The sequence below is a fragment of the Carassius carassius genome, chromosome 3 (genome assembly GCF_963082965.1).
Source record: "Carassius carassius chromosome 3, fCarCar2.1, whole genome shotgun sequence".
Classification (NCBI taxonomy): Eukaryota; Metazoa; Chordata; class Actinopteri; order Cypriniformes; family Cyprinidae; genus Carassius; species Carassius carassius.
In genome coordinates this window covers 40,628,252-40,850,203 of record NC_081757.1, presented here as the reverse complement: position 1 = coordinate 40,850,203, position 221,952 = coordinate 40,628,252, and the positions used below count along the sequence as shown (strand labels likewise).

General features: G+C 37.3%; 9 protein-coding genes across 16 annotated transcripts; 5 read left to right on the top strand and 4 right to left on the bottom strand.

The window, feature by feature from the left end:
• The first annotated feature begins 3,864 nt into the window (after positions 1–3,864).
• Positions 3,865–24,259, top strand: LOC132126980 (excitatory amino acid transporter 3-like). Its single transcript, XM_059538603.1, has 12 exons — positions 3,865–4,167; positions 9,534–9,674; positions 13,427–13,519; positions 13,599–13,713; positions 14,221–14,263; positions 14,345–14,449; positions 14,528–14,712; positions 14,844–14,951; positions 15,841–15,963; positions 16,530–16,724; positions 16,826–16,960; positions 23,527–24,259. The coding sequence occupies exons 1-12, from the start codon at positions 4,068–4,070 to the stop codon at positions 23,765–23,767; spliced, it is 1,584 nt and encodes a 527-aa protein (XP_059394586.1). The 5' UTR covers positions 3,865–4,067; the 3' UTR covers positions 23,768–24,259.
• An 812-nt stretch (positions 24,260–25,071) lies between these two features.
• On the bottom strand, positions 25,072–32,249 carry spata6l (spermatogenesis associated 6-like). Of its 2 annotated transcripts, none has more exons than XM_059538582.1 (13): positions 31,988–32,249; positions 31,725–31,862; positions 31,587–31,635; positions 30,746–30,808; positions 30,529–30,653; positions 30,333–30,416; positions 30,140–30,253; positions 29,359–29,467; positions 29,176–29,207; positions 27,359–27,489; positions 27,035–27,128; positions 26,824–26,921; positions 25,072–25,600 (listed from the first exon to the last, which is right to left on the bottom strand). In XM_059538582.1, exons 1-12 carry the CDS (start codon positions 32,033–32,035, stop codon positions 26,850–26,852), a joined length of 1,059 nt encoding a protein of 352 aa, XP_059394565.1. In that variant the 5' UTR covers positions 32,036–32,249; the 3' UTR covers positions 25,072–25,600; positions 26,824–26,849. The 2 variants fall into 2 exon arrangements, with proteins under 2 accessions (XP_059394565.1, XP_059394569.1); XM_059538586.1 differs by having other exon boundaries at positions 30,746–30,787; positions 31,988–32,244.
• A 956-nt stretch (positions 32,250–33,205) lies between these two features.
• Positions 33,206–36,027, bottom strand: LOC132126970 (gamma-aminobutyric acid receptor-associated protein). Its single transcript, XM_059538596.1, has 4 exons — positions 35,834–36,027; positions 34,343–34,421; positions 34,001–34,119; positions 33,206–33,914 (listed from the first exon to the last, which is right to left on the bottom strand). Exons 1-4 carry the CDS (start codon positions 35,921–35,923, stop codon positions 33,849–33,851), a joined length of 354 nt encoding a protein of 117 aa, XP_059394579.1. The 5' UTR covers positions 35,924–36,027; the 3' UTR covers positions 33,206–33,848.
• Positions 36,028–36,946: 919 nt separating this feature from the next.
• On the bottom strand, positions 36,947–46,360 carry LOC132126936 (CTD nuclear envelope phosphatase 1A-like). Of its 4 annotated transcripts, none has more exons than XM_059538572.1 (7): positions 46,087–46,360; positions 43,238–43,304; positions 42,961–43,079; positions 39,922–40,110; positions 39,680–39,791; positions 38,886–38,970; positions 36,947–37,899 (listed from the first exon to the last, which is right to left on the bottom strand). In XM_059538572.1, the coding sequence occupies exons 1-7, from the start codon at positions 46,189–46,191 to the stop codon at positions 37,839–37,841; spliced, it is 738 nt and encodes a 245-aa protein (XP_059394555.1). In that variant the 5' UTR covers positions 46,192–46,360; the 3' UTR covers positions 36,947–37,838. The 4 variants fall into 4 exon arrangements, with proteins under 4 accessions (XP_059394555.1, XP_059394559.1, XP_059394546.1 ...); XM_059538576.1 differs by having other exon boundaries at positions 39,773–39,791; XM_059538563.1 differs by lacking the exon at positions 36,947–37,899 and adding an exon at positions 37,998–38,218 and having other exon boundaries at positions 39,773–39,791.
• A 3,845-nt stretch (positions 46,361–50,205) lies between these two features.
• On the top strand, positions 50,206–58,425 carry LOC132126928 (ataxin-1-like). The gene is made up of 3 exons (XM_059538539.1): positions 50,206–50,381; positions 53,303–54,408; positions 55,549–58,425. Exons 2-3 carry the CDS (start codon positions 53,428–53,430, stop codon positions 56,851–56,853), a joined length of 2,286 nt encoding a protein of 761 aa, XP_059394522.1. The 5' UTR covers positions 50,206–50,381; positions 53,303–53,427; the 3' UTR covers positions 56,854–58,425.
• Positions 58,426–67,932: 9,507 nt separating this feature from the next.
• LOC132127014 (zinc finger protein 821-like) lies at positions 67,933–79,825 on the bottom strand. Of its 2 annotated transcripts, none has more exons than XM_059538640.1 (6): positions 79,414–79,825; positions 73,110–73,241; positions 72,847–72,956; positions 71,526–71,624; positions 69,025–69,188; positions 67,933–68,940 (listed from the first exon to the last, which is right to left on the bottom strand). In XM_059538640.1, exons 2-6 carry the CDS (start codon positions 73,192–73,194, stop codon positions 68,163–68,165), a joined length of 1,236 nt encoding a protein of 411 aa, XP_059394623.1. In that variant the 5' UTR covers positions 73,195–73,241; positions 79,414–79,825; the 3' UTR covers positions 67,933–68,162. The 2 variants fall into 2 exon arrangements, with proteins under 2 accessions (XP_059394623.1, XP_059394619.1); XM_059538636.1 differs by having other exon boundaries at positions 79,427–79,825.
• A 2,890-nt stretch (positions 79,826–82,715) lies between these two features.
• Positions 82,716–114,317, top strand: LOC132126915 (AP-1 complex subunit gamma-1). Of its 2 annotated transcripts, none has more exons than XM_059538518.1 (23): positions 82,716–82,870; positions 89,539–89,742; positions 89,842–89,966; positions 91,769–91,910; positions 92,011–92,107; positions 94,583–94,659; positions 95,614–95,709; positions 97,688–97,768; positions 97,855–97,953; positions 98,043–98,098; positions 98,294–98,407; positions 98,498–98,638; positions 99,068–99,122; positions 99,689–99,811; positions 106,000–106,089; positions 106,172–106,296; positions 106,409–106,513; positions 106,636–106,777; positions 107,553–107,679; positions 108,582–108,683; positions 108,762–108,922; positions 110,823–110,921; positions 112,154–114,317. In XM_059538518.1, exons 2-23 carry the CDS (start codon positions 89,542–89,544, stop codon positions 112,253–112,255), a joined length of 2,460 nt encoding a protein of 819 aa, XP_059394501.1. In that variant the 5' UTR covers positions 82,716–82,870; positions 89,539–89,541; the 3' UTR covers positions 112,256–114,317. The 2 variants fall into 2 exon arrangements, with proteins under 2 accessions (XP_059394501.1, XP_059394508.1); XM_059538525.1 differs by lacking the exon at positions 82,716–82,870 and adding an exon at positions 82,889–83,261.
• Positions 114,318–116,987: 2,670 nt separating this feature from the next.
• On the top strand, positions 116,988–177,715 carry LOC132126891 (PH domain leucine-rich repeat-containing protein phosphatase 2-like). Its single transcript, XM_059538491.1, has 19 exons — positions 116,988–117,568; positions 120,996–121,273; positions 126,661–126,794; positions 145,502–145,692; positions 147,694–147,819; positions 149,224–149,378; positions 154,407–154,553; positions 156,632–156,862; positions 159,775–159,977; positions 160,054–160,114; positions 162,817–162,912; positions 166,052–166,207; positions 168,509–168,709; positions 169,035–169,197; positions 170,633–170,763; positions 170,907–171,020; positions 172,773–172,967; positions 175,048–175,279; positions 176,417–177,715. The coding sequence occupies exons 1-19, from the start codon at positions 117,404–117,406 to the stop codon at positions 177,659–177,661; spliced, it is 4,224 nt and encodes a 1,407-aa protein (XP_059394474.1). The 5' UTR covers positions 116,988–117,403; the 3' UTR covers positions 177,662–177,715.
• An 8,953-nt stretch (positions 177,716–186,668) lies between these two features.
• Positions 186,669–221,724, top strand: LOC132126905 (ubiquitin carboxyl-terminal hydrolase 10-like). Of its 2 annotated transcripts, XM_059538499.1 has the most exons (15): positions 186,669–186,928; positions 203,579–203,647; positions 204,252–204,297; positions 206,304–206,363; positions 207,122–208,339; positions 212,297–212,388; positions 212,500–212,609; positions 213,244–213,302; positions 213,382–213,485; positions 214,272–214,371; positions 214,506–214,686; positions 216,218–216,383; positions 216,758–216,902; positions 217,509–217,574; positions 219,768–221,724. In XM_059538499.1, the coding sequence occupies exons 1-15, from the start codon at positions 186,908–186,910 to the stop codon at positions 219,953–219,955; spliced, it is 2,625 nt and encodes an 874-aa protein (XP_059394482.1). In that variant the 5' UTR covers positions 186,669–186,907; the 3' UTR covers positions 219,956–221,724. The 2 variants fall into 2 exon arrangements, with proteins under 2 accessions (XP_059394482.1, XP_059394492.1); XM_059538509.1 differs by lacking the exon at positions 206,304–206,363.
• The last annotated feature ends 228 nt before the right edge of the window (positions 221,725–221,952 follow it).

Here is a 221,952-nt window from a genome sequence, read left to right as displayed (position 1 = left end):
CTCTCGGTTTGACCATTGCTCTGGGGGTGAAACCCTGAGGACAGACTTACAGTCGCTCCCAGTAGTTTACAGAATTCTCGCCAAAATTTAGACACAAATTGGGGTCCCCTGTCGGAAACCACGTCAATCGGGAGGCCATGTAAACGAAAGACGTGGTCTACGACGGTCAACGCTGTCTCCTTGGCTGAGGGTAATTTGGGCAAGGGAATAAAGTTTGCCCTTAGGCGGAGACTTACCTGACAGTAAATCTATGGCACAGTTGTAGGGACGATGCGGAGGAAGAGAAGCAGCACGAGACTTACTGAACACTTCCTTCAGATGGAGGTACTCAGCGGGCACGTTAGACAAATCCACCGCCTCCTCCTGTAACACAGACATAGACGGACAGGCAGACACTAAACAGGACTCATGACACTTTTTACACCAGAACAAAATGGAATTAGAGGACCAGTCTATTTTGGGGTTATGGAGGAGGAGCCAAGGGTGCCCGAGGACAATGGGTGCCAGGGGGGAGTCAAGGATGTGAAATAGTCTCGGAGTGATTGCCAGATGTGATGAGTGTGATGTCTTCAGTGATGTATGAGATGGTAGGGTGTTGCTGTCCATTTTTGGCGTGAACCGTGATGTGGTGCGGAAGGGGTCTGAGGGGAATGTGGAGTTTGTGTGCCAATGTGCTATCCATGAAGTTACCTTCTGCCCCAGAGTCCAGTAGTGCTTGACAGTGGTGGGTCTGTGCTGACCACCGCAGTCTTACCAGGAGGAGCGTAGATGATGATGATGATGGTGATGAGGTCTTCTCGGCGGAGATCCCACCCGATAGTAGCCTCATACGTACTACCGGGCCTGGCCTTTTACCGGACAGGTGTGGGCTTGATGTCCGGCTCCCCCGCAGTAAAGGCATAGGCCCAGGGACCTCCGGCTCTCCTTCTCCCGGGAAAGCCGAGCTCGCCCTACCTGCATGGGCTCGTGATTGTAGACGGGGCTGGCCGCGTCCCCGGCGCTGAATCGCACGTCTGCCGGTCCCCTGGATGTGGTGCTGGGATGGCTCCACCTCTCCATCCATGTCAGACGTGCGTCGACCCGTAGCCAGCTCGATCAAACCATTGAGGGATGTGGGGAGATCCAGGGCGTAGATCTCCTTCTGGACGCGGTCAGCCAGCCCATGCAGGAACATGTCCCACTGCGCCTCCTCGTTCCAATGGCACTCCACCGCCAGGGTCCGGAACTCGATAGAATAGTCTGAGACGGATCTCTCGTGCTGGCGTAACTCCGCCAGCCTCCTGGCCGCCTCCCGTCCTGCGACGGCCCGATCGAAGACCCGTCTCATCTCGGCGGAGAGCGCCTGAAACGAGGAGCAGCATGGATCCTGGTTCTCCCACACTGCCGTGCTCCCTAGTGCCGCCCTCCCCGAGAGTAGAGTCAACACGAAGGCCACCTTGGCCCTTTCGTTAGCAAAGGTTCTGGGCTGTAGGGAAAAGTGCATGTCACAGCGGGTTAGAAATGCTCTACAGAAGTTAGGCTCACCCGAGTATGTCTCCGGGATGGGGAGGCGTGGTTCTGTCGGGGAGGCGGTCACTGGTGGTATAGGGAGAACTGGCGGTGTGGGTGGCGCAGTGGGAGCTCGAAGTAGATGGACAAGTAGATGTTGGGTGAGCTCGGACACCTACGTCACCAGGGTTTGAACCGCGCAATCAGTGTCGTTAAGACTCCTCTCCTGGGAGTCCATCCTCCGAACACTGGCACTGAGAAATTCTTCCAGAACAGATAATTGAGTACTCGCTGCCTCCATGTTGGTCAGATCGTTCTGTGACGCTGGATTATGAAGGACAGGAGGCAAAAGCAAGTTAACGGAGTTTATTATAATATTTGAGATGATGGTAGGTTGGAGAATGACGCAGGAACCGCGATGGCAGCACAGACTGGTGAGTAGGTGAATTGAGTGCGCTGATGATGATGATGGCGGTGGTAAATCCAAGTGAGGTGACGATAATCCGTGAGCGAAGGTAATGATCCAACAGAAACCGAACAGGAGACAAAGCAAGGCAGGAACACACGAATCAGTCATCAGACACGGACGACCTCAAACAACGATCTGACAAACAGAAGACAAAAGACAGGGCGTTAAATAGGCAGTTGGAATGAGTAGCACCTGCCGCTGATCAGATGATCAGCGGCAACACCCACATGAAACAATCAACATGACGTAACATGAATACAGCTGGAGACGGTGCATTCACAAACCGTGACACATATATACATGCATGTGTGTGTATTTATAGACATAATAAATATACACAGTACACACACATATATTATGTAAGCAAAAACTTTTATTTTGGATGTGATTAATTGCGATTAATCATTTGGCAGCACCAATTTAAATGCATTGTTTCTTTTTAAAGGTTTTTAAATACAAAATAGTAATACTGCCCATCCCCCCGCTGAAAAAAAACAGCATATGCTGGTAAGGTATGTTTTGGTGCTGGTTTATGCTGGTCCTTTGCTGGTCATGTGCTGGTTTATGCTGGTCCTTTGCTGGTCTTGTGCTCGTTTATGCTGGTCTTTTGCTGGTTTATGCTGATCTTGTGTTCGTTTATGTTGGTCCTTTTGCTGGTCCTTGGCTGGTTTATGCAGGTCCTTTTGCTTTTCCTTTGCTGGTTTATGCTGGTCCTTTTGCTGGTTTATGCTGGTCCTTTTTCTGGTTTATGCTGGTCCTTTTAGTGGTTTATGCTGGTCCTCTTTCTGGTTTATGCTGGTCCTTTTGCTGGTTTATGCTGGTCATGTGCTGGTTTATGCGGGTTTATGCTGGTCCTTTTGCTGGTTTATGCTGGTCATGTGCTGGTTTATGCTGGTCCTTTTGCTGGTTTATGCTGGTCCTTTTAGTGGTTTATGCTGGTCCTTTTTCTGGTTTATGCTGGTCCTTTTAGTGGTTTATGCTGGTCTTTTTCTGGTTTATGCTGGTCCTTTTGCTGGTTTATGCTGGTCATGTGCTGGTTTATGCGGGTTTATGCTGGTCCTTTTGCTGGTTTATGCTGGTCATGTGCTGGTTTATGCTGGTCCTTTTGCTGGTTTATGCTGGTGCTTGCTGGTTTATGCTGGTCATGTGCTGGTTTATGCTGGCACTTGCTGGTTTATGCGGGTCCTTTTGCTGGTTTAGTCTGGTCCTTTGCCAGCACATAAAGCAGCAAGCACCAGCATGAACCAGCAATGGACCAGCAAGTGCCAGCATAAACCAGCAAGCACCAGCATAAACCAGCAATGGACCAGCATAAACCAGCAATGGACCAGCATAAACCAGCAAAGGACCAGCATCCCAGCGTCAAAACATACCTAGTCAGCATATGCTGTTTTTTTCAGCAGGTATGACAGCTTTAACAGCTGTATATAGCCTAAATTGCCTGAAAAAAAATATTACATTAAAATAGGTCTATTTTAAGTCTAATATCTTTACAGAGACATTTAGAATTCAAAGTTTGCCATAAAACAAACATAACAGCAGTTAAATAGTTGTAAGCATGAACACCATCCCCGTGATAAAAACAGACTAAAAGTCACAGAAAGACAATTATTGTCAAAAAGGTATTTGAGAAAGTAAATGTGAGAGCGTGCTTTCCTTTTAATCTGATGGTTAATTGTTAATCTGACCAAACACTTACACATAAAAAATAATAATAATGAAGCAAGATTTTTTTAATGTTTAACTACTGAGTGAAAGAATTCGATGTTTATATTGTAAGATAACAATATACCAGATTACGTTGCTTAGCAACATCAGCACACATGTCAGAGATACGTCGTGCTTTCTAAATGTTAATATTTTTATACCTCCTTTATAGTCCTATGAGACGAAATGACGGTAAATTATTTTACTAAATCAGAGGTCAAGTTGCAATATACGAGCGATCAAAGGTTATCAAGAAAGCCAAGAGCCTGTTTTACAGACAGCAGCAGCAGCAGATGACACCCCCTCCCATCAGCAGCAGCAGCTCACATCACTCTCCTGCGAGACTCAGCCACGGAAGCAGGATTCACTCACCTCCCGTGTAGCTACTGTGTGTCTGTCGGTCATGGATGCGCTGGGCAAGAAAGAGCGGAGAGAACGGGATGTGAAGGGCTTTTTGAAGAGGAACTGGATTCTCATAGCGACCGTCAGCGCGGTGATTCTGGGTAAGATGGGCCACATTTCTCCGCATCGCAGATCTCGCTTCGACGTTAATTATGTATCCAGTGCTGTGGTTTTATTTTCTCTGTCTGTGCTCGCTGTTAGATGGATGTGCATCGCCGCTGTGACATCATTCAGTGGCTGCTTTGACAATAAGGGCAATTCAAGTGTTTGTGTTTGTTGCACTTACATATCTGCAGGTGTGTTGATGGGTGAGTGTGATGAATGAAGGCATTGATTAGTGTGTCTGTGTGTGTGTGTGTGTGTGTGTGTGTAGATATTTTACTACTTGCACAGAGAAACGTGAGCAGACTTCCAGTATGACACAGTAAAATCTAAAAGCTAATTGAACGTGCCCATAGTTAAAGGTTAGAAAAAAAGACTGGACTCACTGGACATGTGTTGATCTTAATTTAAAGGAATAGTTCACATAAAAATAAGTAGTCGCTGATAATTTGCACCAAGATGAGTTAGTTTCTTCATCGGAGCTGATTTAGAGAAATTACATTACATCACTGGCTCACCAGCGGATGCTCTGCAGTGAATGGGTGCCGTCAGAATGAGAGTCCAGTCAGCTGATAAAAACATCACAGTAATCCACACCACTCCAGTCCATCAGTTAACATCTTGTGAAGTGAGAAGCTGCATGTAATTGCATTGTAATAAATCCATCATTAAGACTTTTTCAACTTTATCAACCATTGCATTGCTTGCTAAAATAGGAGTCCTCTGCCCATAATACAGCTTTCTCAATGCACTGTATTTAATCAATTTAATCTCAATCAGGAGATTTAAAACCGCACAGTTTAAAACCGTTCTAAACAAATATGTGTGTGGATTTTAATGTGTGAGGACAGCTACAATAATTCCTTTTAAAAAAGGCATCTTTTACTAAACGTTTGTGTTGAAAATGCTAGAAAACGTGCAAAGCAGCCAAAGATGATTGCTAGTCTCCCAGTTTGGCAATTTGGAAAGCATCTTGAAATAGATAAAACCAGCAAACCAGCTTGTGAAAACTTTAACTGTGATAAACAAAACAATTCAACATGCCATGAAACACAGTCAAATGTGATGCAAAATCCGTAATTAATAAATGAAGAAATGCAGAACACAAGTGAGAAGCTTCTGAGAACAAAGTTGAACCTTTCTGTTAAGATAATGTGCTCATCACATAGTTGTCTTAATTATTAATTATGTGCATTTGTTTTTTTTGTTGTTGTTATTTTGCATCTTGAGGCCTGTATTCACAGAATTTAATACTTTAATACAGTTTTGATGCGGCATTTGTGTAATTAAAATATATAGCTTTACAGTTACTGAGAATGCCAACTCTCCCCTATACATTTTTGTGCAGAAGTGTACAAAAAAGTCTGTATGACGACCACTTTATAATAACAAATGTGTACAGTTCTTGAAAATAAAAGCATGGTATAATCAATTGTAAATAATCATAAATGAGCAGTTATTTGCCTTGCCACAAACTGGCCTGTTTGTGAAGGCTTAGTCATCACAACATTAATGGTTTAATGCTTGGAGAAATGCTCAGAACTTATGGGCTGTCCAATTAAATCTCACTATTGCTCTATTAGGCATTTCTGATCTGATCGGTGAGGCAATTAAGCAGCAGTCATAGATTATACACTATATGTATTGATGAGAAACGTCTTGACTGCAGTGATGACGTACTATTTTATATCAAATGAATAACTTATGCAATACTGCTATCATAATATTTATAATAATATTATTTTGATTGCATTTTTATATATAAAAAAACAAATGGCAAAATTAGTGGTAAATGTTTTAAACTCTCAATCTTCTGGTTGTTTTATACTTAAAGTTAATCTTGCTATGTTAATTTTATTTAATTTTATGGATTTATATGGCCATGTTCGTGCACTGGTCAAAACACAGATTCACTTTTTGATGCCATTGTGCAGAAACCTACAATAAAACAAAAGGCAGGTCAAGCCAGTCACTCTTTCAGTGTTTTCATAACATCTTTTATTTACTCAGTCATAGGCTCCATAACCATTATGATGCTAAAATGTAATAAAGATATGTTACATTACAACAGAGACTAGATAATTGTCTGTGGTCACCTGGCTTTGGTTTAGCCTCGTTAAACATTCAAGACGTCTTCAGGAAGTGTACTCGAAACTGAGAATATCAGATATGGCATTGCATGTTAGATATACGAATAGTTGTGAAGCCATCCCTCATGAAAAATAATCACATTTTAGCATACTTAGTACAAAAATAATATACTTTAGAATAAAAGCATATAAGTGAACCGAATGAAATCTTTTCAGACACTTAACTGCAAGTTAATTTCAAGTTAGTTTACATTTATATTACATACAATTAGCTTAACTTTAGGGTGACACTTAAGTAGGACTTTTCATCTATAATTTCAGAATTACTACTACCCGAATTCCGGAAAAGTTGGGACGTTTTTTAAATTTGAATAAAATGAAAACTAAAAGACTTTCAAATCACATGAGCCAATATTTTATTCACAATAGAACATAGATAACATAGCAAATGTTTAAACTGAGAAAGTTTACAATTTTATGCACAAAACGAGCTCATTTCAATTTTGATTTCTGCTACAGGTCTCAAAATAGTTGGGACGGGGCATGTTTACCATGGTGTAGCATTTCCTTTTCTTTTCAAAACAGTTTGAAGACGTCTGGGCATTGAGGCTATGAGTTGCTGGAGTTTTGCTGTTGGAATTTGGTCCCATTCTTGCCTTATATAGATTTCCAGCTGCTGAAGAGTTTGTGGTCGTCTTTGACGTATTTTTCGTTTAATGATGCGCCAAATGTTCTCTATAGGTGAAAGATCTGGACTGCAGGCAGGCCAGGTTAGCACCCGGACTCTTCTACGACGAAGCCATGCTGTTGTTATAGCTGCAGTATGTGGTTTTGCATTGTCCTGCTGAAATAAACAAGGCCTTCCCTGAAATAGACGTTGTTTGGAGGGAATCATATGTTGCTCTAAAACCTTTATATACCTTTCAGCATTCACAGAGCCTTCCAAAACATGCAAGCTACCCATACCGTATGCACTTATGCACCCCCATACCATCAGAGATGCTGGATGCTTTGAACTGAACGCTGATAACATGCTGGAAGGTCTCCCTCCTCTTTAGCACGGAGGACACGGCGTCCGTGATTTCCAACAAGAATGTCAAATTTGGACTCGTCTGACCATAAAACACTATTCCACTTTGAAATAGTCCATTTTAAATGAGCCTTGGCCCACAGGACACGACGGCGCTTCTGGACCATGTTCACATATGGCTTCCTTTTTGCATGATAGAGCTTTAGTTGGCATCTGCTGATGGCACGGCGGATTGTGTTTACCGACAGTGGTTTCTGAAAGTATTCCTGGGCCCATTTAGTAATGTCATTGACACAATCATGCCGATGAGTGATGCAGTGTCGTCTGAGAGCCCGAAGACCACGGGCATCCAATAAAGGTCTCCGGCCTTGTCCCTTACGCACAGAGATTTCTCCAGTTTCTCTGAATCTTTTGATGATGTTATGCACTGTAGATGATGAGATTTGCAAAGCCTTTGCAATTTGACGTTGAGGAACATTGTTTTTAAAGTTTTCCACAATTTTTTTACGCAGTCTTTCAAAGATTGGAGAGCCTCTGCCCATCTTTACTTCTGAGAGACTCTGCTTCTCTAAGACAAAGCTTTTATAGCTAATCATGTTACAGACCTGATATCAATTAACTTAATTAATCACTAGATGTTCTCCCAGCTGAATCTTTTCAAAACTGCTTGCTTTTTTAGCCATTTGTTGCCCCCGTGCCAACTTTTTTGAGACCTGTAGCAGGCATTAAATTTTAAATGAGCTAATTAAGTGGATAAAAGTGTAAAATTTCTCAGTTTAAACATTTGCTACGTTATCTATGTTCTATTGTGAATAAAATATTGGCTCATGTGATTTGAAATTCCTTTAGTTTTCATTTTATTAAAATTTAAAAAACGTCCCAACTTTTCCGGAATTCGGGTTGTATTATTGTCTTTGAACATTTGGAATGATGTTGCAGTTTAATACATTTAAAAATAATTGCTTTAAATGTAATATTAAATAAACTGTTTTTAAATGTACTTTAGCATGTTAGTCAACAAAATAAGTGTACTTCTTTTAAGCGTTATTAAAACAATGATTTATAAAGTACTTTAAAGTAAAACTGTTAACTTCATTTTAATCATTACAAAGTTCAGTTTTTACAAAACTTTAAGTGGCCTTTTAATGCATTAATATTATACACCCACCTACCCACACACACACATATATATATATACAGTATATATATATATATATATATATATATATATATATATATATGTACACTAAAAATTCTTTTTGAGTAGGGATAAAAGAATGACAATAATGAAAACTGCATATCAGCACACATTTTATCTGCTCTTTGTTAAAAGTGTGCAGCATTTTGAAATTTATGCCTGATGTTATAGAAGGCCATTGGAAAAAGACACATAAATATATAAGTTATTTGCTGTATCTTCAGTGCAATCCACCAGATTTCATTAAGTGTGTTGGAAATCTTTTTAGTTTATTTGCTATAACTGACTATATGTGACCCTTGACCACAAAACCAGTCTTAAGTGTCAATTTAGAAATTTAGAAATTGAGATTCATACATCCTCTGAAAGCTGAATGAGCTTTCCATTGATGTATGGTTTGTTATGATCGGACAATATTTGGCTGAGATACAACTATTTGAAAATCTGGAATCTGAGGGTGCAAAAAAAAATCTAAGTACTGAGAAAATCGCCGTTGAAATTGTCCAAATGATGTTTTAATGTGTATTACTAATCAAAAATTAAGTTTTGATATATTTACGGTCGGAAATGTACAAAATGTCTTCATGGAACATGATCTTTACTTCATATCCTAATAATTTTTGGCATAAAAGAAAAATTGATAATTTTGTGATAAAAATGTATTTTTGGCTATTGCTACAAATATGCCCCAGAGACGTAAGGTTTTGTGCTTTGTTTTGTTTTGTTTTGTGTTTTGTCAAGGGTCACATATATCCAAATCCATCTTCATAAAAGAATGAAACAGAGATGATCCAAAATTCTAAATGTCAGTGAGATTGGAGATTTGGAAGATCTCTAACTCTTGCTGTAAAATCACTCTGAAAATCAGTGATGACACTTAGTTTTTTGTCTAGTAATTACAAATGAAGATGATCTTGAGATATTATGGGAATATTTTGCTCTGTACATTCAGACTGGCTTGTTTTGGGGATTGTGTAGATTAGGCACAATGAGGCACAATGAGTTTCTGCACTCAGTTTGATGTGCTTTCTGTCTTTCTGTCTGCAGGGATCGCGCTGGGAGTGCTGGTGAGGGACTACACCTCTCTGTCCCAGCTGGAGAAGCAGTACTTTGGCTTCCCAGGAGAAATCCTGATGAGGATGCTAAAGCTGGTCATCCTGCCTCTCATCGTCTCCAGCATGATAACAGGTATCGCTCCCTCTTCAGCCCAAATCACATCTCCATTTATGTCTCGCAGTGAAAATTCGAAGGTTGTAAATGTTGCCCTTATGTTACCATTGTCCAGGGCCCCCTTCAGGGACGAGGGTCCACCCATAAAAGATTAATCACAGCCCTGCCGGGGTCTTCTGCCTTTTTCAATCACATGGAATTTCAGAATCACCCACTAGCTATAATGAAAATATATATATATATATTTAATACTATTATATTTAAAAATCATTAAATGTGCAGCATTATAGTCATATTTATGACTTCCAAACATTTTTGTCAGCCAACCATGGTTATAGTTAAAACTACAGCATAAAAATAAACACTTTTAATTACTTGGAATAAAAGAAACATCAAAAAAAAAAAAAAAAAAAAACCTTGATTTCCGCTAGTTTCCGTTTTTCCCAAAAGGTGACATTTCTCGTTTAATTTGGTTTAAGTTGAGGTCCTAAAATAACTACAACTAAATAAACTAAAATAATGGTAAAAACTATAGAGCCATTAAGTATTACAAATGACAAAAATTCCATTAATAATATATATTATATTAACAACTTAACTACAATAGATACAACATTTTACTTTGTTATGCGATATGATTAATACCATATTTTCAAATACAGTTGTTTCATTATAAATATAGTGATTATCTCTAAGGGGGTGTTACGCCCCGTCTAGGGGTAAAGGACACAACATGAAAAGAGAAAGGAGGCAGGGATTCTTTTGAGGGTTTTTAATGGAACCAAACAAAAATACAACCATCAAAATTAATAGGGAATTTCCGTCAGGAGTTGACCAAGCCAAAATAAACAGAACTTCCTTAGTTTAAGACCTCTTTCCTAAACCCTAACCAAAATAAAATGAGTACAATATTTAAACTTAACTCACTAACCAAAAAAGATCAAAAAGGTTACAATAAACAAAATGGCGTCAAACTCCTTACTTTCTCCCAACCCTCTATATTTACAAAAATATACAAAAATCAGGCAAACAGAGTTAAAAGGAGAATCCAAATCCGTGTCAAACAAGCAATAGAGTCAAAATGTCAAACAGTTCCTACTTACAAAAATCGTTTCAAAATTCAACTAAGAGAGCAAACAGCCAAAACCCAACAACTCTCGCTCTGCTCTGGAGAAAGGAAGTGACATCAGGGCTTTTAAGGTGTGCCTAGTTTTGAATGCACCAATCCAGATGGGCCAGTCATTAGCCTGCAGGGGCCAATCAGCATCCTACCTGGACACAAACACTCGCAAAACAAAGACGCTTCTTTTTCTATAGTGTTATAATTTAACTGGTGCCGAATGAATTTCTTTGAGTGAAAGCATACAGGGTGGTCGATCCCATGATCATCCTCTTGTAGAAGGACAGCACCAGCACCGGTTCCCCTGGCATTCACTTCAAGTTTGTATGGTTTGGTGATATCTGGAGCAGCAAGGACAGGAGAACTACACAATGTTTTTAGTGAATCAAAAGCAATTTGACAATTAGGACTTCAAACAAAAGAAACATCTTTTCAAAGACTATCAGTGAGAGGCTTTGCTACATCTGAGAAATTTCACAGAAGTTTCTGTAATAACCGACCATGCCAAGAAAACCCCGGATTTATCTTTTAGATTTAGGAGAGGGGAAATCCATGATGGCACGAACTTTAGATTCCACTGGTCGAACCATTCCATAACCGACTTCCTTACCTAAATAGGTGACCTTGGCATGACAGAAATCACATTCTGTAAAGTTGAGGGTGAGATTAGCTTCTTGGAACCTAGAAAAGACTTCCTTTAGAGTCTTTAAGTGACTTTCCCTATGCATCAGAGTAACAAACAATCTCATCAAGGTTGACAGTTTTTAACATTAGACAGTACCTTAAATCGCTGGAAAGTGGCAGGAGCATTTTTCAGGCCGAAGGGAAGTACCTTGTATTGCAGGAAAACATCTGGAGTAGCCAAAGCGGAGATTTCTGAAGCACGATCAGTGAGTGGCACCTCCCAATGCCCTTTTAGTGAATCTAGCCTTGTCAAAACTCAATTATCTATTCTAGGAAGAGGGAACAAGTCTGATTTAGTCAACCGATTAACTTTTCGGTAATCTGTGCAGAAGCGTGACGTTCCTTCTGGTTTAGGAACTAGAAGGCATGGGGAACACCTGGGACTTGAAATTGGCACAGTCAAGCCATGCTCAATCAAGTACTGCGTTTCCTTCTGCATGATCTCACGCTTTATTGGATTAATACGATAAGCATTTTGCTTAACAGGACAGTGATCACCAACATCAATATTGTGCTCCGACACATTTGTTACAGTGGGCACATCAGAAAACAGAGAAGGATACTTTTCAATCAACTGCATTATTTCCTTTTGAGATGAACTAGATAAGTGAGAGAGTTTTGAACTGATTACCACAAGGGTTTCAGAATTTTTCAGAAAAATGTCAGACAAACAGGCACTTCCAATTCGTAGATCTACACTTGGTGAATAGTCGGAGGAGATTGCACTCACAGATACAATAATAGGAAGTTGAACTGTGCATTCAGGCTTAAGATGAGAAACATACATCAGGGCTTTAAGGTGTGCCTATTTTTGAATGCACCAATCCAGATGGGCCAGTCATTAGCCTGCAGGGGCCAATCAGCATCCTACCTGGACACAAACACTCGCAAAACAAAAGAAAGACAGAAACGAGAAAATGCTAAACAAAGGGTTGTAACAGGTGGACAACCAACTTAATATAACTGATTATTATTTACCACCTGAATCTAACCATGGCATGTCAACAACTGGAAAAGTCTGCCAGCTATTTATTATCATGGTGATTATTGTATCATTAGTCGAATCTATTGTGCTATTTACCCCAATTACCATAATTTCTAATTCTTCTGTTACTGAAGATCTGTTGCTTTACTTACCTTAAATAAAACTGAAAAACGTTAACAATCCGTTTGTCTCAAAACTTTTGCTACATAAAGCTACAACAGTTTAAAGAACATGCAATATTACATTAAATTAGTTCTGCATTGCTGTTTGCGATCAGACAAGGAGCAGCCAAATTGTTAAGTGCAAAGTCAAGGTGCTGAGGTGCATTCTGTGCCGTAGTGTTTTATAATAGTACACAGTAAAATTCAAACCCCACTGTGCTACAGTATTTTCCTATATAGATTTTAAGTTAATATTTCAATAATTGAACAAACCATTCACTTTCACAGTTCTTTGATGTTGGTCAATGGTTACATTCAGGTGGAAACTCATCATCTTTTATCTTTTTTAGTAAGTGGTTTATTTTAATTGTTTTTATTTCGAAAATTAAATTTGACATTTTGTGATTTAATTAATTAACTCTTGTTTAGGAAACACTGGCATTGTATAGCCACATGTTTTATTGCTGAAATATGTACAGTATACAGATCTGTTGTGTTTTGGACACCATCTTTATCATTTCTGGGCATAAAGGCAGTAAAATTCTTACTGTAATCATTGAAGATCAGCAATAATGATTTCATTTTGATTACATACTGTTATAATGGCAATATACACACGTCACAGTCATACGTGCAGCTTTGGCAGATCCAGTGCTTGATTACTGGATTAAAATGGCCCAGTTTGGAGAGCAACTGTAGCTACAGAGCTTTTTTGTTGCATTTAACCCATTTGCATTGGTTAACATTCTTTGTTGGCATTGTCAAGTGTGTTCTTTGGAGAATGCATGAGTAGTATTAACTCCAGGTCTTGTTTGTGAAGGAGTGGCAGCGCTGGACTCTGAGGTGTCTGGAAGGATTGGTCTTCGTGCGGTGGTTTATTACCTCTCCACTACCATCATTGCTGTCATTCTTGGTGAGTCACGTAAACATGACATCAATAAACTTTAAAGACATAAATTGTGATTGTTTAACAATGATGTTGTGCTTAAAAGGAATCGTTCTTGTGACGACGATTAAACCCGGGGTGTCTCAGAGTGCTGATAATATCGAGAGAGCAGGAAGCACTCCGAATGTGTCCACCGTTGACACCTTACTGGACCTGGTTAGGTAAAAAACACACCAATTTAAGGATGTTTTTATAGTCCAATGACCTCATACAGTATGTCAAAAGATCAAGGGTATGTTGGTTTCTAAGTTCATGACCCCTTTAAGGAATACTTAAATAACAAATTTGTGCAATGACATGACCATTTTAGGTATGGCTTATATGCACAGATAACAATATAATGTAATGTAATATAATTTATTAATTTGGTTACACTTTAGTTTGGGGAGCAGTTCTCACTATTAACTATGATTTTTGCATCAATAAAATCCCTATTAATAGTTAGTTAGGAACTTTAGGTATAGGGTAGAGTAAAGGATCTAAAATATGGTCTTGCAGACCCATAATATGTGCTTAATAAGTGCTAATAAACAGAGAGTATGCTAATAATATGCATGCTGGTGAGCAACTAGTTAATAGTTAGAATTGGTCTCGAATCTAAAATGTTACCAATAATATGATCATGAATCTCTTTAACCGAGTGGTTTGTTTATCTCATATCTTCATAGGAACATGTTTCCTGAAAATCTTGTGCAAGCCTGTTTTCAGCAGGTAAAATATACAGTTTATACAACTTGTATTAAGTCATGCAAATATACTATTTAGTTTAAATAAACATCATTTGTGTTTTAGTATAAGACGCAGCGCAAAGAGATTGAACCATCGAAAACCAACATAAGTACAAGTAACACGACTACATTTCCACCGTTCACCACCATTATTTCAACAGTTGCACAGGTGAGAGAAAAATAAAGAGCAAATAAATGGTAAAGATGGAGAATGTACATATTGATTTTTGGCTTCTTTTTGTTGTAGAATTTGACCAAAGACTACAAGATCGTAGGCTCATATTCAGATGGCATTAATGTTCTCGGTCTGATCGTATTCTGTGTGACGTTCGGTCTGGTCATCGGCAAGATGGGAGAAAGGGGCCGGATCCTGCTGGAGTTCTTCGATGCTCTCAATGAGGCCACCATGAGACTCGTTCAGATTATTATGTGGTTAGTTCTGAATGATAAATTCATTTGTCAATTCACAAAGTTCATGACAAAACATGGAAGATACATCAGCCAGTAAATAATGTGTTTCTTGGAATATATTGATTATAAATGTAATGTATTTTCTCTGGCAGTTACATGCCTGTTGGCATCTTGTTCCTGATCGCTGCCAAGATCATGGAGGTGGACGACTGGGAGATCTTCAGGAAGATGGGCCTGTACATGGTGACGGTGCTCAGCGGGTGAACACGCTTCTTTAATGCTCCCTTGTTGATTAGCAGAGGAGCAGATTTACTGTCGGCTCTGTTCACTCACAGATAAGAGCCATGGACATTTAAAACTGCTCCAGCTGCAGTTGTGCTTATTATACATTTCATAAACTCCACACTTCCACTAATCTGAGTGATAAAGGTGATGGAGCATCAGATTCTGTAGCTGCAGTTAAACAAATGCCATCTGCACTCGTGTGGAATGAACTGAACACACACTGCTGAGTCAGACAGAATACAGTGTAGCTCTTACGAATAGAGAGGATATAAATCCAAGTGTCCTTGGTAAAAATAGAGGATGCCTTTTAAAGCAGTGGTTCTCAACCCTCAGTCTCAACCCTCTCAACTTACAGTTCAAGTATGATATATTTAGTACTTTCATGGTTAATAAGTTAAATAAATTTAAATATATTTGTGACCCTGGAGCACAAAACCAGTCATAAGTAGCTGGGGTATATTTGTAGCAATAGCCAACAATACATTGTAATTTTTAAAATGAAGTTTTCTCAGCTTTTTGTTCAAAATTATACTTTTTTTATGAAACTTGCAGATTTTCGAGAGTGGATAAAAAAAGAATGCAATGAACTAGAATATTTTTTGTTTGTTTTTGGTTTAAAAGGAGAGGCTCTGTTTTTTCTTTTGATTTATTGCATGTTCAGATATTCATACGACATTCTGGAGCTGTGAGATGATCAAAAATGCTGGCAATGGCTCGCAACTTAAAAAAAATTAAATAGTGAAGAAAGAGTTTAATAACACCAAACAGCTTTTTAGGTCCACTGAAAATAAAGCAATTTTTTACAAATATAATTGTTATTCTATTCTAATGTTCATTGCTTTAAAATATGTTTTCCTTTCACAGACTAGCCATTCATTCCATCATATTCCTCCCCCTGATTTACTTCGTGTTTGTGAGGAAGAATCCGTTCACCTTCTCTCTGGGAATGGCACAGGCTTTACTAACAGCTCTCATGATTTCCTCAAGGTGAGTCGATGAATATTTTAGCACCGGTATATTGACTAAAGACTAAAAGATGTACTTAGTGAGTCGAAAAGCTTCAGCCAGTTTGCATGTAATATAAATGTAAAATCTAATACATTTACAAGTGTTTTTTTTTTAAATATGCTTAAGTGTACCTCTGATCCTTAAAATAATATTTTATATATCAAACTTTTTTTATTACAACTAAGAAAATGTGAACTTTTTTAAAAAACAATTAAAAGAGAAAATATTTCGTTTTTTGATGCAATAAATTCAGACATTTTAGATGGGACATTAGTGTGCCAATACATTCTGCACAAGCAAAAGACACATTTTCTCTTTTAAATGCTATGAATAATTCATAAAAAAAAATAATAATCTGAGAAGCAGCCTTTGGTTTTGTTTTTTGATCATTATTTTGAACTTTTTATAGCAAGGCTGCTCAGCCCTGCTCCTGAACACCTGTTATTCCAGTTTTTAATGTTTTATGTGGACAGAGACTTTTTAAAATCAGTTTAAAATGTAAAAAAATTGCTATTATGCAATAACAAGAGTCTTTAATGTATCAGCTCAGCCACTCTGCCGGTCACGTTTCGATGCGCAGAGGAAAACAACAGGATCGACAAGAGAATCACTCGCTTCGTTCTTCCAGTTGGTGCGACTATCAACATGGACGGCACTGCACTGTATGAAGCTGTTGCTTCGATATTCATAGCTCAGCTGAACAACTACGACCTGGACGCTGGCCAGATTGTTACCATTAGGTAAGTGGGATATAAGCCAATTGGTGTGATATAATAGAGTTAAGTGGCTTCATGAAGGACAAAGGCCTGAGTGATACTTTTTTTAAACGTTCATTCCACAGTATCACGGCAACAGTCGCCAGCATTGGTGCAGCAGGAGTTCCAAATGCTGGACTGGTAACCATGGTGATAGTGCTCACAGCAGTGGGCCTTCCTGCCAATGATGTGACCCTCATCATCGCTGTCGATTGGCTGCTGTAAGTATCTGGTTTCCATGACCAAAATGTCAGGTGTAATTAATGTGCCAACCCATATCAACCAGGTTCCCACTTCAAAAACCCAGTAGGATCTTTCCATTGGCTTTTGGATTGTTGCTGAAAATAAACTCCAACAAAATGAACACAATTGAATTTTTATGTTAAATACAATTGGCAGAAGTATAAAGCTAAACGAAGGCTACAGATGAACTAAACCAGTCACATGACTTCAGTGTCACCACCATTAAGTTTCTGACAATCCTTCATTTTTTTTTTGGTTTTGTTTTTTCCTAAAAGTTTAAGTTAGAATAGTTTGCACCTATTAAGTATTTTACCTGTTTATTGTGATGACGTTTAACATTGTCCCATTTAACCGTTCATTAGTAACTGCCTTTTTCAATGTTTTAAATTTTTTTTTATATATTATATTTTATTTTACTCGGGTATTACTGGTGTATTTTATGCCGTAGAATGATATGTGAAAACACACTGAGCCAGTTTTCACCATAGACCTTAATTGGAACCAGAAGTGCTAAAATGCTAAGTAGTTTCTGGGTTTTGGCTTACAAAAATACATAATTCCTGCAGCAGCCTATCGGTTCATTCAAATCATCCTGGAAAGTTTGTATTTACGATTTGAAAAGTTGTTATTACAAAATCAGATGTGTTTAAATTACTTTGGTTAGGGCAAGATGGCGAAGTACTCTTTACTACAAAAAGTTCAAGATTTTTAACTCATCATCTAGAAAAAAAAGATGAATAATGAATGCACAAAGGGAGTGTTTTTGCTTTATGTTTTTATTCAATTTATGAAGGTGCTAAAAATCGAATCGCTATATATTCTATCATTATGGTACAAAACTGTCATATTTTGTTTATGCCACTTTGCTTTTTTTTTTAGTTTAAATGGAAAAATTATTATAATTCACAGTCACTGTATACATTGTGCCATATTTTTTTACTGACATGCCCCCAACTCGCAAACTCAGGGCTGAAAGAAATGGTGCATTCAAGTCATGTCGTAAAAATTTCATTTATGTGTTTAACGCACATGAATGTCACTGCAAAATCGTAATTACAAGTGGAAAACTCTGAACTTTCATTAAAGGGTTAGTTCACAGAAAAATTAAAATTATGTCAATAATAACTCACCCTCATGTTGTTTCGAACCAGTGAGACCTCTGTTCATCTTCGGGACACAGTTTAAGATATTTTAGATTTAGTCCGAGAGCTCTGTCCCTCCATTGAAACTGTGTGTACGGTCTACTGTCCATGTCCAGAAAGGTAAGAAAAACATCATCAAAGTAGTCCATGTGACATCAGAGGGTCAGTTAGAATTTTTTGAAGCATCGAAAATACATTTTGGTCCAAAAATATCAAAAACTAATATCAAAAACTACTTTATTCAGCATTGTCTTCTCTTCCGTGTCTGTTGTGAGAGAGTTCAAAATAAAGCAGTGTGTGATATCCGGTTCGCGAACGAATCATTCGATGTAACCGGATCTTCTTGAACCAGTTCACCAAATCGAACTGAATCGTTTTAAATGGTTCTCGTCTCCAATAAGCATTAATCCACAAATGACTTAAGCTGTTAACTTTTTTAATGTGGCTGACGCTCCCTCTAAGTTCAAACAAACCAATATCCCGGAGTAATTCATTTACTCAAACAGTACACCGACTGAACTGCTGTGAAGAGAGAACTGAAGACGAACACCGAGCCGAGCCAGATAATGAATGAAAGATTGACTCTTTCACGACTCAAGAACTGGTTGTATCGGTTTTCGGATCACTAGTAGTGATTGGATGTTCGGTTCTTTTCCGCGAACCGATTCTTCCGGACAGTTCGATTCAATAAACCGGTTGAAGAAAATGGTTCACCGGTTCTTTTGTGCTTGAAGTAATGGCATCATTGGCGAAGATTGACCTTCATTTAAGCCTTCAGTTTACCCGCGCTCATAACATTAGCACAGAATCAGTTCAGAATCAATCACCAAAAGAATCAGTTCGGTTCAGACGCTCTGTGTGTTGGTCTGCTTCACGCTGAATCACACATGCGCAGTATCGGCAATATACACACTTGGCAATATATTGCCAAGGGCAATATATCAGCCAATATTAGAAAAAATTACACATATCGGTCGACCAATAATTATTTTTAACTTATACAGTCTGACGATAAGTCTTTCTATTTGGCTGATGCATTTATTTTGATGGAGCGACAGACTTTTTACTTTAATAAAAAGTTAAACATACTTTTTAACGTACTATTAAATTACTAATAAATTATGTTTAATTGATTTTTAATCCATTTTCAATTTATTTCAAATTTCTTTATCATATCTGCTTTATATTGGCCATCGGCCACCCTGCTTTACAAAATATCAGCATCGGCTGTCAAAAAAAACAATATTGGTCGACCACTAAAAAAAAATTAATTGATCTAAGCATGTAAGAAATATGATAATATTGTACAATTATGAGAGAACACATGTAGAAAAACTTACTGTTGCACATTCTTTATTCATCATTTTGTTTAGGGTTTTTATTTTTATTTATTTTTTAGTATAAAAGGTACATTTGCATCTTATGGAAGCCCATTTCTGTCATGGAATAAAAAAATAAATAAAAAAGTAAATTTTATTTTATATTTTATTTAATAATTTTGACTTTTTTCCTGCAGTTCTGAGATGTAAACTCAGAAATCTGACAAACAATGTCGGAATAGTGAAATGTAAACTGCAATTGTATAATTTGATATAAAATGAGATAGTTATAACTCACAATTGCGACATAAAATTAAAATTTTGGGAAGAAATTTAGTAATTGTGAAATAAAAATGTATGGTTGCTTTTTATTTTTATAATAATAATTCTTTATATAATTTAGTAATTAATTTTTACGGAGCCCCTCTGGTCCCACTTTGTCAAAAAAATAATTATAACTATCTTGTGGCCTCAAGATACTATCTTGTGGCCTCAATAAGTAACTTGTGGCCTCAACATAGTGAAGTGTCTGACACATGGACCCTTTGTTATTAAACTGGACCCTGTACTGTAGTGCAATGCAATACTTCACATTCTGTGCAATATTATCTGTTTTAATATTCATTGTAATATAGTTTGCTGCTGTTCTGCTTCTATTTATTTACTAGTACTGTTCATCACAATCAATTAAATTCTGTTAATACAGTAATATAAATCTGGTATGCTGCATATCCATAGTCCTTTATAATTCTTCTTAATATTTTATAGCATATGTTTCTGAGTTAAACAAAACCAAGTAATTGCAATGATACATATTACAACACTCGGTTAATCTTTGTAACGTAAATCTCCTCAGATGACATAGACGCCTAACAACTTTGTTGTTGTGATTAACGTAAACACGCAATTCATACTTTGCAGTCACGTGACTACCATGGATACCTGGCGGGCAACAAACGCAGACAAAATGCATCCAAGTGTGCATCCAATCGCACAACAACTATCTGGCATGCAGGCGACAATTGTTTACACCTCAAAACACCAACTTTTGTATATTAAAACTGGCAACGTCCTGGCAAGATCCTATTAATTCATACTTTGCATGTGATGTCACAAGTACTGGCTGGGAAATACCAGGAAATACACATAAATACATACAGCCAGACGGAGGTACCGTGACCTACAGTAAGCCTAGAATGCCCTCTGCTGACGTTTTATCGTAGGCTACACGAACATGCTTTTCCAAAATGTGAAACACTTCAATAATTAATGAACCAGTCTGCACGCTACTATAGGCTAACTTAAAATCAGAATCAGAAATACTTTATTGATCTTTATTGATATTGATAACCCGGGGGACAATTCTTGTGTCACAGTTGATGTGCACATCAAGACATTTAAAGGAATATAAATAATAATAGAAGTTGGTAAATAAACAAGTAGCCTATATACATGTAAAAAGTATAAATATATACTATAAAATATGAAGAAGAATTATAAAGGACTATGGATATGCAGCCTACAAGATTTACATTACTGTATTGAATTGATTGTGATGAACAGTACTAGTAAATAAAAAGAAGCAGAACTGCAGCAAACTATATTACTCTCAATATTAAAACAAAGAATATTGCACAGAATGTGAAGTATTACATTTCACTACAGTACAGGGTCCAGTTTAATAACAAAGGGTCCATGTGTCAGACACTTCACTATCTTGAGGCCACGAGTTACTTATCTTGAGGCCATGAGATAGTATCTTGAGGCCATGAGATAGTATCTTGAGGCAACGAGTTACTTATCTTGAGGCCACGAGTTACTTATCTTGAGGCCACGAGTTAGTATCTTGAGGCCACGAGTTAGTATCTTGAGGCCACGAGTTACTTATCTTGAGGCCACGAGTTACTTATCTTGACGCGACAAGTTACTTATCTTGAGGCCACGAGTTAGTATCTTGAGGCCACGAGTAAGTATCTTGAGGTCACGAGTTACTTATCTTGAGGCCACGAGTTACTTATCTTGAGGCCACGAGTTAGTATCTTGAGGCCACGAGTTAGTATCTTGAGGCCATGAGTTACTAATCTTGAGGCCACGAGTTAGTATCTTGAGGCCACGAGTTAGTATCTTGAGGCCATGAGTTACTAATCTTGAGGCGACAAGTTACTTATCTTGAGGCCACGAGTTAATATCTTGAGGCCACGAGTAAGTATCTTGAGGTCACGAGTTACTTATCTTGAGGCCACGAGTTACTTATCTTGAGGCCACGAGTTAGTATCTTGAGGCCACGAGTTAGTATCTTGAGGCCACGAGTTACTTATCTTGAGGCCACGAGTTACTTATCTTGAGGCGACAAGTTACTTATCTTGAGGCCACGAGTTAGTATCTTGAGGCCACGAGTTAGTATCTTGAGGTCACGAGTTACTTATCTTGAGGCCACAAGTTAGTATCTTGAGGCCACGAGTAAGTATCTTGAGGTCACGAGTTACTTATCTTGAGGCCACGAGTTAGTATCTTGAGGCCACGAGTTACTTATCTTGAGGCCACGAGTTAGTATCTTGAGGCCACGAGTTACTTATCTTGAGGCCATGAGTTAGTATCTTGAGGCCACGAGTTAGTATCTTGAGGCCACGAGTAAGTATCTTGAAGCCACAAGTAACTTATCTTGAGGCCACGAGTAAGTATCTTGAGGCCACGAGTTACTTATCTTGTGGCCACGAGTTACTTATCTTGAGGCCACGAGTTAGTATCTTGAGGCCACAAGTTAGTATCTTGAGGCCACAAGTTAGTATCTTGAGGCAACGAGTTACTATCTTGAGGCAACGAGTTAGTATCTTGAGGCCACGAGTTACTATCTTGAGGCCACGAGTAAGTATCTTGAGGTCACGAGTTACTTATCTTGAGGCCACGAGTTAGTATCTTGAGGCCACGAGTTACTTATCTTGAGGCCACGAGTTAGTATCTTGAGGCCACGAGTTACTTATCTTGAGGCCATGAGTTAGTATCTTGAGGCCACGAGTTAGTATCTTGAGGCCACGAGTAAGTATCTTGAAGCCACAAGTAACTTATCTTGAGGCCACGAGTAAGTATCTTGAGGCCACGAGTTACTTATCTTGTGGCCACGAGTTACTTATCTTGAGGCCACGAGTTAGTATCTTGAGGCCACAAGTTAGTATCTTGAGGCCACGAGTTACTATCTTGAGGCAACGAGTTAGTATCTTGAGGCCACGAGTAAGTATCTTGAAGCCACAAGTAACTTATCTTGAGGCCACGAGTAAGTATCTTGAGGCCACGAGTTACTTATCTTGTGGCCACGAGTTACTTATCTTGAGGCCACGAGTTAGTATCTTGAGGCCACAAGTTAGTATCTTGAGGCCACGAGTTACTATCTTGAGGCAACGAGTTAGTATCTTGAGGCCACGAGTTACTATCTTGAGGCCACGACTTACTATCTTGAGGCCACGACTTACTATCTTGAGGCCACGAGTTACTATCTTGAGGCAACGAGTTAGTATCTTGATGCCACGACTTAGTATCTTGAGGCCACGACTTACTATCTTGAGGCCACGAGTTACTATCTTGAGGCAACGAGCTAGTATCTTGATGCCTCGACTTAGTATCTTGAGGCCACGAGTTACTATCTTGAGGCCACAAGATAGTTATAATTTTTTTTGACAAGGTGGGACCAGAGGGGCTCCGTAAAAATTTATCACAAAGTAATCGCAAATTTTTATCTCACAATTGCTACTTTTCTTGCCAACATTTTGAATTTTTCTTGCAGTCGGGAGTTTAAAACTCACATAACATCTCACAATTCTGACATTATAGCTTGCAATTCTGACTTTATATCTGGCAATTTAAAAAATGCGAGTTCTCAGAAGTGAAAAAAAAAATCGGAATTGGCTTTTTTATTATGTGACGGAAACAAGCCTCAATCTCGCTCTGACCAAATGACTTCAACACACCTGACAAAGTAAATATGACTTCCTAACTCATAAATATAAACTTCCTAGGCTGCAGCCCTTGCAGACTGAAGTGTTGACTGCTATAGTTTAAAGTTTACATAGATTTTTCCTATTAAACCAGAGATCGTTTCCGTACCATGATCAACGTGCTGGGAGATGCCTATGGCGCTGGAATAGTCCAGAAGCTGTCAAAGCGAGAACTAGAGAGGATGGACCTGACTTCAGACGTGGACGCAGTCAACCCCTTCGCCCTGGAGACCACGATGGATGACGATGAGTGCGAGAAGAAATCTTACGTCAACGGTGGATTCACTATCGACAAAAGCGACGCTATTTCTTTCACTGAGACCTCGCAGTTCTAGAGGCGCACGGTGCTGGCTGCTGAACATGTGACGGCGTAAAAAGGAGTTCAGAGAGGTAGGAGACATTCATAAAACCAGTGCCATGATTAGGACGGAAAGTCATTAGAGAGGACATGATTGAGCGCCGACATTAGCAATACCACCTTCTTCCTTTATTTTCCCAACCATGCTCTTGAACTTACGTGTGCACTAGACTGAGAGAAAACTGTGCTTCCATAGTTCATTAACATGTTGCCATGAATTATGCAAATTGCTGTTTTCTTTTCATTAACGACGGTTGTTTCCTTTGGTTTTGTACTAACGAATAGCTTTTTAGCAGTAGCCGATTTTCGTATTTGTGTGTTTGAGAAGGAGCTCTGTGCAATATCGTGCATTGGCAGATTAGTGTAACGTATGCATGTTGCTAACTAGCCAATGTTGTTATACTCAGAAAACGCTGATTTTAAGGTTATCGAATTCCGCTTTCGAACATTTTCTCCGCAAATTATGTTCACTTTTCACATCCAGTAATGTTGCCAATCTGTATTTGCACTTGCTATCGAAAGCCAAATGTTTATGAGCTTTGCGTGTATTTCATTTCAGGTTTGTGCCAAATTGAATGTGTTGATATGAAGGGGGACATTTTTATTCAAACGTTGCATGATAAGGACTTGATATGGGGTACAGAAATGGTCTTTGGAATAAAAAAATGAGATCCTTTGTACACAATTATTTTGTCATGATACTAAAGGTGGCAAGCCTTAATAGTTTCTTCAGCAAGCCACTAATTAATTATTTTTCTTCTTTTGTTGTTGAATCAGAGCTATTCTGGAGAATATTTTGAAAAGACCATACAGATGATGTTGTCAGTGCCAAATTTCTGCCATTGAGCCAGTTTGAATTTTATTTTACAGTATTTCATTTCTTTATACTTTGGGTTACATCAGAAATGAGAGAAAATTGTCAATGTGAAGCATTAATGGTCGGCGGTTCTGAAACTGAATAAACACTGTAAAGCACACCATTGTACAACTGTAATATACAGTACAGTAGTCAAATTATTCACACTGTATGATTCAGCGAGTACTGTAAGTGTATCCACAAAATAATAAAGACAAAGATGTCAACACCTGAAAAAAATCCCTGAATTGACTTTTTTCCATTTATTTTTTAACTTAAAAAATTCTTCACTTTCACTTAGATAGACAGATAGATAGATAGACAGACAGACAGAGAGACAGATAGATAGAGAAATGTTCTTCATTTAATACTCAAGGGGAATGCCATTGAAAAAGCACATCTGCGGCTCCCTGATACAAACAGAACAAGCCTTTTGTACTTGACTATCAACTAAAGCAGGTATTTAATTTGACTTGCTAATGAACGAGCAGCATTTGCATAAAGATGCTAAAAATAAGAAGAAAGAATGTGATCAAAGCACTACTGATTTGTCACTTTTGATGATTTTATTTCTCTTTATTGGGGGTGGACTTCTGCCTTTTTTTGCTTTATATAAGAATTGCATTAGGACACAATGCAGGTTGGTCTCAAAACAAACTATGATCTATTACTGCACCACAGCTCCGACAAGGGAGCCAACCTTTTTGTTATGAGGGTTATATTAAGCACATGTACCATTTTAAGTGTCTGAAGAGTCCGTTTTGCACGCTGTCTCCACTGAAACACACATTTCAAGTGTTTCTGAATCAGGTGTGAACAGTTGGGGGGCCTCCAGAAATGGTTATAAACCACCAAGCTTCAAAAACACTTACTACACAACTACAAATAAACACACTGGTAATTGAATGGAAAAAGATGCAATGTCACAAGAAATCACACAGTCCTCTGATTCATCTGTGGATAAAAAGAAGTCGAAGTAAACAGTCTTTAAATACCTACTGAGTGTATACAACCCTTGTGCACAAAAAAGTGTGCTTTACTGTAATAAATGCAAACTAGTGCACATCAAACCTTTATATACTTTAAATATAAAAAGTATATTTAAACAACTATACTTCTAGATATTATAATATTAATGAAATAAAAGGCCACTTAAGTGTACTTAAAGGAAGGGCATTTTAACGACTATGTTTCTGAACACATTTAAGCACACTTTTAAAAGCGCTTTGTAATGTTATCAAATTACACATTTTACATGTCTTTTTAAATCATGTTTCAATAACCTTTTTTCGTGCTTTAAAGATAAACACTTATCTAAAATGTGGCAACTAACACAATAAAGCACATGTAAGATATTCAATTATAATTTTCACTTAAAGTACCATGTTTCTTAACACACTTTTAAAAAGTGCACTTTGTAGTAATGTCAAACATTTTACTTTATATTTCAAATCATTATGTTTTAATATGTTTTTCTGCTTTAAAGAAAATGTACTAAATTGCAACAAATATATTCAAATCCGAGGCATACAATTTTCAATGGAAATTACAATAAAGTATATTTTAGTTTATCATAAATGCATGTCAGAACATTCAGCAGTACTTATATCATATTTCAAAGACAATAGAAGGAATTATAAAATTATATATACAGGTCTACTTAAGTGAGTCAAAACGTTTTTGCTATTTGTGTGTAATATAAAGGTAATAGTAGTTGCGCTCACCTTTGACCTTTCAAAATCTCAGAAAGTAAATTAAACAGGGTGAAACACGTGCTGTACAGATATGGGACGTCCAGGTACGGAAGGTCAAAGGTCAAAAATGGAAACTCTAGTATGTCATGTCGAAAATGTCAAAATTGACCCCAGAGGATATGAAAGGTCATGGGTAAACATAGAAATGCCAAATAAAAGGACAAAGACCATAATAATCCCCAGAGATTATGAAAGGTCAAAGATAAGCGTGACATGGGTGGTCAAGGTCAAAGTTTACCATTAGTCAAATTGTTGGTCATTCTGTGCTCTGTATTTACTACTAACACATTCATTTAATTGCAATTAACATGCACATGTCTGAAAACATGACATTCAGTTCACAAATATATATATATATATTGAATGAATGAGAAAGCTGTTATTATATTTAAAGACTTGGCCATTAAGTGAGCACATACATACCACTTTGTTATCGCACACGCTGGTGTTTAGAACGGGCATGAGTGGGCCAAAACAGATCTACGTGTCAATACCTCGTCTATCTCCGAGTCGGTGGCACCCTGAGATCAAAACAGAGGCAGAGGAGGCTTAACGATCCTTCCCACGATGGACATGAAATTACACCGCGTTCATTAAAAACAGGAGCATGTGTGTTTGTTTGAGAGTTACTCACACAGGCTAGTCTATGAACCGCTTTGGGAGATGTTAAAAGACTCTGAACTCGTTCCTGAACTTCCTCCCACAGGCCAGGAGAACCCAAGAGAGATCTGCAGAAAACAACACATCATTTATCTCAAAAAAAGGCATCACTATTACTTTTGCTCATATAAGGTCAGTGATTTGAACATGCTCCTTGAACCAATGTATTAGGCAACTCATACTGCTTTGAACATGAATTATACTTCGGATTGCATGGCATGGTTTAGGTGTTCTACAAAAAAACATAGATCAAATCCATTCATGCAACTCTACCTGGGGAACACAGGCGCAAACATACCCATTGTGCCTCTGGCAATCCATACTAGAGTGTCTGGAAGATCCCTCATATCCCATGAGGGAATGATGACGGCCAACTTCCTCTGCGTAGTCGAGGAGATCGTCTTTGTCTGAAGAGTCTTCATCGGCCATCTGAAATAATGAAGAGCAGTGGCAGTTCATGACATGAGTAAAACAATAGAATATGCAACCAAAGTACAGGTCGAAATAAACTTGTGACAAAGAAGTGCACTTAATTGTATTGAATGTGATCTTGTAGGGTATATCTTAAAACACTGTACTTGCAGATAATAGAATGCAGTCAATATGTAAGTAATGAAGTAAATCGTCACTTAAAGGGATAGTTCAGCCTAAAATACAAATTTGATGTTTGAGATGTAGGTGACTTTGTTTCTTCAGTGGAACACAAGCCTAGATTTTTAACTCAAACTGTTGCAGTCTGTCAGTCATATAATGGAAGTGAATGGGAATCATGGCTTTGGGGGTCATTGACACTCCTAATTGAGATTGTAGATAGAGTGTCAATGGTCCAATTGAGAGATAGGTGGCAGAAATGCACTTATAAGTCTGCGATCCGCCATAAAGCAAGAAGAAGAAGAAGACGCCTCACGCACCTGCTGTTGAGAAGGCGAACAGGAAATTTTGGACATTGTGGTGAATCAGAGGTAAAAAAAACGATATAAATACTGTTCAGTTTCTTGCACAGACCAATTGTTTCGTGTCTTTACACATCAATGTATCATCACGAGCTGCAGGGTCTAATTTGGTTTTGTTTGTGTATGTTTTTTTGACTCTCAAACCTGTGATTCCTATTAACTTCCATTATATGACTGACAGACTGCAACAGTTTGAATTAAAAATCTTGGTTTGTGTTCTAATGAAGAAACAAATTTTCATTTTTGGCTGAACTATCCCTTTAAGTGAATTTAAAGAGAGGGCATTTTAATGACTATCACAGATGGAGCTCAGACTTAGCCAGGATTAGGCCACAGTTCAATTAGGACATTTAAGTGAATTTTATAAATGTGCCTTGGAGAAAACTTTATTGGTGTGCATCTTGAGACAACAAACGAACTGATGATATATTTTAAGATCAGTGAGTACAATTTTCTTTTAGTTAAAATAGCTCAGACTTACATTTTAGTGTGGGACTAGGCTTGTGAAACCGGGGGTCCGTTTCTGAACACATTTAAAATGTGCACTTTATAATGTTATCAAATTAAACGTTTTACTTTCAAGCAATTTTAAATCATGTATCAATAATCTTTCGTCATGCTTTAGAGAAGTAGACTTATTTTAATGTTGACTAACACACTTAGGCACACAAAATATTTTATTATAGTTTTATCTGTAGTCTTTTATTCAATATTTAATTTAAGGCAAATATTTTTTAAATGCATCAAATCACAACGTCATTGCAAATATGCAAATACAAATATATCTAAATACATGACAACACATTTGAACTATATTTCAAAAACAATAGATTTAAATATAAAATGTCATAATGACAAAAACACTCTGAAGACTATTTACAGCACATTTAAATTATAATCCATTTCCATTTCATTGCAACTAACATACATTTTAGTGTCTGAAAATGTTACAGTATGTTCACACTTAAGTGTATTCTTTTAAAGTCTTTTATTTCCGTAAGTACTCTTATTGAAAGTAAGCTAAAGAGTATTTCTTTTTCACAAAGGTTGTCTTGATCTGACTTATCTTTTAGTTAATCTAGACTGTAATTTACTTCCAGATCCGTATTATTTGTTTATTGGTGTATAGTATAGAGAGGGACGAATAGTATACACAACTAACCCAAGGTCTGGAATAGCTTCTTCTTTGGTCTCCTGAAGAATAAATAAATGCAGTTAATAGTATAGTCTGGTTAACCGATTAACATTATGTTGCTAAAATAAAATAACTCATGTAAATCTTATACAGATCCACAGCATGGACCAGTTTGACAAAAGTGCATGAAGAGTGTTACAGTGTTCATACTTGATTCTCCTGATGGTTTTGATTGATGTGGTGACAGACTCCATAAACTGGAGTTTCTGGCAGAGACGGGTGAATAATGGGAAGAGGACCGTCCACGTGACCTCTGAACCTACACACACACACACACACACACACAGGAACTGGAATAAAAGTGTTTAATCCTACAATAAGCTGTTGTGCCTTCTGCTAGCCATCACTAATTCATAAATAAAAAATAAAAAAACAGGAAAATATTTTTGAAATATACTACATAGCAAATGTGTAATTACATGTGTATATATATATATATATATATATATAATGCACTGTAAGTTGCTTTGGATAAAAGCGTCTGCTAAATGCATAAATTTAATTTTTAATTTAATTTAAATTTATATATATAACTTACAGGGTTGGATACAAATTGCATTGAAGTATATTGTAGTGTATTATAAATGCTTGTCAGTACATTTACACTTAAGCATATTTCAAAGACATTAGAAAAAATAATGAAAATGCATATAAATATGTACTTATTTCCCACTTAAGTGGGTCAAAAACACTCTTAAATTGCATTTGATATATATTTTAATTATACATTTTTATTTAATTTCAAATAGCATGCAATTAACTGGCTAAAAACATTGCATTTAATTCAAACTTAAGCATGTAATTTCAAAATATATTATTTACACAATTACTGCTATTTTAATAAGTGTACTTCTTTTTGACAAGGGCACATTAGCAAGTTTTTACTCCTGTTCTGTCTTTAAAAAAAGCACAAATGAGGAACATCTGATACCTGATCTCTGTCGTGATGCTCTCTTGGACTGCATGGAGCAAAAGAGAGATGTCTTTGGGGTGAAGCGCTGCCCTGTTTCGGTGACTTTTCTGAGGTTTTTCTCATCATTGCCCTCTAAAGACAATAAAGCATCTTACAAAACTTTATAAGGCAATCAAGCAAAAATCTTGCATGTCAAAATCTGTATTTTTACCACAGGAACGGTCAGGAAACTATTGTCACTGGAGATTTCTCTGAATGTCGTCTTTGTGGAGAACTCTAATCTTGGAGAAATACCCTGAAATTGAATTTAAAGGCCTTTTTTATTTTATCTTAATAATGCAAAAACTCATTATTGTTGTATTTAAGCAAATGAATTCAATTAGTGCGGTAGATAAATACGCACTTACAGGAAAAGTGGGATGCCGTGTCATCAATACCTCTCTCTCTACTCCAGAGAAAGATGGGACAAGCTTCGGTTCTGGGAAAAGAAAACTTCGAGCATCTTCTTCAAAACTGGCCAGTATTTCTCCAGCTGCAAAAAGGGAGTTTCAAAAGCAAATACCATCTTCTTCAATCTGCAACATTAACCATTTAATAAAACCTGAGAGTTAATATCAGTTGTACCTGGAGGAATCAACTGAATGAGTTCAATTTTCACTGTTTCGCCTGAGGAAGAGGAGAAACACACTAAAATAACCCAAGTAAACAAGAACTGTGTTCAGAAGTTTGCTTAACTGTATTTGAGTGTGCACTTCAAATCTTAAAAGTACACTTAAAAAAAAAACATACTTGCATATAATAAAACTGAAAGGTCACTTAAAGTGTGCTACTTAAAGAGAATAGACATTCAAGATGTAACACACTTAAGTACATTTTTAAAAAAAAGAGTAGCTTATTACGGTCAAATTAAAAGTTTTAATTGTTTTTAAAAAAAAATTGTCATGCTTTAAAGAAGTATTTTGATGTGTTGACTAACTTACGAAAGCACATGATACTTGATTAAAATTTTTGCTGTAATGTCATTTCATTTTGCATTTAAAGTTAACATTTTTATACACTAAAGTGGAAATTCTTCATTACAAATGTGTAATTACAAATGTATTTAAATACATGACATCTTGTCAGTGCATTGAACAGTACTTCAATCATAATTCAAAGACAAAAGAAGTAGTTATGAAATTACAAAGATGTAGCCTACTTAAGTGGGTCATAACCTTCTAAAGTTCAATTAACTGATATTAATATAAATGTATATGACCTATAATACATGAACACTTTATTTAATTGCAATTAACATGTAAATAAGTGTCTGAAAACATTCGTTTTGCACTTAGGTAGCCTGTTTTAAAGTAGTCCTATATTATTTTTGTAATAAGTACTCTTTTTAGTTAGTGGGAAGCATGCTTAAGCCTACTTCTTCAAGGGAAGACAGAATTAAGGAAAAAAGAAAGAAGCAGCATCTCACACTGCAGGAATTCTGCTATTGCTGAAGGATCGGTGACATAATTCAGGATCTACAAGGGAAAAGGCGAGAGTTTATAAAACAGTGAGACTGCTCTTGAAAACGTTATTTAAAATAGATAGAGTAATAAAACCTCTCCACCTTTTCAAATCTTATTTTCTCCCGGATCAGTAATGGAAACACTGCAGGAACACATTCAGTCTTCCTGTATTTATTCATCAGACTCACACTGACGTAAACATCATCTTTTGCTGGTAGATGCACCCCTGGACAGGTTATCTAACATACAAATATAACCTAATAATTACATATCCGCATGTAAATTACCAGAAGTACACAAAACAGATCGTCTCAGTTAGTTCAGTTGATCTCACTAAGCTTTATAACTGTCAGGAGATCCTCACCGCCCTCAGGTGGAGTTCAGCGACCACTTTCACTGCTTTTCGAAGCATGTTGTGTCTCGTTACCGCTAACTAAATAACTATTATTTTCTCGAGATCATTCATAACATGGTCTATCCAGGAAAGCGTCGCGTTTCCATGGCATCATGGAAGTCTGGCTCGTTTCCGCGAATCGGTTCATTCGAATGGTTCATTACGAAGAATCAGTTCAAACACGACTCAAGTGATGCTTTTACGCAACGTATTTTATAAAAACATTATTTATTTTAATTAATAATTAAAAAATCATGTATTCAAGTTTGTTGGCTTTTCTAGTTCATAAAAACAAAGTCTTCGAAATCCTAAATATAATTTGAATTCACCTTAAACATTAATAAAATAATTTTATTTACTAACACGAATTGTAATCTCAAGTAGTAGACCATCCGGGAACCTTTGGCATAACTTACTTTTTAAAAAACATATTATTATGATTTGGGACATACTAATTCTATTTACGATGGATAACATGCGAATTGGGAAGCAGCAAGTGCATTCTATATGCCATGAATAAAGTTATTAAATATTTATTTTTAAAAAAGTTATGTTATTACTAAGTGTTTAATTATTTATTGTAATTATTGAAATTTCATGTGTCCCAGTTTGTTGACATTTTCATAAAAACGAAGTCTTATTAAGCCTAAATATAATTTGAATTAACCTTAAACATTAATAAAAGTTAATGTAAAATGTATTTGCATGAATAAAGGTCACTTTTCTAAAGATGTTATTTATTAACAATTATTATAACCGAATATTATCGAAAATTCAGTCATATTTGTGAACCGGTTCAACAGATGAAAAGATTCTCTAAGTAAAAAAGAGGACTTTTATTTTTAAACGGTCGGGAAATTAGATGTTACCCAACATGGGAGTTGTAGTTTTGTAGCTCATTTGTAGTTTACACTACTTTAAAACACCATCAACAATGGCATGTCAAATGAAAAACATATTGTATATCTATCTATCTATGATGTATTTGTATATTTAGTACTTATCATAGTGGAGACAAACTGATAAGTTAAATTGAGACTTAAGGAAATAAATAAAATCCTCCAATTGTGGACACAGTAGCTGTGGACAATTTAATTATTGCACTGCTGATTCCATCCACATCCATATTAAACCTTAAATAAAGCGGTTTATTTCAACAGCTCTGAGATAAAATGACAACAGACAAAATTGGTGTGCACTATGTTTATAAGGTCATTGTCAGGGGTACCAGAAATACAACTGAATACCAAGATTAAAAAAAAAATCAACTGCAAATAAAACTTGCACTTCAGATATACAACCTAAAATAAAGCTACCCATCTACATTCATTTAGGTACGATAATAAAAGCGAATCAATGTAACAACAGCATATTAGACTTAAGCTGATAACAGAATACACTTTAGTCCCGTTTCTGGACTGACAGACCAGCGAGTGCTAGTAAGAGACCATCTAGAAGAGCAAACGTTTATTTATAATCAGAAATGTGTGAAATGAGCTTGACTAGGAAAGGTCTGCATGTTATTAACGGATACACAACTGCATACAAGCAGAAATCAATTCGAACTGTAACAGTATCAGTGGCATTTTCATAGCATTAGAGCTTTGTAAGAACCGGCTTCTCTGTGAATTCTTAATAAACATCAGAAATGACTGTCAGACCAAAGGATAGAAACACGAGAGAAGGTATGATAAACCCAAAGCGAAAGTGCATCTTATGCTTCAGTGCTGATAGCTCTAGGCTGCCAGCATGACGTCTATAGACTGATTTAAAAGGAAGAGAGAGAGAGAGAGAGAGAGAGGAAGGAGATGAGGGTCGTTTCTCTTTGGCTTTATTCTCCATACACACTCTCGTCACTGTAGGCGATGTAAAGGAAGAAATCTTCTTCATGATGTTCCTGTGTGTGAGAAAGTGTAATTATAAGAGATACAAACAGATTTTGGTGTTGACAAACCAATCAGAGTGAAAGAAAGAGAGAGAGACCTGGTACAGCTGGCCCATGGTGGCGGAGGTCGGGGGAATGACGTTGTTTACAAAGAAGAAGAGAGCATCCTCGGCTCTCAGGTGGATTCGCTTTCGGATGAGAAAGTAAAACTGGCCCACTAAAAAAAACAAAAACAAAAAAAAAGGACAACAAGCAGTTGATAAACAAACAAGAGTCTAAAAGGGGCAAGTTTTTCAGTTTTTTTTAAAAGAATAGAATTAGTATAGAGAGTGCTACAGTAAGAGGGTCAAAATACAATAATAATAATATATTCTGATGCAATCAGCATCATTTAAAATGAATATGTATATATATCTCTTCAGAGTCATAAAAGCACTTACCCGTCAGGTCAGAGGGCACCAGGTATTTCTTCTTGTCTAGGTCACCTATTCTGGCTTTAGGAGCTTTTTCCACAATTACCTGACACAGAATTACACAAACACTTGTAAGTGTAGAAAATGTAGTGTACGGTTAAAAAAAAAAACGTTCACCCAAGAGTGATATTCAGCTGACAGTGTGCTCATCTTCATCAGATTTGGAGAAATGTAGCATTGCATCAGTGTCTCATCAATGGATGCTCTGCAGTGAACAGGTGCCGTCCAGAGTCCAAACCGCTGATAAAAACATCACAATAATCCACTTGACTCGAGTCCATCAGTTATTGCCTTGTGAACAGCTGCGTTTTTGTAAGAAACAAATCCATCATCAAGATTTTTTAACTTCAAACAGCTGCTTCCGGCAAAAATATGAGTCCTCTATCCATAATATACAAGCAAAAAATGAGCAGATTTCACTTCACAAGATGTTAGCTGATGGACTGGAGTCGAGTGGATTACTGTGATTACTGTTTTTATCAGCTGTTTGGACTCTCATTCTGACGGCACCCATTCACTACAGAGCATCCATTAGTGAGCAAGTGATGCAATGCTAAATTTCTCCAAATCTATTCAGATGAAGAAACAAACTCATCTCCATCTTGGATGGTCTGAGGGTGAAATTTGCAGCTAATTTTCTTTCTTGGGTAAACTACTGGTTTACTTTCAGTTCATTTTACTCTTCACTATGTGTGATTTTTGACTCCGAGCAAAGAGGATCTGAGAAAAGCTGTGCTATTTTTGATAATTAGGCTGCAGATGAGGAACAAGATAACACTTCAGACCCATGACTATTTAAAACTACTATTCAGGGTTTTCCCCCATATGCAAAACATCCATTGGAAGGTCAGAAATTAGCCAGGACTTGGGGAAAATGCCACCAAAAGTATGAAATATCTCAGAAAATTTGCCCGTTAGTGGATTCTTCAATTCATGGTGTTTGTAAGAAATTGCGTGTTTCAGTTGTGTTAATTGACTCAGCTGAATCAATCGGTCAGTAATCTTTTGGTTTGGTTATGTATATTGTGGATGTAAACATGTTGACTGAAGGACATCTAGGCTATTTCAGGAATCATCACTTCCACATGGTCCTACATGAATTATTTTACCCCACAAAATCAGATCAGTCAATACAAAACACCTGAACAAATGTTTAACTGTTCGTCTTTCTAAGCAGATTCGATTTGAAGAGTGATTTCAGATACGCTCTTAGGAAGCATAACACGAACGCGCATGTTATTTAAATCATAATAAAGAAGCTGAGAGGTCAACAAGGCCCTCAGCAGCTTCGCCCTTCACATGCTATTAAAGATAAACCCGAATAAACACAAGACGACCTTGTTTTAAGACGGACGAATCGGTTAAATCGTGGAGATGCATCACGCGCTTTACTTGTTTGTTGTGGTTCATCGTCGCACTAGCTTCTGTTTACACTAACGTTATATCAAACCGACTTACAGGAACCCTGTCTGGATATTTCTTCCTGATTTTCTCTCCCTCCGATCGCCTCTTCTCGAAAGGATGCTCTTCTTTGTATTGAAACTTCATGTTTGTTAAAGGAAAAGTAAATTAGTCTTAGAAACACACAGAGACGTAACCGAGCGCTTCACACACAGCTGCTGTGCTTCCCTTCTGCGCATCGATACCACCGCACTAGATTTACATTATTTTTGTCAACTTAAAATTGCATTTTCTCGAAAATCACACATCCAGAAAAACGATTTGAAATAGTTTATACAAGGCTTATTACGGTTACTAAATATGTTTCTGATATCGCGTTATGCTCTGTTTGTAAGGAGGGACTACTTTTTCCGCTCACGCAGTTATACGAGCGGTGCTGCGGTCAGTCATATGACCATCTGCCCTAACTTCCGGTATCCGAAGTGACGCAGAGGGGTTTTAAAAATGTTACTTGAATGATGTAATAAAACTTAAAATAAAACTAATTTAATTCATACTAAAACACTGGAGCAAATGTGACAAAGGTTATGTACACACTTTATGCAAAAATCTTAGAGAAAAGATAGATACTCATAAAACAAGATTAATTATATACACATATGGTTTAGAAAGGGATTCTAAACAATTACAATTTTGTAAGATAGGATTTCTAAATACATTGGTTTTATTACCCCAACAACAAATTAGCTTATTTTTGTTTTGTTTTTAGGCTAAATTGAAACTACATTTAAACAAGTTTAAACCTAAAACAAACTTATTCAATTTTGTTTTCGTTTAGTTTAGTTTTTTTTTTATGTAAAAAAATTTTTTTTTTGCATCAAGAGAGGAAGGAAATATGTGTTGCCTAAAGAATGTTTTGCATTAAAAATGATTTCTGCAACTGGTCCATTAAACGTTAAATAAGATTGTAAAAGAAAACTGAAAACTGAACCCATAGTATAGTATAGTGACACGTTTTTTATTAGAAACGTGCACAGGTCTATGGACTTGTGTCCCAGGAAGCTGCCTCGAGACTCGACAAGTGTTAGATTGATGAGAACAGAACTGACATTATCTGAAGGGTGCAGAGAAACCAACATAGCCTTGAGTAAAGAAAAGAAAAGGTGTCTGTTGCTCAGTCAGTTCTTCAATACAATGAAGTTTTATAAATTCAAGTCTTGCCATTATTACACTTTCAGGTGAGAAAAAAAAAAACACATTTGTAAAAAGGCGTCCAAGTGGTAGGATTTCATAACCAACCACATACATTCTGTAGAGAAGAATCAGAGCAGATAGGCTTAAAATCTGTCATTAAGCTTCTTCAAAGCTCGTATCTACTACATCCTCCCTGATAATCATGACAATTTCATTTACTGCCCAGAATAAAACAGGATGAGAACTAACCAAAAGAATAAAATTTAAGAATCTGCCACATAATCCATGAATTTGGACAGGTCTACCATTGAGAAGTCATTAAAACCCCATGTCTTCCAAGACAGTACCTTAATAACAGTATATACAACTCTACCATGATGACCCTGAAGTCCACCAGTCCGTCATAATCCGTCTCAACAAGAGTTTTCCAGTGAACTCTATTAGATGTGCAGAGTGCTGCTGGCCAGTTCTGAGCAGATCTCCACCTTTAAAAGTGAGGTATGATGTCCCAAGCTGGGATTGAAGACGCAAGTCACGAAAAGGTCTGTTTTTCTTGCCTCAAATATCCTCATACACACATTCCACAAACGTAACTCACACATGTGATCAGCACAGGTAGAGCTGTAAGGCAGAGACTCCATCTCGAAGAAGAAAAAAAAAAAACGTAGGGAAAAAGCTTCCCAAAGACTTTGCCTTTTCCATCCCATCTGAGTTCGGGACAGATTCTCTTCCCTGTGGCCCTTACATAAGGGCGTTTCTGAGAGGTAAAGAGTCGAGGGAGAACGGACAGGCAGATGTCACATAGGGAAGCAGTTGGAAAAAAAACTAAAAAGAAGAGCGGGCTTGAGGAAAGCCCTCGGCCGGATGATCACCAGAGTCGATGCTGGTGGAGGTTCCTGCTCAGGACGGACCGTACGTCTGCCGTGAACCTGAGAAGGGAGCACACAGTGAAGTGGGGTTCAAGTTAAAGGGTTTGTTCACACAGAAATGAAAATTAGCCTGTTTTACACTCACCCTCGAGGCATCCCAGGTGTATATGACTTTCTTCTTTCAGACGAATCCGGTCAGAGTTATATTAAAAATGTCCTGGCTATTCCAAGCTCTATCGTTGCAGTGAGTGAGTGTTTTTTTTTTTTTTTTTTCAACAGTCCACAAAACGTCAAATAAAGAGTGCACATCCGTGATAAAACATGCTTCACGCGGCTCCGGGGCGTGAATAAAGTCCTCATGTAGCAAATCCATGCATTTCTGTAAGAAAAATATCCATATTTCAAACGTAATAAACACTTTTCTCTCACAAGCGTTCAAGCGGATGATGTCCGTTCTTTGGAACCAGGACTCCCTTGGCTTATATAAAAATCATAATTTTTCTTTGCAAATCCTCGGTTTGTACTTATTCATACTAATTTGTTAATATTATTCATACTTATTCAAACTAATTCATGACCGGCGTTTTGTTTTCTGTCTCCACGCTCGTCACTAATCACATGACGCCTACGTCATCCGCCGGAACTACTTCCGCTTATGAAAGCTAGACGAAGTGAGAGAAAAGTGTTTATTACACATAAAATATGGATATTTTTCTTACAGAAATGCATGGATTCACTACAAGAGGCCTTTATTCACCCCCAGGAGCTGTGTGAGGCACATTTTATTACGGATACATGCACTTCATTTGACGTATTGTGGACTGTTCAACAAAAACACCCACCCACTGCAATAACAGAGACTGGAAAAGCCAGGACATTTTTAATATAAGTCCTACTGGATTGGTCTTAAAGAAGAAAGTCATATGCACCTAGGATGCCTCCAGGGTGAGTGAAACACAGCATAATTTAAATTTTTTGGCTGAACTAACACTAACACCATAAAATAAAGAAAATTTTTGCATGTTTTGAATGTTTTAGATCTTTACCTTAGTGCATCCAGCATGGGCAGCAGGTTAAGAAGTGCTGTGTCGCTTGGGTCACTAAACCACGATTTTATAGGTATTGCATTATCTACAGGCAAAAAAAACAGGACATTTGTTTTTACAAATCATCACATATTTATAAGAAGAATTTTTTTTCCCTCCAGAATTGTGAAATATACACTTTCGCAATTTTGAGAAAAACGAATTGTGGGAGAAAAAGTCGCTATCATCTTTTTCATTTTTTATTCAGTGGCAGAAACGGACTTCCATACATATTCATAACAAACACACATTGCAGGAAAGAAGAACATGTTCTCAGGTGACCATATAATTCTTGTAGTTGACTTATAAGTCTTAATTTAAAAAACGGTGACTAATAGTGACAAAAGTCAATGTGCATCATCCAAGACAGAGCTAATAATTTATTGATTGTTTCTTCTAAACTGCTACCCTAAAGTGATGTATGAAGTGGTACTGACTGACTGAGTTTTTTTTCTTTATGGTCCTTTTAAAGCCAGCATTATAATATACTTCCGTAAAGTGATGCATTTGAGAGTAAAATTACTACGGGGCTTTGTTTTTATCCAAACTAATTGAATTCTGTAAAGTTGTCTTTATATGACTACATAATATAACATATAAAACCTGTATTACATCTGATGTTTGCTTATGGTTCACATTGCTGTGATAATGAAACATGATAAACATCATGCAGAGAGACCAGCTGGACAATCGCTCACACACACACACACACACACACACACACACACATGTTAATCCTGCAATCCTGGTCTTACCTGGATGACTGCGATATGCTCCCGGCGAGTTGTCAAGAATGACAATACTTGATAAGTCGCCATGTACGACGGACAGGTCTTTTATATAACTACCTGAATCCAGCGTACAGTGCTGCACAAGATAAAGACAACACAAAGACGACAAAACATAAATTGCATGTCCTTTACTAATTTCTTCCATTTTCGTTCTTCTCTTGGCAAATGTTGATGCGAAATGAAACCTCAAGAGTTCTAGCGGTTACCTGTCTGTAGTATCTTCTTTTGAGCAATCCTCTGTTGTTATCCAGTTTATCAGCTACCGCAGATCCGTAGATCTCCATACTAGCAGTGAACACCACCAACTCATACCACTGACTGACCACCTCCAGGAAGAAGTCCACATGAGGCCTTTTATGCACAAAGAATCGCACCGGATGTTTGTCAATCACCACCTGAAAAAAAACAACGGCTTATGTGAGGTTTTTTTTTCTTTTTAACTAATAATACAATACTAATACTACTACTAACACGTTTGACCCTAGAGCACAAAACCAGTCTTAAGTATCACAAGTATATTTGTAGCAATAGCCAACAATACACTGCATGGGTCAAAATTATTGAGTCAGAGGTCAGAGAGTGGCAACCTCTTGAACCACCACCACGTTCGCGCTGGAAAACTTCCGCAGTCCCCAATTAGCCTTTCGCCGGCCCCTCCCCCAAAACGGCCATTGTCCAATCACACATCATAGCAACCGTTACTATGTGAGGCAGTTCCGCCAAACTTTGACTCCAAGCAAGATGGTGAAGCGGTGCGCTCACGGCATTTGTAAATCGGACACACTAGAATAGAGCTGTAATCGGGCCTTAAAAGTTAGGCCCGACAGGACCCGAGCCCGACAGATTTCGGCCCGAGCCAGACAAGTACATTTTGATTGACAGCTTTTTAAAATCCCGAACCCGTTTACAGCCCGACATTATTCAAATGTACGCACGGCCACAGCTCTTTTGCCTTTTGTCAAGAATGAGTCATTTATACATGTTTTAACATAATTTATACATGACTAACGTAATAGGCCACTTGGAAGTTTGAACAAAGAAATAAACATCTCAACTCAGAACTCTAAATAGCCCTAGGTATAGACTCATTTAGCCTATAAATAGGCCAACGCACCAATAAAAACGAGTCTTTCTTAAATTTAATTAAGATAAATTCTAAATTAAGATGGGTATTTGGCAATAACGAAATTAATTAAGATAAAGACTCTGCCTTATTTGCTTCGCCATAGCAGCTGAAATTTAATAAAAGAATAATGCCAACATTAGCCTATATAGCCTATGTCTACATTATGCATTTAAGACTCAATTAGTATTTAGTTATCATTATTAAAACCTTTACACACCAAGATAATAATAAAAATAGCTACTCGCCACAGACAATAATAGACCATAACATATGAAAGAGAACTTTCCCAGCAGTGCAAGAGCATGACTGGTACACAAGGCTGTGCTGGTTGCATTTGAGGTACAGGTCATGGTGTTTCTCAGATTACGCTTTTTTTTCCCTCCACGGCATACTGTAACCCCTTTTGCCTCGATCTGGAGGATATCGCGGAGGTATTACTCCAAAAAAGGTCACTGACACGCACGGGTATACCTCTTCCCGTCATGGCAATCTGTCGCGCTGGTCGTGTGTTTGACCATTTGTTTGTAGGAAGTAGCAACAGTAACTAAGGGGGGCGGGGCTTGGCGAAAGGCTAATTGGCCGAAATGCTCTGTTCGACTTTTCTGAGATCATCTACTCTTCCCTGTGGATGACCTGTGACCTACTTTCTGTAAGATCTGAATATTTGAGTTTGAATTTTTGACATTGAATTTTAGAAAACTGAATTTGAAGTTCAGAATTTCTTCATCTTGAAAACTTGAATCTGATTTTTTTTAATTAATTGTTGCAGTATAAGAATTCAGAACAAAAACCTAGCTGTTTGAAAATACGTCTATAAAATTCAGCCATAAAAACATTTCAATTTGTTAAATTTCAGATGTTCAATATTCGTTTAAAAAAATCTAATTCAGAACTATTTAAACTACCACCTAAAATTCAATTTTGTTAGATTACACTTGCAAATAATTCAAATGTACACAATTCAAATTCAAATCATTTTGTCATAATAATAGCTCCATATGTTATTAATTAAAAAATTTTTCCTAAACAAATTTCACATTCACAAATGCAAATTCTCTGTCTTCTCTGTTTTCCTAAAAGAAATGGAAAACTATATGAATATAATCTCAGTGTCTAATAAGAAAGCTATAAGGACTGTTATATTTGCTCTGCCTTTGATCTCCTTGTTTAATTTTGTTTAGATTTTGTCCCTCTTTTTATTCTCTATGGTTTTTTTTTTTGGTGAATATTATGTGATGTATGTTTATACCTTTGTATCTTTTTGTTCTGTGCATTAATAAAAATAGAAAAAGAAAAAGAAAGCTCTCGCGGTGATTTGTATGCAATACATCGTGCCTTGTGTTACTAAATATGTAAATAATATTTGGCCTTCGATCGTCTCAGTCTGTAAAGATAAGCTCTCAGGAGAGACACGGAGCGGCGTCATCTTTCACCTCCGCTTGTCCTTCAAGGCAGCTTGAAGTAAGCTTGTATTACTGAAGTAACCAATAACATCGATACAAGTTTTTTTTTATGTTACAGCGTACTACAGTTTGTTGCGGTTTATTATTGTCATTCAGTAACACAAGCTTACTTTAAGCTGCCTTGAAGGACAAGAGCACATCTTTACAGACTGAGACGATCGAATGTCAAGTATTATTTACATATTTAGTAATACAAATCACCGTGAGAGCTTTCCAATATGTGCGCCACTGGGTGGCGTCTGTACTTCCCGGTCAGAGAGCACCTGTCCATCAAAAGCTTACTATCCAATCAGAGTAGATCACTGTTAACCCCGCCCCCACGAGAGGTTTGTGTCAAAACACCAAACGAAAAACTGCGAAACGTAAGCGAAATCTGTGGCAATGAATTCAGAATCCACGATTAGCGAAAACGAATCTTTGAAAAACATTAACAAAGAATGAAGTATATTTGAAGAGCCTGTTAAATTAGTGCGACTGAGTTCATTTTTTTTCGTTTTCATTGTTTTTTTCTTCTTTTGTAATGGCATATTTTTGATAGTTTCTGAAAAAGTTACGTTCAGTTTTATAAAGTTTCGTTCATTATTATTGAAACAAATGTAATTCCATATTGTTCACGGATGTGCATTATTAAAGCGTCAAACGTAGCAAACCCTTACTTTGAGGATGAAGTCTGGCGGTGTTCCCGGCCGCACCGTAGGTCTGAGAACGCCATCGTGATGCGAGTGGATCAACGTCTCGTCCAGATCTAAAACTAAGATCTTTCGCTTCACGCCGTCTGAATAGAAACACACACTCCTGTATTACTCAATCAAAATCAGCATTTGAAAACACCGCACACAAACAGCGGTCTCAAAGACTCACTCAGACTCAGATCAGGCTTTCTGTTGTCATACCACTAACTTTTAACTCGAGGAGAAGAAAAGAAACACTCACCGAGTCTGTTTCTGGAAAGGGGTGACAATGGTAAGATGTCGTAGCGCACTGTTTGATACTGGATTATCTAGAACAGGAAGGAGACAGAACAGGAAACAGCCACCTCAGCACACATGTATGATACAGAAGACAACAATCAACACGCCTTTTACAGTTCATTTAACATGCTACACTGGTTTAAATTAAACTTTTTTACATTTTAACTAATTCAGAAATTTTAACAACCCACTCGTCTATAAAAACAAGTGAATAAAGGACGTTTAAACAACACACTACATGACCCAGAATTTAGATGAAGAAAAAAAAAACATACAGTAAATATAAATACAATCCATAACTGGCCAGTTGAGGGATCATTCAAATTACTGTATAAAAAAAAAAAAAAATTATATATATTATATATATATATTATATATATATAATATTGATTTTGATTGATTTATTTCCTGATGCCTATCCAGTCCAGATAAATTAAATCTTCAGTTATTTAAATAAAAATATTATGTTAGTTAAAATGTATATATATATAAAAATCAATAATAATAAAAATAATAAATATTAATTTATAATATTTACTATTGGCATTTTAATTTGTTAATATGAATATTTACAAATGTTTATTAGTTAATATTTAATTTATATTAATTATAAATATTTATGATGTTTTTAATGAGTCATATTTTAATGAGATATGATTATTAAACTAATATTGGCATAAGGGTACTTCAGACTCCAGATATCAGGATATAATAAAAAATGAACAACAACGATAATAATGTATTGGATAAGCATAAATAATTACTACTGACATTTAAATAAATGCTATTAAATACAGTAGTCATCATTTGAAGAGGAAGACAAGAACGCATTGTGGTTTAGGTTTTAGGACAACTTTGATGAAAGGTTTTGATCCACTTAAAATGCTGACAAGTGCATTTATAAAATATTCATCATTTATATTGGTTGATCATTAATATTAACTACAGAAATTGTTTCGGTTAGTGTGTCACTAAAACGTTCTGTAACAGTGGGAACCCTGAAGTAATAAAAACGAACGTAAGAGCTGTTGTGGAGTTGGCCCTTTCACAACTGGTCAATTAGCAGCTTACTCAAACACACAACCATCTGGAAGGAACCTGAGCTCGAACTCAGACGGCTGTCCCTTTAAGAGCTGCCAGACCCTCGCCTCGGCCCACTGCTCACAATGAGCATACTCTTCCTCTCTTTCTCCAAATCCCTCTCTTCTGAGCTATCTTTAGCCCTCCCAGCTGTCTAACAGTGTCAGAGGAACTTGGGAGAGCACAGCTGAGTGAAGCTGCCAGGGTGACTTTGAGAAGGGGGCAGTTTATTCCCAACCTGATTTAGGCCTCAGTAAGGACTCATTCATAATGTTGTGACTGTAAAGTGTGTTTAGTGAAGTGTCTGCACCTCCAGTGCCCAGATCAGAGTCCCAGACAAGCAATGCCTTTATTATTGTGCCTTAAAGATCATCTTCAAGAATATTATACAACTGGATTGCCAAAGCCTGCTATGCCCAGGCGGATTACAGCCTGGTTTCCAACCCCAAGTGTTTACATACTCTGAGCTAAAGCATGAGATTCAGTTATCAGCTACTTCTGAAAAACATTTAACCTATTGGATATTCATTCACATATGTGACCATAAAACCAGTCTTGAGTGTCAATTATTCAAAAGCTGAATAAATAAGATTTCCATTGATGTGTGGTTTGTTATGATCGGTCAATATTTGGCTGAGATACAACTATTTGAAAATTCTGGAATCTGAGGGTGCAAAACAAAATTCTAAATATTGAAAAAATATCCTTTAAAGTTGTCCAAATGAAGTTTTTAGCAATGCATATTACTAATCAAAAATTAAGTTTTGATATATTTACAGTAAGACATTTACAAAATATCTACATGGAACATTATCTTTAATTAATATCTTAATGATTTTTGGCTTAAAAGAAAAATGGATAATTTTGACCCATGCAATGTATCTTTGGCTGTTGCTTATATCCCAGCGACTTAAGACTGGTTTTGTGCTCCAGGGTCACATGTTATATTGCCATTATATTAATTAGTTATAAATTAAGTATATTGTTAATTTAATGCCATGTAAGCATCTTAGACTATTTTCATGGCAAAAACAATAAAAAATACAAGTACAATAAATACAATAAAAGCCAACAAACAAACAAACAAACTTTATATTATATATATTTTTAGTTTTATTTTTGGGTAAATTATTTACTAACATACATAATACTTTAATTTAAATAATTAAAGATATTCAATTTAATTTATCTGGACATATATATATATAATGGACAATAATAACATCCAAAGGGTTAAAGGATAGATACCCACAATAAAAAAAAATAATAATAATAGTATAGCAATCTATAGTAAACACTAGTGTTTTTAAAGCATACTATAGTAAAGTACTTGAATAAATGTGTCATTTGCGGTGGTAAAATAACAACTATAGTATTATAAACAAATTACTATTACTTACAATACACTGCAGCAAAAACTATAGTATACTACAGTATTTATTACAGTTTATCAACTTGTTAATACTACAATATGCTGTAGCATGCATTAACAAAGCACAGTGGATACTATACTATATACAGGATAATACACTTAACTGTAGCATTGTTCAAAAACACTAGTATTTTTCATGTTGATATGTTAAAACAAAAGTTTGTGAATAAACTGACTGTTTAAGAACCCAGACAGGTGTCTGCTGTCTCTTTTAGACACCAGGGTTAAAGTTCAGAGCCATGTCATGCAACAGAAGTAGCTCAGATGTGTAAAAGTCTCTGTTTTGGTGATTAACTCACCGTTCGTATGTGCTTCCTGAGGATGTACAAGAACAAGCTCCATATTCTGGAGGTCAGTGCGAGGAAAGAGCGCGCGCCGAGCAGACACTGGCGCGTCTTGATCATGTCCACCACAACCCCGGAGTCCGAGAGGAGGGATTCACACCGGACACACGAGCAGCACAGTCACTAAAGACAGTTTAAATCCGACACGGGAGAGCAGCACGGGCCGCCATCGCTTCCTGACGTCACTTCCGCGAAGGCACCTAAAGTTCGTGCTCACGTGGCCTCGGAGGTTTCAAACGGACTCGGCTCTTGAGTTACATTTATATTTACAGCGCACTGTTTTTATTGTGATTTCATTTATTTGGCCCTTTAGCATTCTCTGTTAATATTCTATTTTATCTATTCGTTTTCTTTTTTTATTAAAAAAAAATATATATTTTTAAACTCCTTACATTTAGTCATTTAGCAGAAAGCGACTTACAACGACTTTTTTTTTGCTTTTGTTACATTTATGCATTTAGCAGACGCTTTTATCCAAAGCGACCTTTTACGTTTTTACCTATTATGTGTTCCCGGGGAATTGAACTATTAAATATTAAATATTATTCATATTAAAATTAATTAAAAAGTAAAGTTCTACAATTCTTAAAACACATAAAATGAAAGCTAAATAAAATAGAATAGAAAAATATTTTTTTTATTTACCTTTAGTTTATATATATATATATATATATATATATATATATATATATATATATATATATATATAGATTAATGTAGAATAAAAAGTAATTTAAAGCAGTGTAACATAAGGCTGCAAAATAACAAAATGTGTTGTATATATATATATATATATATATATATATATATATATATATATATATACATACAATATGTATATAGACTAAAGCTAAAAAAAATGACATAAGCATATAAACATTATGAAAACTTCAGCTAAAATTAAAATCAAGCAAATTCAAAATATGTATAAAAATGAAAAGAATATAATTCTAAAACATCACTGTATACAACAGTTTATGTCTAAAATTGAAGTAAAATTAAAGCTAAAAACGACAAAAGCACATAAAATACTAAAACGCTAACTAAAATGAAAATTAAAACTGAAAACATATTTTTTAAAAAGCAAATTCAAAATATTAATAGAAACTATAAACATATATCAATAATATTAATACAACACTGTTTAAAGCTAAACTAAAGCTAAACTGAAATATAAAAAAATCCTAAAACTAAAAAAACATTAAATAAAACTTCAAGTAAAATGTCAATAAAAACTAAAAAGAGAAAAAGAGAATTCAAAATATTAATAACAACTGTAATAGTATATAAATAATACTAAAACAACACTGTTTACAACAAATGAGGTCTAAAACTGAAATGAAAGCTAAACTGAAATATTTAAAAAATCTAAAACTAATTTAAAAAATGACAAAAGCACACAAAATGTATAAAATGTCAACTAAAACTGAAAAAAAAAACTGATTTAAAATATGAATAAAACTCGAATATAAAAACAGATTGAACGTCAGGTTTGAAGTGTTCATCTCGGACACATCTGGCTCTTTCTGTACATGTCCAGGTTGACATGGTTTGGCCTGTCCTCAGACACACTGAAATGATTTCACAGAAAATCACTTTATAATCTTATGTTTACTCAGACTAAAACCTCTTATGTGACCCAGGAGCACAAAACAATCAATTCTGAATAAATAAGCTTTCCATTGATGTATGGTTTGTTAGGATCAGACAATATTTGGCTGAGATACAACTATTTGAAAATCTTGAGTCTGAGGGTGCAAAAAAATCTAAATATTGAGGAAATCGTCTTTAAAATTGTCCAAATGAAGTTCTTAGCAATGCATATTACTAATCAAAAATTAAGATTTGATATATTTACAGTAGAAAATTTACAAAATATCTTCATTGAACATGATCTTTACTTAATATCCTAAGGATTTTTGGCATAAAAGAAAAATTTATAATTTTGACCCATACAATGTTTTTTTGGCTATTGCTACAAATATAACTGTGCTACTTATGACTTATGGCTCCAGGGTCACATATGTTATATCTTGCATGACTTTGTGCGTCTTGTGGTCTTTGCCACAGAATGGCGATCATTGTCTGCAGGTGCCACAGAGATAACAGTTCTGGCTAAATGGCACACAATACCCACAATGTCTTGCTGATGCATGTCTGAATGCAATGATAGTTTTAGCTTCTCCTAGTGGTCAGTGGAAAAACAAACAAGAGCATTATTTCAATCAAGAGTTTTCCTTATTAATATGGCTAATATTAATAATATTAGTAAAATGTAATACTTTTGCTGATGTGTTACAATATGGTTGTTAATAAACAGCATGAATAATAAATAATGAAAAATAATGTAAATGCAAATGTAAATATTAAAACGTATTAGCAAAATAACCAGACATACCCCCCCCCCCCCCACCCGCTTTTTTTTAAAGCTGTGCATATGTTGCCCAAATTATTTTTAAAAAGTCACTTGATCCTATGGCTAATATTATTAAAGTATTAAAATATAATAATTATATTATATTATATGAATTATATTATATTATATACCATAACAAAATTCTTGTAAGTTTGGCATCTTATTGTATATTAATTAATAAGATGAAATAAACACATAGATTTAGATTAATACATTCTAAATAAATAGAGAATATTATTAAAATTTATTAATTAATTCTTAAAATCTTTAAAGATTAATAAATAATGAAAAATAGATTATACAATATAATTAGTAGAAAAACATAATAAATGTAACAGATACAAAAAAAAAATCCAAATATGATTTTACACATATTTATAAAATCATTTTTTCACCTTTTAACTGGGTCTTTACACACTAAAGTATGAAGATGCTGTCTCAGTATATTTGGGGAGCCTGTGGAATCTCGAAGACTGAAAACCCCTTGCTTAACACATCTGATCTCTTAACCATAATTAGTATTATCAGTCCTGCTGTTTTTAGCCTCTAAGTCTGAACATCTCAGTATCGAGCAAGGATATCTTTATCTTAAAGGCACTAAAGCTCGTCTGTCTCCTAAAGGCCCAACATTGCCCGCTATCGATATTAAACAGAACATGGGAGGTATAAACAAGTCATTAAATTATGGCATAGCATATTTTCTTAGCGATAGATGATATTTACACTATGTTAAAATAGCAGGATTTTCTATTTGTAAATAGTGGCAATTATCTGCACCTCAGTATTATAGTACATTATAAAACAGTATGCAGTAATAACGTATTGAGTGTCAATTAAAATTTTAATTAAAATTAAATGACCCATTTTTCTTTTATTCCAGAAATCATTAGGATGTTAAGTAAAGATCATGTTCCATGAAGATATTTAGTAAATTTCGTAAATATATCAAAACTTAATTTAGATTAGTAATATGCATTGACTTTATTTAGACAACTTTAAAGGCGATTTTCTCATCGTCTGGATTTTTTTTTTTTTGCACCCTCAGATTCCAGATTTTCAAATAGTTGTATCTTAGCCAAATGTTGTAATATCTTAACAAACCATTCATAATGTATAAATAAAAACAACTGACCCTTATTTTTTTACGCTTTCATTTTTTACATTTTTGTACTCCAGGCTCACATTTATTTATTAACATATTAACTTATATTATATAATACATCATACATAAAATATATTTCACAAAACTCAGGAAAACAGTAAGTTAAAATTTTTATAGTTAATTTTTTTAATTGTAATTTAATTTATTTTTTAAAAACAGTAAGTAAACCACCCGTTTATTATTATTATTATTATTATTGCACAGAATTACACAATACATACAGTAACAATAACAATAGAACACAATTAAAGCTAGGGGGAGATGTAAACAAAATGATAGGAATACATTAAAAAGTGTACATGCTTGCAAAATTCGAATAGCTTTTTGTTTCTTCGAGGGTAATATAGATTCAATATAGTTTTTTACCTCATTTTTAAATGCATGTTTTTTTACCTGCAAATGTACATTTATGAATATGAAATTTAGCCATTAAAATAAAAAATAATTAATAGAATAAATACAGGCCTGTTTATCTTTGGAGTTTATTCTGCACAGACGCTTGAGGCGCGGATCGGCTCCTCCGTGACGTCATCAGCGCGCGCCGCTGGTCTTCAGTCTGCTGGCCTCCGGAATGGGCAGATATCACCAGCCCACACTGAACCACTGATTTATTGCCCGAGCTCCTGCGAGAGTGTGTGTTTTTGCTCGCCGTCTACACGATGCCATGCGGAGGTGAGTGTTTCCGTCGAGGAGCGCTCGGAGAAGCGTCTGTTGAAGTCTGTGGGAAAGCGGTTAGCCTGTTAGCGGCGCTCCGCTGTAAACCCCAGCCTCTCGTTTACTCCTGCTTTACTTCCAAACACGCTCTGACTGCAGAAACTAACTTTAACGGACTGAAACCAACGAACCAAACCTATTTCTACAAACTAATTGTTGTGTTTCCCGTGTGAAATGTGTGGTTAGTGAGGTCACAGGTTTAATAGCAGTTGGCTAACGCTCGAGTCTAAATGAAAACATCAGTAACGTTTAAGTCTCGTTCTCTGATTCACATCAGTGCTCACTCCCAGAACACCTAAATCTGCTTTATTATGTGCTTAAACATGTCTCATCACTGTTTATTACGGTTTTTGGCTTTTCTGTGTCAGTTTGATAGTGTCAGGATAAGAGCGAAGTTTCCGCTTCAGAGAAACTCTTCATTTATTCGTGTAATTCTGTTCATTTTGTGTGATTCGTGAAAAAAGCCTTCTAAAACGAGATATTACTGTATTTATAAATTAGGAAATCCGTGTCACTTGTCACGTAGTGTCGTTTGCTCCTGAAATGGACCATTTTCAAAAATATTCAATTTTTCGGAGCATTTTGTGACCTTTTATAGGAGAGTATTTTGTCTAATCGTATCAAAACAAAGTGTGTCGTGTTTATGTCAGACGCTTTAAATCAAAGTTGCACTAAACCCATAGCTAGATGTGCTTAGATTAAAATATACCAAATTTTAGATATGCTTAGATTGGAATATACCACACAAAAAAATGATAAAATATCTTTTTAAAAAAAATAAAAAAATAAATGCCATTGTGGCTCTCGGTGTCGGTTATTTTCTTGATATGGCAAACATGTGGAGCCCAGCGTATGAGAATGAGTGTCTGTTTCTTTAAGAGAACAAGGACAGAAATGGTGCAGGCTGTTTCTATTTTGCACTTGAATGTGCATTTTCTTTCTCTTCATTGAATTTACTGTGTGTAAATCACAGAAGCTTCATGAGCACAATACAGTTAGCCTGGAAGAAATGCATTTTGAGCGCCTTATCTTTTATGCCTAATTCTATTAAGTATTATGGCTGTGCTTGGTTTTTATTTTTTTTCTTCTGTGAGATACAAGGTTAAATAATATTGTTTTATATGAAATGGTTGTAGTATATTCTTTTTTGTCATAGATTTTTTATTGTTGCAAATTGCATTTTTACATTTTATACCACCCCAACCCCCCTATATACCCAGCCCCAACAAGTAATCCCCAATTAGAACACAATGACATCTGGAAAGAAAAAAAATAAAAATAATAAATGATTAATAATAATTAAAAATAAAAGAAATAAAATAATAATGATAATAATAATACATGAATATATACATACACACACACACACACATATATATATATATATATACACATACATACACACACACGTACATATAACAATTAAGAAACAAATGAATAATAAAATAAGGGTTATATACCTACACTCAATCTACATCTAAGACTTGTAAATTCTGAAAGAATGTGATAAATTTTTGCAATTTTTCAAAAAAAGATTCCCCCCTACCTCTGATATTGTACTTAATTTTTTTCAAGTTTAAAAAAAAAGATAAAATCTTTGAGCCAAACTGAAATAGAGGGGGGGTTTGTAGTATATTCTAGCTGATTAATTTTTTTAGGGTAAGATATCAGTATTAGTGATTACAATTAAGTAAAATATGGTGAATTTTACATTTTGTAGTTAATTAATCTAGTTTTCTTGTTTGTGTTGATATATTTAGGTTAAACTGGAAGGCATGTTTGTGCATTTCCTCGGTAGTTTCCAGTGGGTTTTTAGAAAAGTGACCTGATTTGATGAGTAAAAAAGGTCTGTGGTTAACGTCACTCAGACTTCCACATTTTGCTCTATAGTATAAATGACAGTCATACTGCAAAAAAATGTTATGTTTTCAATGGAAAAGTTTGACAATTTGTAACCAGCTTCATAATGTTGTTACGTTAAAGTTTATGTCCCACTTTTGTCATTTTTGTAAGTTTTTTTTTAATTGCTATATAAATATATATATATATATATTTTTTTTTGTTTTAGTCATTTTAGTACTTCATCGTAAACTTATCTTGTTGTCAGGGCAGTATTTAAAATTTTATGTGTTTATGTGTAGCAAAATTGGGTTATAAATGTATATTGTCCAAATAATCTGAATGGAATCGAACTCTAATAAATCTAAAGGTTTGCATCAACGCTGACAGAGGTTTTCAAACTAAGAATTAAAGGGCAATATCTGGGTGCAGGTAACAAAGAAAGATAAGGCTACACAGTGTTCATTATTCACATGTACTACTTACATTGCAATACAAAACTTTTTGTTTTTGAAATTGCCCTTTACTGTGAAAAAACTTATTTGAAAATGTGTCCTTTTGCACGTTGCTACAAAATTGCTTTTTATAAATATGCCACATTTTCCATTTATTAAAAATCTATTATATATATTTTTAAATGTACAGAAAAGCAAAATATCTATGTGACAAGGCTGACAGCCAATGCAACGATCTCAAAACCTGCTGTTTTATTGGCCTGGCCAATATGTTGAGCACAAGCCTATACATCATTTGTTTAAACGTATGATAGCACTTTAGTATAGGGAGCAATTCTAACTAGTTTCTTATTAGCATGCCTATTATTAACATATTTGCTGTTTATTAGTACTTGTAATGAAGCAAATATTCTGCATGACCATATTGTACATCCCTAAGCCTACCTAAACTTAACAACTACCTTGCTAACTATTAATAAGCAGCAAATTATGAGTTTGAGGGAAATGTAATAGACGAGAATTGGACCTTAAAATAAAATGTGACCAAACATATTTAGTTTATACATGATTTCTTTGTGCATTCAGGTAAGGTGATGGAAGCGGCCAGCGGGAGGGTCTCAGAGCTGATTCCAGTGGTGCTTTTTCCGCAGCTGCCAAGCTTTGTCCCATCCTCTGTTCAGTAACAGCGCCCATTCTCATCCCCAATCACCATGAAGCCAGTCCACGAGCGCAACCAGGAGTGCCTCCCTCCCAAGAAGCGTGACCTCCCTGTTAACAACAACAACAGCAACACCTCTACCAACAACAGTAACAGCAGTAGCGTCAGCAGCAGCTTTGGGAGTGCAGGAGGAGGAGGAGGTGAGGAAGCCCCGTCTTCACAAAGCTCTGGAGTGAGCGGAGAAGGTAGTGGCGAATGGGTGCGAGCCCAGCCGAGCATGCAATATGGGGTGGAGTGTGCCGAGGGTCTCGTTGGGCTTCCTGTGGATCAGTATAGCATGCTTTATAAAGTAGCTCTGCCCGCTGGCACCTACTCACCCACCAATCTGCACCCCGTTCTCAGCCACATTTCTCCTGCCTACACCGTTCCCTCCCCGGTGTTACAGCACACGAGCATTCCCTATCCTCCGCTCTGCTACACCCACATCCCTCACTCCTCCTTGCAGGAGTTTCCCTTGTATGGCTACGCCATGCCTCCGGGATTCATTCCCAGTCCTTTGATGCCACCTCAGTCTGCTATTTCCCAGCCACACTCCGTTTCCCACCTGGTTCCGTATCCATCAGTCATTCAGGAAGGAGTTGGCTCTTCGCAGCAGCAGGTTTCGACCCATGCATACACCAAAATGGGAGTTCCTCTTGTGCAAACGGCGACACAAGCGCAGCTCGGGACTGTAGGGATGCTGCCTGCCGGGGAGCTCAGCCCGAGAGCGCTGTACTATAACCCCACCATTAGGGGTGTCCAGCCACAAAGAGACCTGCACAGCAGCTCCATGGAGCAGGAGAGGGAGGTGAACGGAGGAGACCGAGAGCACGGAGGCAGGGAAAGCCATCAAGATATAGTTTATTTGGCCAGAACCGCACAACTGCGGCAGGCCACTGCGCCCGAGCCACAGCAAGACAAGAGCTTGAAAAGCCGCATGCCGGAGGGCAGAATGTCGCCAGGACAGAGGAGCACACCGGACACTGATCTCGAGGTGAGGGAAGGATGGTTTATTATTATAGGCTCACTCAGAGATTTGAAAAGGGAAGTGATTTCAGAGGAAGAGCAAGTTATTATAGTATCACCAGGAAAGTGCTTTAAGTAAATAGGATGATGTTTTGTTTTCATGTTGACTTCATTTTCCACATCGCAAGACATTTGAGTGCACATTAGAAAAGCTGAAAAGTGTTTAAAAATGATGGGGAAACTTGAATTCAACACTTAAAAACAGCAGTGAAAATGTTTATCGGGCAGTTTTTCTGATGTTACTCATTTTGCATCACACATTTTCATGTTCTTTTTGTCTAATCCATGTATTGAAATCAAATCTTTGTCCAATCTATATATGTATATATATATATATATGTATAAATGAAGAGAGCTCAGTTAAACAAATAACAAAATGTTTAAAATTTAAATAGCTGTTTTTAAATGATGAATTATTTTAGTATTAATGTGTTCGCTGGGTACCATGAAAAATCCTTTGATGTTGTTTATTTTCATGTTGAAATCAGATTTTCTGGATTTTCGATCTGACTTTGCCAGTGTTATTTTAGCATTAATATAAACTATTATGTTTTTTAATATTTTGTATTAGCCTTTATTTTGTATAAAGATTTAGCTCAAGTAATTATTTTATTTGCTTTTGTCATTTAAATTATTTTTTTTAAATGCTTCTGTTAAGTCTTACTTTATTATTTTTTGGTTCGGTTTTTGTTTTATTTATTCTTTTTATTTAATTTTATTTCTCCATCTTAAACCTGATTTCAAGGAACATTTCTAATTTTCGTTTGGTTTATTTCTCTGGATCTGGATCATATAGCCTATTAGTTCTGTGAATGTCTCTTACTTCATCACTACTTAATTCATTTTCAGAATTTTGCCTTTTTTTTGTCAATTCTTGTGAGTCAGCAGCACCAGTTACACCACTTCCTTCCTTTAATAGCTCTTCTTTGGGTGTGTTAAGGATTGAGTCACTCAGGCTACTACTTAGAAAAAAACAGAGATTGTTTTTCGATTTATATCAAAATCTCCTCTGAGTCCAGTCACTTTCCAGTTGGTGGTGCTTTCCAAAAAGCAATTTCCCATCCTAATTCTAAAATAAAATGACACTTTAAATGTGGTTCCTCTTCAGGTCCAGCAGGTGGTCGGACGACTTGCCTCTCCTATCCACGGCATGAGTCGCAAGGATGTCCCTCTGAACCTGTCTCAGAGCTCTCAGAGGGGTCGAGAGACTCAGGGCGAAGTCAGAACACCTTATGCATCAAATCCAGCTGAATCCAGAGCACATCAGCAGCAGATTGTTCAACAAGGCCATGCCGTTATCTTGGCCAATGGGCAGCCTGTTCTTGTGCCTCTGGACTACCATCACCACCAACAGCAACAGCAGCAACATTTCCAATCCAATGATGTGGCCTCAGCAGCAATCGCTGCTTCTCCCGCTGCATATACTAAAGCCATGGATGCAGGAGCATGTCTCCCGGAGCGGCCAGTGGTGGATCTGCCTCCCCAACAGGGGCAACAGCCCTCCCTGCAGCCTCCTGGTACTTTCTCACAGGCTCCTCTGCTGGCACCCTCTGGCCCGTCGCACTTCATGAAGGGCGCCATCATCCAGTTGGCTACCGGAGAGCTCAAGCGCGTAGAAGATCTGCAGACTCAGGACTTTGTGCGGAGTGCAGAAGCGAGCGGCGGGCTGAAGATCGACTCAAGCATGGTCGTGGACATCCACGCTAGTCAACAGCGGCCCGGTCTAGTGGCGCTGCATTTCAACGTGGGGGAGCAGCAGAGCAAAGTGACTATAGATGTTCCCCCCGAACACCCGTTTTTCGTTTTTGGCCAGGGCTGGTCATCTTGTAGCCCAGAGCAGACTGCCCAACTTTACGGTCTCACCTGCCACCATCTGCAAGTGGGTGACGTCTGCGTGTCTGTGACGATGCATCAGCAAGCCGCACCGCAACAGAAACCGCCTCATCAAGTGCAGGCCCGGACTCCAACCAAAGTCAACTCCACGTCAGGAGCCCCACCTCAGCCCATGGGCCCCCCTGCACCCCAGCACCCTCCTCGGCCACAAAGCCAATTAAAAATGGAGCGTATCCACCGAGAGAGGGACCGGGACAAGGAGGAGCCCATGCAGGTCGGGGGTTCGAGACATGTCGACATGCTCCCAAAACCAAACAGGACTTCAGCAGAGCACAATCGGAGCCAGAGCAACTACTATTTGCACACTGAGGGTCATGCTCCACCAGGAACCGGAGCGGGAGCCTCCTCCGTAGGAGCGTCCCAGAGGCGCTGGTCTGCCCCTGGCTTCCAAAGATACAGCTTCAAGAACGAGGATGGAGGGAGTTTACCATCAGCTGCCACCTCTGGCTCCTCTCGGCTGTCGTTTATCCCTCAGGAGGTCAAGCTTTCCATCGAGGGGCGGTCAAATGCCGGGAAGTAGCAGACAAAAGTAATTGTCCATGGGAGCGAAGTGTCAATCGGGCGAACAGATGCGAAAAAGGGAGCGTGGTCGAAGGGAGAGAGAATGTAGCCTCAGAATGTTTGAGATTTTGCACATATTGGAAGATTCCCCCTGCCGCCCTCTTCTTTGGTTCTGGTCTCGAGCAGAGGACTTTTGTGTTAGGTCATAGTCAGCATTCGCAATGATCTGCATGGGCAGCTTAATCCGGTAAATCACGTACCAAAGCCTGCGTCGTCAGCGTGTTCCTGTGGGTGAACTATCATGTTTGGCAGTGATCACTTGCGCAAAGATATCTTGCAGTTACTCGAGTAGATGTCTATTTCAGAAAGGCCAGGGATAAGAATGGGATACAGCCATAAAGTCTTGACAAGACTTTACAATAATAATAAATATATATTTTAAAGAAGGACATAAGAGGATGGATTGCTCAGCAACTTTTCTCCCCTAATAGACAGGCTCTTTCTCTGTAAATGTTGACTGTTTCCCTTAAAACTTGGACCGTTTTTAATGCGTGTCTCTCTAGAGGTGTGTTTGTCCTCACTTTCCTACCCTTTCCTCCTCTCCCTGCCTCTTCTCAGGGTGCTTCTGCTGAGGAATCCTTTCTATTCTGGAGTTTGAGAACAGTTGCCCAGCGCCGTCACATGAATCAATTGATCCAACAATCTTTCTGCAATCAGGAACTATTTCCAGATGAAGTCTAGCGTGCATCTTAACAGTTACATTAACAACTCCTCAGAGGTTTTTAGTTTTAATTCAGCAGTGGTTCTGAATCTGCATTCCAGTTTCAGTGTGATCTCTCCTGTCCAATCCATTGGAGTTATCATTTCCCAGAAAAGCCGGCCTAGGAAAACCACCTCCAAATAGTACCTCATGGTTGGAAGCATCCTTCAGTCCAATTATTAACATTATTAACTTATATTGTTGTGCCCTTTTCCTGGATGGTGTCAACCAAAATCAGCCCTGCTTGCGAAGCTGAGACCAAATGCTGAACAGGTTCTAGCTGTTTGCGAATGGCCTGTTCCTGTCGAAACGGATTATTGCTCTGAAGCATGCAAGTTTCAATGAAGTTGTCCCGTGGAAGCGTTTAGCACACACAATTGTAGAGTCACTGCTGTTGGGTGTGGACTGACCTGCTCGGTAATCAAAATCAAAGCAATATTTGTCAGAACACAATTTTCTTGTTTTCTTTCTTTTTTTTAAATCCCATACAAGACAGATTTCTCCTTGTATATCAGTTTTTCTATGTGCAGCAGTTGCAGTCTGTATGTAGAAAGGTTTTTAACCTTATCCTATGCTTCTCTTGATTTTCTAAGATGATGCAGTTTTACTTTGTGATAATCCTCATTCATTTAAAGCATGCAGTTACCCTTAAAACAACACCTCTTTCATTTAGGTAGGTTTTCTTTCTGACTTCAGAGATGACTAATATGAAGGCACACCTCAAAATGGGGCTTTTCTAAAACACCCACTGATTAGGATGTTCAGAATCAGCTCTTGTACTTCATAGAAATATCTTAGCTCTTTACATTGTGTCCTAACCAGGTATAACACCGTAAGACAAGCGAAAAAAATCATGCTTGAGTTGCAGTGTCGCGTCTGCCAAAAGGACTAAGCAACAGGACGTTTAGTCTTTCACATTTGTTGGTTTTTATTTTTGTGGCACTGTGCTCTGTAGCTCCTCCCACTGTTAACCTCAATGGTCCAAATTCGTTCCATAGGTTTTGACAGGCAGGCATGTTTGAATGGACAAATTTGCTGGGAACTTGTCATATCATACCTGGTTAGGATCAGTGTTGAACTGAAAACTTGTCTCGAAACAGCTCTTCTATAGAAAGAGCCTCATTAATATACACTTTCTAATCGGTGCTGAGGTTTCTTCTTTGGGTTTTGTAAATGGTGAACTCTTGTACAGTATTGCGTTCTGTCTCTCTTCTTGGCAATATTAACCACGAGCGATTTTTAAAAACTTTTACTGCAGGTCTTGTATTGCACAGAGAAGTTCAATTGATTCACGCTGACTCTATAATGGGAATCAGATATGCGTTTTATTGTTTTTAATAATGAAGGGAAAATGTTTGTTGTTTTGAAGTATTCAGTTTAGTTGATGGTTTTTGGCTCATGAGAAACTGACAGGCAAGGTTGACACTGTTTACACATTAGCCAAGAGAAAATGCTGCAGTTTCACTTTTCGTAGTTACTGAACATTTTCAGATGGATGAAATCATGACTTAAGTGCAATTAGACCAAATATTATAAACATGGAGAAGCTCATGTTTTATTTCAAAACAGCATTCCAGAAAGAGCCTGACATTCCCACTTTTTTTCTAGTTTTCTTCTTTCTTTCTTTTTTTCTTCCCTGTCAATATTTTGAGGCCACGTACATATTTGTCAGATACAAATTTTTATTTCCATTTTGGCTCTAGTTCTTTCATGAGACCTTCAATATTTCTCTGCGTTGTTGGCTCTTGGCATTGCTGGGCTGCCAGGATTTGGACCATTTGGCTGTGTTTGGACCAGGATTTAATTGAACTCTTTGGGCCTCTTACAATCACTCAAGGCTTTCAGAGAAGATTATTATTTTTTTGGTTCTTTTAGGCAAGAAATAATATTTTTTTTTTATATAAATGTAGCTCTACGCTAGCATTGGACCAGTTTGATTTTGACTTCCTCCAAACTGCATCGACCCCAAAGATACCACATGTTTGTGAAGTTCTTAGTCCTCTAATGTTAAAGAGAAGAATTTCTGAAGGGTTATAAACAAATTATGGCGGTGCGTCCCCATTGATGACGACCCTGGTATAAACCCACCTGGTTTTCCAGCATTTCCAACAAGTCTGATTTAAACTAAATGAAGAAGTGGCAGTGTGTGTATTCAGTATAACAGGATTTGGTTTTGATTTCTAAAATTGGTTCGATTCCATTTGTTGTTTCCATTTCACAAGCTGTCATCTGTTAGTATTTTGTTTGAAGAAATCCTGTTCCTTCTTAAAAGGAGTCCCACTTTCATGCTATTTATAATCTGGTCTCAAATCTAGTTCATGTTATTTCTTCCTTCCTCTGTCCCCTTTGTCCCAGAACGTTATGATGGCCCTTTAAGTTCAGAGAGGTTACGTTGTTAGTTCACGTTCAACCTGGTGGGAGCCATCTAAAAGGGCCACAATTGCCACCTAAAGCCTTGTAGACAAATTTAATATCTTTCCGACCAGGAAAAACAGCTTAAACTGGCCTGATTTGGTCTTCTGGGCTCAAGCCAGTTGGTCTACCAGCTTGAGAGGCCAGCTTCAGCTGGTTTAAGTTATTACATTGTTCCTTCACAGCCAGGGAAAATGGCTTTGTTATCCAGAATTCAGACCTGTTCCATTATTTTAAGTATTAGAATTGAATTAAAGCAATACTTAGCAGATATGATACAGCTTTAGCATGAGCTATGCAGTAGAGACTCAGTCAGCACCCTAATGCAGTTTCAATACTCTGATATCACCAGAAGTCAGCTGCACGTTTTTCTAGTAACCCACAGGCTATGTGACCTTTTATGGTAGTAGTTAGTTATCTCACTACTAAGTCACGTAACCCGAAGCTTATCTGGTGTCGCTTGTTTGGTGCTGTATGTTTTTTGTATCTGTCAGCAGTGGTGCACTGTTCTCGGTCTTCTCAAATGCACTGCCTTACCAGCCGTCTCTAGTCGAGATGAAATCTCCAGTCTGCAACCTTCGAGGCGGAGATGGACTGAGTACGCTTTCATTAAGAACTGAGCTACTATCATGTGCACTGTAAACAAGGAGAGTTGATGCTATGTTTGTGCCTTCCCAATGTCTTAACTTTACTCTGGTCTGTCTTAAGCTTTGTTCTCTGGGAGAGTTGCGTGTCTCCATTTTGCTCTAAATGTCATCACGTCATGTATATCTCTCACAGGCTTGAAAACCCTACTGTGCTGTTGAGGGCCATTTTGATCTTATCTAAACATCAGCACGAAACTTCATGGTATCATACATAGATATAAAAAATAGAAATTTAGTAGAAGAATACTGCAGTGATTATGTATTTTTGAAGGCCAACCTGAAAGTTCATCATCTTGGTTCCCTCAACAAAAACCCAATAAGATTTTTCCATTGGATTTCAGATTATTGCAGAAGATATGCTCTGTGACTAACAAAAGTTTATGAATCTTAAATGTTTTGTTCATCATAAGCTTCACAAATGAACATGACTTTAATGAATTTTGAAGCCTTAATCCAATTGCCAAACGTAGGCTGTAAGCGGACTACAGTTGTTGCGTGACTTCAACATCAACACCATTAAGCTTCAACATTTTGAAAACCTTTTCCTGGAAAGTCTGAGTTAGAATAGTTTACAAGAGCTCAATTATAAACACACCTGGCTATAAAAGCAACCGAGTAGATGAGTTTACTTGTCTGCCGTGATGCTATTCAATTTCCAAAAAAACACTAGTCCCATTTAGATACTTGTTAACATCTGCCTTTTTCAAGACAAGTGAAAGCTTTAAAAAAAAAAAGTGTTACTGATTCATATGAACATATCTTAAGATTGGGTTCACCACAGACCTTATATTTCAGGCATTTAACCAAAAACTCATTCTAGAAACCCCACTGACTTCAGGATGATGTAACCAGAGGTGCTAAACTGCATTTTTAGGTTTTGGTCTACAGAATTGTCATCCCGGCAGCACTTTGTAGTTTGGTTAATGACGCAAGACCAATTTTGGGGGGAAATGTGTAAAATGTGACTATCAAGCTGTGATTTTGATAATTCAGGGTAAATTTGGTGTTGTATTTTCAATGGTAACAGCACAGAAGGGTTTAGCACAAGCTAGATTCTTATAGATATTTCATGTCTGAATTTCCTTCCCTCTACGGATGTGTGAAAATTAATCAAATCATGTCCTTAACTCACCCTTGCATAAATGTCAAGTACAGCCTTCCTTTTAAAAGCATTTAATTTCCCTTTAATGATTAGGGCATCTGCATCCTAGATAAACACAGGGTTTCATGGTTAGGGTTAAAGTTGGATAAGTTGAAATAAATTGGGAATTTATTTTCCAAAAAGCACAAGCAGTCCAGCCCGCGAAAGAGTGTATTGCAGTTAAAATTCAGGTTTTGGTCACATCACATGATGTGATGTTTTTCTTGTTCCCCAACTGAAATCGGAGGATATTTCTAGAGTATATCTGGTGTGCAGAAGCCCTATTCTTCTTTGCATTTAGGGAAACCCATGTTGTTCTTCCATAGAGCCTCACCTAATCATGTAACATAGAGGTTTGTCACTTTGATGCAGTGAAATGTCCAGCACTTATTTCCCCTCACCTGTAGTGTTATGATAAATGTTTTGCCATCATACTGAATCATTTGAAACCGTGTAAAACAATCATCCATTTGTATGCTTGTACAGATATGAAGATAAGTTTTGTATAGTATTAGCTTGTTAACACCTTACGATGTGCACCGTTTGTAAACGCTGTGTAGAAGTGACTCCGTGCTCCTGCAAGGTCGTATGATTTCGCACGTTGTTGTGACCGTGGACTCCTCTGAAAAGGTGGTTTGGGTTGCTCACTGACAACAATTAGTGATGTTGCACTTACTGATTGTAAGACGATATTTTGGGACTAGCTCATAATGTGTATCTTTGTTGAACACAATGTAAGCTTAACATACGTTCTAAATCTTTAATGTTGTATTTATATTTTGCTCTTGTTAGGAGGGCAGAAGTGAAGTGGTTTGAGGAAGTGAGTGAAAGCTGAGTCTGTGTTATAAGATGCTGCGTGTAAAGCGAGATTATCTGCAGTTATTGATAATAGTTTTGGCTGAGAGTCCTGGGAAAGTCCATTTTAGTCTCCCGGTTGACTGTCGGCGTGAATGGCGAGTTTTGAGCTGACATGTCATAGTTTGTGAAGTGTGAGACCGACTGAACCCAGTTGAGGATAACCGTCTGGGTTATGAATGAAAGCGCAGCTCATTATCAGTAACATTTCAGTGCGTTATAATGGTATCATTGCTTCAAATTGTTTTTTTTGTTTCATTGAATGTGTATATATTGTTTTGGAAGGCTTTATGAAGCGAACACAGACAGAACTCGGTGGCACGGCAGGCCAGAGTGAGTAAAGTTGGCTAAAATCAGGTTTCAAACGGTTGCAAGGTTTTAAAGGAGTTATTATATACTCTCGAATTTGACATTGTACTTCTTGGCACTAAGTGACACTGCTTTTTATGTGATGTGTGACCGGTTTGAAAAGAAATGGCATCTTTGTTTAATGCATAAAATCTGCGAAATATATGCAATGATGTACGTGTAATATTCAATCCTCAAGTATAATCCAGGTTGTATAAACTTTGTATAGTACATTTTAATATCGTATGGCCGTACCAATATGTATTAATTCTTCTCAGAAGCCTTAGAGTCGTCTACCCAAAGTGCTCCCTTAGACTACCCTACACCTACCTGAACTTTGCAAAGCATTAATAACTATATTTTGTTGCGTTTTTATTTGTACCCTTTTTTGAATAAAATAGATTTGTACTGTATATTTGTACCTCTCTGTGAACTACTTAAGGCTGTTTTGTTTCATTTTTGTTTTCCTTGTTTGTTTTAATTCTATGTAAGGACACAAAGATATTGTATTTTTATTGTTACAGCTAACTTCTTGGAAACATTGCATTTATCATGTTTGTTAAGTAAACACAATATAATATAATATATATATATCTATATAATATTAACATGCTGGCTTGACGTCTGTTTTTTTCATGTGTTCCATTCATTTATAATTGTAATGAATTCTAAATAGAGTTATAAAAGTGCATCGATGCACCTGAAGAATACAATGCAGAGTTCAATATTAATTATGATTACAATAATATCCAATGTATTATGCATTCTTTTTTTTCTTTGAAATGCAACCCTCGAGTCTCTGTGTGTGTGTGTGTATACCACTTTGTGTTTTGCCATTTAATTTTTTTTATATTCCGCAAGGGGTTATATTATTTTTCATCATGCTTTTGAATCAAAATATATTGTGACCACATTTAAGATGAAATGCATTATATCCACTACAGTGCATCTTTTTATTAATGTGGGGCCTGAAAGTCTGAGACGAGAGAAAAACAAAAGACAAAAACAGACTCATAGCAGTAAAGTCAATGTTTATTCCACATTCTGTTCCTGCTGTTATCATGAGCTTTCAATCTGTTAACCCAATAACAGAGCATGGCTTTCTGAACAGGACCATTTGGCATTGTGACCTTGTCACTTTTAAGTTTCATTCATTTTGGCCTTTTAGATTTGTAAACATTATCATGAAAATATCTAGATGGACTGACAAAAAGGCAAGTCATTACTGAACGCCAATCCTTAATGAAAAGCTCCTATAAATGCATTTAGAACAAGTAGTTTATAACATGCAAGGTCCATTTCCAGGGGTTTACTGACTTAATATGCACAGACATGTAAAAGAAAATAGTTGTTAAATACACAACATGTCACATTGCAATTCATACCACTAAAAATACTACTTTAGGAAAGACTAAATAGGGTAAATGTTTGAAAATACTCTTTATATTTTATCTTCAAAATAGACAATGCATCCTGCCATCTGGTTCTGGAATACAGAGAATCATTTGATTTTATCATTATATCAGGATGGGTTTCCACATCTTTGATGCTACTGTATGAAGTAACTCGGCGCTTTATAATGAACTTTGAGGAATTGGTCATAAAAATTGCATTGTTCTTCCTGAATGTGCATACATCAACATCAACTCGGTCCTTATCAAGGGTACAACTGAAAACAGCTAAGGATGGATCTGGTGGTCGAGGGTTACGGACTTGAGGACCAATGGTTTGACTGTCAAGAGTTGCCTGAGGTTTGTGATCTGGAGCATTTGAGTCCATTTACTTTCATATCAACTGCATAGTAGTAATACAAAGTTTCTTGAGTACAGCTCTGAGTTGCATAGTGATGCTTCATCACATGTACATTAAATCATTTCTTTTACTTAAGAAGCCCATCATTAATACTTAACAGCATAAATGTGGGACCAGTATCCGGTTACCTTCAACTGTGCGGGAAAGCTCAACTGCTTCACTTTTGAATATTAGAGGTATCTCTAAAGAAGGTAATGACAACATTGTGAATTTAAAACATTGAAATGTGCATCATTCACTGCAGTAATAAATAAATTGTAAGTATTGTAATGAAATATAAGACAAACAAATCATACACACAAAGTCTACCCTGTTTTCAAGAGGTACTTAAAGATGTACAGTGGTCCGTTTTAACATGACAGAACTTTTTGCCCAATATGAAACACTGAGAAGTGAGTAAAGTTGGCATGTGTAATGTTCTCTCAACTTGGAAAGTGGTTTTCAAACTGTTGTGTGCCAGTTTAGTCAATAAAAGTAAATTAATAAAAGCACCAACATTGAATTAACTGGTTAACATAATGAATTGACACTCATTTTATATTGTCAAATTGTACGTAAACTTTTCATCCAATTTCTTAGCCAGCAAATAGTCGGCTCATCAGTTTATTAGCTAAAAGAAACGTGTTCCTATAAAAAAAGAAAAGAAAACAGCCTTCTTAAAGGGCATTAAATGACACCCCTGAATGAGATTTGGTGGTTTGCTTTTGTTGTTTTACTCTTGAAATTCTTGACCCAAAAAGTTTAAGAACCACTACCATAAACACTGCGTGCTTTTGTAAGTATGTCAACTTCTGAATTGGTTAAATTTTGGTGGGGGAATTACCTGTTTGGTGAATAATGGAAGACAGGGGGCAGTGTTTCGGATGCAAGTGTTACTTTGGCCATCAGATGTTGATCAGCAATTCTACACTTCACCTTTAAATTGGTGTAAAACGTTGGCAAATGTGTCTACCTTGTCATTAAAATTTTTACATACAGTGTCATCACTGCTTCATATAGGAGGGATTTCTCTCTGGAAGTGTTCGTCCGGATTGTTTCATTGTACATGCATTTGCTAAACCTTTACATCATTGCACATCTCATAGAATGACCACACAAATTCATTTAAATCATTAAATATAAAACCAAAGCACAAATTTCCAGTGAAAAAGGCAACAGTTTAAATTTGTACACTACATATGTTGCCACAGAGATCGAGCACACACTAAGTGCCTCACCATTAAAAACAAGCATTCCCAGGTCCAGTGTGGGACCATACTGGTTTAAAGAGGTAACATACATATTATACAGTACAGTGACAGCAGCAGAGGGCAGAGATTGGTTGGTTAGTTGAGACGCCATGGAGTTGCGTAATATCCATATCGACATTTTGGCTCACGTGAGGAGTTTGCAGTCTGAACAACAGAAAAAAAGGCCAGTGTGACCAGTAAAGGTGAGTAAAAGGTAGTATATGATCTGAGCAAGTGGGGATGATAATGAAGAATGAGGAAGAGGAGGTCTCCTGCTCCTCTGTATTCTGAGGAGGATGTTAGTGATCCACACCATCCCTGAGTTCCTAGACAAATATCAACCCGTGTAGCATTGTGACAAGGTATAAAGCCTTTGGGAGGTCAGAGAAGTGTGTCTGAATGTGCTTTGAAACGGATGCTTTTAGTATTTAACAGTACATCCGCAGAATGACCTTCCTCTTTTAAAAAAGGACAAAGTCTCCAATTGAGGCCTTGTCCCAAATGGTACCCTCAGCCCTTAAGTCTTTCATGGAGTTCACACTTAAGTAATATAATGCCATACAGACTGTCAGTTAGTAGTCTGTTTTCAAAGTCCGAACCAGGTTGGGCTCAACTAAAGGGTGCATTGAGGGACACAGTGGTTGCAAAGGTGGTATCCTTATAAATCTTGACAAGTAGGACACCTTATGGTCTGTATAAGCAAAGACCATGAGCCCACTTGGATTTCAGCATATGGGTCAGAGGCACTCAAATGCCATTTAAATAAAGTGTAGTTGTTTCTGCGAACATGTAGGGCAATGATTATACCAGGGGTGTCCAATCCTGCTCTAGGACAGCCAACATCATAAAGAGTTTATCTCTAATCTACTCCAACACACCTGCTTGGGGGTTTCAAGTAACCCTGAATACCTTGGTTCAGGGGTGAACTCTGAAGGATGAACCCTCAGGAGCAGGACTAGTGGACCCCTGGACAAGAATTCATGTTGGCATAGGGAACATATGTGTGTCAGTATGTGGACCTGCACAAGCCCTGTGGTTCCTGTCGAGGTCACAGGTGTGACTAGGCCATGCAAAGATCCCATGATGAGGTAGTTGGTTCTGTGAGTATGAGCTAGTAGTGACCCAATCTTGGGTTCTGGGAGGTGAGCCATAGTTGCAGGTGAACTCCAACCTTTTAGACTGGCAAATTTGAACAGTAGGCTGAGTGTGGAGTGTGGCTAAATGTCTCACTCCTGTCACTGTAGGTCCATGTGCAAACAGAGAACCTCCTTCTGGAAGGATCTCACTGCTCTGAAGAAAGACGGCTAAAAGTCTGAGCCTTGAAAACAAAGTAGATAAGTCTCCTGAAACATGCTTACTGAGAGGGTTTTTCTTCAGTGAATGTCAGAATTTTTTAGAGAAGTTCAGTTAATTATATAATACGTTACAGTAATCCATAAAGTATTGTTCACACTGACAGCAATTAAATCATTGGATCTGATCATTGGCAAGTCGACGTGGTCCTGGTCGTTAGTAGGTGTTCCTACTTGACTGGTGGTGATTGTGGGACTCTGGTGCCGCAAGGCTCCTCTATTCTCTTCTGACTACCAGAGGGGAACATTATCTGCATGATGCCTACTCTTCATTTGATTTTTCACTGAGATCATATTTAAAGGGATGAAGCCCCCTAGAGGGGTTCTTTGCCAAGTTTTAATTTTCTTCTTGCTGTTGACTACTCTAATCTGCCACCCTTAGGGGTTCAAAGCAATTGCCTTGTCTATCCTGTAGAACCACTTCTGTACTCAACTACAATATCCAAGTGTATCAGGCAGCAGAACATGTGAGCTTCATTGTCTACACTCCCACTGGTAGTCGCCATGTGTGTTGCTGCCTGTCTGCATCAAGTTGAACTCTGCACAACACTGTTGCATTGCAACTCACGGTCTTTCGTGTTGCCTCGAATCTGTCTTTGAAAGTGAAAAACCTCTTGGCGCCTACATCACTGCAAATCGCTGTCAGAGTGAGCACCTCCTTGAAACTGAAGACCATAACCTTCTCATCACAACTTTGGTCAAGATGGTTATTCTTTAAGAATGGCAAATTCTTCTCAAATGTTGAGCTGAGAGGTGTTTGGAGCTGTGCTTGTTAGGGAAGCTTCATAAACAGTCCATTGTCCATGGAAGGGACGGACATGGGAAAGGAAAACTGGAATAGACTCATATCAGCAGTGAGTGCAGCCATCGCAGCAGGGTCATGCTCGATCTGGTTTCTCAGCGATGGGTCGATCTTCTCCAAGCGTCGTTTTAGCCTCTTAGCCTCCCTCTCACGGATTAGTCTTGCCTGCCTCTTCTCGGGCGTCTCATTGGCCCGCTTGAGTCGCATGGCCTCCCGGTCTCGCTGCAGACGACGTGCCCGCTGTTCATCCGTCTCCTGCATCCTTTGCATACGCTTTGCCTCACGGTCTCGTAAGCGGCGTATCTCCCGCTCATCTGGTGTCTCACATGCTCGCTTGGTTTTCTTGGCCGTTCGCTCCCGTTCAAGCCGCTGCATCCGCACCTCTGTGGGTTCGTTCTTCCTACGGATTGCCCATTTCCGCATGGTCGGCGACTGGGCATCCACAAGCTGCTGGTAGGCTACACAGCTGTTACAAACCAACAAAACCCCAGCTGGGTACACGGGCATAGGGTTCATAAGGTCTGGAAGAGGTGGAAGTCCTGTATTTTGAGGACTGAGGCTGTCGGAGAGTGAGGGAATAGGATGTGCAGAAGAGAGAAGACCATCTGGTAATGAGGTCAGTCCAGGACCAGGATTTGTGTTTGGGTTAGTCATAGTGCTTCTGGGTAAAGAGTCGGACATGGCACAGGCCTCACCCTCACTGTTGATCTCTATACTGCTTGTGTCGAGGAACTCCTTCAACTTTTCCCTACAATTTCAGACCAGGAAACCATTAGAATCAACAATGAAGAACAGCATCCTAGTAAAATCACGTCTCGAGTAAAGAACTGACCTGTTGAAGTTGTTGGTGTCTGTGAAGCGAGCCCCACATACGGCACAGTTGGACAGTCGTTCCTCTGAATGGATGAGAAGATGACGACCAAGAGAGCCTGGAGAACTAAGAGCTCTTCCACAAACAGGACAGATATAACTCTTACTGCCACCCTCAGCTGTGTGCTGATGAAAGTAAATAAGGTACAAAGAGATTTCATACATTAATTCTTCTCAAACGAAGAGACTTAAAGAAACGGTCACTATTCACTTTTGTTTTTATATCTTCCAGATGATTTTAAATATATGTACCAGTCATTGTTTTCAAGCAATTACAATAGGGACTAGAGCTTTCAAGCTTCAAAAAGGGTGAGAAGTAATCATTTGATAAGTCTCCATTCATTATAAATGGTTTGAAAAGAGCAATTAGAACATCATTCGTAATTTCAAGGGGTGTAATGATTCACTTGTTTTCTCGATGCATCGATTACAAACCCTGTATGGGTTTGTAAAAAGATGCACATTAATCAATCTTGAAACATGGATTTCAAATCGTGAATCGTCAATTTCAGATCCGATTCTAGATGCTTAGAATCGAATGAATCGTTATTTCTATAGCGTTTTAATGCTTTCAAAAATTAATGGAGACCTTGAACAGTGTTCGTGCCTCGCATCTCTGACTGATGTTTGATCTCTGAATCTGAAGATTAAATGTAAAGTAAATGTAAATATAAAACAATCATAAAATTAGGAAAAATTTATGCAATTTTAGTGATTTGAACACAAAATGTTTTGGACTCCAGTACACTTATGGAGTTAGCACCGTCCACTTGTGTTTGGAGCACCCAAGATAAATCTTAATACCAGGTGTAAAAAGAGTCTAAAAGATTTAATAGGCTTAAAGGGTTAGTTCACCCAAATAGCAAAATTATGTAATTAATAACTTACCCCCATGTTGTTCCAAACCCGTAAGACCTCCGTTCATCTTCAGAACACAGTTTAAGATATTTTAGATTTAGTCCGAGAGCTCTCAGTCCCTCCATTGAAACTGTGTGAACGGTCTACTGTCCATGTCCAGAAAGGTAAGAAAAACATCATCAAAGTAGTCCATATGACATCAGAGGGTCAGTTAGAATATTTTGAAGCATCGAAAATACATTTTGGTCCAAAAATAGCAAAAACTACGACTTTATTCAGCATTGTCTTCTCTTCCGTGTCTGTTGTGAGAGAGTTCAAAACAAAGCAGGTTGTGATATCCGGTTCGCGAACGAATCACTCGATGTAAGCGGATCTTTTTGAACCAGTTCACCAAATCGAACTGAATCGTTTGAAACGGTTTGCGTCTCCAATACGCATTAATCCACAAATGACTTAAGCTGTTAACTTTTTTAATGTGGCTGACACTCCCTCGGAGTTCAAACAAACCAATATCCCGGAGTAATTCATTTACTCAAACAGTACACTGACTGAACTGCTAAGAAGAGAGAACTGAAGATGAACACCGAGCTGAGCCAGATAACGAACAATAGACTGACTCGTTCACAAGTCAAGAACCGGTTGCATCGGTTTTCGGATCACCAGTAGTTCTTTCGGACAGTTCGATTCAATAAACCGGTTGAAGAAAACGGTTCACCTGTTCTTTTGCGCTCGACGTAATAACGTCATTGGTAATGATTGCCCTTCATTCAAGCCTTCAGTTTACTCGCGCTCTTAACATTGGCACAGAATCAGTTCAGAATCAATCACCAAAAGAATCAGTTCGGTGCAGGCGCTCTGTGTGTCGGTCTGCTTCACACTGAATCACACATGCGCAGTATCATGAGCTCCTCGGTTCTCGAATCGGACACACCTGACAGAAACGGTTCTTGACTCGTGAACGAGTCAATCTTTCGTTCATTATCTGGCTCGGCTCGGTGTTCATCTTCAGTTCTCTCTTCACAGCAGTTCAGTCAGTGTACTGTTTGAGTAAATGCATTACTCCGGGATATTGGTTTGCTTGAACTCAGAGGGAGTGTCAGCCACATTAAAAAAGTTAACAGCTTAAGTCATTTGTGGATTAATGCGTATTGGAGACGCGAACCGTTTAAAACGATTCAGTTCGATTTGGTGAACTGGTTCAAAAAGATCCGGTTACATCGAATGATTCGTTCGCGAACCGCTTTGTTTTGAACTCTCTCTCACAACAGACACGGAAGAGAAGACAATGATGAATAAAGTTGTAGTTTTTGCTATTTTTGGACCAAAATGTATTTTCGATGCTTCAAAATATTCTTACTGACCCTCTGATGTCACATGGACTACTTTGATGATGTTTCTCTTACCTTTCTGGACATGGACAGTATACCGTACACACAGCTTCAATGGAGGGACTGAGAGCTCTCGGACTAAATCTAAAATATCTTAAACTGTGTGTTCTGAAGATGAACGATGGTCTTACGGGTTTGGAACGACATGAGGGTGAGTTATTTATGACATAATTTTTCTATTTGGGTGAACTAACCCTTTAAGTAGTGGTGTCCTCACCTGGTAGACGTGTGCGATGAGCTCATCTGGGCTATTGAACTCCAGGGAACAAAGAGGACATGCAAAACTGCTCCCCTGGTATGTCCCCTCCTCGTTCTCCTAACAGACATTAAGCACCAACAAACAGTTAAATCGATGAGTAACAAGGCTTATAGTCTGACATGTAGTGTAATGTTTTTTTATATCGTATGATTGCACACAAGTGACTATTCCCTGAAACTGCTAATGACTGAAGCTGTGGCTGACTGATGCGGCACTGGTGTGGTATGGCAGACAAATGAATGCATAAGCCCTCGTGACTCATTCCAACTGTCGTCTCAACTGGGTTGCTATAGAGCCATGAGTCACCCTACAAAAATATCTATCGACCCTTAAAGGTGCTGTATGTAAGATTTTGACAAACATTTCCGTAAAGATGTTTTGCGTCTAATTAAATGCAATTCTTGTCAAGAAAAAAAAGAGAAAGAAGCAGCAGTCATGCACCACCCCTGTGTTAACAGAGTTAAATATTTTTTACGCTGTTAAACTGGAAAAATAAATCCCCTGTGTTAACGCGCTAATTTTGACAGCACTAATATATATAATATCCAATGATGGCTTCTTCCAAGCTCTCATCTCAATCCAGAGAGCCACTTATATTAAGCAGCCTTAACTACTACTTGCATTAAAAAAAATAAGTACATTGTACTTATTGGGTTCATATTGTATTGCAAAATACTTTTGCTGCTATTGAGGCGAGATTCGGGCAAGGTTAAGGACAGGTTTGGTGGTATGGGTAGGTATAAGGGTGGGTTAAGGAGTAAGGGATGGGTCAGAAGTGTAATTATAAACGTAATTACAGAAATTCAATACAGATGTAATTACATGCATGTATTTTTTTTATGTAAGCACAACGTAAAAATACAATACGTGCATTGAACCAAATGATTAATTTAAATGTAGGTACATATTAGTTAAGGCCACTTAATATAAAGAGGGACTGAAAAAAATGTATTTGTACTTTCCAATATAAATATTTTGCATTTATATGAATGGGCCAAGAATCACATGAATAGCATGCAAAGCTTGTGAAAAAAAAAAAAAAAAGGATTCTTCAAAATATTGTTAAAAAACGAGTCCACAGAATACTAAAATATGTGGATGTTTTAATATTATTTGAAACATTTTACATTCTGGTCAAAGCTTTTCTTTGCAAGTTATTTTACAGTAAAAACAGCTGTCTGAGCACTGTCTGTGACAATATTATGCAAATCATGATAACAGAAGAATGCAAGATAATCACACAACCATCTATGTCTTGCATTAAACCTCCATCGCTCACCTCCTTGACGTCATCGTGTAGTGTGTGGCCGTGGCTCTTATTACTCGTCATGCTGTCATCAGCAGAGGCATTTGAGGAGTCGTCTTTATCAAAATCACTATCACCGTCGTCTGGCAGCATAGGGGGAAAAGTTAGTTCATGTTATCAGTGGCTCCATCACAGGTCACCTTGCCTTTATGTCTCAACTCTGCAATCACCAAACAATCGCAGCTGTCTTCCTGTTTTTTGTTGGTTTGTTTTTCAATGAGTAGTGTGTGTCTCACCACTTGTGCTGTCTTGCTCTTCAGGTTCCTGTGAGTTGTTGCTATGGCATTCCCCGTCCTCAGTGAAGTCCTCTCTAGCATCCATCTCAAAAGTGTGCTGCGGGCCGGACAACCCAGTCGTGTGAAAAGGCCCTGTTAGTGAAACGACATGGACATTGAAAATGCCACTATATTCAAAAGGGCTTTCCTGCTTTGGATGCTAGGGCATTGCGGTGTGGTTTCTAGACTATTTTGAGAGTTTTTGTGCATTTCTGGGTGATTGCTAGGTTGTTGCATACAGGCCCAACTCAAGTCACTTCTTAAATATAAGACTTTTTTGTTGTTTTGTCTCCAAATATATAGATATGACTTGAGGCATTATCCATGACCGTTCTTACTTTTTCCTTTTTAGCCAAAAATTACAAATATTTCATGTTGTTCCAAACCTGTGGAACACAAAAGACATTCAGGAGAATGAATCATAAATATATTTAAATTTAGAGGGGGGTCTAGTGTTGTTTAGACCCCTATGTTCTTCAAAATATTGTTTACATAATAATAAATTAAAGAAAGAAGTTCCATGTTCTGTCATCTATTATTCGGTCACTTAGTTTTCCCATTGTTTTAGGTTTTAGCTGTGGTATCAGTATTGAGATATTTTAGTTATCGTATCAAAGTCATAATTTTGGTATCATGACAACATTATGTTACTAATTCATGAGATAATACAACATATGATTGGGATCTTAGAAATAAGGTTCCATTTGTAACCATTATTTAACTGCATGAACCAACAATGAAAATAACATTAATACATTATTAAAATCAAAAGATGTATCTGTTGAGATCATTTAATATAGCTAAGCGGACATAAACTAACAACAAACAAATAACCAAGTCTTACAAACATTGTAACTAGTGTTTTGCTCACTGTTAGTCAATGCATTAAATAATGTTTAACTAATAAACCTTACTGTAAAGTGTTACTGTTTTTATGTATATAAAGCATTATGCAAGCGTTATAATGAATACCATTAGAATGCATTCTCAATAGGAAAGTGTCTCCAAGAAGGATCCTGGATGTACATCAAAAAGCCCAAATCAGAATGATTCTTACTTCAATTTAGAATTTCAAAGAAAAGACGGACCGCTTCAACAACAGTCAACAGAGGCCAGAGCTGTGGTGGTGTTGTGTGATCAGAACAAGAGTTGATACTGCATTACCACATTACAAACACGCTAACCAACCCCCACATTACACGCTCAACTCAACATACACCGCAGTCCCAGAGGAAACAGCATCTCCTGCGCACCGAGTCCGTGCCTCTAATGTGAGAATCATCTCCTCCAGAAGCAATCCATACACCCACACGGAGATGCTTTTTCCCACTGCATGCATCCCATTACTCCAAACTCCTTCTGCAAAGCTGCTTTAAACAGTAACATGAACGGCAACCAGTATACGAATAAACCCAGGTTTTATGCTTTCAAGTGCCAGTGCAACACGATACAGTGTTCTGGAAACTCAATGTTTGAATGGTTCAGAAAAGATGAATCACTCTCTAGCAAATTTTGATATGGAGATTAAGGTTAGAACCATGATTTATGGGTATTACTACAGCACACACAGTGAGTAGTGGTGAAAAATAGGTTGTTTTATTAAGATACAACTTGACATTGGTTTTCTAAACCAGCGATACAATATTTGCCAACAATTTGATAACATTCAGGGGCCTGCGACTGATATTATGTACCTATTTTACACAACCAGTTACAATTTCTTTAACTCACAAATGCAACCAAAATATAGCATGGACAGTTAATTTAACTTCTGTATCTAACCAGACATCAACAACAAATAAATGAATCCACACAAGATCATCAATCGTCTGATGACAGCTTGAACAATGGCAAGTCCTTCTCTTATGGTGATGGTGAAGTGACATTCAGCCAAGTATAGTGACCCATACTCAGAATTTGTGCTCTGCATTTAACCCATCCGAAATGCACACACACACAGAGCAGTGAACACACACACACACACACTGTGAGCATACACCCGGAGCAGTGGGCAGCCATTTATGCTGCGGCGCCCGGGGAGCAGTTGGGGGTTCGATGCCTTGCTCAAGGGCACCTAAGTCGTGGTATTGAAGGTGGAGAGAGAACTGTACATGCACTCCTCCCACCCACAATTCCTGCTGGCCCGGGACTCGAACTCACAACCTTTCGATTGGGAGTCCGACTCTCTAACCATTAGGCCACGACTTCCCTTGACTTAGGACTTGACTTAGGACAAAGACAACAAAATAAGGTACTCCAGTTGTTCAAAATATACATTTATCCAGAAAAAGAAATCTCTTTATGCATTGTATAGTCATTTGATCAATACATCACTGTTGTTTTTTTCTAAAATCCTTATATGGATAGTTGACCCAAAACTGAATGTCATCATGTAGGCTACTCAGCACCCTCAAGTCATTCCACATCTCTGCTAAACACAAATATATTTTGAAGAATGTTGGTAACCAAACAGTTCTAATGACCATTCATTTTCACTGTAAACTCCTAAAAATAAAGGTTCTTTTTTGCCATCGATGGTTCCATGAAGAACCTTTACCATCCATCCACTCTTAAATATAAGGCTTTCAAAGGATGTTTTTGCATTTTGGGTGCCATTTCAGTGAACAGTTCTTAGAAGAACCATGATTTTCTTTCTTTTAATAATCTAAAGAACCTTTTTTGCAAAGAGAAACTTTTGTAGAATGGAAAGGTTCTACGGAATCATTGATAACAATAAAGAACCTTTACTTTTTGAGAGTGTGAAATCTTTCCATTCCACAAATTTAGAACCAAATGTAGTTCTTTATATGGCATCGCATGTGAAAATTCTTTACTGGAACCGTTGTTTTCAAAAGGCCATTTACACGACAACGTTTTCAGCCAAAAAACCTAAAATTTTGCCTGTTCGTTTACACTACAATGGCGTTTTGGGGAATGAAAAAGCATTTTTTTTAAAACTGGTTTCAAAGTGCAAATTTTTGAAAACACCACCATTACTGTATCTGTATAAACACCCAAAACGGGAATCTTTGAAAACAGTGACGTCATGCACGGGCGTGTGCAGTACGTGTTAGGTATGTAGACATGCACGGTATGTGTCGATTTTAAAGGCAAGCGCGAACAAACATACACAACAATGGCGGAGTACACGGTACGGTTGTTGCTATTTAAGAGTTTGCTAATGCTTCTTCAGCAAAGTGTGGATTTACTTCACCAATATTACAACCAACAGCGGAGACACATCATATACAACATATAATCATCACTTTCCTACAGGTACTGTTTACTAACAAGGTGACAGCGCCAACTACTGGCCTGACACACGTAATACAGCGTTTCTTGGCCGTTTTCGCGGATATGTGTAAATGGAAATCATTTTGACTACATCATTGTTGTGTAAACGTATATTAAGAGTGTTTGTATAAAAAAAAAAAAAAAAGAGATATTGCTCAAATGAAGATAGAATGGAATGACATGAAGGTGAATAAATAGACCAAATTTTCTTTATTCGGATGAACGATCACATAACTCTGTAGAAGCAATAATAATAGTGGTTTGCCTCTGATCAGTGCAGCTGATAAAAATGATGTGTGGACTAAAATCTGATTTTAGAGTTTCATTGTGTAGAACTTCAGCAAGCTTTAGTCTACATGCCTCCACCACATATTGTTTTCCCATCTGAAAAACAACAGCCGACGGATGTAATATTTCACATTAATTACTAATCACCAAAGGTTGTCAAGAGTTTGCACGCCATTTTTTTCCCAGCATCCTCTGGGATGGTTTCATAGGGTTTTTGGGAGCATCTATAAGGACAGAAGACTTGCATGAGTGATATCAGCGTTAAACTATTAACGGATACAACAGAGCGGCTTCACGGCAGTCAGCCCGTGATTGATGCAAGCGTGTTTCCCATCCCCCTCCACCAGTTCTGTCCATACATCTGTCTCTCCACCCTCCCTCCGTCTTCTCCCCCCCCCTCTCTGTGTGCCACGGTGATGTTATCTCAGAGTCTGTGTGTCTGTAGGCAGGAGGTGACGCAGTGTCTGTCTGCATCTAGACAAAGAGACAAACTCATCAGCCAACAGACACCAGACAAATGCTGAAGTCATTGGAGAGGGGGGGGGGGGGGGGGGGGGCAAAACAGACAAAAAGAGACAAACTTAACTCGGATGCCAAACAATGAGAGCACTCCTGGATTCAAACCATCCCACAGTCTTTATGTCCCACAGACAGACATCAGATAAACCCAGACAAGCAACTCAGACCTCACTTTGCCTAACTGAGAAAAGCCAGGCATGATTGAAGAACAAGACATAAACGTTCCCATGGAGTAGCATTTCCCATAGTGCATCCCACTGTGACTGCTACAGTCCCTAATAAATAATACATTTTAGTGCTGTCAAACGATTAATCGCATCCAAAATAAAAGTTTTTTTTTCAAACAATACATGTGTGTACTGTGTATATTTATTATGCATATATAAATACACATTTATTTTGAAAATATTTTAATTATTTACTTTATATATAAATATTTGTAATATGTAAACAAAAAAATCTTAAATAGATGCATGTGTATGTGTGTATTTATATATACAAAACAAATATAAACAATACACTCATATATATGTAATGTAAACAAAAACATTTATTTTAGATGCGATTAATCGTTTGACGGCACTGTAACACTCTTCCATCAGCTTTGAAAATCTTTAAATCATAAATATGAGACTCACAGTAGATACTGTGTACTGAAAAAATGGTGTGGGATTTCCTTTGAAACTATTTTTTGCTAGTTAATTTCACAAAAAAATACGAAGAAACAGCAAGTAACTTTTTTCTTTTCTTTTAACAGTGTGTGAATATATGATCAAATGCTGAACTGAATCATGAGGTTTCGGTGAACATGACCAAATGTTTACCTGCTCTTTGGAATATTTAATGCTGATTTATCAATAACATTTCTAAAATAATAATGGCACGAAGGGTAACACTGTAGAAGTCAGATACTCATTCAGGAAAGCGTTTTTTTTACATTAACGTGATATTGTTCTGTCACTCCACTGTCTACCATAAAACAATCTTAAAAATGTATTAAAGTTAAATCAATTTCATGTCCATGCAGTTAACCATTGGTAAGTAACTGTGTAATAAGCAATATAATGTACGTCTGACAGTCAAACTAGATCTAAATTTCAGAAACTCCCTAGAAGAATATTTATAAAGAATGACTTTTATCTCTTAAATTTAAATGTTTTCTTTTTTGTGCATTACTACAAAAGATGTTAGTTAACATGTTATGTTCCTACTGATGAAAACAAGTGAGGGAAGAATTTGTGAAAATTAAAAAAGGGGGGAGAACCTGATAAGTAGGGGAAAAGTGATATTAAGATAGATATCTCTATAGGCAAACCCATTATGAATTATTGTCTATTCTCTATAACAGAACTCAAGTTATTAAACATTATAGATGTGTGGTAGAAAATCGTTTTTCTTTTAGTTCTCGAAAGCATGTCCAGAAAAAGAGTACATGCTTCATGCAGAAGAGGTGCAATAGTTAGCAGGAAGTGGTTTATATTTAAAGACATTATTTATGGCCTATTGTTGGGTTTCAGTCTCTTCGCAAGAAGAGGCACAGGTGTATTTGTAGCAATAGCCAAAAATACATTGTATGGGTCAAAATTATTGATTTTTATTTAATGCCAAGAATAATCATCAATCAAGTAAAGATCATGTCCCATTAATATATGCTGTAAATTTCCTACCATGAATATATCAAAACTTAATTTTGTATCTGTATTATGCATTGCTAAGAACTTAATTTAGATTTAATTTAATTTTTGCACCCTAAGATTCCAAATTTTCAAATAGCAGCATCTTAACCATACAAACCATACATCAATGTAAAGCTTAATTATTAATCAGCTTTCAGATGACGTATAAATCTCAATTTCAAAAATGCGTCCCTTTTGAAGTGTTTTGTGCTCCTGGGTCACATATCACAGTCACATTATCAGAAGTAAGTGAATGTGAGGATATATTCGGCTCGTGGAGTCAAACATCACACACTAAGTGTTCAAGTATCTATTAAATCGCGTGTATATATATCCTCTGGATTAGGTTTGAACCAGCTGATACGGTGAATGTACTGTGATGAGAGTTTGTGAACGCCTGGCCTCTAAAGCAAACACTGTATCACGATCACAGTCACCCCCAGGAGACTAAAAGCCCGTTTTATGTAAATTAAAAGTGTTTACGATACCTGGGATACCTACAATTCACTTTGAAAGGGTTGGTCTGTTTGCGTCTGGACATATTATCCCCGACTCCCGGGTGAAGAAAGCCGAATCTCTCTTTGATCCGAGTGATGTGGAGATGCTTTCAGCCAATGCGAGGGTGCATGCACTAAAACCATAAAGTCTATGACTAAAACACACAGCAATTCGTGAACAACACGCAGAAGTGAGCAGAAGACGGCTACATTGACTCAGGTTCATTTGACTAAAAGAGAATTAAAGATGACTTCTGCGCACACAGACATCTTGCTCTCGGTCGATGAGAGCGCGTGCATGTCGATAGAGCTCGGTTTCCAAACACGAGAGAGACCGGAGGAAGATGAGGAGATGTAGATGTGAAAGCCTGCAACACTGTAGCCGGGGAAATGCACTGCGGAGACTCTTCACCTACATGCATTTTTTTTTCAAGCAATGAGCTGAGAAGAATGACTAATGTTATTACATACCTCCCACTATTCATCAACGAAACACTGTGCTCCTGTAGAGGGCGCTCTGCGGCTCACTTACCGCTTAAACTCGTGTTTTTTTTTCATTTAAAAACATTTATCCTCGTGTAAACATGCTCATTTATATATAATAATTTGAATGTTTTTACTTGATGTACAAGGGGAAGTATTTCGCAACATGTTCTGCAGAATTATTAAATGGCTAATTTATCGACTCAACGCTGATTGGTTGCTCCTCACCAGCGCTGAGAAAAGTAACACTAGCCACGTGATATTTTCACGTTGAGTCAATCGCTCTCGTGCAACGATTCAAAGCTGAGAAACACTCTGAGAATGTTACATATTTTTACGCAGTGGCTACTATATTGAATCCATTATAAACCTCTTTCGCTCTCCACTCGAAAATTATTTTATAAACAGAAAATAATTATGCTGAATCTGTCTGTTGCACATGTGACCCCTCTTTAATAACAGTTTCTGGACATTACCCTTCTAGCAGTTTTTCAATTTCTATGTTTGGAAGCCTGTTTGGTTTGTAAAGGAAACAACGCGACGCATTGTGGGATACACATACGTGGATGTGGAGGACAATGCCGTCATTTATCTATCTATCTATCTATCTATCTATCTATCTATCTATCTATCTATCTATCTATCTATCTATCTATCTATCTATCTATCTATCTATCTATCTATCTATCTATCTATCTATCTACGTTTGGCAGGCCTACTATATAAACAGCGTGCATTTTTTATTTTTATTTTATGGCAAGCTATTATTGTGAAGAGTACACACAATTCTTGATGTTTTCTTTCTTTTAGATTCTGCAGAGGTATATTTTAGGCTTCACTGAAAACAATAAGATAACTGAAACAATGAGGAGAGACATCTACATGAAATCTGCAGTCAAGAAAAAAAAAGATGTCCTGTTGACTGTTGACACAGACAACTTACTATAAAAATAATATGTACAAAACATGAGTAATTTGCTTAAATTAATACAAATAAAATAAAATGGAAAACAATTTAGAGATGTGAACCATTAGAATTCAGAAAAACTGTACTAATTGCTAATAATTATTAATATAATTATCAATAGGCTAATTAAATCTAATAAAACGTTATTATAATAATTCATATATAGAAAGATACTATAATAAACAAACTCAACTTTCAATCAAGTTGATTCTCTTCACATAGCCTAAGAGATACATATTACATATAGATAACTGGTTAAAAAAAAAACAGAGAAACAGCCGTCAACTTAATACTTACAAATAAATAACAACTGATTAATTTGCCTTGGCTTCAGAGCAGTGAAAATATAGAGGCCAATTATTTGACTTTGGAAACAATATGCTGACTTTATAGTATCATGCTTTATTTTCCTCACACAATATGTGCTGTGAAAAAGCTGTTTTTGTATTTTAGGAAGATGGACTATCATATTTGGTGGTCTTTGGCATTTTTTAGCTTTTCACCTAGTTTTACAAGTTATATTTCAGGTGATCTTTGAATAATTTTCTTTGGCGTAAGCAGTGAAAAAAAAAATTATGATATATTATAGGCTACAGTACAACATAATATCAGGCTATTACAAGATTATCTATTTTACAATATGAAAGTAATTAGGATCTGACTTTGGAAACAACATGCTGTCTTTATGATATCATGCTTAATTTTCTCACACAATATAAATGTTTTTTTTTCTTTATAAATGATAAGAGCTGCTTTGATATATTAGGAAGATAGCTAGGTCATTATATTTGGGGGTCCTTGGCATCAGATGCTGATCTATAGGCACTTGTTAGAAGTGCCAAACTTCACCAAAAAGAAGAGAAAACGAGATCCAGTTGAGTGACTCCCAGAGGAAGCGCCTCTCACTGCGCGGACCGAAGCACGGCTCTTTGGGAAAGTCATCCGCCGTAATGACACGTAGCCTAGTGCTAAACACAACTCGACTACACTGACATAAAACGAGTAACGTGCATAGTATCACGAGTTCCCCCGCGAAAATAGCTTGGGATTCATATGGTGAGGTGGCTAAAGACTCTTGTTATATGTGACCATGGAGCACAGAGCCAGTCATAACTAAGTAGCACAGGGATCTAGACCAGTGTTTGCAAACAGTGATGACGTGTTGGTGGGCGGAGCCTAGCAGTCGTGGAATAAAATAATAAAAAAGGTAATTTTGAGTTTATATTTAAAAAATCTGCCTTTTTTTCCTTCAATACCGAAATTTTATCCCACAATTCTGGTAAGAAAAGTATAAACTTGTATTTGCAAGAACAAAGTCAGAATTGTGAGATAAAAATAGGTAAATGTTATGTGAAATGGTATAGGTTTAAATAATATTTCATGCTTTTACTGTATGGCTAATACAATATGTCCCCTATGTGAATATTATATAGAGTTTTAAAGGTGATTTTCTCAATATTTAGATTTTTTTGTACCTTCAGATTTCGGATTTTCAAATAGCTGTATCTCAGCCAAATGCTGTCCTGTCCTAAAAATAGAGCTGTCCTGTATAAATAGAGCTTATTTATACAGCTTTCAGATGATTTTTCAGAATTTCAAAAAACTGACCCTTATGACTGGCTTTGTGCTCCAGGGTCACATATTACTTTATACTAATCCACGTCTATGCAAGCCATTTGACCGCATTTTTAAAGCTCATATTCTCTTTTTAATGCATAAACACGATAATAAACACAACACAAGCTCGCAACATCAGTCACTCACTTTTATCTAGATCAGGTCGCACCTTGTTTTTTTTTTTACATCCGCATTAGTGAAGTTCTGAACATCATTCATGTATCCCTCCGCCTGCGGTAGAAGTTCTGACTGTCAGTCTTGTATCCCTCCGCCTGCGGTAGAAGTGCTGAGGCTGGGGCCGCCGCCATTTTGAATGTCTGGTCCGTTCCTCCTTCCGTCGATCGAGAAGGTTGTTCTTGTTTTCTGGTATCATAACGGCTGGTGAGTGGGAGCTCGTTTTAATCGACTAAACGACTTCGTATATGACCGTAGAGCTCGGCGCTGTCAAGCCGCTCGGTTGTATTCGCGTGTGCTCGGGTTGACTGCACTGCATAGGAAGTGGCTATCACAGGCTAATGCTAAAGCTAACGCCCGTGCACCGGGACGCTGTCATAAGCTGAATAGCTTACAGTCGCTCAACTATCACTCGAACAGTACTCGTGAAATCCCAGTTAGACTGTAGTTTATGACTGTTTCAGTGTGTGTAAGGTAGAGGTGTGTGTTTAATCCTCCGTCAAATCGTCGCTCGAGTCAAGGCCCGACTAGACTCCAGTCAGTCAGCAGCGGACTCACGCAGCGCTTCATTCACAGACATCACGGAGCAATAACACCGGTATTTATCGTAATTTAAAGCGCTTAGAAACGAGTATCAATACCCGTGAAGAGAACTGAACTGTTCCCGTGTGTTACCACTGCATAACGTCCCCCTCTTCCCACTGTTTATGAGTTAGCTTAGCATTAATGGCTTGACGAGATAGCGCCAGAAACATCAACACCTTCGACAATCTCTCTAATGTCACAGAATAAACAATCCAGGTGTTGTGTGAGGACATGTTGTAGTGGTGAAGGTGAAGGATGCGAGGTGTGAGATGTCACTAGTTGTGTGTTTTAGGCTGGTTTAGTCGCCAGGTGTTTCGAGGGAGATGTTAAATCATTCTCGGTTCAGTCCTCTGTACATCAGTGCTGTCTAAAGTGTTGTCTGTTTTTTCATGTCTCTACAACCGTTGGTTTGTGGTGAACACATGAATGTCTCTTCCTTGTGAAAGTGGAGTGAGGTTACAGTAATAAAGGAAGTGCTCGTGTGTAAACGTGTCCTCTCGGTCCCTGCGGTAGTTTGCATGATCCCTGCTTTAGATTTGCATCCTCAGTCCACTCCAAGAGCTTTGTGTTTTTTCTTTTTCTGTAACTAACTATCGATTAGTTGACTCATCTAGCAATTTCTTACAGTTAATATGTGACCCTGGAGCCCCAAACCAGTCATAAGTAGCACAGGTGTATTTGTAGTGATATTTTAAATAATTTATTTTAATGCTTTGTAACTAAATGCATTGCTAAGACCCACATCAGCTACAGTAGATCTTAAGATGAGTGCATATGTTATAATGTTGACCGGTCATTTACTGTGAGGCTGAAGTCGTTTTAATAGTTCTTTACACCTAAATGGTTTCTTTCTCAGCTTATTTTTCCTTGCAGAGCAGTACTAATTACTGGCTGATCTCCAATATCGATATATTACTAGACAAAGTAATCCGATAGTGAGCTGTCTGTTTTTGGTTGTGGGTTTACTAATTATTTGTGATGCACTGAATTTCCAGGAAATTGAGATATTCGGACAAAACGGCGGAAATGTGGATTTTACGTTTCAGCTGAGGTCAGAAATCATGGTCTCAAACAGTTAGCACGTTTCCAATGATGTTTTGACTCTGTCATCGTCTCATGGACACGACGTGAATGAGCTAAAACAAGGAAACATCAGCAGTGCGTGGACGCACTTCACTGAGCAAATATAATATGAGAATAACAATATGTAAAATATGTTTGGCTGAAATATCGTGAGGCTTCTGGTTCACTACGACTGAGAACACGACACTCTGAACTGCATACAGTGATCAATTTCCCTTTATATGACTTTGGTGTTGTTTGCTAAATGAAAACTTTAATTCAGGGCCACAGTTTAAGTTAAGAAAACCTGTTTAGTGTTCCATTATTGTAACCTGTCTCATTATCAGTGTTGATTTACATCACCTTTAGTGATTTGATTATCGTGTTACGGTCCCAGATCGGGTACAATATTATTGTACAACAGCCACTTTTGTAGTTTTAGTCCATTCTTGTTGCATTTAGCTAAAACGATTAAATCGTAGAGTCAGATTGTATCAACAGATCTCTTCACATCACTCGTAGATGCCTTTGGCAGGAGACCCACAGTGCAACAGTGCTCTTTTTATCTGGGAATGAGAGGTATGGTCCCGTAAAGCTGCCCCACCTAAGGTCACCGTAATCCCTCTCTATTGTATTGTACCTCTTCTGTCGTCTAAGCAGTGAGCTGGAAGTGGAAGAGCGTGTGTATGAAAGCAGTCCTGCTTCTTTCTGAACGTTGTAGTTGAATAGCATGCTCTCTTTCACTGTCAAGGTGGATCATGTGGCCTTGCGTGTTTCACCGGCTAGGTGTGTGTAGTCATGCTTTCTTAATGTCGTAAAGGGGAGTTCCTCATTCATTCATCTGTGAAGGTCATGGCAGGACTGATGTCTCAATATTGGATGCTGAATCACAAGCTGTCATGAAGCTGATGATCTACTTATACATGGTCGTGATTCTCAGTGTTGGATGCCAGCTCGTTTGATGTTGAAAACCCATCTTGTGTTTCTCTGTCTTACATTTTAAATCCAGCGAGAGTAGCTCAGTTGCAGGAGCCGTACCGGGAATACGAAGCACTTGCTTGTCTCGCACTTGTTCCCTTGATTGAGCCGTCTAAACAGCATCATATCCATGAGTAGGCTTTAATTAAATCTTCTCTGTGCTGTGCAAACTATGTATAGAAGAGAGTAGGTCTTGTGGGAGGAAATATGGAGCCAATTCAGTGTAGATCTATCATAGTTCTGCAATGCCAGGCATGCATATTTTGATAAGAGTCCCACTTTTAAACTTTTAGATGGTTTATTCTACTACTTTTATCTTCATAGTTTTACAGTACACTTTTTATCGAAAGCAGCACTAATTATTGGGGAAGTCCACCGGGGCGATATGTCCTTATGTGCTGTTTAGCGTACAAAGCTGTAGGGTTTTCTGAGTAACTCAAGTCGCGAGGTTTTGTACTGCGGTATCAATCTACTACATTGTCTTAAAGTGTTAGTGCACTCAAAAATACAGTCATTTACCCTCATGTTGTGTCAAGTCTGCTTGCATTTAGTCAGTGAGTAATAAGCTATTTTGAAGTTTTTGGACCTCATTGACTTTCATTGTGTTAACAGAAAATAATTAGATGTTTTCCCAAATATCATCTTTTGTGCTCCACATCTATACAGGTTTGAAACTACATTTTAGTGTTTTACAAAATCGGAAATCGATTTAAATTAAAAAAATTTTTTTTTAGTTAAGCAAACGATCTACCAATTATTTCGCTGCAATTTTTGTTTTCCTCTTTGATTGTATGCAGGCTGCCTGTGCAGACCACATCCCCCCCCCCCAACCAGAAGTTTGTAAGAACTCTTTTTTGCAGCTTAAGTTAAGCCAGGGCCACTAATTGCCCTTAGCCTGCATGTCATCTGCGTGGAGAGGTTTGCTGATGCTAACACAGTGCTAAGTAAGCTGAAGAGGCACTTAGAAATGAAGTATCCTTTCCTCAAAGAAAGAAGACTTGGCTTTCATCGAACTGGCAGAAGACCAAGAACTGTATGAAGGCATCTGACACAATACAAGAGGCTAGTTACTTATTGCTGGAGCTTATTGAAGTGGAAAAAATGTGATAGCCGAGACGCTGGTTTGATTGTCGTTTTGTGTGTCAAAAAAACAGTAACTCTGAACCTTTTTGCGTTTATTTGCTTCCCGCGTTTATACAATTTTGTGACTGTAATATTTAATTTTATACATGGTTGTCATTGCTAATTTTGACAGACTTATTTAACGGCCAGTGTTTGATTCCAATTTGAGAGCCTTTTTTACACTTCAAATATCAAATTACATTGACTTCTCAAGCCCTAATTTCTAATGCTAGTATGTATGCAGATTTTATGACCACATATTAATTGAGGCAAAATGGACTATTTGTACTTTAAAAAACAAAAAAACAAACAAAAAACAAACCCACCAAAGTTCCATTCAGTATTAACTAGTATAGACAAAGATGTTTAAAAATGGGGAAAATGTGTATATATCAAAAGACCCAAAGAGATATACTGGTTTTAAAACACAGTATTGATGTTAAAATTCCTTGGAATATGACCATTTCTTAAAGTTTCTGAAAACAAATCATTCTGGTGCATTTTATAGTTTGCACTGTATGCTTTTATATTTATTTTACAAACTGGTTTTACAGCCGTAACAGTAAAGAGTAATATTAATGATAGCAAGAATATCACTTTAGCTTTTTCGCTTTTTAAAACCATAAGAATGAAAATGTGTTTTTCGCAAAACTGTGAACTTGAGATAAAGGCCACTTCATGTTTTATTCCTTGGAATAAGACTTTGCTTTTATCACTACAGGCTTAATTGGACAATGACATTGCATATTTGTCATTAAACAGTCTTCTCTGCACTATCCATTCATTTGTGATTGTAACTTTTGTTGTTCTGCTGGGAGATGCTGAGAATGTCTTTGTTTAGCAAGTAATTACTGTGGTTTCTTTCTGGTTCGAGCAGCTTAATTAGGTTCTGCATGCTAACAGATTTAAAGTGCGGGGCTCCTCTGTGATGGAGAGCCAAAAACCGCTCTCATCTCTGCATGGAGGAAGGGAGGAATATTAACTTTGTGTTGTGTCTTGGCTCTGTATGTGTGTGAGATGGATCTCCTGGTGTGATGAATGTGCTTTCTCAGAGCAGTAAACCACTTGTAGTGCTCCGTCTTTCCAGTGCCACTGATTACTTGCTTTTGCAATTACAAGGTGACCTCACACTATCCATGCACTGCGTTGTGACGAGCTGCTCTTTGTGTGGGGTGAAAGTACTGTAATGTTTGAACTTGAAAGCCATGTCCATCCAACCTCAGTCTGCAGGATGAGTCATTTCCTGTTCAGTCTGTTTATATGCTCCACGTTCATATATTTAACTGCTCTTTTTGCTGCAAAGCTGTCCCTGCGCATCCTACGACACCTTCCTACAATAATCCAGAGAGGGTTTGTGATAGATGAGCCTTCTGTTTCCATTAGCAGCCCCATTTCACTCCTTCCATGCTAATAACCATCTAAATCTCACTGTTTATGAGCTGAAGATTGTTTTTCTCCTGTGTGGCAGCTGTTAGTCTGACCTCTACTTTCTGTGCTCTCTTTACCTGTATATCTGCACCGTTATTTGCCTTCATTTTGGATGCTAATATATGTTTATTGGGTTTCTCTTTTGATTAGATGCCATGCCAGGTATAATTATTGGAAAGCAAAAGATAACCTAATTAACTTTATTACGTTATTCCACAACATCCCTCCTACCTTGAAGTAAAAGTTTCTTTCAAGTGCCCTTTTCTGTTTTGGTTGCTCCAGATGTTTGTGTTAGAGCTGGATTCGTGTTGAATGTTGTAGAAACAGGTTCATGCAGCTGGGCATAAATAGGCAGTCATGTAATCTTACCACTTTACATGTTTTCACTTTTAATTTTTAATCAGCCTCTAGTGGATTGAAACCTGATTCTGTTGAAGGAATGGAATTTCACAGGTGATCTGTCTGTGTCACTTTGGCTGATAGAGCTGATTATGGCAATACACTGATGTCTGCCTTTCCCAGACTGTCCCCATAGAAAAGATAGCCACATGTGCGAATCAATTATGAGATGCTCGGCGTCCTTTGGGATTCTTCGAGCTCTGCAGAACGACTGATCAAGAGAGCGCTCTGGGGTGTTGTGCTTAAATCATCTCACAGAGCAAGAGCGATGTCCCTATTTACATCATTAACATGGCAACGCTTCATTTAGATTTGACAACTGGTTGCTGTTATGGTCTGTAAAAGCTAATTTAACAGTTAATGTCATGAGAAAAGCATGCTTTATATAAAACGATAGCCTTCATTAAGCTTGATGTCTGAAAATATTTTCTTTTTGTTTTTCTATTTAAAGAGTGTGTACAAAACTGCATAATTAAAAAAAAAAAATCAGGTAGTGTGTTGCTTAAATGTCTAGTCAACTAATTGGCCTTAAGGTGAGCCTGTGCAGGTTTCAGATTCATCTATTTGTCCCTATTTGGATGCATTTCTTAGGGAGCGTTTATATAAGGCCAACTGAGCCCAGTGAACTATAGATGCATTTTTAAAATTATGCTGTTAACTGGAAAATGATTTTTTTTTTTTTTAAGCACTCATGTTGAGATGGTCCCTGAAAAAAGTCTGAGATGAAAGTTGGTCTGAAAGAATATGGATGTCGATATGGTACTTTAAAGAGGATTTAAAGGTGCAAAAGGTGCATTTATTGTGAAAACTGAATTGCAGGCATCCTGTCAACATCTTTACACATTTATTATTATATAAAATATACTAGGGCTGGGCAATAAACAATATTGCATAATCTATGCATGGCAACGATAAAGCTCTGAATATTTCAGTCGATATAGATTAATCTCACAGCAGGGAAAACATCAACAGCCCAGTCAGTGCATGTCATTATGTCTACATGTTCTGTTTATCTCCGTGTGAATGAGTGGCGTAGTTTTGTCTACTTGACAAACTGTTTTCAGCATCTGAGGACGTGAACACATGAACATCATCTCCAGAGCGTCTCTGAAAGTCCTTCACAAGTTTTCAAGGGTTCATTTGAGGAAAAACTACCATTTAAAACTGTGAATTTGTTTCATGTTCACTTGATCTTATGTCGCTCTGGCAAATGCAAGCGTTGTGTAAATCATCATTTGTCTTGGCAGATATTTTGGCACTGCTGTGACACTCCACTGGCTGACACTGTGCTTTCATTACAGAGGATGCCAGCTCCGATCAGATTGCGGGAGCTGATCCGGACAATCCGGACGGCTCGGACCCAGGCCGAGGAGCGAGAGATGATCCAGAAAGAGTGTGCTGCAATTAGGTCATCCTTTAGAGAAGAGGACAACACATACCGCTGTAGAAATGTGGCTAAGCTGCTTTATATGCACATGTTGGGCTACCCGGCACACTTTGGCCAGGTGAGAAAACAGTATTTCAGAAATGACAGGAGTCTTTAAAAGGGCTGCAGGAAGCACCCACTTTTCAACAGTGTTTGATGGACAAAATCTCATTTTCAGCTGGAGTGCCTGAAACTGATTGCATCACAGAAATTCACAGACAAACGGATAGGATACCTGGGAGCCATGCTACTTCTGGACGAGAGGCAGGACGTCCATCTATTAATGACGAACTGCATCAAGAAGTGAGTGAGCCAGGGATCTCATCTTGTTTCAACACTTCCGTGAATCACAGCTGGCCGTGTGATTGGTGGGAGTTTAATGTGACCGTTGTAGGTGGAGAGTGTAAAGTGCAGGTTGATGGGGATCTGCTTCCTGAGTGTGATGGCATCTTAAATTGCTCTGTCTTTGTTCCATTTGTTTCATTTCTTAAAAAAAGGCATACCAGTGCCCCATGTTGATGTAATTGCCTCTTGAGGACTCGCACCAAAATTATGACTGAACAGGAAACAATTGTGGTGTCTTAAGCATTGCATACATTTGATTAGGGCTGCAACTAACGATTGTTTTGATGATCGATTAATCTGTCGATTATTTTTACGATTAATCGATTAATCTTTATGTACTTATATTTTAGTTTTGCCCATTTTTTCCAATTAAATTATTAACAAAGGGTCTTTATCATTCAGCATAGACTTTTAGAGATTTTAACCATTTTGCATTGTCATATCCTCATCAAAAATATACCTGGAGTTTTGTTTTATGTGTTAGTAATTTTTGGTCAAACTCTTCTGCAATCAAAACACTGACCCATACTCTAGCAAATTTCACAAGATTTCAAATAATGTTTTCACCATGGCAGTCCTTAGGGAATAAAACAGAATAAATTTGCAATACATTGCATTTTGTTATGTTTTTCCTGTAAACACACAATTTGTACCTGGGAAACAGCTTTATAGCTTATGCTGTGAAATTGTAAACAATCCTTCGAATAAAGTGCCAGTGGCATGAAACCTGAATGGAACTCACATTTTAAAGTAAATTCATCAGAAGGTTGTCCAGAAAAAAATTGACACGCACAAAAAACCTACTGTGTGAAAAAGAGCAGTGAATACTTAGGGGAAAAAAAGTGCACTTCAAATACATTTAAACATTTACCTCTCTCATTCAGTCATAATTAGGCTGCACGACTGAATTATGAACTGGTAAACGACAAACTGATCACAGAAATCTTTAAATGTTAACTGTTAAAAAGCAATGTTATCAGCTTTAACGACTAAACATTTGCAAACAACATTGTACTGGAGAATCTGCACAAATAAAAGTCTTTAACAGTTCAGTAGTGCAGAGTTTACAGGTTACTCTTCTTTTTTGAAGGCTCAAAGTAAAGTTCTCCCACACTTTGGATGACTTCTTTCGATTAGTTTTATCTTCCGCTTTTTTCTTTTTCTTTCTCAAGCTTACTCCACTGCCGTCTGTCTCCACCATCTCGCTGAATGCTGCAGACGCAGTTCGGGAAGCACGTGACATAAAACGAGGCCAGCTATTGGCTATCCGCTACTTCTCCTGCTGTACTGGCTGAATAAAACCCTTGCGGTGGCTCATTACTGCCACACTTTGGTCATCGCAGATTTAAAATATGCACAAAATGAGCCGCTTACGGCAAATAAAAGTTGTTTAGCAATTAATCGATGACTAAATTAGTTGACAACTATTTTAATAATCGATTTTAATCAATTAAATCGATTAGTTGTTTCAGCTCTACATTTGATTGTTTCATGCTCTCAACAACCAGTAATTCACCACAAATTGTGGTCAGAACTAACCATACTTTATGCATTTTATGCAACTTGCATTGCATTCAGTATATACATTTTTATCAGAAAGCTTCTTCAATTTCTTTATTTTAAAAGTAGATTTTTGTTTTTGTCTGAGCTATTGAAATGTATTTTAACATCTTTTTCCTCTGCAACCCACCAATTGAGAACCATTGCCTTAAATGATTGTATGCATTGCTGTGCATCTTCATCTAATCTTCTCTCTGCAGTGATTTGAACCACAGTACACAATATGTGCAAGGACTAGCCTTGTGCACCCTGGGCTGCATGGGCTCATCCGAAATGTGCCGTGACTTAGCTGGAGAAGTGGAGAAACTCCTCAAAACGTCAAACTCCTATCTGAGGAAAAAGGTATTTCACACTCCTTCACAGCTGAACATGGATTTCATGTCCGGTTGGATGTGGAGCTCTGAATGTGTGAACGGTTTTGACATGAGCTCTTCGCCCTCAGGCAGCTCTGTGTGCGGTTCACGTCATCCGCAAAGTCCCGGAGCTGATGGAGATGTTCCTGCCAGCAACAAAAAACCTGCTCAGCGAGAAAAATCATGGTGAGAGCTGCATTCTTTAACCTTTCCCATAGGTCTCATTTTATTGGCATTAAAAACGAATAAACAGATGCAACGTTCTTTCCAATCAGAAAATTTTCATCATATATGCCTTAACATTATTGAAAAATGAATGCATGTTAAATAAAAATTTAACTAACTTAGTAAATTTTGCCAGGAAAAGTTTTAGAATTGTATCACATGTTAATGTAAAAGATATAGTGGGATATAAGTGAAAATCTTGTTTGTTTGCTGGTTTTTATTGTATTTGGTATACTTATATATATATAGGGCTGCAACTAACGATTATTTTGATAATCGATTAATCTGTCGATTATTTTTACGATTAATCGGTTTATGTACTTAGACTTTAGTTTTTCCCATTTTTTCCCCAAGTAAATTATTAATAAATGGTCTTTATCCTTCAGCATAGATTTTTAAGAGATTTTAACCATTTTGCACGGTCATATCCTCATCAAAAATATACCTGGAGTTGTTTTATTGTGTTAGTAATCCTTTGTCGAACTCTTCTGCAATCAGAACACTGACCCATACTCTAGCAAATTTCACAAGGAGATTTCAAATAATGTTTTCACCATGGCAGTCCTTAGACCTCCTAAAGTAGTTTAACATCCCGAACAAAGCTTAAGGAATCTTTCAGAACATATTTTCACGAAGAATAAGGATAAAACAGAATAAAATTGCAGTGCATTGTATTTTATTATTAACTGGGAAACAGCTTTATAGCTTTTGCTGTGAAATTGTAAACAATCCTTCGAAAAAAAGTGACAATGGCATGAAACCTGAATGGAACTCACAATTTAAAGTAAAATCCATCAGAAGGTTGTCCAGAAAAAAAAATTGGACACACACAAAAAACCTGCTGTGTGAAAAAGAGCAGTGAATACTTAGAAAAAAAAGTGCATTTCAAATATCTTTAAACATTTACCTCTCTCATTCAGTCATAATTAGGCTGCACGACTGAATTTTGAACTGGTAAACGACAAACTGATCACAGAACATGTTTGTAAATCTTTAAATGTTAACTGTTAAAAAGCAATGTTATCAGCTTTTACGACTAAACATTTGCAAACAACATTGTACTGGAGAATCTGCACAAATGAAAGTCTTAGGGGCCATTCACAAATCGCGCCTAAAAACGCGTGGAAAACGATAGGTGCACCGCTTTCTCCTTTCCAAAGCGCTCGGGCAGAAGCGCCCCTGAGGCGTCTGCCTTTGCTAAGCAACCATGATGTGCTCTCTGCTTGAAGACGCGGAAATTTCAGCAAAGGATAAATGGATTTGCAGCTCAAAAAATCGCTTGCAGTAGCTCTGCTACTAAATTTATTTCAAAATGGAAATCGATATACAGCTATGATCAGCTGTTCCTTTCATCTTGACTGAGCTTTTAATGTTGTTATGGGAAAGGATGAAGCTGATTGGTTAGTTCTTGTCACATGACCCGCGGTGCGCTTGCGGCATTCTGAAAGGTTGAAATGTTTTAACTTGATGCGGTTACGGTGTTGGAAATAACGAACTTGAGCGCGCAAAAGACGCGATATGTGAACGTCCCCTTAAACAGTTCAGTAGTGCAGAGTTTACAGGTTACTCTTCTTTTTTGAAGGCTCAAAGTAAAGTACTCCGTCTCCCACATCACGCTGAATGCTGCAGAGACGCTGTTCGGGAAGCACGTGACATAAAACGAGGCCAGCTATTGGCTATTCGCTACTTCTCCTGCTGTACTGGCTGAGTAAAACCTCCGGTGGCTCATTACTGCCACACTTTGGTCACCGCGGATTTGAAATCTGCACGAAATGAGCCGCTTACGGCAAATAAAAGTTATTTAGCAACGAATCGATGACTAAATTAGTTGACAACTATTTTAATAATCGATTTTAATCGATTAAATTGATTCGTTGTTTCAGCTCTACTATTTTTTTCAAAAAATTTTGCCATGAAAATAGCCTTTGATGCTGACATGGCATTAAATAAATATATACTATACTACAATAAATAAAAAATAATAATTTGGAGGTTCGGTTTAAGATGGATGCTGCCAAAAAAAATTCTTTAAGGTTTTTTTCTAATGTAATGTTCTAAGCAAAACATGTTTTTTTTGGAAATATTGTTAAATTGCTAATGCCCCCTCCAACCCCCGTTCTCAATGTAATTTTGTGTCATCAAAAAAGCACCTTAAAAAACAAGGCCATCCTCCAAACACAAGACAAAATTACAGAAATCCGTATTGCATCAAATTAAGCAAAAATGTAAAGGTCACACTCGTGCAAATTTACTGTCAGTCCCTCGTTAAGCATTAACAAACTTGAGCTTTTTTAATATGTTCAGATTTAAGTCAGTCTTTCACATTTAGCAACAACAGGAGAAAATTGGTTTGTTCATTTTCCCAATGTAAACTTGCTCATGAGTTATATAATGAAATCTGATGAGAAAATCAGGGTATTGTTCTGTTTTCTGCAGGAGTTCTCCACACGTCTGTTGTCCTGCTCACTGAAATGTGTGAGCGAAGTCCTGACATGCTCTCTCACTTCAGGAAGGTACGTAGCAAACGTTCATGCCTTGACCTTCAGCAGTCACCTCTAAAACTGTTTATGCACCACGTTAGCCACTCTGAGACAAAAGCACTGTTATCTGTTGCTGAAATGAGACTGTAGTCCTTAATGAAATCTGGATGCTTGTCCTGGATTGAGCTGCTGTTGTGTTTATCTCACTGGGAGATGAATACAGGTTCTTCCTCTCTGTATATCTGCTTCTACTCTTCCCACCCCCAGCCTGATCTACTGTGCCAGCACGCCCACCTCTCATGCTCATAACCGTAGCATTATGTTAAGCTGTTTTCTGAAAGTGACTCTTTTTTCCAATTCCCCCCTAACATCTACTTCATATTTTTTCTGTCATTTGTCTTCGTTACAATTCCTGCATTGTGTTAGAATGAGAAGGTAAGAGGACATTCTGGTTTCATAGCTGGTGCATGCTTAAAGAAAACAATCCAAAATAAAAAGTCTCATCGTCATGGTCACTGTAGATGTAGTCCAATTTTTGGTTTTGATGTACTGTTTTTTTGCAATTGTTGTCATTTTAAGTGTTTTCTTTTGTTTTTATTCAGGATTGCGTAGGCCTCATACATTTTCACTTGTCCTGCGTTTACCTTAAGATTAATTTATCTTTCATACGGTCACTATTGGGTTGTGGTTTTTCCAATATGTGCATTAAAGTGGGGGCACATATGAAATGGAGACCTTTGCCAAATTAAAAAGGATTATGTTAATACACAGAAAAAATGGCAAACAATTACAATAAACACTGACATGATCTCCATGTCTTAATGTGTAGTGAAACCAATCTATTAGAAGATGATCAACTTGGGGTGCCTACGTGTTTTGACACTTACTGATTCTTTTTATGTGCTGTCCTGTTTTGAAATTTCTAAGACCCTGCTATAATCTTGCTGATAGTCTTTCATTTCTTCTCCCACTGTTTTTTTTTTCTAGCTGGTTCCACAACTTGTACGAATCCTGAAGAACCTGATCATGTCAGGATACTCCCCTGAGCACGATGTGTCTGGCATCAGTGACCCTTTCCTGCAGGTAAAGACATCATCTCCTGTCAGTATTTTGAAAGTCTCCTAAGTGATGTTGGCTTTCCTGTTTTGTTATTGATTTAGACACGCCTCCTTTTTCTAAAACCGGGGCTGCAAAGATCACGCTTATTCCAGTTGTAGGTTTGCAATGGTAGCAAAATTGCGCACTCCCATGACAACTCAAAATTGCTCTGCGCTTTACTTAAAGGATTCATCTCAACGTACGATCAACTACTTGCTTCCCTTATATGAACTGATCTGTGAACATGCAAAATGAGGCAGAAAGTGCCTTTCGTTTATTCTTTTGATTGATTCAATCCCTTTTACCACACTTAGGGTTGCCACAGAGACATTATTTTAGGACACCATTTTCATGATATGACATGCAATAGAGATTTTCTGAGTGCCATTCCATAAAATAAAATCTCTTACAGCACTATTAAAAGGTAAGTTCACCCAAAATCAGGAGGACTTTGTTCAACCACCAGAGCTGTGTGAGACACTTTTTTTTTATTTAACTTACTTTGGACTGATGCATGCAACACCCCTGAGTGGCATGAAACCACTTGAGAGATCAAAGACAGTTTTTAATAACTCTGACTGGTCTAGCTTTAATTTATGGTCTAGCTTTCCTTTTTGAGTGATCTAACCCTTTAAAGGGTTAGTTCACCCAGATATCAAAATTATGTAATTAATAACTTACCCTCATGTCGTTCCAAACCCGTAAGACCTCCGTTTATCTTTGGAACACAGTTTAAGATATTTTAGATTTAGTCCGAGAGCTCTCAGTCTCTCCATTGAAGCTGTGTGTACGGTCTACTGTCCATGTCAAGAAAGGTAAGAAAAACATCAAAGTAGTCCATGTGACATCAGAGGGTCAGTTAGAATTTTTTGAAGCATCGAAAATACATTTTGGTCCAAAAATAGCAAAAACGACGACTTTATTCAGCATTGTCTTCTCTTCCGTGTCTGTTGTGTGAGAGAGTTCAAAACAAAGCAGTCTGGATATCCGGTTAGCGAACTAATCATTCAGTTCACCAAATCGAACTGAATCATTTTAAACAGTTCGCATCTCTAAAACGCATTAATCCACAAATGACTTAAGCTGTTAACTTTTTTAATGTGTCTGACACTCCCTCTGAGTTCAAACAAACCAATATCCCGGAGTAATGCATGCACTCAAACAGTACATTGACTGAACTGCTGTGAAGAGAGAACTGAAGATGAACACCGAGCCGAGCCAGATAACGAACGAAACATTGACTCGTTCATGAGTCAAGAACTGGTTGCATCGGTTTTCGGATCACCAGTAGTTCTTTCGGACAGTTCGATTCAATAAACCGGTTGAAGAAAACGGTTCACCGGTTCTTTTGCGCTCGACGTAATGGCGTCATTTGCGATGATTGCTCTTGATTCAAGCCTTCGGTTTACCCGCGCTCATAACACTAGTACAGAGTCAGTTAAGAATCAATCACCAAAATAATCAGTTCGGATCAGACGCTCTGTGTGTCAGTCTGCTTCACGTTGAATCACACATGCGCAGTATCATCAGCTCCTCGATTCTTCTTATCTGGCTCAGCTCAGTATTCATCTTCAGTTCTCTCTTCACAGCAGTTCAGTCAGTGTACTGTTTGAGTAAATTAATTACTCAGGGATATTGGTTTGTTTGAACTCAGTTTAAGATATTTTAGATTTAGTGTCTGACACTCCCTCTGTGTCCCGAAGATGAACGGAGGTCTTACGGGTTTGAAACAACATGAGGGTGAGGTATTAATGACATAATTTGCTATCTGGGTGAACTAACCCTTTAATGTTGCAGTCGATGTGAATTACATTTTGTAATGTACCTCATGTCAATTGATTTTTAGAGTGGTCTTAAGTTTGCAATCCATTGTGCCCATATGAGATGATATACCTGTTCTTTATACCCAAAAGCAATCTGATGAGCTCCTCTGGGCCACACTGTGTCTCTTGGCATTTTTAAGGTGCGGATATTGAGGCTACTGAGAATTCTGGGAAAGGGTGATGATGATTCTAGTGAAGCTATGAATGACATTCTTGCACAGGTAAGCAGTCTGATTAGATCCACTTTATAACCACAAAACTTTCCTTTGTTCCTTCTAAAGTTTTCCCATCAAATTATTTTTAATAGGTTGCAACAAACACAGAGACGAGTAAAAATGTAGGCAATGCTATCCTCTACGAAACCGTTCTTACGATTATGGACATCAAATCAGAGAGTGGCCTTAGGGTGAGTGTTACTCAGATTGGAAGCACTGTGTGAGTGGTTCAAAGGAGTGTGCAGAAAGTGGTTGAAAATGCTGTTGTGTGTTATTACAGGTTTTAGCAATTAACATTCTGGGACGTTTTCTTCTCAACAATGACAAAAACATCAGGTATGTGACATTCATGAAGTGGCCAGCGAGAAACAGTTTAATGCTGTTCAGTGATGAAGACTTTGAGTGATCCATCGACTGACTGTTTCAAATGTTGATCTCATTATTTTATTTCTGACATAAAGCTTTAGCTCATTTCATGTGCTGTCCACTCTAAACCTGATTGTCAAAATGATTATGACTCTCCCTGATCAGATATGTGGCATTGACATCTCTACTGAAGACCGTGCAGACAGACCACAATGCTGTGCAGAGACATCGAAGCACTATCGTGGACTGCTTGAAAGACCTTGATGTGTCCATTAAAAGGTAGTTTATGTGCAGGCTGTGCATGGATTTCTATAATCACGTACAGAATAAAAGGATGAGTCCCACTGATTACCCTTGTCCTTTCCACAGGCGTGCGATGGAGCTGAGCTTTGCCCTGGTTAACGGCAACAACATCCGGGGCATGATGAAAGAGCTTCTGTATTTCCTGGACTCTTGTGACCCTGAGTTCAAAGCGGACTGCGCGTCAGGGATCTTCCTGGCTGCTGAGAAGTAAGGCTGTTTATTGTGAAAACCTGTTGTGCAGAAATCATGCAAGAGGAAGCACCAATGATTTCCATATTCACAATAGTCATGTTGTACGTCCTTGCAGCCCTTTTGAAAGCCTGCAGTCACTTATTAGAGTTAAAATAGTGTAAAAGCCTAGTTAAGTGAATCTGATCAAATTCAATAAGCAAGCCCTTGAAAAAAGCTGTTCAAATAGAGCAACTTGTGGCTGTGTGATGATAAAATGAGTGATCCATCGGCAGAAGCTCATTCTGTTGACACTTTTATATCTGACAGCACTAAAAGGGATTTGGTTAAGAGTGTTTTGAAGAGTTTTACGTCATTTATGCTTTTTTGCTTGGTTTTATATTTTGTAAGCTTTAGACTGCTGATTTGCAAATCTAACACTTTTTTTTGTTTTTTGTTTTGTTGCAGGTATGCGCCCTCCAAAAGATGGCACATAGACACCATTATGAGGGTTCTGACAACGGTAAAATTTCTTTCATTCTTATAACTTGCTTTACTGCTACCATTAAATTAGATCACATTCATGATTACTTGAGTTTATCACGTGATGTATATTTAAAGTACATTTTGGACAGTGTTTTGTAACGGTTGCTGATGAACTCTTGATATTGATTATAGAATGTGAAGAATGATCCTCTAAGAGCATTTCTTAATCAAAGTCTTGGTGATGTGTGTTTTGAGTTCTGTATGTCATTTAATGCCATTGCTCTACCAAAATGGTGTTGTGCTCATGCTAAAGCCAGTGCTTGGCCGGGGATCAGCAGACATCTTTCGATTTGCATTTCTACTAACTTGAGCCAAATGATGATATAACCTTCCCACAAATAAACACAAGTCTTGAAGACATTTTAACATCCACAGTAATTTAATTTAGTATAGTTTTGCAGTGGTCTTTCCAGATTGAGTAGCAGTTATTTATTAGAAGTGCCTGTTTTTTTGGGTGGAAATGCACAAAATGCACCCTTTTGATGGCAGAGTAGTTTGAAATGCCCTTCTGATGTACTTGTTTTGTTGTATCTACTCTTGTAGGCAGGGAGTTATGTCCGGGATGACTCTGTGCCCAACCTCATCCAGCTCATCACAAATAGTGTAGAGATGCATGCCTACACTGTACAGAGACTCTACAAAGCCCTCCTGGATGACATCTCTCAGGTTAGAATCATCTTAACACGGTTTTCTCTAGGGATGCACCAATATGAAAATGTTGGCCGATACTGATAACCGATAATTCCTTAAATATGAAAGCAGATAACCGATATGTTGGCCGATAAATCTAAATCCACTTTTTTACATAATTTTTGAGAGCCTGATAACCAAAAAAGTCTCACCATTAAAAGGCATTAAACACTTAAACATAAATCAAACATAAAGCAGCCATACAAAGAAATAAAATAAATAATGGAAACAAGTTACTGGACAACATTACTTAAGTGTTAAAAAATTAACATGGACAGTGGTGTAGCGGATCGGAGTGGGGGTCCTGACGATAAGACAATGGAGTATGTTGGAAGAGGACAATCATGTAAGGACTATAGCCAGAAATATTGTCAAAATAATTAAATATTTGTCATTTCTAGTTAATGTAGGCCTGTTTTTTTCTGGCTATTGTTAGGTTACTTTTATTATAAAATTAATATTACAATTAATTTGCTTTTCTCAACAATTTCATAGAGCATCACCGCATAACGGACACGCTGTGACTCGCAGACTGTGAGGAAAATAAAAAAATAGGCTATTCGCTTAGGCTACTCCTCACTGAGAATGTTTTTAAAATGTCTTCTTAAACAGGTCTATTATTGCTTGCAATGAATTAGGGCTGAAAGGATTCCTCGAGTAAATCGATTACAAAAAATAATTAGGGATGCACGATCATGATTTTTCATGGCCGATACCGATTTCCGATTTTTTTTATCTTTAAGCAACAAACAAGAAAGAAGGAAAGTGTGCATAAATAAGTAAAATTTATTTGGTATTTAATAGGCCAAACTGGCTTTTGGCTATTGCATACAATAACCGTAACCATCTGAAATTAACAGCAGTAACTGCACAGTAAGTAGCCTACATTCAATACAAACAATGACTGCGTTTACATGCAGCCAATAACCCGTTCAAAACCGGGATATTAGCAATAACCCGGTCGCGCACGGCCATGTAAACACCGGCAAAAACCCGGATATGCTCATATCCCGTTTTTTAAAAACCGGGATATTATACCTGGGGTACCCCTTTTCTAACCCGAATATTTGGTCTTGTAAACGCGTTTCGGCATATCCCCATCAAAATGTGTGTTCTGCGCATGTTCCATTCACAAGGAATCTTGGTCTTTTGAGTAGAGACGGCGCATAAAAAACCCTGCGTGCAGTATAGAGGCACAGTAGTGTCAAGTGCTGCTGGTGGATCAGTACCAGCGCAAACAAAGACTATCACTATCTCCCCCAAACTATTCATTATCCGCCTGCTGCTGCTGTTGTTGTTGTTGTCTTTGGATACAGGAAGAAGAATCGGAAATGATGCATATTGCGTCTTGTTGTCCGTACGTCCAGACGCTAACCGTGCGTCGCCGTTTACATCGGGATTGGCGACTGATTACACATTCCATGCATACAGGAGTAACTCTCTCTGCTCACGCATGTAAACGGGTTATCCCGAATGTTTCAGAAACCCAAATAGTGACCTTAACCCGACCATAACCCGAATTTTAACAGCATGTAAACGTAGTCATAGATTGTACAGACATCAGCATTTAGCTTTTGTTTTTGAATTGGGTTGAAACTACAGAGAACTGGCCTTAAATGAAAGATTAACTGGTAACCATGTGAAATTAAAGGCAACAACTGCATGGTTCTACAGTCCAACAACACAATCAACACACATTCAATAAGATGTTTCTTAATCAGCATTCAGTATTTGTTTTAGTTTTTAAATTTGGTTTTTAATAAAATAAAAAAAAAGGTCTTTACCAGTGAGACTAAAAAAAAGTATGCTATATAAATACATTCCAAAATGTTAAAATCAAATAATGTTGGTGCGAATAAAACAAAGATGCAAAGTGTTTCATTCATCCAATTAAAAAAAAAAATTAGGGTAATGATTCAAATATATATTTTTTGAGCCATTGTTTTTGAGCCAACTTATTGTCTCAAGTAAAAAAATATAGATGTGAATCATTACCCTAAATGATTTTTAATTGGATGAATGAAACACTTTTTTTCAGTGTGTTATAGCACAGGTGATTTTTAAATCAAATTTAGTCTGTAATTTTAAGATAAAATAAAAATAATCATCCTAATGCTGAACTGACGTTTACTTCTGGCTTTTCAAACGTGTATGCAAGTTCTACTTTACAAAAAAAAAAAAAAAAAAAAACTATTTCTTTTCTCATCCAACACATGAGCTGAACATCTCTTCACGTTCTACTCATGTTCAGGGCACGGATCGGTACAGTATACGCTCATGCAGCTTTAGTGTGCGCAGAAAAGGGGCTCTTATTTGTGTGCCAGTACACCAACGGCTGATCGCTTCCTGCTATCTGTGCCTCAGACATGAAGCTCTGCATTTTCAGTGCTGAACGGCTGCCCGTGTCCTGTGCACAGATTTCGAAATACTTTCAAACAAATGACGTAGCAAACGATTACAATGTAGTATGTGCACGCGGGCACTTTGTGCGTATCCTTTCATATAAAACTGTGAAATAAACTGTGCAAGCAGTGTCGTGGTCAGTTAATTCATGGAATTACCAAAAAAGGTGATTAAAGCTGACTTAAACTGTGCATGCATGTGATATATTTTATATATATTATATACAGGATATATTTATATGCACGTCTAGAAATCAGCCCAGCACTGTCTCACTCATCTAACACATCCTATTTAACTTGTCAGTTCGTGTTAATTTGAGCACTTCTGTCAGTGAACGCTGCCTGCAAAACACTAAAATAAATATCAAAGAAATAATGTTTATTTAGGCTACAAGAAAGTAGCCTAAATAAGAAAGTTAAATACACCCTAACGGACGCGACAACAACACGAGAAAATACTCATTATAATCAGTGATGCTACACTGGATGTAGCACAACACGACATGATAAATCCCCGTCCGGTCTGTGATGTAGGCTACTGACACAGTTCAAATGTCCTGTATAGATACTAGACAGACTAAACCTGTCGCAACGCGGTTGTTGCGTCTGGTTTACTTTTCCGCCACCAAGCAAGCTCAGTAACTCCTCATCTGCACGTGCTCTCTTTGAAATAGGAATCGTTGCCATATTTCTTGTTACCATCTTTTATTTATCGCTGTCTCGTTTGTATTTGGCCAGTTTGGAGAAAGCCTCACCAAACCTTACCAGCCAGCGTTTGCGATCACGAGAACTTGTGTAAACGCTGATGGGTGACATGAATGCAGATGACTCCAGATCGGTGATGCGGTATTTGCTTTCCCAACAAGATCCATCGCCCCACACTAAATTAATTTGTTGAATGTATAAACTGTATTTTCCCACGCTCAAATCTGCCAATCTAAAGGAAACGCTGTGTTTGAGGTAATTTGTTAATTACCATAGACTTAGAATTTGCAACTATTACAGTTATTACACTTATATACAAAACTTTGTATTATGTTTGTGACGTCACGTGCACTACCGCCGGTGGCAGTAGACAACCGCGGTAGCAACCGACCACTGCGGTGACGCGGTTGTCACGGCAACCGTCACAGCCCTAGCTCTGCCTCGAAGCCTCTTTTAATATAATTTAAATCTCACGTCAGGTTCTTTGGCAATAATTTTTTTTTAATGCGACACAACACGTTAACGTCACCCAGAAAGCGGAAGGAGACACAAGCGCTGCGTCCGAAATCACATACTGCAAGGAGTCAGCAGTGTTTTGATTTGAGGGCATGTGCAAACGTAAAGAGAACGTCGTGGCATGTGTCCATTGCAAGATAGAGCTGGCATACCACAACTAGGGCCCTATGATTTCCGCGAAGCAGAAAACGCGGAGGGAATCGCGGAATCCAGTCATAAAAACGGAATTTACAGTTGAACGCGGAATGGCACGAAATTTGCCACATTTTTTATGAATGAATCAAAAATAGGTCATTGCACTTACATCAAATCATGATATGGACTAATATCTGTAAATATTAAGCCGGAACAGTCTATTTAAATATGAATCCTGCATGTTCTGCGTGTCTCTGTTAATGAATGGAGCAGAAGCGCGACTTCCTTTATTTACACACACTGAAGCGTGCGTGACGCTCCGGTGATTTCAGCGTCTGCGGTCTCACTAAATAAGGACGTGAACACATGAATAACATCTCCAAAACTGCTCTGACAGTCACTTTATGAGCATTTGACCGTTTGATTTGAGTAAAACTAGCGTCATACACAGAACCGTAAAGGTACGTCAACCCGTCAAAATAAAAGTCTGTTTTTTTTAAGGTTTAATCGCACAACATTTCTTCCATGTTTTATTTTTAATAGTAAATCCTCTTTGTTTACCAAAAAGTTAAGTTTGCTTAATTTATAATAATTAAAAGATAAATTAAATTAATGTTTTATGTTTAATGTGCATCTCAGAAAATGCTTTATTTTAAACCCCAACTGAATGGAACTTAAATGCACTTAATCCATGTTTACAGTAGAGATTGACCTATATGGGTTATTCTATAGCCGATGCCGATGTTTAGAGTTCAGGGTCAGCCGATGGCCGATATGTGCTGCCGATTTTTAGGGCCGATATCTTGAAGTTTTCCCCTTCATTTGCATTTTAAAAATGTCACACTAATAATAAGTGGATGCACAACATTTCTAAACTTATCATCATTTATTGAGCACAGACAGAAGTCAATCAGAAAGTCAAATCATTTACAAAAAGGTTTTAGAGCATTTATCAAGCAGAATTTTTCAAGTTTGTTGGAACATAAATGTAAACTTAAATATACATTTAAATAAAATGTTATAAATAAAAATCAATTAAACTGAAAGCTGTTCAAGCTACGTGTGCTGAAGCTGAAGAGCTGAATGAACACCAGTAACTGAAATGCTGCCATCTTATTTAACAGAGGGAAACGCATCTCATTCCGATATTTGTACAACATAAATATAATACTACAACTTATATACGTACAAAAAGACCAAATGCATATGTGAACTCGAACTAAATAACATGCTAATCAGAATGTTTAACTTCTGTTGTGGATGCGCTCTTGGCCCTTCACAACAACACGCTGAAACACTGAAACCTAACCAAACGAATTCATAACATTTTATTATAATTATTGTTCTCATAATAATGTAATATATATGACAATCTCAATCATAGTTATTAATGTTGTAAGCTGCTATTTGAGCTGCGTGCGCTGAGCTAAAGATGATCACCAGCAAACTGAAGCGCTCCATTTACCCTTTATAGGCTATAGCTTAACCAAACGCATTCTATATGAGAAAAATCTGATTTATATGCATAAAATAAACGAAATATTACAACATACAATTGTACAAAAGACTGTAGATGCACAAGCGAACTTAACTGTGCTAGTTGTGTGGATGCGTTGTGGATGCGCTCTTAACAACGCACTAAAACACGGGTGAACAAAGATTCTGTACATTATTTTACTGGAGCTAATAATCTTCATGATCTGACAGACTGGCCCTTCACATGTTGCAGTTCACTGTATTTTCCTTTTCGAAGTCTTTTCCAATTATATTTCAAGCAATTAAAAACCATCATGGTGAACAGTGCTCATCTTAAGTGTCTCTGGAGGAAATAATGTATTCTTTATCAGCTCTAAGATATCGGCCAAATTCTCTTATCGGTTTGATAATGATAACAGAAAAACGTACATTTATCGGCCGATACCGATATGGTGGCTGATATATATCGTGTATCCCTAGTTTTGATCTTCACTGGACCTTAAACTTGTAATTCCAAAGTGCAAAACTTGTCATCTGTTAGTTTCATACAAGAAATGAGTCAAATCTGAAAATTAACATGTTGTTGTTCCAAACCCGTGTGACAGATTGGGCTTCGTTCAAATGCAAAAGGAGATGTTTGAAAAGACTGTTCATTCTGCTCTTTTTCCATTCACTGTATGAAAGTAAATAGTGACAGATGCTCCAGTTTGATGATAATGAAATGAACTGTTGAAAAAAAAGTTCTGCAAATTGTGTGCCTACATTCCTCCAAGTCTTCTGCAGACATGAAATAGCTTTGTGTGAGCAACAGAGTAGAACAACGTATACTATATTTGGACCCTGAATGCGTCATACCCCATTCAAAGATTGTTTGGAATGACATTTGGATGACTAAATGTTAACAGAATTGTCAAATCTTTCTTTCTGTAGCAACCTCTAGTACAGGTGGCATCCTGGTGCATAGGAGAGTATGGAGACCTGTTGGTCTCAGGCCAGTGTGAGGAGGAGGAACCCATTCAGGTAAATGACTTGTATGCCCTTCAAACCCTCCACACACACTTATTTTAAAAACAGAACAATTGTATTCGATTTCATCTCTCAGGTTTCTGAAGATGAGGTCCTGGATGTTTTAGAAGGTCTCCTTGTTTCTAACTTGTCCACTCCTGTAACAAGAGGTTATTCTCTGACTGCTATCATGAAGCTGTCCACCCGTTTTAGCAGCCTGAAGTAAGCAAACCTGTTCTGAGTCACATGAGGATGTATTTTCTTGAAATGAGCTTGTGTACCCAAACAGATCAAGCAGGCCCTGATCTTTCAGTTATTTTCGTTTGCTCTGCAGTCGAATCAAAAAAGTGGTGTCGATATACGGCAGCAGCATAGATGTGGAGCTGCAGCAGAGAGCTGTGGAATATAACGCACTTTTCAAAAAATATGATCACATGAGGTAAGAGCTCACCTACTGTTCCAGACTCATGTTTGTCACACTTCATTTTAACATTAAATGCCCCCCCCCCCCCCATGTTCAGTTTATTATGCTCACTCTCTTTCTTCCTCTTTCCCATGAAGATCTGCATTACTAGAGCGAATGCCTATTATGGAAAAAACTGCCACTAACGGCGCAGCGGAGATTGTCCAGACCAATGGAGAAACAGATTCAACCATCCTGGACACAAAACATCTGCCCAACATCACTCAACCAGCCAATCAGGTGGGTTTCTAGAGCATGGTTTCTCAATCCAAACCTGTGCACATTTTAGGCATCTCAATAATCTGACTCTAAATGTAAGTATTTCCCTTATAGACATTATGCAAATAACAGGGTTTCAAAAATCCAAATAACAGGTGTGTTCTAAGGATTGTACTATCATTTAGCAACACACCGCTTGATCGGCTCATGTAACATCTTTCCCAAATACAAATTTCCCAAATAGTTTGAAAGTTGTCACTGTGAAAAATTACTAAGTCAGCCTATCCCTCTCAGCCTCATTTTCATCATTGTTAAGCTCTGTATGGCATCTGACCTTAAAATAAGGTCAATTACATGATGCCATGGGCGATACAGGGCTGTCAGGTTAGAAAAAAATAATAGGCAGAGGACAATGAGCGGGGAATCTCAAACGCAAGTATTTTAGGCACCAAGAATGCTGTTCCTCGAGGTTGAGTTGTGCTGCTTGGAGTAAATTATTTTCATGGCGATTAGCATGTTATGGGTCAAAGAACATTCAGTCAGAAGGCTGTCAATATGGTGAACTTAGTGTCTGGGGAATGCATTTATTCTGCATACCTCATCTAGTGAAATTATGTAAAATAAATATTTATGCTACAGTGGCAGTTTAGTTCAATGAGAGCTCTACTAATGAATTTGATCTGATGAGCTGAATCAGGTGTACTAGGTAAGGGAGACGTCCAAAATGTATGGTGCGTTGGATTCTGTAATAATGGATTGAGAAACCTCTGTATGGTCTGTTTGTCCTGTTTTATAGGCAAATGATTTATTAGACCTACTTGGAGGTAATGATGTGGTACCTGTTATTCAAACAACGGTTCCCACAAAGCCTGCGTCAGCTGGAGGAGAACTGCTGGATCTGCTGGGAGACCTTTCTTTGACGGGTCAGGATGCTGCACACCTCTGCTGCTCTGTAGCAAATTCACATCCTGCCATTCCTGTGCACCCCCCATGTTTTGAGCATGGACCAATTTTACTGTAGCCAAGTTTACATGCAACTAAATAACCGGTATAAAATGGGACTGAAAAGCCTTCATGTAAACTCCTCAGTCGTTATGATTGAGCTTGATTTAAATGAAATTCAATTTATGAATGCTGCAATTAATTTTGGAATACAGGTAATGCACATGCAAACACGTATGTGCCCTGGACCACAAAACCAGTCATAAGGGTCAATTTTTATAAATTGAGATGTATACATCATCTGAAAGCTAAATAAATAATGGTTTGTTAGGATCGGACAATATTTGGCTGAGATACAACTATTTGAAAATCTGGAATCTGAGCGATCAAAAAATCGAAATATTGATGAAATAGCCTTTAAAGTTGTTCAAATAAATTCTTACCAATGCATATTACCAATCAAAAATTATTTTTTGATATATTTACAGTACGGAAGTTACAAAATATCTTCATGGGACATGATCTTTACTTGATATCCTTATGATTTTTGGCATAAAGGAAAAATAAAAAAATTTGACCTATACAATGTATTTTTGGCTATTGCTACAAATATATCCCAGTGACTTAAGACTTGTTTTGTGCTGCAAGGTCACATGTATGAATCATATTGCAATGTTTAGGGTTCATATAACAGAACTTTCAGAATCTGAAATTGTATTAGATTTGTTACAATCAGTGCATGTAAACACATCTACTGTTTTAAAAGTAGTTCAGCTAAAAACAAAAATACTGTTACTTCCAAACCTGAATGACTTCTTTTCACTGGAAATTTTCATTTTTGGGTGAAGCCCTGCTTATACCATTGTGCCTTCTCTCTCCCTAGGTGGTCCGACCCCCACCCCTAATCCCTCTGTGCCCATGTCCCAGCCCCCTTTCCTTTTGGACGGTCTCACCTCGCAACCCCTCTTCAATGACATTGCAGCAGGTGAGCTTGCACTAAATTTCATCATAGTGGTTAATGCAAATAGTGCAGTGCAATTATCATACGTGTTTCTTCTTGCAGTCATTCCGCCAATGACGGCGTACAATAAAAACGGTCTGAAAATTGAGTTCACTTTTGAGAGGTCCAACCCCAACCCCAATATTGCAGTTATCACCATCCACGCCACCAACTCCACTGAGGCTGAAATGACAGAGTTTGTGTTCCAGGCTGCAGTACCAAAGGTTTGCTCTTTTCACTCTAGTAGTACTGTTAACAGAGAACACTTTTTGGTTAACCTGGCTAATGATTTAAAATGCAAGCCTTTTTCCCCTTTACTGATCATTTAAATGCACCTATATTAGACCTTTTGGTGATGTAATCCACTGCTTTTATAGTATTCCTGTATATGTTTAGTAATAATGTTATGAATAAATGTAGACATGCACATTCTGTTACTGTGGATATGGAGCATAAAGTACTTAATCAGATTATGCCAATTACAGAGTTCTCACAGGTTCTGATCAAATTTAATGTCATCAAAAGTTTAAATATATCAAAAGTGGTATAATGTCCTAATTGTCATTTTAAGAGGGATTACATTTGGGGATAGAAAAACAGGAATTGTGAGTCTAATTTGATTTATTAAACTTAAAAAAGGCTATGATTTCATTAAATAAATGTGAGTGCTTCAAAGTCAAAAGGCAGTACTGTTATGTTGTAGAAGGTTTTGGGAAAGCATTTTTATATTTTTTTTATGTCCCTCATCTTTTTGAAGCAGCTGGAGGCAATAAAGCATAGACATTTCAAAATAAAGAGTCCCACTGTATTTCAGGCAGGGTTTATAATTAAAGTCCCACATTATGCTTTTTTTTCCCACTGCAAAAAAATTAACTGACCCTGCTGTTGTTGGGTTAATAACTTAGTATTTAGAAGCTATATTGTTAACTGTCTTTATTGAATGAACTGGCAGTGAACAGAAAATAACTCTGGCTGACACCGCTTGGCACAATTGCTGTTGTTCTGTAGCATATGCAGCAAAAATATCTAGGATAAATTGGCGGTTTATTCTTAAACCAATCAGCGAGCTCGAATAGTGGAAGCATAGTTAGTTTAATATTTTAACAATTTAATATTTTTTTTTATTTAATTATATATATGAAATTGGTAAGTTATGACTTAGACATTTTTAAATATCTGAACAATATTATTATATTTATTTTAATAGTGTATTGACAATAGTGTATTGACTCAGTGTAGTATGGGAACAGCTCCAGTGAAGACTGCAAAGCCCTGCAGAGAGTTGTGCTCTTAGCCGAGAACATCTCCGGGTCTGCTCTCCCCTCTCTGCAGGACATCTTCCTCAAACGCTGCAAAAGCAGAGCTGTTAAAATCATCAAAGACTCCATCCACCCCAGTAACTATCTTTTCACTTTGCTGCCATCTGGTAAGCGCTTCCGTAGCCTGGTGGCAAAAACCGAAAGACTTGGGTGTAGTTTCTTCCCCCAGGCCATCAGGCTCCTAAACTCAGAACCAGCCTCTTAACATCTTCATGTCTCTACTTAATGTTCACTTTATCAGTAAGATATTCATCATTAACTACCTCACATTGACATACTGACAGCGTCAACCTGTTCGCACATTTGCCTCTTGTACATTCCTGTGTATCTTAATATTTAAGACTACAGTATAATGCACATATGCATATTGCCTCTTGTACAACCCTGGGTATCTTAATATTTAAGACTACAGTGTACTTTCATGCACATTATTTTCCGTTCTATATTTGATTCTACAGTATACATCTTTTTTTTTAAATTCTAATATTTTTAAGTTTTATTTCATTCTTTCATAGCTATATTTATGTATATATTCATGTGTGTTGTATTCTTTAAAAATTGCACTGTCCATGGAGTGGATTTGACGAATAAAAATCGTGAATTTTGAGTAATAATGGGCGGCACTATTGGGGTGAAAACCTCTGCTCTAAAGTATTTTTTTATTTACTCTTTAATCAGGTTTATGCATTTATTATGAATATGACCAAATTCCTTTTAAGATTAGAACATACATGTGCATGCAAACACGATGATAGCATCATTTCTGCTCCAGTCAAATGCTGAATCGTTTTTTTTGGGTTTCTAGACATTCCAGCTGCAGCTTCTGTCCCCCAGCAGTAATGTGGTTCCAGCCCTCAACCAGGGAAGCGTCACGCAGGTCATCAGGGTCCTCAACCCACAGAAGGTGAGATGTTACTGTGAGCCCCGGCCACACTCGTATCGCAGTAGATCTTCAGTCCACTCATCCTGAAACATCTTCGGTGAGGTCGGATGAGGGTTTGAGCGGATCGAAGCTGAATATTGTTATGCTGAAGTTGAAGCCAATGCCAGCCATTATGGAGCTTGGTTTAAAATTAAAGTAAATGTCACATCTCTGTGATTTTGATGGTTTAAGCTGAAGGCAGTGTTTCACTAGCAGACTCAGTCAACTCAAAGGTGTCATGCCTGCCGTTTTTCAGAAATCACACCATCACGAAGACTTTTTCTCAGATTCCTTGTCTTAACTTGACAAAAGATGAGGTGCACTCTACAAACAATCGAAATTGAATTAGGAGTTACTTTACTCTTTGAATGTGTCATTTAAATATAGGGGCATCCTAGAAAAACACTTGGATACACAACCAAAAGCATTTGCAATATGTGGTTTTGCATTTACAGAGGAAAAGTTTGGATCAAATCAGGGTAGGACAGTTGTTTTCAGCATAAGAAGCTCACTGTGGTCACAGCTTTTCCTGGTAGCTGAACTGAACTTGTCGGCAATGCTCCCTCTGATTGTCCAACAGCAATGTAAATATTTTACTGCTGAAAAATCAGCTAGCGAGCTGCTAGCCTTTAGTTTTTAAAAACAAATGCATGAGGACAATCTGAAGCTGATTAGACTGGTTTTGCTCTGAAGTTGAAGCTTGTCAGAGGGCTGCAATTATGAAAAAAAACAATTGCAATATGGCTTAGTGCAAATAGTTGTAAATGCTTGATTCACATATGCATTGCGTGAATGAAGAAATTAAGATAACCATACATTTTATTGTCACTTAGTGTTACATTGTAACAATAATAATTTATTTGACTTTATTTGCTTGATTTTATTTTGCATACATTAAAATGTATTTTGCATAGTATTACAATAGTAATTATTATTTTAAATCTGTAATGTGTCTAATATTATTATTATTATTAGCATTATTTTTATATATTGTATATTGTTTTGTTTTGTTTTTTGCCAAAATTGTGCAGCCCTACAAACATATGGCAAACCTTTCACATTTTAAATCAGAGAAATCTCAAACTAGTTATGTAGCCCTAGTTTGCCACCACAAATGCTTACATTTATAGAAATTAATTATTACATTTTATGGAGAAAGAACTTGAAACATAATTTTGTCTTAAGCTTGTACCTGACCTGCTCTTTTATTACAGCAACAGTTGCGAATGCGGATCAAGCTGACATACACTCACAAAGGCTCTCCTGTACAAGACCTGGCCGAGGTCAACAATTTCCCCCCTCAGTCCTGGCAGTGATTTTGCCACCCTTCTCAATCTTAAAGACCCCCAGCAAGGGAACTATGGGAAAGATGTCCCCTCCCCATTCCCAAACGATCCCCCGTGACATCACCACAGACGCTGCCCTGGGGTTGCATGGGAAGCAGTGGAATCTTCCTGACACAGTCAAGAGTTGATGGTATAAAGACTGATGATGATGACGATTACAGTGACAATGATGAAGAAAAATCACATATCTCAATGCATATCTTTTCATTCATTTCTTTGCCCGTCTGTCTTTCTCTCTCTACTTCGGGTTTAGTGCAAAATGTCCATACTCACACTTGCACTTAGCGTTGTGCACTTCACTTTATCTGTCACTGTAGTGCACTCCCACACTCCTGCTCACCCCAAACATGGGGAAACATCCCTGGTGGCCACTATACAAAGGAGCTGCTTGTCTGTTTTGTTTGATTTTGTCCATGTTTTTAATCTTGTTAATGGGTTTGGTGTATTTTAAGAAGAGCAACAACATATTAAATTAATTGCAAAGTCTGAACATTTGCCCCTTTAAGCATTTCAGAATCAAGAGGAAAATGGGTTGTGATGATGGCGCCTTAAATCATCGTTGTACATGGCATTTAGTAATTGTCGTGTAAGGCTGATCTAATGTCCCAGATACAAGCGATGTTGTGGCTACACCGTATTTCACATGAAAGCGTTGTCTGTCAGCAGTAATGTACACACTAACAGATCTGTCCAGAAGTGCTTGACCTTCATCACATGTATCATCAAGAACAGGCAACAGCGCATACTTTGATTTCTTAGACAGCGTCTAAATGTCTTCGACATTGACACTGGAGCGTCTCTTTTTGAGTTGACCGAGAGAGAGGGAGTGTGTTGCTCGTTAATTTTTGCGCAGCTTACATCACCCAATAGTTTTTCATCATCAAAGCTGGACACTTTTCCCCCAAAACCTTTAATTTGGCATATTGCGGTTTTGTTTGCCTCTACTAGTCACAGATGGTGTGTTCTTGTATTGTTTTTTTAAATCTTAAAATGCATTTATATTGATTGAAAATAGCCTACACTGAAGACATTTTCAGTTTTAAGATTTTTAGCTCAATCATTAAGCACTGAAATCTATTAAAAATGTAGTTAAAGAGTGTGATCTTGAAATTCAAATTGATTTCTCACTAAATTAACACCCAGCGATGTATAATGAGGTTATGGTCAGCGTAGATGCTGTAAATATAGGCCTTTATGAATGTAGTTCCATGCACTGAATGGACTTTTTTTTTTTGACTTTCTGCAGTGATTTGAAGTATGGAAATATTGCCTGAACTAAAGCAATGTGCCTTTGTCATAACCGGTTAAACAGAAAGCCCTGAGAGTTGACTGAAGAGTAGAGGACTTTTTAGTTTTGCAATCATTTCACTCAAGTTCTCGTTCAGAGGGCGTTGTACTGTCGGCATGCATTAGTTTGTGTCTCTTCTTGCAGCTTCCAAAGGCAGTTTGCAACATTAACCTGAATATACCTCACACTGTTGTCTTGTTTTGTCTTTGTCGGCTCGGAAGAGCACTATGATTGTTTCATCAAGTCATGGAAATCCTCACTTCACGTCATCTATCGCTGCTCTTTGTATCCTTCATCACTTTGCGTAATTGCATTTGCTATGCCACACTGAAGTCTGGTGACCAAATCAAGAGATGTTCTTTGGGCTTGGGAAAAATGTTAACAATGTTATGTATATGGAGAAAGAACGAAAAAAAAAGACTTCTTATTCTAATAGCCTCTTTGTGTTTTGTTGCGATTCTTTCAATTTCTTGGCTTTTTCTGTACATTTCTGAGGGCTTTTAAGATGCAACATCTGTTTCTTTTCATCCCTTTTTAAGATCCGGTTTTCTAAGACTTGCTTCCAGTGTATAATGTTTGAAACTGTCCCTCAGAAGGTAGTTTAATTTAACAACTTACCTGTTTGATTGATTGTTTATTGGAAAGAAACTGTACTATGTGCTGCCTGTATATTGTATATAATTGTAAAACGCATCAACCAGATCAAATCAAATAAAAATCTCATTTGAAGACCTGTGACGTTCAGCTAGGGGTGTAATGTGCACATGATCTTGAGTTGGCTTTGTTTTATCTAGATGTGCGGTGGATCACAGTCATTTACTACTGAAATGAATTTAAAAATGAAATGCTGCTTATGGACACCAATATAATTTGATGATCTGCAGCGGATTTGTTTTATTTTTTATTTTTTTCTGTCATGTACTCCCAGTTTTACATAATGCAATTTAAAGGGAGAGTTTAGTTCACTCCAAACTTGTATGAATGACTTTCTTCTGTGGAACACAAAATAATATATTTTGAAGAATGTGTAAACTTTCCAAATCAAGACTAGACTCCATTGATTTTCCATTATATGGACACGTTTTTAAGTTTCAATATCATTTGTGTTCCACAGAAGAACGTCATACAGGTTTGAAATGACATGAATTACACTTTTAAAAACATAGGTGCTTCATGACGCTGTAGAAGAACCTTTGTTGTCTAAATGGTTCCATAAAGAACCTCTGAAGAACCTATTGGTTTTAATGAAAAGTGGCTAAAGATGGTTCTTCAAATTATAAAAAGAAAAGGATGAGATGACCTTTAAATGATTGGTTCTTTGTGGAATCAAAAATGGTTCTTCCATGGCATCGCTGTGAAGAACCTTTTAAGGCACCTTTATTTGTAAGAGTGAATCTTCAGACCCCTTTATAGTAAACCAAAGTTTATAGTTACAGTTTTCCCATAAACCACCCTAGTGATAGTTCCATGCAGTTTAGGCTCATGCATATTCCCAAAAAGTCCTTTTTTTATGAAGAATTTGGAGTTGAGGCAAAATTTCATATAAATTGCTGTCGGGAAAAGCAAAATATCCCTAGTGTGAGAACATGATCTTGTCCCCGATTGTTTCGATGCCTCTTTAGTGAACTTGCATTACATTAGCTGGCAGCCTGTGGTTGAGAGGTGCGTAACAACTTTTTCGACTGCGCGAAAGCATTTTCAATAACAATTTTCTGCCTTTTACAATAAGACCTTTGCGCATTGAAGAGGGCAAGACAACCATCGGTTTCGTCAACACCAAATTATTTTTTTCAGCTGCATGTGAGAAAAGCAATGTAAATATTGTCATTTCTACTCTTTATGTAAACATCCTAAAGTAATGCAACCTAAGTTCGAATTCTCAAGTCACCACTATTCACTATATATTGCGATACATGCACAGACCTTTGTACATTTGGAAATATACTGTTGATTCTTCAATTAATCCTCATTAAGAAGCAGTCTTGGGGACTGGGTGTCACTTCTTGATCCGGAGGACTTTGTATCACATGCTTGGATGATTGCCTTCTCCATCAGAATCCCTTTGTAATCTGTAAAGGTATCGGTTTTTTTTTTTTGAGTGTATATGTGCTCTCTACTCAGATATTTTACACTTGCTATTCAACACATCTGAACTTGTGCAGGAGGGGAGGATGACCCCAATGAGTCTGACATGATGGACGATCCTCGAGGAACGAGTGCTGGACTGAGTTCATGATGATGGAAGAAAATGACATGGGATATTTTAGACTTATGCTGTGTATTATTGTCTTTGGGTTGGAGAAAATGATCAAATAAAAAACGGTCAAACTTGATGTTGTGTTGTGTTTTGTGTTTCTGGGTATCTGGGAAACACCGTTCTGAATGATCCAGTTTTATCTCGGCAGACACAGTAGTCTGCCGTCACCCTCTTGTGTTAAACTTTGAAACTGCAATGGCATGGAAGCCTATGTCTGAAGTATGCAATTACTATTACCGTAATATCCTTTTCTAATAACTTTTTATCTTAATCCTCTGTTCCTTTCAGTTGACTCCAGTGTTGTATTTGTAAAACAAAAAGCAAAACATCCACCTGTTATTTTCCCTTATAAATTCTTTTGTTCCCAAGACCATTTTTGACAGGTTTAGATAGTTTTAATGTGACTGTCATATAACAAAAATAGACACCAGTGACACCATAAAAGTGTTTACAGCTGAGAAAACTGCTATGAATTCATAGCCTGTTTTATGTAATTTGATGTCAGATTGTTAAATCCTTTCTTCCTCATCTTCCGATACTCCGTTACCTTGACATGTTTACAGTCACAGATTTTATGCATTATATTTGCTAAAGCGTCAAATTTATCTCAATATGCCTGTGATTTATAGCATGCTACAAAATGTTCAGTTTAAAGTTTAACTGCTTCAAAACACATTGCACAAGAAGAGCGAGTCATTCCAGTTTGGGTGACAGAGGTCAGTGATTCTTTGATAAGAGTGAATGACTCCAAATCTCTCTAGATTTACAGACCTGATGTTCTTTCAACAGTGCTGACTGATGGATGAAGTGTCATTTATCAGGAACAAAACGGACATTGATTAACTAAAAGATTATTTGCATCTTCTGGAGAGCTGCATGCTCCGTAAATGTTCAAAACCACGAATAAAAATGTGAAACCATTTCAAATCACCAGGGGCCAGTTGTTCAAAAAGTTTAATCTGTCATTTAATCTTTGCATTGCATTTACACAAATAACTACTGCTGATGTAGTTTTTTGTTTGATATTGACAGCTGTTTGAAGATATATTACATGTTAAAAATGTATTTTTGGACCAGTTAAAGTTTTATTACATTTTTGTTCCTAAAATCCACCCTTCTGCTGGGATCATAATAATCCAGTTGTTTTTTATCAAACGTATCCCAGTCCAGATTAAAACCCAGATTGTATTTCATGATCTAATCCGAATTCAGAATCTTTTATTATTATTATTTTTTTTATTTTTGAACAACCCATTTTCAAGATTTGATCCAATCCGAAGGCGCAAATCCGATCAGATTACTTTTGAACAACTGGCCACAGGTTGAAGTATTCTCATGAATAATTCAGCAGCGGAAGTGCAGGAATGGGCGGAGCTGTGTGAATAATAAGTAGCTCCGCCCCCTCATGTTTATTGATTGGGTTTATTTGACAGCCGTGCGCTTCAGTCCCACTATGGCGTCTCATCAAATCAGGATGGGCTTTTTCTACCGCCTTCTGTACTGGAATTTATCCGTCGCCGATTGGTATCTTACATCTGGATTTCTGTGCTGAAAGACGTCAAATGTAGGCGAAATGAAGGACGAGAAAAGCATAGCGCGGTCGCTCCAGAGCGCCGACACGGAGTGGAGAAATGCAGCCGATGTGGAGGATGTCCAGGCGGGCAGCGGAGCGCCGCTGATCCCGGTGCAGCATGAAGCACCGACAGCCCGAGCGGGAACGGGAATACGCGTTTTAAAGGTACCAGTTTAGGTCTCAGCGTTGTTGTTAAGCAACAGGGCCAAAGTACGTGTGAATCCGTGAACTGCATCAGCAATTATCTGTATAACACTTCCACACGCCGCCGTGCGTGTCTCAAAATCTAGTGAGCTCCCTAACTAGACAGCATCGCGTCCGCGTCTCAGATGTGATGACAGATACAGCTGTCTGTGTACGCGGTTCACTGGGTTTTGCAACACATCCCGTGATAGTGGATGGTCGATCTTAATGCCATCTCGATTAAAAGAGATTGATCTCACTTTATGTCGCTTCTCCTTATCAGTTTATGGGTTGTGTCAGAATAGTTCCAGTGTAACGCTTGTAATATTTTGGCGGGCGTTCTGGCTATTCTGCAATTTCTGTTTCTGTCTTTATACACCGGCGTCAGATGGACGTTTGTGGTCATAGCGTCGCGTCTTACTGTTTTTTTTAGCAACTCACTCCCTTAGCACTGTTGACATTACATTGTCAACCGAAAAAGTAGTCTAGTTATAGTTTTAAAAACGCGTCTTAAGTATGGCAAGCTGTTTTAACATGTATTCCTTTAAAACTATAGGCCTCCATTTAAAACCACTTTGATTCTGAGTCATTAATTCAACCTCAAACTGGTGCGTTACTACTTTTAAAACTGTACTTGCAGATAATATAATATTGATGTAATAAAATGCCTCATAAGTGTGCTTAGAGCACAAATTCATGACTTTCTTAACACATACAAGTACACTTAAAACTTTAAAGAACATTAAAAATGTATCTAATGAATTACACGGTGCTGCGAATAATTGGCTGTAAAAAAATACCCACAAAAGATTATTTAATGGTATTATTGTGTTAAAGGGGTGGTTCGGGATTTTTGACATCGGACCTCATTTTTAAGTCCGCCTGGTTGTTATTCATCAGTGGAGACATTTTTTTAAAAAAAATTATCCAGTCTTTATATTTGGATAGATAGCCGATGCTAGGCTAGCGCGAGTCAATGGGTATATGTTAGCCAGCCATTAAAAACCGTTTTACCCGCTCCACAGTGCACCAAACGCAAATCAATTATAACACTAGACTATCGATGCACATGTCCGTTGAGAGAATAATGTTAGAAATCAAACTTACCTTTCATAGCATTAGTTATAATTTGTTCCCTGTAATCATAAACCTTGTCGACAGCAGCAGCGGAGTGATATTGATTACCTAGGCAACCAAGTGAGCCGGTCCACACATGACGCAAGTGATAATCAGTGTGCCAGCGGCAGGTAAATACACTTAAAAAATAAAATATATTTTAGTTTACCATAAATGCTGGTTAGTACATTGGGAAGTATTACATTTTGAATGAAAATACATATTTTTTTTTATAAAATATTCACATTTTTAATTAAGTAAAATAGATTATTTATATTATATATCATTGCTAAATTGAGGCTCTGCACCTCCACACACACACACACACACACACACACACACACACATATATATATATATATATATATATATATATATATATATATATATATATATATATATATATATATATATATATATAAAAGAGTTGACCAGATGGCAGAAAGCTGAATGTGAAAAAAGATATTAGTCACGATTAGATTGCTTAGTAGTAACACAAAAATAAACCGTAAAAACATGCATTAAATTTGATAGTTCTTATAATTAAATAGATATTAAAACAGCTTGCCATATCTTAAAACACCTGCGTTCTGTTCCATTCCACTACATCTAGCTGTTTATAAACCATAAGATAACATGTAGAAAGAAAAAAGGCATATCTTAAGGATGCAGAGTAACATAAATGGACTTTGGATGATTAATTGGCGCTTTGAACGATTATGTAATTGTGGCATTCAGGCATTGTAATGGATTATCTAAACAAAATTATATCTCAGTGGCTTCCTCCTGCCTGTGAGTGAATAAGCAGAGTTTCCTAGTTGAGCTTACAGTGCTTTTTTCCCTCTATTATTAGACCACAGTGTTCTTATAGTCATGCTATCTTATCTAGTTGCTCTTATTAAAAAAGAAAAAGAAAACCTTTTCATTATTCACAGCATTAGGATTCAAATTCATTAATATGAATGTATGTCAAATATGTCATTGTTGTTATTGTTTGTCTTACATATAGTAAACCTAACTTGACATGAGTGCAGATAGAGACGGGTAATAATGCTGACGCCTTTGATTAGAAAGAAGATTGATGGTAAGTCAGCTGAGAAATATTGCTCATTTTTTGACCACATTATTTAAATGATTAGAACAAACATAGACACAGAAGACGGCAAATCTGATCAAAAATCAGAGGTGATTTAGCAATGACGTTTTGTGGATGGATATTATTCAAAAATAGGTAAACAAATGGTTCTTATTAATATTAAACCAGTTGTTCCAAACCAATATTTATTTTTCTTTCTTTCTAAATAAGTAAATAAATATTAAGAATAATAATTAATTTTTTATGGTTCTTATTAATATTAAACTGGTTGCTCCAAAAAATGTTGGTCTTTCTTTCTTAATAAATAAATATTATGAATAATAATAAATGTTTTATTGTTCTTATTATTAATATTAAACTGGTTGTTCCAAAACAGTATGTCTTTCTTTGTTTCTTTCTGAATTAATATTATTAATAATAATTTATTTTTTATGGTTCTTGGGAATATTGGTTTGGAACAACCAGTTTAATATTAATAATAATAATAATAACAGTAAAAAATTAATTAATTTATTTGTATTATATTATATTGTATTATATCATATTATTTATTTAGAAAGAAATATTGGTTTGGAACAAGCAGTTTAATATTAATTTATAAATAAGTAAATAAATATTAATAAACAATGTTTTATGGTTCTTATTAAACTAGTTGTTCCAAACCAATCTGACTTTCTTTCTAAAAAAATAAATATTCAGTGGAATGTAGAAGTAGTAATATGAATAATAATAATTTATTATTTAACCTGTATGACTTTGTTTTGTTGAACCCTAAAAGATTCAATATTTAGATTTTTTTTGTCCTTCCAATGAAAGGTCCAGTGTTATTTTAGACCCCAGAGCTGCTGATGGCAGCGTGTAGTGGTCCGAGCATCATCAGAGAATGATTTCACCAGCCGTACTAATGACATATTGTCTCCGAAGTGGTCTCGACTCGCACATCTCTGCAGGGCGTTTGTGTCCTGGGTAAATATTTGCCACGGCGTAGTTTTCTGCAAGCGAAAACAAACCCTGGTTTCTCTAAGACAGACTCTGTGTTGCAGGGTGGAGTCACAACAGCCACCGGCTTGTGGTTACCAAAGCATGATTTCCTGCGACTGATTTGGACTGGAAAACACTTAATTTGGCCTTATTTCTAGAAGGCCATAATTTCTCAAAATAACCCAAGCAGCATCTAATCTAGACTCTTCTCCGCAGCGTAACATGAAGAGGAACGGCAGTCGAGGCTGTGTGACGAGGAAGACGCGCTTCGGCTCTCGAGAGCGAGACTGGCTGAAGGGCGACGCTCAGCGAGGCTGTGTGTGTCTCTACGGGGCCTCGGAGCCTCAGCCTCCAGCCTCGGGCCCCCAGACCTCCACCAGCACCCAGCCGGACCTGAAGCTGGTGCTCTGCTCCACCAACACCACCGCCGAGGAGCTGTGCGCTCAGAGAGACGTGCAGGGTCTCTATCTGCAGCTGCACGGAGACCTAATCAGGTAACACAGACACAGAGATAGATGCTCGGTCACCCAGCTGTAATTTTCTGTCTAGACGATGTCTTGTTTTAGTAACAATCCTTATCTGACTCGTGCTGTGGAGCAGTTGGGCCACACACACACACACACACACACACACACACACACACACACACACACACACACACACACACACACAGGTCAGGGTGTTTATCAGAAATAAGGTGAATATCAGACGCTTATTGGTTATAAATGACTGGTTATGTGAGTTGCAGGGTTGGTCCTTCTTTGCTTCATTTGACCACAAAACCTGTAATGTATACATTATACATTATCTGAAAGCTGAGTAAATAAGCTTTCCATTTGATGTATGGTTTGTTAGGATCGGAAAATATTTGAGATGCAACTTTTTGGAAATCTGGAATCTGAGGGTGCAAAAAAAATTGTAATACTGAGAAAATCGCATTTGAAGTTGTCCAAATTAAGTCCTTAGCAATGCATATTACCAATTATAAATTAAGTTTTGATATATTTACGGTCGGAAATTTACTAAATATCTTAATGGAACATGATCTTTACTTTATATCCTAATGATTTTTGGCATGAAAGAAAATTGATAATTTTTATCCATACAATGGGTATTGCTACAAATACAGACTGGTTTTGTGCTCCAGGGTCACATATTCTGAATGTTAATGATCGTACAGGATATCGTCATCATGACCATGTGTGTCTTATCTCAGGGCTCGACAGTAAGGATGGCCTGAAGGGCCGGCGGGAGTGTGACGAGTGCACTTAATGGTATTGAACATGCATTAGCAGTGTACTTCAAATCAAAGTATATTTTTAGCAAGCCGCTTTTGCAGGTAATGTAATATATATATATATATATATATATATATATATATATATATATATGACATAAAAGACCACTTGAGTGTACTTAAAAAAATACACTTAAAAAAATGACCAGCGTTGCTTAACATGCTCGAGTGCACTTTTAAAAAGTTCACTTTATACTAATGTCAAATTAAAAGTTTTACTTTAAAGTACATTTCTTTACAAGTCAATCTTTAAAAAATCTTTTGGTATGCTTTCAACTTATTTTGATGTTTACTAACATACTAAAGCTAAAATGTGATTCTTAATGTATGCATGTATTTATTTTTATTTATTTATTTTTTTACATTTGTTCTTGAACTCCAGGTTTTCTGTACTTTTTTTTGTAGGGCTGCACAATTTTATTTTTTTATTTTTTAATTAGATATCAATATGTGGTTTATTTTACTAAAGTGTAATATATATATCTTTTTTTTATTAAATTGTTTTTTTCAAATGATTTCAGTTTACATGCTTTTTTTTTAAAATCAAGCATTTATAAATGTTTTATTTTTTACAGTGCAACTGTAATACTGTCTTAATTTCTTTACTTTCGAACATTTTCAAAACAAATGATGACAGAAAATTTTAATTTGAGTGACCTGTCCCTTTAAAATCATGACTTCCAGATTTGGGAAAAAATAACAAATTTTGAAAACCGTATGAACATTAGTAATAGTTTCTTAGCAGCCACTAACGAGAAGTGCACAAGAGCAAAACACCAGAATATTCAGGTGTCTGCAACACTCGCTGTGCTCTCGAGGGGGGGTTTGTGCTTTTGTGTGTGTGTGTGTGTGTGTGTCCACCGTCTGCAGTGTATGTGGTGGTTTTGAAGGTGTGTCTGACAGAGAGAGAAGCGAGTCATGCTTTCCCCTCTCTCTGCCCTTCTGGGACTGACTGTGCTGTGGCTGAGATGGCTGAAATCACATTATTTAGCAGGAAGCAGTCCAGCTCTGAGCCGAGGTAAAGCCAGGAGGCTAAGCTGAATTAGCTGTGAGGAGGCTGCACATTAGAGCAGCTCACAGGTACATCAGCTGGTGTGTGTGTGCGCTTTCTACCCTCGTCTACTATTTATTTCACTTCAGGTAAGCAGCAAGAAACCATTAAATCCCTAAAGTGTTCTTCTCAGTTGCACTCTGCCTCTCAAAGCAAAGAGAAAAACCGCAGAGTCGGGATGCATGATTAGTCAAAATAATCTATGCAATTATTAATAATTAATGCAATTATCAGCTCCAAAGGCAACGGAAATAAACAAATGCACTTTGTGTTTCAAAGTGAAGTGCAGCAATGTGTTCGGTTACACGTGAGCAGCTCATTATCCACCTGCATCTCAGCCCCCTTGGTTGCATACTCCTGGGGGCGGAGTTTATGTACATTTCTGATTTTGTGATGTCACAAACCCAGGAAGTAGCTTGTTGTAGTCCCTACCAGCCGTATTTGCAGGCATTAAACTGCCATTAAAAAAAAACAATATCTCTGTTAGCATTGAACTTTTAGCGTCGCAACTTTGCGGATATTGCTTATGATCAAACGGCAACATTACTCACTAACCAGTGTAAAAAAGTGAAATAGCAATTAACTAGTGGTGCTCCGATCACGATCGTCCGATCGTTAATTCGCATCTCGTCAGTAAAGCCGGTTCTCTAATTTGAGGGGAAGTCGTGGCCTAATGGTTAGAGAGTCGGACTCCCAATCGAAAGGTTGTGAGTTCGAGTCTCGGGCCGGCAGTAATTGTAGGTCGGGGAGTGAATGTACAGTTCTCTCTCCACCCTCAATACCATGACTGAGGTGCCCTTGAGCAAGGCATCAAACCCCCAACTGCTCCCCGTGCGCCGCAGCATAAATGGCTTCCCACTGCTCCGGGTGTGTTCTCACAGTGTGTGTGTGTGTGTGTTCACTGCTCTGTGTGTTTGCACTTTGGATGGGTTAAACGATGGGTTAAACGCAGAGCACAAATTCCGAGTATGGGTCACCATACTTGGCTGAATGTCACTTCACTTAATCAGCGGTAAATTACATCAGGTGTGTGATTTCACATAGAGCAGCTGTAACTACACGGAGCCGTTGTTAACAGAGAAGCTGCGCAAATCCACTTCATTTTCAGCGTTTATTTGCGCATCTTCTCAGTTAACAACGGCTCTGTGTAGTAACAGCTGCTCTGTCAAATCACGCAACTGAGGGAATTTACCGCTGATTACAGAACCGGCTTTACTGACGAGATGCGCATTAATGATCAGCCGATCGTGATCGGGGCAGCCCTACAATTAACCACCCCTTTAATGTGCATTTGGGAATTTAGCATGCACTAACCATCTTAAAAGAACCGCTCCTCAACAAAAGAAGCTTTGACGGGGAAAAAACTGTTCAGTGGTTTAACGTTTGAAATTGAAGAAATTAAGACATTCATAAATATAAGTATTGTGATATTTATAGTTTCAATGTGAATTAAAAGTATTGTTATTATTATTTAAATTATTATTTACATATTATATATTATATTACAACAGTATTTCTTATGTTTTATTTAGTAATGTTTGTATTTGTATAAATTAAATATATTATTTAATTGTATTATGATATGTAGTTGTTGTTGTTATTATTATTGTATTATGTTATCTTAAATACTTTTTAGAGAAATTAAAAAAATATTTCTAATTTTGTTTCTATTTAGTAATTTCTATATTTTTATATATTAATTTACTACTAGTAATTTGTTTTTCTTAGTTTTCTTAAACAGCAAAATTTCAATAATTATTATTTTTATTTATTTTTAGCATTAATACAAACAATAATAATTTATTATTATGCGGTCTTATTTTAATGCAAAATTACTTGATTTATTTGAGTATTAATAATGATGATAATCATACAGATTTTTTTTCTTTTACAGCAAAATAAAAATGTTTTCTTATTTTTGTTTTGATTTTTAGTATTTGTTATATTTTTATTTATTTAATTTATTTGTAATTAATAATAATTGTGCAGCCCTACAAAATAAGCAAAGCAAATCTTAAATTGCTATTTCAGTTTTTATTGGAAAAATTGCCCGACAGCCCTACAGCAAATCTCCGTCTGCTGAATTGGGCTTCTGCTGTGGAGGTACCCCTGCTCCTCTTCAACACGAGGACACCTGACAGGTCTGTCTGTGAGCATGTGATCGGAGCAGCTGCCAGGCTGTGGGTCACAGATTGCAACGTTCGCTGGCCTGTCTGCATCAGAGCACCCTGAGGATCCTTAACAGGATTAGAGCGGTGGAATGAGATGACGATTTAATCAGGGAGAGAAAGACTGCGGCGCTGCGTGAGGTGGACGATTATGAGGTCGGACAGTTTTAATAAAAAGCAGGATGCCGTCATGTCACGAACAGATGATCGAGTCAGATCAACAGACTGATTATTTGCTTTGTTTAAAGGGAATATTGTCAGACGTCATGAGCTCGGTGTGCTTTTGCTTTCAGCGCTTTAATGAATGTTGAGATATTGAGCTGGACGAGACGTGATCCCTGTGGATTGGGAAATATTATCTGTCTGGCGTGCTGGGAAAACACCCAACTCTGAGGGAGAGGCAGAGTCTGATCTTAAATCGAAACACCTGTGTGCTGTCACGCTTGTTCAGAGCTGAGATACTTGTGTATGGAAGAAAAATAATGACAAATATCTTTGAAACAAAAAAGCATGTTATCCACTAATTGAAAAAATAATGCATTGCATTAAAAGTTCTTGTTTCTCAGTGCATTAAAATGCAAGCACTGTTAATGCAATGTATTATTTTTGTTTCAGTTCTTGTATTTTTTTTTATTTCATCTAAAAATTACACTTTCTCTTCCAGGAAAATTGACCGAAACTATTAACGACTTATTGTTTTTAGTACAAATACATAAGGAGGACCAAATGTTCCCACACATATAGTAATACGGTTAATTTCGGACATTGTTGGGCCTTTTTTTTTTGTTCCTCGGATTATTACGGATTATAAGTACATTGCGAGGGTACATTCAATACATTTAAGTGTATTTCACAAGGTTTCATGAGGTTTGGGAGCTGAAATTGAAAAATCATCAGGACATTTTTAAGTTCTTACTAAAATAGGCATTCATAATCAATAATTAATAACGCTTCCTCCAGTGAAAAAGTCAATCCCTTATGTCCTCTTACATCAAAATCCACCGACAATTGGTTTCGAACTGTTTTGGATGGTGTTCACTTTTGAATTTGTGATCTGTGCAGATTTCTCTCCTGATTCACTGGAGAATGCAGTATTAATAATAAAGGACTTGTATTTTATCTAGAAAACAACGGTTTGGAGTTGAAATGTCTTGATGGATTTATTTCTTACAAACATAGCAATGCTACATTTCTCCAAATCTGTTCTACTTCTTGGCCTGAGGGAGAATACATTTACAGCAATTTCCTTTTTGTGTGAACTATTTTGTATGAGATCCGTTTCTAAAGTGTATTTGTCATTTGTGTTTTAGAGCGCTGTATTTCAGTTTGTGCTCCGCTCTGACTCTGGTCTCCTTCTGTCTGTAGGAGGCTGGACCCCTCTGAGCGTCCTCTTCAGATGGTCTATGACTACCTGACTGCTATGGGCTATGAAGACCCGCTCCGTGTCCAGCAGGAAGCCGCCAACTCCGACCTCAGCTGCATGATCCGCTTCTACAGTGGTGAGTTGTGGACCGCTTTCTGCTCTGTTGACACAAGCCAAAATCCCAGAGCTCTGTGAACACTTTGCTGGCTTTAGAGAGCAAACTCTTTGAGTCCACCAGAGCTTTTTTGTTGTTTCATGTCCGCTCGAGAAAGAAGCTCGTGCACCATTTCTGCGACTGGTTGTAGTCGAATACTACTGCACGGGTGCAAATCTGAACGCCTCTTCCCTGTTCTCTCTTTGGCCTGAGAGCTGTGGAATGAATAATGGGCTTTTTCTGGAGTCAGGCATCAGTGTGTGTCAACATCAGTGTTCAGGGATTGTGATTGTGTCTGATGCTAGCTCTTTCTCTTCAGTCACACAAAGGATGCCAATTAAGCTTTTGTTCCAGCATCCATCATGTACAAACCTCTTCCTGATGATGTGATTGGCTGCTTTTTTTTTTTTTTTTGAGATTGTAAAAAAATGCATCAGCAAAATGTTGTTTCAGTACTGTCAGTACCACAACACAGTTGTCTCTGAAGGTAATACTACAGTATTAAAGATGCCATGGCATGTCCATATCAAGGTTTTACCATAGTATCTTATCCAGTTAGGCATGGTAGCATCATGCTTTTTTTCCTGCCCATTTCTATATGTATAAATACTGAGATGTTTATTTTTTTACAAAGAATGGGAACTTAAAATGTTGTCTAAATATGGAATGATAAAAAAAAATAGGTTTACATTTGAATTACTAAAATAAGTAATAATGACTAAATTACTAAGTAGAAATATATATAAATATTAAAAGGGAAACACTTTACTTGGAACAGACTTTGGAAATGTACTCTTTGTATTCATGTTGGTTTTATATGGTTTTGAAAAATCTGTATACCATTTTTAAGATTTTTTTATTTTTATTTATTGACCCATAATGGAAAAAAGGTAATAACACAACACATTTATCCATTTATTTATTGTACAGTTGCACCACATAGAAATTAGCTTACCTTGCCTTGCCTTGTCATAAATTGGCAGAGTTATGATGCATGTAGGAGGCTTGTTGAACATGGCACACAGTCATGAGGGTCTACGGAGTCCTCAGTCACATCATTTCCTGTTTCTTGTTTCCTGTGGCTTTAGTGTGACTTTTACTATGCATTGAATGGTGAATGAGTAAGCAAGTGAGCGGTTTTGGCTGCAGCTTCTGCATAAATGTATAAATCCTTAAGCAATGTCTGAGGCATGATGAATGGACTTGATTACGTGCAGCATTTTCCACAGTTTTGTCATAAATTTGAATATTGCGCAGTGTGAACATAACCAAAGATATTCTGGTCCCTAGATGTTTGTGATACTAAAACTATAAAAAAAAGTTTTCACTAATTGAAATGTAATAACATATAAATATTAGATTAAATCCTTTAACTTTAAAAGCTTAGACTGTAAAACGTAAAAACTTAGGGATTTCGTGGAAGGTCAGTATTGTTACTTCTATGAAGCTTGTGTGGATTTCTGCACAAGAGCGCCCTCTGTGGTCCAGTATGAATGAAACTCATAGTATATGTGTTTATAGCGCTCAATGGCCAATGCATCCTATTTTGCGTACAAATCCGAAAAAATAATACCTCTCTCAAAAGAAATGTTAAACAGACATATAATAATCCATGCTTTTTCCAGTGTACAGAGTTTTACAGGATTTTTTGTTGTTGTTAATTTTGTTGCAAAAAAATTGCCACCAAACCGAACCAAAAACTGTGGTTTAAAACCAAGTTACATATTGATCCGTAGACTAACTGTATTGTTGCGTCTCTAAACAGTACTGTAATGTTTTCTCATTGGTGAATGAGACATCAGGCAATCTGACAGTGCTATATTCAGTGCACGTTCATGTGTTTTGGAGGAGGCGTGACTTTGGAGAGTCATTTGTAGGGAGGATGGGATCTTGTGCTTTTAAAGCCAGCTTGCTATTGCAAGCCTTTCTGAAATTGCCTACCCTATCTTTAAGCAATAATGATGCATTATTACATGGTGGAAAGCTTTCATGAAGTGCAATAAAGTTCCCTGCATATGGATGCATCCTCCATACTGTCCTTCCTGATTGCATTTAAGCAGCTACTGTTAGACTCAGCCATTCTCTGGGCCTGAGTAACCCACGGCTCCCCTTGGTCTGGGGCAGTGAGTAAATGCCCATCTGTCAGGGCCACAGGGGAACGGAGACGTACCATTCCTCATCCTCAGGTCCTGTCAGGGCTGTAGCGGTGAGGTACAGTCCCTCACGTCTGCATGATATATGGCCACGGAGACTGAACTGATGACCTGTCCTCCTCATTTGTACACCCTGACTGTGGGGACAGGTGAGACTTAGTGGAATAGAGTGCTGTGTGTTTGCTGTCCTAAAACCGTCCCGCCATCTCAGAGGTGAGGAAGACGATCAATATCGTAAATGTTGCGTTGATCTACTGAAGCCAGCTATTGATTTCCACTTGTTTTTATTTTACATCGCAAGGCTTTATAGTTTCTTTGGGTATCACAAAACACACAGCTTTTGGAAAAGAGCTGATGATGCGATGGATGAGAATAAATCAAACTCCATTTGTAGTAATATTAATAATGTCAGCACACCCCCAGTTGCTGAATGCTGTACTCACACATTTGGGTCTCATTCACTTTTGTTATTTTGTAATAATAATACTTTTAATTTCTTTTAGATGTAAAACAATTACTTGAGAATGACATCACTTGTGGAAAATAAGTTTAATTGGGTTAAATGTGCACTTGTAGTGTACTTCAAATAAGGTTTTTTTGTTTTTTTACTAGCACGTAATATAATATTAATAAAATAAAAAAACACTTAAGTGTACTTGGGAGTACACATTCTTGGGTGTTTATTAACTAATTTAAGTATACTTTATGATAGTAATGAAATAATTAGCAACTTAAGTGTACTTTTAAGAGTGCACTTTCATGATTGTTTCTTAACACACTTAGGTACACAAGTGTTATTCAGTAATTTATTTTAAGTTTAAATTAACTTAATTGCAATTTGATCATTATAAATGTATAATTATAAAAAGTTTAATTAATGATATTTAAATTAAACGCATAAAGTATATTTTATTTGACCATAAATGCTTGTCAGTACATTCAGCAGTACACTTTAACAGTATTTCAAAAACAATGGAATTATGAAATTGCATATAAAGATGTACTTAAAGGGATAGTTCACCCAATAATCAAAATTATGTCATTAATAACTCACCCTCATGTCGTTCCAAACCCGTAAGACCTCCGTTCATCTTCGGGACACAGTTTAAGATATTTTAGATTTAGTCCGAGAGCTCTCAGTCCCTCCATTGAAGCTGTGTGTACGGTCTACTGTCCATGTCCAGAAAGGTAAGAAAAACATCATCAAAGTAGTCCATGTGACATCAGAGGCTCAGTTAGAATATTTTGAAGCATCGAAAATACATTTTGGTCCAAAAGTAGCAAAAACTATGACTTTATTCAGCATTGTCTTCTCTTCCGTGTCTGTTGTGAGAGAGAGTTCAAAACAAAGCAGTTTGTGATATCCGGTTCGCGAACGAATCATTCGATGTAACCGGATCTTTTTGAACCAGTTCACCAAATCCAAATCACCAAATCACCAGAAATTGTTTGGTTACCAACATTCTTCAAAAATATCTTCTTTTGTGTTCAACAGAAAAAAATAATTCAGGTTTGAAACAACATGAGAGTGAGAAAATGATGTAAATAAATAAATAAATAAATAAATAAATAAATATGGGTGTACTATCCCTTTAAGTTCAAGAACTTTGTTCAATTTACACAAATATATTCTTTAAAAAATATATAATTTCCATAATAAGTACTCTTTTTCCACAGGGGATTCAAGGGACTGTATCTTGTGTTAAGGAAGTGTGCCTGCAGAGGAGAGCACAGTTACAATTGAGCCGGCCATTGTGTTGAATATGATTTTCATCGTTTTGTACCAGAATAAATAGTGAGAGAACCGATGAAAGCTGCAGCCTTGACAAAACCTTTTGTGTTTCTGTATGTTTTTATGCCTTGAATCTCATCTTGTAAGATGATAGACAATCATAGATGCAGAGCAGAGTGAGTTTAGGGTGTCAGTCATGATCCAGCCTGACCAGTTTCAGAAGAGTCATAAATGCTCATTGTATCTCTGTTTAGGCAACAACATAAAATAGATGTTAGTATGTTGATGTTGACAACAAATTAGTGTGTATGTTTTGTAGTTTATCTCTTTCACTGTGTCATGGTGAACGCTGTGTTTTGTCTTTGTAAGGAGTGTTATTGTGTAATTGTTCCCAGTGGACGGTTCAAGGAACAGTGCAGCTGGAAAAAAATGAAAAGCGCCTTACAATATATTAATGTTGTTGATATTGTTTATGTATGCTGGGATCTGTTATGATGCCTCTAATACACCAGACTGCTTCAGTGATTTATTTAAAATGATAAAGAGATGTGATATATGCATGCATATTTTTTGTTAATTGGAAGAGTGAGCAAGTGTGAGCACTCTTTTTGTTAACTTGTGGGAAAAACACACAACCAGAGTCAGAACCAGTTTAGAGTGCGTAAAGAGCTACGGACAAACACTCAGTCAGTGGACTTCAGAGTAAAAGACGCTGTGTCTCTGATAATCAAGAGTTGCTCAAAATAAAGCTTCAGAAATGGTTCTTTACAGCAATGCCATAGAAGGAGCATTTTGGGTTCCACAAAGAATGAACAAGTTCTTAAAAGAACCCTTGTTTTTAGATGCTTTTTTTTATGCATTTTATATAATGTGAAGAACCTTTTTCCAATATTAAAAAAAAAAACCTTTTGCATATCTCCATGGATGTTAAAATCTTGATGGAACCACAGATGCCACTAAAGAAGCTTTATTTTTAAGAAAGTAGGGCTGGGTGGAAAATATCCACCTGGATCTCATGAGAAAACAGTAACTAAGAGCTGACAATTTTAACGTATCGGAGGGGCGTTAGCATATCAGACAAAACGGATGAGTAAGATATGCAAATTATCCAACCACCAATTTGCCAAAATGTTGAATACTTACTATGTAGATAGTTGGCTATTTGAACCTCAAGACAACCTCAGAGTTATATACGGATATGCATGCATCTTGTTGACGTGCATCTCATTCAGCAATCGCAATAAGCTTTGTGCTGTATTACTTTTGATAACAAACAGTCTCAGATTTCAAATTTTGTCAGTTTTATCACAAACGTCAAGTAATGCATGTGGTTTTGATGCTTTGTAAAGTGGTGGGACCGATCGCTGAAGTGCCTCAATTCAAGTGGTACGTGAACCGGTAATTTCTTCCTCTTTACTACTAGTTATAGTGCAAAATAAACATTAATGAATGAACATCAGAAGATGCGTTGAAAGATAAAGTTTAGCTTACTGAAGTTATCTCATCGTGTTTTAACCGCTTTGGTCACAGAATGTTACATTTTCCTCACTTAAGTAATTTCAAGGAACTCTTAGAGAGGGGATTTTGGCAAAAAAATATATTCTGTATTCTTTATATTTTTACTTTTTAATGATACCGAAATGCATGTTTGAATTAATCTGTCCTAAAATAAGTTATGACAGACACGCAAACGTTTATATTTCAACACCATATTGAAATTAGAAACCTAATGATGTTGAAAAACTTTTATATATATATATAAAAAATATATATAAGTTTAGCTTTCTTCTTTCCCAAGTTGGTTTAATGTAATTCAGGTTGTAAATACTTATATAACCAAGTTGATTATATTTAAAACTTAAGTTCAAAAAATTTGGAATTTAAAATGTTTTTATTTTTTACGGTGATCATCAGTTGAATTTAATCGTGTGCGATTTGTTAATTTTAACCTTTTAATATTAGTAATTTTGTTTTTAAGAAAAATTCACATGTACCTGAAATATTTCTGAATGAATCCGTATCATATTGATTCAGATTGAGAGCTTTTGAATCAGAATTTAATCGAATCATGAAATCTGCCCCCATACCCAGCCCTTGCACATTATATACCTAGCATCTGCACGATTTCATTCTTATTACTTGACTATGAATGGACGGAAAGTTACTTCAGGAATTTACTTGACATCAGACTTGGAGATTAATTCAAACTCTAAAATGATACTTTTCAGTTTCACCTTTAAAATGCTATATTCTTCTGCACAGATGTTCTGACAATTCTTCTGAAGAGCTTGTTTATAGTGTTTGATTACAGTATGTTTTTCCTTCTCCAAACGCATTAGCCAGTTTTCATCAGTCCTCTCCCACTTTGAAGAAATCGTGCTGTGGTCATGGAACAGTCTGAGGGAGTGAACATCACTACATGCTGACTCAAGAGACGCTGAAGGCAGAAACAGGCCCTGCATGCTCGGGTGTTTCTGTGCCGTCGTTACTGCTTTATTTGCTCTAAAGTCCCTCTTGAAATGGAATCCACTGGCTGTTGCTGTGGCCTTGCAAAAATAAATCATCTTCGGTGCTGGATTTAGCCACTAATGAGGTATTGATCTGCGAGGAGCCTTAACTTTTCAGGGGGAAGTAGATGGAGAAACTGTGAGCCGAGACCTGTCTGGAGGACATGCAAACAACATATTTAGTGTTTTGCTGAATTAAAAGTCTTGACATTTATTTGAAATAAAAAAAGGTTCAGGTAAATAAATACTGAAAGTGTCTGCACAGTTATGATCTGTAAAATCGAGAGAGCTGGTTGGGATTCTGAAAACGTTTGGCATGGTGACAAGAACTTGAGTAATTATATTCCAATCACAGATGTGAAACCTTTTTTGGTTTGACAGATTTGTCATCTCTATAACTATACTCTGACAGCACATCATCCACATATGAGAGGCTTATAGATTATTTATTGTGTCTGCATAGGCAAGAAGAGATTGATCCCATAATGCTTTTGCGTTCAGGCGTTTCCTTCAGGAGTGATAGTATTGCAATGTAATACTGTGACAATTTGGTATTTTGATATCAAGATACCACTTAGAATAATCATTATTCTTACTATTAAAATGGGCCATTATTAGAGTAATTTACTTTAAACTGATGCTGAAAAATGACTAATCTCGATTAATCACGTCCAAAATAAGTTTTTGTTTACATAATATATGTGTATACTGTGTATATTAATTGTGTATATATAAATACACAGACATGCGTTAAGATGTTACGTTTATAAATTGTATATTTTTGCCAGGTTAAAGAGATGGGTCTTTAATCTAGATTTAAACTGCAAGAGTGTGTCTGCCTCCAACAATGTTAGGTAGGTTATTCCAGAGTTTAGGCGCCAAATAGGAAAAGGATCTGCCGCCCGCAGTTGATTTTGATATTCTAGGTATTATCAAATTGCCTGAGTTTTGAGAACGTAGCGGACGTAGAGGATTATAATGTAAAAGGAGCTCATTCAAATACTGAGGTGCTAAACCATTCAGGGCTTTATAAGTAATAAGCAATATTTTAAAATCTATACGATGCTTGATAGGGAGCCAGTGCAGTGTTGACAGGACCGGGCTAATATGGTCATACTTCCTGGTTCTAGTAAGAACTCTTGCTGCTGCATTTTGGACTAGCTGTAGTTTGTTTACTAAGCGTGCAGAACAACCACCCAATAAAGCATTACAATAATCTAACCTTGAGGTCATAAATGCATGGATTAACATTTCTGCATTTGACATTGAGAGCATAGGCCGTAATTTAAATATATTTTTGAGATGGAAAAATGCAGTTTTACAAATGCTAGAAACGTGGCTTTCTAAGGAAAGATTGCGATCAAATAGCACACCTAGGTTCCTAACTGATAACGAAGAATTGACAGAGCAACCATCAAGTCTTAGACAGTGTTCTAGGTTATTACAAGCAGAGTTTTTAGGTCCTATAATTAACACCTATGTTTTTTCAGTATTTAGCAGTAAGAAATTACTCGTCATCCAGTTTTTTATATCGACTATCCAATCCATTAGTTTTTCAAATTGGTGTGTTTCACCGGGCTGCGAAGAAATATAGAGCTGAGTATCATCAGCATAACAGTGAAAGCTAACACCATGTTTCCTGATGATATCTCCCAAGGGTAACATATAAAGCGTGAAGAGTAGCGGCCCTAGTACTGAGCCTTGAGGTACTCCATACTGCACTTGTGATCGATAGGATACATCTTCATTCACTGCTACGAACTGATGGCGGTCATATAAATACGATTTAAACCATGCTAATGCACTTCCACTGATGCCAACAAAGTGTTCAAGTCTATGCAAAAGAATGTTGTGGTCAATTGTGTCAAACGCAGCACTAAGATCCAATAAAACTAATAGAGAGATACAACAGACATGGGGACTTGTGACTTGACTTGACAAAAAATAAAATACTTGAGACTTGACTCGGACTTGGAAGTTAAAGACTCGGGACTTGACTTGACTTGAGACACGATGACTTGAATGACTTGAGTGTTAATCACATTATGTTTTCAGTTTGAATATAAAATATATAAATTATTATTTTTTTTAAATAAAATTGATTACTCAGCTGGAGCGCAGGCTTAGAATCGCGTTGTCATGAATGGACCAGGACACTATCATCAGTCACGCCCTCTCGTACCTTACGCACACCACGCCCACTTAGATCAGATATCACATCACATCAACATCTCAGCTTGAGGGGTACCGAGGGTCATGGCTTTTGTCGTCAATAATTTGCGCCCTAAAAATTCTTTCTCCTTGTTTCCAAAGCGCTCAGACAGTTGCGCCACTGAGGCGTCGAGCGTGTCGCACCGCGTGCGCGTCGCGACCGCGTTGCTTCCATTATGAGCGCGCATACCGGTGGCGCATACATGGTGGGATAGGCCACATCGTGCTTGGCTTGCAGACAAGACTCTCGAATCTTATATTTTGCAAGTGCAATACCTTGTAATAGAGGTAATGACTTACGGATGTACTCTGAGAGAGAGATTGTGTGTGTGTGTGTGTGTGTGTGTGTGTGTGTGTGTGAGAGAGAGAGAGAGAGAGAGAGAGAGAGAGACACATTCGTGCTTCACCTGATGAAGGAAACCCAAACTGAGTCTGACTCCAATCACAACCCCAACATTCAGAAACTAATTGACAAAAATCTTTGAAATTGAAAAAATGAATTTGAGCTCCAAACCAAACTCCAGTGTTATTCGGCCCTAAACAGAACCACAAAACTGGCAAATTACTTATCACTCAAGCAATTAAAAGAAAGACAAATCCTTTCAAAATATCGACTCCGTGATCATGATTTGGAAATAGAGATTGGTAGACATAAAAGATCCTGGCTACCGAGAGAAGAGAGGCAAACACTGTGAGCTGAATCAAACAGAGGATGAGAAACACTTCCTTCTTGTCTGTCCCAAATACAGCACTACAAGAGAAACATTCTTCCCACAGTTTGAAGCTTTGAATCGTTCATTCTTGTCTCTAAATGACTCGGAGAAACTACTCTATATACTTGGAGAGAATGAGACGGCAGTCACAATAGCTGCTAAATATTTATACACCATACACACCATACGAAAGGGATAATTTATTATATTCAACTGTTTTATTTGATATTCTTAATTGTATATAATTACTATTATTAATATTAGAAATATTATCTGCTGCTGCTATTTTTATTGTATTGTATTTTATTGTAATCATATTTTATTCTGTATCTAAATGCTAAATTTGGCAATACTGTAACTCAAATGTCATGCCAATAAAGCAACTTGAACTTGAACTCGGACTTGCAATTGAAGGGTTGTGAGTTCGAGTCTCGGGCCGGCAGGAATTGTAGGTGGGGGGAGTGCATGTAAAGTTCTCTCTCCACCTTCAATACCATGACTTAGGTGCCCTTGAGCAAGGCATCGAACCCCCAACTGCTCCCCGGGCGCCGCAGCATAAATGGCTGCCCACTGCTCTGGGTGTGTGTTCATAGTGTGTGTGTGTGTGTGTGTTCACTGCTCTGTGTGTGTGCACTTCAGATGGGTTAAATGCAGAGCACGAATTCTGAGTATGGGTCACCATACTTGGCCGAATGTCATGTCACGTCACGTCGTTTGAGAGAGAGAGAGGGGGGTGTTCAGAGAGGAGTCTGTTGGATGTTTAGCTGTTATTTGTTTTATGGACTCAATGTTGAAAATGTAAAACATTTCTGTTGGCAGAAGTGAAAAATAAATAATTTTATGAAGTTACAATTTTGTTTGATTCCATGATGTATTTTACAGAACATGAGTATTTACAATGCAAATCCAAATTATTTTAATTTACTGTTAATTATATCTTGTCTTTTAACTTTATTAAGATCAGATTCTGCAGGTAAAATTACAATAATAAGGTGACTTGACTTGGACTTGACTTGACTTACTACAGGACTTGACTTGACTTGACATAACTTGTGACTTGACTTGACTTGACTTGCCCAAGAAAAAAATACTTGGGACTTACTTGAGACTTGAAGGTTAAGACTTGAGACTTACTTGAGACTTGCATATGTGTGACTTGGTCCCATCTCTGAGATACACCCACGATCAGATGATAAGAGCAGATCATTTGTAACTCTAAGGAGAGCAGTCTCAGTACTATGATACGGTCTAAATCCTGACTGGAAATCCTCACATATACCATTTTTCTCTAAGAAGGAATATAATTGTGTGGATACCACCTTTTCTAGTATCTTGGACAGAAAAGGGAGATTCGAGATTGTTCTATAATTAACTAGTTCTTTGGGGTCAAGTTGTGGTTTTTTGATGAGAGGCTTAATAACAGCCAGTTTGAAGGTTTTGGGGACATATCCTAATGACAATGAGGAATTAATAATAGTCAGAAGAGGATCTATGACTTCTGGAAGCACCTCTTTTAGGAGCTTAGATGGTATAGGGTCTAACATACATGTTGTTGGTTTAGATGATTTAAGTTTATACAATTCTTCCTCTCCTATGGTAGAGAATGAGTGGAACTGTTCCTCAGGGGGTCTATAGTGCACTGTCTGATGTGATACTGTAGCTGACGGCTGAATGGTTGCAATGTTATCTCTAATAGTATCGATTTTAGAAGTAAAGTAGTTCATAAAGTCATTACTGCTGTGGTGTTGGGAAATGTCAACACTTGTTGAGGCTTTATTTTTCGTTAATTTAGCCACTGTATTGAATAAATACCTGGGGTTATGTTTGTTTTCTTCTAAAAGAGAAGAAAAGTAATCGGATCTAGCAGTTTTTAATGCTTTTCTGTAGGATATGTTACTTTCCCGCCAAGCAATACGAAATACCTCTAGTTTTGTTTTCCTCCATATAAATATATACAAGTATTTTCAGAACGTATGCTGTATCTGTGTATTATTATACAGTACAGACCAAAAGTTTGGACACACCTTCTCATTCAAAGAGTTTTCTTTATTTTCATGACTATGAAAATTGTAGATTCACACTGAAGGCATCAAAACTATGAATTAACACATGTGGAATTATATATGGAATTATATACATAACAAAAAAGTGTGAAACAACTGAAAATATGTCATATTCTAGGTTCTTCAAAGTAGCCACCTTTTGCTCTGATTACTGCTTTGCACACTCTTGGCTTTCTCTTGATGAGCTTCAAGAGGTAGTCACCTGAAATGGTCTTCCAACAGTCTTGAAGGAGTTCCCCGAGAGATGCTTAGCACTTGTTGGCCCTTTTGCCTTCTGTCTGCAGTCCAGCTCACCCCTAAACCATCTGGATTGGGTTCAGGTCCGGTGACTGTGGAGGCCAGGTCATCTGGCGCAGCACCCCATCACTCTCCTTCTTGGTCAAATAGCCCTTGATGCCTTCAGTGTGACTCTACAATTTTCATAGTCATGAAAATAAAGAAAACTCTTTGAATGAGAAGGTGTGTCCAAACTTTTGGTCTGTACTGTACATAAATATGCACAGTACACATGCATATATTATGTAAACAAAAACATTTTTGTATGCGATTTTAATCGTTTGGCAGCACTATTTTAAACTAAAATAATAAATAGGTGAAAACTTTTGTCTATATACTTCCTCACCGTCACAACCCTACATACAACCCATTTGGCAACAAACGTGCTTGTTAATAATTTAGCGGCTCTCTTTGTTATTAAGATCAGTGGTGAATTAATACATTGAAGTTTAATGCATTTGTAGGAAATCGGAAGAAACCGCAAAACCTACTAGTGTTAATGCATGCATTTTGAACTTGAGACATTATAGTAATGGCTGTAAGTATTTGTCACATTTTAGTTGCATGTATTGCATCATGTAATTAATTAGCCGGATAACCCGTAAAAAGGGGAAAAAATAAATGGATGTCTCATTATTCCCAATCCAAACAAGAGTGATCATGGGGGTTGAGTCCCTCAGGAAAGCAGTTGTACAGTCTTTACCCTTGGCTTGTGTACTATTAGTTTGAGTCTTCATATTCATATTCAAAATCACTGTGCTTTTCTGCTTAAACATGAAAATGCCTCACAAAGTCTGTCACTTGTGTTACAGTATATGTTTATTATTAGTGGGGCTTCACGCTGAGTCCTGAGTAAACCTGTACTTCCGCCCCTACTGGTCTCTCTGTGAGCCAGCTCAATCTATGCTATGTTATATGGGTTACACAACTGCACCTATTTATCTTTGCTCTATATGGGGGATGTTATTTCTGAGCTCTGCAGGAGTCTGATTATTTCAAGACTTTGTTCTTTGATGGAGGCCAAACTCTTTGTAGCTGGTCCATGCTGAACCTCAATGAAGAAATTGTTTATTTACTTATTTTTTTGTTAGAATTTTGCAATGAGAAAGTGAGTTAAAAGTTGATTTGCATCATGAAATGGTTACAAAACATAGAACACAGTTTTTGAGGTGGTAACACACATGCTGTGTTTTGTACATAATGAAAGACAATATATTGGCATGTATTATTTTTCATTTTAAGGTGTAATTTATTTTATTTTGGACTTTATTTTAAACTTCTTATGGGTTGGAATGTGACGTAGATGTCGGATTCAAACTAGATTTTAAAAGTTTTCACGAGATGTTACTTTTTCCGCCAATCAGAAGTGTTGATTGCGACTAATAATTTGCATGGTCTGAATATAAAGCTGATATAATTTTTCTTTTTATTAATATTTAAGAAATTTGAAATCATTTGACAATGGATTAAAAAAATACATGTGTAAAATAAACATACTTTGGATGACAAAGTATTTTTCACAAATAAATTAATATTTAATAGAAATATAATTAAAAAGGAAGTAAACACAGTAACCAACAGGGCACTCATTATTCTGGGAAGTTTGTGTGCATCGGGAAACATATTTTTCAAATAAAGCAAGGGTAACACTAATTTTTCCACACAGTGAAAATGACATGAATATGAAGAGTGAATGCATAAAGCTCAGCATAATATGAAATCACGAGTTTATAGTTAGAGCATTCAATTCACATGGACCAACCCTCACACAGAGAACACACGATCATGCTGGATAAAAATGAACACTTCACAAGATCTCACAGCTGGATTTGACTGAGTTTGCATGATTTGTGAAATTAAATGTTCATTAGTCTTTCAGAGATTTGTTTAAATTATATGAATGTGTATTTGCTTAATGCTGATGCAAACAAAAAAGTATTATAATGTTTGCCTTTCTATTACTAATAATATAAAAGCAATTTTTATACCTTTTGTATACATGCATTTGTTTAACTGTTCTATCTGATTATTAAACAGACTTCTATCCACGTTAGACAGAATTGTTAATGACGACAGCAAACGACAGAGAGAGCGTGAGCACTGTGTGTTCAGACGTTAACATTCTCAGTGCCATCAAAATAAAAGTCCCGCCTCGATCACATCGGCCAAGCAGAAAAACTTATTGACCAATGCCGATATTTGAAAAATGCCAAATATCGGCCGATATATCAGCCATGATATTGCTTCAGCAATGTGCTGCAAAAGACAATGGCTGTTAAACTAAAAAATTATTATTAAATATAAGATTATTGGAGTAGTTCAGTCTTTCTACTCAGAATTGCATGTAATTTAAAGTTTCTTGCAGTTTCTTGCAGTTTCTTTGTAATTATTTGTCAAAATACATTTTAAGTTGGACATAAATAGCTTCACTGATTGTGGTGTAAAAGTCAACAGCTGTTAAATTGTACAAAATTGATTTTTTTTTTTAAATCCAAGACACTTTCATCCATCATAAAAAAATCTGGATCAGATTTGATTATCTGCATTTTTGCATCCGTAGCAAGAATTTTGATAGAATCAAAAGGATGACGAATACGAAAAAAATGGAAAAACGTATACGAAAATTTTGGAGTAAAAGTTTGCAAGTGTGACCTGAACATTCAGATGCATTGACGTTTGGCGACGAGTCTGAAATAAAGGGTTTCATGGCTCTCCATCTTTCTCTAATGGCTGGACTAGTAACAGCCTCATCAAGTGTAATATCTGCTGGAGGCATGAAGGTCAGGATTAGGATGAATGGGTTTACCGTGGGCTTTTCTTCACATCTTTGCTGTTTGGGAGCCACTGTACAGCTGAAGATTGACTTCCAGGATTGACTGGTTGGAGGAGATTTAGGCATCCTCCACAACCGAAGGCTTTCATCTGCTCTCAGACAGGCTCTTCTCCTGCAATTACAGAGGATTCCTGCGTGCAATTGAGCACTGGCTTGTTTACCACATGGAAAGCGTATCGCGTTTGCCTCTAATGTGTCTCAGTGCATTATCACTCAGTCACAGTGTTGTTCTATTAGTGAAGATTCAGGAGGAAAGTGTATTTTGTTTCTGCTCTTGTGGCTTGTACAGTTTCAGTGTCTCTGTCTGTGTTTTTCCAGGTCGCTCGCTATGATGTCAGACAGCTGAGCTCACTGTGATTTAGCACGCTAGGATGGACTCATCTTTACAGTCACTTGTGTGTCATGGGTCATGTGATTTCTAGCACCCCTGGTTGAATGATGGGAATGCAGTCATATGTTACAATTATTTGTAATCCTTACACATCTACGTTAGATTTCCATGATAATACAGAAGTAAATGCATCCTTGCTGACACCCTTCTTTCTGTGTTTGTGTTGTTGTTTTTTTGTTGTTGTTTTTTTATTTCAGTTATAGTCATTTTAGAAATTGGTAGTTAGAAATGTATGGAAGGATAAATCATGAACAGGTAATTGTGACTTTTTTTTCCTGCAATCATGCAAATCAGATAAATAAAGATACATAGTGTTTTTAAACTTGAATTTATTTCTCAGATTTGCATATATATATATATATAAAGTGAAAATGGGCTTCCATAGAAATGACAAGTAAATGAAATAAATACAGGTGCTTCTCAGTAAATTAGAATGTCGTGAAAAAGTTCATTTATTTTAGTAATTCAACTCAAATTGTGAAACTCGTGTATTAAATAATTCAGTGCACATAGACTGATGTAGTTTAAGTCTTTGGTTCTTTTCATTGTGATGATTTTGGATCACATTTAACAAAACCCCACCAAATCACAATCTCAACAAATTAGAATACTTCATAAGACCAATATTTTTTTTTTTTTTTTGTGAATTGATGGCCTTCTGGAAAGTATGTTCATTTACTATACATGTACTCAATACTTGGTAGGGGCTCCGTTACTGCCTCAATTCAGCGTGGCATGGAGGTGATCAGATTGTGGCTCTGTTGAGGTGGTCTGGAAGCCCAGGTTTCTTTGACAGTGGCCTTCAGCTCATCTGCATTGTTTGGTCTCTTGTTTCTCATTTTCCTCTTGACAATAGCCCATAGTTTCTCTCTGGGGTTCAGTTCTGGTGAGTTTGATGTCCAGTCAAGCACATCCACACTATGGTCTTTTAACCAACTTTTGGTGCTTTTGGCAGTGTGGGCTGGTGCCAAATCCTGCTGGAAAATGAAATCAGTATCTTCAAAAAGCTGGTCAGCAGAAGGAAGCATGAAGTGCTCCAAGATTTCTTGGTAAACGGGTGCAGTGACTTTGATTTTCAAAAAACACAATGGACCAACACCAGCAGATGACATTGCACCCCAAATCATCACAGACTGTGGAGCAACTTGGGCTATGAGCTTCTCCACCCTTCCTCCAGACTCTAGGAACTTGGTTTCCAAATGAAATACAAAACTTGCTCTCATCTGAAAAGAGGACTTTGGAGCACTGGGCAACAGTTCAGTTCTTGTCCTTAGCCCAGGTAAGACGCCTCAGGAGTGGCTTAACAAGAGGAATACGACAGCTGTAGCCAAATTCCTTAAACCATCTGTATGGCTTGACCCCAGCCTCAGTCCATTCCTTGTGAAGTTCTCTAAAATTCTTGAATCGATTTTGCTTGACAATCCTCACAAGGCTGCGGTTCCCTCAGTTGGTTGTGCATCTTTTTTCCTTCCACTCAACTTTCTGTTAACATGCTTGGATACAGCACTCTGTGAACGGCCAGCTTCTTTGGCAATGAATGTTTGTGTCTTACCCTCCTTGTGAAGGGTGTCAGTGATTGTCTTCTGGACAACTGTCAGATCAGCAGTCTTCCCCATGCTTGTGTAGCCTAGTGAACCAAACTGAGAGACCATTTTGAAGGCTCAGGAAACTTTTGAAGGTGTTTTGACTTGATAAGCTGATTGTCATGTCACCATATTCTAATTCATTGTGCAGAATATAAATATTACATGTTATTCATCTACTTTTGTATTTCATTTCAGCTCCATTTAGTTAATTTAGTTTTAAATAAAATTTCCATTAAATTAATAGTAATTTTTTTCCCTTTTTTTCAGGTATCAATAATGGCACTGTTCACAATGCACCATAAATCAATCATTAAATAAGCAATTATTTATTTGATATTGTCTGTGATTCATAGATTTACCTTAGAAAGAGTATGCTGCCATTTTTCAGCCTTCAGTCATCTGAAAGCATGATTTGCCCACAAAGCTGTTTTTAAAGTCTGGACTCAGCCCAGCCACAATCATCTGTCTTTTCCCTTAACAGAGAGTATTTGAAGTGAGCACTTTCAGCTGTCTTTCTCCGAGCAATGACCCTATTTCTGAATGAATCCGTTGTGAGTTCAATCTGTGTTTGTTTTGGGCTGGATCTATTGTTGGTCGTCCAGTGTCTTCTCCCACAGGCCGGGCCGGGCTGACGGTTATTGCTCGGTTTGTGTGGTGTGTGTTTTGTGGTGCGTTTTGTTTGGCGTCAGCACTTTTGCATTGGTGTGCGATGAGCTCTCGTGTCTCTGATACCCATGACTCACTGAGATGGTCATCCAGCAAAATGAGCAGAGACGTGCGGTCAGATCTCTGCTGACTAGGCAGGCTTTTACTTTTCTTAGAGTATGTTTTTGAGATGATTACTTATAACATGCAGTGTAAGGAGGTCATGTGACATATATTATATTTTGAAAGGTTAAAGCATGTAGAATACCAAGGATAAGATAGAATAGGAAGTACACAATCCACAGTGTGCAGAGTATGCATTAAACGTCTTGTTCCTCTTCGAAGTGGTTTATTACAGGCGTTCCCACCCAAACTCACCCCAGCGCTCGGAAAACTCTAACAAACAGAGCTATGTTTTTTAAAGTAGCACAGTGTCAAAGGCTTTACACTCTTCAGAAGGTCAACCTACGCATGCTTTACTTACAGCCGCTCTATGCATATGAGGCTTGAATATTTTAACATCCAGAATATTGCAGACTTCACCAATAAATCCAAAATGTATGTTGTTTGTAATGTTCTGCCTTTCTCCAGCCTTTGAGCTGATCTACAGTTACAAGCTATATTAGTTAATGATTGAGCTGTACATGTTCAATGACATTACTTTCTGTTTCTGCTCCATACATGCTCACGGAGGGTGTGTGTGTGTGTGTGTGTGTGTGTGTGTATGTATCACTGAGCTGACCAATACATGTGACCTGGTTTACTGGCAGCCCTATTCACCCATGAGCTCACACTTCACACTACATATGGACTTCATTAGCACATCAATCTGTGTGTGTGTGTGTGTGTGTGTGTGTGTGTGTGTGCGATGTACAGACAGTTGCTCCTTGAGTAGCTCGGTCCTCTTCATACACTAGCATGCAAATTACTTCAGACCCTTCAACCAGTGTGTGTTATTTAAATATAATTAATATAACATTACATTATATTATTAATATATTGAATGACCTTTTATATTTCTGTTTTATTTTTAATAATTGATTAATTCAGCATTTCAATTTCAAATTTTATTTTTGTATATCATTTTTATATTTGATTTCAGCTTTATTTTAGTTACTGAAAATATTAGGTTTAGTTGGTAATAAATGTGTTGTATAGCAGCAACAGGATATGATGTCACACACCAGGGCTGTTAATAAATATTAAATATATATTCAAAATGTTACCAAAATAACATCCACTCCACATCCACAAAAATTATGTTTTAGCATGTCTGTTTATTTAATTATTTTAATTTCAGTTCACTAATCTTAACTAATGTGAACTAATGGAAAGTGTCACCACTATTTTAATAACATTTTAAACAAGTATGTATTCAAGATGCAAGGAAATGTTATTACATTTGACTTTATGGTTGCACCACATGACATTTCTGCAGTCATTAAATTGAAACTTTTCATTAAACTTTGGTATAACCGTTTTCCAAAATTATACAAAATAAACATGAATACAGAGAGTACATGACTTGGCAGTTGGTTGACTGTTGTGTGTGTGTGTGTGTGTGTGTGTGATTGCACAGAGAAACCAGTGAACGCAGACCAGCAGGAGCGGACTCTTCTGAAGGGTGTGTTCAGCGTCAGGAAGGGAAAGACGCAGCTCCATAAATGGGCCGAGCGGCAGGTCATCCTGTGCGGGACGAGTCTCATCGTTGCCTCTGTCAAGGACAGCCTGACCGGCAAGATGCACATCCTACCCCTGGTCGGTGGGAAGGTAGGAGTCCGTCCACACACACACACACACACACACACACACACACACACACACACACCCAGGGCTCTGAGAACAGATAACAGAGAGCAGATGCATCAACACAGCTGTGAGTGAATGAGGATGAGGAGGGAAAGGAGGGAGACACACAACAATCAGACCTTTCTCTCCAGTGTGTGTTAAAGGATCATTCTGGGTTGTTTTCCACTTTGTCATGCTGTTGATTACCACACACAATACTTTCAGCTCCGAACCATTTCAGCTTCAATCTATATTAATACACTTCAAGTGGACGTGTAGCAGTTGTGATGGAGAAAGGAAAAGTACTTGCACATAAGCTAAAAAATGCACTATACTACATTTAATTTTAATTGCAATTAACATGAAATCAAGTTTCAAAGCACGTTACATTCAGTTCACACTTAAAGGAATAGAAATGTACATTTTTACTCAACCAGAGTCAACGTAAGCTGGAGATTAAAGTTTATGAAGTTTTAAATAAGGATATTTTTCATACACCAATGCATCGCTTCAGAAGGCCTTTATTAAGCTCATGGAGCCATGTGGAGCACTTTTTAAGATATATGGATGCATTTTTTTTTCTGGCTTCAAAACTTCAACCATTATTTACTGCCATTATAAAGCTTGGAAGAGGATATTTATTTACTTATTTTTTTTGTATAATCAATCATGGGGTTATTTTCATTTTTGGTTGAACTATCCCTTTAAGACGTTTTTAACTTGCTTCAAGCCTTTATGCATAATATTGCTTTCTCCAATGAAAATGTCATCTGGTTCTGAATCCAGAGAGAAATATGCACAGAAGCATGGTTTATGAAGCCAAAACAGTTCTAAACAAAATACATTATATGGACAAAAGTATTGGCACACCCCCTTCTAATGAACTGATTTGACTACTTGAGTAATTTCCATAAGTGCAGATCTTAATGTTAAAGCATATAATGATATTCTTGGGAATTGTGTGCTTCTAATTTTAGGGCAACAGTTTGGACAGGACACCTTTCTATTCCAACATGACAGTGACTCTGTGTATAAAGCAAGGTTCAAAAATAAATGATTGATTCAGTCAGTGTGGAAGAACATCTGGTGTGACTTTAAATGAAGACCAAACACCAATGCACATATACTGGACAAAAATATTGGGACACCCCCAGACACTGTGGCAACAAAGGTGGAATCATAATTCATGTACTCAGAAATTGTATTTCTGGCTTTGTTGCAACAGTTTTGGAAGTGTCTAAAAAGACTGTACCTATGTGTACAAGTCATTGGTGTCCCAAAACTTTTGTCCAGTCATAGAGTATGTGTGTGGATTTTAATTTGAGCGAACAACGGAGGACTGACTTTTTCATTGGAAGTGGACTCATATGTGACCCTGGACCACAAAACCTGTCATAAGGGAGAAAATCCTTTGATAAGATCGGATAATATTTGGCCGAGATGCAACTATTTCAATATCTGGAATCTGAGGGTGCAAAAAAGAATAAAAATATTGAGAAAACATTGCCTTTAAAGTTGTCCGAAAGAAGTCGAGTGCAATGCATATAACCAATCAAAACTTAAGTTTTATTAGAATTACGGTAGGAAATTTACTAAATATCTTCATTGAACATGATCTTTACTTAATATCCTAATGATTCTTGGCATAAAAAAAAAATCAATAACTTTGACCCATGTAATGTATTGTTGGCTGTTGCTACAAATATACCCCAGCGACTTAAGACTGGATTTGTGCTCCAGGGTCACATTTTATTGATGGTTTAAAGTTAAAATGCAACATCTTAATGATGGATTTGTTTCTTCCAAACACTCAGCTTTTCACTTCACAAGAAGTTAACTGAAGGATGGAGTCATGTGGATTCACTTTAAAGTGTATGATTTGCATAATATCTGAGTCAACAAATAGAGGAAGATTGAGGAAGAGCTAAAAGGTTTTTCAAAGCATGTAGTGTCTCCAGGTGAAACCTTGCTTTCTGGTCTCAGGTGGAGGAGGTGAAGCGGAGGCAGCACTGTCTGATGTTCAGCTCCGCCGGACCGCAGGCTCAGACCTACTACGTTAACTTTGACACGCTGGCAGACTACCAGCGCTGGCTTCGGCAGGCTTCGAAAGTGAGTGAATGTGCTTTATCTAATCTAGACATGCATTAAGATTTCATTAGCAGACCCACAGTGATTCAACAGCCGATCGGTGTTTTCTCTTCTTTCATTTTTGCAATAAAACCCCCTTCACAGACTGTACGTGTTTGTATTTTCCTTCCCCGGCGCCTGCAGTGAACAGCTTCGCTGAAACAGCTGTGTGTGTTTTGAACACGCACATTTATTGTCCTGAACTTGTATGTTTGCTTTCTTGTTTCTCCGTTGGTCCTCATTTGTCTTAATCCCCTAATTAATCTCCCTGGAGTCTAATGAGGTCTGACCATCTCTGAATAATGCAGGAAACGTTCTGGACAGTTGTGTGCGAGGGTGATCCTGCGCTAAAGGGCTGTCTGAGGTGGCATGATAGATGAGAAAGAAAGCGTGTGTGTGTGTGTGTTTGATGTGTCTAATGTGCGTCGCCACAGCCGTTGTGCTGTGAGGTCTGATTGACTTCAGAATAAAAGAGCCTTTCAGTTCAGTTCAAGTCATTGTTGACTAAATCATTGAAATATTGCTGAAATAAAACCTAAATATTACATGAAAAACCTAAACCTAAAACCTTAGTTTGAGTTGTTTTTATTTTATTATTTTAGCTTTAGCTTAAAGGCAAATAAAATATATTTTTTATAAAATTAAAGCTAAATCAAAACATTAAAACATTTAAAAAAAATAATAATAATCGGAGTTTGTTTATTTAATATTGTGTCATGTACAAAAGTTATGATTTAGTAACTCTAAATAAAACATGAATCATATTTTCAAAAGTGTTTTTTATTACTATTATTATTTACAAATATTATGCATTTTTAGAGTGTGCTCATGGTAATATTAGTAATATTTTATAAAATGATATAATATAACATGAATTTTCAACCTGTTGTAATATTTTTAAGTAAAGTTGCTTTTCCTCTTTAACCCTTTGTTATGAATAATAATAGAAATGAATAAAGATTATCTGTATCATATTAAGATCATTATAATCCTTAGGCATTTTGACTGAATGATGATGTCACCGCTGAGATCCTCAGCAACTCCTAAATGCAATGTTTTTTGCAGCTTAACAATCTGATTGGATGGGAGCACATTTTAATAAAGCTGATATTTCTTGGTGAACAAAATATTGTAATTCTTATTCAAACCTGACATGAAATAACAGTCGAAAAATGGTTAACTAATTAAATAAATGCATCTTTGCATAACATTGGCTGTCTTTTACCATTGTTCCAAGCAATAAAGCATTCAAGCCAAGGCCTTGCAGTAAACTGATTTTCCCATGGTTAGGCTTTGCTTCATGCATAACCTTATTTTTGATATTAGCCGTGTAGAAGCATAAGGGTGAGTAAAGAGCAGGACGTTGATGAGCTGTGTGTTTCGTAGGTGGTGTCTCAGACCATCAGTCTGGTGGATTTGTCCTGCTACAGTCTGGAGGACGTGTCCGAGTATCTCTTCTACTGCCAGGACGTCACACACCTCAACCTACGACACAACTTCATGAGTCTGGACGGCCCTGGAGGACTCATCAACTTCAGCAGGTGAATTCAGCATTAGATACGAACTTTATGCTTACTACATTACTGTTCAGTGATGGTTTGTCTGCTGTATGTAAATTGTGGACGGAAAGAGCTAATGTTTTCCTGGTTGGTGCACTTTAGAAAAACCTTTCTTGGATGCTCTTTGCATAATCACGGACTTGTGCATCAATTTAGGCTGTAGTTTCTCACTGTGCTGCTGTGCACACAGACTCGATGTCAATGGTAGAAGAGCTGTTTATTGTGTACATGCACTTACTGTATGTCAATGACAGCCGCTTCTGAGCAAACACAAGCAATAAGAGCATCACTAAATGGGAGATTACAGAAGAGATGATGTATCGCATGTTAATCATCAACCATGATTAGAGTTGTTTAAAATGGTTTGGTTATCATTAGATGACGACGCAGCAGTAAACAGGCCATATGTATTTCTCAATGCAAAATAAATTTCTAGGTCATGTTTCACCCCTAAATTAACAGAACAAAATTGTATAAGAAGCCTAAATTGTCCCTAATTTCTTAACATAAATCTTTATATATATATATTAGGGGTGTAACGATACGCGTATTCGTATTGAACCGTTCGGTACGAGGCTTTCGGTTCGGTACGCGGTACGCATTATGGACCGAACGGTTCGTTGCACTAATTAATTATATTTGAAAAAAAAAAAAAGTGAAATATAATGATATGCGTTCAACAAGTTAGACCAATAACCCAAACGACGTAACAGGCAACGCCCCTGACACCCCCGAAGAAGAAAAAAACACCAACTTATATGTTTATGTTAGGCTACTCAGTCAGGCGCTCGCTCACTCAGTAATACACGCTGAAGGCGCGTTGCAAAATGGCCAATGCGTTTAACAGACCAGAAATAGAAGATCCTCCAATAACCAACAGGTCTGGTGTTTGGGTGCACTTTGGATTCCCTGTAAGCTATAATGGTGATGGCAAGAGAGCGGTGGATAAAAAAAACAACGATATGTCGCATCTATCCCTTACGAAAAATAACCATGGTTTTATTATAGTAAAACTGTAGTAACCCATGGTTTTTTGGCGTGTTGATTACCATTTGTAGAACTACAGATTTACTACAAATACCATGGTTAAACCATGGTTAATATAGCAAAACCATGGTTAATTTGTGGTTACCATGTTTTAACTATAGTAACCATGGTTTTTTGGTTTTATTTGTAGTAAAACCATGGTTAATTTTCGTAAGGGTAGGGTACACCAGCGGGAATAAAAAAAAAAAAAAAAAATCACCAGCGGGAATACTTGAAACATGTCAACTCATTTACACCGACATCACCTTAGTGTGTCAGTATCTGGGAAAAGACGGAAAAAAGGAGAAACATACACGCAGCAAACTATCCCCGCAGCATTTAGACAGACATTTCCAACGGATTCAAACAGGGCAAAAGACATCACCACGGTGATTGGTAGGCTACATTTACGTTATAACCGCGGATATGACCTTACTATTTACCATTCATTCTATCATCACCATTATAGCTTACAGGGAATCCAAAGTGCACCCAAACACCAGACCTGTTGGTTATTAGAGGATCTTCTATTTCTGGTCTGTTAAACGCATTAGCCATTTTGCAACGAGCCTTTAGCGCGTACTGAGTGAGCGAGCGCCTTACTCTGTAGTGGAAAACGTAGGTTTTAAGAACATGCTTAATGTAATTGAGCCCCGTTACAATATTCCTTCACGAGCCCATTTCAGACAGACCGTAATTCCTGCTTTGTTCCAAAAAACATAAGCCCTATAGAGAACCAATTGAGTAAAAACACACTCAATATAAAGAGTTATAGAGTTCCATATAAAAAGTTACATCTTTGTATTTGTTCATAACTACTACAATAATATAACATTTTCATTTTTTTTTATAAGGAGCTGTTTTTGTTTTATACAGTATGCTGCTAAGAAAACACCATAGAAGATGGGTAAAGAATAGCTCCATCATTGTTCAATGTAAAAAAAACAAAAAAAACATACTTTGTTAGTTTTAATAAATAAAACATTTTTTAAAAATCAAGGAAATTTATCTGCAAATTTTTTCTTTTTGCTGTATCTAAAACGAACCGAACCGAACCGTGACACCAGTGTATTGTATCGAACCGAACCGTGAATTTTGTGAACCGTTACACCCCTAATATATATATATATATATATATATATAGAATACATTTTTACATTAAATATTATTAATGTAATGCACTATGCATCTTGTTTGGACACATTCTGTTCATTCATTAATTTTTTTAAATAAACTGAAAGCAGCAAAATGTAGAGTGATGCAGTTTGATGTAATTGAAGGTTTAAATTATATCTATTTTTTGTATTTCAATAGACTGTGAGCATAAACTGGGTAGTGGGTAGGCTTTTAAAGTTGGCATGTAATGGGAATTTCTTTTTAATTATTAGTTTTATTCCTTAGTGAAACGGCTTCTTGATTGAGAAATTGTTGCTTGGAAACAAATCTTTAATGGAAAAACAAAACAAAAAACAGTTGTCTTATTTTTCATTTTCATTTATCCTAAAGTGCTAGAGTAACTAAAACTAAATAAACTACAACTAAAAAATAAAATAACTATACATATTTAAAAAAAATGACAAACAAAAGAAAATGGTTGGAGCTTTAAAATTAAAGTGAAAATATTAAAAGTAGAAACCAATTCATACTCTCTCTCTCTCTCTCTCTCTCTCTTGATTTATTTATTTATTTACTATAATAGCTTATCAGTGGTACTAAAAAACACTTAACTGCAATAAACCATAACAAAACAAACCTTGGAAAAATTGCAGAAGCAAAATTAACATTACATACAAAATTAAAATTGTTCAAATGAAATCTAGAAATATTGCAACTAACTGAAGTAAAATGAGTGCTAGAACTGCTAAAAATAAACATGAAATAAAAATAAAGCACTTTAAAAAAAAAAAAACCTGACAAAAGCACAACAATATTATGAAAAAACTAAAAGGAGAACTGAAAATATACAAATAAAACATCATTGCCATTAATTCCAGTTTAAGCATCTCATTGTATTTGTGTTGATTTTGGATTGAAGCATAACCCTTTCATTTTTGTCTCGTGAAAGAAGCTTCTCTGTCATGTTACTACTTGAGAAAACCTTCAGAAAGCTTTTCTCCTTAACTTCTCCTTTCTGGTCTTCTCTGTCTCTCTCTCTCTCTCTGTCTCTCTCTCTCTGTCTCTCTCTCTCTCTCTCTCTCTCTCTCGGTCTCTCTCGCTCTGCTTGTCTCAGCTGTGTTATATATTTAGTAACTGTGTGCGGTGGGCGGTGCAGGATGCGTAGGCTGATGGTGTGTGTGAGAGCGAGAGAGCCGAGAGCTCAGCATATGCTCTGAGTCAAGCTGCCACCTCCACGGCTGTGTCATGCCTTTCCTCCCATCCACATGATTCGCTGCAGACTCTCGTCTTCATGTTTGGTGCTCTAGTGGTTTTTGTGGTGTCAGGCGGTTGCTCTGGGCTGGCTCTAAGTGCTCTTTGGCAGTCATCCGTCCATGAATAGCCCTATCTGACAGTGTCATTTGCCTGTGGTAACAAGGACACAAAGGCCTTTGAGCCAGTTACCGGAAACAGGAGTGTGGGAAATCAGGAGAGACCGGGACAGGGACAGGCTTGCGATGATGTCACTGGGCCTGAAACAAGAGACTTTTGAAGTAATAGTCATTTATACCGCAAGTGCTTATTTTATTAGTGCTCGTTCCTAAGCCATCACTGTTTCTGTTGCTCATATTTATAGATTTGAGCAAAGCCATAACCCTCAGCACAGCTCGTCCTACGCTGTGTGTGCAACAGACATGAATGAGATTTCAGAACAAGCCGCTTGTTGAGGAGAGCTGTGCTGCTACTTCTCTCAGTAAAGAAAGAAATGAATCATGTTATTCAGCAAGGACAATTTTATTGATCAAAAGTAAGACATTTATAATGTTGCAAAAGATTTTGATTTTTAAAAATGCAAAAATAATCCTAATATATCCTTCTATATATAGAGAGAGGGAGAGGGAGACTTAAATGAAAAATCATAATAATATTACTTCAACTTAAAAATAAAATCTAAAAAGAGAACTGATGATAAAAATAAATAAAATAACAATTGTCCGACATTTAGAGGTCAGGAGCATTTTTTTTACATTTTATTTTGGCAAATGAGGATTTATTTTTGTATTTTTTGTATTTTCTATTTCATTATTTAATTTGATTTGCAAACATTTTTTTCAAACAAAGCTAAAAATACCATTTCTAGATATTGCTGTTAAATCCAAATAATCTTTGTTGAAAACAGTTTTTTCACGTTTTATATATGTTCTCTCTCTGATGAATAGAAACTTGTAACCTTTATAAATGACTTTAGAGTCACCTTTCATCAATTGAATGCATCGTTGCTGAATAAAAGTATTAATTTCTTTTAAAAACACACACACACACACACGTATCCTAACTTGAATGTTACTTTTGGACTTGTAATAATGGAGAGGTACATTTTACAGTATATGGCAGATTAATTAATTTTTGTTTTTAATATTTATAGAATTTGTTTGATGTTTCTCTTCTCCTTTAGTCAATTAACCTCCAAAAGTTACTGAAAGAAAATCTCTGCAAGGGATATTAGATATGGTCACATTATTTAACATTTGGATCCAAACTATCTCCAGTGAACATCTTAATTTGTCTCCAGGACACGTCTTTACGGAAATATGCCAGAGTTTTATGCTAAGATTCTTCATTTATTGATGATTATTTTATTTAAAACAATAAAAGTAGTATTAATAAATAAATGGCTGTGAACAAATGAAGTTCTTATTAGAATCAGTTATTATTAAATTAATTTCTGATCATTTCTGGTCTTATAGATGTAGAGAAACAGTTTGTTTGTTTGCTGTCTAAATGCATTTGATGTAAATCCATTATGCATGAGTGTTTCTCGTGTCTCATGATAGAGTCATATCATCAGGAAATAAGCGTGTCCATTAAGAGCACTGCATATCTCCGCAGATTTGGCCAGCTGAGGAGCTTGAATCTTTCTCACAATGGGCTGGGCGTCTTCCCGGAGTCTCTGTGTGAGATCCAGACTCTGACGGAGCTGTATCTGTCCTGCAACGGCCTCACTTCTGTCCCGGCCCGCCTCCAAAACCTCCAGAGGTCAGCAGCACACATCACACCACACCCTCTCTTCGGCCAGACTTTAACTGGATCATTATATACCGTTGTTTGTTTGTTTGTTGCTGTAGCTGATCTAAAACAGAAAACATGTGCTCGTTTAGTTGAACTCTGATTTTGGAGCGGTTCCTGCCAATGTAACCTCTCTCTTTGAGTAATCAGCTCGAAGTGCACAAATGTGCCGTGTAGGTCATTTGAAAAACATCGAAGAACATAATGAGAGCGATTGTGGGTTATAATCTAAATAATCCTTTGATTTGCATGATTGAGTTTAAAATATTCAGTGCTTTATAGCACCGCTGCTCCTGCAATTACAGTCAGCTATGTTCAAGTGTGCTACCAAAAAGCCTGTCAAACCGACTTCTTTTTTCCCCTAAGTGAGCCAGTGAAATGCATGAAGTTCAGCCGTGCATATTACTCTAGCAGATTAAATCAAGCATAAAAATCAGCCTAGTTTCACTGCCCTCAGCTCAGCTTTATATACGAGGTGCTCTGAACATGACGGAGGCCTGCAGAGTCTTACTGAATCAACAGGATAGTGCCAAGCATATCTTATATTATATAATGTAATATAATATAATATGAAGATTAATTTAGTAAAGCAACTGTCTTTGAGGGCATGCATTCTCTTTAAACATTGTTTTTAGTCATCAGATAAAGTGGCAACAGAGATATGATGGATAAAAAAGACACCAATGTTCAACAAATAATTACATTTATTAATGATATTTATACATTTGGCAGTTAATAAAAAGTGTTCTTCAGCATAACTGTTACATTTTAGATTTGCTTTATGGCCGGTGTTTCAAAAAGTAATTAATCACTATTACTAATGGCATAATCAATATTGTATTTAAATTTACTTTACTAATTACTCTGTCTGAAAAGTAACTTAGTAACTCATTAAGTAACTTTCAGTTATTATTCAGATTAAGTAAGCTACATCTTAAAATCCCTGTAAACCTTAGTAGAAATTAAACCGTTTGAGTCAAACATCGAATAGTTTAGCCTTTTAGCTTTAAAACAACTGTAATACTTAAACATTTTTATAAAAAATGTAACCTTCTTTGGTTAAAAAATAGAAATAGTCTGAATAACAGAAAAGCTTAAGAAAAGTTAAACTATACATTTCAGTTTGGAAATATGTTCAGGAAAAGCCCAACTATTACAATCCGTACAGGTTTATGTAAAAATAACAGGTGAACTAATGTAGGTAAGAATAAATTACATAAATACATAATTACATAAATCTTCTCTGCTGAATAAGGCTGTGCCGGTTCTTCTGAGGTTAATACCTCATAGCTGGACTTCTTTAAAAAATGAGGAAAATTAGACTAATCTTTATTTTTTTAAATATTTTTTGTATGTAGATGAGGGTGTTTGTGCGCAGGTGACAGATACGGGAAAGACTGTACCTCGCTTAAGTTTCATACAGATTACATAATCTGAGAATATTCGTTTTCGATTTGAATTCGTTCATTATAAAGTAGACTGTCTCTGTGACAAATATTCACTGAGTTTGTGACGTGTACAAAGTTCCTCATAGAGACCGAGACGGCAGAAAGTGCACCCTGTTTATTCATTTTTTTTGATTTTACAAAAGCACAATGTTTTGTTGTTATTGTCAGTGTACACGCATAAAAGTAGGCCCTTTTTTATCTTTAGACGGTAAATTTTGATTTCAAATTCAGTATTGATTTTAGAACTGTTGAAATGTATTTACTGTATGTATCTCAAGTACTTTATAAGTAACTGTAATTAAATGACCTAAAACTGAGCAGTAACCCCTTCCTTTACTTCATCAGTGGATAAGTAATTTAATTACAGTAACGCGTTACACCCAACACTGTATTTGGCCAAAAGCTTGTATACATAACAAGTCTAGAACAAGCATAAAACAAAAACATTCTACTGTTATGAAAGTTCATATCTGTTAATTTTAATAAAAATATGCCTAAACAATATTGACAACAATGTAAAAACTAGCATCTTTAATATCATAGTAACGTTATAATTCTCCATATTTAAACTGCGGGTCTGTCTGGCTGTGATCTGCTCAGCTTACAGATGCTGTGTTTGGACGGGAATCTCCTCGAGTCTCTTCCGGAGGAGCTGGGAAACCTGACGCAGCTCTGCAGCTTGGGTCTCTCCTTCAATGACTTCCCTCTCGTCCCCGGCGTGGTGGAGCGCCTCGGGGCCCTGGACAAGCTGGCGATGGCGGGGAACAGGGTGGAGACTCTGGATCTGTTCAGCCTGCTCCGAATGACTCACATTAAGAGTATTGATTTACGGTGAGCCTTTAGAAACCTCTTCCTCTTATCTATCTGTCTATCTCTGTGTGGCATTGCTTCATCTCCTTCTGTCCCTCCTCTCTCTCTCTCTTCTGTCTGTCACCTGTCTGTATGTTATTACTCTCAGCTCAGACGTTATGCATAATGCAGGATCTATATACAATAGTAATGTAATAAGATCAGCTATCAGTAAATCACAGAAGTGACTGACAGCAGCACAGCTCTGTTTCGTGGCTCTGTCACATGCAGACAGACTACAGCACTCTTTAGCACATTATTCTGACCAAAAATGCCCATTTCTGACCGGAAAAGACCGACTGTCTGACATAGAAAACATAGCAAACTATGTTTTCAACAAAAAGAAAATGTTTATAGATACTGATTGTTCGCAGACCTTATTCAGGAAACAAAGCAGAATTTACAGTTCGGATCAGATACTTCAAGTTTTCATTTTTTTAATTATTTATTTATTTGAAGAAATTAATACTTTTATTCAGCAAGGATGCATTAAATTGGTCAAAGGTGACAGTAAAAATATTTATAATGTTGCAAAAATATATATATATATATTTTTAACTTTCTATTTGTCAAAGAATCCTGCTTATATATATTTTAAGTGACCAATATGCAAAAAAAAAAAAAAAACCCTGGGAAGGGGGCTAAAACCTTTTCATGGCAGTGTGTGTGTGTGTGCGTGTGTGTGTGTGCGTGTGTGTGTGTGTGTGTGTGTGTGTGTGTGTGTGTGTGTGTGTGTGTGTGTGTGTGTGTGTGTGTGTGATCACTTTCTACAATAATATAGCAACAAAACTGTTTTCAACACTGATAAAAATGATAATGAAAAGAAATTATTATTGAGCAGCAAATCATCATATTAGATTATTTCTGAAGGGTCATGTGACATTGAAGACTGGAGTAATGAAGCTGAAAATTCAGATTTGATCACAGGAATAAATTACAATTTAAAATATATTAAAATACAAAATAGTTATTAAATTTTTCTTAATATTATATCAAAGTAACACTATTTTTACTGTATCTTTATTCCAATAAATGAAGCCTTGATGGGCGTAAGAGACTTTTCTCAAATGTATATAAATAAAAAAATAAATAACAATTTTTAACCATACTTTAAGTTCCTCCGACTAAAATCTGAATATCTTTCAAAGATTTTATGTTACTAAGACATTTTAATCTTATTTGATGTTTAAAAGCACAAGTCATAACCTGTATGGCTTTACTTCCAGCTTCATAAAACCAGATGATCAGGATGGAGATGGTGATATTGCTCAGTGTTTGAGTGCAGTATGCATCAGACGGTCTGATGTTGAGGCTGCCCGGTCTTTTACAGTCACGATTGCTCTCCTCATAGTCAGTTTTTCTACCAGCCTGTGGTTTTGATGGCAGCTCACAGTCTGTGACTCACCTGAGAGAGAGAATGAGTAAAGACGGCCTGAGGTTTGTGGGTTTCCTGGCTCCTGACCGCTCCTGCTGTGGATTAGAAATGCAGCCAGACTTGTAACACACAGAGCAGAGCTGTGGTGGGAACTCAGAGAGAGACCGAGGCATCTGTCACCTGAACCAGCTTTGAGCTTTTCTGCTTGATTTTCCCAGCGCTCCTCACACACCCACACACCAGACAGATGTGAGCGGGAGTTTGAGTTCATGGGGGGTTTCCAATAAACAAGAAAGGTTTAATGCGCCCATCATTTGGCCCTGATCGCCCGTCATTAGCCAACTGTGTGGTCTCATAACGGGAAGCTGTTCGGTTCAATTCAGGAGAAAACAAGATGAACCCTTGTGAAGGTCATTGCTGGTTTTTCAGGCCTGACCTCCACAAAGTGTCACCTAAACGTCAAGTCAATATGCATGTAAAATCTGGAAAAATATTCTTTGCATTTGCTGTTTATAACATATAATCTAAAAATATTAGCTAATAGATTGGGTTGAGAAATTTTTTTGTTTTTGACGAAGACTCTTACGCTCATTAACACTGCATATATTTAATAAAAAATACAGTACAAACAGTAATATTGTGAAATATTTTTGCAGTTTAAAATAACTGTTTTCTATTTTAATATATTTTAAAACAGAATTTATTCTTGTGATGCAAAGCTGAATTTTCAGCATCATTACTGAAGTCTCGAGTGTCTTCAGAAATCATTGTATTATGCTGATTCGTTGCTCAAGAAACATTATTACTAATGTTGGAAACCATTGTGCTGCTTACTATTTATTAATGTATGTGTAACATTTTTATATTTATATTCGCTATCAGTAATATATGTAAAAGATCTGTCAATATGCTATTGGCAGTTTTTATTTATTATTTGTGAATATATTTTGAATTCTAGAAAGTATATTTTGCATATGTCTGTACACACTTGTTTTTTTCTTCTTCCTGTGATGTTATAATTACCATCATTCTGGATTTCTGATATGTAAAATCTTATTTTTATCAGACTGGTAAACTGGAAATTGTATTTTATGAAAATAATTCATAATTCATGACTCGGATGAATCAGTGACTCATTAGTTGAACTTGTTCATTTAAATTTAATCGTTTGAGCGAACAGATTCACTGAAACCATGTTTAATAGAAATCAATTTAATATTTCAATATTGAATTAGATTATAACAATATTCGATAATGTAGAGTTATTTAATATAATTCAACCGCAATGTAGCATTTAGGTTTTTTGGATGCACAAGCAAAAACTACAGTAGACTTATTCTCTGAGCTTCAAATAAATATAAAAAGATTCGATCCTTGGTGTCCCAGAGCTCCACTCTGTTCATTTATTTTTTTATTCGTTTCTTTGTCCACCAATATTATTTTTGCCATTTGGATTCTTCGCTTGGGTTGATCTTCAGTATATCTGCAGCTGACATTAGGCCTGTGTTTTTGTGTGCAGATTAAATGGCCTCCGCTGTGTTAAAAGCGAAACTCTGGAGCCGGTCAAACATCTCACCCAGCTGGACCTGAGAGACAACCAGCTGACGTCTCTGGACCTGAGCTCGGCCTGCGGTCTGGAGAGCCTGCAGTGTCAGAGGAACCAGCTGAGAGCCCTGACGCTCAGCGGCTTCACCCTGCGCTCACTCCACGCCAGAGACAACCGTGAGTACAGACCTCCACAGCATCGTGTCTGAACCAGAGGATTGACCCTGTGTAATCACTGTATAATCTTTCTTAGGTCTGACCACGGTGAACATCTACCCTGTTCCCAGCCAGCTTACACATATGGACCTATCAAGGTAACTCAAATTCATGTGTGTTCTTGCAGCAAATATGTTCTTCTGTCCAAACTAAAAGCGAAAATGCTAGACAGTGCACCAAAATCTCAGCCAGACGAAGCATGTATGATGTTTAATGCACAAATCTGCATGTTATGGTTCAGCTGGTTAATAGATGTTAATTGAAATGAAACGCATAACAATCATCACAACTAGGGCTGTCACTTTTATTTCGAAAATCGATTGCACAATCGATCGGACCAACCAAAAAAAGTTTCGAAAATGAAAATAGGGAATCGCTTTTAACCAAATATGTACACTATTAATTTTAAAATAATTAAACAAAAAATATAGATGTAACAAAACTCACAAACAAGCAGAAAAAGAAAATAAAGAATTTCAAAAGTGCAGTATGCGTTGCGAAAGCTAGACAGAAAATACCAGCAATTTTACGCGCCTATAAGACCCAGTGACGTCGAAAGCGACCTCTTATGCTGCGTTCACACCAAACGCGAATAGAGCGTCTGGCACGATTCATTTCAATAAGTCAATGTAAAGGCGTGAGTCTGGAGGTCTCTGGAGGTCTCGCGGCGCGGTAAACGCGAATTCGCCTCATTCGCGCATCTAGTTACAGGAGATTCTGAGTTATGAAAAGGACCATTGCAAGTTGACAGCGACCGGCTTTTGTGGTGGAAAATTGGCAGTAATACCCCCACCTTGCGCAGCTGTACCTGAGTGTCCCTGGGACATCAGTGCGGCCGAAGCGTGTTTTCTTTTTTCCGTTATTTGACGTTGAAAAAGGAAACGTCATTTTTATTTTTAACGTATTTTTACTACAATAAATAATTAATCTAATATTCCTTTTTTGATTAGCTAATGAATCCTTTGGATAACTTTACAAAAAAATATAAGTACAACTTCTAATATAATATTTCAACCTTTATTCATTTTCAACCAATGTGGTCGAAGTTTTTACAGTATACAAAAATAAAGAGGCAAAGAAAATTATTTTACTATGGTAAATATGAGTTTACGATAGTGCTTATAATTAAACCACAGTAGCCACAAATTTACAGGTGTTTGAGACGTCATGAAATGTTCTTTAGCATCACAAACCATAAAATGTAGTCAGGGTTCTGCTATGGTTTAGCATGGTTTCCAGAGATCTGGAGCTGATTCGGTGTAGCTCGGTGGTATGTGACTGTTGTCTCACGGCGCGCTGTCTTTTAAGCGGCCGTTCACATATCGCGTCTTTTGCGCGCTCAAGTTCGTTATTTCCAATGTAGGCGCACGGTATGCGCGCTCATAATGGAAGCGACGCGGTCGCGACGTGCACGCGAAAACAGGCGCGTCCACAGCGCAGCGAGTTAAAAACATCTCAACTTTTCAGAATGCCGCAAGCGCACCGTGGGTCATGTGACAAGAACCAACCAATCAGCTTCATCCTTTCCCGTAACAATGTTGAAAGCTCAGCTAAGATGAAGGAACAGCTGATCATAGCTGTATATGGATTGCCATTTTGATATAAATTTAGTAGCAGAGCTACTGCAAGTGATTTTTAGTGCTGCAAATCCATTTATCCTTTGCTGAAATTTCCGCGTCTTCATGGAGAGAGCATGGTTGCTTAGCAACGGCAGACATCCCAGGGGCGCAATTGCCCGAGCGCTTTGGAAAGAAGGAGAAAGCGGTGCGACTAGCGTTTTCCACGCGTCCTGTTTTCCATGCCCCTAAAGGCCCGTTCACACCAACAACGATAACTATAAAAATAACTATAAAGATAACGATATTAGCGTTCACACAAGCGAACTATATAGTCTGTGTATTCTAAGCGGACGTGCGTCTGCTGCTTTAAATTCTCAAGCTCATTACAGCAGGATTGATTCTGATTGGTTGTTTTTATCGTTCATCAGAAAAAAACGTTCTTAAAAGTGATTCCAACGATATCGTTTCTCTGTGCCTTTATCGTTATAGTTGTGGTGTTGACTCCGCTATTCTTTAATATTGAGAAATTTTTTTAGAACTATCTTTATAGTTATCTTTATAGTTATCGTGCTTGGTGTGAACGGAATCCCGCGCCAACACAGACTTACTTTATTTTTTATTTTATCCTTACTTCAGCCGCTACGGGTGAAATAACTTGTACTCTTTACAAGAATATCAGAATCATGCAATGAGCAAGTCTGCGTTTATTAGACACTTAATAATATCACATCAGTTTGCTCCATCCCATCTGCAGCAGGAAGTTGGTCGCCAGATCACACGGTAACCAGTTAAACTGTAAAACCGGAGAGCGCCAGGATGTTTTCCTCTAAGGTGCTCGTGCATCGCAGTTGTGCTGCCGTGGAACACCATATCGGTTTTACAAAGGGCCATTTTATTTGGCCTCTGTTTAAAGTATTAACTTTTTTTTTTAAATCAGAAACTAATAAAAAAGGCAAAATTGCATAATAAAATTATTAAAACATATAAAATCTGAAAATATTAAAATAAAAACGAATTAAAGAAATATTAATAAAAATTTTATATAAATACCGTAAGGATAAATAAATAATACTAAAATAACACGGCTCTGTATTTACTAGTGTACTTGCACTATAACATGAACATGGTAATGCAGATGTGTGTGGATGTTTACAAGAGGCTCAGTGCGCTCCTGCTCTCTCCTGTACAATGCTAAAGCTCTGATGTAATTAGCCTGGAGTAAATTCCCATCCCTCCTGCAGGAATCTCCTGGAATACCTGCCAGACTGGGTGTGTGACAGCAGGAAGATCGAGGTGCTGGACGTCTCCCATAATCTGCTCTCTGAGCTCCCGGCCAGGTGTGTGTGTGTGTGTGTACACTGGTGTATTTGGTTTTTGAGGACACAAATGTGTATAACGACTTGGGTACTATGACATAAACATTGTTTATGAGGACTCTTCCTGTGTCCCTGTAAACCAGAAGGGCTTAAAAACATATTAAGTGTTTTTTTATTAAATTAAAAACGATTGCCAGTAGTTTTCTGTGAGGGGTAGGTTTAGGTGTAGGGTGATAGAAAATACAGTTTGTACTAGTATATAAAAACCATTACGCCTATGAAGAGTCCCCGTAAACCACAAATGCAAGTGTGTGTGTGTGTGTGTGTGTGTGTATGAAGTGCATTTGCATCTTCGCCAGTTTCCAAAAAGAAACTGTCCTCCTGTTCCCCCATTGCAGAATCTTAATGTCAGCATTTTGTACTTATTTATTCAACACAAATTGCCCATTTGATATGAATGATGTGGTTAAAGGGACTGTCTGGCCAGAAGGTGGATCTGAATAGAAACGGGCCGGCGTTCATCAGCAGACGCTTGATGAGGCCACTCTGCTGTCTCAAAGCAGAGTGATGTAAACACCAAGCTGATGAAAGCACCATTTCCAGCTAATTCCACATTAACATTCAGTCATTTGCATCTGAAAGAGCTAAAAGCCGTGCACAAATGAGATAATATGCGGCTTGAAGTTTGTGTCCCATTTGAGAGTGCTGCATGAAAATGCTGTGTTGCTGTTTTGAAAGAATGGTTCACCAAAAAAGAGAATTATGTCTTTATTTACTCAACTTCATGTCATTCCAAACCCATAATGCTGTTATTTTCCATGAGAAGGGAATTTTTTTGAAGAGACTTCATGCAGCTCTTGTCTGTGCAGCTTCATTATTGACCATGTCTGTCAAGCTCAAAAAAAAAAAAAAAGAAAAAACGATGTGAAAGCTGTTATTCACTGAAAATCTTCATTTGCAGCTCTAACATGCCATTCTTCATAGGATAGTCAATCTAGTGTGCTTGCTTTTGGTTACAACACGTACAAGAACCTGTGACTAATGGATTTTTTTTACTATTTTTTTTTTTCACAAATTCAGGTGTAAATGTTAGATTATATTAAATAATATTTTGTTTATAAATAAAAAATTTATTATTTTTATTATCATATATATATATATATATATATATATATATATATATATATATATATATTGTTATATATATTTTTTTTTTATAAATTAAAAGTTGTAAATAATATTTTAATTATATTTTAGTGAAATGGCACTTAATTTTGTCTTTTCTTCACACAAAACTATTGTTTGGCTTCAGAAGACTTAAATTTTATTTTTCATAAATACACATTTTTTGACCATAAAATATTCAAAAAGTAATGAAAATTTTAACTTTATTTACTGAAAATCTTCAGTTATAAATAGAAATATTGTAATTTTACAGTTGTACTGTAAAATTGTATTATTTTTCTTTAAATACTGATTTTTTTGTTTTACAGTGAAAAAATACAATAGTAATGATTTATTTAATGAAACTCTTCTGCTGCAGCTTAAAATTTAGTTTAATATTTTAATTTTGGAGTAATTTTTGTTATTAGTTTAATAATAATATTATATTTATTGTATATACTTAACATTACAATATATATAGTCTTACTGATAGATAATCACAACAGTTTTGAAAGCGATGTTGGAGCCCTACAAACAATCACAACAAACTTGGAGCTTGCATTCTCTTTTTTTAAATTAATTAGTTCTGTTCTTTTTATTATTATTGCAATTTATTTATATATATATATATATATATATATATATATATATATATATATATATATATATATATATATATATATATATATATATATATATATATATATATATATATATATATATAAACCACAGTAGCCACAATATATATATAAATTAAAAGCAGATGGGTTTTATTGACATGAGTATGAGTGAATCATGTAAACCCTGTAAAGGTGTCTTGTTGGGATGTAATGATATTATCAATATTGGCGATTTTGCGATAGCAAAACTGTCTAGATATTATCGTGGTCGCCTGACGATATGAAACGATAAGGTCTTCTGGGCAAAAAAAAAATGTAGATTTTAAAATATATATTTATGTTTTAAGCCATTATGCTTTGGCACAGTATCTGTCAACTGAACTAAAACCAAAGCATGACTTCATTCCTTCATAAAGTCTATTTTTACTGCGTGTTTTAACCTCTTGAGACCTGGCAAAAAATATTAATGTCATTACACTTGTTTAGAGCATAAAAAAAAAAGAAAGAAGAAAATTTTAAATATGCGTCCTTGGTAGAGGACATCGGGACTCATATAAAAGAATAATAATAATAAATAGACATGAATGAACATGAATAGGCAAAAACAATAGGTTTTATTTATTTATTTATTTATTTATTTTTAACCAAACTTTATATAAAGATAATATAAACTAAATCTGATTTGCATATTAATGTGTTTTTGGAGCAACGTTTAATGAAAAAAAAAAAAATCAGCGTCATAATGGGAGCAATAATCTCTATATTTCTTCGAAAATAGATTTTCAGAATAATATATAATATTTCATAGGAATATTGAAATATTATTTATTTCTCTATTCATTTGTTGTGTCTCCCAAAATGCATTCTAAACATGCTTTTAGTCCCGGTGTATGTATGAAATCAACATCCTGTTTCATAACAAATTCATATTTTGATTTGAAACCCCATAACATTTTCCTGAGATGTTGATTTATGACACACAGTTTACAAATTAGTGCGATTTAAATAATTACAAATTATGATCATATATCCAGTAGAATGCCACTAAATTAATTTCAGACATTTTTGAAGACCAAAGAGACGGAGTGGTCATGGTGAAACATCCAGTCATTTGGTTTCTCTGAAAAGCCCTGAATGTGCTCTGTACAGGACATCCAGACTTAAAACTGTGGCATGTACAGTCTCAGAGAAATTCACAAAAATATAATGTGTGAATGCAGGGTCTCATGAGGATAAAGCAAAGTGCGCATGTTATTCATGTGATCAGTTCGCGATCCGGTGCTTTAACAGTGAATTCTCTATTATAGATCAGTGATTTCTGTGTGTGTTTTTCTGATGAAGTCCATCTTTCTTTCTCTGTCCCTCCTTGTTGTCAGACTTCTCAGCAGTCTGAGTCTGCGTAAACTGCTGGCTGGTAACAACCGGCTGGAGAGACTGGCTGACCTGCTCGATCACGTCCCACTGGAAACACTCGACCTGCAGCACAACAAGCTGCGCCAACTTCCAGAGAGCTTCTTCTACAAAGCCTTGAAGTAGGTCACTCCCTCCTTCTGCCCTCTCTCTGTTCATCTTACTCTCCGGGCTTTTTTCTCCTCCTCTCTCCATTTTCCTTGTGTCTTTCCTCTCTGTTTCCTGTGATTTTGTGTGTGTCTGTGGACCTTTAAAGTGAAGTGACGTGACATACATCCAAGTAATGGTGACCCTTACCCAGAATTCGTGCTCTGCATTTAACCCATCCAAAGTACACACACACATTGTGAACACACACCCGGAGCAGTGGGCAGCCATTTATGCTTCGGTGCCCGGGGAGCAGATGGGGGTTCGGTGCCTTGCTCAAGGGCACCTCAGTCGTGGTAGTCGGCCCGAGATTCGAACCCATAACCCTAGGGTTAGGAGGCAAACTCTCTAACCACTAGGCCATGACTTGCTTCATCAGACCTCCTAGACTTTTACATTTACGTTACAGGATTTGGCATTTTCAATTAATGTAGCCCTCATGCACTCTTATTTTTATTAGTTACTTTTATTACTATTATTACATTTTATTGTTAAATTAAAACTACAATTAATTTGTCCCATAATATTATCGCATAACTGACGCGCTGCGAGGATAACAAATGGCTATTTGTTCCTCAATTAAAATGTCTTAAAAATGGTCTTTTAAAACAGGTCTATTATACAATTAATTATAGGTCTATCATTAAAATATTAACACTGCAGTCATCATTAAAAATCAATGAAATAAGAAGCTTTATTCAGCCTAAAGCACCGACTTTGAAAAACAACCCGTTTAACACCACATAAGTTTCTACTAATTTCCTTTTACTATGTACAGGCCACAAGAGAAATATAAAGGGAATAAATGAAAACAGTTAGCTATATACCGTTATCAGCATAAGTTGAAGTAGATTCTCCTCTCGTCGTCTCCATTGTCTTCGCCTTCATGGTTTAAAACATAAATATTTCCAACACTGCGACAAAAGAAATCACCCAAACCCAATAATCAAAACGAGAAAAACCTACAACAAATTTACTACCCCCCCCCCCCTCCCTTTGGAAAGCAATAAAAATGTTGATCACAAAAAAAAAATTTTTTTACTAAAACAAATTTACTAAGACAAACTGATGCATGTTCTAAGCCCCCCCCCCCCTCTTAGTTACTGTTGCTCCCTCGGACAAACAATGTCCGCTCAGTCTCTTACAAAAGGCCACCATTCAAGTCTGAATTAAATATTCCATGGAGGATTAAGATGTTTTGTTTGGGTTTAGGAAATGTGATCCAATAAATTCTATTGCCTGTCCTCTCAGGATAACGGGAATCAGTGCTACAAGTACCACAGGCACATCCTTTTTCCATTTTCTTAGCATAAACCCCATCAAACCGAGGATAGCTTTGGACCTTCCAATATTTCTCTATTAAACTGAAAACTAAAGATGTCCGAGTTCCGCTCCCTGTGCAACTGATACTCAACTGCCATTGGCTCATCTGCGTTTGAGGGGAGGGGCTTACCGATAGGTCACTTATTTTCAGGGAATTGCATGGCGAATGTAGTTCCAGACAGGTCTTGGCCGCATTACGTTCATATCACTTCACCAGATGATTTCAGTTATTTCAAAGGTCATGCAAAAGCAAAATAAACAAAACCCACAAGGACACTGGCCAAACATCTAAATAAAGTAAACACTGGGATAAGAAATGATGGATCAATTCAGCAGACCGAAGTCAATTATTCCTTATTTATAATAGTATCTTAATGATACTAAAATATCAAGATACAAAAAAAAAGTAAATTAAAAAAATGCATGAGCGTGTTTAATTATTGAATCAAGCTGCTTGCACAAACAATATGACACTAAAATTATTTATATTAAAATTTTTTATACACATTTTTAAAATGTACGACATGTAAAAAACAAATTATAAATTATGTTTTTAAATATTGATAAAAATATAAACTGCTGAACAACTGTCAGGCTACTGGGAAATGTAGTTTTAGTTGCTGCTTGCAGTTGGTTACCTACTCCACAACACTGGATCCACAGCAGCACAGAGGAAGTGACAGGCTTCTCCAGAGCCTCTCATGATGTGAACAGGAGGATACGGCTCAGTGAGGCACAGTAATATGAGCCAGAACAGCCCGCAGCTCTTCCATTTCCTGTGGCTTAATCACTTGTCATCCATTAAGCATGAAAGATGTGCTGCAGCTCTGAGGCTTTAGTTATATCCCAGATGATTTAGGCTTTATTAACATGCTTTTTTTCATTTAAACAACATTACTTGTACTGTGTGTAAACTTACCAACTTGTCTTCCCTTGTTCTTGTCGTCTACTAGCTTAAAGTATTTGAATGTGTCTGCCAATGCGCTGGAGACGATCCCGCCGAGCAGCCAATCAGAGGAGAGCCTCAGCACCCTGCAGGAGCTCTATCTCACAGGAAACTACCTGAATGAGAGCTGCGCTGCTCTACTGGTGGGGCATCAGAACCTGCGGGTCTTGCACATGGCTTATAACCAACTGCAGTCCTTCCCTGCAAGGTATGAGACCTTGAACTAGTGTGCTTCCATCGACGGGGTGGGAGGAGCCTATTATTCAAATGACATGTGACCCTGGAGCACAAAACAAACAATACGTGGTATTAACAAATAAAAATGACTCCTTTTTTAAAGGAGACTCATTTTGCCAGCACGGGTCACATTTATTCAGCTTTTTAGATGATGTATAAATCTCAGTTTCAACTAGATGACTGGTTTTATGGTCCAGGGTCACATATACCAAAAAGATCAGAGATCAGTTCAGTGTGTATGACCATGAATTGTGCTATTGTTCCTTTCTAAATGAGCTCTCTTGTTATGTTCTCAGCAAGCTCAGTAAGCTGGAGGTCCTGGAGGAACTGAATCTGAGTGGGAACAAGCTGAAAACGATCCCCTCCACCGTGTCCAGCTGCAAGAGACTGCACACACTCATCGCTCACTCCAACCATATCGGCGTGTTCCCTGAGGTCCTCGGCCTCCCCGAGATCAAGGTCTGTGACGTATCATGACAGGACAGGTCAAACACTGCCCAGAAATATTGGAAGGATCTTAAGGGTCAGCCAGAGAGTCATCAAGTGGCAGGAACAAATTTTATTTCTAAAAATGTAATATATGTATGGATTACAGTTGCAGTAATTCAAGTAAAAAAACATTCATAGACATGATTTGAATTAAAATGTTTGAATAAAACATTCTAATTAGCATTTTAGAATGCTTTCTGACAGACTGAAGTAATGGATGGAAAATTCTTTTTTTTAATCAAATAAATGCGGTCTTGGTGAGCATAAGAGACTTCTTTAAAAAAACATTAAATCTCAATTATTCCTGGTGTTTGACCGGTTATGTATACATTTAAATGCTCATTCTAAATAAAAATGGTGAGAGCATGCAAATTAGTAACACTTAATAAGTGACACTGCGTTTTTCTTAATTTCTTTTATTGTGTATATAAACTTCATTATTTAAAAAAAGAAAAAGCTTGTTTAGTTAAGACTGGAAAAACTGATTAGTTTTAGCCCCTCTCTAAAATAGATTTTATTTCAGTTATTATTTTACAATGCACATTTTTAGTTTTAATATATCGATTATATTATATGTTATTTTAAATTTATTATTTATTTACGTTTATTTAGTTATGTCTGGAAGAACTGAAATGTTTTTGTCCCCAGATTGACAAAATTGAGTAATTGTTTGTCATGCACTTAATTTTTTCCACATTATTTTGCATTCTGTTTTTACCTTATTTTGTTTACTTTATTTATTGTATTGTACATTATTTTACATTTTTACAGTCTGCCAAAATGGAACGATTTTTATTCCCAAAATCCAATAAAATTGGGCTGTTGTTACACACTTCTTATGACAATTTTTATTTTACACAATTCATTGACTTTATTTTACATTTGTGACCCTGGACCACAAAACTAGTCTTAAGTGTCAATTTTCTGAAATTAATATGTATGCATCATCTGAAATCCGAATAAACAAGCTTTCCATTTATGTATTTGTTAGGATCGGACATATTTGGCTGAGATACAACTATTTGAAAATCTGGAAAATTAGGGTGCAAAAAAAATTAAATATTGAGAGAATCACCTTTAAAATTGTCCAAATGAGTTCTTAGCAATGCATATTACTAATCAAAAATGAAGTTTTGATATATTTACGGTAGGAAATTTAAACATGGAACATGATCTTTACTTAATATCCTAATGATTTTTGGCATAAAAGAAAAATGTATAAATTTGACCCATACAATGTGGGTTTTTTTTTTTTGTTTTTTTTGGCTATTGCTAAAAATTTTACCCTGTTTTGTGCTCCAGGGTCAAATTTATCAAGCTTATTTAGTAAACTCTGGCAAAATCACTTTTGTCCCCAAATCCAACAGTCATGAAGTATGTTGTATTTCCTCTGCTGTTTGAGCAGCTAGTAGATGTGAGCTGTAATGAGCAGACAGAAATCCTGTTGCCAGACTCTCTGCCATCAACACTGCAAGAGCTGGATCTGACCGGCAACAGCAGCCTCATGTTAGAGCACAAAACACTCAACCTCTTCAGGTGAGCCGCCACAAACACACAGCACACTACGCAGCCGATGAATATTAATACATTCTGATACTCTCACAGACCCAGTTGGTTGATTGCTTTTTGTGTTTTTGGTCTTTATCTCTCACACCTCTGTGGGTTCTCCTCTCTTCCAGTCACATCAGCACTTTGAAGCTGGACCAGAAGCCATCTGTGACCGCAGGAGACGCACAGGGCACGTCCACCCTGTGGGATCATGGTTACGCTGAGATGTGTGGGCAAAGAAACAAGTGAGCAAAATCTGAGGACACCAGATTCACAGATCAGGAAAAATGGGGTTGAAGGAAGAAGCCCCAATCAAAACAAATTTCCAGATTACCATCCCCAGCCTATAACTCTCTAGTATATATAGAGGATATACTGAAGAAAAAACAATCAAATGCTAGCTGAAATGACTAGGTTCAATCAATTTCAATTCAGTTTTTCAACGCGGTATGTTTGAACTCCCAAAAATACTTATTGTTCTCAGGTTTGTTCTTAAACCAATACAAAAGAATTCCAATTCTTGAATGGAATCTTCATTAAAAAATATATATTTTAAAATTAGGATAACCTCCAACTTAAGTCCCCAAAACCTAAGATGTTTGATGAATTTATTGGGTTATTTCAGATATTAAGCATTGCAACATAACACTTGCAAGGTAACATTTGTTGGCCGTATACAACGTGTAGGTTGCCTTCATTCAGAAAAAGTTACCATTATAATATTGACTATTTGATAATTGCCTACTATGATTTCTTTGGAATGTAAAGGTTACTTTTCTGAAATGAGATGCCAATGATTGATAATGTAAACAATGATTGGTCAGGATTATGCATGACAGGACTTCTGAACTCAAAATTCAGTAACAACTATAAAAAACACTAGTTAAATAGGAAGGCAGAGTGCTGAAGTCCCCATCAAGCCAGTCTCAGTAGTGTGTGCCCATATTATAATATGTGACCCTGGAGCACAAAACCAGTCTTAAGTAACGCAGGTATATGTATAGCCATAGCCAACAATACACTGTATGGGTCAAAATTATCGATTTTTCTTTTATGCCAAAAATCATTAGGATATTAAGTAAAGATCATGTGCCATGAAGATATTTTCTAAATTTCCTATTGTTAGTATATTAAAACTCATTTTTTGATTAGTAATATGCATTGTTAAGAACTTAATTTGGACAACTTTAAAGGCGATTCTCTTAATATTTTAAGTTTTTTGTACCCTTAGATTCCAGATTTTCAAATAGTTGTATCTCGGCCAGATATTGTCTGATCCTTACGAACCATAAATCAATTGAAAGCTTATTTATTCAGCTTTCAGGTGAGGTATAAATCTCCGTTTTGAAAAATTGACCCTTATGACTGGTTTTGTGGTCCAGGGTCACATATTACGCAATCTACTGTCAGGTTTTAAAAAGTTTAGTTGATCAGAAAGTCTTCTGCAACAGCTGTTAATCACATAACACTAACATATTGTCTTAACAATATTAAACATCTGAAAGTATTTTTCAAGAATTTCACTTAAGAAAACTTCCAAGAAGTTTTCACTCCTTAAGAAGTTTTTTGTGAATTGTCAGCACCAGATGTTTTGCCGATCTGGGCCTGAGAAAACTAATTCTCTAACCAATAAATACTTGGATGGCATGAAAACAGTTGGCATACTCATAATAATAGTAGTGTTGGACTTCGCAGATACCAAGGGCAAGCTGCAGACAGCATCCCATAGGCTTAAACGTCTGGTTTCTACATGTTTAATGTGACCTCAGTTTGATTGGCTCCCCCTGTGAAGGGCATTACCTCCACAGTTTCAAAGCAGTCCGTCTCAGATATCGCATCCTATCTGTGTACCCTTCATCCACCGAGGGGGGCCACTTTTGTGTGTTTGTCAGAGTGTGTATGAACCTATAGAGGTGTATCTCTTACCATTCAATGAAATGTATTTGTAATGTGATATTGTACACTTTGTAACTCTTCGCTGTTTTACCTGGGTTCAGGTTGTGTGTGTCTGTGCTGGCTGTGGATCGCTTCGGAGACAGTCCAGAGGCTGCTTATGGGATTTTTGATGGCGACCGTAATGAGGAAGTTTCCAGGTTACTGCAGTGCACCATGGGAGATGTATTGGCAGAGGAGATCCAGCACTCCAGTGTGGACCGTGTATACATGAGCAACACTTTCCTTACTTCCCATAGGTGTGTTAATAATGTTTACGTAAATGCTGATTTGCATATTATAATGGATCATATGAAAGGAAAATATCTTTAAAGAACCAATTGTGTATTGCAACTATGGTGCATTCGAGTCCTTTTTTTAACTCATGTAGATTTTGTAAACAAAGTCATTATATATTCTATCATAGTTGTGCAGTACTATCGTAGTTCATACAAGCAGCATAAAGGGATAGTTCACCCAATGAAAAATCCAGAAATGACAATCTTTTTAAATGAGCTAGTTTCATTGAAAAAGAAAACCTTTGTTGCATCCCCCATATTTTATCACTGACGCCCACAACTCTGAAACTCTGGCTCAAAGAAAACCCACTGGCAATTACAACTTCAAGTTCAAGTTTCAGTTTTATTGTCATATGCATATTCGTACAGAGTACCACAGCAATGAAATACAATGTGCCTTAGCACTCTCTCAGCACCAGTCAATAAATAAGATAGAATAGAATAAAAATAAATTTAAAAACATACGCTCAAACCTCAGCCCTACTTCCTCTTACACTATCGTTCAGTAGCCTTACAGCCTGTGGATAAAAACTGTCCCTAAAACGTGACGTACGTGTTGAGATGATCTGCCAACGTCTCCCTGATGGGAGTTGGGAGAAGAGACTGTGTATTGTGGGATATTTTGCAATACAGTCATAAGTATACAGACTATATAATAAAGGACTAAGACAGCAGCCTTGAGGTGCTCCGGTATTTAACACTATTGGGGCTGAGTATGTAGTGCCTACTCTAACTGTCTGAGAACGGCCTGTTAGAAAGTCCTGTATCCACTTTAGATGGAAGTACAGAGGCCCAGAAGGCACTGCTATAATCAACAAACAGCATCCTGACATACGTATCCCTAGTAGAATTTAACATAATCCGTAACTGCTTCAGTGTACTCATGCAAGGTAGCAGAATCACTAAAAACTGACCAGTCAGTTGAATCGAAACAATCTTGCAACATAAGCTCACCTTCAGCAGTCCAGCGCTGTACTGTCCTCACAGTGGGTTTCTCCCTTTTTATCTCTTTCTTGTACATGGGGAGCAGTAGTACAGAGGAATGATCTGATTTCCCAAAGTGCGGCCGGGGGATAGATTTATAAGCTCCCTTGATGGTTTCAATAAAAGTGGTCAAGAGTTTTGTTGCCTCTGGTTACACAGCTGACATGCTGATAATATTTCGGTAGCACTGACTTCAAATTACAGTGATTAGAGTCCCCGGCTACTATGGAGAGAGCTTGCGGATGCAGCCTCACACACCTGTTGACAGCGTCACAGAGCTCATCCAAAGCTGCCTTGGCGTTAGCTTGGGGAGGTATGTATACTGCAGTGAGTAAAACTGATGGAAATTCTCGTGGTGCATAAAACGGCCGACATTTGATGGTAAGCTGTTCAAGGACCAGTGAACAGGAGTTAGAGATCACTTCCGCGTCAGTGCACCACGAGTTGTTTACCAAAAAGCACACACCCCCACCTTTTGATTTACCGGTCGTGTCCTTAGCTCGGTCCGAACGTAATAGAGAGAAACCATCCAAGTGTACAGCACTGTCAGGATAATCCGATGTTAGCCATGTCTCAGTAAAACAGAACACACAGCAATTTCCCAGATCTCGCTGGACACTAACACGGCAGCGAAGCTCATCCTTCTTATTGCTGATAGATTGCATGTTTGCCAGCAGCATGCTTGGTATTGGAGGCCGTGTAGGTCGATTCCGTATCCTCACCAGCAGTCCCCCCGCATCTTCCTCTTTTCCGCACATATCGCCTTTGATTTCCAGAGCGCCAGTTTTCTGATCTTTTGTTAATATCCACAGGTATCATAGATGTTATAGACAGTTTTGGAACATTTTGTCTAATGTCCAATAGAGTCTGTCGATCATAAGTAATAGAGGAGGACATACGCTGTATTATCAAACTAATAAATAAAGTTAAAACTAACTTACCGTTCAACTTGTGATTCTGACTTGAACGCACAATAGTTCAGACAGAGCTTTGTATTTAGATTGTTAGCTATATGAATAACAAATGCATTTCTCATATTGCATGTACACTTTTGCAGGAAACTTGGCATGGCAGGCCAGAAGCTCGGTGCCTCTGCTCTGCTCTGTTACATCCATCACGAGTCCTCTGAACCTGGCCGCTACTTCAGCCTCACTGTGGCCAACGTAGGCACCTGCCAGGCTGTACTGTGTCGTGATGGGCAACCTCTTGCCCTGTCAAAGGTTTTCAGCCTAGAACAGAGCGCTGAGGAGATGGAGCGCGTCAAACTGGCAAAAGCTATCATCACTGAGGTATTGACTCATTCTCAGGTCATCCCATAGACCTTAGTCAGGTTAGAAGCCATATTGAATTTTACATAGAATAAAACCAGGCTGTGAGCGACAGACTTGCAGTCATGCTGGATAAAGTTTCTAGATCTCTCAAAACTCTTTTTATGGAGTTTTGACTACTTTTTATTTTATTTATTATTTTGGAAGACTACTGATTTTTATTTTTTGTTGTCAACTGAATAATTGGCACGTTAAACGGCATTTATTACAATCCATTGAAGGCACTTTTATCTCTCACCTCTTGGCCTTGTGTTCATTCCTGTCAAAAATTAATTATGGCTCTACCCGGACTAAGGTCTATAAGCAGGGGTGCATGCACGATGAAAAAAAAAAATCATAAATACAGCCGGCTCATTTCACTGCAAAAAAAAAAAGATTTTCTAGCTTAGATTTTTCTTGTTTCCAGCATAAATATAAAAAAATTCTTAAATCAAGAAGTATTTTCTAGATGAGTAAAAATGGTCTTTTTTTCAGTAAAAAACAAGTCGAATTTAAGTGAGTCTTTGCTTAAAATAATCTGCCAATGGGGTAAGAAAAATGATATTTATTTCAAACAGAAAACAAGATTATTTTGCTTTAGAAAAGGATTTTTTGCTGTGTTACGATGTTTTCAAAGCACAAGGCAAAATAACATTTCATAAACTGACATGCATGTTCTTACTTGCCAGCAACCTGCTAAAATAAAAGCTTGCTGAGTTTGAAAATGATGAAAATTAATGTTTTTAAAAAGTTAAATATTAGCATTTTATGTTTGTTTACAAAATGTTTATTATTTTTAATACTATTTTTAATTTAGTATTATACTTAATACTGTAGTATAGTATTAACACATTGTTTTATTTTAATAAAAAAATTAAGTGCAAAAATATTATCACTATTATTAATTTTATTTTAATAGTTATATTTAATATTTAAAGTCACACTATGTGCAGTGTGAGGACCAAACCAAATCTCCAGGTGCTCTTATGAGAACCAGGCTGAAAAACTAATGCGCACCCGCTAACTGGCTGATGCAGCATGCCGTTTATTGTAAATATAGCCATGAATGAGAAGTAGCAGCTTATTTGTGACTCTAATCATTTGACTCTTGTGCTGTAGGATAACAAGGTGAGTGGGGTGACATGCTGCTCACGGTTACTTGGCTGTTCCTACCTGTTTCCTTGGGTGCTTCCCAAACCCTGGGTGCACACAGAGCCTCTGTGTTCCCAGGATGAGTTCCTGATCCTAGGAAACAAAGCACTCTTCCAGAAGGTTTCCTACCGGGAGGCAGTGAGCACTGTGCTGGCTGTCAGAGACCCCCGCGCTGCTGCCAAAAAGCTCTGCACGCTGGCACAGAGCTATGGGTGCCGGGATAACGTGGGAGCAGTGGTGGTAGCTTTGCATATCGGAGAAGACAGCTGTACGTGCGAGCCTCCTCTCTCGACTGCAGAAGCCCGAGGACCACCTTTACCGATCTCTGTGTCCCCTGGCGACCCAGCCACGCCGTCATCTAGCAGTGGCATCGCCTCGGAGTTCAACAGCGAGATGTCCGCTTCGGAAGTGGGCAGCGAGGCTGGGTCCACCGCTTCAGATGAGCACCCCTCTTCAGGACCAATGGCTCGTCCGGAGCGCCGCTGTAGTTTGCATCCGACTGCTACCTTGTGCAACACCGGGCCAGTTGCGAGCTTGGGGCCAGGGGCGCACACGGCTCTATTCCAGCGGCAGCCTTCCAGCGCAACCTTCTCAAGCAACCAATCGGACAACGGACTGGACAGCGACGACGAGGCTCCTTTAGAAGGCGTCATCTCAAACGGGAGTAAGCTTGAGGTGGAAGTGGACATCCATTGCTGCGCTTTTCAGCTGCGCTCCGGACCACCAGAAAGTCCCAAGGATCTGGATGCCCGGCATGATTCGAGGGGCTCGGATTATCCCAACAGCAAAATGCGGCGGCAAAACAGCGTGGTGGTTTCTGCCACCAACGGCTGCCTGCTGGCCGTATGCGGCCGAGAGATCTCGGATCTGAAGAAGTCTCCTTCAACCTCTAGTCTCTTTGGGAAGAAGCTCTCTAATGGCTCCGTAGTGGCTCTCGAGGATAGCCACAATATTATTGAAGTAGCACTGGAGGCCCCAAAAAAGAAGTCGGGATATTTCACCGCACCAGCCCAGCAAGACCCGGAAGACCAGTTAATTATACCACCTAGTCTGGAGCAAGATGTGCGAGAGCAACTGAGAGGCCAGAGCCCTGTGGTTCCCGGGCCGCCGTCCTCAGCGAGAGACACCAACTGGGACCATCCTCAGCCCACCGTCCCCGGTCTCCACCCCACCACCGTCCTGCAACAGGACGTCTACGACACCGCTCTATAGTTGGTGCAAGAGGACCGCACCATTGGAGCATCTCCACATCATAGTGCCACATCAAAGAGGACCGTCAGGACCGAGGAAATCTTGAAGATAGTTGAAATACATGGGCTATTCCTGACCAGAAATCACAGCATGGAGCTGGAGTACCTCTTACATCACCATGTGCGAGTTCATTTCGACATTCGCCCTTTATATCAAAGGTCACAGGCTTACGTAGGCTTCATTGATCACATTTGCCTTCTGGAGGAAAGATACTATCAAACTAAACTGAGACCAAAAGATGAGAAAAGTGCCTCTTGAAGATAGGCGTACACTGTTCTGGTGTAAATGCAGTGTTGTTCTCCTACATTCCCATAGTGGCGACCAGTCCGTAATCTGCACTTTTGAAGTCTGTGAGGAATATTTCAGATGGCTCTCTTCCCAAACTGACCTGTTGGAAACATCCCGCTCCATTTCATGGAAAGATGTGTTGTTGCGTTCTCCGCCGCTCCTGATCTCCTCTCTTGTATGCATACGGGATCTCCGAGACAAAGCCATGGGGGTCTCCGGGACCCTCTGCACAATAGAAGAGTACAATGATCCCATCATAACATTCAGAGGGAATCGGTCTAGTGATGGAGGTCAGAGTGAGATGGAAACAGAAACTACATCCAGTGCTCAGTGGAAGCATCGCCACACATTTAAGCAGAAGTCGTTTTGGGGAGCAGAAAGACCTCAAAACCTTGTCTGAAATCATAACTTGAGCAGTCTCGGCTCGTTTAGAGTACTTGAAGTTTCGAGTGTGCCATGACTAGATGACAGAGCCCATGCTACTGTATACAACCCTGGGCCGTGAGTAAGACATTGGGTATTTGTAGTAGTGCAGTTTTGCTGTTGATCTGAGTGAGTTTGGGATATTTTCTCATTATCTCATAATCAAGGAAAAAATTATCAGCTGACACTTGTTTTTTTTTTGTTTGTTTTTTTTGGGTTTGAGAGGTACTGGATATATATGGTATGTATTGTGCAGTGTGTGTGTGTGTGTGTGTGGGTATGTATGCTCTATTTTAGCCATGCATGGTACATATAATGTTTGAGAGGAGACTATATTGGTCATTTGAGTTTGTCATTGCCACAATCACAGTATCAGGGAATAATTCTGAGCAGTAAAACACTGTGCTCATGGTTTGAGGAGACATCTAGTGGTGTTTACTGGAAACAATGTTGTTTTCAGGGTTTTCCCAGGAATGAAGTTTGTTTTACACAACTTATTAAATTTCAAACTTTCAAAAATAAAAATAATAAATAAAGAATTAGAGAAATAAAATTAGGGACAATCAAGTGCAAAGCCCATTGTTAATTGTTAGATACTCAATTTAAAAGCCCTTTTTTTCTTTTGCCAGTTGTAAGGTATCGGTTGTATTAAATTATATTTATTAGGTGCACTCTCATAATTCATTAGATTAAATTGATTCATAGTCTTTAGAAAGGAAGCAAAAGTTCAAATTGACACTGATGCACTCTGAATATAGAAATTAAATTTCATAGACGTATCAGCCTTGGTTTAAGCATGTTTTTAAAAAAAATCAGTATTTGAATTTGTAGCTTTGTATCAACTTGAAACCGAGCTTAAATCTGTTGCATGCTCAGATATTATGTTTAAGCCAGGGCTATTCCGATCTTGCCCTGGAGGGCCAATGCGGTGCAGAGTTTGGCTCCAACCCTGATCAAAGTCACCTGCCTGTGATTTTCTAATGATCCCAAAGACATTGATTAGCATGCTCAGGTGTGTTTGACTAGGGTTGGAGCCAAACTCTGCACTGCATTGGCCCTCCAGGGCAAGATCTGAATAGCCCTGGTTTAAGCCATTTCTCCTCAAGATTAATTTTGTAAATTATAACATTTATAAGTAGAGATAGTCTTTTAATTTTTTTGTTTTTAAATGATATTCTCCATGGTCAGATGGCAATGTTCGTTGTGCCAAACTTGCATAGGGATTTGTGTTTTCTAATATGTAGGAGAAAAAGCTGCCATGTAACTAATCTGCATCCCTGTATTTAACATCAAGGACAGTTTTGCATTGAACTTTTACTGCCATTTAACTTCAAGCATTAGTGTTAATTATAATTGCCTACAGACCCGAAAACTGTTGCTCTTGTGCCAAAAGATATGTTGTAGTGCTATCTGAAGGGAAGGTAGGTTATTTTGAGTATTTTGTTCGTACTTTGGGTGCTTCTGAGAGCTGAAGCCAGTGGCATGGACGCAGCAGCCCTGCATGACTCATGACTGTTTTTTTTTTTCGATCATAGTTTTTCCACAGTCTTTTTAGTATTTATAGTCTAATTCTATTTTTTGCACTCAAAAATGTGAAGTACAATTTTCTAGAAACTGATCTCTAGATTCCCTAAATCATTTAGAGCTGTATGCTTAAGTGCATCAAATATTGTTGTACAATCTTATAAAGTAAAAGGGTTTTACACTGTATAAGCACTTTGTACATAGCTCAGAGAATCTATATACATAGACATATTTAAGACTTGCGTTTTAGATTTGTTGAAGTGCATTTAAAATCATCATTAGGCTTTGATCTGTGGCCTCTTTTACCCCATGAAAAATGTCATTTCTTATGTTTGGTTGAATGGCGAGATGTGGTTATTGAGGCACAACATGCTGATTCATACTGTGTTAAGAGGCAGAGTACAAGCATTTGATGGCGTGCTTTGTTTGCAAGATGTAATCCAAGTCTGTTATTAGCTATAGAAGCGCTTCATCCCTCGCAGTGCTTTGACATTGAAAGGAAACAGAAATGTGAAGTAATATTTTGAACCGACATCACTCATACAGCCACTTTATTACCACTTCAAGTCAAGAGCATCTTTCATAGACCTGCATGGTGCATATCTGCATCATACTTCAAAATTAAATGTGCAACAATCATACGTGTCTGATTAGGTCAATATTAATTTAAAAATTGAAGAACAGGACTGGGGAAGTGCATATTTTTTTCCTTAAGCCTAGGCAACTATACTAGTTGCTTTGCCACGTAGACAATTGTTGTATTTTAGATCCCTTAAACATTTGTGCTCTGTGCTTTCCTGGCCAAAACATGATGAGGTGAAACTCACATTCCTGAAAATGTTTGCAAAAATGCAGTTTTCCTTGGTGTATTAATCAAACAGCCATTCAGTTTACATTCATTTGTTAATGGCACAGTGGAGGTGATTCTTAAAGGAAAAGCTGACCCCAAAATCAGCTTAATTATTTATGTAACTATGTTTGTCCAGACATGCCTTCTGCGAACACAAAAGAACATATTTTGAAGAATGCTGATAACCAAACGGTTTTGGTTACCAACTTTTCTCAAAATATCTTCTATGTTCCACATAAGAAAGTTGAGTCAGAGAGGTTCGGAATCACATGAAATGTACGTTTTGGGTGAACTATCCCTTTAATTATATACTTAAAGGACACAAAGCACAGTTATACAAATATTCCCACTCACTTTAAATATTAGATTTATTTTTTTTAAATTATAGTTTAACATTTGTAGGGCATTTGGCGGGGGGGGGTCTAATATTCTATCATGGAGCATAAAGTATTTTTGGTAACAGTTAACTTGTATGCATAATGCATTATGAAGGTATTCATGATGTACGTCGTAAAGCATTATAACTTAAGAAATAATTGTAAGAGTTTAAATGCATTATAATTTTTGAAAGTTAGTTTTTCTTTTAACGCATTGTGCAACAATGAATAGATAGATTTTATAATTTATGATTTAGATTTTCTCTTTAAGAAGATGACACAAAAATTCACACAATGACAAGCAATTTGAGGAGTTAAAGGTGACGTGTGATTTTTATAAAAATCTTTTTTATTTTTTATTTTTTTATAACACCTCCTCTCCAAGCTCAACTAATAGCAACATTCATAGGTTCATTCCTGAAAAAAGTGAACATTCTGGATTCATCAGAACATCTGTGTGTGCTTTTGTTTAACACGGAAACCGGTGTCAACCAATGGTGTAAGCTAAGGGGCAGGGCTAACTGTTTGTCTGACCAATGACAGATGAGGGACGTGTTCAATAAACTTGACTGAAAGCTTTTCAATTTGACTGAACAAGGAAAGCATTTGTCTCAAGTCTCTTTGTAAATCTGCACAGTGTGAGAGTTGCTGTTAGCGTATGATTGTGGTTTGACCCTGACAGAGATGAAGCCTGCTTTTGAATGCAAAAACGCATTTTTATCTGGCGTATTCATTGACATTTTTGCACATAATCACAGTTTGTTCTGGACAGACATAGATCGAGATGAAGTTCCCGTTGTTGACATGACCAAAGCTTGATCTCATCATCATTTGTGCATTTTGTTTTTACAAGATGCTTTAATATTTCCTCTCAATGCCAAGAAGCCAATGTTTATTTTTGTACTTCATAGTTTCATGCAGATTTCTAGGTCCTCCAGTGCAGAATCTAGGATTTGAGGGTCCTAAGGTAAACTGTCGCCCATCAAGGTACTCTCTTTGAAGATACTAACTATTCATGTATTTAATGTGAGAAGCATGCCCTATATAAATGAATATAAATATATATATATAAAGAATATATTATCATGTGATTATTTGTATAAAATATGAACTTTTCTGTTTATAAGAAATTGTTTTAATATCTGAAGCATAATGTATATTATATTTTTAAGTTTCTAATTTAGCATGCAGTACACTGCTGGATATTTTCATTGTGTTAAATTATTGAATTGTTTTTAGTTTAGGAGGTCGTTTGAGTTGTTTTACTGATTTAGTAAAAGGACTAAATGCGAGCACTTTTGCTGTGATGACTGGCTCAGCGTTTCATTTCAGATGCTGCTATGCTTCGTTTTGAGCAGAAAGCTGTATTTTTAATTCACTTTTCAGCCAAGTAGCAATAAATTTTTTTACTGTGAAACGTGTCTTTGATGTCTCAGAAGTCCTTTATGGGATGTATTTGCACATAACTAATGTGCATGTCTCATCTATAGTTGCGTAACAGACGCACATATAAAAAGAAGGAAATGATCTTGCTTTGTTAAATTAAAAACTGTGGCTCCGCGGCACCAAAGATAATACAGACATAATTAAATATGTATGTTATGTAATATATATACAAGGTTTCTGCAGGTTTTCATGATGGTAAATTTTAGACCAAACCAAAAGTTTAGATAATAAACTGAAGGCAATGAAAGGTGAGTATGTTCTCTGAATGTAAATGTCTTGAGAAAAACACCATTTTAAGTTGTATTAGCAATACTTAAAAGTTGGAAAGTACAACTTTTCAACCGATCTCCAACTTTTTAATTAAATTTATGGAAACTAGAATTTGAAAATGACTTTTACTGTACCTTCTGATCACACTGCATTGGTCATTTTTGTTGTTTGCCAGTGCAATGTCTAAAAATACTTAAATCATTATACATTTACCTGAGAAACAAAAATATCTGGCTCAACTTAATTTAAAGGGAAAACCAGTTTTCATACCTCATTGACATATTTCTTCTTCTTTCAAGCTTAAACTCCTAAATTTGTTCAATATTTTAAGACTTTAACATTTGCATCTAAAGTAAACAAATTGTTTAGATATTTATATTTTCTATTATTATTATTTCTTCTTTGCAGAGAATGCAACATTTAGCATTATGACTATGAATTTGTAACTTAAGCTCTGATTTAAGCCCTTAACTTGTGGAAGGATGAATAAAGACTTTAAAGAAACCCTAATAAAAGTAATTAATCTTGTGTAATTCAACTCATTCTCAGTATTGTGTGTTTCTTTTAAATTAATGAATCAAATCTAATGTTTGTGAAGAATATTTGCAAACGTCCTTCATCATAAAAACTCTTCAGAAGAAGGCAAACAAATTAAAAACTTTTTAAAAATGGAAGAACACATATCCTTCTGATACTGTAAAAATACTAACCAAAGCATTCACAGTGCTGTTGGAACTTCAGTGCCTTCCACATTCGAATCTCTTTATGAAATGGCATAACTTTCACAGGTTGTCATCTTCTGTCGGCCTCTGCTTCATCTTCCTCACGGAAACACGGCGCTTATGGGAAATATAATAATCCCCAGAACCCCAAACAAGCCTCCACCCATGTCTGCCCCATTGAGATTGCACCCTGTGACCTTTGCTACTGTACATGGCTTCCCTCTCTTTACAGACGGGGTTGTTGTAGATCTGAACACAGAGCCTACCTTTCACTGAAATGGACGAAGTAGGCAGTGATTTGTCTGGGTTTCGTTCAGGTTTCTTGTGTTTTGAATGTACACACCCGTGAAACCAGTCTGACTCTGACTCCGCCCCACAGACGCCACAACATTATACACATATTCAGCTCGAGATTTGGAGACGTGGAGAATTATTTTAATTTGATTTTGGTTTCTACTAATAAGAAAGCTATGAAGAGTGTTAGAATTTTCTCCGCATTTAAAGTCTTCGTTTAAGCAATCGTATGACAAATAATGGCCTTATTGCATTTTTTTATTTACTTTTTTTATTGTAGTTTTTCTTATTGTTTTACTGCCTTTTCAAATGTCATTACTTATATTCCTGTTTTCAGCAACAACTACAATGTTCGTCAACGTTTCTAAATACATATGAACCATTTCGCGTTTGTGTGTAACAAACTCTCCAGCAGAAATGTTATACCTACTTGATTAGTCGTCCTTAAGCTTGTGTAATTTACTAAAAGAAAGAACACGTGCTAAAATGTACAGTATGATGAGTGAAAACATAGATCACACGGTATAAACAGAACTATAAAATCTATTATTTTGAACCAGAGAGTCAAGCACTTTTGGGGCAGATCTATTAACAATCATTTTACTTAATTTTCAAGAGTTATAAAGAGAAGGCGTTCTATCAAACAGTTCGTTTCAATGAACAGAAAAAAAAGAAAAAGAAAACACGATTAGCCACCAATTGTCACATCTGCTGACTATATCTGGATATACTGTTCTTTTTTTTATATAGGCTATAAATGATTTTGATGAGTGAATTTACTGTGGTGAATATTACATTTTGCAAGAAGTAATAATAGTTTAAGAATAAAAATCATAAATGTTGTCTTTTTGAATATTAAAGAAGCCAAACAGTACATCGTTAAAAAGTAGAGAGAAACCCTGGAGCACATGGCGATGGATAACATTAGAGAATTCAATCCAAAACAGCGGTGTATGAGAACCGTGAGAGTAAATAATAATTATAATAATGATGATACTGATGATGATAATAATAAAGCCTTTTTATATTATTATCATTAAACAATACAAACATTAAAACATTGAGGCAGTACACTTAAAATCATAAAGACAAAAAAGAATATACACCGATTTGTTGCCAGGTCTATGGTCAAAGCTAATGGGTCTGTCACGTGATAAAGAAAAGATTCAAACCCTAAAGACTCAATTCTCTTTCCAGCTCAGACTGCATTGTTTAACTAAAACCCGAAGACTTGTCAGATAAGAGGTGAAGTGAGCTTATCATAGTCTGAAGACCCAGGTAAACAATGGATTCATCTTTTCTGTTTATTATAGCATTATAGTTTTGTATTGTTTGTAGTGTGATCAACGTTTGTGGAAGTAGGCTACTAGTAGACATGTTAGGAAAGTAGCACGTGAGATTTTAATTATATTTGATAAAATTAACAAAGTGACTCGCACACTTAATGTTCATTTTGCTGAACGAGACTCAAAGGTCCGAGTCAGTAAAACTAACCCAACTTCCCATCACTATATCACATACACCTAGGATGCTTCGAGGGTGAGTAGAAGATGAACGAATTTTCATTCTCGGGTTAACTAACCCTTTAAGGAAAAATTACCATCAGTAAGTAAAGCTGCTGTGTTATTTAAAATTAGATGTTGCTAAAAAGTTCCAGTTCCTCATAGAAGTAAGCTTACATCCTTGTGGTAGTTGTAGTCTTTAAACATAAAGTCATTTTATTTTATTCATAAATCAAAAACAACCCATAGGAAATTTGTGAGTGAACCCACTGCTCGAAATTGTCTTGCAGGTTTTAGGATTACAATCCAAACTCCATTCTTTGATTAACTTTTATTGTTAAACTGAGTGAAATGCATGCCCATTGGCAGAAAAGAAAAAAAACTAAAGGCATTAGGACTTTAAACATGTGTCAGCTTTACAATGTGTTCATTATATATGCATTTGAAGTGGCTTATAGGCCTTTAGCAAAGCCATTGTTCTATAGCTTTTAAGTTTGTAGAGAACTCAGTAGATTAAAAATAAATCTATGAATCAACTTTAATATAATTTCTCTCATTTTGTTAAGATATTTTTTATTGCAGGTATAAACAACTGCAACAATTAGATACAACATCGGATGACAGTATGAATACAAGTAATAACACAGGAAGACAACAAATAAAAAAGTTAAACAAAAGGTCTTTTTTCACAAATTTGATACTTTGTTGTTGTTAATGTTTTTAAGTGTTGTAATTAGGTCGCCTCGTTGAAAATTATGTAATTTGGGTAATGTTGAAGAAAATGTACATTTATGAATATAGTGTTTTGCAGATAAAATAAATACTTTTTACTATACATTCCATGTTATGTTTACAATGAGTAAAAATAACAGGATATATAGTTAAATCAGTGTCTAAATCAGATTTTGTAGCAAAGGATTTTGAAAAGCCAGACTAAAATTCTTTTAAAAAGGTGTCATTAAAAAAAAAAAATAATAAATCACTCAATTCCAGTGAAAATTACCGAGTTTTGATGTAGGCCTAATCTCATTAGTGGGGTATGCAAACATTTTAAATGTAGTTATTTTACTTAAACTTCTTTAAAAAAATGCCACACTTTTTTCCAGTTAATCTTATCTATTAAAGAATTTTAACAAAAGGCTGTCGAGTAATAACATTGTTAAGTAACGATGACTAAAAAGAATGCTTACAGTAACTCAATGCAAGTTTGAATTTGCACGTCATTTTGGCGCGCCCGCCCGCCCTCCGCGCACGCACACGATATCGCAGGGCGCGCGCTCGAGTAGCACACAGGCGCGAGATAAAGATGGCGGCGACGGTGAGGGAAACAGCGTGATATGCTGGAGTAGTAGCACTAAACCAGAGTAAAACCACTGTATGACAGACCATAGCGAAATGGAAACCATGTCACAGTAGGCGTTTACTGGTAACATCAATACCAAGTACTACAAACTCACCTCCCCCCCCAGACAACATTCATCTTGTGTTTGTGGAGAAATCTCACCGGGAGCATGGCTTCGCAGAGCAGCCAGGTAGGAAAACACTTCTGCCGCTTTCTGTGTTGCGCTTTAGCTCGTAATGGCGCCCGGTGTGTGTGGTTAGTCTCGAGCTGTACGTGACTCTCTGTCGGAGTGTGTTTTGGGCGCGAGTGTGTGTGTGTGGCCCGCGCGCTGCTGCTGCGGCCTGACCACGCGATAATAACGGTCGTTAGCAGACGAGCGTTCCTGAACCTACCGCGCTTCTGACGACGTTTCTATCGGATATCCCGTGTCAACCGCCTCCACCGGGTACAGTAAGAAGGTATGAAGTGTTTCTACAAAGTGTCTTTAGTTTAAGCGAGTTGAAATCGAGTCGCATCGTGTGGCTTATGTAGTATAATGGGCCTGTTGATTGGGGGCGGTATCGCTTCCTGTCTTCAACCTCATTCAAACTCTCTCGTTTGAGTTTTTCGCTTGTTTATTGCGCACATGACATCCATCACATCTTCAGTGACAGCTCGTCACTGCCAGAATGTAATTTAGCAGCTTTACAGCGGGTTTGAAGTCTGTTAACTTTAAACGAGGCACATTGTAGATGCTACATCGTTGTAGCTCTGTCTGTTAGCCGCGTGCTGGACGATAGCGTCTCAATAACGCTTTCCCTGAGGTCCTGATTAAACCAATTGTTTGATGTCGTAAACAGGCCTGTCATATTCAATATAAATCGTGTGCTGTCTTTAAGTTTGTCACTTTCATAATGTCAAATAGCTTGTAGCTCTGCGCTGTATTAGGTTGCCATATGGTTGAAATGAAGACTGATTCTTATAAATATGTGAAGTTATGAGTATTTCTGGTCACTGGAAGATGCTTGGCTGCTGTAACAAGCAATCTAAAATGCACGAAGCACAAGATCCTGTTAAAATGTTAGTTAGCCAGGCTACCTGTCAGTGTTCATGTAAACCTGAAGAATGTTTGTTCTCTGAATTCTCCCATGTTTGGGTTGCTTTTTTCACCTGGCTTAATTTTAAACGTAGCTTAAATTCTTACAGTATTGTAAGGTTTATCATTAACTTACTCTCCCTGCCATGTTCACAGCAAATTTCTCTTTAGATATGAGTGTTTGGCGATATATCGTCAAGATCAATGTTTAAACCTATATTAAGTCTTATTTTTGACAGCACTTAAAATGTCCGATGCACTGAGGATCCTATAATTCACTTTATTAATTTACTGTCTTTGTACCAGTTCTTTCTTGTATTATTAAACGGAACTATTGAAGTAAACTGTGTCTGAAAAAAGTACTGTAGTGTTTGCCATTCTCAGTAATAAAAAACGACAGTATTTACCCATGTATGGTAAGCATTCAGCATACAAATGAATATAATTTAAGGTAGTCTTTGGAAATATAAATATTTAATCCCACGATTAGATCCTCTGAAGTGTGCGTTTGTAGCCTGCATAAATAATATAATATTAGTGTTACCCCTGTCTTTTTTCGCGTAGTGTACGAAGACAAATATTTTTTTTTTTTTGGTGAAAAATACTATAATAGGACTACCGAATTAAAATGTGTGCCCATTTTGTTGTTCCTGGTCAAAAATGTCAAGCCGTTTGATAATTGCTTGATAATTTCCTATGCTATATCACCATATCTTGAATGATAAATATTTATTTATTTTTTTATCTTTAGTGGATAATTTGTCAGTGTTCATTTAAAAAGTGTTGTTTTTCAGTGTTGCATGTCATTTTTTTATAGACAAAGTGGGATTAAAAAGATTCTCAGAAAATTGAAAAATTATCCGAAAAAGTTGTCATACCCTGTGAGCAAAGTTGGTAAGTTGTAGTCCATTTCGATAACATGAACTAGCATTTTCAGGGGAAAAACTCTCTGGATCAAAATAATCAGGACAAAATTAGGTTTCAGTTGAGTATGAGGCATATTAAGTTCGTCTTAATTCATTTTTTAAATCATAATTTAGTAAATATGTGAATATATTTTTTTTGCATAAGTCATTTAATATTTTTTAATAAGTGTTTTAGGTCATCTATATACAGGCCAGCAGCCACCCTGCTGTCAAAAAAAATATTGGCATTGGCCTTCAAATAAAGCTGTATCGGTTGAGCGCTAATATTCACCGCTTATTTTTAGTCAGACTGGTTTAAGTTGACTAACTGTAACTGCTGCAACTGCATACACAAACGTCAAACACAAGTTGAGTTAACTGATTTAAAGTAAATTCACAGCCTTGTTGGAATCCCACATTGAGTAAACAATAGTTTCCGACTTAATTAAGTGCATGCTTGACATGCATGTTGCTCTGTACCCCTTAGATTCACTTGGCATTGGTCACACTTTCAACCATTGGAAATCTTTGTGAGCCGATGTGTCTATTAATGGTGTGTGACAGTCTTTGCAAAACAATGTTTACAAGGATTGGGCAATGTTGGATTGAATATGTGAGATGAATTCGATGAAGATGAGTCCTGTAATAAAAGAAGCGCCCTGAAAATGGAAGTTGGATGTCCTGCAATTCAGGGTTGGGCAGGTTATGAAGTGCCAAGTTTAGAGGATATCCCTCAGTTGTAGCCTGTTATAGATTAAATAAAATAAAAATATATGCAGGCAGCTGATGGGCACTCTCCAAGTATGATGACATCTGCTTTAAAAGCTCAGTGACCTGTGCTTGTGGGATGATGGTACAACAGGATTTATGGCTAGTAGCTGTTTATGTGTGTGTGTGTGTGTGTGTGTGTGTGTGTGTATAACATATTGAGATTTGTTGCTCTAAAGAAGCATTGGGGATATGCAGATTTGTCGAGTTAGTAATTTCTGGCCTGAACAATATAAAGGTCTTGCCATAGCATAATAAAGTATAGCCATATCTGAAAGCGTTTGAATGTGGCAATGGTTGTGTCTGGTTATGGGAGAACTTGTTATGCGATTCTTTTTAAGGGAAGGTCTGAAACCAGAAAATCCAGTGACTTGTCTGGTTTGTCTTTATCTGTAGGGGGATGACACATTTTACATAAAACCGCATTCAAAGCAGCTCTTTCTATATCTTCATAAATGTGGTTTAACAGTTTAACGTACTGGAAGATGAGGTCATTTAAACAGATTTTAAAACTACTTGAATTAAGCAACCTATCATGTTAAAGTCAGCATGGAACTAAAGCTGTGATCGCTTTTGATTCCCTATTGTACGGTGTATCTGAGTGAAACTGCTTCTCAAACAAGTAATGTAGACCTGGTCTTGAATTTGTCAATTCAGTATTGATTGGATTGTTTGCTTATTGCTACGATCTCATGTGAGTGATGGGTTGCTGGAATGGTGGGATTTTTGTCCTGGCCTCAAACCGGTGCAGAAGTCATCAGAGAAGGGATGTTGTTGGCAAGGTGAAGTGGGAAAAATGTTTTTGATTAAAAATTATTAGGGATAGGCATTCTAAGCAAAAATAATATTTGAAAATCGCTGGGTATTATTTGATTATTATCTAAAAATCACAACCCTCCCTAGGGCTGGCCGATATATCAAATATTAGCGATAATATAGGAATAATTTTGATGACGATGTTAAATTTGAAAATATCGGGACTATCGAATATTTCAAATTCAAGCATACTTTCCCAAAAGAACGCGAGTTTAAATCCCTGAATCAGAGATTCACTGTTACATGGATACATTTTCTGTTCAGTTGTTTGCTTATTTTAAGCAATCTGGCAACCTTGCACATGTGCTCACTCCACTTTGGGGAAGCTCGGCCAACGATGATCTGAAAACACTAACAAGCTGGAGTTTTGCGATCTAATGAAAGCGTCATTCAGCTGGTCTGTGTTCTGTCATGAGATCTCGACTGTATTGTTTGCAATTTTGATCACTGAATAAATGCACTTAATCGACCGCTGATATTTGGAATTACTATTAGGGAATTTCACTGTGATATTTAACAGTTTTCATAATATAGATAGATAGAGTGCAAAATTCTTTGGTATTCATTTATATATAAGAAATAGCTATGTGCTTCAGCAACTAGTTCCCCATCTAAGAGGGGTTTTAGTGTCAGTAGGAACATAGTTTCATGCCACAGAGCTTCTCTTAAAACCGCACTTGTGTTCTTAGCTAAAAAAAAATACTTGTAAATTTTTTTTTAGATAAAATACTTATCCAAGTTGCATAGTTTAAATTGTCAATTGCATGCAGTAAGTGATCAGTGGTCTAGATTTCTTTTAACTTTAACATTACTTTAACTTTAAAAATAGCTTTTTAATCTAAATTGTTTTTGTTTGTTTTTTTAATGGGCAAAGGAAAATATTTTTTTGTATTTAAATGCAAATGCAAACATATCAAGATTTTTTTTGTATTTAAATGCAAATGCAAACATATCGAGATATATATGTTTGCATGTTGGGGGAAGTCGTGGGGGGGGAGAGTCGTGGGGGGGAAGAGAGTCGTGGCCTAATGGTTAGAGAGTCGGACTCGCAATCGAAAGGTTGTGAGTTCGAGTCTCGGGTCGGCAGGAATTGTAGGTGGGGGGAGTGCATGTACATAGCTCTCTCCACCCTCAATACCACGACTTGGTGCCCTTGAGCAAGGCATCAAACCCCCAACTGCTCCCCGGGCGCTGCAGCATAAATGGCTGCCCACTGCTCCGGGTGTGTGATCACAGAGTGTGTGTGTGTGTGTTCACTGCTCTGTGTGTGTGCACTTCGGATGGGTTAAATGCAGAGCACGAATTCTGAGTATGGGTCACCATACCTGGCTTCTTATTTTGAATATCGTAAAAAAAATTTGACCATCGGGAGATAATCATATTTATATATCGCCCAGCCCTCCCCCGCAAGCACGCACACACAAACAAACACCCATAAACCGAGAGACATGGGATTAATGCTTTCGATCTGTATGATAAACTGTTTAATTCAGAATATAGGCTAGAGGTCGACCGATACTAGGTTGGGCTGCACTGGCTGATAGTTTTTAAAATCGATACTGAACAAAAACTAATACAGTGCTTTAGGGCTGAAACGATTCCTCGAGTAACTTGATTACAAAAAATGATAGAGGCAAATTCCTCTGCCTCGAAGCCTCTTTTAATTTATTTTAAATCTCACGTCAGCTTCTTTCGCAATGATTCTTTTAATGTGACACAACGCGTTTACGTCGACCACAAAGCGGAAGGAGACACAAGCGCTGTGTCTGAAATCACATACTGCAAGGAGTCAGCAGTGTTTTGATTTGAGGGCGCGGGCAAACATAAAGAGAACGTGGTGGCATGTGTCCATTGCAAGATAGAGCTGGCATACCACAACTAGGGCCCTATGATTTCCGCAATGCAGAAAACGTGAAGGGAATCGCGGAATCCAGTCATAAAAATGGAATTTACAGTTGAATGCGGAATGGCACAGAATTTGCCAAATTTTGAATGAATTAATAAAAAATAGGTCATTGCACTTACATCAAATCACGATATGGACTAATATCTGTAAATATTAAGCCGGAACAGTCTATTTAAATATGAATCCTGCATGTTCTGCGTGTCTGTGTTAATGAATGGAGCAGAAGCGCGTCTTCCTTATTAACACACACGGAAGGGCGTGTGACGCTCCGGTGATTTCAGCATCTGCGGTCTCACTAAATAAGGACGTGAACACATGAACAACATCTCCAGAACTGCTCTGACAGTCACTTCATGAGCATTTGACCGTTTGATTTGAGTAAAACTAGCGTCACATCACATACACAGAACTGTAAAGGTACGTCAACCCGTCAAAATAAAAGTCTGGTTAAAGACTATTGTTCAGCAGAATGTACATAGCCTACCACTAAAAAAAAAAAAAAATCTAACAATAAGGTTTAATCACACAACATTTCTTCCATGTTTTATTTTTAATAGTAAATCCCCTTTGTTTACCAAAAAGTTAAGTTTCAATAATTAAAAGATAAATTAAATTAATGTTTTATGTGTCTAATGTTTTATGTGCATCTCAGAAAATGCTTTATTTAAATACCCAACTGGATGGCACTTAAATGCACTTAATTCATCTGTCAACTTTCTTGTCATTGTTCACCGTACAAGTACAGACAGAGAAACGATGGGTAATAATTAATTTTTTATTTTTGATGTATGCATTGCATTCTATGCATTTAAAAAATAAAAAATAAAAATTTCTAAAAAAGGAAACTTAGTTGTTCATTTTAAGAGACCTGTGACAGTGACGGAGGGACCGCACGTTCACCATGGACGTTAATATGCACAAACACACACCGAGACTGTTTGGTGATTCAAGAGTTTATTGTAATTATTGATCAGAGATTGAATAAAATACCTGCAACACTCAGGCCACACTCTCCATTACAGAAACAAACACAGACTACCTTCCATTACAAAGACATTCACATTAGTGGCCAGCACCATTACCACATGTGGAGGGACAAATTTTACAGAAAACACTTTACACATGTTCCCTTAAATATACAGTCTGAAAGAAACGTATTGGCATGATGTTCTACTTAATAAATCTACTTTGATGTTATTAATTCGTTCACATTAAACAGGAAATAACAGCAACAACTCGGCCACGTTGCCCCTGAAACCCCCACGCTCAAATAATACATGGTAGATTCCCACCCTAAGCGGAACCAATAATTCCTGCCATTGTTTCTTACCAGGACTCTAAAAATCACTGGACAAACGCTACACGGGAACAATACACATAGTTTACAGGTATTTCATTCACTCTCGGATCAATAATTACAATAAACTCTTGTATCACCAAACAGTCTCGGTGTGTGCTTGTGCGTATTAACGTCCATGTTGAACGTGCGGTCCCTCCGTGACCGTCACAAGGCCCAGGAGTCTCTTGCAAAATTAATATTGCACTTTAATTAAGCAAAAACACATTTTATCCGATTACTCGATTAATCGATGGAATTTTTGGTAGAATACTCGATTACTAAAATATTCGATAGCTACAGCCCTACAGTGCTTTATAAAAAAAAAAAAAAAAAAAAACAGTACTGAACCGTAGTAGTAATAATAGTAAATGTTGAAATTACCACACTCTAATAGGGCTCTATGAAATCAGTTTTTCCCTAAATTCCTTTTTTTTTTTTTTTCAAATTCCTTTACTTTCTGTACTTTTCCCTACAATTCGAGTGCCTTGGAGTTCTTGTCTTTCCTTTATTTACATTTTAATTTTTCTCTTTTCTTTTTTTTAAAATTTAAACATTAATTTTTTTAATTAAATTGAAGTGTATTAATCATAAAGTCTAATTAAATCATGAAACTTATAGATTTTCACATCAGTTTAACAAAAATGACATGTTTAGGGCCCTATGAAATTTATCACCATATTTTTTTTTTATTGTTACCAAATTCTTTTTTAGCATGTATAATTATTTGAATGCAAAAAAACAACTTTTTTTTGTTTTGTTTCTTAAAGAAGCCTAATGATTTTTCCCCCCTCAGAAATTCAGTTTGTATAAAAACATTTTATCAAATCAAGGCATGAAACATTAATTTCATTTCTTTTAATTACTGAAAATTAAGCAAACTTTTTTTTGCCAAACAAAGGGGGTTTACTATTAAAATTCAAACATGTAAGAAATGTTGTGTGATTAATCCTTAAAAAAATAATGTTTGTTTTATTTTAGTAGTAGTAGTAGGCTGTGTATATTCTGCTGAACAATAGACTTCAATTCTATAATTAAATCAACTAATTGAATATTCAAAAATTGTTACCCATCCCTAAAAGTTATGAGTGCACATAAGTATGTGTGGATAAATCATTTCTAGTCACTGCAGTATTCCATAAACTAATAAGAACGGGCAGTTTTTGTTTCATTGCGACTTTAACACTTCCTCACTTATGAGCATCACCCATGGCTCTTTCGCATTCATGAAAGTGTGAGTGTGTTATCACCAGAGCATGTTGAAAATATTCATATGGTTAATTTGTGGTAATCCCCAGTCCAAATGAAGAGCGATGAGGAGCTTAGTGTGGTACGTGCGGCACGCCTGTTGAAAAGGGGCACAGAGACATTCTTTCTGTTGTGATGGTACTCGCCATCCAGAGGCCACTAGATTACGGCTTGCCGTTTGTCCCTTGTGGTGCCATTTCAGCAGTGTAGGTCAGAGATTTGCAAACGGTTACATGCTTGAACTGCAATTTCTTTTTTTCTTGCGTTCCCTTTTCATGCAGCTAGTGGTCAATGCAAAGGGGTATTATGTACACGCTTTCAGAGCCTGTTGAGTTTTTCATCTTTGAAACATTTAGTTCATCTTAATACTGTCATGAACATGAAGTTACTGAGATGTAAACTTTAAAAATAATTTTATAGTTCCGTAATGGTCGCTGTAGTTATCAGTTTTAATTCAATTTAAGAGTAAGGACCTATGAAATAATTTTTTCCTAAATTCAGTTTAATTTTTTTTTCTAAATTCAGTTTTTCCTTTTTTTATTTTCTTGACTCCTTTTTAATAGTTTAAAATAGTTTAATATTAAATGTCAATTTTATTAATCAAAATCATGTATTGAAATCATGAAACGTATACATTTCACATCAATTCATTAAGATTAACAAAAATTACATGTTTAGGGGACTATGAAATTTTTTTTTTTTTCTCCCCATATTTTTTATTGTTACCAAATTCTGTTTTAGCATGTCTAGTTATTTGATTTGGAGGAAAAAAGTAAAAAAAGAAATTCTTAAAGTAGCTTTTTTTTATTTTTATTTTTATTCTGTTGTGTATTTAAACGGGGTCCTATTATGCTCTTTTACAAAGTCTTGATTTTCTTTTGGGAGTGTACTAGGACATGCTCATGCTTGGTGGTTTGAAAGACGCGTAATTGTTTACATGATTTACATTATTACAATACCTTTTAGGGTTCCAAACTGTGCATTTGCAACCAAAAATAGCAGGTCCTCATCTCTCCAGGGTTCCCACGCGTCCTGGAAAACCTGGAAATCCTGGAACATTAATGACCAATTTTCCAGTCCTGAAAACACATGGAAAATGAGAGAAAACATAGGTTGTTCTGGAAAAAATCTTGCTGTCCTGGAAAATTATTATTTTTACATGTTTTTGATCATTAAAGAATTGGTCGACAACTGGTTGAAACAATTAACGTAACAGAAAGCGCTCTGTTCAGGGATGCTGAGTTTTGACACGTGAGCTCACGCTGTTTAAACTCCCTGTGACGTATGACACTGTTTCGTGTTGCCGGTTTTCAGGTGCTAGAAATTAAGTGCTCGAATGTTTGCAGCAAATGTTCACTGGTATGGAAGTAATATTTAATTACATGTTAATATTATTGTAAAGTAATTATTTTCATACGCATGTGCAAGGGGTCTGCACGGCGAATTACAGCATGAGTGACGTCATTTGCCTGAGAAAAGGTTATCGATTTGTTAAGTCTATTTTATTTAGAATCGTTGGAACTTCTTGCATCCCCATGACAAGTCAGACCCAAATTTCCCAAACCTGTTTTATGAACGATATAGGAAGTGAAAATGAAATGCTGACGCGATGCACAGCGATAATTGCATGTTCATAGTGCAGCACAGACTTGTGAACATGAGGCGAAGGCCGGTAGTATATAATCGTACTTATATAAACGTGTATATATAAAGGCACGTTTGCTATTGCACTATTGTCTGTTTGCTCTGTTTCACCAACCTAGTAGTTCCAAACAGACGTTTCTCTTAGCAACAAACATTACAGTGACGTTTCTTCGCCGAATGAATCTTTGAGAAACGATTCATGACCCATTCATGAAGACCGTCATTTTCTTCATTCCTAAATAAGCGTTTTGAATGAATCGTTTGATAGAGTGACTCCAATGATTCACTCATTAATACTGTTATTTGCTGCCATCTGCTGGTGGTAATAGTTTTAATTTTTAAAGCATCTTACCTTTCCTCTTTCTATTCTAAATTGTATTTATTTTAAAACATTAAATTTGTTGCGTTATTTATACAATTGTGAAATACTGTTCGTTTATTGTTTTTTTTAAGAGAGGAGAGAGGAATATATTACTTTAGGCTGTGAATATGTGATCCTTATATTTTATTCCCATCATCATGAAATTTGAAATGTCCTGGAAAAGTCCTGGAAAATGATCTCTGAAAAAGAGTGGGAACCCTGTCTCTCCTGTGCAGCAGAGCTGACATTAACCTGATAAACGGAGCTCAGTTGAGCAGCGTAAGAGGTTGACGTAGAGATGTGTGATATGAAAGTATGGGTTTTTTGGGGGCAAATATTAGGGAGAGAGAAAAAAAAGGCAGCTATTGATATATCGGTCTATATTCTTAGTTTATATTATACACTGTTTTTTTTTCATTCATCCAATTAAAGAAATTTAGGGTAATGATTAACATTTATATATATTTTTTTACTTTAGCCAAAAGAAAAATAAATAACAAGCCTTTGCCATCAGCATAGCAGTGATGAGAAAAGCCATGAATGACAGAACCTACTGATACCATGTAGACCGAGAAGAGAAGTGGTCCAAGAACTGAGCCCTGAGGAACCCCAGTAGTTAGATGTTGTGACTTGAACTCCTCACATCTCCAAGATACTTTGAAGGATCAATCTGATAGGTAAGACTCAAACCAATGGTTTGTGGTTCCTTAGATGCCCTTTGCCAATAGGGTTGACCGGAGGATCTAGTAGTTAACAGTGTCAAAAGCAGCAGACAGACACAGCAAGATAAGTATTGAATATTTGGAATCCGCTCTTGCCCCAGTCTCTGTTAAATGTCCACTTCTGAAAACAGACTGGTTGGTGTCGAGGAGGTTTTTTCTGTGTGAGAAAGGCACAGACTTGGTTGAACACAGCTCAATATGCGATTGGGCATGGGCACTTCTAAATACCGTGAATACTATTCCCATCAACTGGTAAAAATGCACAAATCCGCTGTATGCTGCTTGAAAGATGCGTGTGCTGCTGATATAAACAAGCATGCATGAGAAGCACATGGGGGAACGTGTGAGAGATGCGCTTAATGAAAGCACACTTACTCTCTGACAGCAGATGACTAAAACTGCAGAAAATGCAGCCTGGAAACCCCATAAATAAAGCAGCTGCGCTATATTCTAAAACATAATTAAATATTTTTAAACAGTCAATCAGATTTGTGTATTTGCTATGGTGCTCATCACAGCGCCAAATTCTTAAAGTCTTAAGTCTAAATATTTATTTTCTAACTTTTTTCTCTCTCTTAATCTGGATTACAACATGCCCTAGATATTGTTTGAAAGAGTTTTGATTCTTTTATTGTTCATTCACACTTTACATCAGGGGTTCAATAGTTACCATTATTTAAAGGGTTAGTTCACCCAGATAGCAAAATTATGTAATTAATAACTTGCCCTCATGTTGTTTCAAACCCGTAAGACCTCCGTTTATCTTTGGAACACAGTTTAAGATATTTTAGATTTAGTCCGAGAGCTCTCAGTCCCTCCATTGAAGCTGTGTGTACGGTCTACTGTCCATGTCCAGAAAGGTAAGAAAAACATCATCAAAGTAGTCCATGTGACATCAGAGGGTCAGTTGGAATTTTTTGAAGCATCGAAAATACATTTTGGTCCAAAAGTAGCAAAAACGACGACTTTATTCAGCATTGTCTTCTCTTCCGTGTCTGTTGTGTGAGAGAGTTCAAAACAAAGCAGTCTGGATATCCGGTTAGTGAACGAATCATTCAGTTCACCAAATCGAACTGAGTCGTTTTAAACGGTTCGCATCTCTAATACGCATTAATCCACAAATGACTTAAGCTGTTAACTTTTTTAATGTGGCTGACACTCCCTCTGAGTTCAAACAAACCAATATCCCGGAGTAAATCATTTACTCAAACAGTACACTGACTGAACTGCTGTGAAGAGAGAACTGAAGATGAACACCGAGCTGAGCCAGATAAGAAGAATCGAGGAGCTGATGATACTGCGCATGTGTGATTCAGCGTGAAACAGACCGACACACAGAGCGCATGAACCGAACTGATTCTTTTGGTGATTGATTCTTAACTGACTCTGTGCTAGTGTTATGAGCGCGGGTAAACCGAAGGCTTGAATCAAGAGCAATCATCGCAAATGATGCCATTACGTCGAGCACAAAAGAAACGGTGAACCGTTTCCTTCAACCTGTTTATTGAATCGAACTGTCCGAAAGAACTACTGGTGATCCGAAAACCGATGCAACTGGTTCTTGACTCGTGAACGAGTCGGTCTTTTGTTTGTTATCTGGCTCGTCTCGGAGTTCATCTTCAGTTCTCTCTTCACAGCAGTTCAGTCAATGTACTGTTTGAGTGCATGTATAACTCCGGGATATTGGTTTGTTTGAACTCAGAGGGAGTGTCAGCCACATTAAAAAAGTTAACAGCTTAAGTCATTTGTGGATTAATGCGTATAAGAGATGCGAACCGTTTAAAATGACTCAGTTCGATTTGGTGAACTGAATGATTCGTTCGCGAACCGGATATCCAGACTGCTTTGTTTTGAACTCTCTCACACAACAGACACGGAAGAGAAGACAATGCTGAATAAAGTCATCGTTTATGCTATTTTTGGACTAAATTGTATTTTTACATGCTTCAAAAAATTCCAACTGACCCTCTGATGTCACATGGACTACTTTGATGATGTTTTTCTTGCCTTTCTGGACATGGACAGTATACCGTACACACAGTTTCAATGGAAGGACTGAGAGCTCTCGGACTAAATCTAAAATATCTTAAACTGTGGTCCAAAGATATACGGAGGTCTTACGGGTTTGGAACAACATGAAGGTAAGTTATTAATTACATAATTTTGCTATCTGGGTGAACTAACCCTTTAATTCATTAGTTAACAAACTGCCAATGAAAAATTCTTCTGAACATTCATTAATCTTAAGTATTCCAATATTTAATACCACGTTGTTCAAATTTAAAGTTGCAACAGTGTTATTTAATGAGCTAACCTGTACTAAGACTTGTATTTTTATTTTTAACAAAGATTAATAACTTTTGTAGCAAATGTAGCTCATTGTGAATGTTAATGCATTAACTAAGGTTAACTAATGAGGTCTTATTGTAAAAGGGTACATATAGGTCTTTATGGTTCTTTTGCACTTTAATCTGTGTAAAACTGAACTTTTATATATTTTTCTGTATTGCTTTATTGTATTTAAATGTTCAGTTATTTTTGTTATAAGAAAGTTATTAAACCTGTTATACTGTACTTTTCGGAAACTAAATTTCAATACAGTGATACTGTATACCATGATAAAAGCATCAACAATTAATCGCAACATGAAAATGGATACTGGCATATCCCTACATTGTACTCTTTCACCCTGCAGAGGTTTACTTTGTACACTGTCCTTCAGTTTGGGGACCACTGGAGTAGGCGATTTGCGCTCCTAATTTGGTCTGTTATGATGCTCAGTTTGATTACTAATGTCTGTGTAGTACTGCGTTTCATAAAAACTTTCACTCTTTATCGTCATTTGTGTTACAATTTGCAAAGCGTACCAATTTTTACAACATATAAATGCTAAATTTGAATTCATGAATATATAACAATATCCACGGTATAGCAAAATTGCACGCGATTATATAATGTGCAACTTATTACTGACAAGCTGCGCCAAACATGCGCAAAATATTATCGTTGTTTGGTGCAGCTTGTCCGTGAACAACGGCTCTGTTAATGCTGCTTGTGAAATCATGCACTTGCAGAGGTTTACCGCTGATTACAGAACCAGGTTTACTGACAAGATGCGCATTAAATATCGCATGCGATTTATCGTGCAGCCCTAGAAACGTTTAACCGGCAAGGTTTTAAAGCACATGCAAATAATGTACTTCTATAATTGCGACGACGTGCAGTGTCTCGTGCATGTAACTCTATCTCTAAATTAACATTTGATATGAATGTGTTGCGCGAGCTGGGAGACCTAGTAAATAAAGTTCATTGCTTGAGGTAGATGTTGTGTTTTGTAAGTAAATGTTTCATTGTATTAATCATGTTGCCTCCTTTTTCACTATAAAACTACAGCATATATTGTATCTGACACTGTGGGCTCACGTTACAAAACTAAGCTAAGGCCGTCCTTAAAAATATTTTGGTTTGCAGTAACAGTAATTTAAAAATTTCAATGTAAAAAAAAAAAAAAGTACATTTTTGTGATGACGTAGGTATGAATTTAAACAAATTAGCATATCATGACCTCACTGACTGGGTCTTCAACCCGTGCCTTCGGCCGCATAATTGCAAACCTAATTTTGATGCAGGCTATATAGACCACAAACAAATTTAAATCTTTGTCAAAAACATGTTTATTGCATGAATTTCAGGTGAGAAGAAAAAAAAATGAGGTACTGTTTCACTTGCATCCACCGCTACGTGTCAATGCAACCTACAAATGAGAGACCCTTTACTTTGCTTTCTTGGGTTGTCACTTTTTTGTGAAAAAAATCCTGTTTGATTTGAGTGACAAGTGTTCATTGAATCGATTGTAAAATCGATTTTGCATGTCTAAATAAGTTTTATACGGTAAAACACACCAAATATAGGTAAAACCATGGACAACAGGCAGGAGAAATGTAAAGATTACGTAGATGTAAAGACCAATATTTCTGATGATTTATTGGCGTGAAGTTATGTGCACAATGACAAACAGGAGTGCAACATTTTCGAAAAACAATAAGCAGAGTGGACTGCCATAATGCAAAACATTTACTGCAGGCTTCAACATGGCTGTGTTTACGATTAAATTTCAACAACAACAAAAAATCGCATAGGCGATTTTCTAGGGCGAATTTTAGGTGTGCATTAAGGAAGCTGCCTTATGAGCCCCGGTACTTCACAGTCTGTGTTCCATTCCATATCGCTGCGCGCACAGCCGTGTCTACACAACTTTCAAAGGCGGACGAGCTAAACACGCTCATTGTTCACCGCGTCATTGTATCCGCACCATCTGCGCGGTCTCAAAAAATGCCCGCACACGGATGGCGAAAAGGACATAATCCAGACAGTGTGCGGACGGCCGAAGTATACTTGATCTTTATCAGTGACGCACGATGTATGTGGCATTGCATTATAAGGTTATGTTAGCCCATCCAGTTGAAGCCACTACAAAAAAAAAAAAAAAAAGAGAGAGAACATCAATGTGGAGAAGATCTTGTTTACATCAAAACTGAAACCAAGCCGCTCACACAGAACGCATATTTCGCGCATTTTCTAGAGGAACACCGTTGGACTCGCGTTTCGCACAAGAGAGCCGCATGTTTAGAAAGACATGTAAAATTAATGTATTTAATTTAATTTTCTAAAAATATCTTGAGACTTTATGTTGGGGTTTTGTTCCCCATCCCACTGCATCTCATGTTTTTAAATGAAACAATTTTTATTTATTTAACAATGCATGCATACATGACGCTGTTTTGTTTATAGTTCTTTAAGCAACTTAATTAATAATAATTGGTTCATAAACATTATTTTAAATATTATGTTTTTTTCACAGTCATGTATTTGAATAAACTTGCAGTGATATTTTTCTCGATGCACTATCTTTAGGCCTCAGAAGAGAAGCAAAAAGCTTTCTTCACCCTAACTGAAATTATGCATATTAAATTCAAATACAATTCGAATTTTGATCATATTTAAGTAAAAAATTCAAATTTAGTTTTTCAGCTACTTTGACAGCCCTAGGCGATTCAAGCCCGAAACTGTATGAGACTGAATAACGGCTAAATTCACATTTCTGTTGTAAAAAGAGAAACATTGTGCAGAAGTATTATTTGCTGTTATGCGTGTGTGTGTCCTGGCTCAATAGAAAACTAAAGGGTGCCCAAGCTGCAGTTGCTCTGTGACACCTGTTCAAAAAAAAAGAAAAAAAAAAAACCTGGACGGTCGCCACGGTCACTGTTTTTAGACTAGATGGGAGAAGGGATGGGAAAAGATCTGCAAATTTCCAACCGGCAAGTCGGTCTGACTAAATCCAAAAAAAAAATAGTCGGTCGGGTTACGGCAAACAAGAATATTTTTAAGGATGGCCTAAGCTACTGCTTTTTACTTCCTATTGTGCATGCATTGTACATAAAGCACAGTTAATGAATTGGCGCATATTTGATGCATCTTTTGATGTCAATTAAACTTCTCTGTCGACTTCTGTTGTAAACCACACTTTTAATTAGTCTGGAGTACCTGTTAAGTCTAAGGTAGTAAAGTCAGATCGCCGTTTGTGGCAGGTCAGCACACTAAAAATCTATCAATGTTAAAACCTTCACAATATGTTCAGTAATGTTTAAATGTCTGTGCTCAAACAATGTTACACATTGGCCAAAGTGAGTGCTTGAAGGGCCCCTCTCTGCCAAGGGACACAAGGGAGCCATTTTGCCATGCTGCATGACTCATCAATTTCCAACTTGCTCTTTACTTTCACCCAACCTGATGTTGCAATCATGCAGTAATGATGGCTGCCATGTCCTCACGTCCCCTCATACACAGTGCTTTAATTGTGTTTTAATAAGTGAGCTAAATTCAATAATGGACTCATTTTGGTGCTGACTGATGCCAGAAATACCACCTTGGTGTTATGCTGTGCCATAATTTTAGTAAATGATTGTGTTTGCAAATGACATGAAGTTAAAATACCTAACAATCATTAAGTGACACCTAATGTTGTGCTTCTGTTTGATTATTATTTTTTTTGTTCACAGTACATCTTTGGGGAGTTCAGCCCAGATGAGTTCAATCAGTTCTTTGTGACTCCCCGCTCTTACGTTGAGGTAAAATAATCACATGCGTGAATACATCCTAAACGCACATTAAATGTTAAAGGAAAAAGTTCACTTTCAAAATATAGTATTTGCCATTTTCTACCCTAGTTACAGTGTTTAATTTGTTTCATTCCAGCTTTCATGTAAATTTAAATAAGTGTTGGAACGTCTGAAACTGAATTTCTATGCTTTCAATGTGCCAGATAAAAATGTAACATTACAGCTAGTGTAGGAAATGGTACATGTAAGTTTACTTTAAATCTTGATCCAATTTGTTACACAAAGTATGTTCATTTGAGTTCAAATACAGACACATTTCTATTTTGCATGTTACATTGCCGATGTTATGCCACTGTACTCTCCATCTACCTTTTCACTCTTTTTGTACAAAAAAAAAAAGCAAGTCATTATTTAGCAAACTACATTCTCCGTCTATTTTGACTGTGAATTAAACTCCAGTCTTCCACTCCGAAGTACGCTATAAACAAATTTGGGCCTGTTTAGTTCAGATAATATGTATTTAAATTTGTAGGTTATGAAGGTTTGTTTGTGTATATGTACACATTTTATTGACTTGATTTCACTTAGTGATCTCATGTAAATTCCTTATCAGCTTCCCCCCTTCAATGATAAAGTCTCCTGCGTCAGCCACTCCTCAGGTAAGATCAAAGCCTCACTTTAAATGTTGCTACATGTACTGATTTAGGATTAAAGATATGAGTTATAGATTACAAGTATGGAGCCAAAAGAGTCTCAATAAAGATAAATGCACACACTACATTCACATATGCACACACAGGATTCATACATGCACACACATGATTCATAAATACAAACACAGGATACACAAATGCGCACAAAATTTACAAATGCACACACAAGATTTTAAAAAGCACAGAAGATTCACAAATGCATACAAAATTCAGAAATGCACACAAAATTCAGAAATACACACACAATTCAGAAATGCAAACAACATTTACAAATGCACTCAAGATTCACAAATGCACAGGACAAGATTCAGAAATGTATTTCTGATGCACACACACATATATCTTGATTTACAAACTGCTTGCGGTCTGTGAACTTCACTGCATTTGTGTGTGAATTTTGAGACTCCCCTGACTTGGCTCGACACACAAATGCCTTTTTTTAAACAGGGAATGATCTTCAACCAATCAGATATCTCCCTTGTTTTAGCCAATCACAAGAATGCAGCCCACGTGGGGGATTGTTTATTTATAAGCCACTCAGCAAACGACTCACTTTCCTCAGCGAACGATTCACTTTCCTCACGCAGCGAACGACTCCCTTTCCTCAGCGAACGACTCCCTTACCTCACGCAGCGAACGACTCACTTTCCTCACGCAGCGAACGACTCACTTTCCTCACGCAGCGAACGACTCCCTTTCCTCAGCGAACGACTCACTTACCTCACGCAGCCGGAGACCCACTTTTCGCAGTCGGAGTGTCACTTTCCTCTCGCAGCGGACCACTGACTCTCTCTTCATGTAGGGACCGAATATTAGAATTAAAGTGACTTCTATATTGCATCCAAAAGAATATTTAGATATATTTAAATATTCAAAAAGGTGTAATTTTTTTTTACTTTCATTAAAATATTTCAATAAAATGAAATAATTGCCTATTGCAAATTTATGAAACTTTTTTTCTGCAGTCACTGGGCTATATGTATTGAGACATTTTTAAATTTATATTTTGTAAAAAATAATAAAAAATAAACCTGAACCTTGTAATCTAAACATCTGTATTTTCATACAATTTCATAAATAAGTAGGCTATAATATGCCGCACCACAGGCATATCGCCCTGTGTGAACGCGTTCATGTGATTGGCTTATAAGTAAACAATCCCCCACGTGGAGTTCGTTCTTGTGATTGGCTAAAAGAAGGGAGATATCTGATTGGTTGCAGATCATTCCCTGTTTAAAAAAAGGCATTTGTGTGTGGAGCCAAGTCAGGGGAGTCTCAAAATTCACACACAAATGCAGTGAAGTTCACAGACCGCAAGCAGTTTGTAAATCAAGATATATGTGTGTGTGCATCAGAAATACATTTCTGAATCTTGTCCTGTACATTTGTGAATCTTGAGTGCATTTGTAAATGTTGTTTGCATTTCTGAATTGTGTGTGTATTTCTGGATTTTTTTGTGCATTTCTGAATTTTGTATGCATTTGTGAATCTTCTGTGCTTTTTAAAATCTTGTGTGTGCATTTGTAAAATTTGTGCGCATTTGTGTATCCTGTGTTTGTATTTATGAATCATGTGTGTGCATGTATGAATCCTGTGTGTGCATATGTGAATGTAGTGTGTGCATTTCTCTTTATTGAGACTCTTTTGGCTCCATATACAAGATACTTAACCACAATTACTGTCACACAAGCACATACACAATAGTTTTCATGTAGTATGTGTTAACCATAGCTTACATCTTCACACATGGAAAACATTTTAAATATTCATCTGTCCTGTTCACATCCTAATCCTTAATTTTGTAGAATGGTCTTCATTCATCACTGAGTTGAATATAAACCTCCTTAGGCTACCCACCCATCTCTGTAGTTTTAATAATCTTTCCCAGGACAGTATCATATTGCCCTCTAGGGTAGTTGTGACCTTCACCCTCATCTGTATCAATTATTTAGGAGGTTACTGCACTCCTGCTGTGCCTTACATAACGGAATCATTGAGACGGCAGGTTTGCGGTGAGTTTTCGGTCCACTACACAGTGCCTTACTCCTCTGTTTTTGTTGCAGAACTCAACACTAAGGTTTTAAACACTGACAGCTTTCTAAACTTTCCCCTTTTATCAACCTTAAACTCTTACTACTTATTCTTGCCTGTCCATTTAATCTTTGGAGCTTTGCATGCCTAGGCGCCGGCGTGTCTCTGGCGCATATGTGCATCTACCTGCAGTGCTTGGAGTTGATGGGAGGCTTTTGACATTATTTTTATTACTTTTCTGGAAACTCTCTTCCAAAAGGCTTCGCATCTCGAGAAGTGGCTTAAGAATATGACTTCATGGACCGTCTTTCAGGATCTCTAACTCAACCTGCTTATGAGCCTGTCTTTCATGCTTTCCTAAAATAAAACCTCTAAAATGAATACTAACAAGAGGATGTGGTCTTATCTATTCATTTATCCATTGCTTGGGATCTTGTTCCCATGATGACTTTAGGTTGCTTTGATTTAGCTGATTACTGATTACTTTTAAGACTCAAAGTCTTACAGTAATTGTGACTAACGCCGTTTCATTCACTTTAAACTATCCTTCACTGCTTAGCCTGCACAGTTCAGAACCACAACCACTTTATATGTATCCAATCAAATTTGTTGTATTTAATTATTAACTACATGATTTGTCGTGATTACAAATTTTAGCCTGAAGTTCCCTGTAGAAATGCCAGTTTTGCTTAGCCTTTTTACATGTAAATCAGTCTAACTGAAATGTTTTTATCTACAGGAGAGGACTACCAGCATATCGAGTTTGGCGTGGATGAGGTAATGAATGCAGAGTCTGTGGCAGTGAAAGACTCACTGTACAAAGTCTCCAGCACTCTTAATCCTCAGGCCCCTGAGTTCATCTTAGGCTGCCAACCATCTCAGACGGCCCTTCCCACAGCCACACCAGTCGCTGATATCCCAGATGATGCTGACTTCAACTCCCTATGCTGCAGCAACTCTGAGACTGAGACTTCAGTCCTGGGAAGCCACCAGGCCTGCTCAGACATGGATGGGGTTTCGGGCGGCTTAGGACAACGAAAGAAAAAGAAAAAACGACCACCGGGATACTACAATTATCTGGAGGGTTCCAACAGCAACAGCACCGGTGTAGCTACAGATGGAGTTGGGGCCTCGGGCCTGGTTAACGGACATTCTTCAAATGCTCCTCAAATGCTCATGGTTTCAGAGGACATGGTAGGGGACGTGTTATCTGGGGCTGAGCTCATCCCCCCAAATGCAGTATCATCCAGCATATCCACACCCCAAACCGCCCCTCTTTCCCATCAGAGGACTTTTGTAAGCCCTGACAATTCGACATTGGACTTGACGAGCGGAGCTGCCTCTTTTTCAGACAGAAACGGAGCAGCTTCATCTACTTCTTCTTCATCCTCTCAGAGCAGTGGGGTGGCACAGAGTGCCAGGACTGCAGAGCAAAATGCAGAACCCCCAGCTCTAGAGAGTCCAGTACTCCTGGGTAACAGAGGGCACAGCTCCTCTCCTCCATCTCCTCTTCCCCCTGATGCTGCTGTGGCCACCCTCACAACCACAATTCCCGCTACTACTGATGAGAGGGAGGCCGAGGGCTCGGGGGAGGTTAACGGGCTGCCAGAGACTGCCTCAGCTGCCAAAACCGCAGACGGACTCCAAGACCCGTCTGAAACGGGTGAAGTGCAGTCAGCTTCCTCTGTAATCCCTCTTTCCTTAGACTCTGAAGTTCAGCCGCTAGTCTCGCCCAGTCCCATTGCAGCACCTGTGGCAAACCCCCCGAAATCCTGGGCCAGCCTCTTCCACAAGTCCAAGCCTCTGCCTGGAGGTCCTCAGGCTTACGTTGAGGTGAAGAGCGTGCCTGCTGTGGTCGCGTTCCCTCCAGCTGACTCAGAGTTGCCTGAAAAGGCCAATGAGGTTCGCGAGGGCCCCATCCCCGTGTCTGAAGACCCTATGGCCCCGAAATTGGCAGGTAAAATGTGACATGACAGTGTTGGAGGTTTAGAATCCAGACTGCAAAGAATGTTGTATTGCACATAACAGCTGTTTAACATCTATGTACAAATTGTCATTTACTCACCCTCATGTTCTTCCAAATCTATCAGACTTTGTAGTCCTCATACCAGAAATTATGTATTTAGTAAGCTATGAAAATTCTGTCCCTTTATCCTGTTCCACTAAAACTTATATGCTTTAAACGTTTGTAAAGACCTACTTAAAATAATCCATGTGATAAATGGATTTAATTTAGCCTTAACTTTGATCATTGCACATACATGGAGCATATGAAATGTGGTAAACAGAAGTTCTCATGCAAGCACATTTGATCTTATTTAATGTGTTCTATGTATGTGTGTTGATCAGTTTATATTCATCTTAATTCTGTTCATATATAGTGATCATGTCTCTTTAGAAGACTTTGATTAAACTGCTTGATTCATACAGATTACATTTATATTTCTTTTATCAACTTTTTGATGTGTCTTTGGGTCAGCCAACTTTAAATAGAGGAATAAATATTTATGTTTCATTAAATATCTAGGTATCTTAATATACCTTAGATATCTTTATTTCTATTTTGAAGATATGGATTCTTATGGATTTGGAGCAAAATTATGGTGAGTAATGATGACAGTTTAAACTTATGGGGTGAACTATCCCTTTGTGTTTTTGTCTATGTTTTAGAAGGTTCACGTGATCAAGGCCCCAGCTTATATTCAAATGACAAATATTCAAACCCGTCAAAATAAGTTCTTGTTTTTTTTTTTTTTTTAAAGCATGTTTTTTTTTGTGTTCTGCTTTGGTACCGAAATTGGTACCGAGAACCTTGGATTTTCACTGGTATTGGTACAGAATACTGAAATTTTGGTACCATGATGACACTAGAACTAACTTGTTACCTTTTGTAGAACATAAATGTTCAGTGTTTAAATTTCTGAAAAGCTTACTCTCTTTGCACCAAACCATGTGCCATTCTGTTATTTATATCTACCTTTTAAGAATCTTCACACAGATCTTTTGCCTACAGTGACTGTTTATTGGGACTGCATCTGTCAAGCTAAAGACCAGAAACAAACAAAAAAAAAAACAATGAAAGTAGTCCATTCATCTTGTGTGCTGTATTCCACATGAATTTGGATATTACTTTTTTCATATACTGTTTTTCACCGTCTATATTGTAGAAAAGTATGTACTTTTGGATGCAGCCAGTGATCTCTTGCCGTATAGAAGGATACTGAGTAAATGTTCCTTAGATTTCCCTTTTGTATTTCAGAAAAGGAAATCACAGCCTGTGGGTTTGGAACGATATGAAGATGAGTAAATAATAGCAGAAAAATGTATTTGTTGAAACTAATCTATTTGATTCTGTGATTCATGTTTCTGTCCACAAGATGGCAGCAGCATGTTTTGCTGATCTGCTGATGGCACCCATAAGCCCTCTCTGCGACTCCTAAACACTTCAGATGGGTTATTAGGGCGTATTTGCTCATAATTCTTTTAAAAACCACATTTCCACAGCCTGTTGCTCAAACTAATAATGACGGATCTTGAGAAAAGGCCCACCCAGGTGCTGTTTACCCACCATATTTCCAACATTATTGCTCAGAAAGAGAATAAATGGGAATCCCAGTCTGTCTCCATCTAAAGTACAAGAGCAGGGTGGTTTTAACAACTGTGACCTGATTTTGTGACCTTGGAACCAATCACAGGGACTCTCCACTGCATGAAATCCTTCTTTGGGTTTCCCCTGCTGTTCCTCAAATATGAGAAATCTTTCGCAAGAAAAACTGTGATAATTTCAAAATCTCTGTCTTATAAAACGACTGTCTGGTGTATAGACTTGTCGTATTGTGATTGGAGGTATTCTATTGATCTCAGCTTTGGCTTATGTGCCACTCGAACATTATAGACTCTTCTCCTTTCCAAATTCATGTTCTGTTGCATAACAGGAAGAGTTTTCTGCTTGACTGATGGCATTTATATGACTAATTCAGATGTGTTTTTCTTCAAGGCAGCTAATGGAAATGGCATTTATGATCTTATGAAGATCATCTCCTTTTTTATTATACATTTGTTCTTGTGCCAAAAATATGATTGTGAAACAAGTGTCTTTTTGTCAGCATTCCTTTTGTCATTTGTTCGTCTCTTCTGATGCAAGACATTTGGACAGGCACTAAGTGAAGAGGAGTCTCAGATCTTTGTCCTGACCATTGGCTGCCCTTGTATGTTATTTTTGGTTTTGGAGGGCCATTGTTTCTTTTTTCAAGGCTCTCCAGGTGGAGTTCTGCTCTAGCTGCTGTTTTGAGTTAGTCGTGAAAGTGATGTGACCTGGTTTAAATCTATCCAGCCAAAGTCACACAAAGCTGCAAGCTTAAATTAAAGGAATTACATTTACACAACCCTCTACATTCATTGTGAGTAAATCACTCGCATATGCTACTAAATTTGAATTCTGGCAACTAAATAATGGCTAATATTAGCCAATGGCAAATAAATTCTCAGATTTTACTCCCCAGTGTGAGAGTTGGAGGCTAAGTATAAGTTTAGCACAGATATATTTTCACTCATGAACACTCTCTGCCTGAGTGCTTCTGAGTTTGTCTGCCTGAGCGCTTTCTCTCACACATGCAGAGAGACCGAGAATTGACGTGCTACATGTAAACAATATTCTTTGTTGTAGTTGAGTTCCTTTTGGAGTTCAGCTTTTAAGAACTGCCGGGTTTTCTGTTAGAAGGCGGAACTAATGAGCAACCAGCTATCTCATTGGCTGACGCTCAACTATTATCTTCCCTGTTTTGATTTCAGCAAATCAGTTTCTAGCGAATGCATACAACTTGATTAATATTCATAAATCCGACAGCACATTAATTCTTGCTGCATTTAATATAATTCTCATTAGTACAATTCGTGTAATTTTTTATCTTTTCAGTATTTGTCGGTTATTTCCCAATTTTTTACAGAAACGCTGAATGACCAAAAAAGCACCCACCACCAGTCCGAAGTTCAGTTAAAATGACTAATATGCATACATGGTTACTAAAGTTCTGTCATTAAATAATACTTGATTATCATATTATAATGCTTGACTGACTAATGTTAAGTGTACTTTTGGATATGTAAAAAAAAAAATCTGCCATTTTTACAAATATATCTATATCTCAATCAGTCCGGCGAGTAAACAAATAAATTGCCAATTAAATTAAAATTAAATTACCTTTTTTTAATTTAAAAATTTCAATTTAAAGTTAAAACCTTTTTTAATTCTATTTTTTTCTGGTATCACTTCGGCCACACAGTCTGTTGACCATTGTTAACCAGTAGCCAAATAGCTACTACTTTTTTATTTTTATTATTTACTTATTTATTTTTTTACCTTCCAGTCTGTTCCCAGTTGTTGTTGTAGTTGTTGTTTAATCGTAAAATTGGGTTATTTTAGCATTCAAACCAGCTTGTCATAGAATCATTAATGTCTTATAACCAGTGGAAGAAAAAGGTATTGCTGTTTTCAGTTCTGCTATGCATGTCACTTTAAATCTATTCCAATATTGATAAATTCAAAGTTCCACGTTACCATGGGAGCTGTACCATTGTTTCAGTCTCCCTTCCTAGGCGTGGTACAAAATTCTCATTTTTGCCACAATTAGCTTCATGTGCATCAGTCACATGATGCAAGGTTAGAGTGAAGAACATCACATCTTTTATTCTTACTCTTCAGATTGACAAGTTTGTCTAGATTTGTGTCTTTAGACTGTTACTTTTAAATGGAAAAACATCTCCTATAAATGCCCCCCCCCCCAAGGAAACACTCACTCATGCAAGGCTTTGTAAAGATGCAACCCATCTATTACTTCAGCTTGAAAATATGTAGTTTTGTAAATCCCTAGTATTTAGTCCACGAACATTGCTAATTTTTCTTTCCATTTGTCAGAATTAATCGAGAATGTGAAGTTGATCCACAAACCGGTGTCTTTGCAACCAAGAGGACTGATTAACAAAGGAAACTGGTGCTATATCAATGCTGTATCCTTTTTCTTTGCCTCAGTTCTTACAGTCTTACTGATGTTCCTTAATACTGAATTGATAAAGCCATCTTGTCCGGTTTATTTATTTTTCCTTGACACTGAGCTTTAGACCCTGCAGGCCCTGATTGCATGTCCCCCCATGTATCATCTGATGAAGTCTATTCCCCTTTTCGCTGAGACTCAGAGACCCTGCACATCCACACCCATGATGGATAACTTGTAAGTTTTAGACTATTTTGCTGCCCTTAAGTAATAATTATTTCTGTTATTACACTGTTGTGGACTGGATGTGGAATAAGTCAGAACCTGACATCCATTCTGTGTGTTTACTTGTTTAAATCCTACAGGAGACCAAAGTTAGAAATGGGCTTAAATGATCGTTTTTGAAGTTAGGTATTTTCTATAGTGCAGGATTGTCATATGCCACCACATCCACAGCATACATTGTTTTCAGACTTCACTGAACTGGAAATTCTCCATTCAGAATAAAACTTTACAGGTTTTGAGTGGTTTAAATTGGAGTGAAATATGAATTGAAGCATCTGTTTATTCACTGATTCTAGATGTATCATTCATAATAAATGAACAGTCTTTTAGTTTGCCTCCAAGTTTCAGATTAGTTCAGTTAATCAACACATCAAAACACTGCAAATGCACGTCAGGGAAAAAAAGTAAAATTTTCTTGGACCAAGTGCACCCTTCTGCCTACTATGACTATATATATATATATATAAATTAATTAAATTGGTGTACTGATTTTTCTTAAAATTTTCGTGCCATTTACTGCATGCAATGAAATTAGAGAATAACTTATTTGTTTCTAATATGTTGACCATAATCTTTTGTCTTGCAGTGTTCAGCTTGTGAATGAGTTCAGCAATATGCCTGTCCCTTCCAAGGCTAAACAGCAAGGTATTGTCTTTTCAGAGTTGATTGATTAACTCTTTTTATTCCCTGCTCTATATTTGATTATATTCTTTTTCTTTTGTAGCTGCTGGAGAGAAGATAATGAAAGATCTTAGAGTGGGTGCTCCTTTTGAGCCCACATACATCTATAAACTCCTCACCCTCATCAAATCAAGCCTTTCTGAGAAGGTAAGCATTATGATGACTGGGCTGTTTTTAATAAAGCCTATTAACAGTGGAATTTGCCAAAGTCTCGTTCTTTGAAGGTGCCCAGTGGTACAGATTTTGAATGTCTTCTTTAACCTAAGAAAAGTACAACTACTACCAATTTAGTTCATGTAATTTTTAGTAGTTATCCCCACCAACAATTTACCTCACCTCTCAACAAAGTCAAAATGATAGACACTCGTGCTTGACACATCCTAAGACAAGACCTTCCTGTTCAGTTTCTTTTTGTATCTGTCTGCACATTCACTAACATTCAGGAATGAGTGTCTTCTTGAGTCAGAAAGTGCTTACGAACAAAATCAAAACTGAAAGATAAAGAACTCAGTTAATGAGCTGAATCTTTGGTTTCACAGTCTTCCGGATCTGGAAGAACAACAGTGTATCTAAGGAATACTACCTTTGCAGACAGTTTAGAGAGGATAGACGGCATTAGGGCACGGCCCGAATTGGACACTCCTTTGAAGAGGATTTCCCACAATCCTACATGTGCCAATTGGCAGTTGATTTGAAAAAACAGCAACGTTATTCTTGTTCCATGTGCGTTGGACTTACAGAATTAAATTATAATGTGGTTCTCGTTAGGCTTTATGGTGCATTGGAAGCCGCTGCTTTCTGAAAGTAGTACCTTCATTCAAAAGCTTAGTCATTGTCTGACTGGTAACTGGTTTTTGTTTGGAACATAGTCAAAGAGTGTGGTGTGAGGTGTGGACTGTTAGCATGCGTTAATGATCTCTGTTTCTCTCTCAGGGTCGCCAAGAGGATGCGGAGGAGTACCTTGGTTTCATTTTAAATGGACTGCATGAGGAAATGCTGGCACTGAAAAAGCTTATCTCTCCACAGGAAGAGAGTACGTTCCCTTCTTAGTTCAGCATTAATTGCAAGGGACATCAGGCTCTTGACTGGTGTCCTGTCCACTCTAGATAATACTCTATTCCTGACTGCCTTATATTAACTAAATTGTCTCTTCCTGCTTCTGAGCAGAAGCCCCCACACCAAATGGTCCTGAATCTCAGCCTGGAGTGGAGGAAGGCCCTACTGAGGAAGATGAAGAAGGTAGTGATGATGAATGGGAACAGGTCGGGCCAAGAAACAAAACCTCAATCACCCGGCAGGCAGATTTCATCCGCACACCAATCACAGATGTATTCGGTGGCCACATCAGGTAGTGCACATTTCCACCTCAGCTATTGTCCAGCTGGTACTTTGTGTATCTATAGTGTAGAAGTGTTCACTACTTCAAAAGCGCTATCTGGTCTTAAAGGCTTTAGAACCAATGCTGTAGAGTTGTAATCCTCATAACAGTGGCTTTATGAGACACTTGACCTCTTAAACCACAGTAGGTAGATAGATATGCAGCACTTCTGCAAGAAAAATAAACTTGTGGAAAAGAAAAGCCATTGGAACCAGGAATTCTCCTTGGCCTTTTCATTGGCACCCACTGCACACTGTGGTATGACACAAGAGCTCAGAGAGTGTGGTGCCATCTTCAGCCCATCCTGCTGCCCTGATGCTCCTCCAAGCTGTGTGGCTTGAGCCATTACAAACAATTCACTGCAGAATAGCAATCCCTGTGGCTCACCACCACCGCCCAACTAATTTAGGTGGCTGCAGAAATGCAGACACTTGAACGTGGGGGCGTCAAGGCTTAAATGAAGACTTTTCTCTATGTGTTTGGGACTATGGTTTGGCTATGGTGTCTTTTGGTTGACTGATGGAGAATTGAATTGCGTAGCTAAGCCTTTCTTTTGCTTTCCTGTAAGAAACCTACAGTTTTGGCTTTCAGATTCATAATAGCATACTATAATTTGATGGACTGTGATGGTTTTAAGTCCTCTAGGGCTTATTACTTTTTGTTTAAAAATTATTATTGTTTTTTTTTCTCAGTTGTTTCTCACCATAAATATAGCAGTGGTAGCTGTCATGGTGCTTCATTATAAACAAACTTAGCTGCATACTTTTTTCATTTTACTAGAAAATTATGATTCATTTGTAGGGATTTCCTTTTGTTTGGAAACACCACCAAGTTTCTCCCGTGCAGAGATTACAAACTATTTATTTATTTTTGTTATTTTGGTTAGTTTTTAACAAAAACTTACTTGTTAGAATTAACAAATTTTTTTTTTTTTTTAATGATTGGCACATTGAAGGCTTTGAAAATAACTAGACTAGTCATCATTTGAAGTGGAAGTGAAGTTCATCAAACTATATTTTAACTAAACTATAACTTTTTTTTTTCAGAAAAATTCAGTGGTTGCATGGACATTTTAATTGCAGATTTAACATTTGTAGATGGTCTAAAGCAAAAGAGCTGTAAATTCAAAATCTTTTAGAGCTTCTTGTAATTAAGTTTTCAGCATCAATTTGAAAAAATGAATGTATAAATTGGTGTATACAATTTTATTTACGGTACAAGTCATGTTTGTGAAGGTTTTTTTTTCTCTTCATGTCAGCTATAGCATGTTACCTATTCGTCTTATCAGCAAGGCATATCAGCATACTTTTTCATACCAAGCCTATGACGGCATTTACATTTATGGCCATTATCAGCCAATTACGATGATACCATGCATCCCAAATAATTATTTAATATTGTTTAGATTGACCTTTTTCTTTTAACAGGGAGTAGTGGTTTATTAATTAAATATAGAATTGGTCCACTTTTCTAAATTATTATTTATTTATTTTTTTGATAGATCTGTGGTATACCAGCAGAGCTCAAAAGAGTCAGCCACCTTGCAGCCCTTCTTCACGCTGCAGCTTGACATCCAATCCGAGAAGATCCGCACAGTCCAAGAGGCCCTGGAGGTACTGGTGGCGCGGGAGTCCGTTCAGGGCTACACCACTAAGAGCAAGCAGGAGGTGTGAATCATTATCATTGTGTTTCATTATCACATTAGTTTTTCTGTGGGCTGTTGATGTGGCTCCCTTTACTGCTTTGATGTTTCCCATTGAAACCTAAGAAGGATTTTAATATCATCGCACTAGCTGTCCACTTGTGTTAGAATTGTGTTTCATAAATATATTAAACAATGTGAAACTTGTTCCTCATTTGGTTGCTCAAATATTTACTCGTAGTGCCAGAGATCAGGGGTGGTACTAAGGAATAAGAAATCAACCTACAAATGGCTTATTATGAACTCTTCATGTCTAGAGTGGATAGGAGAAAGTATTAATGTTGATGCTAATGAAATTGAAACCCGTGGCTGATTTCCTACCCTCTTTTTCTGCTTCAGATTGAGATCAGCCGGAGAGTGACTCTTGAAGAGCTTCCTCCAGTGCTGGTGCTTCACCTCAAGAGATTTGTTTTCGAGAAGACCGGTGGATGTCAAAAACTGGTCAAGAATATTGATTACCCTGTCGATCTGGAGATCAGTAAAGGTGCTCGTTTCATTTTTATGAAACTGTTACTGCTGTCACATTTTAGCAGGTTTCACCATCTACTAAATGAGATTGCATGATTTCAGTTGCGCTTGTTCTTTATTAAGTGATACCAGGAGAAAAAACCCACTGTTTCTTTATTCTTTACTCAATTTCACTTGAGAAACCCCTCTATTTTAATGGATTGTTCCAAGATGTGATAAGTCATTGCTTTGAAAATCTGGTGAGAGTGATTGTTTATGAGCAACACTACATGTGCTCTCAATTCTGCTACCCACGAAGAGACCAGGTTCCCCCCAAAATATGAACCTGACCAAAATAAACGAGCACTAATGAGGGAGCAGAATAAATACTTCTCTATTGTGAGTAACTTCCTGCTGATTAAAGTAAGCTAGATGTCACTCAATCCAATTGGGAACCATACATTCCACTCTGCATGTTAGTTCATATGGACTTTATTTAGAACAGCTTCTCTGGATTCAATTTATTATGTTTTCTACACACATGATAGTTTTCAGAACTATCAAATGGATCACACTAATAGTTTAAGTTGACCAGCCGTAAAAACAGCTGCTGCATATTAGAATGATTTATCATGATTTTCAGATCTCTTGTCACCGGGGGTGCGGGGCAAAACTCTGAAAGGCCAAAGAACCTACAGGCTCTTTGCAGGTATGTTTGTTTTGGTTTATTCCATTGTTATACTGCAACTACACTTCTACACAAGTCTACTCTTTGTGGTGCAGTTGTGCATTAAACACTAAATTCTAAACATTCTCTGACCGAACAACTAAAAAGACCATTTCAACACTGGTCTTTAACACCTTAGATCTGAAAAAGACTCCAGAAATCGGTGTGGAAAAGTGGGACTGTAGGGAGTAGGAAGCAGTACTTTATTCAGCAGTTCTTCTGAACTGCATTAAAAGCAAGGCTGAAATGTTGGCTATCATTAAAAAAAAAAACTCTATGAATGTTAGCAATACTGTTTTTTTTAAGACGATGCAAGCAGCATTACATCCCAACATGAAAACAGCGGCGCAACTGGTGTTTATGATAGCAAAGGAAACATGTCATATTAATTCCGTGAGCGGGGGACAGGAGCACTGGAGTTTATGTATGGATGGTTTATGTATGGTTTATGTTAAGAAGAAATCTCTAGCATTAATTATCATGGCTTGTCTTGAAAAACGAAGAAGGTAAAGTTTGAAATGGCTGTCGGTGAACATGTCAAACTAACAATCAAAGAATACAGATTTTAACTTGGAGGAATCTTTTAGGATTTGAGACAATTGTCTTTACACCCTTACTAGAGTAAACTACTCAATTAGTTTTCAGATCTTTGATAGCTGAGATTTTAAAAAGTTCTGCTGAGTCACAGACATTACTACATGTGAAGAAATAGGGGAAAGACATCCAGGCTTGTTTGCTATGAGCTTCTGTACACAATGATGTTACCAAAGAATGGCCCTCAGCTATACTGCATGGCGTACAATTCCCTGCCCGATGATTTATCATTTGGACCTTTTCCACAGTTAGATACTAATCCTGTTTATATGAGCTTACCTGACAGGCCTGTGCACAAAAACTTATATTATGGCTTCCAGCAAGCTGTCGTCAAGACGTCCATCCTTCCAGCACTTTCCTATTTGCTGACTAGTTAGGCCTTGTCTTTCTCTTCTCTGCCCCCACAAATGACATACTGACCTGTTTAAACACACATGGCCTTCCCTTACAGGGGATGTTCACCTTTTTCCCCCGCCTCCAGGAGTGAATTGTAGTTTATTTTTCTTTCCTGAGTGGGAAAAAGTGGCTCCCTGCTTGTCAAAAAGTAGTCTGTCCAGCAGTTGCCATACCAGTAAATTTCCCCAAGCCTATTTTCTGACTGTTCTCACAAGTTTGAACATCTGGTAAGAGTGGAAAATAGAGATTGTTGTCTCTAAACTTTTCATTTAATCGTCTGTGATTATAGCACACATGATATTTCACATTTTCTTACCGTAAATGTTGCTGGCAGCCAAGCATTTACTACAATAAGTGTTGAATGTGTCCTATCAAGTCTGTATTCTGCCAATTTTCCTGTGCGATTGATATAAGAGCGCCGTTAATTATCTCAGGTTTGTTGTAGTCGGAGAAGAGGTTTATAATGGGTCTAAAGGTTGTTTACTGTATTTTGGCCTGTGAAGCATGTACAGATTTTTGTTAAAACAAGCTCCAGGTGCTCAAAGTTACATGTTAATGTAAAAACATGTTTTTAGGAACCTATCAAATCCCCTGTTGATGTGCAGGGGTTGTGTAATAAATGGTAATTTCATCTGTCAGGCTTTTCAGTGTGAAATGGTTGAGACTGCCAATCAACCCAACAACTGTTTAAAGTTGTATCACTGTAGTTATTACACTTGTTATATATATTACAATTATTTTTGCTATAATAACTAAGTAGTAATGCTCTTTTAAATGCTGTAGGAGTTAAATGCTTTTAATCAATTTGATCTATTTGGGACTCAAAACAGATGATTCATAAGTTTCATAATCTGAAGCTGTTTTGCACTGAAGTCAAAAACAACAGTCGAAGGTAAAATAATAGTCAGAAATGTGACTAATCCAATCTGGATTCATTATTAAAAACCCAATATATGCACACCTGTGACCGCACGAGTTGAATTGTGTAACGCTGAAGGTTGCAACATTGTTTAGCTACTGTAAACAACTAAACTTCTGCTGCCTCTTGATTTGTTTTGGACCCATCTGGCACTGTATTTTCACACAGCTAAACAGAAATATCTACCATGCTATAGGAGTGGCAGAAAAATCTATTGGTGTGAGTTTGAGTTTTGTACATGCTGAGTCCCTTGTGTTTTCCCGCAGTCGTCTATCACCATGGGAACAGTGCCACGGGTGGCCACTACACTACAGATGTCTTCCACATCGGTCTGAACGGCTGGCTGCGTATTGATGACCAGGCAGTGAAGATCATCAATCAGCATCAGGTGGTGAAGCAGACTGCAGAGCGCACTGCCTACCTGCTGTACTACCGTCGTGTGGACCTGCTGTAGAAACCATACTCGTACACACAAACCCACTCTCTCTCTCTCTCTCTCCTTTCTCTCTCACACACACACACACACACACACACACACGTTTACATGCAGACACTTACACAATCTCACACACACAACCACGTGTCTCAACAGGAACACTGCCCAACTTCACGATTATCCTTTTTCCCTCAACCCTGCTATTCCAGAGAGCCAGCTTTTCCAGTCTTTTTTTTTTTTTTTTTTTTTTTGAAGAGGAAAAGACATCAGACGTATCTAAAAGACTTTCCTGTAATAGTGTTTTCCCCCTCCATGCACGGCCTTGCGCAGGTCTGGAGAAGCTGAGGGGAAATATGTTAGCACTGCAGAACGCTCCAGTTTGGAGACACAGAACTGAATCACTTCAAATGGCCGCTGCCTCACATTTGACTGGCCAGAGTGGATCCCAGCTGAAAAAACTCAAACCAGTTGAGGCTGATTTACTGCTGAAGAAAATCTTTTTTTTTTTTTTTTTTCAATCTAATTTTTTAAATGGCATAGGAGAAAATATGAAGTGTTTTGCCTTTTAGCAAGAGGAGATGTCGGTCTAATTTGCAGCAGTTAAGTGGAGCCTGTTAAATTCTTGACTAGAGCATCAAAGTGGCCCAACACCAGCAAGCTACCAGAATTTGTGTAGATCTCAATGTAGGGGTTTGTCGCAACTCCACCAACACCACCACCACAACCTCTTCTCACCCCCATCTCTCTGATGCTTCAGATCTAGATTGCATTTGAGTTTTGGGAACAACAAAGATAATGGGTGGGAGAAAGGGTGCAGCAGTGTGCTGAAATGGTAAAAAGTAAAACGAGAAAAAAAAACTAAAATTGGCTTCTTGGTTTGAGACCTTCAGTGTGATTTTTGGGTGTAGGATTAGAATTACTATCTTACAATTTTAATGCGCTTTAGGACATAAATGATTACAAAAGCTTTGTGCATGGTAAAATATAAAACCGGACAATTGAAAAAGGCAGATGTGCATTGTTTGTTCATTTCTTGCCGATATTTAAGTTTTAAAAGTATTAAATGCAAAAATTTGAAACTTGGCGGCGGTCACCTTGATCAGCTCCCTGGGGTTGTGATTTCTTTTTTTTCTTTTTTTTTCTTTAGACTTTTTGTGTCGCTTCACTCATTTATGCCAGCGAGATACCAGAGATGTCTGATACTCCATCATGAACATTGACTCACTTTGTTTGAGTGAGCTGTAAAAAAAAAAAGTGCCCTTTCGCCATCTTTCATTAGTTCTGTTCGTTCTTTTCCTGTATTGTACGAGTAAAGTGTATACGCTGTCCACTGGCTGCCTTTTGATATCAGTAGAGCAGCAAGAACTGAGCCACTCCTGCCAAGTTTGGAGAGGGAGCTGTGTTGAGATGCATTTCATTCTGTATGTTAGCCTGCTCTGAGCAGTCAGCCTGTAATATACATGTTGAGGCTCCGTGTGCAGCTCTGAGGATAATATCTCAGAATGGGTAGCTAAAAATGTCTCTTACTACAGTTAAATTGTTGTGTCGCACAAGGTGAGATCAGCTTTGCCTGATGAAGCCTAAAGTGTGACCAGAGATGCACACAAACAGCAAATCATGTTTGCGTCTCTTTTAGGGACCTTGCGTCATCAATATAATACCTTATTGTATTTTTTTTTCTTCATTCCCCATTCACATATTTTCTGTTCCATTTAAATTTATATTTTGAAAGGAAAATGAACCCAAGGTTAAAGCACAACAATGAATAAAGTTATACAAGTACCATGCTTGACCCTATTTATTTCAATTGGACTTTTTTTGTCAATTTTCCACATAATAAAAGTATCACTGACATGAAGAAAAGTTTTTATTTTTTTATAACTAACACAGTAACTATGCTTTACTTTCCCAGGCCCAGAAAGGATAGACAGGTTTTTTTGCATTTTCTGCACTGAGCTGAGATTGTTGATAGCCGAAATCATCATCATCAAGTGAGCTAAGTTGTTAAATAAAAG

Bases quoted from the DNA above. Each gene is read 5' to 3' on its own strand.
- LOC132126980 (XM_059538603.1), top strand. From the start codon at position 4,068: ATGGATGCGCTGGGCAAGAAAGAGCGGAGAGAACGGGATGTGAAGGGC. The intron at 14,450-14,527 runs GTGAGAGAAAAA...TTTTTGTTGTAG, and splicing joins TTATTTCAACAGTTGCACAG to AATTTGACCAAAGACTACAA. The intron at 14,952-15,840 runs GTGAACACGCTT...TTCCTTTCACAG, and splicing joins ATGGTGACGGTGCTCAGCGG to ACTAGCCATTCATTCCATCA.
- spata6l (XM_059538582.1), bottom strand. From the start codon at position 32,035: ATGCTTCGAAAAGCAGTGAAAGTGGTCGCTGAACTCCACCTGAGGGCG. The intron at 31,636-31,724 runs GTGGAGAGGTTT...TTTCCCTTGTAG, and splicing joins AGAAAATAAGATTTGAAAAG to ATCCTGAATTATGTCACCGA. The intron at 30,417-30,528 runs GTAAGTGCGTAT...ATTCAATTTCAG, and splicing joins CACGGCATCCCACTTTTCCT to GGTATTTCTCCAAGATTAGA.
- LOC132126970 (XM_059538596.1), bottom strand. From the start codon at position 35,923: ATGAAGTTTCAATACAAAGAAGAGCATCCTTTCGAGAAGAGGCGATCG. The intron at 34,422-35,833 runs GTAAGTCGGTTT...ATTCTGTGTCAG, and splicing joins AATATCCAGACAGGGTTCCT to GTAATTGTGGAAAAAGCTCC. The intron at 33,915-34,000 runs GTCTCTCTCTCT...TCTCACACACAG, and splicing joins CCATGGGCCAGCTGTACCAG to GAACATCATGAAGAAGATTT.
- LOC132126936 (XM_059538552.1), bottom strand. From the start codon at position 46,191: ATGATCAAGACGCGCCAGTGTCTGCTCGGCGCGCGCTCTTTCCTCGCA. The intron at 43,080-43,237 runs GTGAGTGTTTCT...GTTTCTATTCAG, and splicing joins CCTTTCCAGAAACAGACTCG to ACGGCGTGAAGCGAAAGATC. The intron at 38,971-39,679 runs GTAAGACCAGGA...TTTTGCCTGTAG, and splicing joins AGCATATCGCAGTCATCCAG to ATAATGCAATACCTATAAAA.
- LOC132126928 (XM_059538539.1), top strand. From the start codon at position 53,428: ATGAAGCCAGTCCACGAGCGCAACCAGGAGTGCCTCCCTCCCAAGAAG. The intron at 54,409-55,548 runs GTGAGGGAAGGA...GTTCCTCTTCAG, and splicing joins CACCGGACACTGATCTCGAG to GTCCAGCAGGTGGTCGGACG.
- LOC132127014 (XM_059538636.1), bottom strand. From the start codon at position 79,466: ATGTCCAGACGCAAACAGACCAACCCTTTCAAAGTGAATT. The intron at 72,957-73,109 runs GTGAGACACACA...CTATGCTGCCAG, and splicing joins AGAGCAAGACAGCACAAGTG to ACGACGGTGATAGTGATTTT. The intron at 69,189-71,525 runs GTGAGGACACCA...TACTTTCATCAG, and splicing joins TCATCGCACACGTCTACCAG to CACACAGCTGAGGGTGGCAG.
- LOC132126915 (XM_059538518.1), top strand. From the start codon at position 89,542: ATGCCAGCTCCGATCAGATTGCGGGAGCTGATCCGGACAATCCGGACG. The intron at 98,408-98,497 runs GTAGTTTATGTG...TCCTTTCCACAG, and splicing joins CTTGATGTGTCCATTAAAAG to GCGTGCGATGGAGCTGAGCT. The intron at 98,639-99,067 runs GTAAGGCTGTTT...GTTTTGTTGCAG, and splicing joins ATCTTCCTGGCTGCTGAGAA to GTATGCGCCCTCCAAAAGAT.
- LOC132126891 (XM_059538491.1), top strand. From the start codon at position 117,404: ATGAAGGACGAGAAAAGCATAGCGCGGTCGCTCCAGAGCGCCGACACG. The intron at 121,274-126,660 runs GTAACACAGACA...TTCTGTCTGTAG, and splicing joins CTGCACGGAGACCTAATCAG to GAGGCTGGACCCCTCTGAGC. The intron at 126,795-145,501 runs GTGAGTTGTGGA...GTGATTGCACAG, and splicing joins CATGATCCGCTTCTACAGTG to AGAAACCAGTGAACGCAGAC.
- LOC132126905 (XM_059538499.1), top strand. From the start codon at position 186,908: ATGGCTTCGCAGAGCAGCCAG. The intron at 216,384-216,757 runs GTGTGAATCATT...TTTCTGCTTCAG, and splicing joins CCACTAAGAGCAAGCAGGAG to ATTGAGATCAGCCGGAGAGT. The intron at 216,903-217,508 runs GTGCTCGTTTCA...CATGATTTTCAG, and splicing joins CGATCTGGAGATCAGTAAAG to ATCTCTTGTCACCGGGGGTG.